We start from the raw sequence: 259,616 nt of genomic DNA on the forward strand, positions 1-259,616 counted from the left end.
GAATGTGTTTTCGGAAAAACCCGGTGTTATCGAGGGCTACACCTATAACATCGAAGTGGTACCTCACGTTACTTTCTGTCACGCAAACTACACCATTCCGTGGTCAAATAAGGAGGCAATTACTAAGGAAACCAGAAAAATACTTACAAAGACTTAAAGAAGTTCGCTCAGTAGAGCAACGTTTACATTTGTGTGTAGTAGGTTAAGTTTATAGTGTATTTTTTCTGTGTGTAAATGTTCCGATTTTAGTGTAACATTTAAAGACAATGAGGCACACAAGATTAGTACGATTCAATTTTGTAGATGTTAAGGAATAATAGTATTTTTAAACAATTGCATTTTGAAAAAAAAAAGTGAACGTAGATTTAAGAATATTTTAAAAATTTCATGTTGAAAAACGCTAAAAAAAAAAAAAAAAAAATTAAAAAAAAGAGAAAATTCAATAGCATGTAACGATGAAAGAATTTTTCATTAGTGTGTCATGAATATTTTTGAACTGTAGTAGTAACGCAACTTATGAAATTTAATATTATAGTGTATATGTTGTTCTATGTATTTATGTCTATACCGATCTTGAAATATGCTCAAGCATAATTTACTTAACAATGTGAGTGCAGGGTGTACATCACCCAAGGTACCTCGTGTGTTGTGGACAAGGTACAAAGCAAATCAATAAACGCGACTACCGCTAAGCACTGTTAAAATATATTGCCATCTGCTAAGGCAGAGATTTGCACGAATTTGTAGTGCAAACAAAAGTCACAAATCTAACATTAATCTAGGAACTTGCACGCTAGGCCTAGATTATAAAAGGTGTACAATAATGCGAGAGGCAAGGTTTTGTAAAGTCGAGCCTGGCTCTGGAGAGCAAGTGCGCAATGAGTGGGCAGACATGACATGGGGACTTACCTCAGATGAGACGGAAATACAATTGTATAGTCAAAAAATCTGAAGGCAAGTACGACTCTAAGTGGAAAATAAAAAGAGATAATTAGTGCGAGAGACTGGTAAAATCCAGCACTAGCCAAAATCCAGTTCAGACTGAATGAAATACATTAGTGTTTGTGAACTAATCGAAACAGTTACTTGAAGCAGTGTGAAAAACTGTGAAGGTGAAACTGTGATATGGACAGTGAAGTGCTAGTATTGAACGTTCAACAGCGGTGAGGACGCCAAACGCCAATATTACGCACGAAAAACTGTGAATTTGCCTATAAATGTGAACTGTCAACGTGAAGTGAACCCACAGTCAATATTTTTGGGACAGACTGTAGTTTCAGTGAGCACAATAATGCGAGATTGGAATGCGATGCGTGGACTGTTGCAAAACAGCGACCGCAGAAACGGCGAATGTTTGTGCTAAGCTCGTATTGGGACACTCACCAGTGCCTGCGAGTGCGGCGAAAACATAAATAATTTTATCAAGACAAAAACTGACGTGTAATGGAAACAGTATTGCATTCACGGGAGAAGGTCCATGTCATGTTTTCTGCAAGACAGTGCTAGCTTGACACTCGGAAACTGGCGAAAACTTAACAACAACTGCCGCACTAATAAATGCTCCTTTCCCACTAGCGTAACCATCTGAAGCGGGAAACAAATATTACGTTGGTTGTGTGTGTGTTTCATGTACTACGTCGGAGATGCGTAGCAGAGCTGACTCCTGCCAACAAGAGCGGGGGGCGGATATCATCCCACTCCGCCACGCCCGGCCGAGACAGAAGCGCATCGCCAACGGTACAGCCGATCAGCTGATTCTGACGTTCCGCGACGGCGAGACACACGCTGGCGTCGAGCGGGCGTTGACCTCTCCGCAGCCGCCGCGAACGCCGAGCACCGAACACACCAACCGACGCCGTCGCGAGCCAAACGTCGCGGCGTAGATCATCAACGACACCGCAATCAATTGTTTTAATGACCTCATTTTTTGCATAGTGCAACAAAAATATTTGTATGCACATCCTGTACTCCAATGACATTCCAGAAACAATTAAGTGAAAGTGACCAAAGCAGTTAGTCTGTCGCTCCGCCGAGGTTTTCCCCAGGTTTCCCTACGGCCGCGCCAAATGGGGAGCGAACAGTTGACACCCCTGGGACTTCAAATATTCCGGACTAACTCGTGGTTGTATACCTTGAACTTCATCTGTATTACACTTTGTGGACAACACACCTCAGTAATTTAACGCTTTAAATATACGATGTGACATATGTAAACTGTGAAAGAAAAATCTGCGTGTGGACACGGGGGACATGAAAGAGGAAATATTTATGTCAAAAACACGAACATTTTTTATGACATAAACATTTCGGGGGGCAATATAGCGTCCCCAGTGCCATATTACGAAAAGACAATATTTATAAAGAAGACATTCATAATTTGTAAGAGATTTTTTTTTTATCATGTAGCCGTAAAATAATAATTTCTCTGTGTAGGTTTAGATTGCAAAGAAATAATTTATGACAGAATGATCTAAAGAGACGACAAGATACGCTCTTTTGTTAATTTTTTAGTCGACTTTACTTCCTCTTTTGTCTTGAATGTGTCTAGAGGGACATCTTGCGTGTGCTGACGAATGTAAGCATATTTGTATGAGTTTAGCATATAATATACTGATTTAAATTTATTGTGCACTTTTAATTTGTAAGAGGTGATCCCGATTTCATGTCCGCCTTCCTTGAATTAACCTGCATTCAAGTAATTTACAGCTCAACAATCGCAGCGGCCGATGCAGCCAACGACGCCATTACGTGGCGATATTAACTTATGAAAAATCAGCGGAAGCGGAAAACTCGCCCGCTATTAGCATAATATTAATTTTTCTCCACAGCCGCACGAAGTTGCAGAAATACTTAGCTTTAAGATTCTTATTTTCAGTAGCATAGCCGAGACCCAGAGCCAGGACTCTGACTACTATACAATGGTTAACGGAGGTAAGAAAATACTCTCGCGCGTGTGTGGGCCGCAATTGTAATTAATAACTAAAGATCTTTTGCTTTAACGTCAACTGACTAGCCGAGGAAATTTATATGAAAAGTTTATTACATTGTTCAACTTAAATATCATTTTTATGAAGGCCCACCACGTAAGTCGGCAACAATCAAAAAATAATAATAGCAATAATAATATATATATTAAGTTACGACGGCCGACGGACGCGAGAAAACACAAACATACACACAAAATTCAAGCTTTCGCAACAAACTGTTGCCTCATCAGGAAAGAGGGAAAGACGAAAGGATGTGTCTGTATATGTGTGGATGGATATGTGTGTGTGTGCGAGTTTATACCCGTCCTGTTTTCCCCCTAAGGTAAATCTTTCCGCTCCCGGGATTGGAATGACTCCTTACCCTCTTCCTTAAAACCCACATCCTTTCGTCTTTCCCTCTCCTTCCCTCTTTCCTGATGAGGCAACAGTTTGTTGCGAAAGCTTGAATTTTGTGTGTATGTTTGTGTTTGTTTGTGTGTCTGTCGACCTGCCAGCACTTTCATTTGGTAAGTCACATCATCTTTGTTTTTAGATATAGTCTATAAGGACATATTGATCTGTTGCACTGTCTAACACATACAGTCTACCACTATTGCTTATAGATGGGACAAACCTCATTTGGCCCATTTGCTTGAGCTGTAGGTGGCTTTTTTGTTGGTTGCTATCAGAACGGTTTTTGTGGATCATATCTTGCATTTGGGTGATTGCATAGCATGGAGTAGTTGCATGCCTGATTGCCAAAACATGAGTGAAACCAACACAGCTGCAGTCATGCACCTTCACTGCCGTGAGGTATGTTGTTGTTGGCCGTAGGTGAGTAAATTGTGGCTGGCAGAAGGTTACCACTCCCGGGGCACTCGCTCATGATGTCACTCTGGTAAATGTATGTAATCACTAAAGTCTCAATGTCTTGTTTTGGCTGCAGCTGGCATGTCACGTCACAAATTTACTGGTGGCATTCATTATTGTATAGTCATATCCAAGCATTGTCATTGCTGTGGGATTGTGGAAAGTCTGCTAGCCAGAAATAATTTGTTTTGTTTCTAATCATATGTGGGCAAAATTATCAATGACTTGTGTCTGAGGTGGTAATTTAATTAACCAGAGCACCCAGGGCATGCTATCTGGTGCAACAGTTGGGTTGGCTGATTCACAGAGATGTCTCCACAGCTGAGATCTGTGTCCTGCTGCCAAATCTTTACTCATAAAATTACTTGTCGTAGCTGTTACTCTAGTGTCTTGGCGAGTTGGTGGAGCAACGCTGCCTTTACAATACTGTGAGCATAGTTCCATATGTTGCTTAGTAGGCTCACAAATTTGGAAGTGTTATTGATGATTCCATAACTGTACAGTATGAATTCAGTGATTAGGAATTGTGTTGCAATGCATTCTGCCTGGAAGTTCGGTAGTTTAGGTTGAGAACCCAATTGTATATGTGCTCCACATAGGTCCTGTTGTGTTGAAATGTTCAGTCCAAGGTGAACAGCTAATGAGATCCCGTGGACTGTGCAGAGTGTGGGAGGAAAACTGAAAGTCTTTTCATATGGTTCAGTTGTCCGGGACCCAGATTGAGTTATGAACGGATTCATCTGGTTCATTCTCAGACTTGGATGGGCTGGTAAAATCACACAACATATTATTGTGCTGACTTAAATTAATTGCCTGAATACTGTCTTGTGGATGTGAGGTGAGATTTGCCTCTCATCATCAAAATCGCTGAGGAGGTCAAAATATGTTGAACCGTGTTCACGCACATGTTCACCATTGTTGTTGTTGACAATAGTAAGATGTGGTAGTATGCCACTTCCATGTTTCACACCAATCATAGTGTGATCAGGGTGGAAGAGAATATTATGCAGGTCACTCTCAAAGTCACCATTCTGTACAATCAAAAAGATGGCAATCGTGGAATGATTCATTGTTAAAGCTACTATTATATCAAATAACACATGTCATGTTGAAATAGACGCTGCTGCTCATTGCAGGGTCACCACTGCAGAAATTCTGGTGTAGCAGAGTTGTACGAGGGGCGTTCAGAAAGTAAGCTCCGATCGGTCGCGAAATGGAAACGACTATGAAAATCCGATAAAGCTTTGCACAGATGTGTTGGGTAGTGTCTCTAGTATAACCCCAGTTAGCATCACGTCGCTCTTCTCATTTCTGAGCTCGCAGTGAGTGCGTAAAGATGTCTAGAAAATAGTGTCTGCCGCCAAGTACGAGGGCCTGGTGAGAAACTTCGCCTGAAGCTATGCAGCTAACATTACGTAACTGTCGTGCTGTTTCGTCTTCACGACAATTCTCAGCCGCATTCTGCAGGGGCAATCAAGATGCTCCTGCATCGTTTTCAAATGGAAATGTTAGATTACCCACAATACAGTCCGCAATTGTCTCCCCCTGAGTTTCATCTCTGGTCACATGAACCGCTGTCTTTGAAGACAACATTTTGACACAGACAACGAGGTGTAGGCCAGCGTGGAGAATTGGCGGAAAGCACTGGCGGCTGCCTTCTATGATGAGGCTATTGAAACGTTGGTACAACACTATGACAAAAGTCTAAGTCAGAACGGCGACTACGTAGAGAAGTAGCTGAAAGGTGTAGCTAATTGTTACAAGTAAAACATTTCTGATGTTCACTGTGGTTTCAATTTGGCAATCAATCGGAGCTTACTTTCTGAACAGGCCTCGTAGAAAGAAGCTAGATGGTAGTGAGTGAGATTGACACAAAGATATTCCCCCTGTGGGAAGGCTGAACTAATATCACTGCCAAAGGGGTTTATTTATGTGATATTTTGCATCACCAATTGTGGGATCCCCACAGCCTCAATCTGTGGCTGTACAGTAATTTACTAATGCAAAATGTAGTTTACAGTGTAGATGTTCTTGGCACAAGTTTGATACTATAATGTGAAATCTGTATCTATAAAAGGCAATGTCCTGACTGACTGACTCATCATCGCCCAGCCCGTATCACTCAGGATAGAAACTTGAAATATGGAGAGCGTGTTGATCTTATACTGCAAGCATCATTAAGAAGGGATTTTTTGGCTCTGAGGGGTCAAACAGTGTGTGAAAGGATTTTTTGAAACTATATCGCTATTAAGGCAGTTTTGAAGCTAGACCGGTGAAAATAGATATTTTGTTTCTCGGTCAGAAAAAAGAAATCATGCGTCAGCATTTTTGGAAATTTACCCCCTAAGGGTGTGAAATAAGGGATGAAAATTTTTGAGAAAATTTATACAGTGAAAATTTAAAGCTAAAGCTATGAAAACTGGTATTACACTTTTCTGTTAGATACAAAGAAATGTGTGTCAGGGGAAGAAAGTTTATGTGGAAATATCACTACAAGAACACAAAAGGGATGATTAACAAAAACCTCCAGCTACCAGAATCGCTTATTGGTCAGAAGTACATTTGGAAAAGACCATGCTTCTATGGCCTTAATTGGCGTTAAAATTTTAGAAAGTGTTGCAATTTGTGAAGAATATAAAAATTCAATTAAAGAAAAAAGATCTGCAGATCATACAGTCTATGTGAGTGAATCATTGGACACTAAGCTAGTAATGAATAATCACAGTCAGAAACTTCTATTATTTATTTTCTCATTATTATATAGATAACTACCTAGAATTTTTTAATTTGAACTAAGAAAATAGCTCTGTTGTACAAGAAAGATCATGAATACTTGCTTATTTATGATTTGCTGCTGCCATTTGTGAGGACAGTGTAACTATAATTTGTGACACAAGTTCCTGTTTAGAAGGCTAGTGAGGCACTCTTCACTCTTGTTCTAAATGTCAAGTTATAAAATCTGATAAAGTAGCCTAGTTTAAGAACTGTGAGCTGCAATTAAACTGGAAGTTAAATTAATTCTGGCATCACTCTATTTGTGAAAATATCAAGCCATTGTCAAAAATGAAACTTGGTTTAGGGTATGAAAAGTGATAAGTTCCAAAATCACTGTTAGGATGCCAATAATGTGAATATGAAACCTCATTGTTGTAAATCCTGTATGAAAGTGAACATATAAAATGTCAGGGGGTTTATTAGCTGTGGTAATAATTAATCTGAGTGATAACCATATAATCTTAAAGAGTTTACATTATTTCCAACCCAGTTTTCCTATCATGAACGTATGTACATTTGACTATTTGCATTGTTTCTGGAGGGTGAGAAGGCTGAAACATGGAAGATATACGTAGAAAGGCTAAACAAGGGAACCAGAGTTGAAGAGAATATTATAGAAAGAGAAGAGGAAGTAGACAAAGATGTAAGTTGAAACATGGCAACTGGAGGAGACAACACTAGTGAGATCCTTCGAGAGCCAGCAGTGACAAAACTATTCCACCTGATATACAGGATGTACGAGGCATACAAAACCTCCTCAGACTTCAGGAAGAATCTAATAATCCAAATCCCAAAGAAGACGGTAGCTGACAGGTGTGAATACTACTGAACCACCATTCTAGTTAGTCTCGCTGCAGTATATTGACATGAATTATTTACAGACGAATGGAAAAACTGTTAGAAGCCAACCTCAGAAAGATCAGTTTGGGTTCTGGGGAAACATAGGAACACATGGGGCAATACTGAACCTATGACTTATCTTAGAAGACAGGCTGAATGATGACTGGAATACACTTTTGAAATCCTAATGGTATCAGGAATAAAATACAGGAAATGAGAAGTTATCTTCAAACCTGACTGCAGTTCTAAGAATCTAAGCATGTGAAAGGGAGGCAGTAACTGAGAAGGGAGTTATTCAATCTGCATAGTGAGCAAGTAGTAAAGGGAATTAAAGAGAAAAATAATAGGAATCAAACTTCTGGAAGAAGAAATAAAAGCTTTGAGGTTTGCCAGTGAGATTATAATCCTTTCAGAGATACTAAAGGACCTGGGATATTAGTTGACTGGAATGAATAGTGTCTTGAAGAGAGGTTGTAAGATGAATGTCAACAAAAGTTAAACAAAGATAATGGAATTCAATCTAATTAAATCAGGTGGTGCTGAGGGTGTAAAGTTAGGGCTTTTGGTTGTAATAGTAACTGATATGCTTAAATAGCTTGCTTTTATTTCTAATCCAGGTTCTTTATGTTGAAATTATATACATTTGTCTGTGTTGCACTGTAACCTAATGAAAGACTTTTTAGCAGGACTATGTTTATTTTTTAGAATATTTATGGTTTTGCAACCATAAATTTCTAGCCTGGAGAATATTCTGGGAAAGTTCCATGAGACAGTTTCGGCAACATAGTAATTCATTTTTTTCTGAACAAAATCTGAAACATTGTTTTTTAAGTAAGTTTGTACCAACATCCCTCTCTCTTTAGGTAAGCATTTAGTGGTACATCATCATAACAAGTTGTCATACTCATTTCTGAGTGTCATCGCCCTTTGAACCAAGCATAGCTATCCTGGATGGTAACCAGTTTCTGTTAGCACATGCTGAAGAGGTAGACTCCAGATCTTGTTGAGCTGATCTATCCAACTGCTCATTGCTCTAACCCTTGTTCTCATGCCCTTGATCTTTCCTTCTACGATTATTATTATTATTATTATTATTATTATTATTATTAAGTTTTCTCCATTTCTTCTCACAATGTGAAAAAACTGGAGAATTTTTTGGATAAAATGAGAAGAAAGACCCCTGGAGATATTAAGTTGCTTATTAATGGACTCATTAGTTCTTTTTTGGCTGTTTTACACACAGTATCCTGCACCAGCACCAAAGCTAAGATATGCCGGTACACAGCTTGCCCTGGTCTTGAGTGTCCATGTTTCGCAACCCTAAAAGAAGATAGAAAACACAGGTGTTTCAATATGCTAGATTGTTGAATAGGTTGTTATCGCTCTGTTCTGCCAGGTCTGTGTCAGTTTCTTCCTAACCACTCACCTTAGTGTGGTCTGTCTTCTTATCTCAGCTTCACAACTTCCCATGCTGCATATGGTTAATCTATGGCAGATGAAATAATGTATGACTTCCAATTCCTTTACTCAGTCTATGAGTTGGGCCTGTGCTCCTCAATCAATTATTAAAGTATAAATCATAAGAGCCAGGTTCCAAAGGTAGGTGGCTTCTATTATGAGGTGTTTTGGAAATATAAATGATTTACACAACTACAAATGACAGCAGGAATTGTTTGGTGTTATGACTGTATCAATTGGATGGCTGATGACTGGAGAAAGCATTGGCATATTAATTTGCCCTTCATGATTTTTACTCCACAGAACACAGGTATGTGTGTGTGTATCATCAACCACATAAAGAGTACAGATTCATAACCCATGACTGAAACAATACAGACTGATGGTATTTACTGTATTGTGTAGGACATGCTTTTGCCTGTATAAAAATAGATATCTTGTTTCATACATTTCAATCTTCTTGTAAAGAAGGTTTACCTGTCTATTACACATTTTCCCCAAGAAGCATATATCATAAACGATAAGGTGACATCTACAAATAGGTATTCATCTGTGTTAAAAGAAAATAGTGTAGAACAACTAGAACTGACAAGTAGAGTAAATGCACTGGATAATTCTGAAGTAGACTTATTAACAGCTTGCAATGAAAGAAGCCTAATGTTCCTTCACGTAAAAGTACAGTCCTTAAATAAACTTCTGGAACTCCAATACTGGCTGGAAAAGTTAAACTGTAGCATGCTCATGATAAATGAACACTGGTTATCATATAGAGAACAGAGTTAAGTGTATCAAATGGCTATGAATTAGTTACAAGCTACAGTAGGACAAATATGAAATATGGTGGCACGTCTGTCTGTATTAATAAAACTCTAAAACTAAATTATGAAATTGTAGATGTAAGTGTACACTGTGTAGAATCTAACTTTGAAGTTGCAGCAGTACTGTTGTCAAAATTGGAAACTATAACAGTGTCTGTATATTGCCCTCCCAGTCACAGTGATGATTTGTTTATAGAAAGTCTTCAGAAATTTATAATCATGTTACGCCCTTAAGTATAAGAATTGCAGAGTTTAAATATTTAGTGACATTAATATAGACATTAGTATTAGGAGTAGAACTGTAAGCAGTTTACTCAATACACTAAGGTCATTAAATTTTTACTGTATAAATGACAAGCCCACCAGACTGAATGCATGTTTGGATAACATTATCTTTAATTTTCACATGAGAGGATGTCAATTCAATGCAATCAAATTAGGTATTTCTGACCACGAAGGATTGTGGCTAAGAATTCCCTTAGATCATGAAAAAGATAGTTGCTAGGAAAGAATAACCAGACCTAATAATGAACAGAAGCTAAACAATATAAAATCTAGAGAAACATTAACAGACTGGAATGAAATACTTACTCATGATATGGATGTTAATGAGTCATCAGAAGATTTTTAGAAGTGGTAACTGAGATCTTTGAAGAAGTGTGCCCTAAATATTAAAAGAAAGATTACAAGCATAACCCCCATTCTAAGCCAGGAAGTTTAAAACAGTGGTATACACCACAACTAAATAACTTAAGAATCTTGATGCCTCTGTATTATGATAGATCACAACACAATAAAGCAGATAGGGATTAAAAAAAGATCATAAAAAAGCACTGCAGAACTGCAGTCAAGACAGCACAATGCAAGGCCAATGATGGATACATAGTTAACTCTTCAAATAAATGTGAAGTGACATGGGAAGTTATCAAAACTTAAATAAATTGTCAAAAGAAAGATTGCAGCATTCCAGTTCCTCCTGGTACACTAAATAAATACGTTGCCAATCCTATCAAAAGAAAGATTCCCAGCATTCCAGTTCCTCCTGATACACTAAATAAATACTTTGCCAATCCTATACCAGAAACTGACATCAAGGGAGATGTAAGCAAGGCCGAAGCACTGCTGCCACCATTACACAATAAACCAACTGAATGTTTTGAATGGAGTCATGTAACTTGCTGACATGTCATCAAAGTGATAGCTAAACTCAGTAATTCCCGAACAGACAATTACTATGGCTTTTATAATTTTATTATTAAACAAATACGGAAAGAGATAATAATACCCTTAACAAAATTAATAAACAATATTTTAACAGAAGGAGTGTACCCAGAATGTCTAAAAATATCCATAATCATGCCAGACCATAAGAAAGGTAGCACATCATCACCTGACAATTACTGACCCATTTCACTAGTCCCCAATTATTTCCAAAATAACAGAGCACTGTATGCACCAGCAGATGAACCAATATTTTGAACATAATAACCTAATCTGTCCTGCACAGTATGGCTTCAGATCTACCCTGTCTACTGTGAAAGCAGTTGACAGCATTATAACAAAAGTATATGACTGTTTCGAAAATAAGTTAGTTAGTTGTGCAACACTATTGGATGTAAAGAAAGCCTTTGATACATTGCCCCATGTTTTCCTAATAAGAAAGCTACAGTACTATGGAATTGGGGAGAAGGCCCTCCTCCTACTGCAGTCATACCGAAGTAATAGAAAACAGTTAGCATGTGTGAATAATAAAAAATTAGATCATTTACCTGTTAAAAAAGGAGTGCTGCAGGGCTCCGTTCTTGGGCTCTCTCTGATCTGCCTTCCAATTGCCAGTAGATGTGCGTACCTCCTGGTTTCAGGCTAATACACTACACATAAATAATAGCAAAACAGAGAACATTGTATTTAATCTGAATGCCCCCAAGAAGAAAAATAAATCAGTGAAACTTCTCAGATTCCATATTGATCAAAGTTTAAGCTAGGATAAACATACAGATAAGTTATGTTCCAGACTCACACGTGTGATTTATCTGCTGTGTATGTTGAGAGGCCATTTAAGTGAAACTCTGCTGCTCTATGCATACTTTTCTTTCTTCAATTCCCTTCCGACATATGGAATTTTGCCATGGGGAAACTCATCTGGATACAGGACTGTATTTAAATGACAAAAAAAAGGCCATCAGATGGATTTTGTGACTCACACTACGAGAATCATGTAGACACTACATCAAGGAAATGAATATTATGACAGTACCTAGTCTATACATTTATAGTTGCCAAGTATACACGAAAGAAAACCTGGACAATTTTGACCTTAGGATGTCAATACACCATCATACACTAGACAGAGATGTGCAATTGACAAGCCCCATGCCAGACTAGCAAAGATAGCTATAAATATCTCAGTGTCATATTTTAACAAACTACCTAAAAATGCCCACTCAGTGCCCCTGAATAAATGAAAATGTGTAAGAATAAAGTGTGTAAATAGCAAAGCTTCCTATACAGTGAAAGAATTTGAAGAATGTGTAATAGATGATTTGGAGTTTTGAGATGAAACTATACTAAATTATAAATTGTAATATTTATTACGCTACCAGTGTGGTATGTTGATTCACTGTGCCATATTGTATAAGGCAAACAGAGAAAATATTTATGATTGTTATAATTGTATACAGATTATTTAGATACAAAGAGACTAACATGATATACTGATTCATTGCGGCATACTGTATTTGGTTTGCAAAAACCAATCAGTTTTTGTTAAAATGTACTTTTATGAAGTAGTTACTTATGTAAAAGCCTCCCTGCAACATAATTAGGCAAGGATAATTGTAAAATAACTGTAATGCTTTAACTATAAAACATATGATGACACTAATTACATGTAAACATGTTCAAAGGTGAATAAATATTCTAAATATTCTATTCTATTCATCCTTCAATTTGCACAGTTAAATGAGATTTTTTTTTTCATTGGGAAAGTGACATCAGCCACAAAGGTAGATTTCTACAATGCAAGAGCACTGACTAGTGGATTTTTCTGGCATACGCATATGTAAAAAATGTGCCTTGGAGAAATTAGTAAAAGTATGATACACAAATATTTGTACAGATTAATTCTTACAATAAAGTGCACATGGCCGTGGTCTCACCATGCCAATTTTCATCAAAACAAGATGAGTATTTACAATATTATGTAAAAGAGACAACAGAAAAAATGAATACAGCAGATATTTATCCTCAGTGTGCAGCCAAGGGAGACAATGATAGGAACACAATTACATTAAAGTAATCTGTTTATTCCATTAATATTTATTATTATGTTTTGTTTATATTAAGTAGAACAATCATCTATGTCCAAAGCAGTATTACAGAAAATATCCGTGTTTCATATATATCTTCATATATATATTTGAGTCTAAATGGAGTATACAGTCTTGAATAACCAGGAATGATCAATCATAAAGGTCCTTATGAGTAATAATACAGTAGAGGAATCATAAAACTTCTTTACAGTACATATAAAAAAGTAAAAATATTTTTTTCAGTGAAAATAGTGTAAGCATGCCTTTTTACATTGTCATAAATTGACATAACAAATACAAAGTAAACACCAACAATGTGCAGGGAAGAGTGGTGCAATTATTTCTCAAAACCATGAGAGCACAAAAACATTCCACCTTGAAATATGCATATTTGTAACAGAATACAGGCAAGAAACAGATTAGAAATACTATCTTGTTAACTACTCAGACTTTAATTCCTTAAATTTAATGTCAATGTGTCTGTTTAAGACTTCATAGCAATCATCCTTCATTTTCTTATTCTGAGAGAGATAAAATTTTATCATTAAGGATTTTAATAATTTGCTGCAAACACTTTCATCAGAAAAAACAATTTTTTACAACTATCCAACACATGGTTCTTTCTTAAATTTATTTAAAGACATGGTGATGATCCTCACCTGACTGCTACCCTTAACAAAATTTTACATAGCAAATAAATAAGAAAATAATCTGCATTTTCAATTTATGAATGTTTCTTTACCTTTGCGAATTATTACGCATTTAAATGAAATATAAAACATTTTCCAGGTATGGCAACTTCTTAGTCATCTTTCTGGTATAATGCTTTTATATTAATGAACTATTTGATTTCATATGTACCAAAAAACTGAAGCAATACGATAGACAGACCCAAAATAAACAAGTATGGCCACACATAAACTTTAATATCTTCGTTACACTTAACCCTAGCATCTCTATTCTGGCTTCAAATCATTTCTGAGGAAAAGCTAGCTTTGTGTTGCAATAGAATTAAAATTAATAGCTGGTAATTCTACACAGACAATGAAATAAAATATAATTTTCTAACTCACTGCTCATAATGACCTTAAATGTGAAATATAATGTCACTTCAAGCATACAGATGTATTTATCAAAGCATAATGTCATGACACTGGAAGGAAAAAAAAAGTAAAATTCTCTCATGCCTGGAATCTGATTCTTCACAAGTATACAAAAATTAAGAAAAATAAAACACTAAACCATCAATGTCAAGGATTGTTGAGTATGACAGCTTGCTTTCCGAAGAAAGGGACAAAGAAGCATTACTGTATGGTGCAAGAAAATATTTACAAGAGAAACATAATTTATTGAGGAAGATATTAGAATGTACCAGATGTTAAAGACATATAACAAACTTACTGACCTGAAAATGTAATTTGTTAGGTGTCATACAAAAAACAAATATAAAAGTTAAAAAAATGATGTATTAGTAAAAGTTATTGCTTTTTGAAGAGAAAACTAAAAATTTCTGATGAATATTGAGAAAAGGAATTAAAGTCTGATATAAAACACTTCATTACACAACATATAGGAAAATGGCATAATTAAATATGAGGATGACCAGAAAAGCCATGAAAAACTAAAAATAATAATACTGACAGAAAGACTCCTCCCAGAAAGGATGGTCACAAACATCATAAACTGCCACTAGGCTATGTGTCCTGTGTTAGCTTGCTCTCTGTTCACATCCAATATTTATGATACTTCCACATTTACAAATAACTCTATTTGGGAATGGCCATTCATCATTTGCATACACAGGCCTCAATACATTCAAATGAGTTGGTATTTTGGTTTCTGTTTGTGTTATATCAATCGATCCAGGTACACATACTAAAGATTTTATACTGACAGACAGGACTATATAAACCACAAAAGAGCATTACCACATTATCATTATTAGACATGCCAAAATCTCAAGAAGATATTATCATTAACCATTATAGTTATACCAAAATCTCTTAAATAAATATATCCATTTCACCTTATTATTGTACCTGTAATCGGATAGATAAAAAATTTACTCACCAAGCAATGCCAGGAGAAAACACACACATAAAAAAAGGTTCTATGTATGCAAGCTTTCAGAGCCAGTGGCTTTTCCTCCTGGCAGAAGGGTTGAAAGGGAAGGAAGAGGGGTGAAGGAAAAGGGATAGATTTCAGGAAAGTCACACAGAACTTCAGGTCAGGGGAGACTTACTGTCTAATAAATCTAACTTTTCTGAACTCTACCCCTTTTCCCAAACCTCTACAGTCCGTTTCCTTCACCCTTCTTTCTTCCTCTTCAACCCTTCTGCCAGAAGAAAGAGCTGCTGCCTCATCCTTCCCTTTCAACCCTTCTGCCAGAAGAAAGAGCTGTTGGCTCTGAAACCTTGTGTACATAAAACCTTTTTTTATATGTGTGTTCTCCTGCTACCACTTAGTAAGTACATTTTTTATCAATCCAATTACATTAAATTGTCAAAAATTGATTATTTTCATTCATATAATTATTGTAACTGTCATTGTTAACTTGGCTACTATCTTCATATTTTTGTAAGTAATTTAAACAAAGGAAACTATGAATAAAACACAAAAGATTTGATCTGGCAGTTAGTTTTTCATACATTATAAATTAACTTAATACATGGGTGTGGGAAATATTTGTAGGTGAATTCAGAAGGAAGTAAGACAGAAAGGGGCAATGCAGAAAATGAAATAAAATCAATACACAGAGTACTAAAGACTTGTTCCCACATAAGTGCTGTTTCTCTGAAATATGTGATGCACCACTAAGAGCATTTTTACAGAGAGATTGAAATATGCAATTGTTAAAGGTAAGTAAGGTGAAAAGAAGGGGTATCAACTACTACCAACCTGTTTCACTACTTGTCATTATTTTTCAAAATTTTCAAGGAGATGATGTATTTTAGAACAGCAACAATAATATCCTCAGTAAATAACAGTTTCTATTTCAGAAGTGTTGCTCAGTTGAGAATGCCATTTGAATGTTCATTCATCAAATTTTACAAGCATTAAATAACAAGATAATACCTTTTGTCAATGTTATTCACACACACACTACTGCATAGACACCCAAACATACACTCTCATGGGCATGGCAAGACTGATTATTGATATTCGTTTATTGAAAGCAGTTGCCTGAGTTGGGAACAGGGTACAGAAGGATGCAAGGCGGGAGTAGCGAGAAACATGCAGGTCTTTGGACAGATGACCCCGTGGCCACACTATGTGATGAGAAGCGCACTGAGGGTAGAGCAAAAAGAGATGTGGGAAAGAGACAGGGAAGGAAGGGGAGGGAAAAATATGGAGGTGGGAAAAAGAGAGAAAGGTGAAGATGAAGAGGGAGAAAGGAGAGGAGAGAGAAGTGAGAGGGGTTGTAAAGTGAGGGGGGAGAATGGGGGAGGGAGGGAGTGAGAGAGAGAGAGAGAGAGAGAGAGAGAGAGGTGACAGTGTGTGTGTGTGTGTGTGTGTGTGTGTGTGTGGGAGAGAGAGAGAGAGAGAGAGAATATGAATATATGGAAGGGGGGAGAGAAGTGAGAGAAGGCAGTGCACAATCTGGATGGAGGAGTGGTGTGGACAGAAGAGAGAAGGGAAAAGGTAAGGTGCATAGTTCACAGAAACTTGTGCTGGAAGGGAGTATCCAAATGGCCCATGTAATCAAGCAATGGTTGATGTCATTTGTGTTGTGCTGTGTAGCATGCTTGACAACTGGATAGTCAAGTTTGCAGTTTGCCACAGTCTGGTGACGGCCATTGATTAGAGTGTACAGTTGGTTACTTGTAATGCCCACATAGAATGCTGTGCAGTAATTGCAGCATAGTTGATTTATAACATGGCTGCTTTCACATGTGATGCTACCTTTAATTGGGTAGGAAATGTCTATGACAGGGCTGCCGTAGGAGGTAGTGGGGGTGGCTCTGTGGGACAAATCTTGCACATGGACCGACTACAAGGGTATGACGCATGGGGTGCAGGATTGGGAGTAGGATTGTAATAGGTCTGGAGAAGGATATTCTGTCCTTGCGTGTGAATGTGTGTACTTTTGCTAGAAAAAGAGCTAGAGCTGGAAAGGCAGTGTGAATGCTGTTTTCTGTTACGTGTTTCTGTGCTCCGCACACTGATCCCCTAAAACTAACTAACTAACTAACTAACTACGGAGCACTGTATGAATTGAATTATTTTTTTCCTGCCTCTATGTTACACACCTGTCTAGTCATTCCACATTAAGTAAAAAGAAATATTGATGTAATGAGTGCACTGCTGACAAGGAGACTCGCCATTTATGAGAACATACCCTTTTCTTATGCAGGGGAAGTGAGGTAAAAATAAATGTAAGCCTAATCATTAAAAAGCCAAAGCCATCATCCATAATAAAGGTCAGAAAGTATCTTCCAGGAACAGAACAGTTTCTTTTTTCCCTTTTTTCCCTAAAGCTGTCATCTTTATAGTATTAAATCTACAATTTTGTTTCCCCCATTTTCCAACAGATGGCAATAGCAGCATGGTATGTCTTAAGCACCATGCAAGAAACTAAGACATTTATAAACATAACATCACCAAAATAGTGGTCAATTTATGATTGCATCATAAAGTTATTCTCAACTGAATATGTCAACTTATGAGTACAGTCCTTATCATTCATGAGAAGTTTTAATTTTCTGCTTTAACATGAAGAAATCTGTGGCTGAAGTTCATAAAATGCTGGGTAAGACCTATGGTGAAGCACCTATTAGTGAAAGAACATGCAGAGAATGCTTTCAACCCTTCAAGAATGGTGATTTTGGTGCCAAAGACCCACATGGCCATGGAAAAGAGAATATTTTTGAAGCTACTGAAATGGACAGAAACAATCACAGGAGATCGTTATCAAAAGCAATTGATGTGTTTGAGCTGAGCACAGTAAGACAAATGGCCACAATACTGCAATAGACATGAAAAGGTGATTTTTCAGCATGATACTGCTTGACCCTATGTCACAAAACCCGTCAGAACATACTTTGAAATGTTGAGATAGGAAGTCCTACTTCACCCACCACATTCTGCAGACACTGCTCCCTGAGTACCACCTTTTGCGATTAATGGCATACGGCCTGGCTGATGGCACTTCTGGTCGTATGAACAAGTGCAAAACTAAATCAAATCATGGATCTCCTCAAAAAATAAACACACTTCTTCTGTTGTGAGATTTGATGCTGACCAAAACATGGGGCACAGCAGTGGCCAGTGATGGCCAAAACTTTGGATCACAATTTTTTTTGTATGTTTTTAATAATGAACCCCTGAACTTTGAGAAAAAATGGTGGAAACAAAGTTGTAAATTCAATACCTAGAAAGTTATGAGAAAAATTTAAACAGAAAAGTATCTGTAGTCATGAATGTCATGAATATGAATTCATTTCTCTTATTAAGATATCAGCAGTGGCCTTTGCAATTTTTTTTAATAATGATATGGACCTAATAAGATCAAGAGATTTATGAAACTGGAGCAACATGTATTATGTGCAAGGAGGAATATGACTTGACTCAGCAATTATTAAAACTTGACTCAGCAATTATTAAATGAAATTTCTCACATTTAAATGTAGTGCACACTACAATGATTAAGTGCATGGGTTTTAAGTGGATCCAAAACCATTATTCTGCCTTGTTACTGTTACTCTTAAATTATTATGAATTTGACTGAAATATTTACCACAGATATGATAATATATACTGAGAGGATGTAAACATTTTGGGAGTATAGACCAATAAGCTTTAAACTCTGTTTCTAACTCTGTATATAATACTGGAATTCTTATCTACGTCCAGCTAATCTATTTTCACAACTGTTCTTACAGTTTTGTCTGTTATGATTATTTCATTCAAGCAGTAATTTTACAATGTTTTCAAATGAAAGTGTGGACAATTCTTGTGCATCCTTCTATGTTTGTGGACATGGCATTATAATTTCTAAGAAACAAGCAGTTACAGTTCTGTTTTCCTTTTTCTAAGAGAAAAAAAGATGATAATGTTGATTTGAAAGTGAAAACTACCAGTAAGACTGATGGTGAATACGAAACAGATGCTTTCACATGGCTATGACTGGCTTACACTTTTTCTTCTTGCAGTAATTATATTGAAAGCATAACATACTTGGTAACAAATTATATCAGCAGATATGAACAAGATTTTGTGTCATAAAAGTACTGTGAACTCAAGTAAATTATCTCAAATGAATTCTAACTTTGTCAAAAGAATTTGTTGACTTATTTGATAAAAGACAAGAAAGCAATGAAATTTAGTAACCAGTAACACATTCTGAGTATTACACAAAGAAGTACGGCTATTTGTCTTAGTTTTGTTGAATGGATCCTTGGTCAATGGCTATAACATAAACAAGTTAACGCTCTTCTACTGATTTAAAAATCGTTCTCCTCAACTGTTATTTGTGAGGTAGAAAGGCTACAGCATTGTTATTTTTAAGGACAGAATATTCATGCATTATTCCCAAACACTATCTACAGGTTGGCTAAAGGAGATTTATTAAATATGAATTAACTAAATGCAGGAAGAAGTAATGAGCAGATAACAACAATCACCTGAAACAGAAATTACATAACAGTATCAGTATAAATTACTATACATTGTACACAAAAGGGACTGGCTGAAAATAATAACTCAATGTAAAGTACCCAGAGATGATACAGAACACAGGTTGAAGTGTTGAGGTGTAAATTCCAAGATGCAGTAATGCACCTTATGTTTCCTAAAACAGTGGTATGGTGCTGCTCATCAAGTGTATAAGAGTCATCCTGGAACTCTGAACAGCTCGAAAATTAATACTGATCATTGGGTTTGGAATTATGGGATTTATTCTCCAAGAGTGGATTTTCAGTGAATGTGTAAGAAGAACATTTTTTCATTGCCATAGTAAGAGGTAGAAAACTTAGACACTTTTTATTAACTAACTAAAAGAGATTCTCAAAGTGAATACTGCCATGCAGTGGACTCTATCAAGAAGCCCTTCCTGCAGCCATTCAAAAAACACAAAAAGAAGAACTGGGTGTTAGCAATATATCAGTGTGAGCAACATAAAATGTCTGTATATGACGGCTTCAAAATTATAAGCATACACTGCTGAAAACAAAAACAATCTTTGCCTTCTACGCAAACAGAAGAAAAATGAAATATTGTATGGTGAGGGCCTCACGTCAGGCAGACTGGCCACCTGGTGCAAGGCTTTTTAGTTGACATCATTTTGGTGACTTGCATGTCAGTGAGGATGATATGATAATGAAGACAACACACCACCCAGCCCTGAGCAAACAAAATCTCCGACCCAGCTGGAAATCAAACCTAGGCCTCACACGGCATTCGGCCATTCTGACTGCTCAACTATTGAGGTGGACAAATGGAAAAAAAGGCAGAGAGAAGGAGCTGTTTTATGCAGAGTTGGTCATATCTTAGAAATTTTGTGCTGAGCATTATAAATATTTTTCATAAGAACTTCTTGATTTTTAAAAAGTTACTGTTTCCATCTTCACAAACATGTTGCTTATAAAATATATAAATAAACATTTTCAGAAAACGATAAATGAAAGAAGGACATAGACCTCATCCAGATCTTTTACAAAAGCTTTAGAAGAGAAAAATGAGATTCAAAAACAACCAACATGACATTTTCACTTCAAACTCTCACATACCACAAAATTGGATTAAAATTACAATCTCTCTATGGTCAAATAATGAAACCTATATTCTTGAGATTTACTATGCCAGCCAATGTAATTACTTTTATAACAACAATAATGAATCACTGGAAATAGGCTACAAATCTGAAACTGCAGTAGTGTATCCAGAAAAAAAACACCAGTGAAATGGTGAATGCATTATCATTACTGATACAGTGATGTAAAACACAAGTGTAATTTTTCACTATTTACATTTCACATCCAGAGGAGCAAAGTAAAAGACTTCATCATCATAGTAAGGAAACAGAGCTGAATGGAATGAACCTGTGATGGCAAAAAGAACTCTTAACACAAATTTTCCAGAACAAGGACCATAACAAATAAGAAATGATATAATCAATGGAACTTACTTTCTGTTTTGTTACAGTGTCATGAGAAAACTATGGTGACACTGTTATAACACTTTGTAACATACACTTGAGCACAACACAAAATTTGCTTTTTGAGAAATGGCTAATGGATAGTCATAGTTAAATGAGATAAAATATTATTTCTGGTCAAATATATTGCAGAGGTGAAAAAGTTAAGCTAGCCCTATAAAATTAAATTTTATAAACAATTTGTCAAATTGTTTACAAAGTGACTACATTATCTTATAGTAGTCAGTTAGTTGCATATTTGATGAAGAGGCTTCAAACAACTATTATCATAACGCATTTCTACATCTGAAGGACTATAATAGTTTTAGGCAATCAGTTACATTGGCTCACTTTCTCTATCCATGAAGAGAGATACTGCAGTGGACTTCAGGAATATGACTTGTGTTATGGAGAAGCAGGGATCCAATTCCTACACATCCAGCTTACTTTTCAATATTTTCCTAAAATCTCGTCATGAATATGCTTGTACGGTTCCTTCCATACGGGCACAATTACCCTTCTTTCATTCTCCAGTTGATTATACTATGAACTGACTGTCAATTAGATGTTCAGTTTGAATTTTCCTAATGAAGAATTGACTTTCGCAAAAAAAAAAAAAAAAAAAAAAAAAAAAAAAAAAAAAAAAAAAAAAAAAAAAAAAAAAATCATCTGGCTGATAGTCTTGCCCTGTTGAAAGAACTTCAACTACAGCAACTTGAAATTATAGATACATTAATCTGGTTTATAGCATAAATCTGATGAAAACTGAAAGGGCCCACAAGACAAATTTAATACAAAACTAAAATAACAGCAAAATCTGTTTAAGCATTACATTTCACATAGCAATTATATGGACTGAATATCAAATACACTTCTAAAAATATGAGTATTATCAATACATATATACATGTATAAGTAACGGACACTAAAATATGTTAGCACCTTTCAAAACTCTGGTCCCTCAGTGTTCAACTGTCTTTTTATTCTGGAATGGTCCCTTGCGTATCTTCCTTTCTGTTATGCCCAATGATAACATAAATATTTCATTTGCTGGTAGATAGTAATTACTTTAATATGTAGCAAATCAATTAATGTTTCTCACATGCATATAGAAGAACTGATCAAATATATCATTTTCCATGGGACCACCTACTTAATTTCTTTTGAACTCAGAAAAAATCTATGCGTAACACCATATAAATAGACATTTTGAACAACAAAATTACAAAGGTCTCATACAACGGTTCACATCATTATTCTTACAAATAAGTAACTGCCACCATATTAGGGAGATTCTGCTATAAATATTAGAATTGTACATATTACATTCCAGTCATGTAAGTCAATTAGGACTAGCACACAATTTTGGTTAATTAGTGCTTTTTACAGCACAATCATCACAAAGGTTAAGGCACCTTACATAATACAATACTGAATGCATTGATTCATATTAAAAGTCTTCGAACACCACATTCACAGCAAAACTTTGCTACGCTCACAGGATACTGAGCTCCACACTCATGACAAAATTTGGGCAGGTGGGATATTACTGCTCCTTGTTGATGTTCTTTTTTGTGATCATGATTATGAGACAGAATAACTGTGTCTCCAGTACCTGGCCTGGGTACCTGAGAAGAAAAAAAAAGTATTAAAATAAAATGTATGAATTAGGGTTACTTCCAGTTTCAAGAAGTTTGTGATATTGATGCACATAGAATTAATGGATATGTTGTCTGCAAACTTAAGTATGTTCATTACAACTACTATTTAAATGTGAACAATCAAACTTTATGGCTGAATTTATAATCTTAAAAGATTTACATATAACAGCTAATAAGTAAAATGAAATGAAAAAACTAAGCAGTGGTGATATGAGAGGATTTATGCAGTTCACTATAAAACACCATTCATAATAACATGGTTGTCACTCACTACTTTTTTTCATTAACTCTGAAGATTTTTTGTTGTTGTTGTTGAAACTTGTCACTGGAAATCTAAAACTGATTTACCCAGGTCCATCAATATGTTTTCATAGTTGTCTGCTTAAATGTTGCATGTCTGCATGCTTTTATCTATGTTCAGCCTGTTCAGTTTCCTTTTACCTTCCTCACTTTATTTTTGGTTCCCTGCTTGATCATGATGTATGAACTGTTTTCACTTACCATGTTTTTACAAGCAAAGCTGAACAAGGATGACAAAAGACGATAACAGAGGAATGGAATTGCAAGAAAGAAGACTATTAAGGAAATATAACAAAAGCACAACATAAGGTTGGATGATCAGCAATTTATACATGGAGAAAAATAGTAATTGATATTACAATGAACCATTTGTAACAATATAAATGAGAAAATAATTGGTGCCAGCAACACCTTATCTCCAACAATGACAACAACAACATTAATAGCCCTATTCCTCGAGAGAGAATAAATTAGTGATCATTAGGACTTTGCCTTGTAGTTGTCCAAAGGCTGAATTTTTAATACTAGATACTCAGAATGTTACCTCCAGAACACAGTTCCAAATGAATGATTAGAGAAAATGTAAAAAGGAAGGAGCAAATTCTAGAACTGCTAAAGGCCACTGATAATTTGAAGAAAGTGATTTGTGTGTCATGGTTCCTCTTCATTAAAAACTGTTAACACTAAGAAATTCATTCAGAAAATTTATACTTTGCCAAGGATACTTTTAAGCTACTTAGTTATGTATGGGTTACAAAATACTATAGAAAACTCAAAATGAGAAATATTTCAAACATCTGGCGTATATGGCTAGAAAGCCCTATTAAGAATTTTCTTCTCTATTAATGTGACCAAAATATGTTGTCAAATTTTGGTTTTCAGATGACATGACTATGAAACATTCCTGCCTTATCAACTGATAATATTCTTGCCAGAGCTGTGGCTAGATTAAGCTAAAAGGCCTTCTTTTAAAGTAGAAAACACACATAAATTCATGCAAGCACAACTCGCATGCACACGCACACGACCACTGAGGCCAGACTCAGTCGGCATGTGTGTGTGTGTGTTATGCTTGCATGTGTTTCTACTTTACAAGAAGGCCATTAGTCTGAAAGATTGAATGTATAGCACTCTTTTGGATGTGCCTGCCTGTGACTCAATATCTTCTCTATATTGTGAGTAGCAATCCATCCTTTTCATAATACTGTAGTTATTCCATCACACACACACACACACACACACACACACGCACACACACACACACACACACACACAGAGAGAGAGAGAGAGAGAGAGAGAGAGAGAGAGAGAGAGAGAGAGAGAGAGAGAGAGAGAGAGAGAGAGACCACTTGAAATCAAAATTGGAGTAAACCCCTCAACCCCAGGTCACTAGCATCCAAAAAATATCCTTAAAAGCAAGACTGGAAATATCGTTCAAGAAAACTCTGATTAATGCACATGTAACACTTGTGTATATGTAAAGTCTTCATAACATTTTTTAAAAAGGTTACCTAGTTCTACAGTTTAAATATCCCAGAGAACTCATCAAGCTTCCCTTGGTGAGAAAGAAACATGAATACATCAAATCAACAAAATGAAGAAAGCTTGATTTCTAACCTGGTAAACCTATAGTAAGAAACACTTGACAATAGATAGTAAGATTCAACACTACAAAACTATAACTGTCCCAGAAGCCACTTACACTTACATGAAACCCAGTTCCAAATTAAAAATGAAAAAAGAACTGATAGTCCATCTGCTTCAATTGTGTGATCTTATTGCAGATAAGACTGCTATCTGATGCTACACCATGTGACAAGACAAAACATCATTCAGTTTCATGTCTTCTGCAATCCATATTTTTGTCTATGATAGTCATATATGCTTAAAGAGTTTTACAAATGCACTAGCCAGTTAATATTGTGGTAAATGAACAGTAACATATGTGGATTAGGTATCTTCCACTAGAAGTTAAATATAAGGGTACTGACTGAAGTACTGTGGCACTATTTAAATGAGGAACTGTAATTCAGCCATGTAAGAGGTCCCTTCCCGAAACTCTTGTTTGGCCAATTCTTGAATATTGTTTGTGGATTTGAAACCAATTTGTATCAAGGGATGAAACAGACAAGATTCACAAAAGTTCTCCACACTTTATCATGGATTTGATGCATAGGTGTAAGGGTGTCTATAATTTTTCTTCCCACCGACTATCTGTTAACAGGGTGTGAAAGGGTAAAAAAATGATTCTGATACACTACATACTGTTACCATGCAATTTATGAGCATACCCAGCACATGGAATGAGGGAGGAGGGATCCTAGACTACGGGGGGAAAAAAAAAAGATCTTCACAAATCGAACTCAAAACCTGCCCCACCACACAGACATATAAATTCAGCATCAGTTTGAAGAAAGGTGGATTATGTAATACGAACGCACTAGTAGCAAGTGTACACAGAACTTACTTTCATGAACTCTCAAAACTATTCCACCATTCACCACAAAACTAATGTGAATTGTATCCCTCCTCTCCCTTTCATTAGATCACAAACATGACAGCATACATATATAAGACACACACAGGCCACCACAATTAAACAACAAGAATTTAAGACATCGGTAATAAAGAGTGCTGTCTTTGCAAAAACTGATGATTATAGGTCATCTCTATTGAAATTAAGAACAAAGTCAATAAGGAGACAATTAGCACCGAATTAAGTGATCGCACAATATGTCTGCACACAATACACATTTGGTCCCCATTACAAATGAATACTTCAAGTGAATGATGAGACACAAAAGACCTATGTTATTGATTATTTTAAGTCACATCAGTCTGTGGGCTCACTACTGGATGATGAAAATGGAGAAAAAATCATTTTCTATGTTGGTTCAAATAAAACAGTTATGATCCATAGCAAACAAGCCTGTACAATTGCATATCAGTGGTGGTGTTGAATACTGATGTGATCATCTTGAGTCATCATATATCTCAACAGTGCGCCAAAGAAATACACACTCTTGTCCAATTATCATCACAGCTTTATGAGGCACAGCATCACATCAGCTGTTTAACTAAGGACAGCTTTTATCCAGTGACAGTAAATTTCAAAAAAGCTTATTAGTAGAAAATTTGAAAAACTGTTACAGGTGGCACTCACAAATCTTCCCAACTCACTCACCTGACATTTGTATCTGTGAAGTACAGAGCTGCTCCATCCTATTGATACAAATACTGAGAACAACCAACTATATTCAAAATCTAATTCCAGAAACTGGGGCACAAAGAGATGAAACAGTTAAAACCAGAAAACCATTGACAGCTTCAAAATCAGAAACCAAATGCCAAAGAGTGACTGATACCATGCAGGAACTTGAAATGAGCAGAAGCAAATTTAAAGCAGTTCTAAGGTACTTAAACAACATTTGTACAGTACCCAACTTGTGAAAAAATTGTAAGTCTGACCGGGAGATTAAATACAACATGGAAGATAAACAATTAATAATTTACTATGCTTTTACATGAAATAGTTATCATTGTTGAGGTGACAAATCAGTTAAGATGTTTAACAAACTCAAAGCTCTGGCAATAGATGATATTGCAGCAGAACAAATCTAACACTTACATGAGAAAAATAGTTGTTGCTAAAATCATTCAACAACTGTATGGCAGCCTGTGATATCCCTAATGACTGGAAAAAAGTGAAAGTGGTCATTGCTATTTTAAAATGTGGACAGAACCTGAAGATCTTAAAAATTATTGCTCAGTCCTCTTGACTTTGGCACTTATGCAAAATTTTTGAGAGCCTGATATTAAACTGACTTACAAGAATGACTGAATCAATGGCATGAGAGCTAAGCAGGGCATGAGAGCTAAGCATGTTATGTGGAAGGAAGGAAGGTATCCTCTTGGCCATGAATGTGATGCTGAGTTCAAATGTGACACAAGTTTGCCTGTATCGGTTCATGAACTGAACGAGTCTTTTGACTGTTTGAAGTACCTGTTGTCAGACAACCTAATAAACCATGCAATTCAGCAAATGAACTTGTATGCAACAAAAATGAGACCTGGCTATAGTTAACACTTGGCTATCGAGGCACTGCAAGACAGGTTTGTCCACGCCATTAGTTAATTTCAAAACAGAAGTTGCCAGTGCCCTCTGAAAACCATACAAGCCTGTCAGATGCTATACAGGATGCTCCAGCACAATGAAGCTGAGCAGGAACCGAATGAGAAGAAATGAACTGGATCCTCTGCAGCTGTTCCTGATGCTCACTTTCAATTGGACAATGTTGGATATTTACCTATATGGGAAGATTGACAGTGATGCATATTTCCACAATGCAAGGGTAGATCCTTTGCCCAGTGCAAGAAGTGTGAAGTTCAACTGTGTGTGAATAAGGCCAGAAACTGCTTCAAAATTTCCACAGACATAGGTAAAGGGGTACTTTTTTCATTTTATTTGTGTATTCGTGCCATGGATCCAAAGTGCTAGAGAGTAGTTTGGACGTTGAATGAGTTGATACATTTTCGTACAGCTAATAATAATCTAAATACAGTATTTGAAAAAAAATCTAGATATTGCTGACATACAACTGTACCATATTTTCCACTTATAAGAATTAAAAATAATTGTAATAAAAAAATTTAATAATAAAAAAATTACAAAATAATCTTGTTTATTACTACAATACGCACATGACAAGATTATAACTTGTTCATGTACAGAGCAGAGAGACACATCAATCAGATACTTCCTTAAATTATGTTTTAAATAAAGATTTATTATCACTCATACATTTCACATTGTTTGTTTTGTTTGGCAGAGAACTGAATTTTTAAGTATTACTATACATCATCTCCATCTGTGATAGAGATAGATGCTTTAGGTCATAATGGAAATAATTCTTTTGTCTAGTATTATGGCTATGGTATAAACTAATTCTTTGGTAGTGAAAGGAAAGGAATATATGTACTGTGATGTTGTGGTCATTATTTCAAGCTTTTGAAAGTGCTGTGGTATGACATATTTGGACAAGATATTACTCTTTTTTGTGCTATCAAGATATTCTTTGAAATTGGCATGTTGCTCCAGAAGATTACACTATGACACATGAAGAAGTGGAAATACCAAAGAACGCTCATTTTCAGACAGTAATATCTACAAGACAGGATATATAAGCTTACTGTATATGTGAAGGACTAAAAATTTGGAGGACTACATTTGCTTTATACATTGTTTGTTATGCACAGTCTGAACTTCCTCTGCATTCTCATGGTTTTTGAGGAACTTAATGAAACTAGTTTTACTTAAGTTTATCAAGAGTAAATAATGCACCACACCATAACTTCTTACAGCATGTTGTTGATGTCAGATTCAATGTCACTTGTAGAAACACTATGTATCACAATGCTTGTATCATCAGCAAATATTGTGGCATTGCAATTTTTTTTTTTTCGTTTATAGATGAAGGCTGGTCATTAATATACAGATGTCTCTCCTAAGAGTTGTCAACCACATTTTTTCTGGTGTTTTGTCAGATATTTTCAATTTCGTTTTTCCAGTGTATAGCTGTAGTCAGCCCAAACGAATACATCTTTCATAGGACACAAAGTGTTAACGGAAACTGCCAGTTTCTTTCCCATTACAAACAAAATGATTTTTAAAGTGGAATTTTACACGCCTATTCCATACAGCGGTCCCACATTATTCCAGTGCAATATTCATTTTATCAATATGTATTATGGGAACAGTAAAGCATGAAGAATAGTCTGTACTGGACTAAGACGCACTGCTGCATGCTGGTAACAGTCAGTGCAGGCCACGTTGGTTATGTTGCTACTGAAGCACTGTTTATTCTTTATGTTTTACTTTCCTTGTTAATACACATCAATAAAAAAATATCATGTTATACCTCTCTATTTAATGGGCAAATAAAATTCCAATTTTAAAAACATTTTGTTTATGATGGGAAACAAACCAATCCTTTCCATCAACAATGGGCGTAATTTAAAAGATGTGGTGAGCAGTATTTGTTTGGACTGACTCCATCTACACATTGCAAAAATGGAACTACAAATATCTGAAGAAATATCAGAGGAAAAGGTATCTCACAATTCTTAGGAGGGACACCCAGTATACAAGAAAAACCACGAATAGATCCTTGATGAACTCTGTGATGTAATACAAGGGGTACCACCCCCCCCCCCCAAAAAAAAAAAAAAAAAAAAAAAAAAAAAAAAAAAAAAAAAAAAAAAAAAAAAAAAGGGAATTATTTTTTTAAAGCTATATATTTTCAAATTGTTTACAAAACAATTTTATCCCCTTCAAAATATTCTCCATTAAAATTAATACATTTGTAGCATGGGTGTTTCCATTGTTTGAAACGTTTTTAGTAGTCATCTAAATTGCTGACAGCTTCTTTCTCTCTCTCTCTCTCTCTCTCTCTCTCTCTCTCTCTCTTTTTTTCCCCCTTGACTTCTTAAATGTTGTCAGGTCAGTGTCCTTTTATACAATTTTCATGCATGGGAATAAGAAAATGTCACACGGGGCCAGGTCAGGTGAGTAAGGTGCGTGGGGCAGTGGAACCGTGCCATTTTCAACCAAAAGCTGTCTTAGCTGATGACTGTGTGTGCAGGTTGGTTGTCACAGTGGAAGAACCAGTCTCCTCTCTGCCTCACATCGGATCTTTTTTGACTAACACTGCTGCACAATCTTCTTAAAACTTCCAAATATAAGGTCTGACTGATGGTCTGATCTGGGGGAACAAACTCAGAATGAACTACACTCTTGGCATCAAGAAAGCAAATGAGCATGGGTTTGAATTGATGATATTTTTTTGGATGGGGTGACAATGAAGTCTTCCATTGGTTTGACTGTTACTTGGTTTCTGGGTCAAAACCATAGCACCATGACTCATCGCTAGCAGTGACCTTTAACAAAAAATCTGGATCAGATTCAAGCTGTTGATTTAAAGCATGACATGTTTCAACTTGACATTCATTTTGATTGTCAGTCAGAACCTGAGGAATAAACTTGGCAGCAATCCGTTTCATTCCCAAATCTTCCATCATAATTTACTGAACCGAGCTCCAAGATAACCCACTAATCTCTGAAAGTTGATCAATTTCAACATTTTCATCAATTCAGGCAGTTGATGGATGTTCAGAATGAAGTTTGTCATCAATTGACATGTTGCCATTTTTAAATCCAGCAAACTACTTGTACACTTGAGTTTTTCCCACAGAGTCATCTCGGTAATCTGTTCTCAACATTAAAACAGTTTTGGCAGCATTTTTACTGAGTTGAAAACTAAATTTCACAGTTGTGCATTGGTCACTTAAAATTGACATTGTAAAAAATGAAACACAAACAAAACAGTACTAGCAAAAATGATCACTGGAGATGAACAGAACAACCCAGGTCAACAACACAGGTGGCACTGAACTGGTAATGAGTTGCACTATACACGCCTAGCGGCAGAAATGCATACTGCACAAGCACAGCCCATAGCAATGTTATTCAAGTTCTTTTTTTAGGTACCCCCTCATATGCTCCATTCAGAGTTCGCTAGATTTTGGTGAGTGCTGTCCCCACATTACCTATTGAGCCAAAGGTTACAAAATGGTGGGGCTTCTTTATGAGTATCTTGTGATCTACACAGCTGAATGCCTTGGACAGATCACAGAAGATGTCAGTCAGTAATTTATTGCTGCATAGAGACTCAAAAATATAATTTGTGAAGGAGCAAATGGTTTCCTGTATGTATAGATGACACTCTGTATAGAGACTATTATCTTTAAATTAAACTGTCTTGTGTTAATAATGTTTAGATTCACAAGACGCTCCACAATTCTGTTGTACAATACTTTTTCCAGAACTTTTGAAAATGCAGTCTTGAGAGGGATAGGGCAATAGTTAATGATACTCATTTCATCTCCATAGCTGTAAAGTGGTCTCACCACAGGATACTTCATGCTCTCTGGAAACACTCCTTGGCAGTACCTTGTTTATTTCATTACAGCAAGTTTTTCAATTGATTACTAACAATATCAGCTACATGTGAAGAACTTTTACTCTGCAGAGAACCTACAGCTTTTTGATTTCTTTAATGGTGATAACAGTTGCACCTATCAGATTAAAGAGTATAGAGAAACATGTTTTAATATGCTTGTAGATGCAACTAAGGAACCATTGCAACCAATTTGGTTGTTAAAGATATCAGATTTTCTTGTTGTTGTTGTTGTTGTTGTTGTTGTGGTCTTCAGTCCTGAGACTGATTTGATGCAGCTCTCCACGCTACTCTATCCTGTGCAAGCTTCTTCATCTCCAAATAACTACTGCACCCTGCATCCTTCTGAATTTTCTAAGTGTGTTCATCTCTTGCTCTCTCTCTACAATTTTTACCCTTTACGCTTCCCTCCAATACTAACTTGGTGATCCCTTGAAGCCTCAGAAAAGGTCCTACCAACCAGTCCTTTCTTTTAGTCAAGTTGTGCCACAAATTCCTCTTCTCCCCAATTCTATCCAGTACCTCCTCATTAGTTACGTGATCTACCCATCTAATCTTCAGCATTCCTCTGAAGCACCACATTTCAAAAGCTTCTATTCTCTTCTTGTCTAAACTATTTATCGTCCATGTTTCACATCCATACATGGCTACACTCCATACAAATACTTTCACAAAAGACTTCCTGACACTTAAATCTATACTCGATGTTAACAAATTTCTCTTCTTCAGGAACACTTTTCTTGCCGTTGCCAGTCTATATTTTATATCCTCTCTACTTCGACCATCATCAGTTATTTTGCTCCCTAAATAGCAAAACTCATCTACTACTTTAAAGTGTCTCATTTCCTAATCTAATTCCCTCAGCATCACCTGATTTAATTCGACTATATTCCATTATCCTCGTTTTGCTTTTGTTGATGTTCATCTTATATCCTCCTTTTAAGACACTGTCCATTCCGTTCAATTGCTCTTCCAAGTCCTTTGCTTTCTCTGACAGAATTACAATGTCATCGGCGAACCTTAAAGTTTTTATTTCTTCTCCATGGATTTTAATACCTACTCCAAATTTTTCTTTTGTTTCCTTAACTGCTTGCTCAATATACAGATTGAACAACATCGGGGAGAGGCTACAACCCTGTCTCACTCCCTTCCCAACCACTGCTTCCCTTTCATGTCCCTCAACTCTTATAACTGCCATCTGGTTTCTGTACAAATTGTAAATAGCCTTTCGCTCCCTGTATTTTACTCCTGCCACCTTCAGAATTTGAAAGAGAATATTCCAGTCAACATTGTCAAAAGCTTTCTCCAAGTCTACAAATGCTAGAAACGTAGGTCTGCCTTTTCTTAATCTAGCTTCTACAATAAGACATAGGGTCAGTATTGCCTCAAGTGTTCCCATATTTCTACGGAATCCAAACTGATCTTCCCCAAGGTCAGATTCTACCAGTTTTTCCATTCGTCTGTAAAGAATTTGTGTTAGTATTTTGCAGCCGTGACTTATTAAACTGATAGTTCGGTAATTTTCACATCTATCAACACCTGCTTTCTTTGGGATTGGAACTATTATATTCTTCTTGAAGTCTGAGGGTATTTCACCTGTCTCATACATTTTTCTCACCAGATGGTAGAGTTTTGTCAGGACTGGCTCTCCCAAGACTGTCAGTAGTTCTAATGGAATGTTGTCTACTCCCGGGGCCTTGTTTTGACTCAGGTCTTTCAGTGCTCTGTCAAACTCTTCACGCAGTATCATATCTCCCATTTCCATAATATTGTCCTCAAGTACCTCACCCTTGTATAGACCCTCTATATACTCCTTCCACCTTTCTGCTTTCCCTTCTTTGCTTAGAACTGGGTTTCCATCTGAGCTCTTGATATTCATACAAGTCGTTCTCTTTTCTCCCAAGGTCTCTTTAATTTTCCTGTAGGCAGTATCTATCTTACTTCTAGTGAGATAAGCCTCTACATCCTTACATTTGTCCTCTAGCCATCCCTGCTTAGCCATTTTGCACTTCCTGTCGATCTCATTTTTGAGACGTTTGTATTCCTTTTTGCCTGCTTCATTTACTGCATTTTTATATTTTCTCCTTTCGTCAATTAAATTCAATATTTCTTCTGTCACCCAAGGATTTCTATTAGCCCTCATCATTTTACCTACTTGATCCTCTGCTGGCTTCACTACTTCATCCCTCAAAGCTACCCATTCTTCTTCTACTGTATTTCTTTCCCCCATTCTTGTCAATTGTTCCCTTATGCTCTCCCTGAAACTCTGTATAACCTCAGTTTATCCAGGTCCCATCTCCTTAAATTCCCATCTTTTTGCAGTTTCTTCAGTTTTAATCTACAATTCATAACCAATAGAGTGTGGTCAGAGTCCACATCTGCCCCTGGAAATGTCTTACAATTTCAAACCTGGTTCCTAAATCTCTGTCTTACCATTATACAGGGTGATTCAAAAAGAATACCACAACTTTAAAAATGTGTATTTAATGAAAGAAACATAATATAACCTTCTGTTATACATCATTACAAAGAGTATTTAAAAAGGTTTTTTTTCACTCAAAAACAAGTTCAGAGATGTTCAATATGGCCCCCTCCAGACACTCGAGCAATATCAACCCGATACTCCAACTCAATCCACACTCTCTGTAGCATATCAGGCGTAACAGTTTGGATAGCTGCTGTTATTTCTCATTTCAAATCATCAATGGTGGCTGGGAGAGGTGGCCGAAACACCATATCCTTAACATACCCCCATAAGAAAAAATCGCAGGGGGTAAGATCAGGGCTTCTTGGAGGCCAGTGATGAAGTGCTCCGTCACGGGCTGCCTGGCGGCCGATCCATCGCCTCGGGTAGTTGACGTTCAGGTAGTTACGGACAGATAAGTGCCAATGTGGTGGCACTCCATCCTGCTGAAATATGAATTGTTGTGCTTCTTGTTCGAGCTGAGGGAACAGCCAATTCTCTAACATCTCCAGATACTGTAGTCCAGTTACAGTAGCACCTTCCAAGAAAAAGGGACCAAAAACTTTATTGGCTGAAATGGCACAGAAAACGTTCACCTTAGGCGAGTCACGTTCATACTGAGTTGTTTCCCGCGGATTCTCAGTGCCCCATATACAGACATTGTGATGGTTGACTTTCCCATTAGTATGGAAAGTTGCTTCATCACTAAACACAATCTTTGAAACGAAAGATTCATCTGTTTCCATTTGAGCAAGGATAAAATCACAGAAATCGATTCTTTTAATCTTATCAGCTGCAGACAGTGCTTGAACAAATTTCAGACGATAAGGTTTCATAACTAACCTTTTTCGTAGGACTCTCCATACAGTTGATTGTGGAATTTGCAGCTCTCTGCTAGCTCTGCGAGTCGATTTTCCTGGGCTGCGAACAAATGCTTGCTGGATGCGTGCTACATTTTCATCACTCGTTCTCGGCCGTCCAGAACTTTTCCCTTTGCACAAACACCCATTCTATGTAAACTGTTTATACCAACGTTTAATACACCACCTATCATGTTTAACACCATACTTCGTTCGAAATGCACGCTGAACAACTGTCGTCGATTCACTTCTGCCATACTCAATAACACAAAAAGCTTTCTGTTGAGCAGTCGCCATCTTAGCATCAACTGACGCCGACACCCAGTCAACAGCGCCTCAAGCGAACAAATGTACAACTAAATGAAACTTTATAGCTCCCTTAATTCGCCGACAGATAGTGCTTAGTTCTGCCTTTTGTCGTTGCAGAGTTTTAAATTCCTAAAGTTGTGGTATTCTTTTTGAATCACCCTGTATAATCTATCTGAATCCTGTCAGTATCTCCAGGCTTCTTCCATGTATACAACCTTCTTTTATGATTCTTGAACCAAGTGTTAGCTATGATTAAGTTGTGCTCTGTGCAAAATTCCAGCAGGCAGCTTCCTCTTTCATTTCTTACCCCCAATCCATATTCACCTACTACGTTTCCTTCTCTCCCTTTTCCTACTACCAAATTCCAGTCACCCATGACTATTAAATTTTCGTCTCCCTTCACTATCTGAATAATTTCTTTTATTTCATCATACTTTTCTTCAATTTCTTCATCATCTGCAGAGCTAGTTGGCATATAGACTTGTACTACTGTCGTAGGCGTGGGCTTCGTGTCTATGTTGGCCACAACAATGCGTTCACTGTGCTGTTTGTAGAAGCTTACCTGCATTCCTATTGTTTTATTCATTATTAAACCTACTCCTGCATTACCCCTATTTGATTTTGTATTTATAACCCTGTATTCACCTGACCAAAAGTCTTGTTCCTCCTGCCACCGAACTTCACTAATTCCCACTATATCCAACTTTAACCTATCCATTTCCCTTTTTAAATTTTCTAACCTACCTGCCCGATTAAGGGATCTGACATTCCATGCTCCGATCCGTAGAACGCCAGTTTTCTTTCTCCTGATAACGACGTCCTCTTGAGTAGTCCCCGCCCGGAGATCCGAATGGGGGACTATTTTACCTCCGGAATATTTTACCCAAGAGGACACCATCATCATTTATCCATACAGTAAAGCTGCATGCCCTCGGGAAAAATTACGGCCGTAGTTTCCCCTTGCTTTCAGCCGTTCACAGTACCAGCACAGCAAGGCCGTTTTGGTTAGTGTTACAAGGCCAGATCAGTCAATCATCCAGACTGTTGCCCCTGCAACTACTGAAAAGGCTGCTGCCCCTCTTCAGGAACCATACGTTTGTCTGGCCTCTCAACAGATACCACTCCGTTGTGGTTGCACCTACAGTACGGCTATCTGTATCGCTGAGGCACGCAAGCCTCCCCACCAACGGCAATTATAAACATAATCCACGAAATACTGTAGCTAATAAGAAAATATATGCAGAGCTCACCATTTTGTGAGTAATATTGTAATTGGTCTGTCCACCAGATTCACTGGTTTTCTGTGTACTTTTGTTGGTGTGTGGGGTAATGCTGTGGTGACACACTTTATTGAATATCTGTAGGCTTTTGGAGCTGTTTTGGTTCAAACTGAAATTCATCAGTTCTCCTTCTGTTTATGTTAATACTTCTTCTAGTTGCTGATTGTGGTGTAAAAAGAAAAATGATATAATGGTGGGAGGAAGCATGCAAGTTCTTCCCTTTTGGGAAGCATCAGGGAGCAAATATAGGGACCGTCCTGCATTTGCCTTGTGGCCATAGGAAAAAATTCTGGGGGAAACCTTGGCTAAGAGTGGTGTCACGCATATTCTACCAGACTAGCACGTCAACTAATGAGGTCTCTATCCTGGCTGGTTACTCACACAGTAGTTGAGCCTGCCTGTTCATATGAAGAATCTTCTTCCTCAGTCTTATCAAAACATTTCAATGAGGATAGTTTGATTTCTTGGACATTAGTTACTATGCAGTACTGGAAGATTGAAGATTAAAAGGTTCCAGATTTCTTTTTAGAACCTCACTAAGCCCACATGTTGTCCTACCACTAAGATTTTCAAAGGAAAGGAATCTTTCAACAGATTTCTTCTTCTTAATGTACTGCAGTATAATGACAAATTGACTTCTGCACATAATATCTATTGTTTCATTTTCCTGCACAGACACAAAACTGGCAGCATTAATGTCTTTATTCAGTTCTTCAATGTAAACTGGGTACATACAGCCTAAAAGTTCATTTTGTATCACATGCGACATATAAACACATCAAAAATAAGTTTTGCATCAGCCCAGTTCCAAGAACTCCTGAAGATAATCGTTGACTATGGATATTGTATCACAGACACAGTCCCTTTGACTGTTCAGAGATGTCACTAAACGCATCCAAAGATGTAAACAACCATGCATGAGCTGCGCCTATTAGACGGAGGGGGTCCGACAGCCGATCAGTTCCTTATTCCACCAGGAAGGAGGTACACAGCTCATGTTGTCTGTAGTTCAACCATGCCTAGACAGCCAATACCGCAGTTCAATCGCATCTGCATTGTTACTTTGTGCCAGGAAGGGCTCTCAAAAGGGAAGTGTCACAGGTGTCTCGGACTGAACCAAAGTGATGTTGTTCAGACGTGGAGAAGATACAGAGAGAGACAGGAACTGTCGATGATGTGCCTCGCTCAGGCCGCACAAGGGCTAATACTGCAGTGGATGACTGCTACCTACGGATTATGGTTCAGAAGAAGCCTTACAGCAATGCCACCATGTTGAATAATGCTTTTTGTGCAGCCATAGGACGTGATATGATTCACACTGTGCGCAATAAGCTGCATGATGTGCAACTACATTCCTGATGTCCGTGGCGAGGCCCTTCTTTGCAACCACAACACCATGCAGCACGGTACAGATGGGCCCAACAACATGGCGAATGGACTGCTCAGGATTGGTATCACGTTCTCTTCACCGATGAGTGTCGTATATGCCTTCAACCAGACAATCGTCTGAGATGTGTTTGGAGGCAACCTGGTCAGGCTGAATGCCTTAGATACACTGTCCAATGATTGCAGCAAGATGGAGGTTCCCTGATGTTTTGGGGTGGTATTATGTGGGGCTGATGTACGCCGTATGATACATGAATGCCATCCTCCGACCGATAATGCAACCATATTGGCAGCATATTGGCGAGGCATTCGTCTTCATGGACAACAATTCGTGCACCCATTGTGCACATCTTGTGAATGACTTCCTTCAGGATAACGACATCACTTGATTAGAGTGGCCAGCATGTTCTACAGATATGAACCCTATCAAACATGCCTGGGATAGATTGAAAAGGGCTGTTCATAGAAGACATGACCCACCTACCACTCTGAGGGATCTACGCACAATTGCTGTTGAGGAGTGGGACAATCTGGACCAACAGTGCCTTGATGAACTTGTGGGTAGTATGCCATGATGAATAGAGGCATGCACCAACGCAGGAGGACGTGCCACTGGGTATTACAGGTACCGGTGTGTACAGCACACTGGACCACCAACTCTGAAGGTCTCACTGTATCGTGGTACAACATGCAGTGTGTGGTTTTTATGAGCCATAAAAAGGGCGGAAATGATGTTTATGTTGATCTCTATTCTAATTTTCTGTACCGGTTCCGGAACTCTCATAACCAAGGTGATGCAAAACTTTTTTTGATGTGTGTATTTACATATGGAAGTACTAGAACTGCTTAAGTGCTAATCTAACATGCTTTCAAGATTTTCCAGAAGAGATAACAAATCTAAGAAACTGCCATGGTTTGCTGAATCCTGTCTTTAATTGTGAGCCCTTACTGCTAATTCATGAGTTCTACAAAATATTAAGCGCTCTACTATTTTGTTTAATATGTGTCTATTCTTTATAAGTAATTCATTATGTTACTGAATTGTCATTGTATACACCGAATCAGTCTGAGCAACAATGTTAATTGTGCCACATATTTTGTATTTACATATGTTTTCTAAATGTAGTCCACTTTTTTCATGTTTCTTAATTCATTCACTTAAATGCTTTAGATTCTTAGAGATGACTGTTATCCAGAATCCTCCTTCACCAAATAACACACAATACAAACAAAATAATTTTTGTTTCTCTTCATTCACAGTCAAGCAAGACTTTTTACAGAACACTGTGCTGCATAAAGTTCACTTCTTTCTTCTGTCAAGTTGAAACAACAAGATATCTTTTGGTTGCTGTGTGACCAGCCACTTGATATCTAGCTCCTTTTCAGTACTTAATAAATGAAAGGCTGTTTTAAGCAAACAGTCTACCCTATTTGTTTTAAAATCACTGTATGAACACTTGAGTTTCAACGACACAGCTCCAGAATATGGGACACTACTGAGAAGTGGCCTCATTCACTGTTTTCCACATTTTCTATTGATGAATGGCAGCAGGGGGGGAAAAGGACTGCACTAAGACACATGACAGCAGCTACAGTTAGGTGCTGTGGGCCAAAGGTTGCTGGCCTCAAACATTGTGAGAACTTGTGGACAGGTGGGCACGAGGAGGACAGTGGGAATGAAGCAAAGACAGTGGGGTTCACTGGGATGTGGGGAAAGAAGGGTATGGGTGAGATGGTCCACCTTATTTCTATGATATGCTTGTGTTCTTCTTCTCTCAAACTCTCTTCATTGATGTGCGTGTGTTGTTCTTCTCCCAAACTCTCTTCATTGATGTGCTTGTGTGCTTCTTCTCACAAACTCTCTTCAACTTCTCACTGTTGCCTCTCCATCATTCTGTCCGTGTTCTCTTAGCGATAACACTTTGTTTCACTTTAAACTGATGCTAGTCAAATAAAGTTTTGAAAGCAGCTGTGTCCAGTAGAATTATGTGTAATATCTATTTCCTGAAGTTCTGTTAGTTTCAAGTATTCAGTCGTTTTTAATTGTCATTTTGAATGCAAGGTAGAGAATCCTTTTGCTTGGCTTCTGAGAATGCAGCCATAAAATTTTAATCATCTTTCCTTGAAAGTGTCTGAGATTCTCTCCAAATTTTCATATAACTCAATTGATTTCCATATCCAGATTCCCTCAGCACAAACCAGACCATGAATTTCCCTTAGTATTTTCCTTTCTTCTTTCTCTATGTTTTAAGTTAATGATCTGCCTCCAATGATTATCGTCTCTGATGCATATAATGCTTCAGGTTTGACTACTGTGATGGAATGTCTTAATTTTGCATAACACAAGCTCAACTTTTTTATTGTATCTGTTCCATGTAGTTCAATAAGCTTTTTTGTACTTTAATGATTCTCTCTTGTTTGCTTCCTGAGTTAATCCAGAGGGTTGGATCATTTCTCCAAGGCATTTGAAATTGGATACCTGAGACATTTTGTCATGCTGTGTAAGCAAAGGTTGTCCATATAGGTATTATAGAGGACCTTTCAAGTACAGTACTGGGTTTTTTCGTAAGAATTTTTCAGTCCACTTTCAGTTGCTATTTCATGGAGTTTTTCAAGGGAATTAACTCCCTCTTCTCCTGTGTCTGAAAAGATCGCTAGATCATCTGCATACACCAAATATCGTAAATGAATTTTAGTTTCAAATAGTATGCCAATCGTTATTCCTTTTACTTCTTTTTCTCATGTTCTAATTATTTTTTTTTAGTACAACACTGAATGATAAGGGGGCAGTCCGCCTCTCGGACAGACCTGCTTTTATATTAAAAGCTACAGACATTTTACTATAGAATATAAACTTTGAGCTGCTATCAGTTAATGTTTGTTTACTCAAGAGCCTTGTATTTCTATCCACTTTAAATTCTTCTAGTATATTAAGAAATGTACATCAAGCTACTGAATCATATGCTTTTTTGAAGTTTACAAAGGTGATCACCAGTCATTTGCCCTTGCTGACTTGTAAGACCATCTTAAAGTTGAGAATTTGTTCCACACAGGATCTATTTTTCCTAAAACCCGCTTGATATCTGCCAATCAAATGATCCATTTGTTCTTCAAACTTCTTAAGTATAATTTCTGACAGAATTTTGTAACTGGCAGCAATGAAATCCCTCTGTAGTTATTTACATCGGTTTTATCCCCTTTCCTGTGTAAGGGTTGATTATAGCACACTGCCAGTCTTCAGGGATTTTCTGTTCAGCCAAATATCTGTAAGAACTTTATGATTTTTCTGTAAAGGCTTTTTACTACTTGTTTTCCACATTTCTATTATTATCCCATCTTCCACTGGAGCTTTATTATTTATAAGTTCATGTATGGGTTTACCAATCTGTTCTATTGTTGTTGAGTTCTGATTCTGTGTTTGGCTCCAGTTTTTCAAACGTGAATTCAACTGTGGGAGATTCATGCTTTAAAAAAGGTTTAAAGTATTCTGCTAATATTTTACGCTTCTCCCACTATTTATTTCCAAAGTCACATCTGGTCATCCAAAACAGAGACTGATTTCCTGATATGTTAACATCTCCCATCTAAAAATTCGATAGAAATCTTGTGTGTTATTTTTCTTGAATTATTATTCTATTTCTGCTAAGTCTGGTTTTATCATAATGGCAGTTTACAGATCAAATGATATCTGAACACTGTCTCTGAATAGCGGTAAATTTGCGCCACTTTCATGTGGTTTTACAGTAATTCCAATCTTTCCAGGATTTAATTTTTTGTTCTGCTATTATTGTCACTGCTATTATTCTACGACCTACATTTATGTTTCCTTGGGCATATAACAATACTCTGGGAACTTTGAAAGAGAATGCCTTTAAGTTTCGACCAGCTGGGAGATTCTGGGCTGAGGATGTGTGCACAGAAGACATTAAAATTTTGTTTAAGATATTCTGGATCAATTCTTGGATTTCTACTTATTCTCAGCTTGGTTCTATTTGGCTTGAATTTAAATATAATTAACAACAGGCTGTGATGAGAATTTCCCTGTTTTCACTTAAACATTAAAAATTTCTATTCGATTTCTCTCCAAGCTAAGGATCTGGAGTTCTTCAAGTTGTCTTCTTGTTAGGACATATTAAAAAATGACTGACACAAATTTCAGTTCAAAGACTTTGCAAAAGCTTATTAGTCCCTCTCAATTGTTATTAGTATTCTTGTGAGCAGGGTACTGTCCTACAGTTGGTCTGAATTTCTTTTTCTTGCCAATTTGTGTGTTAAAAGCTCCCATCAAAATTTTATGAGTAATATGGTGATAACGAACAGCACCCGTAATTTCTTCCAGTAATTCCCAGAATTCCTCCACTTTTCGTAGCTCTTTTTGTCTACAGTTGTTTGTTGGTGCACGGGCATTGATTAATGAATAAGCTTAGTTCCCTGATTTAATTGATCGTAATAAAATCCTTCCAGAAAGTGAAGCAAAGTACAGTATTGAATTTATGATATTTCTATTGACTACAGACCCAGTTCCAGATTGCAGTGGTTTGTTATGTCCCAAGACCCCTGATTCACCTTTGTAAATTCTGTAATTTCCTGAATGAAAGCAGCTTTAATCTTTATATCTCATTTCTTACAGTACCAGAATTTGGATGTTGAGGTTGACAGGCATATCAGTCAGTTGCTTCAATTTTACAGCTTCTAGAAGTGTGCTGATGTTCACAGTACCAATAAAATGTTTTATTTATGTACGAAGAGATTGAGGAAACTCCAGTACTTTCTCACATGATGACTTTGGTTCTCCAGAATCTGATGACCGAGGAAAGCTAGTAAATTTAGTAGGGCTTAGGGTAGTTTCATTCATTCCATCATGCTAGTAAGTTAAGGTTAATGTGAAGATCAATATTTTGTTTTTAGAACTGTTAATTTAAGATTTTATGCACATATTTTTCAACATCCTGATTACCTTAGCTATAGTTTTAGAATAAGCCTTATAGTGCTCTAACAGGTCAGGCCTACTTGAATTTTTTTAGTGCTATGTATGGGTCTCTCTTCCTGCATCCCACTTGTGAGCCATGGGTTTTTTAACTGACTGATTGGTCTGAACTCTGTATGACTTTTCGGGGAAAATGTTTTCCATAATATACGCCATTTTGTTGGAAAAGAAACTGTATTTTAAAATAACATCATCTGCATAGTAGTTTCCTGCAGGCATACTTTGAGAGCTTGCATATCTTCCTCCTCTATTATTTTAACTTTTCTCCACAGGGGGTTAGTTTTGTTCTGAGGAGTGCTAAAGTTGTTAAAAATTACACTTTGTCCTTCATGGTCAGAAAGACCATTTATAACAGATTAGCATTGATATATTTGGCTTTACTCTGTTCTACAAAAAATATTATCAATTAGGGAGTTAAAGATGATAATAATTCTGGTAGGGAAATCAACAACGGAAACAAGATAATAAATATACATCATTTGTAATGAAATCTACATTAAAATCTACAATTACTACAAGATCCTTGTTTCTCCTAGGTTAGTGTGGTAGCACAGAATCCCACTGTTTTAAAAATAAATTAAACTGCCAGCTGGTTTCCCATACCGAAGTGCAACTGACAGCTTAGAAAACCTTCTGGTTTGGTAGTAGGAATGAGAGAGGAAAAAGACTAATTGAGTTCTGCAATATATTACGCATAGTAATAGTGAATACACTGTTAAAAATCATAAGAGGAAGAGGTATACTTGGAAAAGATGTGGAGACACAGGAGGATTCCAGCTGGATTAATTCATGGTGGGAGAGGGATTCCAAAATCAGATATTGGATTATAACACATATCCAGAAGCAGATATGGACATAGATCATAATTTAGTAATGACAAAGAGGAAACAGAAGTTCAAGAATATCATCTGGAAGAATCATTGTGGATAGAAATATGATACTGCTGTGGACTGATGAGAGCTGTCTGAAGTTCTCTAAGACCATAGTTACTGAGATAATGAATACCAGAGTATGTAGTTTGATAGAAGAGGAATGGAGATCCCCAGAAAATAATAGTATCAGAGGTTGTGTAGACAAAGATAGATACATGGAAGATAACTGCAACGAAACCTTCAGTAAGAAAAGAAATACTTTGATTGACTGACAAAATGAGCAAGTACATAAACAGTCAGCAAAAGACAGGAATACAACAATGTAGTCACAAGGTGAAATGGCTGCAAGTAAATGCGAAGAAACTGAAAAAGAAATGGTTGTTGGAAGATTAATTCAGCACTTTGAAAAGTCAAAACAGCCTTCAATGGAATGAAACACAAAAGCACCAACATTAAGAGCACAAGAGGATTTCATGTTTATATGTAGAGGAGTGTGGATAGGTGGAAAGACTACTCCAAAGGCCTCAATGAGCATAAGGAACAGTCTGATGATGTAATAGAAGAAGAAATAGGAGTTGAACTAGAAGTCATAATCTATACTCTGGTTCTGGAAGCCCTGGGTTTAGTCTCAGATAGGGGAGTGCATTTTCCCTGTTTCCAGTCCCTCCAGATTGGCTCAGGTCCACTTGGCCTGCTACCAAGTGAGTAGTGGGGAACTTCCCCAGGGGTAAAAGGCCTGGGGTGATGGGCTTGCAATAGCATGGACAGATAAATGTGAGAACTATCACACAATCATTTTAACATACAATGTAGCCACATTGTTGTTGAGAATAATATACATAAAAATAAAAAAAATCAAGGCGTGCATCCCTGATCAAAAGAAGCATACTAGTAACAAACATCAGCCTTAATTTGAAAAAGAAATTTTTGAGAATTGATGTCTGGAGCACAGCATTATATGAAGTGAACCATGGACTGTGAGTTGGGTGTCACCTGCCACCAACCACAGTACTAGACACTGAGTCCAGCACCCTTCGCTACAATAGCCATTGTGCTGTCATTGCACAGCCGTTGCTCACACGCTGACCACAGCCTTGCTGGGTGCCACCTGCTTTTCGTCCTCAACTTGCTCAGCTGTCACCAGGTGATGCCATTGCTCACCATGGGCCACTGTCTTGTGGGACTTGACAGTTACAAATGCTAGGGGACAATCCAATTTAAGCAATTAAACAGGGGCTCTGAACATTCTTACTGGTAGATATAGTGTAACCTTATTTCTTGTTGTCTAGTAGTGGCTATTTTGTTCTTGTCATCAAGTATTAAATTTTTGTTTTCCTATTAATGATATTCCATGTTTATCGACTTAATAAACCATTGTTCATCATTACCAGTGGTACATCAGTAAGTTTTCTGCCCCTTTGGTCACAGATGTAAAATTGGTGATGAGGACAAAAGTTTTGTGATGTGCAACACTCATAGTTTGTGGGGCTCTTCTTCATGATTTCCAAGGCTTCAGATCCCCTGCAACACTGGAAACAACTATGGGTCTTGCAAAACGAGCTGCTGCAGACATTGAGCAGGATGACCACAGACTTACAAGACACTCTGGTATCGGGTCAAGTACCTGTGAAGACTCCTCTTGCTCCACTGCCCCTGCTGCCCGGACCTGGCTCTATTTCTCCTCCTACATCATCTGTGTCTTCACAACTGGCTGTCACTGCACCAAAACATCTATTGCCCAGAGCAGTGCCACCCCTTCCATGAATGGCCAGCCTGATGCTGGCCTGCACACTGCCAGTCTGTACATTGTCCACCTGCCCATTGCTGGCTGGCATGCCGCCAGCCCACCTGCTCCCGGCCACTGTGCCACTGGCCCACACATTGCCGGCCCATTGGTGTTGTTACCTCCATGCACATAACTACATCAATGCACACATCGACACACCATTGCATTCCTACATGGCCAAATTACCTGCACATAGTCTCCTCTATTTTCTCCTCAACTATTCATGGGGTATCCTGCATCTCGGACCCAACATGTTCCTGTTTTTGCATCACCATCTCATCTGGAGCCACCTATTTCAGTGCAGCCAACACTTCAGCTGTCTCCTACTCTCGCTGCTGAGACTCTTCAGCCTCGCTTCATCATACAATGGTCCTCTACCTGTTGATGTCACTGTCCTGTTGGCTTCTCCCATGGCCTCCTTCATTCCTTTGCCATTTCTCATCTATCAAGGCTCTTCTTGCTCTTTTTCTATGTCATGCTGCACCACTATTTTCCTTTTCCACATTCTCTTCCTGCATGCCAAACAGCACACCAATAATATTCTGTGCTCTCCACCATGCTGTCACCCTTCACACCCTCGCCTCCAAGCCTCGCTTCCTAGACATGGCTCTCTCTTGTCATCAAGCAGTAACTCTTCTTTTTTTTCTCTATTACTCATGTCCCCTGTTTAGTGACTTAATAAAATGTTGTTCATCATTATCAATGTCACTTCAACAAGTGTTCTCCCCTTGTGGTCTCAGACGTAAAACCTCTCCTCCCCCACCATCAAACTTACCCACTGCATCTAGCAACTGTACCCTGTCTCCACCATTACCTTGCATGCTCCCACATGTGACGCTACATTTTCCCCTACTTCTACCCTGCTCCTGCTATCCCTCCCCCTTTCCCAGCCCCCCAGCACCCACAGACTACTTCTCACATCAGGCGCAGCTGCTGTATACTGTCTAGCCTCCACAGCCAGAGACAGTGGTCATGTGTGTACAAACTGTGATTGTTCTTGTGTGAATATGTGTGTGTTTTCTACTTTAGGAGGAGACCTTTTAGCTGAAAGCTCAAATGTACAGCAGTCTTTTTGTTGTGCCTGTCTGCAACTCAGTATCTCCTCTATATGATAAGTAGTAATCTATCTTTTTCTTAATATTATCATTATCCATCCTGGATTTTTCATTGTTTGATTTTAATCTTGGCATTAGTCTATAAAAGTAAACTGTAACATTACAGAGAAAAGAAATAAAAAAACAGTGCATTTACAATCTATTGTCATTCATGACTAACAATAAACTGTAATTTCAGATTATGATAAGCAATATTGAGGAAGTTTCCAAAAAGACCTGAAGATTAGTATTTAGGAAGAAACATTCATGCATAAAAACTGCCATAAGTAATAATTGACTAATGACAAATACAAATATGCTATTCTATTCTTATTTTCTTCTAATAATAATGCTAAATATTATGAAAGGAAAAATTCATAAAAACAGTAATTTAACAAATGATAACAAATGCAATTTCAAGAATTACACTGTAGAATAAAATTGATGAGTACTGGAAAGAAGAGGAGGGAGCATAAATGAGCATCATCAGAGAAGAATGCTGGAGTTATCCATTTTGGGCAAAGATGAGAATGATATGAAATAAATTGCTTCATTTTTTATGTTTATACTGCAAGAATGTATAAAGATAAAACAGATGCAAAAGTAAAAACAAAATATTTGGAAAACTGTGGTTACAATTAAACGACAAATATTATACGGGGAACATGTACTGAACACAGGCTTCATTTAGAAACATATGTATCAACACCATATGGAAAATTGCTGCTAATAAAATTAAATAAGTAGAGAACTGATTAAGTCAAATAGATCACATACCACTGGAGGCAAAACAGGAACTAAGAAATTGTATTTGATAAAAACTCATGACACACTGTTACAACAAGAAGCTCATATAATTTCAGGCAGAGTGAGACATGTAATGGTAACTGGAACAGAGGTGCTGCAAGAATCAGACAGTCATGCATCAACAAATGAGGTGAATAGGAAGAACTGCAAACAAATTAAAAGAAAATGTACAGGGAATAGTTGAGACCACATAGGAATGAAGTTGATGAAGAACACAGGGAAATTAAGGCACAATAAACAATACAAAGAAATAAATTTTACAGTTGCTTGGAAGAACAATACAGTCCCTAAGTACATTCTTCGTTTAATCTTTTTTTAAAAAAAAGATTAGGCTCATTAGGAGAGACAAGTTAAAATGTGGCACAACTAGCAGTTACAGAATATTCAACAAATATTTGGAAGAATTCTAGCAACAAATCATTTCAGCATAATTTGTGGTCCAGTCACTAAAGCACCCTCCTAATTTTTAATGTCAGATAAGCAGAAGGCTGCCACCAACACCTAAAGCAGGAAGTTCATGGAAGAAAAGAAGAGAAAAACCATACTGTTGTCATAAACTTTACTATTTCTATAAATCACTACATTTATAACAAATGAAAAGAAAAGAGATTCTGGTGTACATAAATTTATTTTTTTAAATAACGTAAAATCCAGTATAGAATATCGACAATATTATGAAAAGCTGATGACTCACCTAAAGGCAGAAGTGCTGCATAATCGACAATCTATGCACACAAAAGGCCAGAGCTTTACTTTGCTAGATTCTGGAATGGAATTCCTTTCTCAAGCTGTAGGAGAAACATGCACACAAACAATCATGCACACACACATATTCACATGCACATGTCTGTCTCCCTACACTGTGCTCATTTGACTGCCAGCTCTTTCCTGGCCAATGGTGTGTGTACTGGGGTAAGGTGGGAGTACAGTGTGGGGTGGGATGAGTGATGGAGAGAGGTGGGAGGCAGGGAAGGGGTTGAAGGGAAGCATCTAGCAGCTTGTGAGAGAGTGGGGAGCCATATGTGGGTTAGCTGGGGGTGCAGGTATAGGAGGCATGTGACAAATGGATGAGCAATCGATTTCACAGATTGGGGCATGAGATGGCAGCACACAACTAGCTGACAAGTATTGTGTGAGGGGAATGGGAAAGGGGTGGCGGACGCGCACGCACACACATGCACACACGCGCGCACACACACATGCACACACACGCACGGATCCAGATGGCTCCCATAACCTCCCTGCATCCTTCGCTCTTGTAACCTTCCTGCACTTTTTGCTCTCATAACTTCCCTGCATCCTAAGCTCCTGTGACCTCCCTGCATCCTTTGCTTCAGTAACCTTTCTGCATCCTTCACTCCCATAGCCCCCACCACCCTACCAAATAGTGTGTGTGTGTGTTTACACCACCCCTTTCCCATTCCACCCACCAAATACGTGTCAGCTAGTTGTGTGCTGCCATCTCATGCCCCTGTCTGTGAAATCGAGTGCTCAGCCATCTGGCATGTGCCCCTAGCTAGCCCATGGACAGCTCCCCACTCTCCCATGAGCTGCTAGATGCTTTCCCCCAACACCCTTCCTGCTTCTCTCCATCCCTCACCCAACCCCATACTGCACCCTCGCCTCATCCCAGTACACTCACCATGTGCCAGGAATGAGCTGGCAGTTGAATGAGCACAATGTATGGAGACACACACACACACGTGTGTGTGTGTGTGTGTGTGTGTGTGTGTGTGTGTGTGTGTGTGTGTGTGTGTGCGCGCGCGCGTGCGTGCTTGTATATGTTTCACCTACAGCTTGAGAAAGGAATTCCATTCTGAAAGGTAGCAAAGTGAAGCTCTGTACCTTTTACGTGTCTACCTGTCGACGACGCAGCACTTCTGCCTAAAGGCGAGTCATTTCATTTATTCCTAAATAATTCATTATTTTCAACCAGAACCTTTTGTACATTAATATTATGAAAAGGATAGATTGCTATCACCAAATAGTGGAGATGTTTGAGTTGCAGACAGGCACAACAAAAAGACTGCTAAACAAGTAAGCTTTCAGCAAAAAGGCCTACTTCTGAATTAAACAACAAACTCACACACACATTCACACAAACGCTGCTCACACACGTGACCACTGTCTCTGGCTGATGAGGTCAGACTGTGAGTAACAGCACATGATGAGAGAAGCAATCTGGTTGGTGACATAAGAAGACTAGGGTGGGGAGGGGGCCAAAGACAGTGGTCGTGTGTGTGTGTGTGTGTGTGTGTGTGTGTGTGTGTGTGTGTTGCATTTGCACGAATGTGTATGTTCGAATGTTATCTAATTCAGAAGAAGGCCTTTTGGCTGAAAGCTTACTTGTTTAGCAGTCTTTTTGTTGTGCCTGTCTGAGATTCAACATCTCCACTATATGGTATCGATCTATCATTCTCATAATAATGTCTTTAATTTATTTTTTTAGATTTTCTTCTATAACTGAAAACTTACATGTACATAAATGAGCTACACTGTAAAAATGGCCAGCAAAATGGATAATGTAATTCAAAAAGAAGCACTTTCCCCCACAATTACAGGCATTTTTGCTTATAAAGTAAAGTATTCATTGTCATCTTATATATTTACCACTACTTAAATAATGGGATAAATGAAGATACAGTAACCACCCACCCAAAAGTGGGGGTGTTGAGCAGTAGAGAGGAACAAGTACACCTGAAATATTTGTGTGTTGTTACATGAATTCAGCTACAATGTAACTGATTGTACAAGCAACTCATAGTTACCACTCTAATTAGATAATATTTTCTTCCTTTCATTCATGTGTGTATGTGTGTGTGTGTGTGATTGGAATGACTCCTTACCCTCTCCCTTAAAACCCACATCCTTTCGTCTTTCCCTCTCCTTCCCTCTTTCCTGATGAGGCAACAGTTTGTTGCGGAACCTTGAATTTTGTGTATATGTTTGTGTTTGATTGTGTGTCTTTCGACCTGCCAGCGCTTTCGTTTGGTAAGTCACATCATCTTTGTTTTTTGATAAATTTTTCCCACGTGGAATGTTTCCCTCTATTATAAATAGAGGGAAACATATATATATATATATATATAGTGGAAATGTTTGAGTTGCAGACAGGCACAACAAAAAAACTTTATTTAGGTAGTGGTAAATATAATATATAAGATGACAATGAATTTTACTTTATAAGCAAAAATGCCTGTAATTGTGTGGGAAAGTGCTTCTTTTTGAATTACATTATCCATTTTGCTGTCCATTTTTGCAGTGTAGCTCATTTATGTACACGTAACAAAAAAAAAAAAAAAAAAAAAAAATATATATATATATAAAAACAAAGATGATGTGACTTACCAAATGAAAGTGCTGGCAGGTGGACAGACACACAAACAAACACACACACACACACATATATATATATATATATATATATATATATATATATATATATATATATATATATATATATATATATATATATATACAAAAAACAAAGATGATGTGACTTAACATATGAAAGTGCTGGCAGTTCAATAGAAACACAAACAGACACATACATACACACAGAATTCTAGCTTACGCAACCAATGGTTGCTTCTTCAGGAAAGAGGGAAGGAGAGGGAAAGACGAAAGGATGTGGGTTTTAAGGGAGAGGGTAAGGAGTCATTCCAATTCCGAGAGCGGAAAGACTTACCTTAGGGGGAAAAAAGGACAGGTATACACTCGCACACACACACATATCCATCCGCACATACACAGACACAAGCAGACATTTGTAAAGGCAAAGAGTTTGGGCAGAGATGTCAGTCGAGGCGGAAGTAAAGAGGCAAAGATGTTGTTGAAAGACAGGTGAGGTATGAGTGGCGGCAAATTGAAATTAGCGGAGGTTGAGGCCTGGCGGATAATGAGGAGAGAGGATATACTGAAGGGCAAGTTCCCATCTCCGGAGTTCTGACAGGTTGGTGCCAAGATGTGCTGGCCGTGCACCAAGGCATGTTTAGCCACAGGGTGATCCTCATTACCAACAAACACTGTCTGCCTGTGTCCATTCATGTGAATGGACAGTTTGTTGCTGGTCATTCCCACATGGAAAGCTTCACAGTGTAGGCAGGTCAGTTGGTAAATCACGTGGGTGCTTTCGCACGTGGCTCTGCCTTTGATCGTGTACACCTTCCGGGTTACAGGACTGGAGTAGGTGGTGGTGGGAGAGTGCATTGGACAGGTTTTACACCGGGGGTGGTTACAAGGGTAGGAGCCAGAGGGTAAGGAAGGTGGTTTGGGGATTTCATAGGGATGAACTAAGAGGTTATGAAGGTTAGGTGGACGGCGGAAAGACACTCTTGGTGGAGTGGGGAGGATTTAATGAAGGATGGATCTCATTTCAGGGCAGGATTTGAGGAAGTCGTATCCCTGCTGGAGAGCCACATTCAGAGTCTGATCCAGTCCCGGAAAGTATCCTGTCACAAGTGGGGCGCTTTTGTGGTTCTTCTGTGGGAGGTTCTGGGTTTGAGGGGATGAGGAAGTGGCTCTGGTTATTTGCTTCTGTACCAGGTCGGGAGGGTAGTTATGGGATGTGAAAGCTGTTTTCAGGTTGTTGGTGTAATGGTTCAGGGTTTCCGGACTGGAGCAGATTCGTTTGCCACGAAGACCTAGGCTGTAGGGAAGGGACTGTTTGATGTGGAATGGGTGGCAGCTGTCATAATGGAGGTATTGTTGCTTGTTGGTGGGTTTGATGTGGACGGACGTGTGAAGCTGGCCATTGGACAGATGGAGGTCAACGTCAAGGAAAGTGGCATGGGATCTGGAGTAGGACCAGGTGAATCTGATGGAACCAAAGGAGTTGAGGTAGGAGAGGAAATTCTGGAGTTCTTCTTCACTGTGAGTCCAGATCATGAAGATGTCATCAATAGATCTGTACCAAACTTTGGTTTGGCAGGCCTGGGTAACCAAGAAGGCTTCCTCTAAGCGACCCATGAATAGGTTGGTGTACGATGGGGCCATCCTGGTACCCATGGCTGTTCCCTTTAATTTGTTGGTATGTCTGGCCTTCAAAGGGAAGAAGTTGTGGGTCAGGATGAAACTGGCTAAGGTAATGAGGAAAGAGGTTTTAGGTAGAGTGGCAAGTGATCGGCGTGAAAGGAAGTGCTCCATAGCAGCGAGGCCCTGGACGTGCGGAATATTTGTGTATAAGGAAGTGGCATCAATGGTTACAAGGATGGTTTCTGTGGGTAAGGATTCCAGGCATTCAAGAAAGTGGTTGGTGTCTTTGATGAAGGATGGGAGACTGCATGTAATGGATTGAAGGTGTTGATCTACGTAGGCAGAGATACGTTCTGTGGGGGCTTGGTAAGCAGCTACAATGGGGCGGCCGGGATGATTGGGTTTGCGAATTTTAGGAAGAAGGTAGAAGGTAGGGGTTACCGTTTGATGTGGAATGGGTGGCAGCTGTCATAATGGAGGTACTGTTGCTTGTTGGTGGGTCTGATGTGGACGGACGTGTGAAGCTGGCCATTGGACAGATGGAGGTCAACGTCAAGGAAAGTGGCATGTGATTTGGAGTAGGACCAGGTGAATCTGATGGAACCAAAGGAGTTGAGGTTGGAGAGGAAATTCTGGAGTTCTTCTTCACTGTGAGTCCAGATCATGAAGATGTCATCAATAAATCTGTACGAAACATTGGGTTGGCAGGCCTGGGTAACCAAGAAGGCTTCCTCTAAGCGACCCATGAATAGGTTGGCGTACAAGGTGGCCATCCTGGTACCCATGGCTGTTTCCTTTAATTGTTGGTATGTCTGGCCATCAAAAGTGAAAAAGTTGTGGGTCAGGATGAAACTGGCTAAGGTAATGAGGAAAGAGGTTTTAGGTAGGGTGGCAGGTGATCGGTGTGAAAGGAAGTGCTCCATAGCAGCGACGCTCTGGACATGCGGAATATTTGTGTATAAGGAAGTGGCATCAATGGTTACAAGGATGGTTTCCATGGGTAATAGATTGGGTAAGGATTCCAGGCGTTCGAGAAAGTGGTTGGTGTCGTTGATGAAGGATGGGAGACTGCATGTAATGCGTTGAAGGTGTTGATCTACGTAGGCAGAGACACGTTCTGTGGGGGCTTGGTAACCAGCTACACTGGAGCAGCTGGGATGATTGGGTTTGTGAATTTTAGGCAGAAGGTAGAAGGTAGGTCCCTTCCCTACAGCCTAGGTCTTCATGGCAAACGAATCTGCTCCAGTACGGAATCCCTGAACCATTACACTAACAAACTGAAAACAGCTTTCACATCTCGCAACTACCCTCCCGACCTGGTACAGAAGCAAATAACCAGAGCCACTTCCTCATCCCCTCAAACCCAGAACCTCCCACAGAAGAACCACAAAAGTGCCCCACTTGTGACAGGATACTTTCCGGGACTGGATCAGACCCCAAATGTGGCTCTCCAGCAGGGATACGACTTCCTCAAATCCTGCCCTGAAATGAGATCCATCCTTCATGAAATCCTCCCCACTCCACCAAGAGTGTCTTTCCACCGTCCACCTAACCTTCATAACCTCTTAGTTCATCCCTATGAAATCCCCAAACCACCTTCCTTACCCTCTGGCTCCTACCATTGTAACCACCCCCGGTGTAAAACCTGTCCAATGCATCCTCCCACCACCACCTACTCCAGTCCTGTAACCCAGAAGGTGTACACGATCAAAGGCAGAGCCACGTGTGAAAGCACCCACGTGATTTACCAACTGACCTGCCTACACTGTGAAGCTTTCCATGTGGGAATGACCAGCAACAAACTGTCCATTCACATGAATGGACACAGGCAGACAGTGTTTGTTGGTAATGAGGATCACCCTGTGGCTAAACATGCCTTGGTGCACGGCCAGCACATCTTGGCACAGTGTTACACCGTGTGGGTTATCTGGATACTTCCCACTAACACCAACCTGTCAGAACTCCGGAGATGGGAACTTGCCCTTCAGTATATCCTCTCTCCTCATTATCCGCCAGGCCTCAACCTCCGCTAATTTCAATTTGCCGCCACTCATACCTCACCTGTCTTTCAACAACATCTTTGCCTCTTTACTTCCGCCTCGACTGACATCTCTGCCCAAACTCTTTGCCTTTACAAATGTCTGCTTGTGTCTGTGTATGTGCAGATGGATATGTGTGTGTGCGCGAGTGTATACCTGTCCTTTTTTCCCCCTAAGGTAAGTCTTTCTGCTCCCGGGATTGGAATGACTCCTTACCCTCTCCCTTAGAACCCACATCCTTTCTTCTTTCCCTCTCCTTCCCTCTTTCCTGACGAAGCAACCATTGGTTGCGAAAGCTCGAATTTTGTGTGTATGTATGTGTCTGTTTGTGTTTCTATTGACCTGCCAGCACTTTCGTATGGTAAGTCACATCATCTTTGTTTTTAAATATATTTTTCCCGCGTGGAAAGTTTCCCTATTTTTTATATATATATATATATATATATATATATATATATATATATATATATATAAACAAAGATGATGTTGCTGGGTTCAAATTAGTGATATCAATATAATAGAGGGAAACATTCCACTCGGGAAAAATATATTTAAAAACAAAGATGATGTTGTTGGGTTCAAATTTATATATATAAAAACACAGATGATGTGACTTACCGAATGAAAGTGCTGGCAGGTCGATAGACACACAAACAAACACAAACATACACACAAAATTCAAGCTTTCGCAACAAACTGTTGCCTCATCAGGAAAGAGGGAAGGAGAGGGAAAGACAATATATATAGATATATATATATATATATAGACACACACACACACACACACACACACACACACACACTCCTGGAAATTGAAATAAGAACACCGTGAATTCATTGTCCCAGGAAGGGGAAACTTCATTGACACATTCCTGGGGTCAGATACATCACATGATCACACTGACAGAACCACAGGCACATAGACACAGGCAACAGAGCATGCACAATGTCGGCACTAGTACAGTGTATATCCACCTTTCGCAGCAATGCAGGCTGCTATTCTCCCATGGAGACGATCGTAGAGATGCTGGATGTAGTCCTGTGGAACGGCTTGCCATGCCATTTCCACCTGGCGCCTCAGTTGGACCAGCGTTCGTGCTGGACGTGCAGACCGCGTGAGACGACGCTTCATCCAGTCCCAAACATGCTCAATGGGGGACAGATCTGGAGATCTTGCTGGCCAGGGTAGTTGACTTACACCTTCTAGAGCACCTTGGGTGGCACGGGATACATGCGGACGTGCATTGTCCTGTTGGAACAGCAAGTTCCCTTGCTGGTCTAGGAATGGTAGAACGATGGGTTCGATGACGGTTTGGATGTACCGTGCACTATTCAGTGTCCCCTCGACGATCACCAGTGGTGTACGGCCAGTGTAGGAGATCGCTCCCCACACCATGATGCCGGATGTTGGCCCTGTGTGCCTCGGTCGTATGCAGTCCTGATTGTGGCGCTCACCTGCACGGCGCCAAACACGCATACGACCATCATTGGCACCACGGCAGAAGCGACTCTCATCGCTGAAGATGACACGTCTCCATTCGTCCCTCCATTCACGCCTGTCGCGACACCACTGGTGGCGGGCTGCACGATGTTGGGGCGTGAGCGGAAGACGGCCTAACGGTGTGCGACACCGTAGCCCAGCTTCATGGAGACGGTTGCGAATGGTCCTCGCCGATACCCCAGGAGCAACAGTGTCCCTAATTTGCTGGGAAGTGGCGGTGCGGTCCCCTACGGCACTGTGTAGGATCCTACGGTCTTGGCGTGCATCCGTGCGTCGCTGCGGTCCGGTCCCAGGTCGACGGGCACGTGCACCTTCCGCCGACCACTGGCGACAACATCGATGTACTGTGGAGACCTCACGCCCCACGTGTTGAGCAATTCGGCGGTACGTCCACCCGGCCTCCCTCATGCCCACTATACGCCCTCGCTCAAAGTCCGTCAACTGCACATACGGTTCACGTCCACGCTGTCGCGGCATGCTACCAGTGTTAAAGACTGCGATGGAGCTCCGTATGCCACGGCAAACTGGCTGACACTGACGGCGGCGGTGCACAAATGCTGCGCAGCTAGCGCCATTCGACGGCCAACACCGCGGTTCCTCGTGTGTCCGCTGTGCCGTGCGTGTGATGATTGCTTGTACAGCCCTCTCGCAGTGTCCGGAGCAAGTATGGTGGGTCTGACACACCGGTGTCAATGTGTTCTTTTCTCCATTTTCAGGAGTGTGTGTGATATATATATATATATAGGGAAACATTCCACGTGGGAAAAATATATCTAAAAACACAGATGATGTGACTTACCGAAAGAAAGTGCTGGCAGGTCAATAGACACACATACAAACACAAACATACACATGAAATTCAAGCTTTCGCAACAAACTGTTGCCTCATCAGGAAAGAGGGAAGGAGAGAGAGAGACAAAAGGATGTGGGTTTTAAGGGAGAGGGTAAGGAGTCATTCCAATCCCGGGAGCGGAATGACTTACCTTAGGGGGAAAAAAGGGGTATACACTTGCACACACACACATATCCATCTGCACATACACAGACACAAGCAGCAAAATGTCTGCTTGTGTCTGTGTATGTGCGGATGGATATGTGCGTGTGTGTGAGTGTATACCCTTTTTTCCCCCTAAGGTAAGTCTTTCCGCTCCCAGGGTTGGAATGACTCCTTACCCTCTCCCTTAAAACCCACATCCTTTCGTCTCTCCCTCTTTCCTGATGAGGCAACAGTTTGTTGCGAAAGCTTGAATTGCATGTGTATGTATAGACAAGGACAAGGGTTCCACGACCGCGGTACTTGATCGTCGGGAGTATGTGGCTGAGGGTCTGCGTCAGCTTTCAGACAACACTACATACAAAGTTTGCCAAGGTAATCTCATTCCTGATGTCCAGGCGGAGCTTCAAGAAATCCTCAGAACTTTAGGCCCCCTACAAAACCTTTCACCTGACTCCATCAACCTCCTGACCCCACCGACACCCCGCACCCCTACCTTCTACCTTCTTCCTAAAATTCACCAACCCAATCATCCCGGCTGCCCCATTGTATCTGCTTACCAAGCCCCCACAGAACATATCTCTGCCTACGTAGATCAACACCTTCAACCCATTACACGCAGTCTCCCATCCTTCATCAAAGACACCAACCACTTCCTCAAATGCCTGGAATCCTTACCCAATCTGTTACCCCCGGAAACCATCCTTGTAACCATTGATGCCACTTCCTTATACACAAATATTGCGCACGTCCAAGGCCTCGCTGCGATGGAGCACTTCCTTTCACGCCGATCACCTGCCACCCTACCTAAAACCTCTTTCCTCATTACCTTCGCCAGCTTCATTCTGATCCACAACTTCTTCACTTTCGAAGGCCAGACATACCAACAATTAAAGGGAACAGCCATGGGTACCAGGATGGCCCCCTCGTATGCCAACCTATTTATGGGTCGCTTAGAGGAAGCCTTCTTGGTTGCCCAGGCCTGCCAACCCAAAGTTTGGTACAGATTTATTGATGACATCTTCATGATCTGGACTCACAGTGAAGAAGAACTCCAGAATTTCCTCTCCAACCTCAACTCCTTTGGTTCCATCAGATTTACCTGGTCCTACTCCAAATCCCATGCCACTTTCCTTGACGTTGACCTCCGTCTGTCCAATGGCCAGCTTCACACGTCCGTCCACATCAAACCCACCAACAAACAACAGTACTTCCATTATGACAGCTGCCACCCATTCCACATCAAACGGTCTCTTCCCTACAGCCTAGGACTTCGTGGCAAACAAATCTGCTCCAGTCCGGAATCCCTGCCCTGAACCATTACACCAACAACCTGAAAACAGCTTTCGCATCCCGCAACTACCCTCCCGACCTGGTACAGAAGCAAATAACCAGAGCCACTTCCTCATCCCCTCAAACCCAGAACCTCCCACAGAAGAACCCCAAAAGTGCTCTACTTGTGACAGAATACTTTCCGGGACTGGATCAGACCCCAAATGTGGCTCTCCAGCAGGGATACGACTTCCTCAAATCCTGCCCAGAAATGAGATCCATCCTTCATGAAATCCTCCCCACTCCACCAAGAGTGTCTTTCCGCCGTCCACCTAACCTTTGTAACCTCTTAGTTCATCCCTATGAAATCCCCAAACCACCTTCCTTACCCTCTGGCTCCTACCCTTGTAACCGCCCCCGGTGTAAAACCTGTCCCATGCACCCTCCCACCACCACCTACTCCAGTCCTGTAACCCGGAAGGTGTACACGATCAAAGGCAGAGCCACGTGTGAAAGCATCCACGTGATTTACCAACTGACCTGCCTACACTGTGAAGCTTTCCATATGGGAATGACCAGCAACAAACTGTCCATTCGCATGAATGGACACAGGCAGACAGTGTTTGTTGGCAATGTGGATCACCCTGTGGCTAAACATGCCTTGGTGCACGGCCAGCACATCTTGGCACGGTGTTACACCGTTCGGGTTATCTGGATACTTCCCAGTAACACCAACCTGTCAGAACTCCAGAGATGGGAACTTGCCCTTCAGTATATCCTATCTTCTCGTTACCCGCCAGGCTTCAACCTCCGCTAATTTCAAGTTGCCACTGCTCATACCTCACCTGTCATTCAACAACATCTTTGCCTTTGTACTTCCGCCTCGACTGACATCTCTGCCCAAACTCTTTGCCTTTACAAATGTCTGCTTGTGTCTGTGTATGTGCGGATGGGTATGTGTGTGTATGCGAGTGTATAACTGTCCTTTTTTACTCCTAAGGTAAGTCTTTCCACTCCTGGGATTGGAATGACTCCTTACCCTCTCCCTTAAAAACCACATCCTTTTGTCTTTCCCTCTCCTTCCCTCTTTCCTGATGAAGCAACCGTTGGTTGCGGAAGCTTGAATTTTGTGTGTATGTTTGTGTTTGTTTGTGTGTCTATCGACCTGCCAGCGCTTTCGTTTAAGTCACATCATCTTTGTTTTATGTGTGTGTGTGTGTGTGTGTGTGTGTGTGTGTGTGTGTGTGTGTGCGCCAAAGAACAAAGTAAGTTACCATAAAAGAATCTCAAAAAAAAAAAAAAAAAAAAATATTACAAGATAGAAAGAATTATACCAGATCTTTTAATTTTCTGACATTAGTTTCAAGTTTCATTTATGCTAATGGGCTCTATCCCTTAGCACACAGAAGCAGGAATGAAGAACAGAAAATAATACTGAATTATAGCAAAAATTAAGCATTTATCACTTACTCCTGCACGCTTCACTAATAAATAAATTGGATTTTTACTTTTGGAGCCTTGGTTTTCTTCTGTAAATTTGGATTTATTAATTTTCAGACAGCTAAGTTTTCTTGGTGCTAACATTAATACCAAAATTTCAGAGGTTACTAAAATTGAAAACTAAAGCTCACCTCTTCCTTGCATAGTGTTGGTAAAGAAGATTCTGACCCACTGGAACTTATGGCATTGCAGTGCTCTTGTTCTTGTGCATACTGCTTGGGTGACTGACGGTTAAGACTGAAACAATATTTTTTATAAGCTTACACCTAAATAAAGTGCATCAGTATATTAAGTCTTTACAACCAGAAGAAGAAAAGAAATTCTGTTTAAATGCTGCTCTTCACACAATTTCTGGAATGTACATATGTAAAAGAATCAGCAGCAGAATGTATGACAGATATTATAAAGTGATGAAATTCTTTTAAATAAGATATATTTGCATCATGTCATTCTAGGTGATTTCTGTATACAAATACCATAATTACATCGAAGTTCAGAATGAGAATGAGAATTTTATTGTCTCACTACATACAGACAGATTTGCATCAGAGACTTGTCAAAATTTATTACTGTTGTATTTGGTATTAAACATATTTGAAACATTTGTTATGGATGAATATGAAAAAATGATTCATAGAATACAATTTGTAGTTAACGTACCATATGCTACTACACTTGTTATATCACCATATAGAAATTCCTGCAATGCATAATAGCATTTTTCTGTTACTGAATTGTACAGTTCTTCTTCATTGTAAAATGTAAGCTATCATGGTCAGAAAAGTTACAGTTAATAAAGTGTTCTGGGATATTATGCTGTGGTCAAATTGATTTTGCCTTAAAACCCAATGTTACATTCCCATCTGTGGAGGACATTTTTGAGGGGGCTGGTAGCTGCTTTAAATATCCTATTCACACTCTGGCTCCCTACAGATTATATTAAAAGTTTGCTTCCACATGATTTCTCACAGTGGTGTGATGTCACATATTTTGAACGCATGAGTACAATTGGCTGTCGTCGACTGCCATTCTCTGCGGTGGCTATCACCCCATTGTAGAAGACTGGTACACAACTTTTTTGTCGCCGGAATCCAAATGTCATTCAATTTCATGCTCTCCTTCATCCATCTATGACTTATCTACAAAATTTCAATTCACTTTCAACACTTTTCATACATGACGCCACTGTGATGATCAAAACAGACAGCATGGAACAAATGTCATCAAATGTCATAGACTCTCTAAATCATTTTGATACCCGCATGGTTTCATCTAAATGGCATAAAATTAAACTTTGAAAATCCAATTATATAATTTAAAACTAATTAACCATGAACAAATAAATTGCCAAACTCTTCTTCAAGATAACAGCAAACTCCTTGGTATGCATCTGGATAAAAACCTTTTCTGGGTCGTAGATAAACTATTAGACATTACAGTAAGTATTTTAGTATTTGCAATGTCTGTATTGTCCTTTTCAATGAAGATGAGTATAATAAAGTTAGCGTACCATTCATATTTTGAATCAGTTGTAAGATATGTAATTATTTGTTAGGGAAATGCATGTTAATTCCACAGGAAACATAACTATAAATATATATAATGCAAAACCTAGAGACTCATTTTACCCATTACTGATAAATCATAGCATATTAAGTATTCATTCTCCATTCATTTTTGAGCTAATTTGCTTCATGCACCAAAAACCAGCATCCTTTGAAGAAATACATTTCCGCCATACATATAAGAGGAAGAATAACACAAATTCCGTGCTCCTTCCTCTCAAGTTAAACCTGCATGCCCAAGACTGCACAGTACATGTACATGAACACCTATAATAAATAAGAGGGCAGAAATATCCACAGTATGGAATTAGGAAGGCTGAAGAAGAACTCAATGAACATAATGTTCCAGGCCATTATGCCATAGCTGAATGGATTTCACCTTAAAATCCAATGTTTTGTCCCCTTCAGCAGAGAAAATTTTCAAGAGGGATCATAGCTGCTTTGAATGTCCATTTCACACCATGGCTCACTACTGACTACAGCAAAATTGTGCTTCCATGTGCTTCCATGCAGTGGCATGACGTCACATGCTTTGTATGCGTGAGCACAATTAGCCATTGCTGACTGCCATCGTCCGTTGTTGCTATCATCTCATGGTGGGAGACTGGCACACATCTTCTTCAGCACCGGAGTCCAGATGTCATTCAGTTTCATGCTTTCCCCTTCCTACTGAAATTCCTGGGGTGTTTTACAATTCTCTATGGCCATTCTGTACAACCTTTCATGGTATCTACTTGTGGCTATCAGTACTTGAGTCCTTTCAAAATAAATGCCATGGTCTCCTGCTGCAAAGTATGTCGTGCAACAGCTGATGTGTCAGTTTCCCCTCCACTGCAATTGCTCTTGTGTTCTTCAATTCATTTTTTGTCCATTCTTTTTGTAGTACCCACATACACTTCCCCACAACTACACAGAATCCTATACATTCCTGCTTTTCCCAGTGGCTGGTGAGCATTTTTGACCGATTTTGGGTGATCTCATTATTTATGGGTGGGTTTGTAGAGTATCATGATGTTCCGCTTTTTCAAGATTTTTCCTGTGCGGTCAAGTGCCCATAATGAAAGGCAGGAAAACTTCCAGTTTCACTGACCCTTGAGCATAGCTATGATTTCTACATGGTGGTCTTAACACTCTTTCCACCTCAGCAGAAGAATAACCATTCCCGAGCAATGCATTGGTGGAATGTTTTAATTCTGTTTCAAGCAGCTCTGGTTCACAGATTTTCCTTAGGCTATCTGCCAATGTTTTTATGATGCCTCATTTTGTTGTGGGTAGTGGTTCAAATCCTGGCATAGGTAACAGTCTGTGTGCAGGGTTTTTGGTAAACCTTGTGGTCCAAGTTGTATTGTATTGTATTGTATTGTATGGAACTGGGGACCTAGAAATGACAGAGAGGCTTCATCCCTGCCGTAGCTCACAGTACTACACAACCCCACAACAGGCTACAGCAGTCCACTCACCCTACTGCCACCCCACACCAAACCCAGGGTTATTGTACGGTTCGGCCCCCAGTGGAACCCCGGAACTCCCCCCCCCCCCCCCATCCCCCACCCCGGGGATGTCTCGCACCAGAGGAGTGTGGTAGAGTAATTATGGTGTACGTGTACATGGAGAAAGTGTTTGTGCAGCAATCGCCGACATAATGTAACTGAGGTGGAATAAGGGGAACAAGCCCACATTCGCCGAGGCAGATGGAAATCCGCATTAAAAACCATCCACAGACTGGCTGGCACACCGGACCTCCCACTAATCCATCGGGCAGATTCGTGCCGGGGACCGGCACACCTTCCCGGCTGGAAAACAGTGCGTTAGACTGCACAGCTAAGCGGGCAGGATGTGGCCCAAGTTACTATTTTCTTCCTTGAAAACTAGCACATCAAGAAAATTCAATCTCCCCCTGTCTCCTTCTCCATGGTAAACTGAGTCTTTGGATTGATTCCATTGAGATGTTTGTGAAATTCATTAAGTTCCTTCCAGACATGGTGCAATAAAACAAACATATCATCCACATACCATAACCAAGTATTTAGTTTCTTCTTTGTCATGTCCAGTGCCTGTTCCTTGAATTTTTCAATAAAGAAGTTCATTGTAACTGGGATTAAGTGGCCCTCCATAGTGACACCATCTGTTTATTCATAGAACTTATAATTCCAAGAAATAGGTGGTTGTGAGGCAATATTTAAACAGTTTTGCAATATCAGGAGGGAAAAATCTTGGGTATGTATGTTTAACTTCAGAGGAGGGAGCATGGAATTTGTGTTATTCTTGTATTTATATGTAAGGTGGAAATGTATTTCTTCAAAAGTTGCTGGGTTTTGGTGCCTGAAGCAAATCAGCACAAAAATGAACAGAGAAGGAATACTTAACATTCTATAATTATCAATAATGAACAATATGAGTCTCTAGGTTTTGCATTACATATATTTATAGTTATAGTATTAACATGCATTCCCTAAAAAATAATTATGTATCTTACAACTGATTCAAAATATGACTGGCATGCTAACTTTATTGAACTCATCTTCGTTGAAAAGGACAATACAGACATTGCAAATACTAAACTACTTACTTTAATGGCTAAAAAGTTTATCTATGAGCCAGAACAAAGTTTTATCCAGATGCATACCAAGGAGTTTGCTGTGATCTGCTTTCTGCAGCTCCTCTTTCATTATAAACAGTTTGGCAATTTATTTGCTCTTGATTGATTAGTTTTAAATTGTATATTTTTATTTTTCAAAGTTTAATTTTAAGCCATTTAGATGAAACCAGGCAAGTATCAAAATGATTTACAAGGTTTATGACATTTGATGAAATTTGTTCCATGCTGTCTGTTTTGATAATCACAGTGGCATCATCTGTGAATAGCACTGCATGAGAATTGAAATTTATAGATAAGTCATAGAAGAAGAAAAGAATTTAGCCCAAAACTGAACCTTATGGGACTACCTGGAAAACTGTTTTCCACTGTGAGAATTCCACATTAGAACAACACTGTTTTCTGTTTGAGACATATAGCCTGGTAACAACTGAAATCATTTTCCCTAATGCCATGCCTTTCACGTTATAGAGCAGTAGTGCGTGTTTCACACCACTGAATGTTCTATGCAGTCACTTATTGAGTGTATAGTCATGTTTGGTTTTGTGAATGATAAATTGTTTTTTTACAATGAATCTGAACTTTTGCATGAAATTTTGTGTTTGTTCAGCAATAACTTTTTCGAAGAGATGGAAGAAAGTAAATTGGGTTGTAATTTCCCATGTGATCTTTGGAGTCTAGTATACAGAGGCATCACCTCTGCAGAATTTCTGAGGAGCAGCCTTTATCTAAAGATTGATTTGGAGTTACAGCTATTTTATTAGAAGCTCTTTTATTAATTTGTTATATAGCCCATCCTATCCTAAAGCATTGCTATTTTTTTAAGGACTGCATTGCTTTCTACACATCTTGCATTGGTATTTGCTTATAACTAATTAAATGGTCAATTTCTTCTGACCTGTATCAAGGATTTTTACTTTGTCTACATAATAACACACACCACAACAACGAAAAGTTATCAGTCATTGTGAATGGGTATGCACAGATAATGTACACTGGCAACACACAATATCCTGTTGCATCTGGATTCTATCCCCACCCCCGACAGCAGTTTTTCAGAAGTACACATGTGGGAACTGGCATTACATGACCTTGGTGCTTGCATTAATTTATGTTAATTTCTTCAGGCTCAGCATTTCTTTTCAGTAACTATTTCTTTCTTCATTCTTGTTTAGTTTTCGATATCTATTATTTTCTGACCTGTGTATCTCCCGTCCCTTCATCCCCACTTGTCTCCACGTATAATGCAGTTAGCTTTCCACTCTTATAAACTCTTGCATGATGTTTTGTCACTAATCTCTGTCTTTCTTATTACCGGGTCTTCTAACTTTAAACTCTCAGGTTTTCAGATATTGTCTGGCGCAGTCCACAACAATCAGTCTTTCCTTCTCATCCTGCCCAGTAAGTCTCCCCTGACAATGAGTTCTGGCTGACTTTTTTGTAACTATCCCCATTTTGTAAATATTGCCAGTCCTTTTCTTTCACCACTCTTCTTTCCCCTTCAACCCCTCTGCCAAAAACAGCCATTGGCTCCAATAGCTTTGAACATTTTCTTAACTTCTTTATGTGTTTTCTCCCTCTGCTGCTTGGTGAGTAGACTTTTTTTCCTATCCAATCATATTATAATAATACATGTTAATGACTAGTAATTGTATCAACTAAATGAAACACTTTTTTGCCTTGTTTCACAAAATTTTGTTATTTCTGTGCAACCTGGTTTCAAGTTATGATCGCTAACCGCATAGCCCGAAACCTAGGTCTCCCAGAAATAATAAATGATTGTGAAACACAGCAAAAAGTATTTCAGTTAGTTAATATAATATAAAATGTTTCAGTAATCAATCACTTAAAACACATGTTAATAATTATAGCAACATTATTTTTGCAATTAAATGGATTTTATTTGAGAATGTTGACCATAAGAAGTTCTGTCAACTTCTTAAATGATTTTTAAAATATTTATCAAGAAATATATTACTTATGACTTAGAATGTATGCAATTCTCAAGCAGACATCTTCAGAGTCCATCTGCTACTGAACTCTTCATCCACGTTGGCAAAGAGGTATACAAGTTACAGGAAAAATCTCCACAACAAAGTATGAACCATAAGTACATTTTTCAAACTTTTATATCTACCAATATTCTTCAAACTTTCCTGGCAGTAATCTGATTTATTAACATGTATCAATATTGTTTCTGATTCATATGCTATTACCTGCAACAAAGGCATCTATACAATCTGTAATGTCATAATGTCACCTGCTTCATGTGAATAATACTTGCCTTGGAGCATAGGCCACAATAGCTCACTCAGTATATACACTGGAGGGTACTTCAACAAATAAATCACTAATAAATATATAAGTATCTTTTAACAATTAGATTCATCATATTTGAAGTGACTACACTCTCACACCCTTTCCCATAGCATTTAAAGATACTTTGATGTCTCTGAGCAATTATTTCCACATCCCCTATCAGAATTCTGTCTATTTCACAATCACAGTATTCTAATTTTGTTTTTAATTCCCCTATCATTTTCCTCCTGCATTACATGTTTCTCCTTTCTCTGTTCTCTCATTAATCTTTTTTAACTTTTGCTAACATTTCTATTTTTTCTTCTGTTTGTTGTCTTTTTTTCTTATCTGTATTCTGCCTATTTTTATACTCACTATACTCTAATTTTGTTTTTAATCCCGCAACTATTTCACTACCATTTTCCTCCTGCATTATGTTTTTCCTTTCTGCATTCTCTCATTTGTCCATAATTCTTGTTTATATTTCTATTTTTTTTGCCTTCTGGTGTTTGTCTTTTTCCAATGTGTATCAAATTTATACTATGCACACAACTTTATGATGGCAGAAACTTTTTATTGAAGCATGTTTTAGAATTTCTTCTCTTTCCATTCAGGTATGGAATATGGAAACAGTGACTGCTTGTCTGAATCTATGGCAACTAAAATTGGTTCTTGAAAATTATTAAAAAGGGTTTTGTGAGGTACTATCTTTTATTAACTGATTATCAGCCACATAAGACTTTTCAACATCTTCACATGCAAACAAACCTGTAACTACTATTTACTGTTCTCCTTTGTACAAGCTTGATATTCCCTGTCAGTTAGATAGTAACACAATCCGTGGATCATTTTGCATGATAGGTCATAATTATGTGGAATGCGTCATTATACATTCGCACTTTAACTTAACTCTCTCTCTCTCTCTCTCTCTCTCTCTCTCTCTCTCTCTCTCTCTCTCTCTCTCCCTCTCTCTACAGAAAGGAAAAAAGATGCACAATTGTGAGTTAGTAATTCCTACTCACCACCTTTTACACATTACAATAATAGAAATTCTTCTATGAAATAGAAGGAGTTGTCAGGGAGAAACTTTCTTGGTATGTTATCAAACTTCACTTTGCTGTCTGCCTGACATTTTACATCACTGGGTAAATGATCAAAAATTTTTGTTGCAGCATTATGCATGCCTTTTTGTACTAAAGGCAACCTTAATGTGGAGTAATGAATGCCATTTTTCCTTCTGGTATTGTTTTTGTATACCCCATTGCTCCTGTTGAACTGTAGTGGATGATTTGCAACAAACTTCATGAAACAGTAATCAGAATGCCCAACTCCTTAAACAGATGTCTACAACATGGTCATGGGAGAGCATCACAAATTATTTTCACAGCACATTTTTATGCGATGAAGATTTTCTTTCTTAATGATGAGTTACCCCTGAACATTATTCAATATGACGTAATTGAATGAAAATATGCAAAATCTGTCAACTTACTGATTTGTCTCTCTCCAAGATTTGCAATGATTCTAAGTGCAAATGTGGCTGAATTAAGTTAATTTAGGAGTTCCAAAATGCGTTTATTTTTCCTATTTAAATTCTCATCAAAATAGACCTCTAAGAATTTTGAATTTTCCACCCTATTTATTATCTCCTCATTCTGTGTTACTCCTATCATTGATGTAGTACCTCTAGATGTGCAGAACTGAATATGTTGAGGATTTTTAAAATTGAGGGTCATACCATTTACAGAAAACCAATCAATGATACTTTTAAGAACTCTGTTTACCATTTCTTCTATTTCTGTGTGTGTGCTTTGATTGATTACAATACTAGTGTCATCTGCAAAAAGAACTAATTCTGCTGTTTACCAGACAGAAGATCAATTACATATATGAGAAATAGTAATGGACCTAAGACTGAACCTTGGGGAACCCCATATGTGATTTCTCCCCCCAGTCAGAATTACGTCTCTGGACTATTTTGGTTGGATTACTAAGTACACCTTTCTGCATTCTTTTGGTTAGGTATGACATTGTCCACTGGTTGGTTATACCATCAATCTCATAAAATGTTATCTAGGAGAATCGTATGGTTCACACACTCAAATGCCTTAGAGAGGTTGCATAAAATGTCAACTAGTGCTTTTTTATTATTTAATGCTTGCAAAATCTGGTGAGTGAATATATAAATGGCATTCTCAGTAGAGTGGACTATCTGAAACGCAAACAGTGACTTGCTAGGGATACTATTGTTGCTAAGGTGGGATACCATTCTAGAATACATCACCTTCTCAAAAATTTTGGAGAATGATGTCAGCAGTGAAACAGGTCAGTAATTATTGACATCTCTCTTATCAGCTTTCTTAAAGATGGGTTTAACAACAGCATATTTCAGTCTCTCTGGAAAAATGCCTTGAGTTAGTGATGCATTACATATTTCAGATAAGACCATGCTTATTACATGATGATTCAATTTGATATTGTGCCCCTCCATATCAGTATTTTGTAAGTGATATCTTTCATAGATAAACTGCAACTAATCAACATCTGCCATTTGCCAAATACACAACTGAACCTATGTGGTTGCTCCACTTTTTATCCCACACATTATTATTCCAAGATATTTGTATGACAAGACTGACGGTAGATGTGACTCAATAATCCAGTAGTCTAATTACAGTAGTATTTCCAAATTTTTGGTTGGATAATCCACCCTCATATAAAACCAGATCATCTGTTCAAATGGTTCAAATGGCTCTAAGCACTATGGGACTTAACATCTGAGGTCATCAGTCCCCCAGACTTAGAACTACTTAAACCTAACTAACATAAGGACATCATACACATCCATGCCCAAGGCAGGATTCGAACCTGTGACCATAGCAGCAGCGCAGTTCTGGACTGAAGCACCTAGAACCGTGCAGCCACAGCGGCCGCCCACATCATCTGTGAGAAGTTTCGCAGTACAATTAATATCACCCACCAATATATAACATGAAGCAGCAACTGTGCCATCACTTGCTGCTTCAGCCTATCAAGAAGTCTGCAATCGCTTTACAGACCTGGTTAAACATTTCAAAGAAACATATTTATTGTAGTTGATGTTAGTGTGACAATGAAACAAAAACTTTTCTACAGTCTAGAAATGCTGAATTTACCTACTTACTTCTATCCATGACTCTTTGAATATCAAGTGTGCACAAGGTGTCATTCTCATTATTGGTGCTTTTGATCTATGCTGATTATCTTGGAGTAGGGAATTTTGTTTCAGATAGATGATTGTGTTTGAACTCACAATATGATGAAATCTGCTACAATCGGAAGTGAGTGCTTGAGAACAGTAGTTTTTTGGGGCCAGTGACTTTTTTATTGATAGTTGTGATACATACTCATAAATACCCCAGCACATAGTTGAACCGCTTTTCAACACAACTAGTAGTGACTATTACACTAGTCATTTCTGTGAAAGCACAATTCAGTGCTGGCAATATTACTTGTCTTCCCTTTGGGAATGATAATTTGAAGAAAGAATTCAGCATTACAATTTTTGCTGCTAGAAACTATTTTATTTCTTGGGCCAACAACAAGTACCTGGACACTGAGTTCTGGACAACTGGTAACCATTTCATATGCCCAAAATTTCTCTCTGCAATACAAATTTGCTGTCCTTTTGCTTTCTGGTAGGAAAATACATTTTGATTGATGTCTGCCTTCATATTGTTCTGTGCTTTACTTTCCATTTATTATGCAGCACATCCTGTTTCTTGACATAATTTTTGCCCAAACTGTTTCATACACAAACACAGTTCTTAGCTCAATTCATTAACATTTTATTTACTTCCACAACTGGATTATACTAGATGTGGTCCTCATCTTCACAGGAAAGGGAAGGGTAAACTGGCAATACTAACAGCAGGAAATATAATGGGGAGACATTGACATATGTGGTACAATACTAGTGGTTTCAGGGGTCAGGGCAGCACCTATTTAGGCTAGAGAGGACAGAGAGTAAACAAGTTTTAAGAGACTGAAACAAATTTTCAGTTTGACAAAGAAACTGAAAAGTACATTCTAGCATACCAAAACTATACAAAAGCTTTTATCTGAAAATCTTTGGGGATCACCAAAGATTTTATTTCTACTTAACCCTTTAACTGCTCTGGACATGTTAACACTCGCGCCTTTGTAATGTGTTTACGTGTGCCACCAGACATTCTACCTCGTACTCTGAACATGTCTATGCATAGACACATTCAGAGTACTAGGTAGAAGGACTGGTGATGCGTGTAAACATGGTCAGAGCACACAGGGGCAGGTACAAAGGCATGCGCGTTAACATGTCCAGAGCAGTTAAAGGGTTAATTGTATTTTTGTCAGTGTACAAAACTGGCTACCCTTATTGCTTCAGAATATTCAAGGACTGAACTACTGGTAGTTATCTGCATTGAGTGTTGGCCAAGTCAGTTGGCCCTTCTATACATTGTGTGACCACTGAACAGGTGTGCATTAGCACCTTTTTTCAACACAAATCTTCACAGTGCGTACACTATACACAGTTCCTGACATACTCATTAACCTCATTTTTCTGTCCTCTTCACTAGTATGTTTCTATCTGATAAGATGTTGTTATGGATTTCTCTCAGGACTTCTTCCCTCTACTTTGTTGGCAAAACTATCTATGTCCCTAACTTTGACTCCCTACACAATAATCCATCATACATGTAAACTGTTGCTTCTTGCTGTACTGTTTACACACCACATTGGTTCTCTGTGCTGTTTGCCACTTAGCTAGGTCTTGACCTAGTGCTTTTATCACTGCTATTTTCCTGCATTTCTGTGCTTCCTCCCTGTTTTGTGGATTACTTCACACTCAAATTCACTGAGGTTTAATGCCAATCTCGTCAGTCTACTTGATGGGTCCTTGAAACCTAACAACCACTTCAAAGCAGTATGGTCCATCACCACCTTAAAAGTCCTTCCTTACATGTGACACTGGAAGTATGTCACACCATACACTAGGCTAAGCATCTACCTTTCAATCATTGAACAGTTTTTCTCCGCTCCATTCAACTGTCTTGGTAGGATGTTCTTGCCCGATGACCTCATGACTCAAAATGCACCAAAGAGCATGGTTTGATGCATCACACAGCAATGTAAATTCGTTCTGAATGTCTAGAAACACCAACATTGGCCTTGATGTTAACACCGCCTTCAGTCTGAAAATCTCTTTGACACTCTTCAGACCAAAGAAACTTAATACCTTCCTGTAACAACTGTGTAAGTAGCCATGCTTGGCCCGTAAATGCTTTCACAAATTTTCTATAACAGTTTGCAAGACATAGAAAAAAGTGTAAGTATTTCCTTGTTCCTGGAACCAGAAAATCTTGCAATGCCTGAAACAATCTAGGATCAGTCTTCAAACCATCCTTACTAATTACATGGCATAAATAAGTGAGTCCTTCCCTTAGTCATTGACTATGATCCTGTAGAAATGCTGAAAACATATGATATGACCAAAAGTATCTGGACATCCCCAAAAATATACATTTTTCATATTAGGTGCATTGTGCTGCCACCTATTTCCAGGTACTCCATAACAGTGACCTCAGTAGTCATTAAACATAGTGAGAGAGCAGAATGCGGTGGACTTCGAACGTAGTCAGGTGATTGGGGTTCACTTGTGTCATACGTCTGTACACGAGATTTCCACACTCCTAAACATACCTAGGCCCACTGTTTCCAATGTGATAGTCAATTGGAAACATGAAGGGACACGTAAAGCAATAAAAGCTTACACGCCAACCTTGTCTGTTGACTGACAGAGACAGCTGACAGTTGAAGAAGTTCATAATGTGTAATAGGCAGAACATCACACAGGAATTCCAAACTGCATCAGGATCCACTGCATGTACTATGACAGTTAGATGGGAGGTGAGAAAACTTGAATTTCATGGTCAAGTGGCTGCTCATAAGCCACACATCATGACAGTAAATGTCAAACGATGTCTCGCTTGGTGTAAAGAGCATAAACATTGGACGATTGAACAGTGGAAAAAAGTTTTGTGGGGTGACAAATCACAGAGCACAATGTGGTGAGATGGAAGGGTGTGAGTATGACGAAAGCCGGGTGAACATCATCTACCAGGGTGTGTAATGCCACCAGTAAAATTTGGAGGTGGCAGTATATTACATCCACTATGGCACATTCCACCTTGGCATTGATTTTCACTGCATTCACTTTTTCTGGGAATGCCTTTCAGTGTGTCTGGGGTTTAGCAGTTACTTATTACCACCCATACCCTTGCAGCTGATCCATGCTACCTCTATTAATATTCTCATTACACCGCCAGTAGTTCCTACCATCCCTACTACTCAGTGGCTGCTGGCTTTGCCCCTGCACATATCTGTACGCCCACAATTAAAGCGTATTACACTTGATGCAAACACATTTCTCTGATCCATACCCCTAATCAAACAATTTCCTCCTACTCCAATGCCAACCTAACTGCTGCATGAAGATCATTAGGCACACCAGTACGCACATTCCTAGACACCTCTGGTACTAAACCATTCAGGAAAGTATCAAGCACACACTGCTCATCTTCCTGTACAACATCTTGCTCACCTCCTCATTATATGCACATTAAGTTTCCTAACCCTATCTGCAAAATCCTCTATGGCTTCATTATGCCTTTTCAAAATTGTTCATGTAAAAACTGTTCACTTTTCTGCTTCCTATATTTCTATTCTAATCCTTGCCTGAATAGTTCAAGAGTCTTTGTCTTGCAAAGTGCCTCTGTGCCCCATACAAATGACTTTATCTCTCATGTCAGATGCACTGCTATCTGTAACAGCTGATTATCTGACCACACCCTTATGTCAGCTGATGACAAGATATCCTCTACAGATTTCAACAGATCCTTAAGAAGCTACCAAAAATGGAGAACCCAGGTTCACAACCACTGGATCTATTCCTGGATACGGTGAATTCGATAATTCTGTCTTCCTTTCCTTCTCTGCTAGATTATTACTTACAAACATATTCTCTGCCCTCAACTCCACCACCTGATTAACCAATTATTGCTTAGGTTCCTCCCCAGTGACTGCTTGTGCCTCTGATTATGTTATTGCATCACCTCTACTCATTTTTATGAACCTAGTACTAACAATTCAGCAATAACATAGATAGAAAACTCCAGAGCTATTTATGCTACCACAATCACTTCTTTTTCTTGATCATGAGCCATTTAGGCCTCTACACTGCTTTGCCATGTGGCCCAAATGATTACATGTAAAACAAACTGCCACAGAGTTGGTGCAAGGGGCAGAATGCTGAATTAAATTGGACTGTGTACTTTTCACAGGTATTAGTCATTCATCCCTATGATTACTGTTAAACTGAGAGATATCCACCAGCTCTTGTGATCTCACAAAAGTAACTCTGCAGTTGTGCTGCCATATAACTATAGCTCCCATGTTTGTCATGAAAAGAACAGAATAGTTTCATGAATGCCACAATGATGATATTGTCAGCTGCAGTTCAGACATCAAGCAGTAGGAGTTAGTACACCCTCTGCTGCCCACTGTGGTGAGTCAGCCGTCCTGACATCACTCACATCACTCTGTTGAAGTGTTTGCACTTGGTAGGTTGAGTGGTGGTGACAATGGGCTGGCCAAAAGAAATGCTTTTATTCAAGTTTAATTACACATTGCATCAATGGCTCAGTGAGACATCAAGTCCTGGAAGTAACTCAGGGGTCACGGTGACTGGCCCAACCTGGATTCAAACTCATAGTTGCTACTTGTGACGTCTGGTGATTTCCTGATCTGATGCAGTCCTAGCATTGTGGTGGTGCTGCTGAACTCCGACAAAGAATTACCCATGTCTCAAACTTTAGGCTTATTTATAAGGGTCTGGCATGCATTTGTTGCAGCAGAACCTGTCACCCAGTCATGTAGTCCATAAGAAGAGTCTTGCCATGGTGTGGTAACCACAATCCGCCCACTCTGACGAATACTGCTGCATGGTGCAGTTTTCCGCTGGCTGTGTCTAGCACATTTTGCAATCCTTCTGCATCTAAATTTTTCTGACCCACAGGTAACCACACTGCAGCTTCTAGCCTGCAGATGCTATTGCAATACTCCATGGTGGCTTTCTTATCACTTCTTATTAATTTCACTAAAACTGGGTGGCCACACTACAGTATATACACATACTTGTTTGTGGAAAGTGTGTTATTGCCTCTTAAATAAATACATGTTTCAGATGTTTTGACTTATTTCTACTCATGGAGACCATTTCTGTTAAGGTCTGGGGAAGGAACATTAACTAACTGAATCAACAAGTATATCTCCACTCATTCCATGTATTCAGTCTTTTTGGTGAATGACTATGTTTTACATAAAATCTCTCAACTATCAATATTTGGTTTAAGCCAATCTTGCTACAAACTATAATGTGAATCATGCTGCATTCCGGGAGTGCTTCAGACTTGTACATTTAAGCAGTTGCAAAACAGCCAGTTGTTTCTCATAACTATGGAGAAGGGGAAAGTCAATTGTGACATCCTTACACTGCTGGTGTAAGCAAATACGAGGGTTGGAACTTAAATAGTGGCAACTATTTATTCACAACCGATACAAAAGAGTTACATGTTTGCACCTGTTACTGTCCTTCAAAGTAGTCACCAGCGCTGTGTACAACCTGTTGCCAGCGATGTGGAAGGTGTAGTATACCGTTAGCAGAGCCTGTTCTGTTGATGGTTAAATGGAACTGTCTACTGCCTGTCGAATCTCTGGAACAGTTCTGAAGCGAATGCCACAGAGTGGTTCCTTCATCTTTGGAATCAAATCAAAGTCTCAGGGACTTAAGTCTGGGAAGTATGGTGGATGGTGCAGTACTTCCCAGGTCCATTGACCAAACAGAGCAGCCACAGTGTGTGCTGTATGCGTCCACACATTGTCTTCCAAATGATTGGGCAGAAAGTGTCGCCACTTCTTTCGCAAAGCTGGTCGCAGGTGATTCTCCAAAAACAAACAGTAATACTGTGCATTGACGGTCTGCCGTGGAGGAATGTAATTCGTTAGGATAACAACATCACAGTCGTATACGAGAATCGCCATAACTTTCACCAAACTGGGGCTCTGATGCACTTTTGACTTTCGTTGCAACCCATAATGATGCCATTCGTTGGATTGGCATTTCAGTTTTGGCTCATACGATATGGCCCAGTCTTATCCAGTGTTACGATACAGCATAAGAAAGCCTCTCCTTCATGCTCATAGCACTCCAAGTGCGTCTGAGCAGTGTTGTAACGCAAGCATTTCTGGATTCCCATCAATTCATGCAGAACTCATTGTGATGCAATTTTTAGCATGGCCAGGATGTGAAGCACAGTTGCATGTGGTAATCCAGTTTTGTGGATGAGCTCACGAATCGTATAATGTCGATCACTGTCCACTTATGCGGCAACAGCATGCACTTCTTCTTCAGAGATGCTAGGACGACCTGCCAGATGCATGTCTGCCAAAGTCTGCTGACCTTTGTGGAAGGCTTTTACCCAATGTGCCACTGCTCTATATGGCAATGCTGATCCCCCGGACACCTCTTGAAGACCTCGATGACACTGTCATGCAGAACGACCTCTGGCACATTCAATCTTGATCCAATTTCATTGTTCCTGTTTTTAAAACATAGTGACACCATTATGTTAGACTGCTTGCTCACAAGTGACTGTGTTTCCCTCGATTGTGCACATGCTGGTGATGTGGGACGGGCGAGTCCATTTGCTTGGAGGTAAGGTAGGTATGTCAACAATGTGTGCTATCAGCAACAATAATAGATTCCACTGCATAGTGCCTCCACAGCAGTGTTGCCACTATTTAAGTTCCGTCCTATGTACCTGGAGTTTTCTGGCCAATGTACCATTGAAAGGGAAGAGGGATTTTATCTCCCTCCCATAAAAAATTATTAAAAATGGTTTTACAAAGTCATTCTCTTTTCTCTCAAAACATTCAGTACATATAAATAAATGAAATACACAACATGACTTTACTGAGAAAAAAAGTAGTACATAAGAATTTGCCTACTGCTTCTGGGGGATGATCAGTCTGAGTGGTTTCATGCAACCTGCCACAACATTCCCTCTTGTGCCAACCTTTCAGTCTCAGGGTAACAGTCACGTTCAATGTCCCAAAATAATTGTTGCATGCATTTCAGTCTGTCTTCCTCTACAGTTTTTGCCCTCTACAGCTGTTTCTAGTACTATGAAAGCTATTTCCTGATGTTTTCAAACATTTTCTATCATCCAGCCCCTTCCTACAGTCACTGTTTGCCAAATATTCCTTTCCTCATCAATTCTGGGGAGAGTCTCCTCATTTCTTATCTTACCCATCCGTTTAATTTTCAACAGCCTTCTCTAACACTACATCTCAAATGCTTCGATTCTCGTCCGTTTTGGTTTTGTCACAGTCCAAGAATCACTTCCATACAATGCAGTACTGTAAATATATTGTTGATGAGTTTAGTCAAAAGACTGGGCCATCTCTCCATGTTATCTATCCTACACAAGCCTCTTCATCTCTGCATAACTACTATAACTAACATCCATTTGAACTTGCTTACTATAGTCAAGCCTCAGTCTCCTTCCGCAGTATTTACCTCCTTTACTTCCCTCCATTATCAAATTGACAATCTTTCATGCCTCAGGACATTTCCAATCAACCAATCTCTTCTGTTACCACCTTATGTCATACACTCTTTTCTCTACAATCCAACTGAGTACCTTCTCATTAGTTAGTTGATCTACCCACCAATAGTCAGTACTCTTCTGTTGCAATACTTCTCTAAAGCCTCTATTCCCTTCTGTCTGAACTGTTTATTGCCCACATCTAATTTCCATATAAGGCTACAATCCAGACAAATACTTTCAGAAAACACTTTCTAACACTTTTAACTTGTATTCAGTGTTAATGTATTTCTCTTTTTCGAAAACATTTTTCTTCCTACTGCCAATCTGCATTTTACTCCTATTTACTTTGGCCATTGTCAGTTACATGGCCTGGTCACATTAATATTTTACTGCCTATGTTTGACGTCACTGTGCAATAATAACTCACAGGCAGTAGGTGGCAGCACTCGCAGTGGAGGATAAATAAACCGTATCAGAGGACATGGAAAACAGTACAGTCATTGTTTTAATGTGGAAATCGAGTGATTTATCTGACATCTAACAGGGAATGATCATTGGCTTTCAGGCTAAGGATGGAAGCATTTTCAAAATGGCTAAGTTTGTGACCTGTTCACAAGCTGCTTTGGTTAAAGTATACTGTGCATGGCAAAATTGCACTATCCAAAATCAGCCTCAAGGCAGATGTGGTGCACCACAGGCCATTGATCACAGGTCTAAATGATAGCTGCAGAGATGTAAATGGCTGAAAAGACCCCCAACTGGTGCGCAACTGACTGCCCAGATGAACCAAGGTGCCAGCAACAACGTGTCTCTTCAATGACTGTCCAGTGAACATTACTGCTAGGTTCATGCACCCATGCTGACTGCTGGTTACTAGCAATGAAGGATGGAATTTGTATGTCAGTACCACAACCGGATGTCCACTGAGTGGTGTAATGTGGCCTTTTCAGAAGAATCAAGTTTTATGCTCTATCAGACAGATAGCCATTGGCATGTACAGCAAGAAATATCTGAAAGCAAATATCCTGCATGCATTATTATCTGGGGAATGTTTTTGTGACATTTCGTGGATGATCTCATCATTCTGGAAGTCACAATGGATCAACACAAGTATCTGTCTATGCTTGGGGCCATGTCCACACTACATGCACTGTGCTTTTCCTTGGTAGGATGTCATCTGCCAGCAGGACAAAGCAAAGTGTCATACAGCTCACAGTGTGCATGCATGATGTGTAGACAACCAGGGTGAGTTTATTGTACTCCCTTGGCCACCAAACTATCCGATTTTAAATCCAATCAAGACTCTGTGATGCCACCTCAATCAGGCTGTTTGCACCATGGACCCTCAACTGAGAAACCTAGTGCAGCTGGCCATAGCACTGGAATCAGCATGGCTTCAAATCCTTGTTGGTGCTTTCCAGACCCTCACTGACTCTCTTCCTGTATGACTTGTGCTGCTAAGAGTGGTTATTCAGATTTTTGACAGGTGGCCTCATTAATGTGACTGGACAGTGTATTTTGTTCCTCAAATAGCAAATTTAATTTACTTCTTTTAGTGTGTTATTCCTAATCTAATTTCTTAAGCACTAACTGATATCATTCTGCTACATTCCATTAACTTGGTTTTGAAATTACTGTTTTTGATTCCCTCTGAAAGTTTCTGTTGCCTCCATGTCTCTTCCATACATACAAGTGTTTTTCATTATTCTGAAATCAAGTGTTATCAATAGTTAAAATGTGTTCTGCACAAAATTCCATCAGGTTGCTTCTCCTTTCATTCCTTTCCTCTAGTTCTCATTCTCCTAAATTTTTCCTCCTCTTCCTTTTCCTATTATTGAATTTTAATCCCCTTCGCAGTTAAATTTTCATTTTTTAGGAATCCAAATATTTCTTTTATCTCATAAAACATTATTTCAATCTCATCATCATTTGTGAGGTTAGTAGGCACAAATAATGGTACTAGTGTAGTATTTGGTGCTTAGCAAATTTACTCTCCACAGTAAGCCCTCTTTTTGACATCAGTAACCTTCTGTTGGTAAGAAATATTGTCTTTGTCTGTGCTAGTTTGCCTCTAATATTCTTCTTGTTTTCTCCATCAAATTATATTTTGCTTCCAAGGCAGGAGAATTCCTTGACTTCATCTACTATGTGTTCCCCAATTTTGATATTAAAATTTTCATTTATCTTGCTCGAACAGTCCATGGGTATACTGCCAGTTCATAGTGTCCAATGGGCATAATATTTCGGCGATCAGACATGTTGCCATCGTCAGGTGCGCTGACGAACTGAGCTCCTGAGGGCAGGCAGCTGATTTAAATCCCCTCCCCCTTGGGCCGCTCTCTTCGCAGTCCGCGCCCCCGCGCCAGCAGTCACGAAGACGTGGGCGTCGGAATCTGTCGTAGCGTCAATGTACTTGCTACATCTGCCCTGGTTGCCAGTTCGTACTTCTTGCTGAGAGTCTTCTTAATTACATTCAATGCCGGATCCCAAGCCTTGCTGAGATTGTAGCCACAATCTCGGTTGATAAGATCTTCCCTGGTGCGAATTTCGGTAGCCTCCCTTATAACGCTGTCCCAATATTTAGAGGTCTGAGACAGGATCTTGGTATGTTCATAATCCATCTCATGTTTCTCGGACAAATAGTGCTCTGCTACCACCGACTTATTTGGATATTTCAGTCGAGTGTGCCTTTGATGTTCTTGGCAACGATCTTCGATGGTCAGAAAGTGAGGTTTCAGCAAAAAAGGCCTTTATCGGAAACAGACAACACACACACACACACACACACACACACACTGCCAGAAGAGACTGTGGTCATGTACGTGTGAGTTACATTTGCATAAGAGTGTGTGCATGTACGTTGTCTATTTCCAACCAAGTCCCTGTTTGCCGAAACCTCACTTTCTGACAGTCTTTTGTTGTGCCTATCCGTGACTCAGCATCTCTTCTATGTGGTGACTAGCAACTATCCTTTTCAAAATACTGTTACATTCTAGCCTGAATTTTCCATTGTTTGATATATATGTACCAGTAGCATACATCAGTTGTTGTATTTGATTATTTATGGGAGCACAAGACAAAGGCAGCTGAATGATTAAAGGAAAAGGGTTCCAGAATATATGGTTGTCAATCTGAGAATAAAAAAAGAACAGTTGATTATTGTGAGAAGGTAGCATTTACTATACTTGAAATGGAGGGGAAAAAAGATATTGTGTAAGCTTTATAAGTAGACATGAAAAATTTATGGAAAAAGAAGTGCGGCTCCAAGATTATACAGATTAAGGGAATTCTTTTGTGGCACAAAGTAACCAACGTAAAGAAATTGTTTCTTCACTATGTCTTGGACTGGTCAAGCTTTGTGACAGACTTTTGCTGAAAAGATACCACCTACTCAGAAAAAAAAGCACTGTCCTATGTCTGCAAAGAGTGTGTTCATATCAGTAAGAGCTAGAAGGAATAGTGTATTCAAAAGCAATGTCTTTGGGGTGTCTGAATTGTGATGCTGCCCTTTGTATCTGTGAGTTTCAAAAATATTACACTGAAGCAAACTATGTGTAAAATAGTTTCTACAAGTTTTCTTTTAAAGACTATCCACCTTGAGAATGAGTGCTGTCTGGTTGCATTGCAGGCAAGTGGTGTGTTAAGAAAAGTATATAAGTGCAGCAGAGACAAATGAGGCATCATTCTAGTGGTGATATCACCTGCAAATCACTCAAGTGATTGGTCTTGGAATATTGCTCAAGTGTGTGGGACCAGTGCCAAATAGGAGTAACAGAGGATACTGAATGTACGCAGAGAAGGGCAGCATGAATGGTCTCAGATTTGTCTGATCCATGGGACAGTGTCACAGAGATACTGAAGGAACTGAACTGGAAGACTCTTGAAGACAGATGTAAACAATCATGAGAAAGTCTGTTAACAAAGTTTCAAGAACCAGCTTTAAATGATGACTCTGGGAATATACTAAATCCCCTGACATACTGCTCACATAGGGATCATGAGGATAAGATCAGAATAATTTCTGCATGCATAGACAAATTCAAACTATCATTCTTCTTGTGCTCCACATATGAATGTAATGGAAAGAAACCCTAATAACTGAAACAATGGGAGGTTCATTCTGCCATGCACTTCATAGTGGTTTGCAGAGTATAGATGTAGATGTACAAATTGGGAAATCCACTGAAATAAGTGACTTTGACAAATGGCAGATTATTATGGCTGTTGCCTAGAAACAAACACACAAGAAACAATGAAGCTGGTTGGCTTTTTGCATGCCACTGTTGTGAGCATCTAAGGAAAGTAGCTGAAGGACAGTGAAACCATGAGTAGATGACAATGTGTTGGCAGTCTCGACCTCGTCACTGAAAGTGGAGGTCGGAGACTTCCCCAACACGTAACACAATATACCTACCTGTGGTAGATCTGCGCTGGAGCAGATACAAGCATTTTGGAGCTCACCATTCAGTGCACACTACTGAATATGGAGCTCTACAGCAGATGACCCCTAGGCGTTCACTTGTTAACCCAACAACAACATCCATTATTATTACAGTGGGCACAGTATCATCAAGATGGGACCATGGATCAGTGGAAAAATATTGCCTGGTTGGATAAATCACATTTCTTCTTTCACTAAGTTGGTGGTCATGTCCAGATACACCGTCATCCAGATGAATGGCTACTCAAAACATGCACCATGCCACAAACACAGCCCACTGTATGCAGTTTTATACTGTGGGGACATTCACCTAAGCTTCCATGGGACCTGCATTATTAATCAAAGACACCATGACAGCGATGGACTGTGTGAACATTACTACAGATGATCTGAAACCTTTCATGCTTGATGTCTTCCCCAACGGCAATGGCATCTTCCAGTAGGTTAACTGTCCATGTCACAAGGCTAGAATCATGCTACAGTGGTTTGAGGAGCATGATAGAATGTGCAACTTAACATTTTTGAAGCTATCCTCTGCTAAATGTCTGTGTATATTATGAGTAAATATCTTGTTGATAACATGGTGGAGTTTAAGGCTGGATTATAACTTCAATATAAAACTTTGTGATTGACAGACTGAACTGGAGGTGTGCAGACAGTTACACTTGGCAAGGCTCTGCATCTAATTACAAAATAGTAACACAGCAAGTGTGTCATACACTAGAAAGAACCATGATGTATTGTCCACCAAATTTGCATGATTTGAACCTGCTGGAACACTTCTAGGACACTATTGAGTGCCAGCTCCTTGCACACAAACTATCAAAGTGACATTTATGGGAATTGCATGATTTGTGCATAGACACCTGGTGTCACATACCTCTGGAAACCTACCAAACACCTGTCAAATCCATGCCATGCAGAACTGCTACTATATTGCATTTCATAGATAGACCAACACCCTACTAAGCAGTTAGTCATAATGTTTTGTCTCATCAAAGTACCACAATATTCTCATGAATAAGTACACCAAATATGTCTATTCCACTTGGTACATTGTGCAAATGTATTGCATTCACTGCTAATAGTGCGCCTGTGTATATTATGAGTAAATATCTTGTTGACAACATGGTGGAGTTTAAGGCTGGATTACAACTTCAGTATGAAACTTTGTGATTGACAGACTGAACTGGAGGTGTGCAGACAGCTACACTTGGCAAGGCTCTGCATCTAATTACAAAATAGTAACACAGCAAGTGTGTCATACACTAGAAAGAACCATGATTAGGTGGTGACTGGTCCTTGCCACTCAACTCACTGAAAGGGCAGTCAAATAGTTATTTTGATTTAAACGTAAATAATTTTCTGTTGTGTGCTTCTCTTCTCACCTTAAGCATATCACATCAGAAATTCTTGATATTAATGTATTATCTTATAATAAGTATTAGCACTTTAACATTATAAAGTTTTAAGTCAATTTGCTACACTGCAAGCAAATGCAAAGCACATTCTTTACTTCACTCCATATCCAAGGGCCCCATTTCCATGGGGTCCATGGAAGATAATTCATACAAAATTATGCACTGAGAATAAACACAAACATGACTGTAAGTCTGAAAGCTCAGACAGAATGTGCAACTTAACATTTTTGAAGCTATCCTCTGCTAAATGTCTCTTTTGTATAGTGAGTAATAGAATGCTGTTCAGTAAATTACTTACCTACTGTATGCAGAGTCAACACTATGTTTTCCAGTAGCTGAATACTGCTTACTGGTTACATTCTCCTTGCAATATATATCATCTTCAAGATTCATTTTCATTAATTGCGAATTATGGTGAATAACTTCATCTGCTTTCTCCTTCTCACCAGATTCACTCTCGCAGTCTAGGTCACCATACAATTTCCTTGATACAAGGCCGTCTGAGCCAGACAATGAGACAGTGTCAGTGCTGATGTTGGGATCAGGTCTGGAAAGGAAGAAGGATGTTTGGGGAAAAGAACAAGGCAGGTTATCATTATCAGAAAATCCTTTAAATCTATCATTAGGTTCCTCTGTTAACTCTGTAGAGCTGTCATGTAATGCCACTGATTTCTGTAACTGCAAAGATGCTTCCTCCATCTTTGCACGTATTTTTGAAATTTTTCTTGTTGAACTGCTTTCCTGACTAGACATATGATCAAGGAATTGCAAACTACATAAACTAAGAGAGGACCCCCTTTCATCAGACCCAGCATATAAACTTTCAGCAATATCGTATGGAATAATACCATGGTTCAGCATGTCATCTAGTTCTTGAAGAGAACCTGACCAAACAGGCGGTGACTGTAATGTATCATATGTACAGTCAGTACCCATCGGTGGTGTCAATGAGGAATTAACATTTTCTGTACTCGAATTAAGGAGGGAACTTTCAGAAGGTCCAGAGGAGCTAGTAGGTGTAAAATTATTACTTTCCACTGTTTTATGAGCAACAGGTGCAGAATGCAGTCCTGCACGAGCATTATTTGTGGGCAAGGAAGTAGGATTTTGCTTAGGATAAGGTGGCGCTGAATGAACTTCTACTCGCGACGTTACTTTTGGAGTCACTGGTCCATCATCTGCTAGAAGTTCCATCATCTGGCGTTCAGCAGACACAAATGGATTGTAGACTTCTTCAGTGCTGCATCAAAACAAAGGAAAAAATGCAGTGTTAAACACAGAATTTCACACTTGGACACTCTTCATTCACCAAATTTTGAACATCAGTAAATAAGCTTACTGTGCTAATAAACACATTCATCAATAAATATGTGGTTGTGTACTATAGCTACTCAAAATTTTTTGTGGTATAATGGTAGTCAAACATTCTTAACTGCACATTTTATTCACATACAACCCAAGGTAAAATATTAGTTTTAATGTAAATGAAATACAACTTAAATGAAGTTCAGATGAAAATTCCAACAAAACTGAAATGGAGCAAAATCTCAAATTATGTACTTATAATATTTTTGGAATTTTCTTACATACCGGTTTTATAAAATCTATGAAAATATATACCACTTGTAGTGCAGACCTCTGTACAGGAAATCTATCATTAAGTTTCTCTGTTGGCTCTGCATTCATACCACTACCACTCATTCATTCACGCACTGTGCTTTTGTAATTCATAGTCAAAATGTACTCTCAACAAAAGTGTATGAATCCTGCACAATGTCCTGTTACATAATACACTTTACATGACTGCTGCTTAATCCACGAATCAGTTTATATGTGAATGTGGGGTAAGTAGAAAGTGCATCCTATATTTTAAGACTACTGTGTGCTATGAGCAAGAAAGACCTCAAATGGAGCGTTTAATATTATGAGTGGTTTGAAAGCATGGTCGGTGAAAAAGGGAATGATACTTTAACTGCCAAAAGTGCATGTAATGGCCTCGTGTGACTCACACATTCAAGTGGACTGGGAAGTGAATCTATACCACTTAATGGGTAGTGATGTCTATCAACAGTTTCATTGGAAAATTCTTCATCATAATGCTTTAATCATTCACTTCGTCTACTGCACAAGATCTTTTCAGAGACAACAGCTTCTGCTTACAATAATATGGGACAAACTACTGTCAACATTCTAGGATGTACTTGGATGATAGTCTAACTGAAATACCTCGAACTTTACTATATGAGAGATGAAGCTATTGCTACCTTCAGAATTTTGAAGGAAGCAATCAACTGGCAATGGAAATGACATTCCATTGATATTTTCTGCAGGTGGCCACCAGTGCGGGAGTGTCCAAGGTACTCACCAATAAGATGGTGTTCCATCCAGCCTAGTGTAAAGGTTTAGTGAGTTCTGAGAACTGTCACAAGATAAAAGCCAGGAACTGTGAAATTTCCAACCATTGCAAAATTAACAAGGTCAAGAGAAATGAAGCACAGGAATGACCAGGATATGGGCAAGAGATGGTGTCTTTAAAGTTTTGCAGAGAAGGAGAACTTCTACATCAATCCAAGAAGAGTGTTATAAACAATTCTGAGGCAGCTAAGTTAGTGGTTTTGTGGTAGGGAGTGAGAAAGAAGTTATTACACAAGGATGGGGAAAAACTATAGAGAGAATAAAGAGGTACTTGAACCACAGGTTGAAAGTGGCAGTTTTCAAATGTGGACACAGGCAGCAAGAGAAATAGGATGGTGGAGGAATGGTGAAACAGAGCAGCTGTGGTAGCATGGAATTACTGCAACACTGTAGTGTAGGCAGGGATGTAGTAATAGAGAACTGAAAATCAAAATTTTCAGTCAAAAACAGGAGAGAGAAGTGCTACCACTTAAATAAATTTCTAGAGCTGGGGTGGCATTCACAAGTGCGCTACAAACTTGATACAGTTTAAAGTTGACTTAGAAGATAATACATGAAGTACCAATTGTGCCCGTAATGTGTATGGTAGGACATGAAAGTAGGGAGTATTGATTTATTCAAGGTATTCATATTTGTACTGTCATGATTGGGTTGCAAATAGCAACCATGGAAACTTGTACATTAAAGACATGGTAAAATGGCATCCATGAGATGTGACCTCCACCAGCAAAAGATTTCAAATTACCATATTGGAGTTTTGAGCTCATTTCCATGCTTGCAGAAAAATAATAATGAATTAAGGATGGGTCCGTCTTTTTGCAAACACAGAAATTATTGTGTATCTTGAAGTTTTCCCGGCGTATTGATTGGTCCATCATATTTCGGGCTTGCAGCCGGATCACTTTGACATCTTGGCACGATATTTCGGCTAACAAACATGCAGCCATCTTCAGGTGAGTACGAGACTGAAGATTACTGGTGCGCGTCATTCTATATATACCGAAAATTGGCGCGGTGGTGCCTGCGCAGTGAAGAAGGCTAATACCATGCCCCCTATCTAATTTGGCACGCTCTGCAGCAGAAGCAGGCGGCGCTATCCGTCGTAAAGTGCCTTCGCACAGCTGAGGTGCGGTAGTCGAAAGTATAAAATCAATTTTCGTCAGCCGTCACACAAGATGCAGACCCATGTCTCTGTGAAGCGATTAAAGAAATTACAGGATCCCATGCTTTATCCATCTGAAAGCCGCCGTCTCGATTAATAAGATCTTTTGCCAATCGTATCTCCACGGACTCCTTGATAATGGATTCCCAAAAAGATCTAGTTGTCGCTAAAATTTTTGTTCCACAATAATCCATGGAGTGTCCCGTCGAAATACGGTGCTCTGCTATGGCTGATTTGTTGGGCTGTAGTAGACGTGTGTGGTGCTCATGCTCCACGCATCTTTCCCGTACTGTGCGAGTAGTTTGGCCAATGTAGGATTTGCCACATTGACAAGGGATCTTATAAATACCCGCCTTCCTCAGACCCAGATTGTCCTTCACAGAGCCAAGCAAAGCCGATATTTTCGTAGGTGGTCGGAAGATCACTTTAACAAAATGCTTCTTTAAAATCCTTCCTATTTTAGAGGAGAGGTTACCCACGTACGGAAGAAATGCCCTGGACCTGACCACCTCTTTGTCTTCTTCTTCTTGTTTTTGTTTACATTTCTTCTTTGTTACAGCTGTGCGGATTTGGCGTGTAGAATATCCATTCTCCCTGAAGACGGATTGCAAATGTTCTAATTCTTTAGGAAGGCTGTCCTTATCAGATACCACATGTGCCCGGTGCACCAGAGTACGCAGCAAACCCATGGTTTGTGCAGGGTGGTGGCAGCTTGTAGCCTGCAAATACAGATCTGTGTGTGTGGGCTTCCGGTAGATGGAGTGCCCCAAAGATCCATCAGTTCTACGATTGACAAGGACATCCAGAAACGGCAGACATCTATCTTTTTCGACCTCCATGGTAAACTGAATATTCTTGTGAATGGAATTCAGATGATTTAAGAATCCTGCCAGTTTTTCTTCTCCATGGGGCCAAACTACAAATGTGTCATCCACGTAACGCCAGAAGACTTTCGGTTTAAATTCAGCCGACTCAAGTGCCTTCTCCTCAAAGTCCTCCATAAAAAGGTTTGCTACCAGAGGGGACAAAGGACTGCCCATGGCAACACCGCCAACTTGTTCAAAATATTCATTATTGAATAAGAAATAAGTTGAGGACGGGCAATGATGAAATAATGCTGTTATGTCGGCTTTGAACCTTCTGCTAATGAGTACCAGTGAATCCAATAGTGGAACCTTATTTAAGTAGTTCTAAGTTCTAGGGGGACTGATGACCTCAGATGTTAAGTCCCATAGTGCTCAGAGCCATTTTTTGAACCTTAGTAAATAAAGAGACGACATCAAAACTCACTAATAAGTCATAATTGTGCAGTTGGAGCGACTTCAGTCTACTAATAAAATCGGCGGAATTACGAATGTGATGTGGACACTTGCCCACATAAGATCGCAGTAACGAAGAGAGATGTTGTGCTAGGTCATAGGTTGGCGCACCGATATTACTAACAATAGGGCGTAATGGTAGTCCCTCTTTATGAATTTTCGGAAGACCATAAAGCCTCGGTGGAACAGAGCTATGCGGTTTCAGTCTTTTAATGACTTCAGAAGGAAGCGTAGAAGAGTTTAACAAAACTGTTGATTTTCTTTCTACTCTGCTCGTCGGATCCTTGTCGATCTTCTGATATGTGGATTCACCAAGGAGGCTATAAATCTTCTCGTAGATGTTTCGTGGTAAAAGTACCATCGCATTGCCCTTGTCCGCTCGGAGAACCACAGTGTGGGGATCTTAACGTAGTTTGCGAAGTGCAGCCCTTTCGCTAGAAGAAATGTTGTTCTTCAGAGGAGTCGCTTTCTTAAGTGCACGGCATGTTTCACGCCTGATTTCTTCAGCTGCGTCACTGGGAAGGGGTCTAACAGCTTCTTCAATAGCACTTATGAAATCCGTGAAAGGTGGAGTCTTAGGTGTAGGAGCGAAGATAAGTCCTTTTCCGAGTACAGACAGCGTCGCATTGTCCAAAACTCTATCCGTGAAATTAACCACGGAGCGTCGGAAAGTGCCTTCTTGTGGCGATGCTGTCGATAGATGTGCAAACTTCGATGACTGCCTAGAAGATGACTTGTTGTGAGCCCAGTCCGCTTTGGCCCAAGTGACTCCGTCAACCCACTCCCAGGTGAAAGAAGGAAGACTGGTTGCTATTTCCAAATGAAGGTGATACAGTTGTCTTGAAATCAGATCCAGTTCACGGCAAGTGAAGCAAATCCTCTCCTTTACTAGAGCCAGGCTAGCCTTCCGAGTTATATTCCTGGCGGCGGCGGTCTTGATGAAATGTGTCACTTTGGCAAACTTAGGGATAAAGCCATTGTCCCGACACTTCAATAAAAAACACAGAGAGCTAAGTAATCTTGCTCATTTGTTGCGTAACTTATCCAAACTCTGGACGTGTGCTACCATCTCCTCCCCGTAAAGGTGTCTGATTGCGCAAATGTAGGTACACCACTACGCATGCGCGGCCCGCTTCTGCTGCAGAACGCGCCAAATTAGATAGGGGGCGCGGTATTAGCCTTCTTCACTGTGCAGGCGCCGCCGCGCCAATTTTCGGTATATATAGAATGACACGCACCAGTAATCTTCAGTCTCGTACTCACCTGAAGATGACTGCATGTTTGTTAGCCGAAATATCGTGCCAAGATGTCAACGTGATCTGGCTGCAAGCCCGAAATATGATGGACCACAGAAATTATTGTTCAGCTTCAGCATTGAAACATGTTTCACCACAGTTATAGACACTCAGTTTTTATTATTATTTTACTTTTATTTTACATTGTGTGTGTCCTGTGACTGCCAACCAAAGAGACATACATTTGTGCAGTGTAATGTATCTCCAAGGCAGAGCAACAGAACAGGACACAGTGTTTAGAAATGCGCAGGAGAAAACATTCAGTTCAACTACACAAAAACATGTTTGGTACATAAAAACAAATTTGTTACATCTAATGATCAGCAAAATACTACAATGATGACATGGTTTACTAATTTATACCTGTTCCTGATTTTGGTTGGCAGTCACAGGGCACACATAATATAAAATAAAAGGAAAACTATATAAAAAAAAAAGGCTACTCAGAATGCCATAACTGTGGTGAAACATGTTTGGGTTTGAAAAGAAAACAATAAATTGTGTACTTGCAAAAAGATGGACCCATCCTTAATTCATTATTGTGACTTCAGATTAGTTTCGCATTCTGGTTTCTGGGAGGCAACTGCCAAGGGAGAGGTGATCTCAAAATTAACTGTGTAGTAATGACTGCAAACCACCTGCACTGTTTGAACATCCATGTGTCAGCTTAAACACAGTGCCATTCTGCCATAGCAGACACTACCACTTCTGCCCCCTCAGATTGCCAACCCATGCTGTGCAATTTCATCTTGCCCCATTTCCTTCACTTTCACCACTGAAAAGCCACCTGTAATGGCAGGCACCAGACTGCAGTAACTACAGTCCTCCTTGGTTCAGTATTTGCTTGAGGTGTCTTGTACAAGTGATATGTGCAAACAGACATGCTCATATCATTATTTCCTCCAGTACCTTTTAAACTATTGTAACCAGAATGAGAAAATGAATAGTGCAGTGCCATATTTAAAATCTGTTAATTCTGAATATCTAACATCGCACAAAAATGTGAAATTAAGGCCTGCGAGGGATCATCACCAATACTAAACATTACACAGGATGCAAAGAGCTGACAGAACCAGTATAAAAGGGACTTCAAATAGGCATACTGTATGTTTTAAAAAAAGTGTGCATTTGTGAATGTGAATTAAGGAACTCACTTTTTCTGTTACTCACACATCCTATTTGGAATCTGAGATGATGCAACAATATTGCATGGGTTGAAGAGTGTGTGCCTGATTTACAGTGGCTTCATGAAAAATGTCACAAGCATGTAAATAGCATGTTCAGTTGAGCCTCATTTGAAGCCATGAATTTAAAAATATCTTTAAGCCAAGCATATACAGATTCGATAGGGACTCACTTTCTAAGATCTTTAACAGCCTTAAATACTGTGACTTCCATTAACTGGCTTTAAGGAGGTATGCTGAAACTGATAGTTCAGATAAAACAGAGGTTTTCATAGGTCCAATAAAATACATCCCTGAAATGAAAACACTACTAAAATCTAAACCAGCTTCATTTCTTAAATGGACCTCCAAGACAACATAAAACTAATAACATCAATTTCTGATAGAAATTAGAAGATAGAGAATTTTACAGGAAATTAAAATCGGATTGTTTATACCAGTTATGCCTGATGGAACTACTGGCTAGGTAGATGAGTTAAACATGTAACAATACTGACATACTGCAACACAGAAAGCTGCCCTTTTGAAGGATTTTAGGGATTTCTTTTATCTAGTGGCCAAATGCCAATCTACTGTCATATGTATAATACATGAGCTTAATAAATTATTGAAAGACAAGAGTAAACTGATTGATTCCAGAACACAGTCGACAGTAACTATACCCTGACAGCCTGCAATATATTTCTCACTCAAGTGAACCAACACTTTTACTTCACATAGTGTCTCTCTTTACTGATGAGAGAATTCAATTTTTATAAATTTAATGCCATGTTTTAATGAGGACTTCTGCAGACAGAGGTTTCGGTAATGTATGTGAGGGAAGACTGCATAAAGCTTGGTGAAGCTGTAAATTGAATTCATTGTCTTCAAAAAAATAATCTTTCTTCCACTTTTTATGATGTACTAAAAGTTTGGAAAATATCTACAACGTTTCCTTTAACAATAAGTGGACCTAAACTCTGTGCCTCTGTTAGGTACAGTCGTAAGGTGTGGGTGGGGGGTGGGGGGAAGACAAAAGTAAAGGAGGGGAAAAAGACTGAAAGACTAGCAGGAGCTTTCATGGAATAGAAGGCTGTGTAGTGCTTCAGTGGGAGCAGAGAAGGGGATAGGTAAGTGAGGGACAGGGATTAGTGATGGTTGAGGCCAGGGAGATTATAGGAAAGTAGGATATATGTATTGTAGGAAGAGTTCCCAACTTTGTGATTCAACCTTGCTACTCCTTGTCCTTCAGCTATCTACCCCCTTCCCTGCTTCCACTCCAGCACTACATAGTCTTATATTCCACCAATGCAACCACTAGTCTTTTTCTCCTCCTCTACTTCTCTCCTTTTCTATTCCCCCCCCCCCAAACCTAATGACTGCACCCAGTAGCCATACTCTTTCCCCACCATGTCCTCCATGTCCCAAAAACAGAGTAAACCTTCCCCCACCCCTACACTGCTATCCCTCTTCTTCCCTGCACCAGCCCTTACCCCCACCACCCATAGATTGCTTCTCCCATCTGGCGAAGTTGCTGTACTCTGTATGGCTTTAGCAGCCAAAGACAGTGGTCATGTGCATGTCAGTTGTGCTTTTGTGACTGTGTGCATGTTTTTTACTTTAGAAGAAGGCAATTAGGCTGAAAAGTGAAATGTGTAGCACTTTTTGTTGTGCCTGTCTGCAACTCTGTATCTCTTCTATATGGTGAGTAGTAATCTACTTTTTTCATAATACTGCCATTATTGTATCCTGGATTTTACATTGTTCAACAATTGAGTGTGCTAATTATGGCAACAAAAGAAAAAAGCTAATTCCAGCATGTAACAAAACAGATGTTACCAAATATGCTGTGAGGAGGGATAACCATATGGAGTTCATCTACAAGCAGAAAAGGTATATAAATATCTGTACAGCCTCCTCCCACCCCATGTACAAATTGCATGAGCTACCACTTATCTAATGAACCAGAAAATTGTTAAATGGTAATAGGAATCAATATGAACAGGAAGATAGTTACAGTTACATTTCAGCAACTTGATTGTTCTTATCAGGACTTACACAAAGCCAACACCAACAGCTATATCTCAGGTTTACATGCCTCTGTCATAAACAGAGAGATAACTGAACAGGCAATTCAATATTTAAACAGAGAGGAAAACCTAATAATCATGAGGGATTGGAATGCTATACTAGGGGAAGGAATAAAAGGAAGGATTGTAAGAGAATATGGGCTCAGCAGCAAGAATAAGAGGTGAGAGACTCTTTGAATTTTGAAATTAAGTTCAGCTAGTTCACGGTTCGAACATTACAAGAGGAGGAGGTATACTCGGAAAACGCTGAGAGACACAGTTTCATTAGTCCATTGTGAGACAGAGACTCCATATTATGATATTGGTTAGCAAAGATTACCCAGGAGTACACAGATTCAAATCATAATTTAGTAATGATGAAGAGAAGATTGAAGTTTGAAAATTTAGGTACTTTAGTCAAAGAGGAGTGGATAGATCTAAGAAGGCATGTCACAAAAAAGTTTGAAAGATACCTGTAAGTACAAGAAAGGTAGCTACAAAGAAAATGTAGATAACAGAACAAATACTAAAATTGATCAACTAATGAAGGAAGTGTAAAAATTTTGAGGAAAAGACAGGTATATGGCAATATAAGTCACTTATAAATAAAATCAATATAAAATGTATGAAGCTAAAGTGATATGACTAAAGGACAAAGGTGAAGAAATTGGAAAAGAAATGGTCATCAGGGCAGGTTCAACACACAAAACAGTGCAAATAACTTTCAGAATATCTGAAAGAAGAAGCATCAACATTAAAAATGCAAAATAAATGTCACTGTTGAATGCAAAGGAGAGAGCTGTTAGTACAATGGAAACCTCTGTGAGGGCGAGGAACAATCTGCTAATCTAATGGAATAGAAAATTAGTTTCAATTTCAGAAGGCAGAAGGGACAGATAACATTCAATGAGAATTTCTAAAATTATTATTCAACTTAATGTGCAGAATCTGTGGAATGGAGACATGCTATCAGATTTCATCCACAACATCCCGAAGTGGAGAAATGAGAAAATTACTGTACAATCAGTTTGATAGCTCACACACCCAAATGGCTGACCAGAATAATACAAAATAGAATGAAAAAGAAAATCAGAAGATCTGTTACATGATGACCACTCTGGCTTTAGGAAAGGAAAGGGGATCAAAGAGGCAGTTCTAAGATCACACTTGATAATGGACAGCAGACTAAAAAAATAAAAACTTGCATGGGGCTTGATGACTGAGAAAAAGTGTTTGTCAATGTAAAGTGATGAAAGATGTTTGAGCTCCAGAGAAAAATAAGTACACACAATACAGAAATACAGAAAATGTAGGAAATTTACAAGAACCAAGAGGGAATAATAAGAATGGAAGAAACTTGAATAAAAAATAAAATATAAAAAAAAGCTGTAAGGCAGAGATGTCATCATCTCCTCTACTTTTCCACTTGTATATCAAAGAAACAATGAAGAAAATAAAGTAAAAGCTCATAAGTAGGATTTAAATTTCAAATGAAAGATAGAAATGATTAGGTTCCCTGATGAAATTGCTCAAGAAAAATTGAAGGACCTATTGAATGAAATGAACAGTCTAAAGAGTGCAGAACATGGATTCTAAGTCAATCAAAGGCAGTCAAACATTTTGAGGAGTACCAGACATAAGACTACCAACATCTTTAGTAGCAAAATTGAAAGTCACTTAATAGATTAAATGAAGGAATTCTGCTGCTTTGGAAGAAAACTGTAGTATGATAAATACAATGAGAAGGTCATAAGATGTATACAAGAAAAAGCAAAGAAAAGAAGCATTCTTCACCAAAATAAGGCTACTGATATCTTATGCCTTAATGTGAAAAAGGAATTTACGAGAATTTACATAAGGAGCATAGCATTTATGAAACAGGTTGGTAATGCTTGCAAGCTAGGCTGCCCTGCATAACTGGCACGATGTGCAGGTAGTATCAGAATGTGTTCCAGGGGTTATATGTGTGGATGAGTAGGGCTGAGCAGAGAAAGAAGAAAAGAGGGATGGATAGTGAGAGGGAGGAGGATGAGATGGGCAGAGAAAGGAGGAAGAGGAAGACAGTGAGATGGGAAGGGTGAGATCATCTAAGAGAGGGGATAGGGAGATGGACAAAGGCAGGGGGAGGAGAAGATGGTCAGAGAGATGGGGGATGAGATGGCCTGAGGGGAGGAGTATATTGAAAGAGAGGGGAAAGAGCTGATGGACATAGAGTGGAGGAGGAGGAGATGGAAAGAGATATGGTGAGGAAGAGAGGGACAATGTGATGGGGAAGGAAGGAGGTGGGGAGAAGGGTGGGGAGGAAGAAGATGGACAGAGAGAGTGGGAAGGAGATGGACAAAGAGAGGGGGAAGGTGATGGACAGACAGAGGGGCATGGAGGAGATGGACAGAGATAAGGTGAGCAAGAGATGGTCAGGTGAAGTAGGGGAGGGGCATGGATAAAGAGAAGGGAAGGAGGAGATGGTCAGACAGAGGGGGAGGAGGGGATGGACATAGTGGGGGGGCCAGAATGGACAAGAAAGAGGGGGAGGAGAATATGGTCAGAAAGGGGATGGTGGGGAAGAGACAGACAGAAAGAGGGGCAGGATGAGACAGATAGGGAGAGGGAGAGGAGGGGATAGGCAATGGGGGAGAAGAAGATGGGCAAGAGATGGGATGATGAGATGGACAGAAAAACGGGGAGGTAGATATGACAGAGAAACAGGGAAGAGGAGATGGTCACTGATAGGGGGAAGGAGAAGATTGTCAGAGATAGGTGGGTGGAGGGGATGGACAGAGAGAGGGGTGGAGGAGACGGACAGAGAGAGGGGAGCAGTGAAGGTTAGATGGACAGAGAGAGAGGCAAGAGGAGATGGACAGAGAGAGAGAGGCAAGCGGAGATGGACAGACTGATGGTCAGGAGGAGTTGGATAGATGCAGAGGGCTGGAGAGGAGGAGATGGACCTAGAGAGGGGGAGGTGATGGACAAAGAAAACCGAGAGGAGGAGAAGGACAATGAGAGAGTGGAGGAAGTGATGGACAGAGGAGGGGGGGCGGGCAGAATGAGTTGTACAGATAGAGAGGGCAGGAGGAGATGGAAAGAGATAGGGGAAGGAGGAGATGGACACAGAGAGGAGGGGAAAATGTGTGTGTGTGTGTGTGTGTGTGTGTGTGTGTGTGTGTGTGTGTGTATGATCCTAAACCACAGAATAAAATTCAACCAAATTTTGTATACATACTATTTATTTTATGGAAATAAATACTATGGATGAAAGAACCACTTCCTATAAGGGTGGGGTGAAGGTGAAAATGAGGTGACTTAGGAGACGGACAGAAAGAAGTATGAGGAAGAGATGGACTGCCAGAGGGGGTAGGAGGAGATGGACAAAGAAAAGAGAGACAATGAGATGGACAGACAGAGGGAGGAGGGAGATACAGACAGACTGGGAAGAGAAATGAGATGGATATAGATGGTGGGAGGAGGAGATGGATGGAGAGAAGAAAGAGGAGGAGAAGGGCAGTGAGAGGGGGAAGAGGAGATGGGTAGAGATAGGGGAAGAAAGCAGATAGACAGAGAGAGGAGGGGGGAGGAGATGGAGAGAGGGAATGGGGAGGAGGAAGATGTGTACGAGGCATGCTGAAGGTGGAGAGGATTTTGAGGGTAGGTGAAAAGAAAGAGGGTGTGAAAAGGCAGGTGGAAGAGAGACATTTTGAAAAGAAGCAGGTGGATGAGGAAACTCCAGGTATTCAGCTAGATACTTAATGAAGTGTAAGAACACTGCATTAAAGATCTCAAATTTGTTGACTTCAGGTAAACTGCTTTATGTCTGTTAGATCATAATAATTCTGAATCTTAAAGAGAAATGCAACAAACAGTGACTCAGTTAAAATAACAGATTCAGGAAAGTTATAGTTTTTTTAAGTATTACTAACCTGAACTTGTGAAGAAATTGTCTCATAGTTCAGTGAGGACAAGTAAAAGAATTTAAATAATATTAATTTAGCTTGGGATTTTCTCATTTTTAAATTCCATGCATTTTGATATTCCTGAAGCAATGTGATGTAAAAGTTTTCAGTTGGGCCAAATTAAGGCATAGTCTCCATATAAAGGTAAAAGCTTTTTTCCCTTCACCAGGGACAAATATATCATAAAAACCAAAAGAAATACAACAGTCATATGCATTCAATCTTATTCAATACAAATAGTTTTCTCATAAGTAATACTTTATAATACTTTCTAAGTACAATTAAATAATTAGTACTAGAACAAGCTGGCAGCAATTTACGTGTTATCAGTCATCACAACATTTCACAGTATAACACTAATTGATATTTTCAATACCACTTAAAAAAAAAATCCTGATAATCATAATGGCAGAAAAGAACAGAATGATTTCTTATTTACTGAATAAGAAATATAATACTGGGACACATTTACCACAGACTGTGGCATAAATAACCAACATGCCTCATCAAATCAAACACACACTGCATAAAGGCAAGTCAGTAAGTAGTTTTCTGATCCACAGTTTGACTGCACTGACTGATCAATGACATGCCTTAATTTCACTGTTATCCTTGTGTATTGACTGTTGTGTTGATTCAGATAATAGTTCTATTCATGGCAATTTCAGAGTATTTTATGAGTAACCCATTGACCATACCAGGCACGATGGTGGTACAATGGTTAACACAATGGACTTGAATTCAGGAGAATGACAGCTCAAATCCCTATCCACCATCCAGATTTACATTTCCCATGATTTCCTTAAATCACCAGAGCCAAATGCCAGGATAGTTGCCTTGCAAAGGGCACACCCGATCTCCTTTCCCATCTTTTCAAAAACTAAGCTTGTGTGCTGTTTCTAATGGTTGTGCTGCTGAAGGGATGTTAAATTCTAATCTTCCTTCCTTCCTTCCTTTCCAATGGCCATATGCACCAAGGAAAAAATGAGAGGAGTACTCTGTACTCTAAACGGACTGTGGAGATTACTCACAGAATGCAGCTGTTTCAGTGAAGAAAAAGTTTGTGAGTCGATAAATCACTTAAAAAGTGGACATGTTTCTGTCTGCACCAAGGCCATCCACTTCAGAAACAGACAGTAACATCAAGATGCTGAGATAATGATTCAAAATGATCACTGTACTAAAATTGAGAAGAATATCAGACACAATTTAGTGTCTGTGTCCACCTGAGAATTATAAAATATCACAAAGTTTGTACTTGCTGGATACCATATCAACTAACAGACAAACAGAAACAGAAACTTTTTGAAATGTCAAATTACCCGTGAACAGTGTAGGAAAAGACACATTGCTACTTACTGTAAAGAAGACACATCAAGTTGCAGACAGGCACAATTAAAAGACACTTACATAGCTTTTGGTCACAGCCTTCATCAGTAAAAGAGACACACACCATTCAAATACACAAGTAAGCACACCTCATGCATTCACAACCGCCAACTGCAGCATCTCAGGCCGCAGTGTAACTATCACACGGGATTTTTGAAAATTACATGTGAGGTATTTTGAAGAGGAAGGTGAAGACTAGACAGTTACAAAGCAATCACAGGTGAGACCTGGTTCCATCACTATGAATCACAGAGTAAATGGTAGAGCACAATGTTCAAACATCCATCTACACCTACAACAAAAAAGTTCAAAAGTTGCATGATTTTCTGCAGGGAGGGTGCTGATGACAGTGATTTGCGATATGTGAGCTACATCATGATTTGTTACACTTATAAATGTCAAACTGTGAATAGTAATAGCTACTGTAACTTACTGTGAGATCTGAAACCAAAATCAAAACGAAGAAGGAAGGTAAGATTTCAAAACATGTGGTTTTGCTTGAGGATAGTGCTTGCACTAAAACATCTGTGAAAAACAATTCATTGCACTTAAAATATTGTTTTTGAGCAGTTAGAACACCCACTGTGCCATCCTAACCTAGTTCCACCTGATTTTTAGCTTTTGGGTGGAATGAAGGAGCATCTGATGTAATACGACTTTTCATCGGATGATGAGGTTTTGCAGGTGGCATAAAATGGGTATGCATGATGCCACAAAGGTTCTTGCAGAATTGAATTAAGAAGCTTGACAAGAGGTGGACCAAGTGCACAGTACTTGGGGGAAATTATGTATAAAATAATGTTACTTTCAATATTGTTCCCAATAAAAAGTTTCTGTTCAATTTTCTTTTTATTTTTTGACTTGCTCTCATACGAAAAGGCTAATAAAAAGCAAAGACATGTGATTGCTGTTAAAAGTTAATGCTAGGTAACTGTGATCTAACAGGCTGAACTTGTAAAAGATCATAAATGCTAATACCAAATTGTTCACTGAGCTGTTAGTGTAGTTGAAGAAAAATGCCCCACATAGGAAGAGGACAGTTAATGGACACAGAAGCTTCACCAAATGTGGCCATTGCAATCCCTTACTGTGTATCTCCACAACATTTATGCCAAATTGAACTTTATGCCCATGACACAAACTCAATGAAAGATGGAAAATATGTATACTCAAAACAAGTACCAACCAGTGTCAATGATTAACATTACCCCCCCCCCCCCCCCTTTCCACAAACACATACACACACACTAAAAAGCAAAGCACAGTGAGATACGACAGCTGGCTTTCTACAGAATGCTAGTGTTATGCTATTTCTGTGAGAACTCTAACAAGAAAAAAGAAATGCTGTGATGAAAGAATAATCTACACCAGTTAATCTGGAATGTGTTTAGCTTTCATGCACATTCAATGACAGTGACTATGCTCCATACAACAAAACTGTATATTTTATGAAACTATCTATTAAAAAATAAATACTAATAAAAACAAAACTGAAACAGTGCTACATGTTTAGTATGCAATTCTATCTAGATTGTTGCAGTATGGTTTAATAGTCTGGGGAAATGCAAGATTTCATACCAATCATTTAAAATTAAAAAATAACAAAAAAATATCAAAGAGACACCAACAGAGAAACTACAGGAGCATTTTTTAACAAATTTAAAACATGACTCATCCAGTGTTTAGAATGCATGTGTTATCTGAAATCACATAGGACTGAATTCACAGATACTAGAAGTAAGAATAATTCTCATAGAAAATATAAAGAAATACATAGCAAGGCCCTATTCAGAAAGATAAGCTGTACAAACTCAAACTGATCTTCAACGTGTTGCCTCTATAAATGGAGAAATAAAAACATTTGGGTGATTTAATAAAATAATTGAAAAGTATTCTAATATCTTGGAGTTTATAAAGCATTGTGGTTATTATGCCTTTCACATAAATAATATTCCTGCTTCTTCTCTGTTTTGAATTTTTCAGTTCAGCTGCATACACAAAAAGCTGTCAAAGAGAGCCTGGCATCGAGCAACAGTGGTTGTGTGAGTGATGTTAAATTGTTTAACACTCTTAATTTCACTTACACGATCATTATTTTCCTTTACAAAGCTCACATTGAAAGCTTCTTGTGTACTGAACTGCAATGAAACAATCAAAACAGAGAAGTGGCAGCAGCATATGATTTACATGAAAAGACCGATGACCATGGCAGTCTGGTCCCTTTCATCCCCCAAACCAACCAACCAACCATTTACATGAAAAGCAACACACACACATCACACATATTCTTTAACAAAATGACAGACTCGTCAATGTCAGTAATTTATATACTGTATATTAGTTGTGCTTCATAGTTACTGGTTCTGAGGTCAAGCTGCACCAAAAGATACATTAAAATATACTTTTCAATAATTTATTAAAGAATTTAAACTATCAGGAAGCATTTATAGTTTTCTCCAGACAAATTTAAATAATAAGAGTCAACATTTTTTAGAACTGTTCATAATGGCTTTTCTTTGAAATGTTAGCTAGCTCCATGTACCAGAGGTTTTAAAGTGTGGTTTATATACAGTACACTTCTTATGGGCTCTGGAAGACTCAGTTATCTGAGCCTAAGGGAATCATACCAACCTCCACATAATTTTCACAGTCCACTGCTTACAATGATGGGGAATCAACAAAGTGGCAGAACCTTCACTCCCAAATCCCCTTCTATGTATTGCTCTATCACACTTTGATCTGTCATTAATCATTGTTTACTAATAATGTTTTGATAGTGTTAAAGATATCTGTTTGTTTCTAGCATTGTCAATTCTTGCCACTGCAATAACAGCATATAAAATATGTCATTATTTCACAACAGTGCAGTAGAATAATATAATAGAAGAGTCATAACCTCAAGCCTAGCAGACGGGCTCATTACTGTAAAGTGGGCCACTTATTGCCATATCCTGCCCCAGTGTTGCATAAGGTGCTCACCAGGCATCGCTGCCCACCTGCCAGTCAGCACCCAGATGGTTATTATAACCTGGGGCACTTTGTCACATGGCATATGTGACTTCTGCAGCAGCAGTATCACAACAAGCCCACTTTAGGGTGAATAAACACTGGCTGTCTAGGTTGGGCATGGATCCAAGTAGTCAGTCATTAAGTAGTCAACCATCATAGTGTCACCCTTTCCAGGATGTCACCACTGCTCTGCCATTATCCTGGCACAACCAACTGCCAAGGGCTTACAGCCACCATCTGACAGGCTGAGGATTGAACTGAGGCCAATGGGATGCTTGCCAGCCAGTCCTAGCCTGAGGTTTTGTTCCCTAGATATCTGCGCCAGTTGCATGTCACTACAGGGCAGAACTCAGTGTCGTGCAACTCAGCTGGTCATAACAGTCTGCCACATTGGCTCTGTTGATGCTCATGCCACATCCGATGCTGTCATCTGTCACAGTCATCAAATCCTCAGCAATGGCTCCACCATCTCCTCCAAAGGGAAAAGGAATGCTGTATCCTTGGCTGTCACCCATGTCATAGCCACAGACTGCATAGTGAGATTGCTTTGCCGTCTCCTCCTTAGGAAAGAGGAGTGAGGTATCCCTGGCTGGTACCTTACAATCCAGTCACCAACCACACAGCAGAGATGCAGGGATTGCCACCCCACTAAGGCACAACCAACTCAACTGCAGCTCATCATGCCTTCAGCAAACACTCCTGTATCTGGTGGTACAACATTTGCCAAGTACAGCACTGCTGTTATTGACACTAGCTCAGCTCCATGATCCATGTGATATGAGCACAATTTCCCAGTATTCCTCCACTGGACAGCTTTATTAGATGCCACCCAACAGCTCACAAGTCAATCTGCAAGTTCCATTTCCAGTTCACAAGTTTGACATCAACATTCTATGAATTCTATTCATCAAGGTGCAGCAAGTGCTAGTCAGAACCTAGACACTGATAGTGTAGCAGATACAGACTTTGCCTAAGGCACTGTTTCCTTACTGTGACAGGCTGTACTCAACCGTACCTTCAAGAATTGTTATCAAGTAGTCCAGTTTCTCACCGGAACAGATGATCTTTCAGTTGCATTCATTCAGAAACTGTTCACTTGTTATTCAGAACCTAACGTTACTGTATCTTCTCTGTGTCAGTAATAAAGTTCTATTGTTCTCAGTTATATCCTAACACAACTCTCTTATTGTTACGTTCATTGCCTACAATGGGATACTAAAGCTTACCCTTGGCCAAGACTGTTAACTACCTGAGGCTGTGTCATGTTTTAACCATGCTAAGCATAGCAGCAACTGGAGTCCAATTAAAGTACTTCACTTCCGAGGTCTGTGGGTCGATCCTGCCTTGCAGCACTACCTGATGTATGCCCGAGTTGTACTATGGACTTCTGGTTGTAATAAAGGGATTACACAGGTTCCAAGCAGCTTTTGACTCACCGCCACTCACCATACTCCACCATAGTATAAGCTTACCCTCTACAACTTCAATGGATAGTGCAATGGTGGTTCAACATTTGCAGTAGCAAGGGGCAATACCAGCAAATAGCAGCATGTGCATTCTTCAACCACTCATGGGGTCCTGTTGTCTGTGGATTTGTTCTCTTACACCTGTCCTATTTTTTTTTTTTATTATGGCAGGTGTAGATCCAGTTGTGGTACCTGGGAAGGGCCCAAGGGATGAACCAATGACATCAGTTGTGTGACACAGTACCTACCAGGCCACATAGCCCCACGCATGGAATTACATAATGAGGTATGTTGAGTATATTGGCAAAGAAGGCATTATGCATGGCAGTGCCATGAGAATGCTGGGTTGAGATGTGGAAGGCTGTGAGTAGTAGGGAAGCTTAGGCCATTGTAGGCAGTGTGCAATCAAGGGAATATGTGTTGTAAATAGTTTTGATGTGTGAATTATGTATTTAATAGTTCTCTGAGGCTGTGTGGTTGTAGACATGTGGTTTGATGTCCACAGAATGCCTGAGTCATGTGAGGAGTTTTTCTCTTCCTTCTGTTTCTGTGCTGCACTCCTTCTCCTATTCTTTAATGAGCTCAAGAAGCACGATATGTTGGATGAGTCTCTCAGGGATGAGAGATGATGTTCAATGTTTAAGCATCTGTTATCCAGAAATTATGATCAGAAAAGTGACTTTGTCAGAAATTTCTTTCTGTCAATAGTTTGTGATAAGCTCTTGTTTCTGAATTTGTGTGCTTATTTTTCACACTGTAGTGATAACATGTAACAGGCCATCAGGATAGTGGGTCACGTGAAAAACAGAAGGTGGTACATTATTATGGCTAAGTACAGAGCTGAGGAGAGTGATACTGGAAGAGGATTCATAATATTAGTGAGAGTACTGCAGTAAGATTATGTCCAGATTCTCACATGCCTATTCCTATGAGACACTTTGACACAGCCACTGCCATAGACTCAAAGAGAGTTATGGACTCTTTAGTGAGACAGTTTGGACAGTGTTGCAGAGAGCAATGACTGCATCATTAAGCGTAACATAAGCATGTGTAGTGTAAGAATGATAACACATCTCTGGTATTTGTTTCACGACTAGTGCTACTTTTCAGGGACAACCAGTGACTGAAACCATATGATTGGTGGAGAGATTTCAAATGTGTCTGGGTATCTGCCTAAGCCAAGTTTCACAGATGGACTCTTATAGATGATATGGGCTAGAGATTAACCCAATGTGTCTGCAAAGAACTGCATAGAATTAACAAGTTCCAGGTACAGCAACCGGGATAATTTGATAGGCCAATTTTTTCAAAAAGGGAAAAGGAGTGTAATGACATGAGCCTAAGTAGATGATATCAATACTGTAAAGTGAGCCACTTATGGTAATAAGCTGACCCACTGTTGCATCATGGTGCACATTATGTGTCACCGTCCACCTACTGTTCAGTGCCCACAATGTTACCATAACCAGGGGCTCTTGGGCATGCAGCTATTGGACTTCTGCAGCTGCAATCAACAACAAACTCATTCTGCCACAAAGACATACTGGTTGTTCAGCCAGGTGGGGCACGCACTGAAACAGGCAGTCACTGACTGGTCAACTGTTATAATGTCGGCTTCTGCCATGAGGTCACTGCCTCTTTGATGTCTTCCTTACAGGACTAACAGCCAGGGGAGTTGAAATGAGGCCCTACAGTCACTAAGTCACTGGGGTGGTTACCAGCACCAATAGCCAGCTGCCAGTCTGGAGTTGTTCCCTGGAAGTCCGAGTGTGTTATAGCTTCTTGCACTCAGTGGGCCATGTCAGCCTGCTGCATCAGGCCTAACATCTCTCAGCCTGGGCCGGGAGCATAGACTATGCAAGGTCACACCAGCGTGTCTCTGCCATCGTCAGTGGATTGAGGCTCATCTTCCAGCATCACCTGATGCTGTCTTGAGTTGCAGGGTTCTATGAGTAACAAAGGGATTATACAGCTTCCAACTGGTTCTTGACTCCCCCCCCCCACCCACTAACCTCCACCAGCCATACCCTCACCCTCTGCAGAAGAAATAAATACATAATACATGTGACATTGCCTTCAGTTGCTAGCGAATTCCTTTGCTGGATAATGGCATTTGCTTGATCAAGTGATTTATTCACAAGTTCTTTCTTATTACTTCAGGTGCGTTCTGACAGTGTTAGCAATAAGTACATTAAATAGAAACATATTCTGAGTCAACTGTAAGGGACAATGAAATTGGTATGACTTCACAGCACTCAAAAATTTGACCAATTGGTAACAGATTTGAAGCTTTCCCTAGTGATGAAACCATAAGACGAACAACAATTCTTTTGTAGATATAACAAGAAATCACACAGTGAAAATGCATGTAATATAGGAATTTTTGTGCTGTTGTGGCAACCATTGAAAGGTCCGCTCCTGGAAGTTTATGCTGCTCTCCAAGGAAACTCATGCTGCTGAGGCAATGTGTACATGATGCTTATACTACTCTCAATGGAAACATGTGTCATCAAGACAAGAGATACATCACCAGTTGTGTGTTGCCCTTTGGAGCAGTTATCCGCAGTGCTACCACTACCTATGAAGGTAAGTTTTGTTATGAGGAATGCCACAGTTGATTTACAGTTTATTGGTTGCAAAACACGTACAGTCAAACTTTTAGTACTGCACAAACCATTTTCAACAGTACAATGCCATTTACTAATGAAGAGTGGTTGATGTGCTCTTAATTTATGGTCAATGTCATAAATATGCATAAAGAACAGCAAAATTGTATGCAGTCAGTCCCCAGGTGGAGGGTGTCCAACTTGTCGCACCTTCATTAAGACTTCACAAGGTTGGCATTATTCTTATATTTCTTGCTTCGCAAAAATATATATGAAGGAAGAGTCATACAAAGCAGTGGTTTTTGCTTCTGCAATGAATCAGCAGCCAATCCTCATCAAAAACAAAGAGACATTGGTATCATAAAATGATGCATTCTGCATATCCTTTGTGGAAACCAACATCACTGTTCCTTATTACTCTACATCAAGAACTACATGGCAGTGATTTTATTATTTTTTTGAAACAGCCATTGGGTTCTCCAGTACGTCAGTAATTCTGTGGAGAAAGTATTGTTTACAGGTAATGCCATGTTCCCAAGGTCAATCTGGGAAACATGCACAAGTCACTGGAAAACCCACACTGGCTACAACAGTTGTTCAGTCAATACGAGTTGAGCTTGAACATCTGCTGTTGCGTAATCAGGTAGCACTTGATCAGCCCTAATTTCATTGATCGTATGTTGAATGAGGAAAAGTACACACATTTTTTTGACAAATAGTTCACCCTTGCTATTATAAATAAGCTCTTGATACCTTGTCAAATGATATAGTTCCAACATGATTGCTTTCCTGTCCATAATTCTGCAGTAGCAAGAAACACATTGAACAACATTGTTTCAAACCAGTGGTTGGGAGGAGGCAGTCCTATTCAGTGGCATACAGGAAGGTTCCAATGGCTGTGGAGGACATGTGAGAGCAAATTACTGCTGCATGTAAAGTGATTGCTCCAGATATTTTGACGGCAGGGAGTTCATCAGTGTTGCAGTATGTATAAAAATGTTGTGAGGCAAATGATTCTCACTTTGAACAAACTCTTTAAACAATTCACCAACAAAAATGTGATGGCACATAATAATGTCTTCATTGTTCTCTGTTCAGTCTATGGTTTCATTCACGTAATATATAATTACTCTTTTTTTTTTTTTTTTTTTTTTTTAAAAAAAAAGCAAGGTGCAAATATTATCCAGACAATTCTAAGTTTTCATCGGGTTACCTTCCATTCAGGAGGCTGTTGCACGCAGTGACTGTTATATTGACTTGTAAATAAAAGATTCAGTTACCCGTCATCCTTTTTAAATTTTTTATTGGTAGATCTAGATTTCAGGTAGAAACTAGCCATTCTCAATGCACAATCATTTTTGATCAATGCATGTTATGCCTGTCAGTCGAGCTTCATCCACAGTTCATTGAATACTCAGTTTCTAGCTGAAATCTAGATCTGCCAATAAGAAATTTAATAAAAGGATGACTAATAGCTGAAATCTATTATTTACAAATTCTAAGTTTGTTACTCACAATCATACCTTTTCAATTATCAAATGTTCTTACATGTATATTATAATTTGTTGCACAATGTGGGGAATAAAAAAGTTAATTGTCTCTTCTTAATGCTGGCTAAATGACTTTCCAGTAATACAACATTTTCTTTGATATGAAACATATTTAAATCGAATCTAAAGTACAAGCACAATAATGCCTCTTAACCCACCAGTTCAAGCCACATTGGAGGGCAGCATATATTTATGGCAGCAACAAACGCACAAAAATCCCTATATTCATTGTATTTTTACTGCATAACATATTGTTACATCTACAAAAGAGTTATACTACTGCATTTGTCTCATTGCTACCTGTTGTTATGGTGGCAAAAAATAGCAAAGTTCCATTTAAAAATACTAGATTGATGTCCGTACCTCAGTTATTACTGAAGTTGTAAGAATGCATCATTGTTTCTTGAGCCCCCGATTACTGTTTGTCCAGGTCAACGGCAGTCAAACTCTTTTATTAAAGAGCCAACACTGACATTGTGGGGTGGCATCTGGGGCCGCATATGTACCGATCTAGTTATTGATTGGTAACCCTCATAAATTAGCATGGTATGAGCCCCTAATAGACTAGCTATAGGAAGGTCACAGTAAGTCGGCTGCCAGCCTCCAAGTACTGATCGTTAGAAGTTGACACCATTCAGAACATTTTGTGTCAACTATTTCCTGTTTCAGAATGCTGCCACCCTCAGAGACCCCAGAGCCATGACACTGCAATTGCCAGATGAAGTGTTGTTGTGTTGTATGAGCAATGATTAATCAATTAACAACAGTAATTGTACTTATATTTAAATGCATTATGCAGTATGTGACACAATTATAAATATTTACTAAATGTTTCGAATGTCATTTTTCTTCTTTTCATTGCACTGGATTACAACAGCCTTAATTTAATTTCATATTCCATGCTACAAATATGTACCACATCTGCAGATGACCATCTCTATAAAGTGCATTCATGACTGCATGTTATTTACATCTGCAATTTACACTACAGCAGCTTACCATTACGAGCCACAGAGTGCCATGAATTATCACTAATGAAAGATAAACAATAAAACATCCCCCCCTCTCACGTCCTCTAACCCCTTAGTGGTTATGCTGCTTACCCACAGCACCTGTGGTAAGCGGCCAAATTTACTTAGCTCACAACCAAAGTCACCAACACCAGTTAAAACTAAGCACATCTTCAAATATTACTGTCTCTGTAAGTATTTTTATTTGTTACTGACTGTGAGCAGAAAACTACACTCTTAAGAAGCTCTTAACATTAGCTGACATTTTTGGATTTGGCTATTTGTTGCTAGATGCATAGTGTTATAAAATATGACCAAGAATTGGAGACCACATGAATACTTGATTTGGACTGCATGTGGGCTGTGGACTGCAGTTTCATGACCACTGGTCTAGATGAATATAAATTATAAATGTCTCTAATGAGTCAAAAGTAATTTGAGGTGAAAAAGTTAGGTGCCTCATCCTATATGGGGCTAAGTACTTGTGGTAAATCTCATTTTATATTTTCAACATGGATCTGAAATACCCAATGAAACCTCTGGCAGAAAGCTACTGAGATGACATATCTGTTTACTACTTGTTTTGCATGTAAAATACATCACTGGGGATTGAGTCCTCAAAATGCATCTTGAAAAATAAAAATGTTCTGACACCTTACAGAGACCTTTTTTGCCATTTTCTGCAATTTTTATTTGGATTCCAATCTCTGTTGCTTTCAGGTATCTGCATTCCTTAAAATAATGTGGTGTGATTACAGTAAGCTAACAGCATGCTTTGACATCCATTTCAGTGCTCCCTTTAGTGCCAATTACAAAATTATTGCACCTGCCTCATACTTCGAATCTATAAGTGACAAAATCTTTTTGCTGACAATGCGGGGTGAAAAAAAAAAATATATTGTTTCATGTCCAAGCTCTACTAACAATAAAATCAGATAAATTCTGGAATATGGTGGATATCTGGAAGGCAGAGATCACAAAAGACCACATGAAGATGCCATTGGGAGATCAATGTACAACGTGGATGGGAAACAAAGTACAGGAATATTACTGGGGACTAACTGGCACATAAAAAAGACAAAATAAATGGAGAATGGCTCATTGAATTATGTGAGAACCACAATATTTAACTAATGACCACACATTATTGGCATCTGTGCAAGAAGTAAACAGCACGACACTCATAGCTACAGAATTGCATAATTATAATCCACATTGTTATATCTCAAGGGCAAAGCAATAATGAAAGTCAGACTTAAAAAGGGAATAAATATGGAATCTGATCACTACATTTCAATAATAAAGTGCAGACCCATAGCTCCTAACAGAAAGAACAACACCACAGTTATGTTCTGCCTCAGTACCAAAGAACTAAAAAAGAAAAGAAAATGAATTCAAAGGTCTGGTTTGAGCAGTAGAGAAAGACTTGGAAAATACAAGAAGACATTGGGTATAGGCTGCTAAAGAAATAGCAGGGATCTAAAATGAGAAAGAAATACATGTGATGGAATGATAACAGGCACTGAAGGGTTGGTTAACTGTTTGGAAAGAATGCCATGCATCTCAGAACAAAGAAGACTGGGACACTTACCAAACCCAATGAGCATAAACAGCAATGCAAGTACACATTGAGAAATGGAAGTGTAAAAAGAAACTATTGAGAAAGACAGAACAAAACTATCAATGAAATGAGCCCCACACATATTACAGCAATTTTAAAACTAGGACACCAGGAACTTCAAAAAGTGGTGGCTAATGGGGCTCTAGTGAAGCTGTGATAGGTTTAGCAAGCCAACTGTGGATCAACAATCAGCTTTCAACATAGGAACTAGCCTTGGAAAGGATGGATATAAGAAACAATGACCTGACACTGACAAGACAAACGGACTATGAATACGGACTTCGAACATTGAGACACTGACAGGAAAGGTAGAGGAGATAGTGAATATGATGGAAAGGAGAAAACTGGATACGTTAGGCATGAGGGAGACAAGACAGAAAGGAGAATGCAGTAGGAAACTGGGAAAAGTTTGCAGAACGTGCTGGAGTGGAAATGAAAAAAGAAGACAAAAAGAGAATGGGAGATGTTGTGAGGGATAGTTAAAAGTAAAGGTACAGAGGATAAGCAAAGAATAATGACAAAGGAAAGAAATATGGAGGTGGTTCAGGTGTATGCCCTTCAAGTGGCTGTACATCTTAAGAAAAGATGGATACTGAGGAAGAATTACAAGAGCAGTTGAATGGACGAAGAGTAATAGTCATGGGAGACTTGAATGCACATATAGGGAGTGAAAGATAAGGGTATGAAAATGTACTGAGAGCTGAAGGATGGGGATGTAGAAATGAAGAAAGAAAGTGATTGCTGGAATTCTGAAAGAGCAATGGTTTAGTGATTAGACATAGGTAACTCCTGGTTTCAGAAGAAAGAGAGCCACAAAGTAATGTGGTGCAGCAGGAATCTGCTTCAGAAATCTTTGGCAAATTACACGCTCTATGACTGGGAAATGAAAAGGACTGTAGTGGATATAAAGGCATTGGATGGTGGTTGGTTGGTTTGCAAAGGTCATTGGTCCCTTTTTCCATGCCCATGAAGCACCCACGAGGGATAAAAAACAAGCTACGGAGATGGCAAGGGATGGTATAGAACAGGAAAGACACATACAAAGACCAGAAAAAAGGAATTAAAAGCACACAGAGTATGACAGTGGTTGGCTGACCATGGAAACAAAAAAGGAAAAGCCAACCACCAAGAGACGCACTAAATACCCCAATCTAAAACCATTCGCCAAAGGCCAGACTCAACACAAAAAAAAGACAAACCCTTAGATCGAGCGATAAAAGCCCCATGCAAGAATAAAACTCAAAACGAAATCTGCCATTGCAGCATCATCCGTTAAAAGTGCAGGGAAGTTATAAGGCAGCACAAATGTCTACCTGAGCATAATTAAAAGTGGACAAGCCAACAAGATGTGGACCACTGTCAACACTGATCCACAGCAAAGAGAGGTGGGTCCTCACAGCGCAAGAGATGACTGTGCAGCTGCCATGTTTGGCCAATGTGTAGCCAGCAGAGAACAACTGAGTCCTTGTGAGACACTTGCAAGGGAGCACCACACACTTGTTGTCTCCTTGACGACCTGAAGTTTGTTGGGTGAAGGCAGGGTGCACCATTTATCACCCCAGGTGCCGAGGACCTTCTCTTGCAAAATTGATTGGAGATCACACTCTGAAAGGTCAATCTCCAACGCAGGTGCACCAAAAGCCTATTTGGCCAATGTGTCAACGCATTCATTACCCAGGATGCTGACTTGACCCGGGGTCCACACAAAGACCACACAGCAGCCGCAATGGGAAAGAGTATGGAGGGACTACTGGATAGCCATCAACAGAGGAGAGTGAGGGAAACACTGGTTGATAGCTCGTAAACACTCAGGGAGTCACTACAGATAATGAAGTACTCACCTGAGCAGGAGCGGATATACTATAGGATGAGAAAGATGGTGACAAGCTCTGCAGCGAAAACACTGCAGCCAGTCGGCAATGAGCATTGTTCAAAATGGTCCCCAAGAGTAATAGCATAACCAACTCGACCAGCAACCAGTGAACTATCAGCATAGGCCACATCAGAGCAGTGAAATGAGGCAAGGATGGAAAGAAAGTGGTGGCAGAGGGCCTCAGGAGGGACTGAGTCCTTTGGGTCCTGTGCCAAATCCAGCCGAAGGCGTGAGCAGGGCACACACCATGGGGGTATACGTATATGGGCCCGGAAAAGAAGTGGGAGACGGAAAAGCTCAAGTGCAGAGAGAAGAGCCCAGACACGAACTGTGATCGTACACCCTGACCTGGGCCGCCGTTCTGGAAGATGGACAACTGAATTGGGGAACAGGAGAGGGAAAAGCTCAAGCCCAGAGAGAAGAGCCCAGACGCGAACTGTGATTGTACACCCTGACCTGTGCCGCTGTTCTGGAAGATGGACGACTGAGTTGGGGAACAGGAGACGGTAATTTGAATGCCTGGAGAAGCTACAAAGATGTGCAGCATAAGCAGCCAGTAAACATAGGCACTGGATCTGCAATGAAGGGACACCAGCCTCCACAAGTATGCTGTTTACAGGGCTTGTGCGGAAAGCTCCAGTTGTGAGTCGGATCTTGCAGTGAAGTATGGGATCAAGCAACCGCGATGCCGAACCATAAGCCAGGCTCCCATAATCGAGACGGGACTGAATCAATGCCTGATACAGTTGTAGAAGGATAGACCAATCGGCACCTCAGCTGATGTGACTCAAGCAACAAAGAGCATTAAGAGGGTGCCAGCAAGTTTGTTTAAGCTGCCGAATATGTGGGAGCCAAGTCAACCAGGTATCAAAAAGCAAGCCCAAAAAATGGTGCATCTCCACCACAGTAAGAGGTTCACTGTCAAGATAAAGTTGTGGCTCAGAGTGAACAGTGCGACACTGGCAAAAATGCATGATGCAGGTCTTGGCAGCTGAGAACTGGAAGGCGTACGTGATGGCCCAAGACTGCATCCTGTGGATAGCGCCCTGTAGCTGCCGTTCAGAAGCCGCAATGCCAGTGGAGCTATAGTACAAGCAAAAGTCATCAGCATACAAAGAAGCCAATACAGACATTCCCACAGCTGCAGCTAGCCCGTTGATAGCAAGTAAAAAGAGGCAGACACTCACGACAGAGCCTTGCGGGACCCCATTCTCCTGGACTCGGGAGTAACTATGGGAGGAACCAACTTGCATGCGGAAGGAACAAAGCGACAGAAAATTTTGAATAAAAATCAGGAGCGGGCCCCTAAGACCCCACCCATGAAGTGTGGTGAGGATTTGATATCACCACGTGGTATCATATGCCTTCCGCATGTCAAAAAAGACAGCAACCAGATACTGACAACGGGAAATGCCGTATGGATGGCAGACTCTAGGCAGATCAGATTATCAGTGGTAGAGCGGCCCTTACAGAATCCACCCTAAGACGGAGCCAGAAGGCCCTAAGACTCAAGTAGCCAACTCAACCTCCGGCTCACCATGCGTTCGAGCAACTTGCACAGAACATTGGTGAGGCTAATGGGGTGGTAGCTGTCCACCTCCAGTGGGTTCTTGCCAGGCTTCAGCACTGGTATGATAATGCTTTTCCGCCATTGAAACAGGAACTCACCTGCAACCCAGATATAGTTGAAAAGGTCTAGGAGGCATCGCTGGCTGTTCACCGAGAGGTGTTTGAGCATCTGATAGTGGATGCAATGTGGCCCGGGAGCCATACCAGGACAAGAGGCTAGGGCGCTTTGGAATTCCCACTCTCTGAATGGAGCATTGTACGATTCAGGGTGGTGTGTGTGGAATGAAAGGCTCCGACGTCCCAACCGCTCTTTCAGGGAGCGGATGGCCAGAGGGTAATACGTATAAGTGGAACTCTGACCATAATGCTCCGCTACGAGTTTTCAATTGTGTCGGAGTCAGTAGAGACTGCTCCATTCAGGGAGAGCCCAGGTACACTGATGGGGGTCTGATAGCCATAGAGGCACCTAATCTTTGCCCAAAGCTGCGATGGAGAGTTACGGAGGCCAATGGTGGAGACATACCTTTCCCAGTACTCCTGCCTGCGTCGGCGAATAAGTTGGCGGGCTTGGGCACGGAGCCATTTAAAGGTGATAAGGTGTTCCAATGATAGGTACCACTAATGACGTTGGAGGGCCTGCCTGCGAACTTTAATCACCTCAGCGATCTCGGATGACCACCAAGGTACAGTCCTCTGTCAAGGGGACCCGGAAGCACAGGGAATTGCAGATTTTGCAGCAGAAATGATGCCGGTGTTGATCGTGTGAACCACCACATCAATGGCATCATTAGAAAGAGGCTCAATACTGCAGTGGAGGTAAACAAGTCCCAGTCAGCCTTATTCATAGCCTATCTGGATGACAGAAAGATCGGAAAGTGGTCACTACCACACAAGTCATCATGTACACTCCATTGGACAGATGGTAAAAGGCTAGGGCTGCAGACCGAAAGGTCGATGGCTGAGTACGTGCCATGTGCCACACTGAAATGTGTGGAGGCACCATTATTTAAGAGTTCCAGGTCAAGCTGTGCCAACACTTGCTCAACGACAGTGCCTCGGCCTGTTGTCACCAACCCACCCCACAAAGGGTTATGGGCGTTAAAATCACCCAATAACAAAAAAGGTGGCAGCAGTTGGTCTATCAGCACAGCTAACACATGCTGTGGGATATCACCATCTGGTGGAAGACAGATACTGCAGACAGTAACAGCCTGAGGCACCCACACCCGAATAGTGACAGCCCCAAAAGGTGTTTTAAGAGGTATACACTCACTGTAAAGAGAGTTAATGATGTAGATGCAGACGCCACCAGATACCCTCTCATAAGCTGCCCAGTTCTTATAATAACCATGATAGTCACAGAGGGCGGTGGTTCGCATCGCCGGAAACCAAGTTTCATGGAGAGCAATGCAGAAAAAAGGGTGAAGGCTCAGAAGTTGTCGGATCTCAGCAAGGTGGTGGAAAAAACCACTGCAATTCCACTGGAGAATGACATTGTCCATGGCCAAAAAAGGTGTGAAGGGAATGAGGAGGCAGATTATGCCACTGGGTCACCTGCTGCCACAGACTGAGGACATGTGTGATCGACATCCATTGTGTCTGAGGGTCCGGCAAGATCTAGGTCCTCAGCGGATGCCAGAATCTCCACCTCATCCTCAGACGCAGAGCTTGTAGGGAGCGGTGGGGTGGGTGCCACCGCAAGTTGTTTGGTCTTAGAGGTCTTCTTCTCGGACTTTTGTCGCTGCTCCTTGGGTTTCACTGGCTAGGATGGCTTCACTGATTCAGTCTCTGGGATGGAGGAGGATCATGAAGCCCTACAACCAGCTGTTGGTGGGCACTTCAGCCACTCGTGGGGTAATCTTTGCCACTGGTGGAAACCTGGGAAGGGAGGGACCCAAGGGACCCCTTGCAAGTGAGAGGAGGACACTTCTCCAGCTTAGAAGTGAGGATGGATGTCCCAGATGGGTGAGGAGGTTATAAGGAAAAGATTACCAAATGATGAACAAAAAACATGAGAAGAGGAGAACAATGAAAAGTGCTACAGTAGAAGTTGCAGTAGCTGTATGTGGAAGGACAAGTGGCAGAAAATGGCAGGAGATGACCTTTGTGAAGTGAAATAGTCAAAGAGGTAGTGGGAAGGAAGAACAAGGCCTTCAGACTATGGCTCCAAGAAAGAACTGAATTAGCAAGAGACAAGTATAAGAAAGAGGTAGATAAGACAGTGGCTTGGGAGACAAGAAAGTAGACAAAAGAATGGACAAAGAGAATGGAGGAAGATAGCAGAAGGAGTAAGAAAGTATTGTATGGAATGATCAAAAGTAAGAGGAGAGGTTTGACAGAGGACGCAACAACGATGGATAAAAATGAGAAAGAGGTTAATAACAAAGAGACGTTGACTCATATCACTGCTTTGATTTCATACAACTGACTGGTACATACACACCACTACACTGCCATGGTTTACATCAGCAGTGGAGGGTCACATAATCACCTGGTATCAGTTCTTCACCGCCTTCAGTGCTCCACGGGGATCAATTACTCTTTTAAGGAGGGACTAATATTCTGCCCGATGAGCTTAAAATTCTGAGGACATTTCTCTAGGAGTGGACAAGTGGCAGAAAATGGCAGGAGATGACCTTTGTGGAATAAAAGAGTCAAAGAGGTAGTGGGAAGGAAGAACAGGGCCTCTAGAAGTATAGCAGGAATTTGACATGAAGGTGGACACCAGTTTCTTGTTCAGATGTGTATTGGAAAAAATAATACAAGGATGGTGCAAAGAACAAAACTTCAGAAACTATTCACTATTAAGAATGGGGTGAATATAGACAATGGTACAACAATAACAACAGAACAACAAATTAATGTACTGAAAGAAGTAGATGAACAAGACAAGCTGGCAGGTTTAAAAAAAAAAAAAAAAAATTATCACAGACACTACAAACCAGTTTAGTAGTAGACATGGAAGAATGAAACATGTGAATAGCTTTAAAATGTATGAGCAGATGGATTACAGCCAATGGGCTAGATAAAGAAGCCCATAAAGCAAGAGCCAGAAAAATGGACACAGCTTTCTAAATAACACAGATTATTTATGAAAAAGGGGTTCAAGGGAAACAGTCATTAAAGCAGTGTGTTTATCTGAACTGAAGTTGTTACATCATCCTAGTCAATCAGTACGAGAGGAAAAAAAGGATACGATACCCAAACATAGAGTTAAGTTTTGTGGCAATACAAGAAGAATAATTGATTCAAAATTGATGAAATACATCTTAAACATCAAAACAATATATAAGAACACACTGATACATAAATGACAAAAATGATTTAGAGGAAATGGATATACAACCAGAAGACATGCAAAACAGAGACACCTTCAGAGCAGCAATTGTGACTTTAAGGACTTTTCAATGTGAGAAATGAACAACTGGTACCAAATGGTCCGATGCATATTCTAGGCACAGTACACAGTGAAAACCATATGGCTCACTTGGGAAAAGAAAAACATGAAAACAACTGTCACAATGGTCAGGAAATAAATAACTGTGGAAAAGACAGACAATCAAGATAAACATTGCAGCAGACAGAAAATCAAGATAAACATTGCAGCAGAATGTGTGTGTGTGTGTGTGTGTGTGTGTGTGTGTGGAGAGAAAGAAAAAGGAAAAGAAAGGAGTGGGCAGAATGGTGAATATTGTGAACAGCAAAGGTGATGGAGAACATTGGTAGTTTCAATGAAGAACTTTATGTGTTTCAGTAGCACTACTGAGCATCTCTTAAGGGTAATTATGTTCTGGTGAAGTTAATTCTTGATAGACTGTGAGAAACCTACTATTATGTAGTAAAGTGAATAATCTTTTTCTTTTTTTTAATTTTGCCTTCCGATGTACGAAGATGACTCAAGATACTTGCTTGCACTAAGTCATAGGGCCAGTTTTAACAAGCACATACATTCAAAACACGTATAATATAAATAGTGAGTGAACATGCAGCAGAGGAGGTCATTTACTTGCAGAACCTAAGGCTGTAAAAATTCCAGACATTTCGTACTGAAAAATGCTGTGTGTTTCTCAGCACAGCTTCACATGTTCCTAATTTGGTTACTGATAAGCAGATGGTCCTTTTCTATTCCAAAAATTTGAATTTATAATCAGATATTCACAGATGTCTGAGCAGTTAACTACTTTTAGTTAACAATGTGCCACAACAATATTATGAAGTCTTCCTAGGGGAAAAAAAATATTTTGCTACTATTTATTTTTATTTTTTTAATTTTATTTTTTGATAAAATTACATTTATAGGAAGTAATGTGCACCCATACATGCAATACTTGGCATAAACTAAATAAATCAAGTATCTTATTACAAGTGCATGCAATCTATAATTTTTAGAAAACAAACATTGGCAATTTCACAGAATTGCAAACACACACAAAAATTAAAGTTGTATATATTTGTACCAAGACTGAGCCATTTGTGTGCAGGGGAGTGAATAAGCTTATGAACGGTAGTAATTAATACATGCTGGTGACAGTGAAACAAAAGGGGTAATATTTTTATTGTACTCACAATGCACCATTTATAATCAACATGAAGTTAGGTGCTTTTTCCAGGAACTGTCCTTTTATAATCATTGGTGGACGTTTCCTTAAAAATCAGTACAGAAGAATGATAGACAAGATTCTGTCAATGTTTGATAGATAATGAATTAGTATGTACACACACACACACACACACACACACAAACCATATTTATCTGACTATAATATGACCCTAAATATAAGACATCCCCCTTTTTTGAAGAAAATCCATCAAAAAAACTTTTTTAACATATTCTGACTAGCTGAAGATTCTCTAAAGCAGAATATGAGACAGTTTTCTTAACAGAAGGATAATGTTGGTGCTGTACTATTTCATGGCACACCTCAACCAGGAAGTTTTACTGAGATAAAGTGTCTCACTAAAAGCGTTAGCATCTTATGCCATTTAATGATTGTCTACATTTGGTAATACAAGGAGAAACAAAATAAACAAAAAGAATCAGTCTTAATTAATTATTGTCCTCACTTTCTGCTTTGCATATTATCTAAGCAAGTAGTCTGTGGTACTACTATTTTTAATCATCATTATCATCATCACCATCATCATCATCACAACAACTTGTATCATCATCTTCATTTGTAAACCTAATGCCATTTTTTCCTTCCTTGCACTCCTTCCATATTATGTCATCTTCTGACTATGCATAGCATTATATATGTTACACTTTTTGAATACTTTCACTATAGATTCAGTTGAGATCCTGCCAGAACCAGTAAGGATCCCTGGCCCAGCATAGATATTGAGGGTTTCTTGAACATCCCCTGGAGTCAGGGCAAGGTCTCATTGAAAAAGTCACTCACTGGAAAGCTGTTGCAGGTGAGCCTTAAAAGGTCTATTCGCAACAACATCCATTAATTGAAGTTGTGAGATCATGCCACCAAGAATTATTGTCAAGCCTGTGTTGTTCTTTGGTATAAGGACCTTAACTTCCCGGTTGAGGTGTGCCATGAAAGAATACAGCACCAACATTTTCCATCTGTTAAGCAAAGTGTCTCATATTCTGCTTCAGAGAATCTTCAGCTAATCCAGCATCAGATCATTTGTCACCCATCTCTTTTCTTGGCATCTAAAGATAAGCCCTGCAGGCAGTTTTTCTTTCGATATCATTTTCCTGGAAACAATCACATAGAGCAGGGGAGTGGAGGGTAGCTTCCTCCCATCTGTTAGTGCGCCCAGCTTTACTACGATTCTGGCCTTTTCACTGTCAGAACTTCTTATAGGAACACTGTTAATGCCCTTCATGTCAACAGTAATGTTTGCCAGCATATCAAAATAAACAGGCATTGCCTAAATAACATAGAAAATAGTCCTATCATTTTCTTAGATTGATTACACTCTCATGTCTAAACCACAATCACGTCCAGATCAATGAAGTTCAATACTTAGTGCCTAAAGCACTTTTACTACTGACACCAATGCACAGCCAGAACAGAACTGACATCCTGGACAAAGTATGCAGCTATTTATACAAACATGAAATATTTCAGAATGCTAGTATTTATAAAAATATTAAATATTCAAAACATACAAAAATTACAAACATAATATTTCAAGAACATTCCAGAAACAATAAATTCTAAATAACCAACAACTGCTGGTGATCAGATTTGAACTGGAGACCAACAGCACACCAGTGATGCTAACCACTGTGTTACACAGTATGCACCATAGCTCATAACATTGCTCCCTCTTCTGGAGAAAAAGTGATCTGCTGTTTCAGAAGTTCTCATCAGAGCGAACTACAACACTTTGGGTCTAGATCTTGTCAGTGGTTCTGTATATGGTGGCAATGGTGGATCTTCATTGTCTGGTGATGTTACATAACCTTCACTAAGATGAGCATTGAAGGTAGCCACTCATGTAGAAATTTTGCAATTGGTGAGTGGTCTTCAGCTTCCTTGAACCTCCCACTACCAATCTGCACCTCTGAACTGTAGTAGGGATCCATATGGGGGACATGAATGATGTATTTGCACTTCTGTCTTTTTGATTAAGAGCCACAGTCCTCAACTTTATATATGACATCTAATAATCAATTAAGGATACGATACAGCCTAAAGTAGCACTTTAATAACTTTTCCTGTAGTATTACTTTCCACATGGACCTAAAAATCCATACCAAGTCTCCTGGGCTGTATCTCTCAGGCTGGCACTTGAAATTATAGGACTCCTGGTCTTTCTCCTAGGTGTCCAAAGTCTGCATGTGAGTCAGCTGCCTTGCTTCTTTGGCTCTGATAATGAGAGGTTTCACACAGTCATCCTGATTATTATCTGGTTCAAACGGGAATAGTGTATCCATTGTTGTTTTTGCTCTGTGACTGTGGAGCAGAAAGAATGGTGTGATCCGAGTAGTGTCTTAGTTCTCTGTGTTGTATGCAAATGTCATGACAGGCAGTATTGTATCCCAGCCTCTCTGTTTGATATTAATGTACATCAAGAACATATCTGTTTGGTTTGGCTGGGTTGTTTGCGGGGAGGAGACCAAACAGCGAGGTCATCGGTCTCATCGGATTAGGGAAGGAAGTCGGCCGTGCCCTTTCAAAGGAACCATCACGGCATTTGCCTGTAGCAATTTAGAGAAATCACAGAAAACCTAAATCAGGATGGCCGGACGCGGGATTGAACCGTCGTCCTCCCGAACGCGAGTCCAGTGTGCTAACCACTGCGCCACCTCGCTTGGTAGAACATATCTGTCAATATGTTATTAAAGCATTTTTTGAGGTCATTCGTCTGTATATGGTAGGCAGTTGTCATCCTGTGGGTGATGCCATGACATGGAATTACCTCTGACATTAGTCTCTTCTGGAAAATTTTTCCGTTATAAGATATCATCACATGGGCCTCTCCATGATTCAAAATGATATCTTCTGCAAGCAACTTTGCAATTTCTGGAGCTTCGGCTGTCATCACACCTTTGGTGACAACATAATGAGTGAAATAGTCAGTGTAGACTATTACTCATCGATTCTCCAGGAGATCAATTCCAGTTTGGAGGAATGGCGCTGCTGCATGTGGGATTGATACCAGATGCCCTAGAGGTAATTTTAACATGTGATCCCATTGTTGGCATTTGTTACAGTAGCTCATATAAAATATAACACATCAGTAGAGACCTTGTCAGTGATATGAGTCGTCATGAACCCAGGTGACCAGATGCTGCAGCATTGTGGAAAAACTTCAGGACAGTTAGCCATAGATGAGCTGAATTGACACACAACCATTTCTGCCCCAGTGCATCACAATTCCTCTTACATCCTGCTTCATTAATTAATTGGAATTCATTAATTAATTGGAATTCTTTTTTAGTCAGTTCCTCATTCTTCAAAGCTTGTTTGGTATCAAGTGGTACTGGATCTTCCCTCTGTCCAACACCTCATGTCATTTAATGCAGCAATGACTGCAATTTCATCTATCCTTCCATATTTTGCCTTAAATGGCAATCAGTACCCTTTTGTTTGCATCCACTGTGATATGGCATTCCTGAAACCTCAGTGTCCATCTCTTTAGTTGACCAGAGATAAAGGTGATCCATGACAAAGGTGAATGAATTGCCAAATAAATATGGCTGGAACTCATTGATAGCCCAAATAACTATAAGGCACTCTTTCTTGGTTACAGAGTAGTTCATCTCAGACTTGGAGATTATTCAGGAAGCAAAATGTATGACCTTTTCGGCACCGTCCTGAATTTACATATCAAAATAATCAGCAACCAGCTGCATAAAAGAAATTTAATTTCTTTATGGGTTTCGGGCACTTAGTGCAATTCTCCAGAAGATATGCCCATCGCATTACTCGCGAGTATCAATAATAAGATGCAAACAGCAAAATTCCATGGTCATGTGGTTCATAATGCCTGTACAAAAATGGTATAAGGAAGCCAAATAACAAGTGCAGACAACATCCAGGTGTGGCATGATGTCTGCACTAGTTGTTTGGCTTCTTTATACCATTTTTGTACAGGTACAATGAACCACATGACCACATCATTTTGCTGTATGCATGTTATGGTTGACACTTGCTGGTGAAGTGATATGTATAGCCTTGTAAATAAGGACACTAAGTGCCCAAAACTGGTAAAGAAATTAAATTTCTTTTATACAACTGTTACTGATTATTTCCATATATACAACTACAGTTGGTGAGGACGGATAAAATACTTCCGTAATTTGTATTATAACTGTCCCTATTCCAAAACAGAAACCATCAGTGTGAAGCCCTGTCTTTGCATTTTTTCATATAATGCTAGGACTAGAGAAGATGTTAGTGCTTCCTTAAGGACAAGGAAAGACCTTTTTGCACCTACCAAGAAAATTTGGCATCTCCTTGCAGTATTTCTTGCAAGGGATGTGCCCCAGTACAGAAGCCCTTTATTGATTGTCAGTAGTAGAAGCACATTCTAAGAAAACTTCACACATCACAAATGTGTAGAGGAGTCATAAAATCTGTGACTGCTCTTATTTTTTTCTGGGTTGCAACAGACTCCATCACCATTCACCAGGTGCCTCAATAATTTTATTTCTTTGGCAATGAAGAGGCTCTTTTTTGGACTGAGGCAGAGACCTGAAGAGTGAACACATTTCAACATGATTGTCAGACAGCTTAGGTATTCATCAAATGCCTTAAAAAATTACATTATCATCCAGCCATCTTACGTTTGAAAGTGGATGAAACATTTCACAGTCCACATGGCATAACTTGAGGCCAACAGGAGTTATAAAGGTAATCTTTTTCCCAGTCAACCTTGTTGGCCTTAATTTGCCAGTATCCTCATTGCATGTCCATTGCTGAGAAACACTTATCTCCTTTCAAGTAATCTAGGGTGTTATCAACACACAGCAATGGAAAGACATCTTTCTTCATTATTTTGTTCAGTTGTCAGTAAACAATGCAGAAACACCTTATGCCATCCTTCTTCTTCACAAGGACAACAGGAGAGAACCAAGGGAACTCTGAAGGGTCAATGATGTCATCTTGCAGCATCTTCTCCACTTCCTCCCAAATTATCCACCATTCAGCCAGTGACACCCTATGTGAGTGCTGGTTAACTGATGGATGATTCCCAGTGTTGATATGGTGTTTTACTATCAGTTGCTTGGTCTCCACTTCTGATTTGAAAGCATCAAAAAATTGACACAGAATAGCTATCACTCACCGATGCTGTTCCTTGGTCAGGCCTGATCCTATTGTGACTTTCAGCTCAACTGCTTTTGTATCATGGAAGTGTAGTCTTCTTTAGGTGATGATGGCAAGCATGCACCATGCCAGAAAAGGAAGCCAGTTGACTTACATCTAGACAGGTTGGCCATTGATGATGACATCAGTAAGATTTCCAGATATCTTGGTGCCATGGAGGATTTGCATCTGTGGCAGCCTCATCTCCATCGATGGTCAGCTTACTTAGTTCTCCTGAAGTGCTGGTACCTCACCATGGTGACAGGGAATGGCTACAGCTTGTTGAGGAGCAACCTAGTCCAGAGTATGATATGGGCTTCATCTCAAAGATCCACTATAATCCCCTGCAGCTGACAGGTATGAACAGAACTGCTATTATACACTACGTGATCAAAAATATCCGGAAACCTGGCTGAAAATGACTCACAAGTTCGTGGCGCCCTCCATTGGTAATGCTGGAATTCATTATTGTGTTGGCCCACCCTTAGCCTTGATAACAGCCTCCACTCTCACAGGTATATGTTCAATTAGGTGCTGGAAGGTTTGATGGGGAATGGCAACCTATTCTTCACAGAGTGCTGCACTGAGGAGAGATATCGATGTTGGTTGGTGAGGCCTGGCATGAAGTTGGCATTCCAAAACATCCCAAAGGTGTTTTAAAGGTTTCCAGTCATGACTCTGTGCAGGCCAGTCTATTACATAGATGTTATTGTCATGTAACCACTCTGCCACACGCCATGCATTACGAACAGGTGCTTAATCATGTTGAAAGATGCAGTTGTCATTGCTCCTCAATAGTGGGAAGCTTAAAACATAAATGTAGGCCTGTGCTGTGATAGTGCCACGCAAAACATCAAGGGGTGCAAGCCCCCTCCATGAGAAACACGACCACACCATAACACCACACCTCTGAATTTTACTGTTGTCACTACACACGCTGGCAGATGACATTCACCGGGCGTTCGCCGTACCCACACCCTGCCATCTGATCACCACATCAGAGTGTACCATGATTTGTCACACCACACAACATTTTTCCACTGTTCAATCATCCAACATTTAGCTCCTTACACCAAGTGAGGCATCATTTGGCATTTACTGGCATGATGTGTGGCTTATAAGCAGCTGCTCGACCATGAAAACCAAGCTTTCTCACCTCCCACCTAGCTATCATAGTACTCGCAGTGGATCCTGATGCAGTTTGGAATTCCTGTCTGATGGTCTGAATAGATGTCTGCCTATTACACATTACAGCCCTCTTCGACTGTCAGCGGTCTCTGTCAGTCAACAGACGAGGTCGGCCTGCATGTTTTTTTGCTGTATGTGTCTCTTCATGTTTCCACTTCACTATCACATGGGGAACAGTGGACTTAGGTTCATTTAGGAGTGTGGAAATCTCATGTACTGACATATGACACAAGTGACGCCCAATCATCTGACCACGTTCAAAGTCCGTGAATTCTGCTCTCTCACAATGTCTAATGACTACTGAGGTCACTGATATGGAGTACCTGTCAGTAGGTGGCAGTACAATGCACGTAACATGAAAAACGTATATTTTGGGGTGTCCAGATACTTTTGATCTTATAGTGTAGCTGATGTCTGGTGGCATAGTAGTCATCAATATCCTGCTTTCTTTCTCTACAGCAACATGCAATGTCTCCAGGGCATCCACAGAGGAAACACACTGGCATGGTGTTCTTTGTCCTCAAAATGTGTGTTGTTCTAGAGATCATTGTACTCGGCATAGCAGTTAAATATACTTGCACTGTCCTGGTGCCGAAGTGTCATTTCACAGCTGTTGTGTAAGTCCAAGTTGGTTGAGCCATTTCTTCTGGCCACATTTGCCTGGTGGTGGAGATTAGTGCTAAACACGAATACATCTCTTCTTCAAACATTCTCTATTATCTCATTATGCATCGGGTCAACATTCAAGGCTGCTGTCTTTTGTGTACTCAGTCTGACATTTATGATTGCCATACACTACTGTATCCCTTCTGCTACTATGTGGTGTAAGTGAGAGGCAAGCTCATGGTAATCTCCCACAACAGTCAAAGCGGCCACATTTGTCAGTCAATGATACATGATTGGTATGGCTCTTTTTGTGTTGCATTTTCTTGATTTGCTGGCACCAACTGAGGAAGTTCACAGTCATTGTGACATCCTTCACTAGAAGAGCTTCATACATGTCTTCTGTGGCTCCTTTCATCAAATGTGACACTCTGTTGACTTCTGTCATGTTAGGATTAATTATGGGGCATAGGGCCGAAACATTCTGTGTGTATGACAGTCTTTTCCAGATCCTGTTCTTCAACTGTCCTTCCACTGAGTGGAACTGCTGCTGATTGCTGCCAAACATTTTCTTTAGCTCATGCTGGATTTTGTTGCAGCTACCGAGTTCCTCTTTGTTGCTTCACACACATCATCCCATCTGTAGTATTTGGTAACTCAGCTAAATCCTTTCAGGCATTGCAGTGGTTTAAGACCAGCATCTCTGAAAAACAATGATGGCTGCCAGATGTGCAGCTGCCTTACTGCTATTTTGCAATTTTTCTCTCATGAATATATGGATATTAGAAATTATGTGCTGTTTGTATTCTGGTTCCTGTCCATGCAGGCGACGGTTCTTACACCGTCTAATTGGACTGACAGTGATGCATATAGTTCAAAGTACCCCGTGTCTCCAACAAACAATGTCATGTCTAAATCACAATCAAGTTCAAATCCAAAGACAGGGTCATAAATGAAATTCAGCACTTAGTACAGAAAGCAAGTTTATTACTGAGCCAACATACAGCCAGAACACAACTTACTTCCTGGATTGAGAGTGCAGCTATTTACACAAACACTGAATGTTTCAAACTGCTAGTATTTATACAAACACCAAATATTCCAGAATATACAAACTTTACAAGCATTAGATATTTCCAGACACTTAAAGAAATGATAAATTCTAAATAACAGTAATTGTCGGTCATCAGGTTTGAACTGGTGACCCACAACATTTCAGCCAGTGACGTTAAGCACTACATGGTACTGCATGCACCACAGTTTGCAGCAATATGATGCTGGTACACAGTTTTTTATCAGACGTCATGGTGAGTTTCTGGGTTAGCATTTTTCTGTGCCATTCCATAAGCCTCATCCTCTTCATCATCCACAATCACCAGCCAGTACTTGCTTTAAATTCCACAACATTTGCAGTTGGAAAATTCCTGTTTACATCTAGCTCAGATAATTTCTGAAGTACAGTATAGCCCCAATAAATAGAGCTAATTGGGCTGAGGCTACCTCAAATTACAAATAAAATTTTGGGTAATATAGAAATATCACTAAATCAATAGGTAAATCATGAATAAATGTTTAATTAGCACAACAATGATTAAACAAATAAAAAGCAATATAGCACATACCTGTGTTATATGTACAGATATGGGCACACATTCCCAAATTGCAAAAATATAAGTTACATTTTAAAGAAATCGTCCATAGTTCTTTGTTTTAAAATGGAACTTCATCTTTCAGTAGCAGTGTTAGTCATCTTCTAAGAAGCACAGTGTCAGTTGGGGTAGCTTCTGCTTGTTGCTCGATATAATGCAATGCCACATCTATCACCACCAAACCCTCAGTGTGAGTGATCACTGGTACAACTTCTTTAGGCAATTCCTTGTCATCACTGTCTTCTGCCTTTATTTCAGACCATGAATCATCTGTCCTTAAACTACGTCTTTAATCAGAGGTTGTTTGTAGAAGCGTTTGAAGTGAACGACAACAATACCTACTAAACCCCCCTCCCCCGTCCCAAGCATTGTAAAATGCTTTTGTGGATAGACTGTAGTTAAACTCATCTTGTTAGGGGATAAGAAGAATGTGCAAATACCATCACATTTTAATTCTTCCTCATAGGGTGTGAACCAGCATTGTCAAGTATTAAAATTGCTTTGGAGGGTGATCTCTTTTTCTTTAGGTATCTTTTGATCTCTGGAACAAAATTTTTAGAAAACCACTTCTTAAAAATATTTTTGTCCATCAAAGCAGATTTTTGGTGGACATATATAACAGGTGATGCAGAAACAATGACATTTTTTTAAACTTCTAGGATTAGCAGACTTCCCTATTATCGGCAGTTGCATTCAATGCAGCAAGAACTGTTAACCTCTCTTCATGTGTTTTGCCGCCTGGGGCAGCCTTTTTGAGGCTAGGGTTTTAGATGGAAGCAGTTTATAATTTAGCCTTGTTTCACAGCTTTACATGTGATCAAGTGTGAAATACAACACCTGCTTGATGAAACTTCTCAATTTTGTCTCTATTTCTACACCACTCTCTAGCTGTCACTTCACCGACTCCACTCTCACCAGCAAGTCTTTTTTAACATTTCTTTTTTGTCTAGTCTTTTCAAAGCCTCCAGTTTCACATTCAATGGCACAAATTTTCTCATACTCCTACCACTCATTGTAATGTATGAATTAAAACACCAAGAAACACTGTATATACATACAATAGTTTAAAATCAACATTACACAGGTGGGCTCACTTCAGTGCAGATGTTACTACTCAACCAACTACAGTACACAGAGCAATGGTCAGCCAACGTTGTGCAATGTGTACTGTATTGTTACTTAGGTGTACTGTATTTTAATGACTGCTGTTGCTAAGTGTGTGCAACAATAGGACTGACAGAAAGGGTGGTATGCACTGTACAATTGAGTGTCAGGCGGTTGCAATTAGTGAAGGGTTGGCAAAGAATGAGTAAGTGTACTCCTTGAAACCAGTCCATCTGTAATAGAAAAGCATTAGCAGATTGGGGTCATGGTTATTCCTGTGCATTATGAACAAAGACCCAATGCGGTACAATTTTACCTGTGTTGTAGATGGAAAATTGAAAGAAAATTCAAAATGTAACACATTACAAAGCGCATAAAATGTACAAGTGGACAGTATATGGAAATGGGTTTTCACTCTAGTTTTATAAAAAATTTTAATTTTCTCAAGACCAGCTCGAGTGATATGGAACATCGACTCACCAGGGGGTGGGGATCTACTGTAATCTGTAAGCCTTCACCGCATTTCTCTCGCATGTACTGAGTAACTTCCTACTCCAATTAATGAAAACTTCCCTGCTTCAATCCCATGAAAGTCTGGCATGCAGAACTGGCATTCTTTAATATATTATTCATCAAATTACTATTAACTTAGATTTAGCATCTCATCATCCGTCTGAGTCAGCTGTAAACTGCAAACTCGTAGATCCCCATTTCTTGACAGTCACAGTTATGACCTGCACCCATTATCAAGTTATATAACTTTTGTTTCCATAATGCTGACACTATAAATGGCCCTATATATGCACCAATTTATCAGCTGACCAACTGAACAACTTTGCTGCAGCCTCCACACAGCCTGTCCAGTGCCATGCAGCAATCACAGCACCACCCTGTTCTTATCCCTGGCTGCTTGTTGTTTATGTTGTGTTCATTCAGGTTATGTTGTGGAAATGTCACTTGGTATAACAAAGAAGCAAAAACATGGATTTGCCTTGACTGATTTACAACTGACAAGACCTGAAAAGGTGAAAGTGGAGAGAAAAGAAATGGCTTTCTCAGATTAGTCACTCACACTGCATTGCTAAACGAGCTGGGATCTGAAAATTTTTGAAATTATTTAAGAATGAATGAGATATGCTTTATAAGTTGCTAAAGCTCATCAAGCAGCATTTGATGAAAACAAATATCGTTACTGTGAAGAGAGTAGCTGTAAGCTGTCAGGAGACACTCTTAGCAATGTTAAGGTTTATAGTGACAGACAGAATTTAACACGGCCTCTAATTCAGTGCAGCTCTACCTTCATAGTTATTGGATAAAATTAGTCCTGAAACTTTAATATTATTTAAAGGTACCTGAGTAAATACATCATAAATCAATAAAACAAATGATGTCCCTGTAAACTTTATGTATTTATTTATGTAAAAAGGTATTGTTTGAGGCAGAAACCATGAATGGGCTACTGGTTGGACTGCAGGTAGAGTGCAGCCTTTCTTTGTCACTGTTTGAGGAGGATGAGGATGGTGAGCCTATTGCCCTCACATCTTTTTACCCCTGGAAAAGATCCCAGGTACTCATTTGATAGCAGGATGAGTGAATCTGGGATCACCCTTAAGAGACTGAAACTAGGGAAATTCTCTGCCCCCATCTGGGATTCAGCACAGGACCTCCAATGCTGGAATTTAGTCCTTTAACAGGTAGACCACCACAGCAACATTTATTTATGTAAGTAGCATGAAGGATGTCCTGCATAAGTTTAAGAAGCTCATTTCAAATTAGAAGTAGGTGGTGGTGTAGACGTAAGTAATAAATTCAGCAATAACAGAAATACAGCATTTAGTAACTGTTACAACAGTAAAAATGTCTACATTTTAGTCTTCATAGCAGAAAGCATGGTGATCGGCTGGATTTTTTTACCATTTATGAGAATGAAGTAAGTATATTTTATGAATAACAATCTGTTAATTGTCTGTATTTAGGTTTTTAGCTTTTACTTCCAATACATATTTGAAATGAAATTAAAAAAAAACTAATCTGTCTGTGTTTTGTTATTTAGATTTATTTTCCAAAAAGTATTGCAAATAAAATCTAAAACCTGAAATACAGTCAGTCAACGGACTTTCAATATCAAATATTAATCCTTTACTGCCTCTTTGTGCCACATTACACCATCATGGGTTTGTAAAAAAATGAACAAGTGTTTCATTTCTTGCATCTCTATTGCTATACTCCCAGAATCATGAATCTTCTATAAATTCCTCCAGAAACTTTGTCATCAAAGTTTTGTCAGCCTCATACTCTGCCATGTTAACAAATATTTGAAGTGTTTATTCCTGTGTGCAGTGGCAGAAGACAAAATTCTGCTGGATGAATTACAGAGACATTGTAGGCTTTCTAGGGTGGCTGACATGAGAGCACTCCACAGCGCAATTTGTTGGGTGAAGTGGTGGGAGGGCTGACTACTGGGTGGTCATACCCAACCGACCATCCAACAAAGAAAATCAGTCTGTTGATCAACAAACAAACCTACACATATATGATCTGTTGCATGGTCACCAATAAATTGGTGCATGTCTAGGGCCCTTAAATAAACTGAATAACAGGATTATGTTGTCTTCTCTGGCTTCCTACAGCTGAATTGGCAGAAATTGTACCACACTGTGTTAGCTCTGTTGGCGACCTTGAAAATCACTAGGATTATAAAGCAGAATCAGCTTTAGCAGTGTTGTTCACACTCATGTCCCATTTGTTGTGCCACATTTCAAGTGGTCTATGCAAACATATTTTTGTTAGTATTCATTTATCTCCTCTAGAAATGTATACTATTGCTTAGCGTTAGTCCAATTTTAAAGGCAGTTCAATTCCTGCCAAAATTGGATTCTGGTGAACTGCAGTTTAAGCATGGTAGATGTTCATAAAAAACCAAGATATGCAGTACACACAGTCCCATGGTCGGCAGCAGAAAGAAATTTGCTGTTCGCTCATTACTCCCCTTCTCACATTCATTGTAGTGCTTTGCCAAGCTGATGCTGCTGTTTCCCCTCCCACCCTTCTGAATTGTTGAGATTTTGTCTGTGCATGACATTGATTGCCAAAAATTCATCTGTAAATGTAAGACATTATATTAAGCTATTACACAACATAAAAGCCTTTAATTCAGGAACAATAGTTTAATCTGTGAATTTAAAATGATCTTGTACTTTTAGAATGATGAATCTGGAGGAAAAAACTCTTCTTATAGTCAGAGAAATATGTACAAATAATGGAAAAATCTGGTATGGAATAGCAACAACATGTCTAGGACAGATTGCTAGTCATCACCATGAAAAGGTAATGAGTAGCACAAGGGCACAATGAAAAAAGACTGCTAGATGTTATTAGCTACCAGACTAAGTCCTTCATCACATGCAGACAAAATAAAACACACATATTCACACATGCATAACTCACACACAAACATGGCCACCAACACCTCTGGGCCTTAGTGGCTCCTCTACATGGTGAATAGCAATTTATCCTTGTCCATGAAAGGCAAAAGTTCAAATCTTGGTGCAACACATAGATTTAATCTTTCAGGAAGTTTCATATGAATGCACACTCCACTGCAGAGTGAAAATTTCATTCTGGAAATATCCTTTTCATATTGTGTCTGTGTTTGTTTGTTTGTGTGTGTGTGTGTGTGTGTGTGTGTGTGTAGTTTCAAAAATCAACATGGTACAGACTTTGCAGAGTTTGCCCAAACTCTTTGCCTTTGAATATGTCTGCTTGTGTCTGTATATGTGTGGATGGATATGTGTGTGTGTGCGAGTGTATACCCGTCATTTTTTCCCCCTAGGGTAAGTCTTTCCAATCCCGGGATTGGAATGACTCCTTACCCTCTCCCTTAAAACCCACATCCTTTCGCCTTTCCCTCTCCTTCCCTCTTTCCTGACGAAGCAACCGTTGGTTGCGAAAGCTAGAATTTTGTGTGTATGTTTGTGTTTGTATGTGTGCCTATCAAAGTGCCAGCGCTTTCGTGTGGTAAGTCACATCATCTTTGTTTTTAGATATAAATTATTTACTTCCAACTTTTAAAGAATTTAAGAAAATCTAAAAGGCCTTGCAATCATTATTTCCTCTCTGGAAGCTTTAATATTCCTTGCAAATGACTTTATTAAAGTATTATGTTACGACAGTAAAATTTCTCCTATGTATGTCTGGGATTTGAACAAATGTAACATATACAAAATGCTACATATTTTACTGAAACTATTCTCTGACCACCAGCACACTGTATCCCACCTCACCTTCTCAGTCTCATAATAGTTATAAAAGTGAGTGTCATGCACACTCTTTGACATTATGTTTAACCTGCAACTATCTGGATTCATGAGAGACTGCAGAATATACAGACACTTATTTTTACAGTTCCTCTGACTATTACTGATTTTGTGCAGTATTGAAGCTCCACCAATATCAGTTTCAAAACCAATTTCTTAGATTAGCTGCATTTTCCTCTTCCTCTTGCCTTCTCTTCTACTTCATTTCTATTTTTTTCTCTTGCCCATTTAATTTATGTGGCTCAATGGCTGGGTGCAGGTCCTTCACTGCATACCACTTTAGCAACTTGTGTGTCCTTAATCTATCCCCACTATCCAACTGGGGAAAGGGGACTTACAGCTTAATGTGGAACCCAAAGAATGTGTTGTTCCTGATGATTCCTCACATCACTGAGAGGTGAAGGCTAGATTAAACAGATTAAAGGTAGAGTGAAAATTTATGTGGTTCAACTGGGATTCAATCCTTTGAGTTCTAGGCTTCCAGGCATGCACTTTACCACCAGAGCACCAGGCACAATTGATAAACATGGTAAACAGAGCTCAGTCTACCATGTTTATCAGTTGGGCCTGGTGCTCTGGAGGTAAAGTGCATGCAGATCTCTGTTCTACATTTCACTGGGCCCTCAGCATAGTACACATCACTGTAAGACATAATGAAATTGAATGCTCCTAAACTAGCTGCAATAAACTAATATATTTTACATGACAGGCCTGTTTCGGCTTATTGCCGTTACAAGTGGTGTGTGAAAATAATGTTAGTAAGAATATCTACAAGTAATCCACGATTGTTTTATGTTTACATTTGCGTTGGTACTTATATCTAGTTGGAAGTGATGACCATATTGCATGTACAGTAGATCTTTTTTCTGTAATGGCTTGTTAAGTATAATACTTTTTTGTATTTACAAAACACAAAAATATGTTTATGTAAGATATTTTGATAGTTCAATTTTGACAGTTCCTTATTATGATGATATAAGTTTGCAAAGCATATACAGCTTACCAGAGATGATGCTACATTTTGTTGTTCTTATTTTCCTTTATATTTTGTCTACAGTTATCTGCATTAGCAGTATTACACAAAATACCGAAAGGACTTACCATGAATATTCTTGAAGAACTGGAAATTTATATTCATATGATGAAATATCCATGTGAAATTCTAAATTAACACACAGATTTTAAACATAAACACTACCTTGAAAACTTTATTGGCATAACAAAATATAAAAAGAGATAATCATATGGTACACAAAACTTACACAGACCGTAGATAAAATTTAAAGGAAAAAAAGAACAATAAAATCTAATATCATCTCTGGTAAGCTGTATATACTTTGGAAACATATAGCATCATAGTAGAGAACTGTCAAAGTTGACCTGTCAAAAAGCATCTGAGAACAAAATATTTTTGCATTTCATAACTACAAGAAGTATTGTACTTACCAAGACATGACAGAAAAAATTTACTATTGATGCAACGGGTCATCATTTCGAACATAAGTACCAATGCAAATGTAAACATAAAACAGTCATGAATTATGTACAGATAGTCTTACCAACATTATTTTCGCAGATCATTTGATAATGGCAATATGTTAAAACAGGCCTGTTGCACAAAATATTTAAAATATATACATCATTTTAGCAGCTACTTTTAGAGCTTTCATTTTCATTTGGTAGGTAATTAAACTCAGATAATTATCAGAGCAACCAAGTGAATATTAAGAAAGCAGTAATAGATAAACAGTAATTACTTACTCTGAGATCAAGAAAGTCATGGGACACCTCCTAATATCATGTCTGACCTGCTTATGCAGAAATTCAGTTTGACATGAATTCAAAAAGTTGTTGGAAGTCCCCTGCAGAAAAACTGAACCATGCTGCTTCTATAGCCGTCCATAATTGTGAAAGTGTTGCTTGTGCAGGATTTTATGCATGAACCGACCTCTCGATTTTGTCCCATTAATGTTCTATGGGAGTGGTTAAACCATTCACCTGAATTGTCCCAGAATGTTCTTCAAACGAATCGTGAACAATTGTGGCCTGGTGACATGGCGCATTGTCATCCATAAAAATTCCATTATTGATTGGGGACAAGATGTCCACGAATGGCTATAAATGGTCTCCAAGTAGCTAAACATCTAGAGGACCCAGTCCATTCCATGTAAAAACACCCCACACCATTATGGAATCACCACCAGCTTGCACAGGGCCTTGCCGACATCTCGGGGCGATGGTTCAATGGGATCTACACCACGCACGAACCCTACGGTCAGGTCTTACCAACTGAAATTGGGACTCATCTGACCAACCCATGGTTTTACAATTGTCCATAGTCCAATCAATACGGTCACGTGCCCAGGAGAGGCACTGTAGGCAATATCGTGCTGTTGGAAAAGGCGCTCAGATTGGTTGTCTGCTGTCATAGCTCTTTAAAGCCAAATTTTGCCACACTGTCCTAATTGATGCTGTTCATCATAAGCCCCACATTAATTTCTGCTCTTATTTCATACAGTATTGCTTGTCTGTTAGCACTGACAACTCTAGACAAATGGTGCTGTTCTTGGTCATTGAGGGCAGTCATTAGCCACTGCTTTATCTGTGGTGAGACACTATAGGTTGTGGAATATAAAATTCTCTCACAATTTCCAAAATGGAGTGTCCCATGCATTATCTCCAACTACCATTCCACATTCAAAGTTTGTTAATTCCCATCATGTGGCCATAATCACATTAGAAACCTTTTCACATGAATCACCTGATTACGAATACCAGCTCCACCAATGTATTGCCCTTTTATTCCTTGCGTATGCAATACCACCACCATTTGTACACATGCATATCACTAGCCCATGACTTATGTGGCACCTCAGTGTAGTATAAAAGACAAAGAAACTACTTTTTTCAAAGTCACAGTTCTGCTGCTAATGTTATCACATTAATTTTTGCCTGCGGTAGCACAGAGACTAGCAGTCAACTGATACTTGACTGTTAATATAGCATTAGTAGAGTGACTGAATTAATGGACTTCTGCTTGTTAATGTACACCTTGAGCCAATCCACATTCTTGTATATTCTTCTTAATGACTGATTCTATGCAAAAAAATGAATAAATAGATGAAAATGAATGAATAGATAAATAAAAATCAATATGAGGTTCAGTGTGTCTCCCTTTGCCTTTCACCTAATGTGGCACCACGTAACTGTGGGTACGCTGGTACCATGTATTGGTAGAGGGACTGATGTGTGTGCACAGTTCAATGTTGCATAGCGCCAGTGTGGTTTCACACCGAAGAGAAGGTGGTCACACAAGTTATCATCCACTACTGAACAAACAGGTGAGTAAGCAGGAACAATGAGGAGTGATTCGATTTTTGGCAGCAGAGGGAGTTGGGGGCTGTGAAATGTATCGAAGGATGAAGGCTGTGCACAGTGAGTATAGTCTGAGTCATTCAAGCATTGTTGAATGGCGGAAATGATTCCTTGAGGTGAGTGAGTCACTGGAAAACGATGCTTGTCCTGGACAGGCTCATCATGTCATCACACCGGAAATGGTTGCGGGAGTGAATGCTTTAGTCTTGGACAGTCGCAGAATCACTGTGGACGTGATCCATCAGTCACCGGGTATTAGCATGGGCACCACCTACACCATAATGCATCAACACTTCAACTTTTGAAAAATCTGTGCACAGTGGGTTCTTCACCAACTACCCACTGAACAGCGCAATACTCGAATGGTGCTGTCTTTGAGTCATCTGCAATGTTATGATGAGGAGGAATACGGCTTTATGTCATGTATTGCCACAGGTGACGAAACGTGGTGTCACCATTTTGAACCAGAAAGCAAGCATCAGAGCAAGCAGTGGAAACATGTGACTTTACCACCTCCAAAGAATTCAAAGGCTGTGCACACCAGTTCTGGTACAGTCATGATGTCCTCCTTTTTTGATCACAAGCACCCATTGCTTGTCAAGTTCCTGGAACGGAGACCACCATCAACGCCCAGTGTTATCAAGCCACAGAACCTCAGATGAGCAATCAAGTCGAAACACCAAGGCATGTTGTCCAATGGCGTTATCCTCCTACATGATAATGCCTGCCCACACATGGCCAATGCATTGAAGGTGACATTGCAGCAGTTTCGGTGGGAAACACTGGAACATCCACTGTACAGTCCTGACCTTTCATTGTGTGACTTTCATGTGTTTGGACCTCTAAAACAAGCTATTTGTGGAAATCGATTATCAACTGATGGTGAAGTGTGTGACTAGGTCCAGGCCTGTATCCAACAGCAGCCTACTAGCTTCTTCAAGGATTGAATCAACCAGCTAGTGTCACAATGGGATAAATGTACCAACAGTTTTGGCAACTATTTTTGAATGTGTGTAATGTGTATAACTACAGTTTTGACTTAATAAAATCATTACCGTTACTTTACACTAGTGACCGGGTCTCATATGAATCTCCCATATAACATGCTGCGCATATGTTTCCCATTGCTGAAACAGGATCAACTGCAGTAAGCTGACAGAAAAAATGCAGCAATGAAGCACTGAAACTTTCACTTTTATTTCTTTTTTAATGACAGGAAAAGAAAGTTCATATAAATCCTGTAGCAGCAGAAGCACATAATGTTGGGGTAAACAACATTTTTGCCCATTTGTCCATTTTCTCTCTACCCCAGCCATTCTTTCCTCACTTTAAGTATTTTTCATCCCTTGTTTCCATTTTCAGCCTGGTATCCAAAGTGCTCATAACCAGCATTGTGTCCACAGTCTAATGATTTCTTGGGTTTTTATAAGCTGGGAAGGTCTCAAACAAATTACACTCAGACTATTGATGTCAGATGAGAAGCCAATTTAGTGCCATGAAAATTGTCAGTGTGGTGTCATAAGAAAAGACTTTTAAATAGCAGTGAGCCACACAACATTTTCTGTGCTGTGGGTGCTCGATTTCACATGTTACAGCCAAGCCACTTCCTGCACCTTGTGTCATTCATGATTCTGGGATGGTGTGTTTTTCCTATTGCTAACATTTCTTCACAGAAAAAGAATGGAACTAGTAACAGAACTATTTGTTGTGACACAGAAATTAACTGTATGCTTATGCACCTATAAGTTGCACCAGTGCTGATCAATGTAGTGGAAGTGTATGAGCTATTTCCTTCAGTCATGTTCTTGCACTTTGCTGGAAGGTTAAAGCAGCAAAGCTACTCCACGGCCTCAGAGAAAAAGATGCAAAAATGGTTTAAGCAACATGAGAAATGAATGAAGATAGCTGTGGACTCCCATGGTTTTTACTTTTATGGCAGCCATCACCAACTGAATATATTTCATAAGCACACGAATTTGCACAAGTCTCATTTATTTTGTCGGATCTTATATGCAAGATTTTCCACTGGTGTTCAAGATACATATGCAGTAAATTGCTTGTCTATAGTCACTAAATTGATCAACTTTTTTGAAGCTCATCATAGTGTAACAACACAACTGAATCCAGAAGATAATCTCATATTCCATGAGAAATATCTAGTTGCTTAGGAATGTAAGCACATTCACTTTTTTGATTGATCTCAAATTCTCTGTTTCACCCTTTAACATTTCCCATCAGATTGTAGCTTCTGACAATGAAACTCTCTAAGACATTTCTCAAACTATTGAAGCAACATGGTTTTAATTAACAATACATTTCTTTGAGCAGTAGTTCTGTAATACCATTAATATTTTATGACTCAACACTTTTCACTTGTTTAATTATAAAGTAGCATCAGTAATCTTGAACATAGAACAAGAAATAAACTTAGGAGACAACTTTCTAAGACCATTTTATTTAACTATCTGACACAAAATTAGGCTATGAAATTTCTCTTATGTTTGAACTTTACATTTCTTAGTCTGAAATAACTGTCTCTGAAACACAAGACATCTCTGTAGCTACGCAGCACACAAATACATATAAGTCAAAATTCCAATTATATGGATTAATTTGGCTAGTTTGATTAGAAATATTTGTGACATTGTTAATAATCTCTGTTTCCAAAATTGGTGACAATTTTAATCATGAAGTAATTATTTCATCTGTAGATTTGGAATTCCATCTGACAGAAATTCAGTCAGATGAAGGGGCCCTTTTCCCCTTCAGCAATTTTTACAGTTTTTTGTTGCTACATCTGCACACAAATGAATTCATGGAATGGAGTATGTATATCAAAGTTTTCATTTCAGAAGAAAAGTATCAATAAAAAAAACACAATCAATAAATGGCTGCCACCACTGAAACCATTTACACAAATATTTTCTAGTGAAGAAGACAAAATTATGAATCATTACTAATTTGCCATGTTGTGCAGACATTATTATTAATTAGAAACTTTATATATGTTAGACAAGTTGAGGCAAATATATATAACTGCTAGTAAATAATGCTGTAAACTCACTCTGATTCTGACTAAAAGAAAATTGTCAAGAACCAGACAATAACATTAAGATCTTTATTTTCTACATTCCCTACAACAGACAATGTTCTACCATTATTCCCAATGCTGATTGCAAAAAACATGCATAAAGTTTTAAATTATGAAGGACTGGTGATACTGATCACATCTTTATTTAAGCCCTGGGCTTGGCTACTTGAACCCTGCGAGTGCTATACTCAGATGCTTGCTGTCCAGCTTTACCACATTCATTCAACGTATTATAGTTACTATCTATAATTCACTCCAGATAATATGCAGTTTATTCATATATGATGATATAAATATCTTGCACAGTTAAAAGATACATATCAAGAGGCTTAGGTGGTTTTGTGACTGTATAGACTGCAGATTCCTTGACTTGTGCCACAGGAAGGTGGGTTTCCACTTGCCGCTTAACAGGTCAGGGATCTACTACATATAGGAAGTGGATACACAGGGAGCAGGGGCTGTGTGGAGGGGACTGTGCAGTTTTTTAGGTTAGGGGGTCTTGGGAAACTACAGAAAGGGTGTCACTTAAAAGGGTGCAGGACACAAACAGGAAGATAGACCTAGCAACAACCAGTATTGTAGTAGTAAATCGTTGTAGCTATGTTGGAAAAGAACCAGAGCTCCAAGTGCTAATAGAAAGCACTGAAGCTCAAATTGTTACAGGTATGGAAGGATGGCTAAAGCTGAAAATAAGTTCAGCACATTCAGAAAGGATGGATTAAGTACAGTTAGTGGTGGAATGTTTATTGCTCTCTGACATAGTTTGCCTTATAATGAAATTGAAATAGATAGTAACAGTGAGTTAGTGTGGGTAGAGGTTATACTTGACAACTGGAATAAATTGAATAAATATAAATTAATAACTGGTTCCTTTTACTGACACCCCTAACCCCCCCCCCCCCCCCTCCAACTCATATAATTTGGTTGCTGAACAGTTCACAGGAAAATTGAGTCTCATTTCAAATAGGTACCCCACTCAAACAATTATAGTTGGTGGTGCCTTCAATCTACCCCTGATATGATGGTGAAAATACATGTTTAGAGTCAGTGGTAGGCATAAAAATTTTTCTGGAATCAATCTGAATAAATTCTCAAAATTATTTTGAAGAATTAGTTCATGAGCCCCTCGAAGTGTAAATGGTTGCAAAAATGTACTTGACTTCTTTGCAACAAATAATCCTGAACAAATAGGGAGTATCATGACAGATACAGGGACTAGAGACAACAAGGTTGTTTTAGCTTAACCGAGTACCGTAATATCAGAACCAACAAAAAATAAACACAAAATACATTCATTTAAAAAAGCAGATAAAAATTCATTTGACACCTTTTTAAAAGACAGTCCAACTCATTCCAATCTATGTAAGTGAAAACCAGATTGAAAAGACATTGAAAAATCAGATGTGGTTTAAATTCAAAGAAACAGTATTGATGTAATCTGAGATATATATACCAAATAAACTAATAAGAGATGGTAGTGTCCCCCATGGTACACAAAACAAGTCAGAACACTGTGGCAGAAACAACAAAAAAATATGGAAAATTTCAAAGAATGCAAAACCCACAAGATTGGCGAAGTCAAACTGAGCTTGAAATTAAGCACGAACTTTAATGCAAGATGCTTTTAACAGTTTCCGCAATGAAACTATCTCAAAACCTGGTACATAATCTGAAGAGATTCTTGTCATATGCAAAGTATACAAGCAGAAAGACACAATCAATACCTTCACTGTGTGATAACAGTGGTGATGTCATGTTTAACAGTGCCACTAAAGCAGACTTACTAAATGCAATTTTCTGAAATTTCTTCACCAAAGAAGACAAAGCAAATATTACACAATTTGAATCTAGAAGAACAGTAACTTAGAAGTAGATGTTCTTGATGTAGCAAAGCAGCTTAAATCACTTAATAAAGGTAAGGCCCCCTGTCCAGATTATATGCCAATCAGGTTCCTTTCAGAGTATGCTGATACAATAACTCAATACTTATCAATCATAGACAACCATTTGCTCATCAAAATATCCATATCTAAAGACTGGGAAATTACACAAGTTACATCAATACCTAAATAAGGAATTGGGAGTAATCAACTGAATTACAGACCTGTATTGCTAACATTTATTTGCAGTAGGATTTTGAACATACACTCTGTTCGAGCATATGGGTTACCTTGAAGAAAATGATTCATTGACAAACAGCCAAAATCAATTCAGAAAATATCATTCTTGTGAAACACAACTAGCTCTTTATTCTCACAAAGTAATGAGTACTATCAATGGGATAAACATTATATGAACTCTGCTGTTCCTGTTCTACGTACACCATTTAGGAGACAGTCTCAGCAGCCCTCTTAGATTGTTTGCAGATGATGCTGTCATTTACCATCTTATAAATTCATCAGATGATCAAAACAAAACAAATATAAAACAATTTAGTCAAGATATCTGTACAGCTGACTCTTAAATAATGAAAAGTATGAAGTCATTCACATGAGCACTAAAAGGAATCCATTAAATTTTGGTTATAGGATCTAAAGGCTCTAAATTCAACTACATACTTAGGAATTACAATTACGAATAACTTAAATTAGAATGATCACATAAATAATATTGTGGGAAAACCAAACCAAAGAATGTGATATACTGGCAGAACACTTAGAAAATGCAACAGGTCTACTAAAGAGACTGATTACACTATGTTTGTTATGCGATGAGGGATCTGCACCAGATAGGATTGATGGAGGAATCAAAAAAGTTTGAAAAAGAGCAACTCATTTGTATTATAATGAAACAGGAGAGAGAGTGTCACAGTTATGATACACAAATTGGAAAGGCAGTCATTAAAATAAAGGCCTTTTTCACTGCAGCAGAGTCTCCTTGTGAAATTTCAATCACCTACTTTCTCTTCAGAGTGTGAAAATATTTTGCTGGTGGCCATCTACAAAGGGAGGAATGACAATAATAAGAAATTATAAGCAGTCAGAACTTCCATAGAAAGATTTCAGTGTTCATTTTTCCTGTGCACTGTTTGAAAGTGGAATGATAGAGGTATAGCTTGAAGGTGGTTTAATGAACCCTCTGCCAGGCACTTAATTGTGAATTGCAGAGTAATCATGTTAATGTAGATAAAGAAGTCTTGATACACACAAGTACGGATATGCAAAGCAAATAAACACTGTATTGCAAGAAATGACTTATAAATAGTAAAATGAAACAAATAACAGAGGGCAATATTAGTAAGTGTAATGTAGATGTATTATTTCCTAGAACATAAATAGTGTTCTCTTTGAAGTGTTACTTGAAAATTATAATGTGATTAGAATTTATATTTATATCTATTGGGTCATATCTCTAGTCAACCTTATTATTATATGTCCAACAAATGATAAGGTCATTAGAGACAGAGAAGAAGTTTTAATTGCACATATATGGGAACTTGGACATCTGCACCTAAAGGAGTCTGAAAATAAGGGAAAGGCTATCACACACCTATAGTGGATTGATGTATGGAGCACTGTAACACATAACAGAAAATAGCGTTCACACTAGCTTTCGAGCACTAGCTCTTTTTCCAGCAGTAGTACATATTCATACACAGAATCACACAGACACCCAAATGCACACTCCCATCTACACAGCAAGACTTATTATTGATACTTGATTATTGAAAGCAGTTACCTGAGCTTGTGGGGGTGGGGAGGGCATAGGGAAGGACACAAGGAAGGGGTAGGGTTTGTCTTTGGACAAATAACATCACAGCTGTACAGAGAGTACAACAAAAAGAAATGTAGAGATGGGATAGGGGGAACTGAGGGGGAAGAAGGTGAGAAATTTGAAGAGGAAAAGGGACAATGGGAAGGGAGGGAGAAGAGAGAGGGGTTGAAAAGGGAGAGGAGGACACAGAGAAAGAGGGGGGGGGGGGAGGGAAAATGTGGAGGTGGGGAGAGAAAGAATAGTGGGAGAAGGCAGTGCATTGTCTGGATAGAGAAGAAGTGGCATGGTATGGACAGAAGAGAAAAGAGTAAAGGTAAGGTGAGGCAGTCGGAACAGGTTAGTGGAGGTTTAGGCCAGGGGGATTGCGAGAACACAGGATGGCAACTACACAAATCAGAATTCTCTCTACAACACATCCCGCATTCTTGCAATCCCCCTGGCCTGAAGCTCTGTTAACTTGTTTCCATTGTCTCATATTGCTTCTTTTCTGTCCACACCACTCCTCCTACATCCAGATCATGCACTGACTTCTCTCACTACTCTTCCTCTCCCATTCCCCCATGCAGGCTTTCTCCCTCTCCAATCTCCTTCTCCCATTTCAATCCCTGTCCCTGCGCCCTCCCTTCCCTTTCTCCCTCTTCATCTTCACCTTTCTCACCTTTTTTCCCTCTCCAGCTTTTCAACTTTTCTCCCCAGTTCCTCCCCTCTCCCTCTTCCTACATCTCTCTTCACAGTGCCCTCTGCACTTTTCTTGACTTGTTGTGCAGTCATGAAGTCATTTGTCCAAAGACCTGCCTCTTTCCTGCTACCCCTTCCTTGCATTCTTCCCTACCCCATACTCACCATCATCAGCTAAGGCAACTGCTTTCAATAATCAAGTATCAATGCTCCATCTTGCTGTGGACACGGGAGTGTGTGTTTGGGTATCTCTGTGGTTATGTGTGCACTACTGCTGGAAAAAACTAGTGTGAATAGTTTCCTGTTATGTGTCACTGTGCTCCATATGTTGATGCACTATAAGTGAGTGGTTGCCTTTCCCTTATTTAAGTTATTACTCCATCCAGAAATTTTCGTTATTGTTTTAATGAGATTCTTTTTGCTAACCTTGATTTCTCCACAGAACATCTCTTCAAAGGAGGAAGTTTGCTTAGCTTCATGTTTCTATCTTGAGTGAAGCACTGCTGCATAACTGTAGTACTCGAACACTGAATGTTTGGCACATGACGAGGTATCTTTGAGGTAAATACATTTCTATGATACTTCAATTTGTCATGTTTTTTAGAAATTTCCATAATTGTCAGTTCTTTCACATTTTTGTTGCTGTTTGTCCTATATCCTGTTGTGATTATTTTTGGAAGCTGCAGTTCAGCAGGTTCAGATGTACTGTACAACACCTCATTTCCACAATGATTATCTATTTCTGTGTTAGCTCTCACTTTAGGATCACTATGTTCATTGTTCTGAGTACTTTCATTGGGATGATCTTGATACACAGAGCCACTGTATTCTAAATCTTGATGTATACTGCTGTCAGCATGTTTCTGCTTGACTTTGGTTTTTTCACGATGAACACTCTGAGAATTTTTGCACTTCGTATGTTCCGTTTGTCTTGGATGAAGATGAGGCAATGAGGTAGGAAGATTTTTTGTATGTTTATTGCCATTGTTTTCGTCATCACGCAATACTGCTCCATCATCTACACTTTTCCAATCAGATATTTTCCCAGGACTTTCAAAATTATGTTGGCTTGCTTTAGAATTATTGTTAACATTCATATTGGCCATTAGCTGATGCTTATCTGTTAAACAGTTTTCAATGGGGCCATTACACAATTGTTTTGAGATGGGTTCCTCTTGATTAACCCATTCTAGGCATATTCTATGCTCACTTTCTAGAGCATTTACATTGTGGGGTGGTGGGCTGAAAGATATTTTGCAATCACTCTCCTCAGCACATGGCTTTTCAGGATAGTCTGTCACTACATTAGCATTTATAAAGTCAGTGACAAAAGATATACTCTGCATCTGAGGAGTGTTTGAATTGTCGATAAAAACTTCACTGTTGTTTTTTGCACTATGTATATGTGCTTCATTGTGCTGTTCTGATGTCGAACATCTTTTAGCTGTTTCTAACAAGCCAGAATTTTCACGAAAACTACCGTCTTCTGCATGAACATGTAGGTCAACATGAGACTGCACAGTGTACAATTGCTGTAATTCTGATTCCACATCATTACTTTTACGTATAACATTAGTAGTGCTATTATGTCTATCATTCTCAATGGGAATTTTGTCATCTGTGGGACTCAGGACAAAATTTTTGTTTTGCTCAGCAACATCATATACTTTGCTTCTAACTATAGTATTATCACAAATTTTAGTTTGAGTTACATGAGCATTTTTCATGATTGATGAATACTTCAACTCCTGCTCAACATTGCCTCCCATGAACAAGTTAGACTGATTTTGGTTCATCACCATTTTGTTGCCAGGAGAGGTAACAATGGACAAGTTATCTTCATACACATCTCTGGATGCAGTATCTGCATAAAGTGTGTCATCATTCTGAGAAACAGACTGAAAACAAATTTCCTGATCATTACTTTCCATGTCATCATTGTTGTTATCATTTTGGTTTCTGTCATCTTGGTAAGTTGTGTCGATTTCTAACCTTTCCTCCCCTAATGGAATTAAGTTTTTATCATTCAGTTTTTCACTATCTTTGTTGCTTTCTGATGTATAAAATATTTCAGAATACTTTCTGTTACTTACTGCTTCTTTTTCATCACTGAAGTGACTATTTTTAAGACAAGACAGAGACAAGCTGGCACTTGCTTCCTTAATAGTAAGCTTTCCTTTCCTTTGTTGTACTCTTAAAATCTGCTGTTTATCCATATCTACAGTAGTGTTATTTTCAGAATGTACATCACTGGACTTATACAGGTTTAGGGAACTTTCTTGATTGCAGTCAATGTCTTTGTCTTCCTTGGTACTAATTTTAAGTACAACATTCCAATCTGGAAACATTTTGTGCAAGTATTTAATTTTATTTACATTAAATAACTGAACATTTCTTTCTTTACTAATAGTAATGTTCTGTTTCCCATGCATTACTTTGACAATTTTTTTCATGGTTTTTTTCACAGTATTAAGGGATGATGTTGGAAGTCCATACTTTTTCTTTAATAATCCTGTATTCTTTTTACCAGGTCTATTAAATATATGTTTGTTTTTTACATATATCAAACACTTTCTCATATTGGATGTGTTGCTCGTATTAAATCCACTATTATCAGCATGGATACAGTTAAATCGATTAATTTTAGAAATACCTGAAAATACGTGGTCATCATTCTTCACACAGTGACTGTTGTATTTCAATTTATCTGGTGTAATGTCTATTAATTCTCTCAGAGATTTGAAATTTGAAAATGATTTACTTTTCTTGAAATGTGGTGTGGATAATTTTAATGATAAATCAGGTACAGATCTGTGTTTAATTAGTTGATACTTAGGAGATTTAATTTCATTTAGTTCGTCATAGGTTAAACTCTCATTACAGGCAGGTGCTTCTACATGACTGAAAGACAGAGAATCTGTGTAATGACAGAAAGGAATTTCTGCAATTGTGTTTACATTGTCCACTTCTTCCTTCTGCAGCACAGCAATTAATGGTGTATTCATGTCACATTCTATTACCTCACTGGATGGATTTTCCACAGATATTGTATTCAATATATCATGGTGTTGGTCATCAACAGAAACCCCACAAAGTACCTTTTTCTGAGAATTCTCATCTTCAGAAAAATCATCAGATAGAATGTCCTTATCTTTGTTTTCACATTTACTTTTATCAGCAATGGCGGATACAACAAAGCTTGTACTGTTAACTTCATGGTCAGCTGAATAAGTGTTTTGATCCACATAATTTTCAATGTTAGTATTTAAATATTCTCCTATTTCATTACAAATGTTAAGCATCTCTTGTGAATCAAGTATGTCTGCTGATGTGACAGAGAAAGTACCCAACTCCAACTCTGTATCTGGCAGTTCTTCTGTTATAAACATTTGTGGACTTGGCTTAGCCATGCTTCCTTCATTAACTCTATGTGAGCCAGTGGAACTTGCTGGGGCTGATGGTGGCGAAGAGAAATTTAAATGATTACTGCACTCATCATTTATCTGTACTTCCTTTTCATTTTCTGAAAAGAATGAATACGAGTCCAAAGGCTGTGTTTCTGCTGCATTAGCTTTGGCCTGTATATGAGTCATGTCTAACAGCACAGAACTGTTTAATTTTTTCTCACAACAATCCAATGGGGTTTCATACACTAAATGCACATTGGTTTCATTGTTAAATGACTGGCATAATTCTATGGATGGGGGTGTTGAATGTAGCTCATGAATGTCAACATTTAAGCTGTCAGTGTTTACAATCCTCTGTGCTTTAGTATCACATTCAAATGAGCATGAATGTAAACCTGAACACTGTGTATCAGTTATATTAGCCTTATACTGCACATCAGTCATACATGACATAACAGAATCAGTTACCAGTACTTCACTCCTGTTACAATCAACTGGGATATCACATTTTATTTGCACATCAGACTCACAGTTGACAGAACAGAGTGATTGTAGGTTTTGATTCTTTGAAAATCGTTCATTAATGTCCAAATGTAAGTAAGCTGTGTCTACATTAGCCTTGGCCTCTACAGTAGTCATAGGTAATATTGCAGAATCATTTACCTTACTACCATCACCATCAACTGGAGTTCTGCATTTCATTTTTACATCGGATTTATTATTTACGGAACAGGGTGATAAGAAATTTGGGTGCTCTGAAATGTTTTCATGAATGTCCAAATGTAAGAGATGTGTGTCCACATTAGCACTGGATTCTACAGAAGTCATGGGTAACACTGTGCAATCATTTACTTTATTCCCATTACAGTCAACTGGAGTGTCACACTGTATTTCTACAAGAGATTCACAGGTGACAGAACAAGGCAACTGTAGTTTTGGATGCTCTGAAAATTTTTCATGAATGTCAAAATATAAATTATCTGTGTCCACATTCCTTTCGACTTCAGTTGTGTTTTCTAAATATGACGAATTCAGATCACAGTGCTTCTTTTTAATTCCACCAGCCTTTGGCTGTATAGCAGTTTCATCTGATATTACATCTTCACTTAATTTTCTCTCATTATAGTCAACTACATTTACAGATTTTATATGAAAATGAGACTTACAGTTAACAGAATTGAACCTTTCTATATTTGGAGATTCTATATATTCTCCATGACTATCAAGAGCAAGGACTTGCATGGCTGATGTTATATCTCCTGTAGGTACAGGAGGTTTCTGGCATGGAATATTCCTAGGAAAGGAAATAGGTTTTTGATTTTAAAGGTTGAATGAAAAATTAAGAAAACTCAAAATAAATTTAAATATTTTTGATATTATAAATATATCAGGAAACAAGGTAAGATAAGAAAAAATCAAACAATGGAAACACCAGGTTGGAATATCAACTATGTATGGAAAAAATAAATTGCTACTTACCATAATGATGACATATTAATGTGCAGACAGGTATATTCACAACTTTTACAGAAACCAGACTGGAGTAATAAGAGTTGCAGGACATGAATGGGAAGCTGTAGATGTGGAGCAAGTGACAAAAGGTCGTAGCTCATTCCGAAAAGTAAAACAAAGGTAATGGAGTGTAATCAAATTAAAACAGGCAATGTTGAGGGCATTAGATTAGGAAATGAGACATTAGTAGACAATTTCTGCTATTGGATAGTAAAGTAACTGTAGATAGGACATAAAATACTTACTGGCAATAGCAAAAAAAAGTAATACTGATAAAGAGGAATTTATTGACAGCTGACATCAATATAACTGTCAGAAAGTCTTTTCTGGAGTGTTGCCTTGTACAGAAGTTAAGTGTGGACACTAAGCAGTTCAGACAAGAAGAGAGTACAAGCTTTTGTAATGTGGTGCTATAGAAGAATGTTGAAGATTAGGGAGATAGATAGAATAACAAATAATGAGATAGTGAACCTAACTAGGGAAAAAAGAGATTTATGGCACAACTCGATTTAAAGGAAGGGTCAACTGATAGAACGCATCATGAAGCGTCAAGGAATAGTTAATTTTGTAATGGAGAAATATGTGGGGGTAAAAACTGTAGGAGACCAAGGCATGAATACAGTAAGCAGGTTCAAATGAATGTAGGTTGCAAAAGATACGAAGAGATGAAGAGGCCTGCACAGTACAGACTAGCACAACAGTTGCATCAAACCAGTCTTAGGATTAAAAACCACAACAGCAATATCTTAATTATCTTTTGGTTGACTCATTACCTCCCATATCATGTGTGATTAAGTTTAATTGATATTCTAAACAACTTATGAGTGGCAGAGACCACTTATTGAATGGCAAAAGGAATTGAGTCATCAACATGTGCACATAAAAGGGAAAGAAAACTTGCTAGCATTCGAAATAAATCCTTTGATGAACTAGAGCACATACACACGCACAAAACACATGCACATGTGCATGTGCATGCACGCACACACACACACACACACACACACACACACACACTTGTGCTCCTGTATTATGCCAGCTTGACACACAATACCAAGACTGCATTTTGGCATGTGGACTTGGCTGGGGCGGGCATCATGTTGGGTGGAACAGATAGAGAGAGACAGAGCCAGGAGGCAGGAAGAGGGGCTAGGAATGAGTAGTTAGTGGCTCAGAGGGAGACGGCAAGTTTGATGGCTAGGAACGTGGGAGGGAGGGGTGGCATATGCAAGGGCTAGGCACACGATGCATGAGTACCGTAGCTGGTGAGGTGTGGTGCATGATGAAGGTGACTTGGAGGTGTGAATTTGAATGGGGCGGCAGGACAAAGGAAATGGGGGGGGGGGGGGGGGGAACTGTTGGATAGATAGCGTGGGGTGAGTGCGTAAGTGGATATTGAGGAGAGGATGGTTATGGTTACAGGAATGAAGGATGTATTAAAGGATAACCTCCATCTGCCTAGTTCAGAAAAACTGGTGTTAGGGGAAGGATTCTGATGGCTTGGGTTCTGAAGTAACCTTTGAACTTGAGCATGTTGGTCTCAGGTGCATACTGTGCCACTGAGTAATCAACTTTATTCTTTGTCACAGTTTGGTGGTGTCCACTAATTCTGCTAGACAGCTGACTGGTTGTCATACTGACATAAAAAGCTGTCCAGTGATTTCAGCAGAGTTGGTATAAGATATGGCTGGTTTCAAAGGTGGCCCTGCCTTTGATATGATAGAATAAGCCTGTGACCGGAACAGAGTTATTCTTGCAACAATCCTTCGCTCCTGTAACCTTCCTGGCCTCCATCTCCATGAACCCACCGTCCCCAAAGACTCTACCAAAGAGTTTCCTCCTCCTCTACTCTGTCACCCCTGCTAATCCATATCATTTTCATCATGCACTGCAGTTTACCAGCTCCAGTACTCATGTATCATATGCCTAGCCTGTGCACCTGCTATCTTTCCTTACCACATCCTAGCCAGCAAACTTGCTGCTTCTCTCTGAGCTGCTAACTACCCACTCCTAAACCCTCCTCCTGCCTCTGTTGCCCAATACCAACCCCATCCGACACAACCCCCATTCCAACCTAGTCCACCTGTTGAAATGTAGTCCCAGCATTGTGTGTCCAGCCAACACAATAACACAATGCATGGGCACGTTGGTTGTGTGTGTGTGTGTGTGTGTGTGTGTGTGTGTGTGTGTGTGTGTGTGTGTGTGTGTGTGTGTGTCAAAGTATTTATTCTGAAAACTAACATGTTTTCTTTCCTTTTTGTATGTGCCTGTCAACGATTCAATGTTTCTACTGTTTAGTGAGCGATCTCCTTTACTTCTAAATTAATTATATCATTTCCTTACTATATAAATTGGATTTTAGTTTGTTCAGCTTCCGTTCATTAATGGATCTGATTACCCTTCATGGTAGGTATCTGTTTTATTACATACAGCAATCCTGAGCTAGACCCCTTCATGGCCAGAAATACCTAGTTTAATTGTATTATATTGCTTTCTGCTTAACTGAAAATACAGATATTACCCAGACTTGTGGTAAAGCTAGAGGGCTTGTCATTTATACAGTAAAAGTTTAGTGACCATTATATATTAAGTAAATAGCTTATACTTCTAGTTTTAAACCTAATTGAGCCTTGTCGGCTTGTACTGATTTCTCTTCTGTGTGACTTCCTCTGATTGGATCCTCCTTTGTTCACCTGGTGGCATTGCCGCTATACTGTGGCTGGTAGGCCAAATTTTTGCAGTGCAGGAGTCTTGTCTGAAAAGCACTGGGAGGAAGTTGGGGATCCGAGCTGAAGTAGTTGGGATGATGGTTGGTTGATTGTGCGGGAAATGACCAAAGGCTCCATTCTGTGAGAGACTGATGGCTATTGGTTTTCCATTGAAACTGTGTTGCTGCCACCACCCATTGTGTTGCTGCCGTCAAAGTGACCTCTTGGTAACAAGCATCAGTTGGCCATTCACTTGCAAAATTTTACCTTGCCTGTGATTTCATTGGGAATGACTGGTTGTCTTAGCAGATGTGTTTGAGCCTTTTGGCCATTTCTGGGTTCTATGTGCCCCTCATTACCTACAATTCATCCCCATAGCCACACTGTGAGCGGTTTCATTATTGTTTGAGTTGCTTGTGGTATTGTTGTATTGTTTTTTGGTGGATCTGTGAAGGGATCCAACTAACAGGCATCCTGCTGGGATATACAGGGCAATTACTGCACCAAGTTGTTAAAAACATTTTAAAAATTGTGTTTTAGAATAACAGCGGCCAACCAATGGGGTGTCTGTTAGTCCTAGCTGCACAGGGAGGTGGCTGACATGTAGTGGACTCTATGGAATGTTGATGGATGCCCTATGTTGGTAAGGTGCAGTAATTTTATCTAGTGAAATGTTTTGAATGAGCGGTCAATTTTAAGGCTGTCCGAGTACCGGACATGTGGAGGCAACTTGTTATAATTAACTTGGATTAATCTTGTGTTTGAATATTACCCTCTTTTTTAAACATTTGTCAATGTGTATTCAGAGTTCTGGGAACAAATAATAGTTTTACTGTAGTTATTTTTCACTTTTTATTGGACTTAAGTTTTGTAATCTTATTTAAGTGTATTTAAAAAAATTTAAGTGGAACAAATTTGCAGAAGGTTTCAGTGGTGAATTATTCTTGCATTTCACACGGTTACATCAAAGTTGATTCATCACTAATATCAGATTGTCAGTTTTGCAGGCTGGGAAAGTTAGGCATATTGTATGCTGACCTAGCTCCTGGCTCTCCGACCAGCCAACAAATTGTTCCAGTGTCTCTCACCAGCTGGCTAACTTGATGACAGTAGAGGGAGCGGGTGTGGTTCTGGGCAGAGAGTGGTACTAGGAGCTCACTGGGATTGCTATTCCATGCCAAGTTGCGGCTACGGATTGTCAGTCAGTTAAGTTCTTATGCTTACTGTGATGCTATGTCCTGGCCCGTTTAAGCCCCTAAAGGTCTGTTTTTACATTTGTTGTATTCCTGGTGGCCACCACCGTGGCCTAGTCATTAGGAAGCAGGGCAATTACTCTCTTAAATTGTTTTGTAATAATTGTAAAATATATTTATCTATTTCACATTTTCTTAAATTTTTTTAAAAGGGAATATTTTTAAGCCTTCTGGGGCTCTGTATTGATCTTGACCTTGTGGTCTACTCAAAAATTTCAAGGCAATTTCAAAGCATCTGGCACATTGTGATTACTGAATTTGATCTTATTGTATACTTTTTTTAAGAGAGAATTTTTTTAAAAAAATCTAAGAACTCTAGCCATCTGTGGTTAATACCTTTGTCAAAAACACATTTCAATGGCAGCAGACCATGGATTTTCTATTGTATGAAAGGGGGGAAGGAGGAGACTGAATCGTATTACTGGTTAATACCTTTGTCTAATATTTGTCGAGGTTTTGTAGGGGGTGTAATATGAGAGACAGATCCCAGAAGCAGCATTGGCCTGGCCTATTTAAAAAGGGACCAGCTTGAATATGAGCTTAAGTTATGGTGGCAACTAACAACCTGATTCATATTTCTTCCAACCTGATTGGCAAGTAGGTGCAGTGCTCTCTATTACTTCTAGTGCTCTCAGTGAGCTTAGTCATAAAATTAAACTTCTTAATGGGAATCAGCCGATTAGCAAGCAGGTAGCAAGAGTTCAGGTTAAACTTTGCCATTGGGGGAACCATATCTCTGATTTAACACTTCCCTCTTACTGAGGTGCAAGATGACATGGTTAGTCAATTGCTTACTCACATCAAGGATTTACAAGTAGCCACTAGTGCATTGACTTTAGAACAGTGATTGGAACCTTCCTTGGATCATTACCCCTCAACAGAATTAGACATTGGTTAGTAACGCCCCCCCCCCCCCCCCAATCTTCTCTTGCTCCCTCCCCCCCCCCCCCCCCCAACATTTTCGCCAATTTCAGCATCTAACTAAACTGTAGAATCAAAGACTTTTCCTGGAACATTTTATTTTTAAAATGATGAAAGATGAATGATATTCAGTTTGTGCATGTGTGTGTGCGTGTGTGTGTGTGTGTGTGTGTGTGTGTGTGTGTGTGTGTGCTGCAAGTGCTAGCCACAAATCCTCCTCAGATAAGAAAGCTAACTCTCCACAGTAAGGGTAGACTCTTGTTATGAAACAAACCCCATTTAAAATCAAAAGTTAAAATCTGCGCACTATACTTGCGCACTTGATTTATGTGCTCCTCACTTCTGAACTGGCAAAACTGGAATACTTCAGACTGTTAATCCTTTGTGTCTGACCACAGCCACTAGTAGTAATAGTAGTAGTAGTAGTAGTAGTAGTAGTAGTAATAATAATAATGTGCACAGCACTACAATAGCCCGTATGTAGTTGTTGCTGTGTCATGCTGTCAATTAATTTATTTGTCTGTGTTGAAGTGAGTATCTACAAACTTGGAGAGGACATTTTCTTGAGACATTTAGCATTTTTTATGTTTGTGTCTCACTTTTATCATCAGCAATGTACGGGACAAAGTAGAACATGTGTGTACTGGGTGGAATATGTGAAGAACCTGCAAAATCCACTGCATTAATGCTACTAATTGAGATCAAATAATTATTGTCAGCTCATATTCTCAATATCAGGGTATTACAAAACTGTCATAACAGTAAAGGCCTTCTGAAAATAATTTAGTGTTGTGACTGAAACCCCATCAGATTGTTTAGTTTTTACCCCCAAAAATTTTCATTTTATTCCTCAGGGGGAAATTACCCCCAGATTGGGAATCACTGGCTTAGAAGGAGAGGCAAGTGGCACAGAGAGGGGTGGTGCCGCTAGGGACTTGTCAGGTAAGGCGGACCAGTATACTGATGCTTACCTTTGTGATAGATCAGCTGTAGAAACATTTGCTAACTTGCCTAACCCAATTATGTATTTATTTCGGGGAATTTCTGATCAACCAATGACCAACTGCTCCTGGCTGAAGAGCTACTATGCTAAGCATCCATTTTGAGATTCTTGCTGATGCCTTGCATGTTCCCCACTCAGTTATATTGCATTTATTATATCTTTTGACCAGAGGTTCACTGAGCAGTGTACTTTCAGAAATACTTAAGGAATGGAGCACTCTAAGAGATCTGAGGCATCATGTGATACAATTACAGTTATCACCACCCATTCGTAATAAATTACAGCATGACCATTGTTGGCAGGTATAAGGGCTTACTGAGAATTTACTCTAATACATAGAGCGTGAGTGCATAGCAGTTGTTGCTTTGCAGAGGACAGTCACAGAACATGACAATGTGTTCAACATTCCTAAGGCATGAGACCAGAAGATCGATCATGATCTGCATTCACCCAGAAGCCCACTACATTTTCTGAACTAAACTAATTGTTGTCTTCCATTGAGTCTTTGTGGTTTGCAGATGAGCAGTGCAACCAGCAAAATGGGCCAGAGTCGGAATTCCAAGTGCAAGGTAGCAAACCCCATTGGTTACCATTTAATCCTTCTGGTTGTAAAGCATGTTTCCAGTGTGGAAAATGGGATCATCTGGTGCATGACTGTTCGGTTGAGTGAGGCTCTATACCTAACAGATGATGCCATATGCGCCGAACTGAAACCGGTCAGTGTAAACCTCCTAGCTGATGCGCTCATGTCTGCAGCATTCACGGTTGTACCTTGCCATATGTTTATGCTCAACTTAAGCAGGAACCAGTTGGTTGGTTGGTTGGTTTGGGGTAGACCAGACAGCGTGGTCATCGGTCTCATCAGATTAGGGAAGGATGGGGAAGGAAGTCGGCCGTGCCCTTTCAGAGGAACCATCCCGACATTTGCCCTGAGTGATTTAGGGAAATCACGGAAAACCTAAATCAGCTAAATCAGGATGGCCGGATGCGGGATTGAACCGTCGTCCTTCCGAATGCGAGTCCTGTGTCTAACCACTGCGCCACCTCGCTCGGTCCAGGAACCAGTCTGTGGCCTGTTAGACTCAAGCAGTTCAATTTCTTTGTTAGATTACCATTGGTATTTGGAATACAGTGGGTTATGTAGAATGCCCCCTTTGTGTACCACTCTTCAGAGATTTTGGGCACTTAATGACCAAGTGTTATCTTTGATAGGTGAGGTGCACGGGAAACTATCCATTTGTGATTTTTCATGTCCAATTAAATTGGTTGGTGCTTGATTTTACCAGTAAGACCTTTTCCTCTAAATATCGTCCTTTGTCATTGTCATAGCAGTGGCAAGGTCAAACTACTTCACTCATGCCACACTGAGTTTGTCGTTAACCATCATGAACAAGGTCAGGCCCACCAGCTGTTAAGATCTTGGGAGACTAACTGCAGTTGTCACTCACTATATATGGATAATGGACAAAATGCAGTATAAAATTCATTTATTGGATGATGTACTGAGCGGCAAGCTCCCTATCATTTGTCACCCAACAAAATGAGGATATTGCAGCAGAAGGTGAACCACATGTTGAAGGATGGGGTTATCAGGTCATCCACTTCACCTTAATCACCACCCATTTTTCTTGTTCCTAAGGGACAAGGCAATGATTTTAGTCCGGTGGTCAATTACAGGCCCGGTCATCCTTGAATCCATACCACTGCCTGACTTACACAATTATTTCACTTGGTTCTCTGGGTCCAGCTATTTTACTGTAACTGCTCTTACCCAAGCCTATTCTCAGATACCACTTACTGAGGATTCCAGGTAGGTGACAGCATTATGTACCAACTGGAACTTGTATGAGTTCAATTGGGCTTATCTACTGAGGCAGCGGTCTTGCCTCATCCATTGGACCATGTGTTTGGTGATCTCAAGTTTAGCTGTGTGTTTAACTTTCTAGATGATGTTTCCATCTATAGTTGTTCTTTTCACCAGCAAATATGTCACATTCAGGGGGTGTTACCACAGCTTCGGGCAGCTGGGTCAACAGTTACACCATCTGAAGTCACCCCAGCTAGACATCAGAGCTCCTTCCTGGTTTCAGAGGATGGGATCAGATTTGACTAAGACTGCACCTCTGCCTTGTGACAGGCAGGCAAAATACCCAATAGACTCACTGCTACCATGCCAACAGTCATAATAGAGGGAGGCAGCCCACTCGTGTAATAGATGGGGATCAAATTTTTGTCCACAAATTCATCTCTGGGGGTAGTAGCAATGCCAGTATTTCTAGGAAGCTTGCACCACATTTTCTAGGATCTTATCAGGTCCTCCAGGTGTAAAGGTTCTGTTAACCTTTTAGTCCATAATCCAGATAGCAGTAGGACTTCCCGAGTACACATCAGTCAAATTAAACAAGCCAAGTAGAGCCACTCCAGTCTCCCACTGCCCTGTCAGGAATAAACTGTGGGGGGTTATTGTTTCAGTGGGACAGCTTGAGCCATGTTGGCTTGTATCAATTTCTCTTCTGGGCGACTTCCTCTGAATGGTCTCTCCTCTGGTCGTCCAGTTGCACTGCTGCCATGCAATGGTCAGTGGGATGAATTTCTGCAGCATGTGAGTCCCTTTTGGACAGTGCTGGGAGGAAGTTGGGGCTCTGAGCTGACACAGTCAAGACAAAGGTTGGGCAATTGTGCGGGAAGTGACCAAAGGCTCTGGTCCGCAAGAGGCTGAAGGCTATTGGTTTTCCATCGAAACTGTGTTTCTGCTGCTGCCTGTTGCGTTGCCACTATTGTGTTCCCATTCATCAAAGTGACCTCTTGGTAACAAGCTGGTGATTCACTTGCAACCTTTTCCCTTTCCTGTGATTTCATCGGGAACGGCCATTGGTTGGTTGTTCAGTCATCTTAGCAGACGTCATGTATTAGGTCTTTTGGCCACTTCTAGGTTCTTCGTGCCCCTCATTACTTCCAATTCATCCCTGTTGCTGCACAGTGACTGGTTTTAGTTTTGTTTGAGTTGCTTTTGGTATTGTTTTTTGGTGGATCTGTGAACAGGTCCTACTCATAGGAGTCTTAATAGGATAGACGGGACAATTATTGCACCAAGTTGTTAAACTTTTTTTAACTGTGTTTTAGAATTACATTGGCCATCAAATGGGGTGTCTGTTAGTTCTAGCTGCACAGGGAGATGGCTGTCATATAGCGGACACACTGGACTATTGATGAATGCCCTGTATTGGTAAGGTGCAGTATTTCTGTCTAGTGAAATTTTTGAATGAGCAGTCAATCTTAATGCTGTAGGAGTACTGGATTTGAGAGGCAAGTTGTTGTAATTACCTTGGATTAATCTTGAGTTTAAATATTACCCTCCTGTTTAAATGTTGGTCAGCTTGTATTCAGAGTTCTGGGGACAAATAATAGTTTTATTGCAGTTACCTTAAATTATTCCTTGGTCTTAAGTTTTATAATCATATTTAAGAGTGTGTTTCTGTCTTCTTCTTTTCTTTTCTTTTTCTTTCTTTTTTTTTTTAAAAAAAAAAGGAGAAAGGGGAGCAAATTTTCAGAAGATTCACGTGGGGAATTATTCCTGTGTTTTATGTGATTACTGTCTAAGTTGACCTAACACTAATACCAGATTGTCAGTTCTGTAGGCTGGGATAATTATTTGTATTGTATGTTGGCCCAGCTCCTGTCTGACCAGTCAACAAACTGTTCCGGTTTGTTTCAACAACTGGACAACCTGACAACGGGAGAGGATGTGGACATGGATCTGGGTGGAAGTGAGTACTAGAAGCTCACTGGGATCACTATCCCGTGCGAAGTTGCAGTTGCAGGTTGTCAGTCATCTGAGTTCTTATGCTTACTGTGTCACTCTGTCCTGGCAATCTTCTTAATTTTCCATTCCTCGTTAACTTTGCCCTTTCCTGCCTTCCCCTTCCAGAATCAAGCCTCAAAATTGTGCAAATAGGAAGGTTGGAAGCCATCAGACAGTTACTAAATTTCACCACGTTAAACTCTTTGCAAGTTTAATTTTCCACAGAGATATATTTGATCTTGTCGTGATACTTAAAATTTCCAGGCAATTTCTAAGCCTTCTGGCACCTGGTGGTTATTGATTTTGATATTCTTGAAAAAAATTTTTAAGAGACAATTTTAAAGTAAATTCTAAGCCTCTGGCACTCTGTGATTATTGATGTTGATCTTATTGGAATTTTTCTTTTAAAAAAAATGGGATTAATTTCAAAACAAATTTTTAAGCCCTTATGGTGCTCTGCGATTATTGGTTGTTGTTAACTGGCTTTTTGCTTCATTCCATTGTAAAGGAAAATTTTAAATGCTTTCATGAAATAAATGTAGACATTGTCAACCACAAGTGATGTTGAACCAGGTTCTAGGCCCTTCCATGATATCCTGCTGCCACCAATGCAGAACACATTTCACTAATATTGATGTCACCAGATACTACCACTCTGCAATTTTTATTTTTGACCCACAATGCTGTCAGTTCCTCAAGTTCTCCTATGAACAAGTCTCATTTTGATTGGGATGATAATGTACAGATGCAGCTATAATTTTTACTTTTGAAAACACTGCACTGCAGCTAAAAAAAAATTCTATACAAAGTTCACTTGTATATGTAAGTCTATAATTTAGAGTAAGTATTTTAGTGATATAGACAGTTATATAGAGCAGTTTATTTCACCCAGTAAAGCTAATAGTTAGTGGAAGGATCAGTAAATATGCTGGATGAGTCCCCTTGGTATAAAGAATATTGCAGTCTTCCAAACCTTTTGTTGCCACTTTCTAATAAGCTATCATTGTTCACATATTCCAACTCTTGCTGATTAATGCACACAGGCATTTTGTAATTTTTGTCATCTGCCATGATGTGTAGACAGTTTTCCAGCAAGGAGAGCATATAACATTAGTTCAGAGGAATTGCAGCTAATCATAATTTCTTATCATTTTTGGGGTAAAGCAGTGCCTGCCAAAAGCTACAGCACTTATATTAAAAGGTTCATAGCAAAAAGAATTATCTAAAGCACAAATAAAATTGAAAAAATGCTTTACAACAAAAATAAATTAATATGTTTTTCTTCTTATTTAAACTAATCCGAAGACGAATAAAGCAAAAATTGTTGTCATCTCAATAATAACAACTAAAGTTAGATAAAAGAGAAAGAAAGAAACAGAGAGAGAGAGAGAGAGAGAGAGAGAGAGAGAGAGAGAGAGAACAGATAGAGACGAAGAGAGAGAGAACAGATAGAGATGGAGAGAGTGAGAGAGAGAGAGAGAGAACAGATAGAGACAGGGAGAGAGAGAGAGAGAGAGAGAGAGAGAGAGAGAGAGAGAGAGAGAATAGACTACTTCTGTTTGTGTGGGACTTAATTCTTCATTTTCTCCAATAATTAATTTGCTTATAAACTTCATGAAAAACTGAATATAATAAAGAATTTGTTAGCTTTTCACTTCACATTATTTCATGAAAACAGAGAGAAATAAAGATATGCATGCATATTTCTCTGTGAGCGCAGTGTGAATGAACTACTTTTCCTTTGCTTCTGTCAACATCCATAACACTGTGTTTTCTTGCAGTTAAGTGACAATTAGTTCTATGTAAGCTGAAAGTTGACGTTCCCCACTTCTCTGTTTACTACATAAATCACATTACGCTGCATACCATTAGCAATTACACTTGTGATATCTGTAAAAAGAAAAATTCTGAATCATTTGTCCTACTTAGTAACAGATCATTGGGGTATATTATGAACACCAATAGACACAGAATAGGAACTCGTGGCACACCAGTCTTGCAGCATCCTAGTGAGTTTCAAATCAGGTTGTATGTTTGGGCATTGAACACAACATCCTGATTCCTGTTTGGTAGATATGAAAGAAAGAATCAGTGAGCACGTCTCTAATCCAAATGCTCCAAACTAAATGAAATTATAGTTGATTCAACTGCTTTAACTGAATTCAGAAACTACCTACTACTCTCAAATTGTCATTTGGTGCTATGAGTACATTACACGCCAAACAATAAATTGTATATACTGTTGTCTCTGCCTTCCTGAATCCAAACAGCAACCCTGACAATGAATTTTGTGGGTGGAGATTAGTTTCTATTCTCATACTACTATCCTCTCAAAAACCTTCAAAAACACAGTTTGTAAGATATGAAGCATATCCTCCTTAATATTAACATAGCACAGGAGAGCATACTTATTTCTACAAACAATGTAGAAAGTAACTGGCTGTGTCATGTCAACAATGCACTTATATAAGCTTGCCAACCAGCGCTGCGTGCTGGCAGCAGTTCTGTTCTGACTTTGGTCCTGCCTGCTGTTCAGGCTTTTTTTCCTGACCATTGTCTTAGCCTGACAAGTGCTTGGTTTAATCCTTGAATTTCTCTCTGTAGTGTACATTCATAAGAAAATTGCTTTGCTCTTAAATAGTTCTTTAGTCACACATGAACATGAAATTGTTGACAGAAACTCATAGTAAAAATCTGTGCTTCTGTTCTTAATCAACCAAGGAGTCCCAATATCCAAGTAATAAATACCACAAATCTTCTTGCTGTGGCGGCCTCTGAAACTGGTCTACATATTCTGAAGCAAAAGGGAGTGTTACAATGTCGCAATATGAGCTTTGACTCTGACACCAAGCAATCTTAGGAGATGGTCGACCCATAGAACCAATGAGTGATAAGTGTGTCAGCATCTGCACAGCTGTCCTTCATACAGAAATTAGGACAAAGTTGATCAAGGAGGAACTAGGGAAAGTGATTAGGACACTGATTCTTTCCAATTGTCAATATGTCTGTGAATACAGTGATAGCCAGTGTAATGGTATGGTGGAGTTAAGAATCACTGAAGATGGAATGGTTAACATGTCGCAAAAGAATTGGGAAGTACAAGCAACTGAAAACATACTAATAAATTCTAATTTTTCTGGACAAGAGTGAGATTCTGGAATTGGAAGTGATAGTGTAATTAGTGAGTAACCAATGATGCAATCCTTGACTTCACTACTCATTGCAAACTAATAGTAGATAACGATGGTAATGAATGCCTAATGAAAATTCTGCAGACTATTAGAGACAGGCATCACAAATTAAGAGATTTTTTTTCAGCAAGTGAAAAAAGTCAGGGGTTCACTAATGGAAGTTCTTAAAAATAATAATTAAGAACTTTGAGAAAAAATTAGTGGAAAACAAGGACAAGTTTCAAGGGCTAAAAAAGAAACTTGTAGAATACAATATCTGGTGCAAAGAAAGACCAACAAATTTGTACAAGCATAATACGAAACAAGACAGTAAAATTAGAGAAACAAAAGGTGTCTGCCAGACAAATAAAGAATCATTAATTAAAATGATCAGCAGAGTTCAAAGTCACTGTTACACCAAAATCTATCATGTAAGACTTCAGTGAATGCAAATACACTGATCAGCCAAGACGTTTTGACCACCTACCTGACAGCCAGTATGTTCACCTTTGGAATGGATATTAATGGCATCATGGCAGGGAAGCAATGAGGCTTTGGGAGGTTTCTGGAGGGAATTAGCACCATACCTGCACACACAAGTCACCTAATTCCCACAAATTCAATGAACGGGGGTGATGAGCTCTGAAGCCGCGTTCAATCACATCCCAGATGTTTTGATCACGTTCAAATCTAGTGAGTTGGGGGCCAGCACATCACCTGGAAATGCAACTGTGTTCCTCAAAACACTCTATAACACTCTTGGCCTTGTGACATGGTGCATTATCTTGTTGAAAAATGTCACTGACGTCGGGAAACATAATTGTCATGAAGGGGTGTACATGGTCTGAAACTAGTGTACAGTACTGCTTGGCCCCATAGATGCCCACGAGTGTTCCCGAGAGCATAATGGAACCACCACCAGCTTGTCTCTGACCCACAGTACAGAAGTCAAGGAGCTGTTCCCTTGGAAGACAACGAATTGCGCTCTCAAACCAGCACGATGAAAAAGGTATCAGCATTCACCAAACCATACAATGCCTTCCCACTGTACCAACATCCAGTGCCAGTGGTCACATGCCCATTTCAGTCATAGTTGCTGACACTGTGGTGATAACATTGGCACATGCATGAGTGGTTGGCTGCGGAGGTCCATCGTCAGGACTGTTCGGTGTAGTGTGTATTCAGACAAACTTGTACTCTGCCCAGGATTAAAGTCTGATGTTAGTTCCACCACAGTTTTCTGCCTGCCCTGTTACATCTGTCTGCTCAGCCTATGACGTCTGACATCCGTAATGAGGGTGGCTTGCCCAACCTCACCATGTCTGGACATGGTTTCACCTTGATTTCACAATGTATTGAAGGCACTCACCACAGCACTCATCAAACACCTGACAAGTCGTGCAGCTTCAAAATGCTCGTGCCAAGCCTCCAGGCCATCATGGTCTACCCTCAGTCAAACTCAGATTGTACACCGTGCATGCGTCTGCCTAGCAGTCATTCCTCACCAGGTGATGCTGCTATTGACTGGACAGGTTTATATTGATGTAGATTGGTGGTCATAACGTTCTGGAAGATAAGTGTATATGTACAGTTTCCAAAACTGGTAATAATTCATATGCCAGAGGTAGCCTAAATGGTTTTTCTAGGTTATATTTCCATCCAAGATCACAATTCTCTATCCTGTTCATTATTTTTTGTAAGTTCTCAGTAGTAACTGATGAAAATATAATTGCAACAGTGTTAAGAACTGCCACACTGAGTGATACCAGATGACAGTGAGTTCTCTCAAGGTTCAGGAGGTAACAGTCTGTCAGTAGTAACTGATGATACTGATCATAAGTAGTATATGGCTGTCAACCTATCACAGCTATGCAGAAGGAAAGAACAATGAACATGACAGTCTAATACCTACATATCTCATTGGAAGTTCCAGGCCTTTTATAGGATGTTTCCTCTCACCATACTCGGATTGCTAAGTTCTCTGAACAACTTACTAGAGCCTCAGTGGATGAATGTGTTTATTGATATCTGTTAAAGAGGTGATCAATGACACCAAAATGAGGGTGCTGTGAATCTTTGGAAGGCATAGTAATAAACAAGACTCACAGATATTAAAGATTCTATTCACCATCAATTATTTTTTGTAACAGTATAATACATTTCTCACTTCAAACTTTGAGTTTTTATCTTCTACCACACCAATATCTGTTCCATCAGTTAAGCTAGATCCAATTCCTTATACTACACATTCAGTCACCACCTCCTCTCAGCAGGCAAGAGAACTGAATCTGCACATTTCGATAAAGCTTGGACAGAGGTGTTTGTCAACAATGAGCCAGTTTGGACATAGAGGCTCCGTACTTCTTTAGTAATGGTTGTAAACGATGAACCACCAATGACGGAAAGTTATAATTACTTTTCAGAATACCAGAACTTGTTTTCATCACTTCATAGCCCATGCCCAAATTAGGCTGCATGTGTCATAAATTACTCGCTGCTTGAAATAAATCCACATTTACAGGCAACTCATTCTTATCTCAAATGAGTTTATTTGACACTGACTAGGAGATCAAAATTTGGAAGCATAATGACAATGGTATGCCCATAGCTAATTTCACTTCTGGTACAGCCACAGGATCAAACGTAAGATAAAATTTGGTTTAAGAATATGCAAAAGTCTTATGAAGATTATCCATGCAGAAGATACTAGAAAGAAAAGTCTATTGGAGGAGAGAGTAAAATGAAAGTGAGTATCAAACTAGCAAAAATAAAACAGAAAAGATTCAGATATACATCAATTTTTAAAAATAACAGGAGGAACAATCAGACTCTTACCTGTGGGAATGTGCATTATCATTTTCAGTCTTATTTGGCTGTGGAGCAGATTTAGAATTTTCTGCTGGCTTGTTATCTAATGTTGCTGGCCTTTTCCCTCTTGAAATTCCATGTTGGTTATTAATTATTGTTTTCTCCTCCTTCTTTGCTTTAGTTCTGTTTGTCTGTGATGAAATTTGTTTTCTTTCACTGATGGCACTTTTAACACTGTAAGGAAAGGGAAATTGATTAACATACATTTCAGTCTGTTGTTTCTCTGACCTACAAAGACATAAATGTGTGTAATAGAGAAATTTTTGGAATCTATTACACTGATTGCTGCACCACATGTGCCGAAAAATCAGTCACATATTTAATGAGAAAAGAAAGAATAAATAAATGTAAATTATTTAAATAAGATGAAATCTGACTTTAAAAGTACATCTATGTAATTATTTAAAAAATCATTAGTTTACATATACTACATAATAACAATTGTATGTAATTGCCTACAAGTGTATAAAATTCTAAAGACAGAATCATAAACAGTGGATGATATATTCAGTATGTCTTGTGCTTCATTAGTGAACATTTAGCGTTGGGTATACTATTACACATACTGTAAGAGGTAAAGTGGTATGTTTCAGTAAAAGTATTTTGTATTCAAGATGAAACATGCGTAAATTTTCAAGGCAACATCTGAGCCAAATCTACTGGGTTATGGATTGGGTCACTGCTTATTAAGTTCATACATTGCCAATTAAAATTATTTCAGAGATTTTCCATATTATCGAGGATGTATGGAATGGAATCTATTGTTGACAAACTTCGTATCCTCCATAGCCTGCGTAGTTCTGCGATGGAACTGCGGGAAGACAATTAAATTGATACTGATGTGGCAAGTTTTCACCATGGAGGGCTTGCGGTGCAGCAGAATTGAATGCGCTCAAGTAGCGCATGCGCAGCACCAAGTGAATCCACCACACATGTGCCGGTGGGGCCTTAAATACCAGAGCTCAGGAAGCTTTCGCCAGTATCACTGAAGATGGCCAGAAGACTCTGTGCTGAAATATTGTGGCAGGAAGTTACGAACATCTGGCAGTTCTCCCGAAATTTTATGGAACTGTATTGAAAATACTTTTACAGACTTTGAGGGCATATTCCTCACACCAAAGTAAAGAAAAAAGGAAAAATATCTATATAAACATGTACACGAAATTTCTTTGTTAATGAAGAAATTTTTTTGTTAATAAGTGATAAATGAAAGGCCACAGAACTTACTTACCCTTCCTTATCTAACCATCATATTGGTAGTTGTCATTACATGCATCTCAAACAAGATGACAGAAATGTGCGGGAGCGTCATCTATACAAGGTTTGGCTAAAAAATAACAGAATTCAGGATATAATGTTCTTTATTTTTACTTCATTGCAACTTTTACATTATCTCCTTTAGAATACTCCCCTCCACAATGCTCTGCCTGCTTCATGCAAATTTTCCACTGTTCAAAGAAAAGTTTTTTTCTGTAAGCATGTTCATGATCTTCATCACTTTTTCTTTCACCGCTTCATCTGTCTCACATTTCTTCTGTCAGTGGAGATTTCACTTTAGGGAACAGGAAAAAGTCACACAGAGCAAGATCTGGTGAGTAGGGTGTACATTCCAACACAGAAATCTTGTGCTTAGCCAAAAATGAGTTGGCAATCAATGCAGCATGGGACATGGCATTGTTCTGATACAGAATCCATGACTTGTTTTTCACAACTCTGGACACTTTCTTCTTATCCATTCACAGAACATAGATAGGACTTCAAGATAATATTCCTAATTCAATTTGACCTTCAGGCATCCACTTCAAATACACAGTCACCATGGATGTAATAGAAGACAATCATTGCTTTGAATTTTGACTATCATATTCAAGCCTTCTTCAGTTTCAGTGAATTGGGGCTCTCCCAGCGCATTAATTGGTGCTTAGTTTCTGGATCATAACTGAGAAAACACATCATGCTATTACTTGTTTTCGGAGTGTCAACACAAATGTTCATTCTCTTTTTGTTCTTGAAAATGTTCATGTAAAATCTGCTGAACAGTTTCTTTGTTGTTTCTTACAATATCAGCAATGCACGAATACTAAACTCATGGTATTTTCAGATTAACTCTTCAATTTCTTTCAACATTTTCACCTGTAGTTACTGTTGAGGGTCAACCTGCATGTGGTTCATCCACCATCTCTTATCATCACTCTTTGGACCACTTAAAACACTCAAAAACTGGAGTGTGTCAAAGACATTCGTCATTGTATACTTGTTTAAATGATTAATGGGCCTCTTTGGAGATTTCCCAAGTTCCACTAAAATTTTCACATTAATCCGTTACTCTTTCAAAACATTAAGCATTTTTTTGATGGGCTGTGGATACATAATCTAACAAAAACAAAGGCCACAACCAGGCTGAGAGGTCATCAGGTGAAAAGGTTACAGGAATGGAGAGGTGAGATGTCATATGACTCGGCAATGTAGCATTTGACCTTGAGACCCACACTTTTTGTCTGTTAAATAACCCGTCACATTAATTTTTTAGCAAACCTCATATTAATAAACAGCTAACTTGGAACACGTTCCCAGTTGCAGATTGACTATCCAACAGGGTCCAGGGAAACAAAAGTTGGCTTTTCAATATTACATATAGTTACTCACTGAATTTAAAATGCAGCCATAATCTACTCATCAAGTAAAGTATTACAGTTGGAAACAGTGTATACATCTTGAGGCAGCATAACACAAAGTGTGCAAGTTACATTGACTATTTTCATCCAATAGTTGAGAATAAGAGCACTTAGCAGCTTCCAGCAAACTTTACACATCATTCCAAACCCTTAGGCCACTTCTTCCCACTGACACCCCCTCCCTCACCAATGATGAAAGGAGAAATGTTTATCATTTAATACATTTTTGCTGAATGAAATTTTCACTGGAGTATGCGCTCAAATGAAACTTCCAGGCAGACTAAAACTGTGGACTGGACTGAGACATGGTCTGGCACACAGTTTTAACCTGCCAGGAAGTTTTACTGTTTTGCTTTTAATGCAGTAAAACTGTAGCATCAGGCACAATGTTTGAACATATTACTTCTTCACTACTACCTCTACTCACAATACATTTTGCAGACATTATTTATGGAAACCAATGTCTATACCTGAAAAACTATATCATTTTATAACATATAGTTAGAAAGCTATTACATCTTTATTCATAGAAGTTCGATTCTTTCAAGAATCAGGGGTAGGAGTTTATTGGTCATGAATAAACCACAAGTTTCCATTTATTTGCAGGGACACAATCTGAAATGAATTTAAAGCAAAGTTTTGAATAAAGTCCTTGTTAACAGTACCTATAAGATGTACCAGAAGAACATATGGACCTAACAGAGAATCATAAACAATTCCTAGTTATGTGTTAATCTTAAATGGCTGCTGGCAACTATCTTGAATTGTACAAGGTGTGGTGTGGAAACTTTCTTATTTTTAAAAATCATAAAACACAATGAAACCAATTTAACTCTCTTTTCTTTATGTATAGTTACATGTAAAGTTTTATTTCATTAGGTTTTGAAAATAAAGGGGGCCTCTTTCCGCTCAATGGATTCTGAGAGTCAAAATTGGAAGTTTCAGTTCACTTCATCCATCTTGTCTCTGTCTGTGTCTCTGTTAGCAATAGCAGCACGGATGTAGTTCTGCAGCTCACTCAGGGTCCATGGATGACTGATATACACCATGGATTTAAGAAAGCCCATGTGAAAAAGTCGCATAGGACTAAATCTGGCGAGCATGCTGGCCACTGAAGATCATCCCTCAAAGAAATGAGATTGTTGGGGAAGTGTTTAGGTGGTTGTTGTTGTTGTTGTTGTGGTCTTCAGTCCTGAGACTGGTTTGATGCAGCTCTCCATGCTACTCTATCCTGTGCAAGCTTCTTCATCTCCCAGTACTTATTGCAACCTACATCCTTCTGAATCTGCTTAATGTATTCATCTCTTGGTCTCCCTCTACGATTTTTACCCTCCACGCTGCCCTCCAATGCTAAATTTGTGATCCCTTGATGCCTCAAAACATGTCCTACCAACCGATCCCTTCTTCTAGTCAAGTTGTGCCACAAGCTTCTCTTCTCCCCAATCCTATTCAATACCTCCTCATTAGTTATGTGATCTACCCACCTTATCTTCAGCATTCTTCTGTAGCACCACATTTTGAAAGCTTCTATTCTCTTCTTGTCCAAACTAGTTATCGTCCATGTTTCACTTCCATACATGGCTACACTCCATACAATTACTTTCAGAAACGACTTCCTGACACTTAAATCTATACTCGATGTTAACAAATTTCTCTTCTTCAGAAACGATTTCCTTGCCATTGCCAGTCTACATTTTATATCCTCTCTACTTCGACCATCATCAGATATTTTACTCCCTAAATAGCAAAACTCCTTTACTACTTTAAGTGTCTCATTTCCTAATCTAATTCCCGCAGCATCACCCGATTTAATTTGACTACATTCCATTATCCTCGTTTTGCTTTTGTTGATGTTCATCTTATATCCTCCTTTCAAGACACTGTCCATTACGTTCAACTGCTCTTCCAAGTCCTTTGCTGTCTCTGACAGAATTACAATGTCATCGGCGAACCTCAAAGTTTTTACTTCTTCTCCATGAATTTTAATACCTACTCCGAATTTTTCTTTTGTTTCCTTTATTGCTTGCTCAATATACAGATTGAATAACATCGAGGAGAGGCTACACACCTGTCTTACTCCCTTCCCAACCACTGCTTCCCTTTCATGTCCCTCGATTCTTATAACTGCCATCTAGTTTCTGTACAAATTGTAAATAGCCTTTCGCTCCCTGTATTTTACCCCTGCCACCTTCAGAATTTGAAAGAGAGGATTCCAGTTAACATTGTCAAAAGCTTTCTCTAAGTCTACAAATGCTAGAAACGTAGGTTTGCCTTTTCTTAATCTTTCTTCTAAGATAAGTCGTAAGGTTAGTATTGCCTCACGTGTTCCAACATTTCTACGGAATCCAAACTGATCTTCCCTGAGGTCCGCTTCTACCAGTTTTTCCATTCGCCTGTAAAGAATTCGCGTTAGTATTTTGCAGCTGTGACTTATTAAACTGATAGTTCGGTAATTTTCACATCTGTCAACACCTGCTTTCTTTGGGATTGGAATTATTACATTCTTCTTGAAGTCTGAGGGTATTTCGCCTGCCTCATACATCTTGCTCACCAGATGGTAGAGTTTTGTCAGGACTGGCTCTCCCAAGGCCATCAGTAGTTCTAATGGAATGTTGTCTATTCCCAGGGCCTTGTTTCAACTCAGGTCTTTCAGTGGTCTGTCAAACTCTTCACACAGTATCTTATCTCCCATTTCATCTTCATCTACATCCTCTTCCATTTCCATAATATTGTCCTCAAGTACATCGCCTTTGTATAGACCCTCTAAATACTCCTTCCACCTTTCTGCCTTCCCTTCTTTGCTTAGAACTGGGTTGCCATCTGAGCTCTTGATATTCATACAAGTGGTTCTCTTCTCTCCAAAGGTCTCTTTAATTTTCCTGTAGGCAGTATCTATCTTACCCCTAGTGAGACAAGCCTCTACATCCTTACATTTGTCCTCTAGCCATCCCTGCTTAGCCATTTTGGACTTCCTGTCGATCTCATTTTTGAGACGTTTGTATTCCTTTTTGCCTGCTTCATTTACTGCATTTTTATATTTTCTCCTTTCATCAATTAAATTCAATATTTCTTCTGTTACCCAAGGATTTCTATTAGCCCTTGTCTTTTTACCTACTTGATCCTCTGCTGCCTTCACTACTTCATCCCTCAGAGCTACCCATTCTTCTTCTACTGTATTTCCTTCCCCCATTCCTGTCAATTGTTCCCTTATGCTCTCCCTAAAACTCTCTACTACCTCTGCTTCTTTCAGTTTATCCTGGTCCCATCTCCTTAAATTCCCACCTTTTTGCAGTTTCTTCAGTTTCAATCTGCAGTTCATAACCAATAGATTGTGGTCAGAATTCACATCTGCCCCTGGAAATGTCTTACAATTTAAAACCTGGTTCCTAAATCTCTGTCTTACCATTATATAATCTATCTGATACCTTTTAGTATCTCCAGGATTCTTCCAGGTATACAACCTTCTTTTATGATTCGTGAACCAAGTGTTAGCTATGATTAAGTTATGCTCTGTGCAAAATTCTACAAGGCGGCTTCCTCTTTCATTTCTTCCCCCCAATCCATATTCACCTACTATGTTTCCTTCTCTCCCTTTTCCTACTGACGAATTCCAGTCACCCATGACTATTAAATTTTCGTCTCCCTTCACTACCTGAATAATTTCTTTTATCTCGTCATACATTTCATCTAGTTCTTCATCATCTGCAGAGCTAGTTGGCATATAAACTTGTACTACTGTAGTAGGCATGGGCTTTGTGTCTATCTTGACCACAATAATGCGTTCACTATGCTGTTTGTAGTAGCTAACCTGCACTCCTATTTTTTTATTCATTATTAAACCTACTCCTGCATTACCCCTATTTGATTTTGTATTTATAACCCTGTAATCACCTGACCAAAAGTCTTGTTCCTCCTGCCACCGAACTTCACTAATTCCCACTATATCTAACTTTAACCTATCCATTTCCCTTTTTAAATTTTCTAACCTACCTGCCCAATTAAGGGATCTGACATTCCACGCTCCGATCCGTAGAACGCCAGTTTTCTTTCTCCTGATAACGACGTCCTCTTGAGTAGTCCCCGCCCGAAGATCCGAATGGGGGACCAGTTTACCTCCGGAATATTTCACCCAAGAGGACGCCATCATAATTTAATCATACAGTAAAGCTGCATGTCCTCGGGAAAAATTACGGCTGTAGTTTCCCCTTGCTTTCAGCCGTGTGTTTGGGTATAAGAGTCATTAAAATTCATGAAGAGTGAGCTGTACTGCCATCTTGTTGGAACCACACATCTCCCATATACATTTCTTCAAATTTGGGAAGAAAAAATTCCTCAGTCATTTAGACATAACACTCAGAAGTGACCATAACTGCCTACTCATTCTCTTTAAAAACCCACAGGCCAATAATGCCAGTTCTGGATAATGCACACCAAACAGTCACACATTCTGTATGCAGGGGTTGCTCATGAGGTTCTCAACAGTACATACCACTCCAATACTGCATGTTTGGTTATTCACACACACAGATTAATGAAAATGTGCCTCATTGCTGGTGAACATAAGGGTGTAATAAAGCAGGTTTTCTATCAAGGCTTCATATGCATTGTTTTGCGAAACAAAATCATGTGGATTAACTGTGTGAACCACTGATAGTTTGTATGGATGAAATTTCAGGACTTCATGAAGAATTCGTCTCACCGTGTGATCAGAAATTGCAAGAGCAGATGCATGTTGTGTGCAGATCATTCAAGGAATTCAAAATTGCCAGCCTTACTTTCTTGACTTTTTCCAGTTTCATGGCTCCTGGTTTCTTTTCCTGCACTCTACCAGTATCCATAAATGTGTCTATCCACAAAACAATTAATTTTTGATCAGGTGTGATATTAAACTATTCCTTGAATGCACACTAGGTTGTGATGACCAAATTGGCCATTGGGAAAGTAACTCGTCATTGTGAACACACACTTATCTCTCATTTGCTGCATGATCGCTATTAAACTAACCTTAAAAATAGTTAGCTCCTGTCCTTTTAAATGTTCTCAACCCCACACAATGGTGGGTAATGGCCACTGTATGGTGCGTGTTTCAAGGAAGGAAGTTCCAGAGCCACATCCTGTATAATAATCATCTTAATCTGGTCACAAAAGCTGGTTGTGTAAATCTGATATGTTATCTCTTCCAAACAACGCCTCATCTCTAAGCAAGACTGAAGATTCCAAAAATAGACTGACATGCTATAACACAGCAAGCTGGTCCAAGCCCAGAAACACCCAAAATTACTATTGCCTTTTGTGTCATTATACCGGGTGATCAAAAAGTCAGTATAAATTTGAAAACTTAATAAAACATGGAATAATGTAGATAGAGAGGTAAAAATTGACACACATGCTTGGAATGACGTAGGATTTTATCAGAGAGGGAGGAAAAAAAAAAAAAAAAAAAAAAAAAAAAAAAAAAAAAAAAAAAAAAAAGGTTCACAAAATGTCCAACAGATGGTGCTGGACAGGAAAACGTCATTGACTGTGTATGACAATCGTGTATAAAAGGAGCTATAATGAGAGAGAGAATCAGATGTGCCAGCAGTCACAGCATGTTGATGTTACCTGAAAAGGTGCTTTTAGTGAAGTTGTAGTATCGGAATGGGGAATGTCCTAGTTCAGAGTTACGATCCTATTGTCACAGGAAGGGGATTCGAATGGGTAAAGGTCGATTGACAAATGCACCTGTGGCGAGAATGATTTCAAAGTTCAAAGCCACAGGTTGTTTAGACGATAGACCCCGTAGTGGCCGACCGAGAACAAGGTGTAATGCTGCTGAGACAGTTCAGGAAGAAATGGAGACTGTAGTGAGTGCACGGGGAAGTCAGCGCTCATGCAGTCGCAAATCGCACCGGCATTCCATACACTACTGTTTGGTTGGCACTTAGGTGTACCCACCGATGCTATCCGTACAAAATCCATCAGCATCATGAACTGTTACCTGGAAATTTAGTGAAGCGGAGGGCATTTGCGGTATGGGCGTTTCAAAAGATGGCGGAAGATGATGATTGGTTGAGTAAAGTGTTGTGGACCGACAAAGCTCATTTCATGCTCCGAGGGTCTGTCAATGCCCACAACTGCAGAATTTGGGCTACTAAAAATCCTAGAACTGTTGTGGAAACTCCATTGGACGAGGAGAAAGTCACGGTATGGGTTGGATTTACCACTCTACCATTATTGGGCCTTTTTTCTTCGAGGAAATGCATGATTCTGGTTTTGTAACTGCTACCATGATGGGTGAGAGGTACACCAATATGTTACAGAATTGCATCATCCCCAGCCTGGCTGATAAACACCTGCTGGAACATACGATGTTTATGCAGGATGGTGCTCCACCCCATATTGCTAGATGCGAGAAAGATCTCTTGCGAGCGTCGTTTGGTGATGATCATGTGCTCAGCTGCCACTTTCGTCACACTTGGCCTCCCAGGTCCCCAGACCTCAGTCCGTGCGATTATTGGCTTTGAGGTTACCTGAAGTTGCAAGTGTATCGTGATCGACCGACATCTCTAGGGATGCTGAAAGACAACATCCGACGCCAATGCCTCACCATAACTCCGGACATGCTTTATAGTGCTGTTCACAACATTATTCCTCGACTACAGCTATTGTTGAGGAATGATGTTGGACATATTGAGCATTTCCTGTAAAGAACATCATCTTTGCTTTGTCTTACTTTGTTATGATGATTATTGCTATTCTGATCAGATGAAGCGCCATCTGTCAGACATTTTTTGAACTTTTGTATTTTTTTGGTTCTAATAAAACCTCATGTCATTCCAAACATGTGTGTCAATTTGTACCTCTCTATCTACATTATTCCGTGATTTATTCAGTTTTCAAATTTGTACTGACTTTTTGATCACCCGGTACCTGTTTAATTCCCAAGTTTAGCACTATACATCTGTTGCCCTACATTTTATGGAGTGAATGACAGCCTTAATTAATTGATTAAGCCATTAATTAATAATTTGCAAAATTTATCATTTCAAATATGGCAACCGTACTTGTAAATTACCACTGTACACACATTTGTTAACTAATGGCTTATTATATAAACCAAATTATTGTCTGAACACATAGCTCAACTAATCTAATAAATTTCAACTAATCTAGTAAATTTCAAGCAAGCAGTTTTATAGGTAAATATGTAGTTTCCAAAACCCCAACATATCTTTACACAATTTTATAAAAACCTCTTCCATCACATAAACCTACAATTCACCACTAGCATTAGTATGAGCAACATCTATGCATTACAAAGCCTTTCGGTAGCAATTATATGAGCAATATCTTAGTAACATGTCTTGTGTTTTACTAAATTCTCTGAGTCAATCTGTGAGTAACTTATGTTCCAGGTTGTGTCTTCATATTTTTGTACTGACGACATGGACACCTGTTTATTTTTATAAGTGATGAGAAAGTTTCTTTGTTTAATGACAGTATAATCAAAAGCCAATTCTGATATTCAGCTATGAGACTTTATATGTGAAAGTATATTGTGAACATTCAGTCACTATGTTATTGGATAGTAGGATACTGAAACAGTCTGTCTGCGAAAAATATTTTACGGTAGAGCTGAAACTGGCCATCGTATTGCAAATGTTGACAGTAAATGTCAAACAAGCCAAATTATTACATTGGTGCATAAGTTCATAGCATTTTCATTTTGCATATTCATATTCCTGTTGCTTTGCATTTATTTATCGACTGTCATTTTTTATTTGCAGTTCACTGCTGCTATTTGAGTTTACATATTGTCATTTGGCATTTGGAGTTAGTGAATGAAGCTGTGGACACTATAAAATTGAGTGTCAATTGGAGAAATCAGAACATTTCCAATATATTCTTCTGTTTGAGTTCAATAGAGGGGTGACAGAAGCGGAGGCAGCCAAAAACATGTGCACCATATATTGGGATAATGCCGTTGGACAGAGCACAGCAAGAAAATGATTTTCTGATTTTAAGGGGGATCATTTTGACATTAGTGACTATCCATGTTCAGGATGAAATGAAATGAAATGATCGTATGGCATTGTTGGCCGGGAGGCCCCATGCGGGGAAGTTCGGCTGCCGTATTGCAAGTCATTTTTAGTTGATGCCACTTCGGCGACTTGCGAGTCAATGATGATGAAATGATGACGAAAGACACACAGCACCCAGTCATCACGAGGCAGAGAAAATACCTGACCCCACCAGGAATTGAACCCAGGACCCCGTGCGCGGGAAGCGAGAAGACTACTGCAAGACCACGAGCTGCAGACCACGTTCAGGATGATCTTTGGTGTTTGATTAAGATTGTTTAAACACATTAAACCACAATGATCCATGTCAGTGTACTTGAGAGCTGGTAAATATAATGAAATCTGATAATTCCACCATTGCGTGACATTTGCAGGCAATGGGGAAGGTTAAAAAATTAAGTGTATGGGTACAGCATGTTCTAAACCAAAATCACGAAAATCAGTGGGTGGTCATATGTGCATGTCTGCCTGCTTGTCAACAACTGGCTTGTGAACTATACCAACCATTCTTATTCCGTATCATTATTGGTGACGAGGAATGGTGTCTTTATGCTAACATAACGAAAAAAAAGAGGACTGGTTGAGCCGAAACAAAGCAGCAACTCCTCATACAAAGACATGAGTGCATCCACAAAAGAGAATGTTATGTATCTGGCAGAACAGTGACAGTTTGGTGTACTACGAATTTCTTCAAATGGTTAAAATGGCTCTAAGCACTATGGGACTTAACATCTGAGGTCATCAGTCCCCTAGACTTATAACTACTTCAACCTAACTAACCTAAGGACACCACACACATCCATGCCTGAGGCAGGATTCAAACCTGCGACCATAGCAGCCGCGCGGTTGTGGACTGAAGCGCCTACAACCACTCAGATACAGCGGCCGGCGAATTTCTTCCCTGAGGTGTAAACACCACTGCTGACATTTGTTGTTAGCAACTGAGAGGTCTTGCAGATAAAATCCAAAAACAGTGACCAGGAGGACTGCATGAAATTATGCCCATGTTAATGCCTGCCCACATTTTGCTAGAATGACAAAAAACACTATACAGAGAGTGACTGGGAAGTCATTCCACATCCACCATTTTCACCTGATTTTGCACCCTCAGATTTTCACCTTTTCTGCCCTCTATCAAACAACCTTTAAGGAACTTTATTTCCAGATAAAAATGTGCTGCCAACATAGATCGACGAGCTCCTCGCCTCAAAATTACGTGATTTCTACAGTTGCTGAATCAAAAAGTTATCCCAGCATTGACTGACTTGTAAATAGTGAGGGAGAATAAATTATTGATGACTAAAGTCTCTGTTACGTGTATCTGTTGCATTTATTAAACTTATGGAAAAATGCTATGAACTTGTGCATCAAGGTAATAATTAAAAGTTGTGTAGAGAAAATTATTGGACCATTTCCCATAAATCCAGTTTTACCACGTTTCAAAGAATTTTCTCCAGTGGGACACTGAGTGCTGACTATAAATCAAATGTAAGATAACCTACCAATGTGTTTCTTGAAGTCAAGTGGTTTTTAATCCTGTCATCAAGTCACCTCCAAAACGACTGTATGATTATGAGCTGCAATGCCAGAAGAAGAAAAATATTGTCCTGGATGTATGCCCAAGAGACACTGGAATAATAGACAGGCAGTTTGTGCAATTAACTACCAACAAATGTTACCTTGTGGTTGGTGACAGACAAACTAAAACCCTGCAAACACTGAAGACGATATGGATACATGAAATATCTTGCAGTATTGCATTAATTATTGGTCAATAATAGAAGCAAATCCTCATAAGGGTAGCTCCCCAACCACTATCCCATTAGCTCTTACGGGGAGGGGGGAACAACATAGTGTAGTCAGGTGTTTTGCTTCAGGAAAGTGATTTAAAAGTTGGTAAAACGTAGGTTTTTAACAGGGTCAGAACTGGATCTTTTTTTTTTGGTTACTTACAAGTCGACATTCATCATCAAAAATATTAAAAATACTCCATACTCCCACGTCTTGCCTCCCCCCCCCCCCCCCCCCCCGCCCCCCACTCCCCCAATGAAATATCGTATGGATTCTCTAGAATCCTGATCTACCTTGATTGATTATTTGTGGTGTTATCAATCCTGTCTCAGAAACACAACAACACAAAGCAAAGGTTGGATATTCAGGTACTTTGATACACCTATGCAGCTTTCCTTTCATTACCACTCACATCATCATAGATAAAATTTGTATCTATGTGCTCAAAAAATGAAAATACCACCTAAAGTCAAAAAGAACATTTATTGGGTGATTCACTACTGTTGCATACATTGAAATGTTGAAGGTAGACTGAACTCAAACATACATGAATGTGTCCACAGCGAAACATCCCATCAATAACATAATGGGAGAAATAGCAAACATACTTGTATGAATAATATCAGTCAATATTTAACAACACAAATTTTAATTGCTGGTCATGAATTTGGAATTTATCTCAAAATGCAACTTCATTAACAGATCGAATTGAAGGATTTTCCAACATACATTTATTTGGATGATTTTTCTTGTTTTGGTGCGATGAACCCACCAGTAAAGATTTTAAAAGTACTTTTGATATGCCTTATAAACATATGAATACCACATCACAGTGAAAAGTTCTAAATTACCCTGAGGAAGCTCTTGAACAAAACAAAACAAGTTATGGTGTGTGATAGGGAAGACTTTCAATACAGAGAAAACATCCTGAAATTTGCCATAAGCAATTTGGAGAAACTACAGAAAAATTAAATCTGGATGATGGATGACAATTTGAACACTGGTTTTCCCTAATGGAATTACAGTGTCATAACCAATGCACCACTGTGCCCAGTATGGGAGCTGAATATACAAAAGTCTTGACTTCCAACCAGGGACAACATTGCACAGAAGTCACTGATGACTGGTCAGATATCCAATTCATCCAAAATATCTCGGTGGGCATGAAGAATAGCCAAGTTGTCCCATTGTTGATTGGAGATATAACTTCAGATGTCTAACGGCGCTAAATAACCGTTCTGCTGTTGCTGTTGTGATTGGAACAACTTGGAGAAGCTCAATGCACTTCATTACTTCACATAACATTTCTCCAACTGCAGGCTTTTGTGTAATATACGAGGGCAGTTCAATAAGTAATGCAACACATTTTTTTTCTCGGCCAATTTTGGTTGAAAAAACCGGAAATTTCTTGTGGAATATTTTCAAACATTCCTGCTTTGTCACGTATAGTTTCATTGACTTCCGACAGGTGGCAGCGCTGTACGGAGCTGTTAAAATGGCGTGTGTAACGGATGTGCGTTGCAAACAACGGGCAGTGATCGAGTTTCTTTTGGCGGAAAACCAGGGCATCTCAGATATTCATAGGCGCTTGCAGAATGTCTACGGTGATCTGGCAGTGGACAAAAGCATGGTGAGTCGTTGGGCAAAGCGTGTGTCATCATCGCCGCAAGGTCAAGCAAGACTGTCTGATCTCCCGCGTGCGGGCCGGCCGTGCACAGCTGTGACTCCTGCAATGCGGAGCGTGCGAACATACTCGTTCGAGATGATCGACGGATCACCATCAAACAACTCAGTGCTCAACTTGACATCTCTGTTGGTAGTGCTGTCACAATTGTTCACCAGTTGGGATATTCAAAGGTTTGTTCCCGCTGGGTCCCTCGTTGTCTAACCGAACACCATAAAGAGCAAAGGAGAACCATCTGTGCGGAATTGCTTGCTCGTCATGTGGCTGAGGGTGACAATTTCTTGTCAAAGATTGTTACAGGCGATGAAACATGGGTTCATCACTTCGAACCTGAAACAAAACGGCAATCAATGGAGTGGCGCCACACCCACTCCCCTACCAAGAAAAAGTTTAAAGCCATACCCTCAGCCGGTAAAGTCATGGTTACAGTCTTCTGGGACGCTGAAGGGGTTATTCTGTTCGATGTCCTTCCCCATGGTCAAACGATCAACTCTGAAGTGTATTGTGCTACTCTTCAGAAATTGAAGAAACGACTTCAGTGTGTTCGTAGGCACAAAAATCTGAACGAACTTCTCCTTCTTCATGGCAACGCAAGACCTCACACAAGTCTTCGCACCCGAGAGGAGCTCACAAAACTTCAGTGGACTGTTCTTCCTCATGCACCCTACAGCCCCGATCTCGCACCGTCAGATTTCCATATGTTTGGCCCAATGAAGGACGCAATCCGTGGGAGGCACTACGCGGATGATGAAGAAGTTATTGATGCAGTACGACATTGGCTCCGACATCGACCAGTGGAATGGTACCGTGCAGGCATACAGGCCCTCATTTCAAGGTGGCGTAAGGCCGTAGCATTGAATGGAGATTACGTTGAAAAATAGTGTTGTGTAGCTAAAAGATTGGGGAATAACCTGGTGTATTTCAATGCTGAATAAAACAACCCCTGTTTCAGAAAAAAAATGTGTTGCATTACTTATTGAACTGCCCTCGTACTTTCTTACATCATGCATGTTTTTTAAAACCAGTTGTTTTTCATTAGCAATATTGGCTAGCATATTCAAGTATAAGCACAGTCTCTCAATGTCTAGGTCATTTTTGAAAAACTCAGTTGATTTTTCCAAATTTGTTTCACCTCTGTTTAGTAAAAGCAAGTATTCTTGTTCAACTGCAATGACCTGTGTGAGTCCAGTTGAAGCAAACCGCTAAGTAATGCATGATTACAACATTTCACAAACTTCAATGTATATAGCTTTGTAGTATTCCTTTGGGGTTTTGAAAATGTGCAGTCAGCTGGCTTCATTGTTTTCACACTTCTTTGGTACACTTCGATTCCAGGGAAGTGAAGGATCATCAACTTGTGGAGGTTTTCCTTCTAAACATAATTCCCAAAAGTATTCAAAACTATCACACCTTCCATTCAATATACAAATCAAGCCCTCATATATTTTTCTGGATCAGCAACACTTAGATGAGGGCATTGAATTTTTTCATTGACATCCTCTATTGGGTTCATAGCATGGTAATGAAGACATAAAAAGAAATAAGTCTTGAACTGCAACATTCACTCATGGTAGTCTGCACGTTTGTAACCTGCCTCTGTTTTATCCTCTGCAGAAAATTTTTCAAAAAACTCGAGATTTTCTTCAAAGTTTTTCAATATTCTCAAGATACTAGAAGCTCACATAGTCCATCGAGTTGAGCAAAGAGGTCGTAGACCAGCTTGGTCGTTGTTGCTCTCACAACGCATGCTTCTGAAAAGCTCCATCCTTTTGTTTGGTTCCCATACGATGTTTATTAAGACCTTGGCTAAAGCCATAATATCCATCATAGACGTAACATGATGGAGACTGTCTACAACTGCCAAGTCTAAACTGTGGGCAGAGCAGTGCACATAACATGGTTTTGGTTGTATATCTAAAACTAACCTTTTTAGTCCTTTGAACTTATCTCTCATATTCGAGGCACCATCATAGCACTGTCCTCTTAAGTTATCCATTGACAAATCAAACGAGCAAAAACATCTTTTAAAATACTAAACAGAGTTTGTGATTCAGTGTTGGGTGTCTCATATAAGCCAATAAAGTCTTTGTTGATGATTAAGGAATCATCGACAGTACGAATACAAAATGACACTTGTTCGTGAATCAAAGAATCACGTGTTTCATCAACCACAATAGAAAAATGTTCAGTCTTCTTGATTGAAGCTAATACCTTTCTCAACACAGACTTTCCTAGTAGATGATTATATCATTTTGAATATCGTGGGATGTCCACTTATACCCCGAATGCCCTAAAAAATCTTTAAACTCAGATATGCCATTCATTAGGAGTTTCAACAACTGAAAAAAATTGAGTTTACATCTTTGTGCCTGCTAACTGTTAGTCCTTGTTGGCATAGAAATTGCTTGGTAGTAAAAATTGTGTCAAGAGCTAAATGGCGTTTCTTTGTATCACTATCTAACTGTTCATTCAATTGGGACACTTCGGTTATTGGTAGAATTTTGTTTCAGAATATCTTCTTTATGGGTAAACGTATTTTCATGAAAACCAAATTTTTCCAAAGCCTTTTTCCAATTAGGAAACTCTATGGAAGTAAATGCATCTTCTTTTTTTGAAGAAAATTGTAATAGATTTTTAGCATCTGCCTCTTTGCAGGTTTTGCAAAAAACGCTTTCGGTAGATGCTTCATATTCTAACCATGTATATTTGATCACCCAAGACTTCTGAAATGATCTTCCCTTACTGGATTGTCCAGGTTTTGGCTGTGAATGACTCTCGCCTGAAGACGATGAAGCAATTGAAGACACAATAGTTGTTGGAGGTTGACTTGTAGCATCATCAACTTCCAAGCACGCCTCTTTGGTAACAAATTTATCCATTGCAAACTTAATTCACAATACACTAAGACACTAAAGTAAATGAATAAAATATAGTCATATAAAATAGTCCACAAGACACTAAAGTCGGGACTGCACTGCATGAAACTATCCATACTGAATGACTGCGACAGCAGGGTGGGCTTTATACAGCCGCAGCGTTGTAATGTCTCGAAGTGTCAAGGGAACGCAAGGCGGAGGGTTCCAGGCGCTTCTGCTCTAGTCCTTTTGATGTCACCATGGCCGCAGCACTGGCCTGCTGGCACCAGACTTTACCCGAAGGTTCGCACACTGGGACAAATTCTAAGTGTGCCCGCAGCATCGTTACACTATCATGATTCACACTACTTGTTTTCAGTTAACCTGCTTACTACCACAATAATTATTTGTTTTAACTCATTACTGAATGTGTTTTAAAAGGTAACTATTGTCAAACAAGGAAAATAAAGAATTCCAACATTATTTTGTGATTTTACAAAGTATAATATAATTAATAATTTTCTTAAATTATTGGGGAGGGGGGGGGGGGGGGGGCACCACCCCCTCAAACAAATTTTTGAGGGTGCTTGGGCCCCCTCAGGTCCCATGGAGTCGGCGCCTGTGTGGGCTTGACGTTTGTGGGGAGGCAGGAGCAGCAGTTTTAAACATGATGCAGGTCCTACTGCAGGATGGAGCTGCTAGGCATTGTGCAACTTGTATTCCATGCATACGTCACTCTAGCCCTTTCTGGAAAGTTCCAGACACAATCATTACTTCTGTATAAGCAGGACACCACATGCCAGACCCGGCAGTCAGTGATTTTAACTCCTGATGACAACAGCAGAGACAGCTATTGAAAGCTCAAGTGTTTTATTTGAAGGGAAGAATGTGATCATAGTGCAAAAACATAAGAATAGGGATAAAAGGGATGAAAACAATCTTGAAGAGAGTAGAAGAACAGACAGAATGCAATGTTGGAGACTATTAGATGAGCTCTGCAAAGGTAAAAGGCCTTGTAGAACAGACCTATACCCTAAAGAACCAATAGTAACAGGACATTAAAGAACAAAGAGATGATGTTAATCTTGGTGGACTTCACTAAGGTATATGACTCCATTGACAGGCAGCGTCTTGAAAAAATTCTGAAGAACTGAGTATTAGATGGCACTATATGGTAACTAATAACTGAAATTATGACAGACACAAAGGCAAGGGTAAGGTTCAGAGGAGCACTATCAGAAGAGTTTGAAACCAAGAGTGATGTCAAACAGGGAGACAGCATGTCACCAAAATTTTGTTCAACGTAGCACTGGAACAAGTGATCACACAGTCGAGAGAATGAATACCAAAAATGTGCATGGAGACAAAAAGGATAACAGACCTAGCCACCGCAGACATACTGACATTCAGTGAAGGAACTGCAAGGAAACAACTCAGCAATTTATGAAGATAAGTAATTAATTCTGTAATAGCAGTCAATTAAGTTAATAAGAATGTTAATTAGCGCCTATTTCATCTTATCTTTTGAAGGCTTCACTTGTTTCATTGTATTTCTCAAAAATAAATAAATAAATAAATAAATCTTATGGGCCAGTTTCCACGTGCTTTAGACATAATTTTCATACAAACTAAAGACATTTGCATAAGTATTAAGTGAAGAACTTAAGTAATTTTCATTACATACACATTTAGTAATGCCATACCTACTAGGGGAATTAAAGGTTTTAAGTTGTATCTTTATTTTATTTTCAAAAATCCGTATTGTGCATATGCAGTTTTAAGCCTAATTTTTCAGGTACACAAGTTCTGAATTTTAACATTATTTCCAGTGCATTATGTTACTATATTAATAGTATAGAGATATATATATTAAGTGTTCCACACAATCTTAGTGACTCTTGTTATTTGTAGTTAATAGAATATTTCTGTTATTGTGTAGATAAATTTTGTAAAAAGATTTCAAACAACCATGAGGGAGAAGTGTTTGAGCTGTTATAGGAAAATTAGTTCTGGGGTTCTATGCAGCTGTTGTGACAGATAGTTACATAGGGATGAATTTAGTGGTATGTGAATCTGGGAAGTAACTGGGTCTGTTGCATGGTGTTGCAAAGTATGTTCAAGGGATAGGAAAGTAGCTGAACAGGAAGGGAAGATTAGGGCCCTTAAGACTGAGCTTGATAGTGCTAGGGAGAAACTGATGAGGGTATGGAGGGAGAAGGGTGAAGACAGGAGCAACAGGAAGAGTATCTGAAATTTTCATCATTGGCACAAACAACAGATTTGCCTTGCTACCTCTGTTAACTAGGGAACAGGGTCAAAAACAGACGTAAGTGTAGTTAATACTCAACAGACTTTCACCAGGAAACTGACTGTTTCAAACCATTTAGGAAAGTTCTGTTGTTAGGATGTGGCCAGCGAAGAGGTGTGGGCCAGACCTTACAGGAAAAATTAGGTGACAGATACCAGGTCACAAGTTTTTTCAAGCACAGAGCATTTCTTAGTCAATTTATATAGGGTGTGGGATCATTGTGCAAGGGTTTTACAAAGCAGGATCATGTCATGGTTGGGGGTGGAGCAGGAAACAGTATGTACAGGGATCAGGGCTACAACGCTGAGCATGACCTGGTAAAAACAGCATATGCAATGAACCATACAAATTTGGCTTGGTCACTGCTTACTTTCAGTACAATCAGCCACAAATAAACAACTCTGCTAGGAGGGTCAATATGGAATCAGATCAGCTGCTTTGGGCAGCTACTTTGTCAGGCATAGGTTTGGTTCCTGTTGATGCTATTGGTAAGTGGGACTCTACAAGGCATGGCCTGCATCTCAATAGGAAAGAGAAGGGTAAACTGGCTGAGGCAATAGCAAAATCTTTAATGGAAGGGGGGGGGGGGGGAGGCACTGAAACTCATGAGAGTACCTCTTTTTTAGGCTAAGATCAGTGTCCAATGATTCTGCACTGAATGAAATTACACTTAATGAGAAGCTCAGACATCCATATACTAGAGATGTTAAAGTATCACAAGATTCTCATAAGAGTACAGTTTTAACACAATGGTAGTCTATCACAAGATTCTTATAGAAGTACAGTGAAAAATAATGTCTGTATATAGCATCAGTATATCAGTGGATCAAAAAACAAATTAGCTGAGATTCTTGTTGGTTTAGAAGGTTTAGAAAGTGAAAGTGGAACAGATGTACTACGCCTGTCTTAACATCATATAGTCACATACCACAGAAAAGGTAAATGTAGGTCGTTGTAAGCTTTCAGTAAGTGTAAGTGAGACATTATGGAGAGAGGGTTGCCATATATGTTAAAACTTATCACAATGTGGAAAATTTAGAAACTAAAAAATTTTATGTAGAGCCACCTATAGAAGTAAGTGTCAGTGAGCTTAAACCAAATAACTGTAGCTGTGCATATGTCTCTATTGGGAAATTTTCAATCATTTCTGAAAAACTTGGATTCTTTGTTGTGTGTGCTAAGTGTCAGACAGCGGGAAGCAGATTATTGTTTGTGGGGATTTCATTGTAGATTTTGTGATGGAGTCTGACAGAAAGCATGATCTTGAAGTATCACTTTGTTCTTTCAATTTAACACAGTTCTTGATTTTCCTACTCGGGTAGTATAGGAAAGCAGCACACTGATAAATAATAGTTTTATGGACCAAGATAAATTTAATCAAATAAAAAATTTTCCTGTTAAGAATGATGCACAGCTAGTTACAGTATGTGACATAGCTCCATACAATAATGTGAAACAGTCTTTCAAAACAGTGTGTTCAATTAACTGCAAATTTTATATAAATCTTGCAACAGTTAAACTGGGATGAGTTGTACAGGGAACCTGATCCTAATTTAAAGAAACCTTCTAACAAGCCATGGGTTACTAAAGGGTAAAAATATCTTATAAACAGAAAAGGGAAATGTATCTTATAGTTAGAAGGAGTATAATCCAGAACCAGTCACAAATTATAAAAATTACTGCACTGTATTAAAAAAAAGTTATTAAAATCCAGAAATATGTGCATTATGTCTAATATTAGTACATCTGGTAACAAATTAAAGCATTTTGGAATACTGTTAAAAGGGAAACAGGGCAACTGAGAGCACAGAAAGACTGTACATCTATCAAACTCAATGAAAAATTTGTTAACAAAAAGTCAGAAGTAGAAAATATTTTTAATAATAATTTTTTAAGTGTTGTAGTGAAAATAGGATCCAGCTGTTCCTATATATGGAAGAGACAATACCTAAGCAATTTGATAAAATTGAAATTCAGTCCACCTCTCCTCTTGAAATTAGGAAAATAATAAGTCACTCAAAAGAAAAATCTCACATGAAATTTATGGCATTTCCAACAGAGCACTAAAAGCTTGTTCCCAACAGGTAAGTAGGATTCTCAGACAGATATGTAGTAGCTCACACAAAGAGGCATTTTTCTGGAGAGACTGAGATATGCTATTGTTAAACCATTGCATAAAAAAGGGGGTAGGTCTGATGCTAACAACTATCAACCAATCTCACTTCTGACAGCTTTATCAAAAATTCTTGAGAAGTAATGTATTGAAGAGTAGCTTCATATATTTGTAAAAATGAAGTACTAACAAAATGTCAGTTTGGTTTTCAGAAATGCTTTTCAACAGAAAATGCTAAATATGCTTTACTGATCGAATATTAAATGCTCTGGATAAATGAAAATCACACATTGGGATTTTTGGTGTTTTCTCACTGGCCTTTGACAGTGTGAATCATGAAATTTCTCTAGATAAGTTAAGTATTGAGGTATGAGTGAGACAGTGCACAAATGGTTTAATTCATAATTAACTAGAAGAATGCAGAAGGTTGAAATTAACAGTACAAACAGTCTGTAAAAATCAGCAGAGTTCTCTAACTGGGAAGGTCACCAGAATGGTGTCACAAAGGGTTGAGTCTTAGGTCCCTATTGCTCTTAATATATATTAATGATTTGCCACTCCATATTCATGAAAATGCCAAGGTAGTTCTTTTTTATGATGATAAAAGTATAGTAATCATGCCCAACAAACAAGAATCAGTGAGGAAATTGTAAATAATATCTTTCAGAAAATTATTAAGGGCTTCTTTGCAAATGGACTCTCACTAAATTTTGATAAAACACAGTATATACATTAAATGGCATAACACCACTGATAAATATAGACTCTGAACAGAAGTCTGTTGCTAAGACAGAGCCGGCCGGTGTGGCCGTGCGGTTCTAAGTGCTTCAGTTTGGAACCGCGTGACCGCTACGGTCGCAGGTTCGAATCCTGCCTCGGGCATGGATGTGTGTGATGTCCTTAGGTTAGTTAGGTTTAAGTAGTTCTAAGTTCTAGGGGACTGATGACCTCAGAAGTTAAGTCCCATAGTGCTCAGAGCCATTTTAACCATTTTGCTAAGACAGACTATTCAAAATTTCTGGTTGTTATGCATTAATGAGAAATTGATCTAGAAGAAATACATTGATGGCTTGCTGAAATGTTTAGGTTCAGCTACTTATGTTATTATGGTTATTGTAAATTTTTGTGATAAACATATCAGCAAATTAGTCTACTATGCCTATTTTCATATGGCATCATATTTTGGGTAATTTATCATTAAGAGAAACAGTAGTCATTGCACAAAAGCATGTAATCAGAATAATAGCTGGATCCCAACCAAGATCATCTTGCAGACATTTATTTAAGGAATTTGGGATATTCATAGTACCTTGGCAATACATATTGTCACTTAGGAAATTTTTATTAATAACCCATCCAAATTCAAAAATAATAGCAAAGTGCATAGCTACAACGCCACAAGAAAAGATGATCTTCACTATTCTGGGTTAAATCTGACTTTGGCACAGAAAGGGGTGAATTATACTGCCAAATGAATCTTTGGTCATCTACCAAATAGCATTAAAAGAGATACAAACAATAAAATTAATATATCTACATATGCAAAGATTAGACACTACAAAGCAACAGTGAGAATTGTGGTACTATGCAGCTGAGACAAAAACACTAGGAAGACATGGTGCAAAACTACTACAGGAAAGACAGACAAAAATACTGAGACCATAAGAGAGATGGATGTGAAGACCTAGGGAAAAACTTAACGAGAGCCTGAGAACATTATCATGAGAAATTAGACTGAGAAAACCAAAATTTGTGGGACATGTGATCAAAATTAATATTGATACACTAGCCAAAAGACAAGAAGAAATACAGGAAACAAGTGAGTTGCTGAACACAAGAAGGATTGGTCCAAATTGAGGATTAAAGTGGAACGTAAGGAAAACTGGAGAGTACACAGTGACCAGTACATCACAGATCAAGCAGTCAGAATAGAGAGTCACCAATGGAGCAGACAAGAGAGGAAGATGTTGCAGATCTGAGAAAATTGAGGATAAAGAAATTGTGGGAAAATAAGAAGAAAATGCAATCCTAAACAGAGCTACCCATATTCCTACACAGGCTACTACAAGAGAAGCAGGAAATTCCATCATTATATTTAGAATGGAATATTATGTACTCAACTATCGATTCCATGGCTATCTATTGCTTTTAATCTCGCATAGAGAAAGGAGTCAGAGGGTAAATGGGGAGGGGGGAGGGGGAGGTGGTGGGCAGCAGAGGTGCAAGGAGGTGAAAGGTTTGGGTAATATGTGTACAAGTTTTGATTAAAGGAGGACTGTCAGGGAAAATAAATGATGGGACTAAGAGTAAGGGACAGATAATCAGATGGCGACTAACAGATTCTATGATAAAGGTGATTTTGCCACAGAATTTGCAAAAGAAATCTCTCAGAATAAATGCCATCAGTTGTTGCAAAACAAGTAACTTTCAGTGTTATCTCAGCAAACAAACTCTACCTTCCACTCTAATGTGAAAGGAGGCCTGTTAAAGCAAATCATTAAAAAATGTGGATGTCACTGATTCCATCCCTATGTCTACGGAACTATGCACAAGAAACATCATAGTGTGCCTGCACACTTGTCTGTTCAAAACTATGTAGTCTATGTCACTCAAAGATCCATGCCACAGTGCGGTAATAAAGTAAATATGTTGAATGGTCAATGAACATCAAAGAGAGAAACTCTGTAAGACAAATAATATGTTACCTTCAGCCTCTGAGACTCCTGTGTATAAAAGTATACATCTAAGGCCCATTACTTTCTTTAACAGAGCTTAAGTTACTTTTATTTCTTGCCATGTGATGCTCGGTATGGAAAGAGAAGAGAAAGAAAAAGGAAAAAACATGCACAGGTATTATGACCAGAACCTCACACAATTAAAATAATGCCTTCAGCTACTTTCCATAGTAAAATTTGTCTGCATATTCTCCACAAAGCAATCTTACACTTTCATAAATCTCATCCAAAAACTGGAAAAACAGACATAAAATAATAATAGAGGAGCTATAGGATATTTATGATTTGAAACACCAAAATGGTACATTTCATATGTGTAAGGGTGGTTTATTTAAGTCACTTCAGACAATATCTGATATGGTTTCCTCAACAAGGACACCGCCAGCTATCTGGCTTCTTCTCATTAAACACATGTATATATAAACTTACAGGAACATGAAAACTATGCGCTATACTGAGACTCAAACTCTGACACTTTTCCCTTCATGGGTAATTTCTCAACTGACTGAACTCTCCAGGCATAACTCATGAGCTGACCTCACAGCTCTACTTTTGCCAGTACATCTCTACTACTTTAAAAACTTCACAGAAGTTCTCCTGCACACCTTGTGGGACTAGCACACCATGAAAAAAATAACTTAGCCACAGCCTAGACGATTGTTTCCAGAATGAATTCATAGACACTCTTTTAGTCAGTCAAAATATAATATTCACCATTACTCTTCATAAACATTGTTTCAAATATTTAAGCATATAAATGTAAAAATATAATGGTATACATGAATATATTGATACATACCCAGTGTTGGGAGATTTCTTCACATCTGGCTCAGATCGCTGTGATATTTTCTTTGCACTTGATTTGCTTCTGGTACTGGTAATATTACTTCTATTGCACTGAGTGTTATTGGACGGTGATTTCTGTCTTGGAACTAATGTATCCTGCTGACCTTCAGAAAAGTTACAAAACAATTATCTTAGATATGCCAAGAATTACTAAAACAGAAACCAATATCAATAAGCATGGTTGGAGCAAAGTGCATTGAAGCACATTAGGTATGATGTGAACCCTGTGTGAACAGCTTAACATTTTGTATTACATCTGCAGATGGCCAAATTAATCTTGTACATTTGACACAGCAATATCAGTGAAAGGAGGTAATTCTAAAATGAGTGTAGGGTACCAAAGAAAATTACTGTTTTAGCATATGCATAAAAATGGATTAGTGTTCATCATAAATTTATTATATTTCATTAATAAAAGGTTAACACATTCTGCTAACTGATGAGCACAAGTATTTGATGAGGCTATATTTCAATCAGTATTCAGAGTCAGTGTTCCAATCAGTGACAGAATGAACCTATGTGCACACACAATTTTTAGACTCCTTAGAGAATCTCTGGAAGGAAGTGAATGGCATCAATATTCTACAAGAATCTCCTCTCAACTGTAATTAGGGAACATCAGTATCATCCATTACATAATGTAGCCCCAAGGGAGGTAGAGAGCAACAGCAATTCGACTGCTAAATGAAGAGGAGAGAGTGGTTTGGTGGAAAGAGTACAGTGAAGACCTCTGTGAAGGGGAGGACTTGTCTGATGATGTGATAGAAAAAGAAACTGGAGTCAGTTTGGAAGACATTGAGGATATCGTATTAGACAGAATTTAAAATAGCTCCTGAAGACTTGGGATCAAATAAAGCAGAAGGGACATACAACATTCCATTGGAAGTCTTACAATCATTGGGGGAAGTGGCAATCAAACAACTACTCAAGTTGGTGTGTAGAATTTGTGGAGACTGGTGGTATACCATTAGAGTATTGGTGAAATATAATCCACACAATTCTGAGGATAGCAAAGGCTGATAAGTGTGAGAACTACTGCACAATCAGACTAACTGTTCACACATCCAAGATGCTGTCATGAATAATATATAGAAGAATGGAAAATAAAACTGAGGATCTGTTTTATGATGATCAGTTTGACTTTGGCAGAGGTAAATGCACTAGTGAGGTTGTTCTGACTTTGCACTTGACAATGGAAGCATGACTGAAGAAAAATTAAGACACACTCATAGTATTTGTAACCTAGGAAAAGCACTTGACAATGTAACATGAGGCAAAATGTTAGAAATTCTGAAAAAAAATTTTAAAAAAATAGGAGTAAGTTATAGCCTACAAGAAAAGACAGGATATCTGTGTGTGTGTGTGTGTGTGTGTGTGTGTGTGTGTGTGTGTGTGTGTGTGTAGAAAGAACCAAGAAGGAACAATAAGATCAGATGACCAAAAGTGAAGTACTTAGATTAAAAAGGATGTAAGACAGGGATGCAGCCTTTCATTCCTCCTGTTCAATTTATACATCAAAGAAGCAATGACAGAAATAAAACACAGGTTCAAGGGTTGGATTAAAATTCAGTGTGAAATATGTCAATGACAAGATTCACTGATGACATCGATATCCTCAGTGAAACTGAGGAAGAATTACAGGATCTGTTGAATGGAATGAACTGTCTAATGAGTACAGAGTAAGGATTAAGAATAAACTGGAAACATATCAAAGTAATGAGAAGCAGCAGAAATGAGAGTAGCAAGAAACTTAGCATCAAAACTGGTGATCATGAGGTATATGAAGTTAAGAAATTCTGCTACCTTGGAAGCAAAATAACCCACAATGGAAGGAGGACTTAAAAAGCAGACTATCACAGGCAAAATGGGCATTCCTGGCCAAAAGAAGTCTACTGGTATCAAATATAGGCTTTAATCTGAGGAGGAAATTTCTGAGAACATACATTTGGATCATAGCATTGTATAGTAGTGAATCGTGGACAGTGGGAAAACTGGAGCAGAAGAGAATTGATGCATTTGAGATGTACTGCTACAGAAGAATGCTTGGAAATTAGTGGACTGATAAAATAAGGTATGAGGAGATTCTCCACAGAATTGGTGAAGAAAGGAACATAGGGAAAACAATGACAAGAACAAGAAATAGGATAATGGTACATGTGTTAAGACATCAGGTAATAATCTCCATGGCACTTGAGGGAGCTACAGATGGCAAAAAGTGCAGGAGAAGACTGAGGCGGGAATACATCCAGTAAATAATTGGGGATGTAGGACTGAGATGAAGAAGCTGGTGCAGGTGATGGATTCAATCCAGTCAGAAGACTGATGACTCAAGAGAGAAAGTAGTCACTGATATCTTCCATGGATTTTCTTCAGTTTGTGATAGCATGCTGTAATACACCATATACAGCTTTTGGGTAGTTACCAACAAATTACCTGGCAATCAAAAACTGACCCCTCAACAAAACTAGAATATCTACATACACTGAAAATTGGAACACACAAGACTGAAGCAGAGAACAACAGGCATAAGAGGTTGGGTAAAACATTGAGAGTTGTCAGACAATGCTACAGTTTTGTGGTATTCCTGGTATCACTGTGTGGTCTTTCTCATTTATTGGAGACATCAGAGCAAGTTTTTGGCATCCAGTGGAAGTGGGTTTTGTCCAGCCTGGAGATGATGAGTTGAGCTTTCTGTAATCCATCTAAGTGGTATGTGGCCAGAGTGTACAATGAATTAGTAAAACTTTGTGATCAACGAAGTTGCCTTTTCAATATGGAAAGTCTGAAAGGCTTTCAACATACCTGTACATTACTGTGTGTGGTGATGGAATTCTGATCAATTATTTTCTGGTTTTCCAGGTAAGCAATGCAGTTCACTAAGTATGCTCACACTCAGTAGGAAGAGGCCTCAAATTAGAGTATGAATAATGAGCCATCTGAAACTTGAGTTTCTCCCACATATAAAATTTTCAAATAACTTACAGGAATACTGCCTGTTGACATCTTCAACAACCATGAAGATGAACACACCATCCATTTAAAGGTACAAATGCAACAAGAGAGGACTGTCCAAGGAAATTTACACTCATGGTAGATGGAGCTATGCCAACTGAGAACCATAACATGGCATATGCAGAATACACAACAGCAACCATAAACAACCAGTGCCACCACACAACCAAAGATGACTAACATCAGAAGTTATCAATAGTGAATGTTAATTACCAACGGGCATCCACAGCTCTCTGTCTATTCATTAGTGTCGCTGTTTCTCGATCATGGAGCCCCAGCTGTGACTGCTGGCTTGGTCGCAGAATTTCTTCACTTGAGACTTAGGGTTTGTACCAGTCAAATAATTTCATATCATTGTCACTGAAGCACAAGTCACCGAAGTAGTGTTACACGGAAAGAATTGCACAGGTGGCCCAACAACCCCAAACAGGGTTGTCTGGCCCATAATACCATGCATTCATTTCATTTTAAGCAATGCATGAGCAATTATCATTAATTCGGTCCCTTTGCCGATTGATCGGTGAGAGAGCAGAATTCCAAGCTGAATTAAGCAAAAAGGTCACTTGCTGATTTAATCTCAATGACTTCCTAAGTAATTACTGGAAGGACATGCCAGAATCTCTGTGTTTGTATTTATAGCAGATAAGAAGACTGCTTTGCATTTACACAGAGTGGTTCCTTATATTGTTATCTTACCATCCAACAAGAACAATGCTGTGGTTGTGTTGGATAAAGAGGATTATGTTCCCCAAGTTTTACCAACTGTCAGTGGTGTTTTCATTTATCATGTGATGTTTATGTTCTGTACAGTGGTATCTGGTGAAAGTCAGCCAGTCAATATGCTATGGAAAGATTTCAACTTTGCAACAGCAATTTGCTCACCTGCTGTAAGCATGTGTGATGCTTATCACAAACAATTTTTATGCAAGTCACCCATAGTTGCTGAAAGTCATGATGGATGAGAACACTACCAACAATTGGTAAAACTTGATTTTAATTGACCATACTACTGGTTTCATAGTTTACAGCTGCATCTTCAGGTGCACCCTACATATTTGAGAATTGAGATACAATTATAAACTATATTGGAAATCTGTGCTATTATATGAAGATTATTTGAGGACTTGTACTCACAGAAATTATTACATTAATCTACCATAGATGAACCCAACAGTCTTCATCAAAGTATTGCCGTTCAGAGAATATTGTCAATATTTTTTTTTAAAAAACTAGACAAACAAAAGCTACTTGGAAAGCCGGTCCACATAACAGCCTCTACTAATGCTGCCAGGTAGATTTTACCAATATACTGGCCATTCATTGCCTCTGTGAGAGAAAGAAACAATGGCGCTTTCTTATCATCTCAAACAACACCTGGAAGGCACAGCTTGTAAGAGTAGGTCCTGTCTTTACCAGCCACCAGGAAACTGACTATGCAGGTCAATAATATCTGTCACTTGGACACTGCAGCAATGTACATGTCACTAGGAGCACTGGTTCACTCCCTTGCAAAACAGTTAAATGTACATCAGTCAAAGTTTGCCAGAATGTTATGATGCCTTAAATCCAACTGACTATTCAATGTGTTTTGTACACACTCTTTTTTTTTTTTTTTGTCTAAAAATTTTCACTTCCTCCAGTAGATTCAATTCCTGGCCTTTTTCTTTTCTATGGAGGATTACAAGATTTTCACCAAGACTTGTGTCTGCCCCCAGTAGCTAAGTCGTCAGCATGACAGAATGTCATTCCTAAGAGCCTGGGTTCGATTTCCGGCTGGGTCAGAGATTTTTCTCCACTCAGGGATTGGATGTTGTGTTGTCCTAATCATCTATTACTACCAATCTGTTTATGGAGGATTTTGAGGAAAATGCCCTGGAGTTGGTAGCACAGAAATGAGTATGCTTTGTATACATGTAAATGATAATCTTGTCTGGCCGCATGTAAGTGAGAACTTAAACAGATTTTTAGACTATCTAAAATCAATCTGTCCACATAATCTCTCCACTACGGAGCAGGAAAAAGGCTGGCTGCCTTTCCTTTCTTGACTTGTTGGTCAGGAGGAAAGCTGGTGGATGTTGGCACATACCATTTATAGAAAGCCAAGTCAAACTCATTTGTTTCTTTAGGCAGAAAGTTGTCCTCATTCAGCACTGTGTGAAGGGGCACTTCCTACCTTGATTCAAAGGCCTACATCCCAGACCTTGACAGTTTGTTAGCTGAGTAAGCTCATGCTGTTACTTTTCACCAGAATGGTTACAGTGAATGATAGATCATACACTTGTTGTGCTACTGATCAACCATGAGTTGATTGAGTGGACCAAAGTCTACTGCCTTTTTTGTTTTATGCAGATAGTATTTCCAACAGTATTGGTCATATAACGCAAAAACAGAGTGAAAAGTATGTTTCTCGAATACCACCTAAGGTTAGGACCATTTTAGAGTCTGTTTACCACATCCATTGAAGTTATGGCATGCTATAGATCAATTAGACCATCAGGACCGTGAAGGACTGGTGTATAGAATATAAACGTCACACACACACACACTTACAACAAGTGAGTAAATCTAGTGTTGTAGAACATTGCCTTGGCAATGGTCATTCTGGTGAATGTAACAATATTCTAACATGAATTTTCATCTACTGGGGTAGTATTATTAAGTAAGCAGTTGAGGTTAAATTAGAACTAACCTTCTAATTAGAGACAGAGGTTTTCCTTAGATTATGCTTGGAATCTTGTTCTGTTCCTGGTCAAACAACAGAGAGATAGAGTTAATGCTGTTTATAGGAGGCCAAGTCACACTGTTCGTAATTAAAATTCACTATTGAAACTTCTGACATTGGTCATCTTTGGTTGTGTAGTGGCCCTAGTTGTTTACCTGTGTGTGTGTGTGTGTGTGTGTGTGTGTGTGTGTGTGTGTGTGCGCGTGTGTGTGTGTGTGTGTTGTCTTTTTGAATACGGAATAGCGCTCTCATGATTCATTTGTGACAAGCGATGTTCACATGTCAAAATATTGGCAGTTATTGAAGATGTCCCCTCCACATGAACCATGGACCTTGCCGCTGAGGGAGATTGTTGCACGCCTCAGCGATACAGATAGCTGTACTGCAGGTGCAACCACAATGGAGGGGTATGTGTTGAGAGGCCAGACAAACTGCCATTCCTGAAGAGGGACAGCAGCATTTCCAGTAGTTGCAGGGGCAATAGTCTGGATGATTGACTGATCTGGCCCTGTGAAATCAACCAAATAGCCTTGCTGTGCTGGTACTGCGAATGGCTGAAAGCACGGGAAAACTACAGCCATAATTTTTCACGAGGGTGTGCAGCTCTACTGTATTGTTAAATGATGATGCCACCCTCTTGGGTAAAATATTCTCGAGGTAAAATAGTCCCCCTTTCGGATCTCTGGGCAGGGACTACTCAGGAGGATGTCGTTATCGGGAGAAACAAAACTGGCATTCTACGGATCGGAGTGTGGAATGTCAATTCCCTTAATCAGGCCCCTAGTTTAGAAAATTTAAAAAGTGGGATGGATAGGTTAAAGTTAGATATAGTGGGAATTAGTGAAGTTCAGTGGTAGGAGGAACAGGACTTCTGGTAAGGTGAATACAGGGTTGTAAATACAAAATCAAATACGAGTAATGCAGGAGTAGGTTTAATAATGAATAACAAAATACAAACACGGGTAAGCTACTATGAAAAGCATAGTGAATGCATTCTTGTAGCCAAGACAGACACAAAGCCCACACCCATCACAGTAGTACAAGCTTATATGCCAACTGACTCCGCAGATGAGGAGATTGAGGAAATGTATGATAAAAGAAATTTTTCAGTATTTAAGGGAGATGAAAATTTAATAGTCATGTTGACTCTGGACACAATTTATTGGCTTTTAACTGCAGATTAAAACTGAAGAAACCGCAAATAGGTGGGAATTTAAGGACATGAGACCTGGATAAACTTAAAGAACCAGAGGTTGTCGAGTGTTTCAGGGGGAAGGGAATACAGTAGAAGAAGAATGCATAGCTTTGAGAGACAAAATAGTGAAGATAGCAGAAGGCCAAGTAGGTAAAAAGAAAAGGGCTAGTAGAAATTCTTGGGTAACACAAGGGATATTGCATTTAATTAAAGTAAGGAGAAAATATAAAAATGGAATAAATGAGACAATCAAAAGGTAATACAAATGTCTAAAAAGTGAGATCGACAGGAAGTGCAAAATGGCTAAGCAGAAATGGCTAGAGGACAAATGTAAGGATGTAGACTCATATCAGCAGGCGTAAGATAGATACTGCCTACAGGAAAATTAAAGAGCCCTTTGGAGCAAAGAGAACCACCTGCATGAATATCAAGAGCTCAGATGGAAAACCAGTCCTAAGCAAAGAAGGGAAAACAGAAAGGTGGAAGGAGTATATAGGGGGTCTGTACAATGGAGATGTACTTGTGGGCAGTGTTATGGAAATGGAAGAGAATGTAGATGAAGATGAGTTGGGATATATGACACTGCATGAAGCACTTGACAAAGCACTGAAACATGGCCCCCCAGAATAGACAACATTCTGTTAGAGCTACTGATAGTCTTGAGACAGCCAGCCATGACAAAACACTTCCACCTGGGGAGCAAGATGTATGAGACAGGCAAAATACCTGCAGACTTCAAGAAGAATACAGTAATCCCAATTCCAAAGAAAGCAGGTGCTGCAGGTGTGAAAATTACCGAACTATCAGTTTAATAAATCATGGTTGCAAAATATTAACATGAATCCTTTACAGAAGAATGGAAAAACTGGTAGAAGCTGACCTCTGGGAAGATTGGCTTGGATTCCAGAGAACTGTAGAAACACTTAAGAAGAAGCTTTTGACAATGCTGACTGGAATACTCCCAAATTCTAAAGGTGGCAGCGGTAAAACACACGGAGCGAAAGGCTATTTACAATTTTTTCAGAAACCAGATGGCAGTTACAAGAGTCGAGGGGATGAAAGGGATGCAGTGGTTGAGAGGGGAGTGAGACAGGGTTGTAGCTCATCCCCGATGTTGTTCCATCTGTATACTGAGCAAGCAGTAAAGGAAACAAAAGAAAGATTTGGAGTAGGAATTAAACTCCAGAGAGAAGAAATAAAAACTCTGAGTTTCACCGATGACATTGTCATTCTGTCAGAGACAGCAAAGGCTTGGAACAGCAGTTGAATGGAATGGACAGTGTCTTGAAAGGGCAATATAAGATAAAAATTAACAAAAGCAAATTGAAGATAATGGAATGTAGTCAAATTAAATCAAGTGATGCTGAGGGAATTAGATTAGGAAATGAGACACTTAAAGTAATAGATGAGTTTTGTACTGATGGTAGTCGAAGTAGAGAGGATCTAAAATATAGACTGGTAATGGCATGAAAAGAGTTCCTGAAGAAGAGAAATTTGTTAACATTGAATACAGTACTTGTATGGAGTGTAGCCATGTACAGAAGTGAAACATGGACGATAAACAGTTTAGACAAGAAGAGAATAGAAGCTTTTGAGATGTGGTGCTACAGAGGAAAAGAGAAATTTGTGGTACAACCTGACTAGAAGAAGGGATTGGTTGGTAGGACACATTCTGAGGCATCAAGGAATCACCAATTTAGTACTGGAGGGAAGTGTGGGGGGTCAAATTCATAGAGGGAGGCCAAGAGAATACAGTAAGCAGTTTCAGGAGGTTATAGGCTGCAGTAGTTTTCCAGTAGTTACTCAGAGATGAAATGGCTTGCACAGGACAGAGTAACATTGAGTGCTGCATCAAACCAATATTTCACTGAAAACCACAAAAACAACATTGAAGGTGTCACTCAGTTGTATGCCTATAAGTTTTCTGAACAATCAAGTGGTTGGAGTTGTTACTTAATGAAAGTAATGGACTTGCTGAGGTGTAAATGAAATTGGTAAAGTACAATTTTTTTCTGTGTAAAATTGAAGTGTGATGTTTTCACTTGACTTTTTACCTACTGCTTTGAACTGTTATCGTATTTTGTAGACATTACTTGCACAAATTGTTACAAGGTAGCTGGAGACAATGTAGTGGCTGATAGCAGTGTATGTACTGCAGAACAATGGTAGATCTAAGAATCTTTCTGAATGCAGTTTGGTTTATATTGACCAATTACTTATTTTGGAGTAGTGACAAATTTAGCCCTCTCTTATGGGTCAACATCACCTGATGAGCCTTATTTACATGGTTTTTAATCATGAAGCAGTGCAAAAAATTGGTTCGGATCTGCCAACAAATTTTTTATGTTTATATTTGATGACAAACTACTGTTTCAAATATTGAAATCTATTCTTGAAATTCAACTTAACTGTGATTTAATAATCTACGAGAGGTAATAGATAGGTGTGTGACACATGGAAGTTTGAGTCCATCCTGGGAGCATGCTCGGATAGCCTGAATGGTAAGGAAACTGGTCGCAATAAGCAGGAAATCCAGATTTGAGTACCGGTCTGGCACAGATTTTCATATGTTGCTCTAGGTAGTACATCTACACCTAATACAGTTGAATTACGAGAACAAACTTCAATAAATTTTTGGTAGTTAAATCTTGTAGCAATGTTGCATAATTAGGCTCACAGCCTGCATGTTATTCAGGCTGTTGTCAAAAGTGAGAATTCTTGTGATGCCACAAATGGGACAAATGAATGTTTCAATATTTTTATTTAAAGTGAACATTTTACAAAAGTTAGTTATGTGGACCAACAGGCAAAAACCCGAAAAATGTGCAAAGGTATGAGTCACATACCTGCAAATTGTGTCAATAAAATGATACTGTATCTGCATGGATAAACAACTGCAAATGTTGTGACAACAGCTGTGTAAAACACAGTATGACGTGCAGAGTAGTAGGAAAGAGAATAATGGAAAATCCTGGATGGAGCAGTACGTAAAATTAAGGAAAGGCGACCACTCAACTATACTAGACTGATGTATGGAGCACAGAAGAACATGACAGAATGCAGCACTCACACTAGCTTTCGAGCACTAACTCTTTTTCCCACAAAAGTACACACATTCACACACACAACTGCACAGATACCCAAATGCACACTCCCTTGGCCATGGCAAGATGATTATATGATTACTGGTACTTGATTACTCAAAGCAGTTGCCTGAGCTGATGGATGTGTGGTGGAGGTAGGAAAGATCACTAGGATGAGGTACATGGAAAAAGGCAGGTCTTTGGACAAATGACCCCATGGCCACACAACAAGAGAAAGAGATTACAGAGGGTGTTGTGACTTGGCAAGACAGCCAAGCCACTATGAGAGGAAGCCGAAAGGCACGCGTTTAAGCTCACGCAAGCTGGCATGAGGTCTGGAACAGTTAAAGGAATAGAGACTAGCAAAAAAGGTACGTAGCTTCTGGAATACTTAACTTTAATCCATAATTGGTGAACATCGGTCTGATGGTACATGCATCACAAGATAAATAGCACATGATAATGGCACCTTGCTAGGTCATAGCAAATGATGTAGCTGAAGGCTATGCTAACTATCGTCTCGGCAAATGAGAGCGTAATTTGTCAGTGAACCATCGCTAGCAAAGTTGGCTGTACAACTGGGGCGAGTGCTAGGAAGTCCCTCTAGACCTGCCGTGTGGCGCCGCTCGGTCTGCAATCACTGACAGTGGCGACACGCGGGTCCGACGTATACTAACGGACCGCGGCCGATTTAAAGGCTACCACCTAGCAAGTGTGGTGTCTGGCGGTGACACCACAGAGGGCAGAGCAAAAGAGATGTAGGAAGAGGAGGAGGGTGAAGGAATGGGGGAAGGAGAGAGAGAGAGAGAGAGAGAGAGAGAGAGAGAGAGAGAGAGAGAGAGAGAGAGAGAGAGAGAGGTGGGGGCTTTGATTATCTATCATCATGCCGAAAGTGAGGGATATCCTACCCATGATCCTTCCAGCCTCTTCTGAAATAATATTCTGTCACCCACTCAACCTACACGACATCCTGGTGCAAACCTATGCCACTCCCCCTCACAACCCCTTGCCACATGTGTCCTATCCCTATGGAAGAAGCCATAGAACTCAAGCAAGTTTGACAGCTGCCACCCCTTCGACATCAAAAAATTGCTCCCACACAGTCCTGCCACCTGTGGATGGCATTATCTGCAGTGATGAGAATGCCTTTGCACACTGTGCTGAAGATCTCACTAACACCTTTACAGACAAGCACTATCTCTGACTCAGCACCACTACTACAGGTGAGCTGTCTCACTTACTCCTAAACTGCATTCTCCAATATGGAATTATTTCGAGATGATGATAATAAATGCTCTGAAATTCAGTGTCTATTGTTAATTTCATTAAAAAAATAAGCATTGTTATTTCTAATGGACAGTGTGGCTGGTTCCAGCGGAGGTTTGAGTCCTCCCTCGGGCATGGGTGTGTGTTTGTCCTTAGGATAACTTAGGTTAAGTAGTGTGAAAGTTTAGGGACTGATGACCTTAGCAGTTAAGTCCCATAAGATTTCACACATTTTTGTTATTTCTTTATTTATCTGCTGTGTAGATACCACATGAAAAATATCACCATAAACCAACACATTATGCTCATGTTCACAGATGCACTTATGCAATATGTTTACATACTGTGCACCACATATACTAAGGGTTGGGATACACAAGAGTTTTTTGCTCTCAGACAGTTCGGCACTCTCAGATAGTGCTCACGGAATTGTTAATGCTAGGAGCAAAAGACTTTCTAACAACCATGCATCACAAGGCAACTCTAGATGAGAATTCTAGAAACTATTCCTCTTAAATCTAATCATTTACTATAATGATTGAGCAGCTGTTTTTTAATAGGCTAATAGGTTTTTACAGCCTAAATATTTTCAGATTCTATAATATACTGCTTTTACAGTGTACATAGATCACTTATGCCTTGTAGATAGAAGTTGGAAAGTCTGAATAGGCTTAATCCACAAGTTGTGTTTACATTTTCCTTTATTTATTTGTTTTTATTAAAATTATGTGATGTGCTATTAAAGTCTGTTTTTCTGTTCTGGTTTGAAAAGTTCTCGGAATCACGACACCAGGTCAGTGCTAGTGCAACACGTTGTTCACGTGATATTCATTGGACTGTTGGCTGTAAACACGTGCCATGTCAGTGCTCTTGGAAGAGAGCTGTGGTGGTGATGTGGCTCTGTTGTTGTTCTTGCATAGTGATTTGCGAAGATGAAAAAATTGAGATTAGAGAAGTGATTAAGTACTTCGTAAAGAAGGGCATGAAAGCAAAGGACATTCATGTCAATTTCCAGAATATACTGAGGAACTCTGCTCATTCATGTCATCTGAAAGGGTATATCAAATTTTAACTGAAAAATTAGAAATTAAAAAATTATCTGCAAGATTGGTGCCGCGACTATTGACGCTGGATCAAAAATGCATGCCATCGCCACGGCAATATTACACGAAATGAGGTATGAATTGCTGCCACACCTGCCTTATTCACCTGATATGGCTCTGTAAGACTTCCATCTCTTCCCAGAACTGAAAATTTTTCTTGGTGAACAAAGATTCTCTTCAAACGAAGAGCTGATAGCCAGAGTTGACAACTATTTTGCAGGCCTGGAGGAAACTCATTTTTGAGATGAGATCAAGGCACTGGAACATCATTGGACCAAGTGCATTAATCTAAAAGGAGACTACGTTGAAAAATAAAAAAAGTTTCAGTGATGTAAGCACTTTTTTCTATTCTGTTCCGAGAACTTTTCAAACCACTCTTGTATATTATACCTTAAAACTATGTGTAATATATAACGAAATAGATTGGTATTGAAATACAAACTTTACTGCTCCAGTCAGCTACATATTGGTCATTCAATATATCCTGTTTGGTGTACAAATAGATGAACTACTGAACTCCAATTCAGTTGTGCTTGGGGCCAAATGGTGTCCTGTCCTAACCTAGATAGTTTGTGACTGAATGTATAAAGTAACTTGTATTGATAAGTGGCACCATGATCTTGATGTGTATTATATTTGTGTTTATAGCTCCACTTACTTCCAAAGTGTTAATTATATGAGGGTTGGAACTTAAATACAACTGATACAAAAGAATTACATGTTTGCACTTGTTACTGTCCTTCAAAGTAGTCACCAGCATTGTGTAGAACCTGTTGCCAGCAATGTGGAAGGCATAGTATATCATTAGCAGAGCCTGTTCTGTTGATGATGCGTATGGAGCAGTCTACTGCCTGTCGAATCTCTGGAACAGTTCTGATGTGAATGCCACGAAATGGTTCCTTCATCTTTCAGATCAAATCAAAGTCTTGAGGACTTAAGTCCAGGGAGTATGGAGGATGGTACAGTACTTCCCAGTCCCATCGACTGAACGGAGCAGCCACAGCTTGCGCTGTATGCACCTGTGCATTGTCGTACAAAATGATGGGTGGGTTGCGCAGAAAGTGTTGCTGCTTCTTTCGTAAAGCTGGTCGCAAGCTATGCTCCAAAAACAAACAGTAATACTGTGCATTAACGGTGGCATTCACTTCAGAATTGTTCCAGAGATTTGACAGGCAGTAGACCACTCCATTCACACCATCAACAGAACAGGCTCTGCTAACAGTATACTACGTCTTCCACATTGCTGGCAACAGGTTCTACACAATGCTGGTGACTACTTTGAGGGGCAGTAACAGGTGCAAACATGTAACTCTTTTGTATCAGTTGTGAATAAATAGTTTCCACTATTTAAGTTCCAACCCTGGTATAATCAATGTATTTTGCAATAATGGGCATGTGGTGTATAAAATATTAAGCTTTAAAGTAAGCATGTAATGATGTAATAAAATTACAGTATTAAATGTGTCTTTTCCTTTAGAAAGAAGTTGTATGCTTTTATTGTGTATTATGTTCAGGTCCACCATATGATGACAAAACAGCTGAAGCTAGTTGCAGCACAACATAATTTTATAGTTGTTTGTTAAAGATAGGCCTATACGTAAAACATCTTCTATGACAGTTTTAGAGCAAACCCTACAGAAAATGTTTAATAAAGTTTGGTATGTGTAACTCACCTGAATTTGATGGCATTGTGCTAGGAGCCTGACTCTTAGACTGTATTACATCTGTAGAGTTATGTACTGAAGTATCAGACACTTTACGTTGTGCCTGTGGAGAATATTTTTCTCGGATGGATATTCTGCGAATTACTGGTGCTCGGTACTGTAAAATGCCACATAATCATCACTACAATATTTCCAAGTTAACAAACCATTCCTGACTGAAACTTCCTAAGAGATTAAAACTATTTCCTGGACTGGAACTCAAAACACATAACCTCGCCATCCATGAGCAATTACCTTACTGACTGAGCTGCCAAGACACATTTTTGAATAGCATACTTTTTGCAAAGGGAAAAAGAAATATGAATAAAATATTTTTTTACACAAAAACTACTGTCAAATGATTTGATTTTATTGACAGTTTGGGTGCAATATTTCAAATGTCCAACACACAGCTTATGATTTAGAATGATGCTCTCTCTCTCACTTATATACCTTGTAAGCACAAATAAAATATATCAATTTCATCAGAGTTAATATATAATAAAGCAAACGGAGTTAGTTTCTATATTATAAACTTTGACTTATTTCAAAATCCTGAAGGTCCTTTACCAGAAAGAAAACCATGAAAAACAATGAATTAATAAATAAATGATCATATCAATATGCTTCCACAGATCATTCTGTATAAACAACATGGGAGAAAGACTAAGCTGAGTAACTAGCCAATATTGTCATTTTTACAGAGAAGTAGCAAAAACAATTGTTCTTAATGACAGGGGTTTATGCTATGTATCTGTGGTACTAGTATACTCAATTTATTCTTATAGGGCTTACTCAATTGCTGATCAGGGTTTTCCATTATTTTCCCAACAAATTCTAGGTGAATGCTGGGATGGTTTCTGGGAGACCCTGACCACCACCTCCCCCATTTCCTGCACATTATAACTACTGTTATTATTATAATTATAATGTGATGATATGTTCCATAATAGTGAACAAGATTATGGTAGTCCTACAAAATAAAGTATGAAAAAGAAAATATTCGCACATTCTCTAGAAACTCAAACTGGCAGTTAGTTTATATTACTTAAAGGTACTTGGCCATAAAAGGATGTGAGCAGTGTTGTTTGCTTCGTGGTAGTTTTTGTGCAGTTCCTATGAACTCTGTGTACTGTTGCACATAGGACTGACATTTCTGGACACTGTAGTGATGAAGAGGATTACAGCCACAAAGACAGTGGACTGTTATTGAGCACTACACAATAAATCTCAGTTTAGGGCAACACAAATACTAATCAGGTTTCACTATACCAGAGGAAGTTCTATAGCAGGCTGTGCAAAATCCACCTTCATTACAGTGTCAGTTACACAAAGAGAATTGCAACATTTATCAATAATGCTTGCCCCTTCATTTTGGGGTATGTCCTGTCACTGATATTACAATGCAAAATTTCCAGCTCTTCTTAGAAAATTACTGTATCTGTCTGGTCCTGATATTCTTGATTTCACAAAGAAAAAAAAAAGTTGTATGTTGTCTTTCTACTAAAATCCACACTGTAGCAGATAGGCTTTAATTTGTCCAGTGTAAAAAGAAACAAATTTTGTCTTATGCTATTTGGGTAGTACATTTCATAAATGTAATTTCAAATGTGACTTAAGTCCTTGCAAACAATTTTAAGGTGAATTTCTCACACATGATGTTCTAATTAGATTTTTCTCCCAGTAAAGACTAGTATATTTAGGTTTAGTAGAGTAAGTTCTACTGGTAGTGAAAGCCTAATGGATCTTTGAGAATTGGAGCAGATCTTTAGTTAAGCTGAATTCTTGCACTAATGGGCTGGAGTTCCAGTAGTTTTTCACCCTATAATTCAAACTTCGAGCAAGCAGTAAGTGTTATACTACACAAGCACACAATGCAGTCTCACCAGTGGACACTTTTCTTTATCTATATATACTCTCTGTGAACCACTGTGAAATGTGTGGCAAATTGGACCTTTTATCATCTGCCTAATTTTTTCTGTGTTATTTCTATGGGATAGATACCTAAAGTGTTGAAGAATATTCATAATTTCTGTCCTGAGGGGTAGTGCTTAAAGTTCCCTAAACTGGTTCTCATGAGTAACAAGATTTTAATTACATCGTATTGCCAGTTAAAGGCCTGCAGAAGTTCACATTGTCCTGCTTTGACTCTTAATTGTAACCTTCACAAAGTCTACCACTGGAAAGATCCTGTTCTCTGTTCTGGCTGGGTTGTTCAGGTTGTTTTCATCAGTATTCCTACAGTCAATGTCCTTATAAGTTGCTGGTTATCTTCACATCAAAGATGTAATAATGTTGACAAATTTACTTGTCTCATTAGTATGCCCTCATATTGCAAGACCTTGCGCTGCGAAGTATGGGAGCAAAGATACGATTTTTAGTGAATGAGCTTGATTTCACTCCATTTGTGTCAGTTTTTGTGTTGAAATCTGGGTAAATACATTGATATTTGATTTTAAGGATTTGATTTCAGTACAGTTTCTCTATGGCAGCCTGGTGCAGTTTCAACTTTTCTACCCCTTTCTTCCAGTCCAAAAAACCAGTTTTTCAAAAAATGATGTATTTTACCTCATTGTAATTGATTTGTGCATATTGTTGGTTCCAAGAGGGTTGATAGCTGCAATCTTTTTCTGGAAAGGTTTTTTACTAACACTAAGATTAGGCTCACCATCACTAACATCTGGTGCATTAACACTTTTCTTCTTAGTCAGAAACCTATCCATTTTGAACTGGCCACTAAGGGACAAAAGACTGATCAATAATTTGACTGATTCACAGTAAGACTAACAGACGACTGATGTTATCAACTTTGTGCCATATTAATCAAACTGCCATTATCCTGGTACCTAATGACACAACAATGTACATGCAAGTTTAACAGATTCCCCATAAAAGGGGGGCAATGGAGAGGCGGGGGGAAGGGATGGTGAGGAATGCACATTTGAACAGTGGGTTGTGGGGGCACACAGTACCTTGCACCCTTAAGTTGGCATCTCTGTAGAACCACACCAACTAATACTATGTGCTGAATCCTACCATCATTCAGCTCAAAGGTGCTCTGTACACAAACACTGAATGTTCAAGCCCACCACATCAGTAACACAAGCAATATCAAATATGAAATGAAAGAGCTGAATAACACGTTCAGAATCAATTAATACAGCTGTAAAACCATAAGCAGAGCAACAAATTTCAACAGGAAGCTGGACATGGAAAATTAAATAAAAACACAGCTCTTGGTTGTCCACTTATCTTACATCAAGTGCATCAGAGATCAATTGGGTAAGATGCTTTGCTGAGGAAGCAACAAATCAGTTTTCTGGAGTGGCACCAGGATCCAGAATTTGGTAGGTTCCACTAAGGATATAGTAACACTCCTCGACACCACAGGTGTCTCCAAGATATGTTGAAAGCGCAGTGTGCTTTGCTGAGGAGGCATCAAATAAGTCTTCTGGAGTGACAGCAGGAGCCAGAATAGGTAGGTTCCACTAAGGATGTGCTAAAAGCCCTCAACCCCACAAGTGTCTACAAGATAAACTGTCAATGCAGTGCTGCCTACACTGTGGAAACATGAGCATTATGATTGATTGGGGCATGGGGCACCACAACAGACCAGCACTAGTGCAGCACCATCACGATAGTCGGCAGCCTATTAAGTCTCAGGAAGCATGTGTACTTGCAGTTCAGCCATGGATATACAAACACAAAATAAGAGAGGCAACTGGAATCCAGAAGCAGCCTCACAACAACAATAAGGAGAAGTGCTTATAGGCTCTCGACATTCTGGCTGGTGATGATCCCAGTATGACATCAGTGTGCAGCAGCCCCAATATGCACTGCGACAACCAGCTAAACAAACACTGTGTGCAGAACTGGCATCATTTCTCTGCAACTTACAGCTCCCTACAAGCTTGTCACCAGCTACCAGCAAGAAGTAACCCTTAAACGGTCAGCTGTATAGCCTCTCCCTCTCTCCTAACACCCACCAATGATATTTTAGGGCCAACAAAACTTGATAAATGACCGAAACTTCAGTTATTTTAAGTATTTTATACTATGAGATGTGTAGATAACTCACCAGTATATAGTTACATAATAGAAAACTCACCATGAAACTAGTTGAAAATTGATAAACATCATCAAACTTTTTATGTATGCTACTGAAAACCAAGATAGGAATTTTTGGGCAGTTTGAAAGAGAAACATCTCCTACCACAGCAGAGGCAGGGATGCCTGTAGAAACAGCCATGTGATCCACAAAGTTGCAACCACTGTGCCACTTTCTTCGTGGGCATGACAGCTAACAAGCTGCCTGTCCGCATGACAGACCACCGCCAAACTGTTGATAAGAAACAGCTGGACCACCCAGTTGCTGAAAATGCTGCCCAACACGACGTGCTTCACTTTAACGATTGATTCGAAGCCTGAACCATTTGGATCCTTCCTATGAGCAATAACTTTTCTGAACTGTGCAGGTCTGAAACCTGTCCTTCATTCCTGTAACATCCCCCCATTCCCACCCCATTTCCCCATCCTGCATCCACCTATCCCCTTCCCTGCTCCCAGTCCAGCATTACGCACACCTTCTATCCCACCAAAACTCCTACTGGTCTTTTCCCCTTCTCGTATTCTCTCCTCCCCCTCTCTCTTTTCGCTCTTCTTTAACACCCTCCGCACAGCCTCATGACACTGAAACCAGCAGCTCTAGTCTGTTTCCACCATGCACCTGCATGCTACCACAGGAGGTAGCACAGCATCCTCCCCCAGACCTATCCTACCATCCTTCCTTCCTCTTCCTGCCCCATACTGCCTCCTTGCCTTCATCACCCACCCCAGTAGATTGCTGCTTAAGTCAGAGTAGTTGCAGTTAGGCTCCAGCACCCACAGACAGTGTCCATGTGCATATAAACTGTGCTTCTATGACTGTGAGTGTGTGTGTGTGTGTGTGTGTGTGTGTGTTTTCTATTTTGGAAGAAGGGTTTTCTCCAGAAGTTTAATACTTTGCAGCCTTTTTTGCCATGCCTGTCTGCAATGTAAAGCCTTTTCTTTATGGTGAATTGTTGTTATTCCAACCAGGACTTTCCATTGACAGATTTTGCCTTATGTAGTTCCTTCCATCCCACAACAAAGTGGTATTTCACTTTGTTACTATTCTCTAGGGCAGGGGCGGGCAGGAATGCTGCACGTGTGCGGTGCACTTGCACGCGTGCAGTTAACAGGTGTTCTGCGTGCACTTAGGGGCAAGCTAGCCACCCGCTTCTCTCCCCTCCCCACCATACCGTCTCTCCACTTCTTCCTCTGTAATGCGGTTTCTTTCCTAGCTTGCTTTACTGAATGAAGGAATAAGGTTAGTAGGAGTGCTTGAAAGAAATCATGGTTTGAAAGAGTGCCTTTTACCTATGATACATTTTATTTAATTATCACAGGTGGAGTTTGCAATACGTTTAATGTCTGGAACAAAATTTCTACATACAGACAAACGCAAACAGTTACATAAATTTTCATCACTGATGTTTGCTCTTAACTGAGACTTATTAATTTTCATAACAGAAAAAAATCTCTCACAAACGTATGTTGAGCCAAACACTGAAATTATCTTCGCGGCTTCACGATGGAGACGAGCAAACTCTTGCTGTGGAAAGTCGTGATAAAAGTCTATTACACATCTTCCCAAAAGGAACTTGTCTCTCAGACGTGAATTACACTGTAGATCTATTAATTCCATTTGCAAATTGGGATGAATATCATCTACAGAAACAGCAAATAGTCTTGAGAACCATTCAAATGCTTGGGATAAATATGATATATCCCCAAATCGCTTGAGAAATTCCTCTTTTATTGCACTAAGTACGGAAACATATTCTTTGCAATTCTGTTCTTGCACAGTAGACAGAGTAGGGAAATGGACTGTGTTCCCTGACGATAGCTGTCTTTCCCACAGATCAAGCTTGCTAGTTAAAGCTTGTACCTTTTCCGCCATTTCACAACTTAGCTAATTTTCTCTATGTAAACTTGTGTTCAGTGCATTTATGTGTCCAGTAATGTCCACTAAAAATGCAAGAGCGGCAAACCACTCTGGATCTTCTAACTTGGGGTCGTATCTTCCTTTGTCCTTTAAGAACTGATTTATTGGTATTCTCAGCTCAAAAAATCTTTTGAGTACATTACCACGGCTAAGCCAGCGGACTTCACTGTGGTAAGGTATGTCACTGTACTCTTCCCCAATTTCAGCTAAGTATGTGTGAAACTGTCTATGTGTAAGCCCGTGGCATCTCAAATAATTAACTGCCCAAATAACCACTTGCATGACATCCCCCAGTTTTGCTGCTTTTGCACAGAGTACTTCTTGGTGCAAAATACAGTGGATGCTGTACAATGATTCTTCTGTACGCTGTAGCTTTTTTCTGAGTAATCCAACAAATCCCATTTGTTCCCCTTTCATTGCAGGTGCTCTGTCTGTTGTCACTGACACCAAACGTTCCCAGTTTAAGCCAGCTGAATTGACAGCTTCTTCAACGGCTTTTAGGATGTCTGTGCCGGTGGTCGTGCTTTTTAAAGATATCATATCTAAAAAATCCTCTGTTATGTGCAGAGCAGTGTCCACACCGCGGACGTAAATCACTAATTGCGTGGTGTCTGAAATATCTGTGGACTCATCAAGTGCGATAGAATATGCAATGAGCACCTGCACTGCACTCCTTAATTGACGGTAAACGTCACCTGCCATGGCACTTATACGACGACTTACAGTCCGCCGAGAAAGAGTGATAGCTCGAAACTGATTTGCATTCAGCGGGCAGCATCATTGATGCACTCCTTTATAAACTCACCTTCAGCAAATGGTTTTCCAGCTCTCGCAATATTAAACGCAATCTTATAACTTGCATGTACCGCTGGGCTATCATTGTTGTCATCCTGAAAAATTGAAAACAGTGCTCCATAAAATGTAAAATCAGTTAGATGAGAGACACGACGAAAGAAAGTCGCAGATCTCTCATGACAACAGCAACTTACGTCAGATTCATCTAGTATCGTCAGATCGTTCTTCTTAAGTTCAGTCAATTTCCCCATCTGCTCAGAATCCGAAAATAAATTGTACTCGTCCTTGTGAAATTTATTATAATGGCGTTCAATACTAAACTTCCGCTGACCAGCGAGAATACTGCCACATATTAAACATTTCGAATTTTCACGTTTTTGTACAAAGAAAAATTGATTCTCCCATTCCTTTTTAAAAGATAGCAAATCTCCACTTCTCCGTTTCCTTGATTCACTCTGCATTTTCCGGTACTTCAGATACAACGTTCACTATGTAGTGGTCGCTTTGAATCAACGTCCGCAGCTTAGCCTGGCACTACACTGCCGCAACCTGCCGGCTGTCGCCACTGCCCCATTGGACGACTGCACGCGAGCAGTACACGTGCAGCGCTGTGCGCTCATGAGACGCGTGCAACGTTTACCCGCCCCTGCTCTAGGGCATTACTTTACTCAGTTTCTTCCTCTTTTTTCCAGTGTTTTATTGCCACCTTCCAAACTGCACATACTCTTATTTCCAAGCTACCCTGTATCAACAATCTCATCTGCGCACAACACATGGTTATGTGACTGCAAGGACTGTAGGTGTAGCATCTCATGTCCCACATTCTTCCCACTGATGTAATTATTACTGAACCTTGAAACTGATCACTTTTCCTCCTCCATCCTGACATATTTTTGCATGTTTTTCTCTACCTTTCTTGTGTCACATGTACTTTGTTGGACCCCGCAATTAACAACCTCCACCCCTTCTCTCTTCCCTTATTCCAGCATGTACATGTTGACCTCACCTAATCCAGTTACACCTGCTGCCCTCTCTCTTTACAAATATCCACCCAGTCGCCTGCATCCCAGTATTATCATCTTTTTACTTATTTTTCTCTTTGGCCCCATTATGTTTTCACATAGATTTTATTAGCCTGTTTTTGTCTTTCGCTATATGCCCCACTTTTCTCCTGTACTTCATCCACTTCATCAATTTTGTGATTTTTCCATCCATTTTTAAATTTCTTGTTCTTCCCTGTGGATCTTTGATCCTTCCATCTGTGCCAGTACACAGAAGTTTCCCAATCCCTAGCCAGAACCCAGTCCTGCATGCTGTTCCTGAACTGTTGCCTAACTCATGGAATTCCTCCAAATGGCCTGACCAACAAATTACCTATCTCTGGCTACAATGCACCCTTTGACAATGACCTCATTCTGCTCAGGTTTCGTCAGTCCATAGCCCTCATCACCTTAGTCCCACAAAAACATATGAATCATGCCCAAACCTCCTTGCAATATCTCTTCTTCAACCATAAAATTCTCCTTCTCTTCAGTCCCAATTTCCTGTATCCCATGCCCCATTCTGAAACTCTTGTCTTCAAGGAACTAGAGCTGCATGCACATTGACACTTCAAAAAACTCTCCAACCTGTTCACCTCCTACCCCCACTTTTGACTACCGCTATCCACGGCCTCTACAAGAGCCATCCCTAATGTCCCCTCACAGACTAAGGGGGGAGGACATCCTATCCACATTCTTCCAGTATCTGAACACCTTCTCTGCCATTCAGTTCACCTGGTCCCCTTCAACCCAAAAAACCACCTTCCTCAATTTTGATCTCCTCCTCAACGATGGCTACATCAGTACCTCTGTCCACATCAAACCTACCAACCACTGAGAATACCTCCATTCCAACAGTTGCCACCCATTCCACACTACATAGCCCTTTCTCTAGAGTCTAACTGCCTGTACCTGTTGCATCTGAAGTGATGAACAGTACCTCTCCAAATACGTCAAAGATCTCACTGAGGCCTTCACAGATGGAAATTATCCATCCAGCCTTGTCCAGAAACAGCTCTCCTGTGCCTTGTCTCTCCAGTCACCTACCACCTCCCACATACCCACTGTCTGGCTACAAAGGAGTAATCCTCTTGTGACTCAGTACCAGCCAGAAGTGGAGCAACTGAATCACATTCTCCACCACAGTTTCAATTACCTCTGTTCTGAAACAAGGAATATCCTCCACATCCCTCCCACAGTGATATTCCGCTGTCCACAAAACCTATGCAAATGTCCTTTTGTCCATCCTTACTCCTCTCCTGCTCCCTGCCGCCGTTGGATAAGCAGCTGCAGCAGCAAGTCGTATACTCCTAGCTCACTCATTTGTCACATAGTTTAATTCTTAATTTCTTTGCGTGTTTTTGGTACTTGCATTGTTTAATTCATAAATTTCGGGCATATTATAGTATTTGAGAGTTGTAGCATTGCGTTTTAGTACCTGAATAGTGTAAATTCGCGTAGTTGTTTGTCTACTGTTTTTGTTTTGAACGGCCAGTGTCGGTTGGTCAGTCAGTGTGCTCCCTGCCGCCGTTGGATAAGCAGCTGAGCAGCAAGTCGTATACTCCTAGCTCACTCGTTTGTTACATAGTTTAATTCTTAATTTCTTTGCGTGTTTTTGGTACTTGCATTGTTTAATTCATAAATTTCGGGCGTATTATAGTATTTGAGAGTGTAGCATCGCGTTTTAGTACCTGAATAGTGTAATTCCGCTTAGTCTCCTTCCGCCGCCGAGCAGTGTCAGCAGTGCGCAAGTAGCAGCATTACTGCGTTTACTAGGCAATCTTGTATTTTAATAACCGTTTAAATTTTGTTGATTTGTTTGCGCTCTCTGTAGATTAGTTCAGACGTTCTTTGCAAAACAGTTTTTAGCATGGATAGGGACTGCAACTGCTGTGTTCGGATGCAGGCTGAGTTGGCATCCCTTCGCTCCCAGCTTCGGGCAGTGTTGGCTTCGGTCACACAGCTTGAGGCTGTTGCCAATGGGCATCACTGTGGGGGTCCGGATGGGGGTTTGTCGGGGACGGCCAGCTCGTCCCACACATCCCCTGATCGGACTACGACTGTGGTTGCCCGGGATACTGCCCGCATTGAGGCTGATCCCTCACCTGTGGTAGAGTGGGAGGTCGTTTCAAGGTGTGGCAGGGGGCGAAAGACATTCCGGAGGGCTGAACGGAAAGCCTCTCCAGTTTGTCTGACGAACCGGTTTCAGGCTCTGTCTCAGGCTGATACTGATCTTCGGCCTGACATGGCTGCTTCTCCTGTTCCAGAGGTTGCCCCTCAGTCTGCAAGATCCGGGCAGTTGCAGAGGGTGGGCTTACTGGTAGTTGGGAGCTCCAACGTCAGGCGCGTAATGGGGCCCCTTAGGGAAATGGCAGCAAGAGAGGGGAAGAAAACCAATGTGCACTCCGTGTGCATACCGGGGGGAGTCATTCCAGGTGTGGAAAGGGTCCTTCCGGATGCCATGAAGGGTACAGGGTGCACCCATCTGCAGGTGGTCGCTCATGTCGGCACCAATGATGTGTGTCGCTATGGATCGGAGGAAATCCTCTCTGGCTTCCGGCGGCTATCTGATTTGGTGAAGACTGCCAGTCTCGCTAGCGGGATGAAAGCAGAGCTCACCATCTGCAGCATCGTCGACAGGACTGACTGCGGACCTTTGGTACAGAGCCGAGTGGAGGGTCTGAATCAGAGGCTGAGACGGTTCTGCGACCGTGTGGGCTGCAGATTCCTCGACTTGCGCCATAGGGTGGTGGGGTTTCGGGTTCCGCTGGATAGGTCAGGAGTCCACTACACGCAACATGCGGCTACACGGGTAGCAGGGGTTGTGTGGCGTGGGCTGGGTGGTTTTTTAGGTTAGATGGCCTTGGGCAAGTACAGAAAGGGCAACAGCCTCAACGGGTGCGGGGCAAAGTCAGGACATGCGGGGACCAAGCAGCAATCGGTATTGTAATTGTCAACTGTCGAAGCTGCGTTGGTAAAGTACTGGAACTTCAAGCGCTGATAGAAAGCACCGAAGCTGAAATCGTTATAGGTACAGAAAGCTGGCTTAAGCCAGAGATAAATTCTGCCGAAATTTTTACAAAGGTACAGACGGTGTTTAGAAAGGATAGACTGCATGCAACCGGTGGTGGAGTGTTCGTCGCTGTTAGTAGTAGTTTATCCTGTAGTGAGGTAGAAGTGGATAGTTCCTGTGAATTATTATGGGTGGAGGTTACACTAAACAACCGAACTAGGTTAATAATTGGCTCCTTTTACCGACCTCCCGACTCAGCAGCATTAGTGGCAGAACAACTGAGAGAAAATTTGGAATACATTTCACATAAATTTTCTCAGCATGTTATAGTCTTAGGTGGAGATTTCAATTTACCAGATATAGACTGGGACACTCAGATGTTTAGGACGGGTGGTAGGGACAGAGCATCGAGTGACATTATACTGAGTGCACTATCCGAAAATTACCTCGAGCAATTAAACAGAGAACCGACTCGTGGAGATAACATCTTGGACCTACTGATAACAAACAGACCCGAACTTTTCGACTCTGTATGTACAGAACAGGGAATCAGTGATCATAAGGCCGTTGCAGCATCCCTGAATATGGAAGTTAATAGGAATATAAAAAAAGGGAGGAAGGTTTATCTGTTTAGCAAGAGTAATAGAAGGCAGATTTCAGACTACCTAACAGATCAAAACGAAAATTTCTGTTCTGACACTGACAATGTTGAGTGTTTATGGAAAAAGTTCAAGGCAATCGTAAAATGCGCTTTAGACAGGTACGTGCCGAGTAAAACTGTGAGGGACGGGAAAAACCCACCGTGGTACAACAACAAAGTTAGGAAACTACTGCGAAAGCAAAGAGAGCTCCACTCCAAGTTTAAACGCAGCCAAAACCTCTCAGACAAACAGAAGCTAAACGATGTCAAAGTTAGCGTAAGGAGGGCTATGCGTGAAGCGTTCATTGAATTCGAAAGTGAAATTCTATGTACCGACTTGACAGAAAATCCTAGGAAGTTATGGTCTTACGTTAAATCAGTAAGTGGCTCAAAGCAGCATATCCAGACACTACGGGATGATGATGGCATTGAAACAGAGGATGACACGCGTAAAGCTGAAATACTAAACACCTTTTTCCAAAGCTGTTTCACAGAGGAAGACCGCACTGCAGTTCCTTCTCTAAATCCTCGCACAAACGAAAAAATGGCTGACATCGAAATAAGTGTCCAAGGAATAGAAAAGCAACTGGAATCACTCAATAGAGGAAAGTCCACTGGACCTGACGGGATACCAATTAGATTCTACACAGAGTACGCGAAAGAACTTGCCCCCCTTCTAACAGCCGTGTACCGCAAGTCTCTAGAGGAACGGAGTGTTCCAAATGATTGGAAAAGAGCACAGATAGTCCCAGTCTTCAAGAAGGGTCGTCGAGCAGATGCGCAAAACTATAGACCTATATCTCTTACGTCAATCTCTTGTAGAATTTTAGAACATGTTTTTTGCTCGCGTATCATGTCATTTCTGGAAACCCAGAATCTACTATGTAGGAATCAACATGGATTCCGGAAACAGCGATCGTGTGAGACCCAGCTCGCCTTATTTGTTCATGAGACCCAGAAAATATTAGATACAGGCTCCCAGGTAGATGCTATCTTTCTTGACTTCCGGAAGGCGTTCGATACAGTTCCGCACTGTCGCCTGATAAACAAAGTAAGAGCCTACGGAATATCAGACCAGCTGTGTGGCTGGATTGAAGAGTTTTTAGCAAACAGAACACAGCATGTTGTTATCAATGGAGAGACGTCTACAGACGTTAAAGTAACCTCTGGCGTGCCACAGGGGAGTGTTATGGGACCATTGCTTTTCACAATATATATAAATGACTTAGTAGATAGTGTCGGAAGTTCCATGCGGCTTTTCGCGGATGATGCTGTAGTATACAGAGAAGTTGCAGCATTAGAAAATTGTAGCGAAATGCAGGAAGATCTGCAGCGGATAGGCACTTGGTGCAGGGAGTGGCAACTGACCCTTAACATAGACAAATGTAATGTATTGCGAATACATAGAAAGAAGGGTCCTTTATTGTATGATTATATGATAGCGGAACAAACACTGGTAGCAGTTACTTCTGTAAAATATCTGGGAGTATGCGTGCGGAACGATTTGAAGTGGAATGATCATATAAAATTAATTGTTGGTAAGGCGGGTACCAGATTGAGATTCATTGGGAGAGTCCTTAGAAAATGTAGTCCATCAACAAAGGAGGTGGCTTACAAAGCACTTGTTCGGCCTATACTTGAGTATTGCTCATCAGTGTGGGATCCGTACCAGATCGGGTTGACGGAGGAGATAGAAAAGATCCAAAGAAGAGCGGCGCGTTTCGTCACAGGGTTATTTGGTAACCGTGATAGCGTTACGGAGATGTTTAACAAACTCAAGTGGCAGACTCTGCAAGAGAGGCGCTCTGCATCGCGGTGTAGCTTGCTCGCCAGGTTTCGAGAGGGTGCGTTTCTGGATGAGGTATCGAATATATTGCTTCCCCCTACTTATACCTCCCGAGGAGATCACGAATGTAAAATTAGAGAGATTAGAGTGCGCACGGAGGCTTTCAGACAGTCGTTCTTCCCGCGAACCATACGCGACTGGAACAGGAAAGGGAGGTAATGACAGTGGCATGTAAAGTGCCCTACACCACACACCGTTGGGTGGCTTGCGGAGTATCAATGTAGATGTAGATAAATCCCTTTCCTCATGACTCATATCCCTGCAACAGACCTAGATCCAAAACCTGTCTCACACATCCTCCCACTACCACCTACTTGAGCCCTGTCACTGGCATCTCCTACCCAATCAAAAACAGGGCTACCTGTAAAAGCAGTCATCTGATCCGCAAACTAAGCTGCAAGAACTTTGCCACTTTCCATATGGGAATGACAAGCTGTCTGCCCGAAAGAATAGCCACTGCCAAACTGTAGTCAAAAACAGCTGGACCACAAAGTTGCTAAACATGCTGCCCAATATAATGTGCTTCACTTTAATGACTGATTCACAGCCTGTACCATTTGTGTTCTTCCCACCAACAACAACTTTTCTGAACCACAGCTCGGAATTCCATATCTCATTCCCATAACCCCACGGCCTCAACCTTTGCTAGTCCGTGTCCTCCACCCACATATTCCCAATATCCCCTTTCCTGCTCCCACTTCTACACTACACAATCCTTCTATCCCACCAATCCTCCTACTAGTATTTTCCCCTTCTCTACTGCTCATCTCTCCCCCTCACTTTCCCCTCATCCTAACCACCCTCCCCCCCAGTACAGCCTCCTGACACTGCACCTAACAGCCCTATTCCGTCCCCACCACATTTCTCCCACAGGCAGCACAGCATCTTCCCCCTCCCCACCCCATGACTCCTCCTTACATCCACCACCCACCCTGACAGATTGCTGCACACGTTAGTCAGCCACCAGTGCCCAGAGACAGTGGCCACGTGTGTGTGGGTTGTGCTTGAGTGAATTCCTGTGTTTCTATTTCAGAAGGACTTTGTCCAAAAGCTTAATATTTTAGCCTCTCTACAACACAATGCCTTCTGTTTGTGGAGACTGACAAGACATAAAAAACTATAAAACTATAGATCTAACAGTCTCCTCTTGACAATGAAAATGATGTTCACTAAAATTATCGTCAAATGCAGGGTAAAAATACTGAATTTTAATAAAGGAACAAGCTGGCTATAAACATGTACAAAGCATGACTGATCAATTACACAAAAAACGAATGAACAACCACTTGTTTTGGATTCATGGATTTTGTGATAGTTTCTGACTTGCTTTCAGCTAATTTGTATTAACTGCCCTTGTAGAAAATGGTATTAATTCAACTTAAATGTTGTATTGAAATTTTTTTTCAGTGCAACATTTTATTATATTACATTTCATAAGATAGTGGGAAATCTGAAGTGAGAGAAAAGATTCCATATCACCATAAATACACTGAGCCAAAACATTATGACCACCTAATTAAAAATGTGTTGGTCCCCCCTCTGGAACACAATTCAGCAGTGATTCTGCTTGCAATAGATTTGCCAAGTACTTCATAGGTTTCCACAGGTTTGTGGCACCTATGCACAGGTCACACACTCCTAGAATTTATGGGCGGTTGATCTGTGGATGTGCAGCTGCTGCCCGACAGTGTCCCCGTCGGGTTTCATCGAAATCAAATAAGCCGAATTTGATGGCCAAGACATCAACATGAGTTCACTATCATGCTCCTCAAACCATTGCAGCATGATTGGGCCTTGTGACATGGACAGTTATCCTGCTGAAATATGCCATCACTGTTAGAAAATGCATCAAGCATAAGGAGTTACAGGTGGTCCCTAATAAAGTTCGGGTAGTCCATAGGTGTCATGATGCCTTTGATTACGACCACAGGTCCCAAGGAAGCCCAAGTGAATGTCCCCCGTAACATAATACTGCTCCCACCGGCCTGCACTTGTGGCACATTGCATGTTTTGAGTAGCCATTCACCTGGATGATGGCATATCTGGACAAGACCATCAACCTGGTTTAACAAAAAAGGGATTCATCTGACCAGGTGGCATGATTTCATTGATCTGCCATCCAATCTTGATGATCCCATGCCCACTACAATCATAATTGATGATGCTGTTAGGTCAACATGGAAACACGCAGAGGTCCTCTGCTGTGGAACAACATGTTCAACAGTTTGTGCTGAATGGTGTGCTCTAAAACACTTGTGCCTGCACACGCAGTGTACTCTGTCATCAGAGCTGCCACAGATCGCCACCTATCCTGCTTTAGAGAATGGGCAAGCCTCTACATTCGGGCAACCAAATTTAGGGAAACTGAGGACCAGCTCAACCATCCATGAATCTGCTAATGTCAAAGATAATGAATCTGGAAGACTATACTTAATATGAAGGGTCAAAAGAAGGGGACATTCCACCAATGTATGTGATACCAACAGTCTGGTTCCATAGCCACATTGTGGGGGTGGCTCATTACACAGGAGAAAACAATGGGTGAGATTGGTTTGACCAATGCGTAGATGACATAAGACAATGGACTCCTTCCGAGAGGAGCATTAGGATGAGTGCCTTTGGGCAAAGAGAGATTTTATGTAGATCCACATATCTGCAGCTGGAACAATGAAACAGAATGAGGGGTAAGTATCTCCTTCTCTTGCCAAGTGGCCAGCCAGTTCATTCCCTGGAATGATCACATTACTTGGAACCCAGAGAAAGACAACTGAGTAGGTGTCATGGCCAAGGGCAAAGAGAAGGTCATGGATAGCAGAGACCAAAGGGTGATGAGAGTAGCACCAGTTTATAGCATGCATACTGCTCATTGTGTCGGTACATATTAAAATATTGTAGAGGGAGGCCTGAGTGACAAAATGGAGGAACCTGTTAATGGTCAGCAGCTCTGCTGTGAACACACTACACGATCCTGGCAATAAATGGTGTTCTAAACCAGTAGGAGATGTGAAAGCATATCCTGCCTTATCAAAGATCTTCTTAGAACCATCAGTGCAGAAGTGATAGCCCCCTCAGACTCTGCAAGGATGGAATGTACATGATGCCGGAAGTCCATAGGGGCAACAGTGACCCTAGGACCCCGGAATAGCTCAATCCTAATCTGTGGTCTAGGCACCCTCCAAGGAAGGGAGGGGTGAGAGAAAACATACAGGACACATTTCAGTGAGTGGAGATGGAGATCTCAATAGAGGGAAGTAAGACGCATGCCAACCAGCAATCCCATCTAGGGGTAGGTATCAGGATGGAGACGTCCCTCATTTGCAAAGACATCAGGGTGCACGGGATGGTTAGGGAATCGGTAAATGGTGATTGCGTAAGAAACCAGGAGTTGGCTTCATCACATTTGTAGAGGGGGAATCCCCACTTCTGCGAGGAGACTGTCAACGGGACTAATGCGAAAGGCACCAATATCCATACATACCCCACACTGATGAAAAGTGTCAAGTATTTTCAGAGTGGAAGGAGCCAATGAGCCAAAAGGCTGACTACCGTACGCTATTCTGGATGAAACCACATCATGGTAAAGATGGAGAAAAGTAGCATGGTCTGCACCTCAAGGTGTGTGGGCCAGGACGTGGAGAGCATGCATGTAGTTTACAGGTGGTGAATATGGGCCACCCACTTCAGCTTATTATCAAAAATTGGGCCAAAGAAATGGGACTGTGCTACAACATATAGATGCTGGTCACCTAAAAAAAGTTCTTGATCGGGGTGTGCTGTGGGCCAATATAAAAAATGCATAACCCAGGTTTTGGAGGGGAAAAACTGGAAAAAGTTCTTGATTGGGGTGTACTGTGGGTCAACAGCAAAAATGCATAACCTGCATTTTGGAGGGAGATAACTGGAAGCCACGGGAGATGATCCTTGCAGCGGCCTGTCGGATGGCACTTTGGAGGTGGCACTCGGCAGATGCTCTCGAGTGACAGCTGCACCAGATGCAAAAATTGTCAACATACAACGCTGGGTTAATCAGAGGCTCAACAGAGGTTACAAGCCCACTGATAGCTATGAGGCAGAATCCTGTGGGATAATGTTCTCATGAATCTGAAGGGTGCTGAATGAAGTGCCAACTCCAACCCAGAAGAGCCAGTGGGATAAAATCTCACAGATAAAAATCAGAAGGGGGCCGCAAAAGCCCCAGTCTTGGAGGGTAATTAAAATGCAATGGTGCCAAACCATGCCGTATGCCTTATGTAGGTCAAAGAGGACCGCGACAAGGTGCCGGAGATGAGTAAAAGCCTGTCAGATTGCTGTATCCTATCTGAGTAAACAGTCAATTGTAGATCATCCATACTGGAAGCCACACTAATATGAGGACAAAAGGCCCAGAGATTTGAGTACCCAACATAATAGGAAGCTAACCATCCTCTCGAGCAGTTTATAAAATATGATGGTCAGGCTAATCAGGCGGTAGCTGTTGGGTTCTTCGCAGGCTTAACGATGAGATAACTATACTGTCTCACCATTGTGAGGGGAAGGCACCTGTGAGCCAAATACAGTTGAAGACCCTGAGTAGATGTTGCCTCTGGGTAATGTCCAAGTGCTGGATCATCTGGATGTGAATGGAATCCATGCCTGGGGCCGTGTCATGTGAAGAGATAAGAGCCTGCAAGAGTTCCCATTCAGTGAAGTGCCATTATTGGATTCAGCTTGGTGGGGGTTGAAACAGAGGGGTGTCTGTTCAACTTGGCGTTTCTGCTGAAGAAAGGTAGCAGTATAGGAAGAGGATGCTGACGCTGTTGCAAAGTGCATTGCAAGGACCAATGGATCAGTACACAGAACACCTTGGAGGATAAGACCTGGAAAGGTGATTGCCACTGGTGGCCCAGAAGGCTATGGAGTTTGGATCAAACCTGCGATGAAGAGGCTTATGCTCCAGGGATGAAACAGTGCTCCCAGAATACCTTTTTACTTTGATTAATAAGGTAGTAGCAAGCTTTAGTACGGAGGTGCTTAAAAGCAGCACCCATTGGCAGTCCTGGATAGCAAGTGCTATGTCGTTGGTCTATCACGGTACAAGGGGGACCTGTGGATAGGGTAATAGCAGTGCTAGCAGCCTGAAGAATAGTGACAAAGATGCCCTCCATGACTGTATCAATGTAATATGAAAGAGAGGTATCAAAGTGCACCATACACATGTGTAAAGGCCAATTGGTCCTCTGGAATGCCCAATGTGAGGACCTGTCTGCCTGGTGGCAGCATGGGAGTGACAGAATCAGTGGAAAGTGGTCACTGTCACAAAGATCATCATGAGGTGACCAATACAGGGAAGCGGCAAGAGCAGGAGAGGAGATTGTGAGATCAATAGCAGTAAAGGTGCCATGAGCAGCACTGAAACTGGTAGGGGAACTGTCATTGAGGAGACACAAATCAAAGCCTATAGTAAGTTGGTGAATTGGAAGACCCCTACCCATTGAAGTGGCAAACCCCCACAGGGGGTAGTAAGCACTGGAGTCCCCGATGAGGAGACATGGGGATGGGAGTTGCCTTATTAAGGTAGACAGCTCAACATATGGAAGTGGCCTACCTGGAGGGGATTCCAGTCCTGTCATCAGTGATAACAGCTAGTGTCTTTTGTTTATATACTATCCATACATACACTCAGTTCTTAACTATGGAATTCTTTTCTGGAAAACAAAGGCAGTAAATAGGAATGCAGTTTTAAAATTACAGAAAAGGGGTATAAGAATAATAACCACACAAAGCAACTGAGCTCATTTTCAAGATCTGTTCAAAACACTGGGTGTATTAACTACACTGTGTGAGTACATTTACATAAAAAATTGTATTGATAATTACTGCGTGAACAACAGTGTCACGCAGTGACCACAGAAAAAGGGCTAAATTGAACCTACATTTACCAAGAAAGAATAAGCACAAAACACACAACGGCATTTTCTACCACGGAATAAAACTGTACAATAAATTGCCCTAGGCAATTAAAAGTATTCTAAAGCAAACTTACTTTAAAAAGCAGTTAAGAAGTACTTGTTAAGCAAAATGTTCTACACATTAAAGGATTACTTAGATCATGCAGAGTACGAGTCTGGTAGAAAGTTAACACAAATAAATAATAACGGCAATAATAAAACATCTATCTTTTCACATTAACACTTTCAAGCTATTTTATTTTCTAGAAAAATATATTCCCAAAGCTTTGCAATATATAATACTAACACCCTATTCTCTTTCCAAGTTCAACATTACACTCATTACAGAGGGATGTTGACTCAGTTTTTCAGGCTAGCAAAGGGGGAAACAGCAGTACATAAAACAAAATCCAGACAGCATTAATATAGCACAAGCATGCGCGCCCGTGTGCGCAAACACACACACAAACACACACACACACACACACACACACGAAAAAAAAAGCACAGCTCTCACACACATGACCACTGTCTCTGGCTGCCATGGGCAGACAGCACTTTACCTCAAAAAGCATGGACCATATTGTACTTCTAACAATGTCACTCACAAAAACAACAGCATCAATGTAGAAGTGTAGGTAAATGAAATCAGTGCTAGTGATAACCCTTGTGTGTTGTTCTACAAGCCACAAGATAAAAGCAGCCAACCTCAACCACTACTGGCAAGGGAAGACTTTGTCCTCATTATTATGAATAATGCACAGTCTGAAATTTTGAGGAGATGCAGCAGTGATTGTATTTGCATCAATTAAATTCATGGAACAAATGGTTATATTTTTGAGTTAATTACACTTCTTGTGCTTGACAACATGACACAAGGTTTTCCTTGTGCTTTTCCTATTTCAAAATGTTCAAATGTGTGTGAATTTCCAAGGGACCAAACTGCTGAGGTCACCGGCCCTAGACATACAAACTGCTTAAACTGTCTTACGCTAAGGACAACACACAAACCCATGCCCGAGGGAGGAGTTGAACCTCAGGTAGAAAGGGCCGCGCAGTCAGTGACATGGTGACTCTAACCGCATGGCTCTTATTTCAAGCAGGTCTGATCAAGAGGTGCTATCATTATTTTTGAATGAAATAAAGATTGAAGTATGGAAAATATGCTATAATGCTTAGCTTTTGCAGGTGGAAGAACCTGTAAGAAGACTGTTTTGTTTTTTCATGGCACAATGAAAAGACGTGGTGAAAAAATATAAGTATGCTACTAAAATCAATTTAAGGAATTAAACTGAAACTTATAAGCAAGCAAAGAGTTTGATGCAACAAGCCCTTTTGAGCAGATGTGTCATTTAACACTGAAGCAACTGATTTCAGATCTCATTATAGCTGTATCTTGGTTGTATCTCCAAGAACATTATTCTAAAAACACCAGGTTCTGGGTGTACTGTTACAGATACAGAACCAAGAGCAATATTAACCCTAACATGCATGGCAAAAATGAAATTCTGACATGACCTGCTATTGGGTACTGAAATAAATCCAATGGCCACAGGTGAAAATTTGTACCGGATCCAGACTTGAACCCAGAGTTCTCACTTATTATGAGTGGACACCTTAACTTCTTCAGCTATCCAAGCATACTTCTCAGCCAACCCAAACTCCCATATGTAACACACTACATACATAGTATTCCTTGTACATTATCCTCACCGGTCCCGCCCTCACCTGATTCCTGCAATAGGCCGAACGAAGAGTGCAATCTGCAAGATTTGCCATCAAGACACATGTATTTATATTTTCATGTCTATTCTCTCAGACACACACTATGTAATCAAACGTATCTGAACACCCCCAGAAAAATCCTTTTTTAATATTAGGTGCATTGTGCTGCCACCTACTTCCAGGTACTCCATATCAGTGACTTCAGTAGTCATTAGATATTGTGAGAGAGCAGAATGGGTCACTCTGCGGAACTCACAGACTTCAAACATAGTAAGGTAATTGAGTGTCTCTTGGGTTGTATGTCTGTAGGCGGTATTTCCACACTCCTAAACATCCCTAGGTCCACTGTTTCCAATGTGATAGTGAAGTGGAAACATGAAGGGACACATAAAGCGCAAAAGCTTACATTCCGATCTCTTCTGCTGACCACCAACAGTTGAAGAGGGTCAAAATGTGCAATAGGCAGACATCTATCCAGACCATCACACAGGAATTCCAAACTGCATCAGGATCCACTGCAAGTACTATGACAGTTAGGAGGGAGGTGAGAAAACTTGGATTTCATGGTCGAGCAGCTGCTCATAAGCCACACATCGTGCCAATAAATGCCAATTGACACCTTGCTTGGTGTAAGCAGCGCAAACATTGGATGATTGAACAGTGGAAAAATGTTGTGTGGTGTGATGAATCACGGTACACAGTGTGGCGATCCAATGGCAGGATGTGGGTATGGTGAATGCCCGGTGAACGTCATCTTCCAGCGTGGCTAGTGCCAACAGTAAAATTCGGAGATGGTAGTGTTATGATGTGGTCATGCATTTCATGGAGGGGACTTGCACCCCTTGTTGTCTTGCATGGCACTATCACAGCACAGGCTTAAACTTATGTTTTAAGCACCTACTTGCTTCCCACTGTTGAAGAGCAATTCAGGGAGAGTGATTGCATCTATCAACACGATCAAGCACATGTTCATAATGCATGGCCTGTGGCAGAGTGGTTACACGACAATAACATCCCTGTAATGGACTGGCCTGCACAGAGTCCTGACCTGAAACCTATAAAACACCTTTGGGATGTTTTGGGATGCCGACTTCGTGCCAGGCCTCACCGACCGACATCGATACCTCTCCTCAGTGCAGCACTCCATGAAGAATGTGCTGTCATTCCCCAAGAAACCTTCCAGCATCTGATTGAACGTATGCCTGTGAGAGTGGAAGCTGGCATCAAGGCTAAGGGTGGACCAACACCATATCGAATCCCAGCATTATCGATGGAGGGTGCCACAAACTTTTAAGTCATTTTCAGCCAGGTGTCTGGATACTTTTGATCACATAGTGTATCTAGTCTATGGCAAGACACAAGTCTGGTACAATGGAGTGTATGGTCTGTAATGTACTTCACAGTGATATGCAGAATATAGATGTGTGTAGAGAAAAAAATCATTTGCAAATAATTTTGAAAGTCGTGATGTTCACTCTGTAGCTTACAAAGTAAATTAATATGTGCAAACTGCCTTTGGTTAAGGAGCTTCTGTCTTGAACCTTTAGATTTTTTCCTGTATCTGACACTTTGCCTGTTTTCCCCCTAGAGGCGCTGAGAACACAAGAATTGCCTGCATGCAGCAGAGACAGAGCAGAGGTCTGGCAGAACAATAGAGCTTTTGCAGGTTAATGCATACTGCCCACAGCAGAGACATGGGAGGACCCAGTAGTGGCCCAGTGCCCGTGAAGCACATAGTGCCCTGCAATGTCCACAGTGAGTCTGTCTATGCAGTTAGACTCTGACTCTGACTGGGAACTCTGGAACACTTTGCATTTTCATAGGTTGTGAGGCACATACATTGTTAAAAAAAAACTTAATGCAACTCTATCCTAAATGCAGAATTACCGCAAATGACAAACATAAAGTTTTTAACTACAGACTTTCTTGTGCTTGTCAAAATGTAGTGTGCATTTGGTATATTGAGTTCCAGATTGTGTGTGTAAATGGTCTTTTGAGTGTAAAGTGGAGACTGTAAATATGTTAAGGCTCTATGTGTACTGCATAATTCTTGAGGACTGAAACATTACATCAAGTGATCTCACCGAGGAGGAGGACATGGGACCACTGACTACTAACCAGCTTCTGTCACTGGCTTCAAGTAGCTGCTGAAACATGAGCAAAGTTTTTCTTTCTCATGTAAGATTTACCCATGTGGAGAACTTAATGCCACTAATATTAAATGTTTATTGTGAAAATGCATATAAAACAAATAACTGCAACCTTCTGTCATATTTCATCCTTCATTATTTCACTGAAAAAAATCTGTAGTTGCTTGAATGTCGCTGTAGATATAGAAGATTTGTATTTTAACCATATGGCAAAATACTCTCCTCTTTGTATGCTATCATTTGTCAAACTTTCGTTTCAATACCTCAAACCATTTATAGGATATGAGTGAACATTTCATTTTGGCTTTTTTGTTGGCGCTTCTGCTCAGGATGGAGAGTTTTACATACAATCTAGTTTCTCAAGATTGAAGACAGATAGCAAGTTCCTTCCAAGTTTAAAGAATAATTCACTATGTTAGCTATATTTCATATCCAGCAACATATGAATTAACATACACCAAATGCAAATTCATATCGTCATGGACTCAATCGAGCCTGCTAGCCACTGTACTGAATCAACAAGTCTTGAGCAGGCTCTACAGATGGGTGCAGGCAGAGGAAAACTATGCAACTCAAGCAATGGGACAGGGGGCTGCCACAGCATCTTTTTTTATTTATTTATTTTTCATTTTCTGATCTCTTCCCTGAAGGGGAAGGGCATTCTGGTTGAGGACCTGCTAAATATCCTTTTCAGCCATAGGGATTACATCATGGACCTGCTAAATATCCTTTTCAGCCATAGGGATTACATCATGGTTTAGTTTCTTTATTTGTCAGTATGTGCAAAGATGTTTTTTCGGGATCTAACTTTCTTTCACTGTCCATGTTGGGCCTTGGAATTATTATTTTTTTCCTCTTCGGGTCTGGAGGGATTTGAGCCAGCTTTGGCAGTCACCTTATGGCCACGGAAAAACCTCCAAACACCCCAGCTGGAGTTGATGGTGATGTTCCCTATTTTGCCACACCTATTGTGGACACCACATTCTCAAGAATTCTGCATTCCAGCTGTTGGTATAGCCTCTCCACAGCTGTATTGATGAGCACTTTGACTTCATTATTCAGCGATATTCTTCTTGTCTTGTTGTCATGAATTGGTGCACCTTCTTCTGTCACAGGTATGATGATGCCTTCTCTGTGGTTCAGTGCTGACTGCTGCATCCCCACTTGACTTTGCTGATTTCTCCCCATCATCTCTCACTAACAGAGGGGTGTCATGGGTGAGTTCCAAGTGTGCCACTTCCTTTTACAGTGGTGACTTGTACTGCTCTGTCTTCCAGCCTTGGCTGTATGCAGTGTGCGGTGCCTCACTCAAAAGTGTGCTATACAAATGTCGCACCACCTCTGCTGCTAAGTGTTAGTGCACTGAAAGAAATATCCTTTGTGAGGTTGCATCTGCTTGGCACTGATATGTCTTTTCTTGGCGACAGGTGGCAGACCAGCTGTGGATTGAAACTGTGTCTTGTGGATGATTAAGTTTTGTGGTAACTTACAGCATGCAACAATGTGTATCCATTCACAAAGATATCTGCACAGACAGATTAAGACTCCTATTGTACAGGAGCTCTAAGGCAGATCATTACATATGGACTGGCCAATATATAATACATGTACCTCTATCACTAATTATAATTTTAACTTCATGTATTACATGTTCCAAATTTGTAAGTATTTTGTTGCATATAATCTGTGAGTGCACTTGCTGAATCTGTGGGTTGAAAGTTCTCCAAATAAATCAAATTGCTGCTTTTCTCTTCCAACCATTAACTTTGGTATTCCGCATAGAGCAGAAATATCGCTGGTATGAGCATTCTGATGCACAGAACAGATTTTGTTTGTCAACATACACTGAAAGCCTCATCACATGATCTCAGAATGTTGTAGGTATGTTTGCCAAGTGCCCTGTACATTTAGAATTGCATTATGCCACTAATACAGAGAGATTCTCTTTGTAGGTGCTGTGGATTTGGCATAGACGTTTCATAAACATCATGACAATTTCTATTTGGTACCTGGAATAAACAGGTTTGAAGAAAAATGAAGAGAACCAAGAAGCTGAAACTTTCAAGAGCTTCTTTGCAAGAAATGTCACAGCTCAGATGCTCCAATTTTTTGGTATTACACGGCACTTTAACTGTATTACCATGTCTGATGTAGTAAATTTCTGCTGTTATAGTATTGAATAACAACTTCATAGGAAGTAAGTGTCTTTGGAAGAATCCAAAAACCACCAAATTTGCTGCATTTTAGTGATTATATACCTGCTTCAATTTTTTGCAGTTTTTGTGGATATATTTTCCTCTTTCTTGTAGGCTAGCGAATAGTTTTGCTTACTGGTAACACTTTGATGTGTATATTTAGTGCATTTACCCCCATTACATTGCAGATTAGGCAGAATGTGAATGAGAAATCCTATCAGTGGTTAAATGCATTACGAAGCAACATGTACCCTTCATATTACAAACATATATTATTATTACCTGCTCTCTCCACTCACCGCTGCTAAACCCCTTCCCTTCCCATGAGTCACACAGTATACCCACATATTACAAATGTCTATAATACCTTGCCACTGCTATGCACCCCCTCCCCGCCTAGTCAAACAGTAAATTGCATGAACCTGTACTACTGTTACTCCCCGTAACATTTAATTTAGCTCTTCATTGTCGGACCACTGAACAGTATCAAGTGAAGTGGGCAACACACATGGATGGCATCTTATGTAACAATGTTTTAGATTTGTTAATCAAATGGTAAAAACAATGTAATTGAACAAAGCAGGTGGTTTTGTACTTTGGTTACAATGTTTGTTTTTATGATATTTGTTCCCCATTATTATGATCCATATTCATTCTGTTGATTTCTTACTGACTTAATTCCACAACATAATATACAACCTAGGTGTGAGGATGCCAGTGTTGTGATAAAAATAAACAAATCAGTTATTCTGTACCAGACTTATGCAGAAAATGTATTTAAGGTAAATGCTGAAATTTCACTCCATATTTCCCAGCTTTCGTACTTCACATATCTTCATTTCACATTCCTATTAGCATATATGAAACTTCCTGTGTACTTTGGCATTCAGTTTTTCTTCTGTATTTTCCAAAACATTTTGCTTCTGAATAAAATATGAAACAGTTTCTCCATGTTACACAGTATTGCATGGAAAGTGTATTTCAGGTTTTGACAAACAAAGTGGCCACAAATTAGGCACCTGTAATCTATCACAAAAATATAAAGAGGAAAGAAGCCTGACTTCTACATTTTTTTCTGATGTTCGCCATTGTCAAAAGAAATGGCCATATTTCGAGCTGTGGATTTAAACAGTCTGTTGTGGGTATTACTAACAAGAAAAAGACACATTTTGCACAGGCAATAATAGATTTAAAATATTTCTTCAAAATCTAATCACAACAGAACAGAACAACAAAGTACTCATGTAACACACACTTTTTCTTGTTCTATGTATTTTTTCCAGGATGTGAATGTTATTAGGAAGCCTATTTCTTAGTTCCTTCTGGCTTTTATTGTGACATCTATGCACCATTTATGAAGGAGATTTTCAGTTTCATGACTAAGTTTAATTTCTGAAACCATTTTCTCAAATTCATATCCCATATATGGTTTAGGATCTACATAAGAATCAACATCACTTGTCAGGATATCTACAGAGCGCTGTAGGGGAGCCGTTCGAAAGTGAATCCCACACACACTTTTAGTAAAATTAAGTGGGGCCCCTCCACGCCCAAACTTCCATTGTGACCATGGAAGAAGATCTGTCACCTCTTCTTTGGTTAGTTATCTAAAAAGAATTCCACTGAAAACGCAGGGATTTATTTTCGTCTGGTTTGTTAACCATTTGCAGCTTTAGGAGAAGTCACGAGCGGGGAATTTTGAGTAAAACCTACACATTTCTCTTGCTGCCATGTTAAAATTTGCTTCTTTTGCCAAAACTCAGCGGAGTTTACACAGTCGCATTTCACTAACATTCAGTGCAATTGCGAGAGAATTCTGAGGAACTGAGAAAAAGTAAGGTCAGCATTTTATGAAAAGGTACATCCTAGGTACAAATTAAACGTTCAATGATTTTACATATGTTGTTTCAACACCCATACCACTTCTCGTTTCACCAGCTATATCGATGGACCTTAAAAATTACATTCTTTCATCGGGAAAGTTTGTAGTTAGTGGAATGACACGGTAAGATAATGAAGTCTTGCATAATAACCATACGGCAAAATGCCCTCCTCTTCTCTTATGCTATTGCCCGCATCTCGTGGTCGTGCGGTAGAGTTCTCGCTTCCCACGCCCGGGTTCGATTCCCGGCGGGGTCAGGATTTTCTCTGCCTCGTGATGGTTGGGTGTTGTGTGCTGTCCTTAGGTTAGTTAGGTTTAAGTAGTTCTAAGTTCTAGGGGACTGATGACCATAGATGTTAAGTCCCATAGTGCTCAGAGCCATTTTCTTATGCCATCATCTGCGAAAATCTCATTTCGATATCTCAAACCGTTTATGAAATATGAGGTATGTTGTGGATATTTCACTCTGGCGTGGTGCAATCGCAAATGAGTGTGCTACGTCAGATCAATTTTCTCGAGATTGGTGACAGATAGAGACCTCCAACCAATCTAAAGAAAAACTCAACCTCCAACCAATCTAAAGAAAAACTCAATGTTAGTTACATTTCATGCACAGCAACATGTTATGTAATATGCACCAGATGCAAAATCATAGCGACAGATATTTTTCATTGCAAACGTTTTCGAATTTCGCGCATGATCTTATTTCCAAGTAAATATCACAATAGCTGCGACTATTAAGGAAATAATGGGCACATCATAATGAACCTGACAGATAAGGCTACACGTAAGGCAAAAATGATTTTTTTTTTTTTTTTTACCGAATAGCTCCTGTAAAATCGTTTGAGAAAGATTGCAGGGCATGCGCGTCGTGTCTGTCATCGCCGACCGGCCGAAAGGTGGCAAGGGCTTGTCAGCCTCCCCTTTTGAACAAACGAATGAAGTCGCCCAGCTCTTTGCATGAAAACTTGTCACTGCGCATGGGCCACCGTATCATACGTAACCTATATTTTCTGTGTTAATGACACTTCAACAAAGCTTTTATTGGATTTACAGTGGCTTCAGTTGTGTCAGATTCTAATTTCACCAAACCCAAGAACGTGCGTTCTATTTTGCATTGAGACGCTGAAATAGCATATACAAATGCCAAGTTATTTTGTAACGGATATATCTGTTAATTATCTAAAATTGAGCTGAATCGATTCTCAGCAAAATATTAAGGTAAACATTTCCGAAAAGTGTGGAACAAACACGTTTATGACAATTTCTCTGCACTAGTTCTGTGTAACTGGAGTTTCTCTCGCCCATTTGCTATCAGAATTTTTTAACATAATTCTGACAAATAACCACACGACAGAAGTGAACTGTGTTCAGCAATGAACATGCAGATTTCCGCTTCTGATAATTTATTTGCGTTTGTTTGCCGCGCAGAGCGGTTCGCCAGCACGCTAACTCAGCATGTTCGGTTAGCAACCCTCTGCAATAAAAAACTGAGTGAACAGATCAAGAACCTAAACGGGTGTCATCGGACGTCCGCCCACAACAAATTCAACGAACAATACAGAACAAAATGAGATTAATAAAAGGTCATGTCAGGGATTGCGCCGCCGCTCCCGCCGGAGATTCGAGTCCTCTCTCGGGCATGGGTGTGTGTGTTGCTCTTAGCATAAGTTAGTTTGAATAATGTGTAAGTCTAGCGACCGATAACCTCAGCAATTTGGACCCTTAGACATTCACACACATTTGGCCTTTGTTTTAGTCTCTCATTAAAACAGAACCCTCTGTTGTCGAGATCCGAAAATTTGCTGTTTTTCTGTGTTTTAATATGCTTTTTAACGTCTGTTAATTTTGCATTAATTTCGCACTTGCAGTAAGTAAAGTGGTAGGCTCTTGTAGTGTCATTTTGAAGAGAACGTAACCACCCTTTAAAGTAAGGGCAGGCCTCCCTAACTTGTCTATAATGTTATCCGTATTTAGGATTAGGTCCCACAGCGAAACCCCAGCGAAATGCACAATTTTGCACACGGCACACTTGGAATCAAACACTAATATGAACTTAACATTGCAAGCAAACTGTATAACAATACACTGCATTGTGCGAGACTCACTGTTGTAACTTATTTTGTTTTTTACATTAGAACGAGAGAGTTCACAGCGCAAGTTGCTCTTGCTTCACAGGTGGTGCAATACAGGAAGGAATCATGTTCATTTACTCAGCAAAGCTCTTACTAGTTATTGTTCGTAAAAGTAAGGAATACGTTGAAATAAGATTTATTCACCTCCTACAATGGAAAACATGCTCTTGCTTTCCCATCACGCACTAACGAACCCACAATCGCAATTGAGATATTTGGTGTTCAAACTTTCTCCATATGCCTGTCTACGTAATTGCAAGAAGTATTACAGAAGTTCCGAACATAGAGTATAATTTGGAAGTTATGGTAGCGAAAAATCTTCAGATTTTCCATAATTCATCCAGATCACAAAAAGACGCCAATCCAAAACACGAATTTTAGTGGCTGTTGTGCTTGTCCACGCAATGCTCACATCAGAGATTTTTGAGCTGCATAGTATTCCGTAATCTTTGAATATTATGGCGGGTAGAAAATAGATGCAACAGTTCAAATAAATAATGCGATTGTTTTGGACGACCTGTTCGTAGCAACAGAAATCGCCTATCACAGAAAATTGTAGTGAAGTCAGAGAACGACTGAAGATTCATACAGGCAGCGAAAAACAAAGTGCAATGCAAGCGTGTACAATAAACTGCAAAACACCAAAAGATTATAGTTGGAATTCACATTAGTCACTTATGCGTTAATAAATTACCACATGAAGGTTGTTACTATGTGTGCTAATATTCGTCTTCAACAGGCTAGATCTCCTGGCAACAGTTTTATGCGACGTAAAATTCCTGTTACGTTCAGGCATCAGGATTTTCGATTTTAAAACGAGGGTAGATACATCTGAAATATTGCTGGCAGAACCAATAGGACATCGCAAGGGTATGTGTTATATCTTTTCGTGTAGATTACGTGCTTGTTTCATCAAATATGACGCAGTTATGTTACATTAAGTAGTTGGTTGGGAGGGCGAAGGATGTATTTCCTTGCGCTATTACTATCGTGATAGTGACAATTATTTTCTGACACAAGTATAAACTCAGCTTTCAATACCGATGCAGTCATTCCTCATCATTTGAACGATCATTATGGGAAATTCTAAAAAGTCAAAGCAAACTACATTTGGACAACCAAGTTCTTTGATACTGTGAAACAGCCCCCCTCCCGAGTGTTAAGAATATGTTGCCAAGAAGCCAATCTTTGCACCACAATTCCTGTTTTATATAGCAGTACTATGTTGAATAATTAGTGTTGTAGTAATTGTGCTATTACACACATGCATCGTTTTTCCTTCACTCTGTAGTTGTGGTGTCTTGTCTTTTCAGCGACTGTCTATCAAACTTCTGTCTTCAGCCTATAATATTAAAAATATGCACATGTTGCCCCAACTTGGAAGATGCTGGGAGTATTTCATGTTTAATTTTTTGTTATTACTGATTCTACATTGGCTTGAATGTAACAATTCAGTAAATGTATGACTGATCGTTATTTATCAGTAATAACATTGTATGAGAAGTAAGGTATTCCACTGGCAAAAAACCACTTTAAACACACAGGGTTATGTATTCTTACATTATACTCTGTACCTTACTTGTAATGTCTGAGCAAGAACATACAGACAACCTATTAGTTTTAGAGCTTCTTATTAAATAAGATACAGGAACCATCCTCCATTTTTAATATAACTTGATTGTTAAGAATTGCTGTTACAGTGTGTAACATTTTTATGTTATTGCCTTATTGGTACCATATGTTCTAATAGTCAAGAAACTTGATACTTTGAAGCACATATTTATCACAATATGACCATGATGACAATGTGTAAGAAAGACAGATTTATACAAAGAAGTACCAATAGTAGAGTCATTCTTGCTGTGTGCCATCCAGGAACAAAGTTGAAAGAAGCAGAATAATACCAGTTGGTAATTTCCAAGAAGCCTTGAGTATCAAAGTCACACCCTTACAGTGGGCGATATATATTGAGGCAGAGAGTCTGGATATTGTTTTGTGCATTGACAAGGGAATGTGATATAAAAATATTAATAGTCAATTTTTTAATGAAATCATGGGAGAAGGTCAGTGGATCAATGTTATTTCATTAATCATGGGAGAAAGTAGGTGGATCAATGTTTATTAATATATTGAACATGTGAATCTTCCACTTACCTTCTCCCATGATTTAATTATGAAACAATGATCCATTTACTCAGTGCACGTTGACAGTAAGGCATTTTACAAGGCTTCTTGGAAATTATCTACTGGTACACATGCAGTGTATGGATAATGTTTTTGTGTCTTTTACAGAAATCGAGAAAATCAATGTAGCCTGCAGTTACCTTCAAATTTACTTATAAAACACAGTTTTAGCCTCTGAACTGAAACTACAGACATCCATTGCATTGTAAAGTATTTAAATATTTACCAACATCTTACACTCAGATGCAATGAAAGAACTTGTCTGTCACCAAATTTATTACAGGAATGTAGACAGCTTAAAATACTAGCTTTAGTACAAATTGCAGCTTCTTATTCAAGTGAATGTTGGAGACTGCTAAAATACAAATATTTAAGAACAATATTTCTGTCTCATGATAATGAAAATATAAATTTGTTTGTCAGGTATCTTAGCATATCCAAATTATTCTGGCCCTAATCTCTGCATCTGCACATATTTACATGCACAGTGAATGTTCTAATGGTAGACAAGTGATAGAAGGATGGAAAATTCATACCGATGTATAAGTTCCTTACAGAACTGAATAATGCAGCAATACCAAACAAGACTGGTGAAAAGGTAGACAGCTTAATGAAATATTAGCAGTACCCTTTCAGCTACACTGTGACTGGATTGCTTAGCATGTGTCACAACAAAACAAGTAGAAGGTAAAGGTCTTTTATGATACTAATACAACAGAAAAAAGAAAAAAAATTGTCCTGACAAATTACAACTACATATCTGAAAGTAGACCTAACCTAGAACCTTGTCTTTCAGGGGCACTGCTCTGCCAGTGAATAACACATCTTTAAATTTCGATCAGTGCAGATCCTTAGAACAATAGCAGAATAAGCTATTGAGGAAAGGAATCACCAGAGCTGACCAAGGATGTCATAGATGCAATGGATTGTGAATCTTGTGGGATGGGCTACGTATGTGGATATGAAGAGGAAGGCAGGCAGAAGAGTGAACTCTGGCGTACTGCTGGAAGCGGGGGCAAGGGGGGGGGGGGGGGGAGACAGCTGGTGTCAAGAGGTGAGAGAGGACAGTGCACACAGAAAACCCCATAGGGAAGTCCATAACAATGAATATCTCAGGTGATAGCACATACTGTATAGCATTGTTGAAGTGCAGCAAAAAAAGTCAGGATGTGTTTCACTACAGGAGAACATAGCAATGAGGCAATTAGGGTATGGGCTTTATTGCAAACGAGAAAATTAGACACAAAATTCCAGATACTGAAAGAATAAAGGCAAAATAACAGGACTTGTTGAAAAAAAAGGATACATAGTTCATAAAAATCATTCAAGTCTTAGCACCAGCATTCTCATATTTTGATGGGAAGGTATAAGACCTCTACAGAAACATAAATGACAATAGAAGTTTTTGCTTTTAAAAGTGGGACAAAAAGTAAAATGTAAATGTAAAATTTAAGCAAAGTTACTGTATATGGCTACTTGGCTGCAATTTATTAAATAAACAAAAAGTTTGGAATAAGGCTTTACTAGGAAACTAAAGATATGATGATGGAAATGCCAGATAGACATAGAATTTTCCACGAATAACAACAAATTTGGGCTCAACAGAAAACAAATGAAAACAAACAAAAAATGGATGCCACAATGGTCATGTAGAACTAAAACTGAAACTGCAACATTTTATCAAACAAAAAATAAGTTATACAGGATGTGATGATCCTTAACCACTTACAACTGCAAGTGATCTGTCTGGGAATATGTGCAGAGTACAAATAGCTCCAAAGCTAGAACAAGAGAAACTAATCAGAAAGGTACATTACAGAAATTCATTTAAAAATTGGTATCTAGTTATAGTAGCTCAGCATAGTAGAAAATGAAGATATATAGTCACAGATGAAAGGAGGAACTGCTTGACAAACGAACTTACGTTAATTGAAAAACAGGGAGAGGAGTGGGTAAGTTGTTGTACAAGGAAACTGAAAAGTCAAGAAAATTACAGGTGGAACTAGACAGTTATTAAAGAGAATGTTTGAGTTTCAAGCAAACAATAATAGAAACGTGACAGCTGGACCATTTACAAGTCATGAACAAAACTGTAGTTCCGAACAATAAGTATAATGCTTTACCTTGGATTCACGGATTTTGAGAGAGTTTTTGACTCAGTTTCAACAAAATTTATGCTAAAAGTTTCTGAGGAACAAGGAATTTATTCAACCTACATTAATCTACAGAAGCATATAGACATCAATGTTACAATTTACATAAGAGTTCATCAAGTTAGAGGAAAATACAGAATTGAAATAGTAACCAGACAAGCATTCCATATCATTAACACTAATCTCAGCAATCCTATAGGAAGTATTCAGATCCTTAAACAGAGAATATGAAGAAGGAATGCACATTAGCGGAACAGATCTAAACCATCTTTGCTGACCACATTGTTCTCTTTGCATTTAGCACAAATAAAATTTAAGAATGAATTGAAGAACATAATGCAGTAAGATTAAAAGTGGGACGGAAATCAATTATTACATGACTAAATTATGTGTAAATAATACAGTCACATGAAAATAGTGAAAATTTGCAATGAAGTCACAGAAGCAGATAACAAGTTTTTGAACTTAAGGTGGTTGAAGACAAGTGGATGAACAACAAAATAAATACACAGAAGAGTAGCACTTACCCTATGGTGCTTTTGGTAAATTAAATGGGTTTTCAAAATTAAGTTTCTGATGTGTTCATAGAATGGATGTATTAACAGTCTAGACTTCTGGCACTCAGAAATAGTCTCTTAACAGTGGGGGATAAAATAAAATAAAAGAACTGACAGTCACTCAGTAAGTGCTGAGGCGCATGTTGGCATTTTGCTCTACCAAAGAAACCATCTATGCATTCCTCACAGCCTGGCCAGCCACTTCAGTGTGGCAGTACCTCTTTACAACTTTTCCACAGCTCTATGCACAGATTATTTTCTTGATTGACAATAAGCATCATACTTGTCTCACGGCCATTTCACTGTATGAAGTTTGTAACCATGACTCCAAAATTTACAAGTACAGTTTGACAGATAGGAAAATGAAAACTAAATCTAATAAATGAGCTGCTTTCAGCAACAAAAGAGTTGCCATCCATGCCGAGAAGAATGCACAGTAACAAAGGCATAATTAGTTTTTGATGTTGTATTTATATAATCTCATCCATACTTTTATTTTCTAGTAAACTGATTTTTTCCGTTTTTAATCTAGTGTTAGTTAATACCAAGTACCTACTGTACATGTTACTAAAACTTATTATTTATTTTCAACCAGAAATTAAACTAAAACTTCTTTACTGAAGATTTTACCGATGGAGTCAAAAGCAGACTGTATGCATGTTTTATTTAACGTGAATCTCAAAACATTTTTATAAATTATAGCAGACAATTGCAAATAGAAGAAAGCTTTTCCAGTTAGCCTTTTCTAAAAACTGTAATTCACCTTTAGCCTTGCTTCTAGTCTCTCCTTTGCCTTAATACTTGCTGGTGACTTTGGCACACGGGCCTTCTGCTCACGACACCACTCAATATGTCGATCGAAAGCTTTTGGACCAAATTGTCTGTCACAATGTGGACATCTTTCACTTTCAGGCGGCCTTGTAAGTACAGCGCTGGCTCTACAAAAATGTATTTGTCGAAAGTCAGTACTGATCAACAGTACATGAATTCATTGTACTTTACAGTGGTGGATATTAAAATATGCTTACCTTGGTGAAAGAGGTTTCTCAACTTGCCGCGCTGCGCGTATGGCACGCATAAATTCAAGATGCTTTTCCTTCCATTGCGACTTCTGCCGTGCTGCTGTTCTGCATTTTTCTATTTTTTTAGCTTGCTGCATGTGTAGTGCTGGCAAGAACTCTGCCAATTCAGTGCCCTGAATACGTTGCTTTGAAGAGTCAAAAATTTTTCGTTTCTTTGTGGCATTGCGTTCACAAACTTTTGAGTGTTTTTGTAGTGATTCTGGACGGAATGTTCGTCCACATACTGCACATGGCAACAAAAATACTTGTGCTGGGGGTTCTGCTTCTGTAACAGCAAACCACAGGTGACCATTCTTGAGTGCACAGCTAACACTTAATAATTTCCTTTGTAAACATATCTGACAAAATTAAAACACTCTCAACTAATGAATTTTGAGTTCAAGTACCTTTTACATACTTATTTTTTTGTCTCAAATGGAAATTATGGTCTAAACATTTTGGTAAACACTGAAGTACAGTCAACATTTAGTATTTTTAGGAATATGGACTTTCAAACTTTTGAAGTATAACTTATAATAACAAATTTATAGGTATCTTACTAGACTACATCATCATTTTATGACACTCAGTACTTCAATGGCTGCCTTAGTCATCTCCTCCGGATGACCACCATTGATGTCCTAATAATAAATCTTACATGGCACTTTTATCATATCAGTTTAGAGAGAGCTCAAGGAACACCAAATTGTTACAGATGGTGGAATGTTGAAGTGCTGCAATAAGTATTTACAAAAGAATGGAAAAACTGGAAAGTGTAGGAACATGTATGGTATATAAAAAGATCTAAAGTGTTATACACTGTTTCTGGGACATGAGAATTGGTGATTCATAGAGACTTAGATGCTGGAGAATATAATAAAACACATTTCCAAAGAATGCAGGTGTTGACATGTGTGAATACTACCAAATCATCAGTTTAATAAGTCATGGTCACATAATACTGCCATGAATTATTTACAGAAGAATGGAAAAACTGGTAGAAGTTGGCCTTGGGGAAGATCAACTTGGGTTCTAGAAAAATGCATGAACATGCGAGGCAATACTAACTGTATGTCTTGCATAAATAGATAGGCTGAAGAAAGGTAAGCCTACTTTTGTAGATTTAGAGAAAGATTTTGACAATGTTGACTGGACTACACTATTTGAAATTTTGAAGGCAGTAGGGATAAAATACAAAGAGCGAAAGGTTTTTTACAACTTGCACAGAAACCAGACTGCATTTGTAAGGGTCATAGGACATGAAACGAAAATAGTAGTTAAGAAGTGAGTGTGACAGGGTTGTAGCCTAACCTCCATGTTATTCAACCTGTACATTGAGCAAATAGTGAAGAACCTGTAGGAGAAATTTGAAAAGGGAATTTAAGTTCAGGAAGAAGAAATAAAAACTATGTCATTTGCCAATGACAATGTAATTCAGTCAGAGAGAGCAAAGGACTTGGAAGAATAGCCGAATGAAATGATTAGTGTGTTGAAAAGAGATTATATGATGAGCACCAACAAAAGTAAAGTACGAGGGCAGTTCAATAAGTAATGCAACACATTTTTTTTTTCTGAAACAGGGGTTGTTTTATTCAGCATTGAAATACACCAGGTTATTCCCCAATCTTTTAGCTACACAGCACTATTTTCAACGTAATCTCCATTCAATGCTACGGCCTTACGCCACCTTGAAATGAGGGCCTGTATGCCTGCACGGTACCATTCCACTGGTCGATGTTGGAGCCAACGTCGTACTGCATCAATAACTTCTTCATCCTCCGCGTAGTGCCTCCCACGGATTGCGTCCTTCATTGGGCCAAACATATGGAAATCCGACGATGCGAGATCGGGGCTGTAGGGTGCATGGGGAAGAACAGTCCACTGAAGTTTTGTGAGCTCCTCTCGGGTGCGAAGACTTGTGTGAGGTCTTGCGTTGTCATGAAGAAGGAGAAGTTCGTTCAGATTTTTGTGCCTACGAACACGCTGAAGTCGTTTCTTTAATTTCTGAAGAGTAGCACAATACACTTCAGAGTTGATCGTTTGACCATGGGGAAGGACATCGAACAGAATAACCCCTTCAGCGTCCCAGAAGACTGTAACCATGACTTTACCAGCTGAGGGTATGGCTTTAAACTTTTTCTTGGTAGGGGAGTGGGTGTGGCGCCACTCCATTGATTGCCGTTTTGTTTCAGGTTCGAAGTGATGAACCCATGTTTCATCGCCTGTAACAATCTTTGACAAGAAATTGTCACCCTCAGCCACATGACGAGCAAGCAATTCCGCACAGATGGTTCTCCTTTGCTCTTTATGGTGTTCGGTTAGACAACGAGGGACCCAGCGGGAACAAACCTTTGAATATCCCAACTGGTGAACAATTGTGACAGCACTACCAACAGAGATGTCAAGTTGAGCACTGAGTTGTTTGATGGTGATCTGTCGATCATCTCGAACGAGTGTGTTCGCACGCTCCGCCATTGCAGGAGTCACAGCTGTGCATGCACGGCCGGCCCGCACGCGGGAGATCAGACAGTCTTGCTTGACCTTGCGGCGATGATGACACACGCTTTGCCCAATGACTCACCGTGCCTTTGTCCACTGCCAGATCACCGTAGACATTCTGCGAGCACCTATGAATATCTGAGATGCCCTGGTTTTCCGCCAAAAGAAACTCGATCACTGCCCGTTGTTTGCAATGCACATCCGTTACAGACGCCATTTTAACAGCTCCGTACAGCGCTGCCACCTGTCAGAAGTCAATGAAACTATACGAGACGAAGCGGGAATGTTTGAAAATATTCCAGAAGAAATTTCCGGTTTTTTCAACCAAAATTGGCCGAGAAAAAAAATGTGTTGCATTACTTATTGAACTGCCCTCGTAAGAGTAATGGCATGTAGTCAAATGAAATCAGGTTATGCTGAGGGAATTTGATTAGGAAATGAGACATTAAAAGTAGTAGTTGGGTTTCATTCTTTGGGCAGCAAAGCACCTGATGATGCCAGAATTAGAGAGGATATAAAATGCAGACTGGCAAAAGCAAGATAGTATTTCTGGAAAAGAGGAAAATCTGATATAAATTTAACTGTGAGGAAGTCTTTTCTGAAAGTGTCTGGAGTGTAGCTTTACACAAAGTGAAATTTGGATGATAAGTATTTAGGCATAAGACAAAAATAGACCAGAAGCTTTTGAAACATGGTGCTGCATAAGAATAATGAAGATTAGACGGGTACACAGAATAACCAATGAGGTGATATTGAACTGAGTTGGGGGGAAAATGTTATAAACATTTTGACTAAAAGAAAGGACCATTTGATAGAACACATCCTGAAGCATCAAAAAGTAGTCAGTTTCATAATGGAAGGAAGTGTGTGTGTGGGGGGGAGTAAAAATTGTAGATGTGGACCTGCAGGGAGTTGCATCATACCAACCTTCAGTCTGAAGACTACAACATCAACATACTAAGAGCTCACCTAAGAAGGAACACACCAATTTAATGTTACTGCTTTACCAAACATAAGAGGTTTTTTCTTAAAGCCAAAGATGGGAATAACAGTGATCTGGAGTGTGCTTCCAAATAGGCTACATTTTATTACCACACTGCTAGACATAAACACCATTTCTGAAAAAAAAATCATGTCTAGTGAAAAATATAACTGTGTAAATAAAGTTCATGTTTCAGTAACTGTTTCAACCAATTAAAAAAAATGCCCTATGTCGGATCCAAAAATGTATGGTAAGCATAACTAAGCAGCACAAAATTACAACACAAACACATTCATGTAGGGACATGGATTTCACCAGATGGAGAAGTAGTGAATCAGACTGAGCAAGTAGCTGTCCAAAAACAATAGTCCAGAACAGCACTGAATATATTAGAACATTAGAGATGCAGATTATGACACATACCTTATGTTAATCATATCAAAAAATTAAAATAAAACTCAAAAGGAAACTAAATGGAAATAGAGAGGAAGTTACTAGTTAGAATGTAGGAAATTTGGTGGAAGAAAAGAAACTGAAAGTAACATAATGAAAACTAGATTGGCCCAAAGGGAAAAACAAGATGTGATAAGTAGATGGAAATGTCTGAAGAGCAGTATTCATGAAGTAACTTCCATAGTTACAGGAAAAGAAATAACAAAATTTGCTTTAATGTAAACTGCCAAGAAAAATTGATAGAGTGAAGAAATGCAAAGAAATTTTGGATTCCAGAAAGCAACAACACTACCTGACGGAAAGACTGTTAAATCCACCAGGGAACACAATGAATCCCAGGATGAGAGAAAACGGAATATCACAACAATATGATAAGAGAAGCAGAGGATATGGCAGATGTATCAAAACATAAAAAAATCTTTAGGTAATTCACAAAAAGGGAACAGATTTTATGGGATCAGCACGGGAAAATACTGACAAGAAGAGTAATCCTTTTTTGAGCTATAGTACAAATGCAAACAGAAAACACACATGCATGAATGTATGCCTACACATGCCTATGCTCCTACATGGCGCAAGCTGGATGTATAATGCTAGTGCTACATTTCGGCAGGTACACTAGGTTGGGGTGGGGATTGTGTTGGGTGGAGTGGGTAGAAACAAAAAGAGGTGGGAAGATGGGAGAGGATTTGAGGGTGGGTGGCTAGCAGCTAAGAGCAAGGCAGCAGGTTTGTCAGCTAGGAATGCAGGATGGAGGAGTGACAGGTGCATGGGCTCGACATTGATGTACGTGTGAGAAGGATGTGTTTGTTCCCGTAATTGTCCTGGCCTCAATTTTGGGTAACCCACACGTCCTCACACTCTCCACCCAACAATTTCCTCTCCCTTTGTCCCATAACTCCCTCCCAGTTCACACCTTCAGTACGTGCTGCTCCCCACTTGCATTTGCCACCACTTCCGCCTGCATTACTAGCCAACAAACCAGCTGCCTCTCTCCAAGCCACTAGCCACCCACAGCCAACCACTCTCCCTCCCTCTTACATCTCTCTCACTACACTCACCCCACCCTACACAACCCCCACTCCAACCTAGTCAAGCTGCTGAAATGCAGCACAAGCATTATTTGTCCATCTAGTGTGGCACCATGTAGAGGCTCAGATGTGTGTGTGTGTGTGTGTGTGTGTGTGTGTGTGAGTGAGAGAGAGAGAGAGAGAGAGAGAGAGAGAGAGAGAGGGGGGGGGGGGTGGCTTTTTTGTGTGTGGTTGATGATGATCCAACACTTCTGCTTCTTTGTGACTGGTCTCCCTTATTGCTGAAGACTTTACATTTTACCAAAACTTTCCTACAAAAATGATCTACAAGAGTGACAGAAAAATTGAAGGCATACTTTTCACAACTACTCAACTGCAATGATCCAATCTTTCTTTGAATTTGAAGAACCTGATACAGTTGATGTACACATCACCATCCCAAGGGAATGAGCTACAGCAAGCAATAAAGACACAAAGGAAGAACAAGGCTTGTGGTGAAGAGCAGATATATGCTAAGTTATTAAAATAGGAGGACTACAACTGGAATTAGAACTACAGTCTACAGTCTTTAATACACTGAAGAGCCAAAGAAACTGGTACATCTACCTAATATCATGTAGGGCCCCTATGAGCAAACAGAAGTGCCACAACACGACGTGGCATGGACTTGACCAATGTCTGAAGCAGTGCTGGAGAGAACTGACACCATGAATCTTGCAGGACTGTCCATAAATCTGTAAGAGTACGAGGGGGTGGAGATCTCTTCTGAACAGCACGTTGCAAGGAATCCAGAAATGCTCAATAATGTTCATATCTGGGGAGTTTGGTGGCCAGCGGAAGGGTTTAAACTCATAAAAATTTTCCTGGAGCCACTCTGTAGAAATTCCGGATGTGTGGGGTGTCACATTGTCCTGCTGGAATTGCCCAAATCCGTTGGAATGCACAATGGACATGAAAGGATCCAGGTGATCAGACAGGATGCTTACGTACATGCCACATGTCAGGGTCATACCTAGATGTATAAGTGGTCCCATATCACTCCAACTGCACACGTCCCATACCATTACAGACCCTCCACCAGCTTTAAGAGTCCCCTGTCGACATGCACGGTCCATGGATTCATGAAGTTGTCTCAATACCGTACACGTCCATCCGCTCGATGCGATTTGAAACGAGACTCATTTGACCTGACAACATATTTCCCTTCATCAACAATCCAATGTCGGTGTTGACAGGCCCAGCCGAGAAGCTTTGTGTTGTGCAGTCATCAAGGGTACACGAGTGGGCCTTTGGCTCTGAAAGTCCATATCGATGTTGTTTCATTGAATGCTTCACATGATGACATTTGTTAATGGCCCAGCATTGAAATCTGCAGCAATTTCCAGAAGGGTTGCACTCCTGTCACGCTGAACGATTCTCTTCAGTCATCATTGGTCCCTTTCTTGCAGGATCTTTTCCTGTCGGCAGCAATGTCGGAGATTTGATGTTTTACTGGATTCCTGATATTCATAGTACATTCATGTAATGGTTGTACACGAAATCCCCACTTGATCGCTACCTCGGAGATGCTGTATCCCTTCGCTTGTGTGCCAACTACAACACCATGTTCAAATTCACTTAAATCTTGATAACTTGCCATTGTAGCAGCAGTAACCAATATAACAAATGCACCAGACACTTTTTGTCTTATAAAGACACTGCCGACCCAAGTGCCATATTCTGCCTGTTTACATATCTCTGTATTTGAATATGCATGCCTATACCAGTTACTTTGGCGCTTGAGTGTAGAAACAATTTAGAAGATAGAAACCATACCTGCAGACTGGAAATCACATTTATATGTCCCATAATTAAGAAAAGTGTTCACAATTTGTATGATAGTTACAGATGAATTGCCTTACTGGATGACACTTACATTGATTGGCCTATTAAGCAGGCTGATCCTGATAACTAAGGAACTGATTGGGGACTACCAATGTGTTTCTGCAGAAATAGATGCACATTAAATCAACATGCAGGAAAAGACAGTGTGTTACTTGCCTTAAAGATGACATGTTAAATTGCAGACAGGCACAACTAAATTGGTACTGGCACAATGATACATATGTCTCTTAATTGTGCCTGTCTGCAACATAACATGTCCTCTTTCTGGTACATAGCAAATCTCTTTTCTTACAGTGTTGAAATTCATACCTGGATTTTCCATTGTTCACACATTAGATCATTCATTCACTCTAAGACAAATAACTGGGAAGGTTATGCTTATCCATTACAGATATTTTAGAACCGTGACTGTATATAGAATGTAAATAAGTTATACAAAACTGCAACCAGTCACTTTTTTGAATAATTATGTTTTATTCGATGAACCAGTATTTGAATCTTTTCAGGTTCATCTTCAGATCGTTTCAGGAAGTTACATCATTATTGCTAGCATAATGCTGGGTGCTGGCTTGTGACAGTATAGGCGTCTTTTTTGGTTAGTGTTCATCTGTCTGCCTCCATTTTGATGTCCAGTTGTTGTATCACTACACACACTTCCACACAAACTATATTAATTACACTTTGACAGCGAGACTTTTCCAGCATCCATGAAGGAAAAGTCTCGCTGTCAGAGTGTAATTAATATAGTTTGTGTGGAAGTGTGTGTATTAAATTACTATTATTACTCAAGTTTATTGTTCCTACTTAATTTCCTAATATTCTTCTGCATACAAGTGTTCTATTTATATCATGCTGCATTTTACTGGCAAGGAATATATTATTGTTTTCAAGTCCTGAAAACCATGTTCGCCAATCTAAAAAGATTTTATTACTGTCACAGAGTCAGAATAAATCCCATATTACTTGAAAACTGTGACTGCAGAAGGGGGCCCAAAATATAACATATACATTTCCTTTTTTGTCAAAATAATTAGATATGTTTTCTTCACATGTGTTACCTCAACCAACGTCTCAGTTGTGCTGTATATAATACATTCATTCTTAATAAGTTTGAGTCTTCTGCCAAAGTGAACTGTTCACTTTTTCCACTTCCACCCAACTTTTCTTTAGATAAATTCGTGCAGTGCACTCTTTTCCTTTAAAGAAAATGCAGTTACAGCTGTAAACAGATTTCAACTGTACGAGATGATGTCTCTCTCTTTCCTGCATACTGTTCACCTCTAAGTGATCACAGGATCAGAATTTGCATATGTGAACGTCTACAGCTACATGATTACTCTTCACTTCACGATTCACAATTAAGTGCCTGGCACAGGTTTCATCGAATCACCTTCAAGATATTTCTCTACTATTCCATTCTTGAACAGCATGTGGGAAAATGAACACTTCTTATTTATCTTGTTTTATTATGATCATCATTTCTCCCTGTGTAGGTGGGTGCCAACGAAATATTTTCGCATTCAGAGGAGAAAATTGGTGACTGGATGTTCATGAGAAGATCTTGCCATAACAGAAAATGGATTTGTTTAATGATTGCCACCCATTCACTTAACATATCTTTGGCACCCTCTGCCCTGTTCCATGATAATATATTGAACTTTTTCAATGTCCTCCATCAATACACCAGAAAAGGAAGAATAAGCATAGTGTAGGCAGTCTCTTTAGTGGGCCTGTTGCATTTTTTTAAGTGTTCTGTCAATAAATCAGTCTTTGTTTCACTTTCCCTACAACATTAACTATATGACTGTTTCGATTTGAGTTATTCATAATTGTAATTGTAGACTTGAACACTCTCTTTGAAATTCTGAAGGTAGCAGGGGTAAAATACAAGGAGTAGAATGCTATATACAACTTGTGCAGAATCTAGATGGCAGTTATAATGGAATGTAGTGGAATTAAATCAGGCGATGCTGATGGAATTGGATTACAAAATGAGACACTTAAAGTAGCTGATGAGTTTTAGTATTTGGGCAGCAAAATAACTAAGGGTGGCCAAAGTAGAGAGGGTATAAAATGTAGAGTGGCAATGGCGAGAAAAGCATTTCTAAAGAAGAGAATTTAGTTAACACTGAATATAGATTTAAGCGTCATGAAGTCTTTTCTGAAGATATTTGTATGGAGTGTGGCCATTTATGGAAGTGAAAGTCAGACAATAAACAGTGTAGACAAGAAGAGAACAGAAGCTTTTGAAATGTGGTGCTACAGAAGAATGCTGAAGGTTGGATGGGTAGATACATAACTAATGAGGTGGTACTTAATATAATTGAGGAGAAAAGAAATTTGTGGCAAAAATTGACTGGGATTGTTTGATAGAACATATTCTGAGACATCAAGGGATTGGTACTGGGTGGGGATGGGGGAGGGGGGGGGGGGGGGGGTTAAAAACATAGAGGGAGACAGGGAGATGAATACAGTACACAGATTCAGAAGATGTAGGTTGCAGTAGTTCTTCAGAGATGATGAGCCTTTCACAGGACAGAGTAACATGGAGAGCTGCATCAAACCAGTCTTTAGACTAAAGGCCACAACAGCAAAAACAACAAGTATTTAGTTGAATTCACACCCTTTACATCTAGCAGATTCCTTTTACTGCTCATGTGGATGATTTCACACCTTCCATTATTTAGAGTCAATAACCACCTTTTGCACTGTACAGATACCTTGTGTAAATCATTTTGCAATTTTGATTATCTTATGACTTTACAATATGCAAACAAACTTAGAGGGCTGCTCAGATTGTCTCAAAAATCTGTTGTGTAGATCAAGAACAACAGTGGGGATATAACATTTCCCTGCAGAACATCAGATATTTCTTCTGTTGTGCTTGATGACTTTTCATCAATTAATACAAACTGTGACCTTTCTGACAGGAGATCATGAATCGTGTCACACAACTGAGATGATACTCCGTAGGAATGCAGTCTCTTATGATCAATGGTGTCAAATGCCTTCTGGGAATCTAAAAATATGGAATCAATGGAAATCTAAGAACATGGAATCAATTTGACATCCCTTGTCACAGTACTCATTACTTCATGAGAATAATGAGCTAGTTGTCTTTCACAAGAACAATATTTTCTGAATCCACGTTGACCATTTCTAAGGAGTTTTGAGGACCATAATAAACTAAGGTCACCAGACAAATTATCTGTTTCTAATTTTTTGTGATATTCACACAATAAAATACCTTTGTGTTCTGTCTTTATTTGTACTGAGCATGGCTGCACAAATAATAATGTAAGTATTTCACAAGCAAACTCATGAAAGGATACATTTTATCTTAATATATAAAGTTCTGCTGACTGAGGAAATAAACAAATACACTCCTGGAAATGGAAAAAAGAACACATTGACACCGGTGTGTCAGACCCACCATACTTGCTCCGGACACTGCCAGAGGGCTGTACAAGCAATGATCACACGCACGGCACAGCGGACACACCAGGAACCGCGGTGTTGGCCGTCGAATGGCGCTAGCTGCGCAGCATTTGTGCACTGCCACCGTCAGTGTCAGCCAGTTTGCCGTGGCATACGGAGCTCCATCGCAGTCTTTAACACTGGTAGCATGCCGCGACAGCGTGGACGTGAACCGTATGTGCAGTTGATGGACTTTGAGCGAGGGCGTATAGTGGGCATGCGGGAGGCCGGGTGGACGTACCGCCGAATTGCTCAACACGTGGGGCGTGAGGTCTCCACAGTACATCGATGTTGTCGCCAGTGGTCGGCGGAAGGTGCACGTGCCCGTCGACATGGAACCGGACCGCAACGACGCACGGATGCACGCCAAGACCGTAGGATCCTACGCAGTGCCGTAGGGGACCGCACCGCCACTTCCCAGCAAATTAGGGACACTGTTGCTCCTGGGGTATCGGCGAGGACCATTCGCAACCGTCTCCATGAAGCTGGGCTATGGTCCCGCACACCGTTAGGCCGTCTTCCGCTCACGCCCCAACATCGTGCAGCCCGCCTCCAGTGGTGTCGCGACAGGCGTGAATGGAGGGACGAATGGAGACATGTCGTCTTCAGCGATGAGAGTCGCTTCTGCCTTGGTGCCAACGATGGTCGTATGCGTGTTTGGCGCCGTGCAGGTGAGCGCCACAATCAGGACTGCATACGACCGAGGCACACAGGGCCAACACCCGGCATCATGGTGTGGGGAGCGATCTCCTACACTGGCCGTACACCACTGGCGATCGTCAAGGGGACACTGAATAGTGCACGGTACATCCAAACCGTCATCGAACCCATCGTTCTACCATTCCTAGACCGGCAAGGGAACTTGCTGTTCCAACAGGACAATGCACGTCCGCATGTATCCCGTGCCACCCAACGTGCTCTAGAAGGTGTAAGTCAACTACCCTGGCCAGCAAGATCTCCGGATCTGTCCCCCATTGAGCATGTTTGGGACTGGATGAAGCGTCGTCTCACGCGGTCTGCACGTCCAGCACGAACGCTGGTCCAACTGAGGCGCCAGGTGGAAATGGCATGGCAAGCCGTTCCACAGGACTACATCCAGCATCTCTACGATCGTCTCCATGGGAGAATAGCAGCCTGCATTGCTGCGAAAGGTGGATATACACTGTACTAGTGCCGACATTGTGCATGCTTTGTTGCCTGTGTCTATGTGCCTGTGGTTCTGTCAGTGTGATCATGTGATGTATCTGACCCCAGGAATGTGTCAATAAAGTTTCCCCTTCCTGGGACAATGAATTCACGGTGTTCTTATTTCAATTTCCAGGAGTGTAAGTACATTCACTTGCACTGTACCAGTTGGTCTAATTTTTGGGTATCTGGCATAATGATTCTCATAAAATTTAGTCATGTGACTGAGGGTATTACAGGGAATTAAAGGGCGGATGTAGCAGTCAAGGAGACATGATGCAATCCTCAGATATTTCAGTGTGCCCTCGGCCTACATGCTATTGCTTCACTGTTGAGGTAAAGAGTCGTGTCGATGGGAAGAAGAGTGTCTGGAAGTGACAGATAATAAGCTGCATCTAGTAAAGTCCACAAAACGGCCATGGTGTACCTCCTTCCAGCCATACAAATAGGATAAGGTCCTTCCCACTCGTCTTCACATTGGACATAGCCCTATGATGTATGGCTGCTTGCTCCAGTCAGAGGACCCTCCAGTGTGTGGTGCTTGTGGTGTATGGATCACTATTTTTGCTAGATTTTGTTTTACTTTCAGACCTGAGGGCAGTGACCCATTTGCCAACAGATTAGCTCTCTATTTTAATTGACAATCAAATGAATGTGATATGTGTTTTGAGATTTTGTGCATTGTCTGAATTCCCTAATATTTTAGGCAGAAGTTTTGTAATGTTATCAGAGTGGTTGGCAAACTTTTTTTTAAAAAAGTGATCACCCAGTCACATTTCCTTGTCTAGTTACCATTACACATTACAGCTTCAGCACACTTCACTACGTTATGTTAAAGGATGTGAGATAGTATGTTTGTTCTTGTTATACTGACTGTGAGTGAGGGCCAGGAGAGAGTGAATGTCGTTCTCTAAGTTTACTCCTCATGTATGATGAAATTTTTAGCCATTTCAACCACATTTGTTCCTACTAATTTTCATATAGGACTAATAACCTTGCTGTTCAATGCCCACAAACTGCAAAACATGCACATATTTCGGTTGGAGGAGCCAGTAGTAGCAGACATATGTGCATGAGGTGTGCTTGCTTGTGTGAATGTGTGTGTGCATTTTCTTTGCTGGAGAAGGCTTTGGCTGAGAGCTGTAACATGTGCCTGTTTGCAACTCAATGTGTCATCTTTACACTGATTGTAATCTCTCCTTTTCCTAATATTGTTGTCTTTTTCTATACACTTTAAGTTTAAATTATTTGGCCAGTTAATCTTAATAGGATAAACAATGATAATGCCAACTTCCGTAGGCCACTGTTATTAGATTATGTATTTTCATTCTGTGTCAAACACAGATAGATACGTCACTGACAATGCCAACTATGTTAGTAATGGTGATCAAAAGTATCTGACAAAATTTCCACTGAATTACAGCTTGATAGTTTTGTCACACATCAGAAGATCTGCCCCGAAGTTCCTTGCAGGAAAAAAAGAGAATCTGATTAAAACATTGATGAAATTATTTGTTTCTATAAAAATAAAAAAAATATAAATTAGAATTAATCCTTTAAGCTACTGGACATGAAGAGGGAGCACAGCTATCGTATAACTGTTTTGATCAATGTCTTTTAAGTGAAGTTAAGCTCTGTCTTTACCAATGTGGTAGCTGTTATAAATGTGCAAGACAATAGCAAATAACTAATAGTTTATTTTTGTGAGAAACATGTTTTTAAACATTCAGATGTTTGGTACTTAAAATCTCAATACTGCTTTTTATTGTTATATTTCATTACAGGCCAACACTACGCGTGGAAATAAAAATGGTAATGAATGAGATTTGGTGCAAAAGTATTGGTACCTTACTAAAGTTATTACTACAGTGTTGCTTTAATTAAATTACTTTTAGAGTCAGCTCCATGTGTCTATCTTAACAACTCTATTTTTAATAGTACGTCTGCATAATCAGTTGCGCTCTAGTTACCACAGCTCCTTTTATCGGTATGTTCATGGAAACTATCCTTCCTCACATCTCTTTACTGGCAGTAGAAAGTGCCAGGGATGAAGTCTTTAGTAATCATTTCTGTGTGACATAATTCAATAAAATGTTCTGTCATTTATTTTATGACAGGGTTTTAGTAGACTGGCGTGCAGGAAAACTAACGTTAAAGATACTATAAATGACCACCTCAATAGCCACTGGTCTAAAAGATGACTGACTAGTAGTGATAAGATTATCCCTCTCAGAACTGAAATGAAACCACAATTCGTGTGAGTAGTTGGGGTGGGGTGGGGGGATGGGGGGTAGAGTAATGAAAAACTGCAGTTTCAGAGAAGTGTAAATAGGAGCAACAGTACTATAAGAACAGGTGGAAAAGCACTGTTAAGTATAGAGATGAACAGATAAATGAACAAAATACATCAAAATCCTGTATGTGGGAGAAGAACTGTTCAGCAGTGCAACCAAGAGCATAAGAAACAGATCCAGTGCTGTGATTTTGAGCTTGCAAAAAATTCTAGTGCAAAAATGGCATTTGCTTTTATGAAGTAGCTACAATCTTACTGATAATTTGAAACAATAGTGTGACAGTAACAATAAATTGCTGAATTGGGAACAACTACAACTGGTTCACAAGATCTACACAAAGAAATTTGAAGCAGTTTATAGCTTCCAGGATTTTAATAATAAGGAAGGGAGAGAGAAAAGAAAAAAATAAAGGCAAAAAATATGAAAACTTGGGTGAGAAGTACTGGTTGTAGAGAGAAGGTACCAATGAAACTAAAAAGAATCATTAGTCAATTACTATGATGTACAACAAGACTTCCTAAATTATCCTCTGTCGTTAATAGTCACAACACATATATAATGTTAGGAATGAAAAGCTAGTTAAGGCCAGGTACAAGCAGCTGTGAAATCCTCATTTTGAAATAGATTACATCTTCAAAATATAAACTGGATACCATTAAACTTAGGGAAATGTTGGTGGGCTTGGTGCTGTTTGAGAGGCTCCAGGTTTCACCCTATCCAGACAACACACATCATTTTATTCCAATCCATGTCGCAATCCTGGTTGCGTCCTGCTGTCCCTCTGTTGGTACATGACATGATAATGCAGCTGTACCTTTGAAAAATAATTGCAAAGAAACTGGTACATCTGCCTAATATAGTGTAGGCCCCCCACAAGCATGCAGATGTGCTGCAACACGATGTAGCATGGACTTGATCAATGTTCTGAAGAAGTCCTGAAGGGAACTGACGCCATGAATCCTGCAGGGGTGTCTGTAAGAGTATGAGGGTGTGGAGATCTCTTCTGAATAATACGTTGCAAGGCATTCCAGAGATGTTTAATGATGTTCATGTCTGGGGAGTTTGGTAGCCAGCAGAAGTGTTTAAAATAAGAAGAGTGTTTCTGGAGCCACTCTGTAGCAATTTTGGATGTGTGGGGTGTCACGTTGTTCTGCTGGAATTTCCCAAGCCCGTCAGAATGCACAATGGACATGGATAGATGCAGGTGATCAGGCAGGATGCTTATGGACGTGCCACATGTCAGGGTCATATCTAGGTGTATCAGGGGTCCTATATCAGTCCAACCGCACACGCCCCACACCACTGCAGAGCCTCCACCAGCTTAAGGGTCCTCTTTCAAAATGCAGGGTCCATGGATTCATGAAGTTGTCTCCATACCCGTACATGTCCATCAGTTGATACAATTTGAAACGTGACTCGTCTGACCAGGCAACATGTTGCCAGTCATCAACAGTCCAATGTTGGTGTTGACGGGCCCAGGCAAAGTGTAAAGTTTGTGTCGTGCAGCCATCAGAGTGGGCCTTTGGCTCCAAAAACCCATGCGGATGATGTTTCATTGAATGCTTCAAATGCTGACACTTGTTGATGGCCCAGCATTGACATCTGCAGCAATTTCGAGAAGGGTCGCACTTCTGTCACTTTGGACGATTTTCTTCAGTCGTCATTTGTCCAGTTCTTGCAGGATCTTTTTCTGGCCACAGCAATGTTGGAGATTTGGTGTTTTACCGGATTCCTGATATTCACGATACACTCGTATGGTTGTTTGGGAAAATCCTCACTTCATTGTTACCTCAGAGATGCTGTGTCACATCGCTAGTGTACCAACTTGAGCATGGTTTGGAAAGTTCTCGGAACGGAATAAAAAAAATTACTTACATCACTGAAACTTTTTTATTTTTGAATGTAGTTTCCTTGTAGATTAATGCACTTGGTCCAATGATGTTCCAGTGCCTTGATCTCATCTCAAAAATGAGTTTCCTCCAGGCCTGAAAAATTGCTATCAACTCCAGCTATCAATTCTTCGTCTGAAGTGAATCTTCGTCCACCAAGAAAAATTTTCAGTTTTGGGAAGAGATGGAAGTCTGAAAGAGCCACATCAGGTCAATTAGGCAGGTGTGGCGACTATTCATAACTTAGTTCATGTAATTTTGCCATGGTGATGGCACATGTGTATGAGCACACATTGTCTTGATGGAAGATGTCTTTCTTCCTTGCTAAATCTGGCCTTTTTTGGGAGATAATCACCAAGCAGAATCCCCTTTGCATCCCAGAACACTGATGCCATGACCTTTCCTGCTGAAGGAATTGTCTTTGCTTTCATTGGTGGTGGAGATTCAGCATGTTTCCACTGCTTTGACTGTTGTTTTGTCTCTGGAGTGGAGTAGTGCACCCAAGGTTCATGTGTGGTCACAAACTGGTGCAAATATCTTGTTCGTGCCAAACATTGTTCCGATATGACCATTCTCATGCATTTTTGATCCTGTGTCAAGAGCCGCGGCACCGATCTTGCAGATAATTTTTTAATTTCTAATTCTTCAGTTAAAATGTGATATACCCTTTCAGATGACATCTGGCAAGCGTGAGCAATTTCACGCACTTTCAATCGGCTATCCTCCATGACCATTTTGTGCACTTTTGCAATGATTTCTGTAGTAGTGACACATCTTCACCGCCCATTGGGTGGATCATCATCTAAGCTCTCCCGACCAAATTTAAATTCATTTGTCCACTTGGTAACAGTTGAATATGACGGAGCAGAGCCCTCTAGTGTATTCTTGAAATCAGTATGAATATCCTTTGCTTTCATATCTTTCTTTATGAAGTACTTAATCACAGCTCGAATCTTGATTTTTTCCACCTTCTCAAATCACTATGCGGAAACAACAACAGAGCCATATCACCGGCACAGCTCTCTTCCAAGAGCACTGACATGGCATGTGTTTACAGCCAACAGTCCAATGAATATCATGTGAAAAGCTTGTGGTGATTTGATATGGATCCCAAACACTCCAGCAGTACTCAAGAATAGAATTCCAATGTGCACTCGGTTTGTCTGCCGGGGGGCCTCATCCAAGATGTGGAGGCGGCCTTGCCTGCGGCTATCGAGCATACGGGGTGCAGTCATCTTCAAGTAGTTGCTCACGTCGGCACCAATGATGCCTGTCGCTTGGGTTCTGAGGCGATCCTTAGTTCGTAAGGGTGGCTGGCGGATTTGGTGAAGAACGCTGGCCTCGCACGCAGGGTGCAAGCAGAGCTCTCTATTTGCAGCATCGTTCCCAGAGTGGATCAGGGTGCTTTGGTTTGGAGCCGAGTGGAGGGTCTCAACCAGAAGTTTCGTCGACTCTGTGACGGTCTTGGCTGCAGATTTCTAGACTTGCGCTATTGGGTGGGGAATTGTAGGATGCCCCTAGATAGGTCAGGGGTGCACTACACAAAGTAAGCGGCTACTCGGGTAGCAGAGTACTTATGGCGTGCACATGGGTTTATTTTTAGGCTAGGCAGTAGTGCGAGGTGTCCTGATGAACACTCACCAGTCGAGGTGCAGGCAGAGAAATCAGGACACGCTCAGTGTACAGACTCTTCAGCTATCAAGATATTAGCAGTAAATTTTCAGAGTATTCAGAATAACGTTCCTGAATTTACTGCCCTCCAGGAAGCATGTGGCGCGCAAATTATTCTCGGGACTGAGACCTGGTTGAACCCTGAGATAGGAAGTTCTGAAATATTTAGTGAGGGTTGGAACATGCATTGGAAAGACAGATTAGGTACCGTAGGAGGAGGTTTATTCATTGCAGATGACAAAAATATTGTGTCTACTGAGGTCGAAGTAGAGTGTGATTGTGAAGTTATCTCGACACGTTTAACAGGGCTAGGAGAAATAAAGTTAATTGTTGGGTGTTATTACTGGCCACCAGGATCCACCATGACAGTTCTAGAAACATTCAAAGGGAGTCTACACTCTGTATCGCAGAAGTACCCAGATCATGCTATATTAGTCGGAGGTGACTTCAACCTACCTAGTATAGACTGGGATGTCTACGGATTCATTACAGGTGGTACAGACAAGTGTGAATTACTTTTGAACACATTATCCGAAAACTGTCTTGAGCAGCTGAGCAGCTAAATTGACAGCCAATGCGTAGTGGAAATATTTTAGATCTGGTAGCCACGAACATGCGTAATGGAAATATTTTAGATCTGGTAGGCACGAACAGACCAGACCTCATTACCAGTGTCAGTGTTGAGACAGGGATTAGTGATCATGATGTTGTCATTACGACTATGCTTACAAAAGTTAAAAAGTTGGTCAAGAAGGCTAGGAGAGTATTCTTACTAGAAAGAGCAGATAAGCAGTTGTTAGCATCTCACTTAGTAAATGAATCGACTTCATTTACTTCCGGTACAATGGACATGGAAGAATTATGGGCAAATTTTAAACATATTGTAAATCACGCATTGGAGATGTATGTGCGGAAAAAGTGGGTTCTGGACGGAAAAGACGCACCGTGGTTTAACAGCGCAATTCGGAGAATGCTCAGGAAGCAAAGACAGTCGCACTCGTGGTACAAGAAAGATCAGGAGAATGAGGACAGGCAAAAGTTAGTAGAAATTCATGCTGCTGTAAAAAGAGCAATGCGCGAAGCATACAACCACTACCACCGTCATACTTTAGCAAAAGATCTTGCTGAAAACCCAAGGAAATTCTGGTCTTACGTAAAATCGGTAAGCGGGTCGAAGGCTTCCATCCACTCACTGATCAGTCTGGCCTGGCAACGGAAGACAGCAAAACAAAAGCAGAAATTTTAAATTTAGCATTTGAGAAATCTTACACGCAGGAGGATCGTACAAACATACTGCCGTTTGAGTCTCATACAGATTCCCGTATGGAGGACATAGTGATAGATATCCCTGGGGTTGTGAAGCAGCTAAACGGGTTGAAAATAAATAAATCGCCAGGTCCTGATGGGATTCCAATTCGGTTTCACAGAGAGTACTCTACTGCTTTGGCTCCTTATTTAGCTTGCATTTATCGTGAATCTCTTGCCCAACGTACTGGAAAAAAGCACAGGTGACGCCTGTATATAAGAAGGGTAGAAGGACGGATCCTCAAAATTACAGACCAATATCCTTAACATCGGTTTGTTGCAGGATTCTCGAACATATTCTCAGTTCGAATATAATGAATTTTCTTGAGAAAGAGAAGTTGCTGTCCATGCATCAGCACAGCTTAAGAAAGCATCGCTCCTGTGAAATGCAACTCACCCTTTTTTCACATGATATCTTGTGAACCATGGGGGAAGGGTATCAGTCAGATGCCATATTCCTTGACTTCTGGAAAGCATTTGACTTGGTGCCCCACTGCAGACTCCTAACTAAGGTACGAGCATAATGGATTGGTTCCCAAATATGTGAGTGGCTCGAAGACTTCTTAAGTAATAGAACCCAGTACGTTGTCCTCGATGGTGAGTGTTCATCGGAGGTGAGGGTATCATCTGGAGTGCCCCAGGAAAGTGTGGTAGGTCCGCTGTTGTTTTCTATCTACGTAAATGATCTTTTGGATAGGGTGGATAGCAATGTGCGGCTGTTTGCTGATGATGCTGTGGTGTACGGGAAGGTGTCGTCGTTGAGTGACTGTAGGAGGATACAAGATGACTTGGACAGGATTTGTGATTGGTGTAAAGAATGACAGCTAACTCTAAATGTAGATAAATGTAAATTAATGCAGATGAGTAGAAAAAAGAATCCCGTAATGTTTCAATACTCCATTAGTAGTGTAGCGCTTGACACAGTCACATCAATTAAATATGTGGGCATAACATTGCAGTGCGATATGAAGTAGGACAAGCATGTAATGGCAGTTGTGGGGAAGGCGGATAGTCGTCTTCGGTTCATTGGTAGAATTTTAGGAATATGTGGTTCATCTGTAAAGGAGACCACTTATAAAACACTAATACGACTTACTCTTGAATACTGTTCAAGCGTTTGGGACCCCTATCAGGTTGGATTGAGGGAGGACATAGAAGCAATTCAGAGGCAGGCTGCTAGATTTGTTACTGGTAGGTTTGATCATCATGCGAGTGTTACGGGAATACTTCAGGAACTCGGGTGGGAGTCTCTGGAGGAAAGGAGGCGTTCTTTTCGTGAATCGCTACTGAGGAAATTTAGAGAACCAGCATTTGAGGCCAGTACAGTTTTACTGCCGCCAACTTACATTTCGCGGAAAGACCACAGAGGCATATAGGCAGTCATTTTTCCCTCGTTCTGTTTGGGAGTGGAACAGGGAGAGAAGATGCTAGTTGTGGTACAAGGTACCCTCCGCCATGCACTGTATGGTGGATTGCGGAGTATGTATGTAGATGTAGATGTAGAAGAATCCACTATGTGATCAAAAGTATCTGGACACCTGGCTGAAAATGACTTACAAGTTCATGGCGCTCTCCATCGGTAATGCTGGAATTCAGTATGGTGTTGGCCCACCCTTAGCCTTGATGACAGCTTACACTCTTCAATCAGGTGCTGGAAGGTTTCGTGGGGGAATGGCAGCCAATTCTTCATAGAGTGCTGCATTGAGGAGAGGTACTGACGTCAGTCAGTAAGGCCTGGCACGAAGTCAACATTGGAAAACATCCCAAAGGTATTTTTTAGGATTAGGTTAGGACTCTGTGCAGGCCAGTCCATTACAGGGGATTTTATTGTTGTGTAACCACTCCGCCACAGGCCACGCATTATGAACAGGTGCTCGATCATGTTGAAAGATGCAATCACCATCCCCGAATTGCTCTTCAACAGGGGAAGCAAGAAGGTGCTTAAAACATCAATTTAGGTCTGTGTTGTGGTAGTGCCATGGGAAACAACAAGAGGTGCAAGCCCCCTCCATGAAAAACACAACCACACCATACCACCACCACCTCCGAATTTTACTGTTTGCACTGCACACGCCGGCAGATGACGTTCACCGGGCATTTGCCGTACCCTGCCATCGTATCGCCACATTGCGTACCATGATTTATATCTCCACATTTTTTCCACTGTTCAACCATCCAATACTTATGCTCCTTACACCATGTGAGGCACTGTTTGGGTTAGGAGCAGCTGCTCGGCCGTGAAATCCAAGTTTTCTCACCTGCCGCCTAACTGTCATAGTACTTGCAGTGGATCCTGATGCAGTTTGGAATTCCTCTGCCATGGTCTGGATAGATGTCTGCACACATTATACATTACACACTGCAGCCCTCTTCAACTGTTGGCGGTCTCTGTCAGTCAACAGATGAGGTTGGCCTGTGCTGTACGTGTCCCTTCATGTTTCCACTTCACTACCACATCAGAAACAGTGGACCTAGGGATATTTTAAGAGTGTGGAAATCTCGCATACAGATGTATGACAGAAGTGACACCTGATCACCTGACCAGGTTCCAAGACCGTGAGTTCCTCCGAGTGCCCCATTCTGTTCTCTCACGATGTCTACTGACGACTGAGGTCACTAATATGGAGTACCTGGCAGAAGGTGGCAGCACAATGCACCTAATATGAAAAACATATGTTTTTGGGGGTGTCCAGATACTTTTGATCACATAGTGTAGATCACATTAGTGTCATGTATATCTCCTTTACAGATGAACCACATTACCATTTGGGATATTTAAACAATGTGGCTGCTAATGCTGTATCCAAACATTATGAGTTCGTTTTTCTTACTCATTCACATACACTTACATTTTTCTACATTTAGAGCTAGCTGCCATTCATCACTCCAACCAGAAATTTTGACCAAGTCAGCTTTTATCCTCCTACAGTCACTAAACTTCAACAACTTCCCATGAACTACAGCATCGTCAGCAAACAACTGTAGGTTGTGGTCCACACTGCCCGCCAGATCATTTATGGATACAGAAAATAACAGCAGTTCTATCACACTTCCCTGGGACACTCCTGACTATACCCTTGTCTCTGATGAACACTCACCACTGACCACTACATACTGGGTTCGACCACTTAAGAAGTCTTTGAGGCAATCACATACAGGGTGTTACAAAAAAGTACAGCCAAACTTTCAGGAAACATTCCTCACACACAAAGAAAGAAAATATGTTATGTGGACATGTGTCCGGAAATGCTTAGTTTCCATGTTAGAGCTCATTTTATTACTTCTCTTCAAATCACATTAATCATGGAATGGAAACACACAGCAACAGAATGTACCAGTGTGACTTCAAACACTTTGTTACAGGAAATGTTCAAAATGTCCTCCGTTAGCGAGGATATATGCATCCACCCTCCGTCGCATGGAATCCCTGATGCACAGATGCAGCCCTGGAGAATGGCGTATTGTATCACAGCTGTCCACAATACGAGCACGAAGAGTCTCTACATTTGGTACCGGGGTTGCGTAGACAAGAGCTTTCAAATGCCCCTATAAATGAAAGTCAAGAGGGTTGAGGTCAGGAGAGCGTGGAGGCCATGAAATTGGTCCGCCTCTACCAATCCATCGGTCACCGAATCTGTTGTTGAGAAGCGTACGAACACTTCGACTGAAATGTGCAGGAGCTTCATCGTGCATGAACCACATGTTGTGTCGTACCTGTAAAGGCACATGTTCTAGCAACACAGGTAGAGTATCCCGTATGAAATCATGATAACGTGCTCCGTTGAGTGTAGGTGGAAGAACATGGGGCCCAATCAAGACATCACCAACAATGCCTGCCCAAACGTTCACAGAAATCTGTGTTGATGACATGATTTCACAATTGCATGCGGATTCTCATCAGTCCACACATGTTGATTGTGAAAATTTACAATTTGATCACGTTGGAATGAAGCCTCATCCGTAAAGAGAACATTTGCACTGAAATGAGGATTGACACATTGTTGGATGAACCATTCGCAGAAGTGTATCCGTGGAGGCCAATCAGCTGCTGATAGTGCCTGCACACACTGTACATGGTACGGAAACAACTGGTTCTCCCGTAGCACTCTCCATACAGTGACGTGGTCAACATTACCTTGTACAGCAGCAACTTCTCTGACGCTGACATTAGGATTATCGTCAACTGCACGAAGTATTGCCTCATCCATTGCAGGTGTCCTCGTCGTTCAAGGTCTTCCCCAGTCGCGAGTCGTAGGCTGGAATGTTCCGTGCTTCCTAAGACACCGATCAATTGCTTCGAAAGTCTTCCTGTTGGGACACCTTCGTTTTGGAAATCTGTCTCGATACAAACGTACCGTGCCACGGCTATTGCCCTGTGCTAATCCATACATCAAATGGGCATCTGCCAACTCTGCATTTGTAAACATTGCAGTGACTGCAAAACCACGTTCGTGATGAACACTAACCTGTTGATGCTACGTACTGATGTGCTTGATGCTAGTACTGTAGAGCAATGAGTTGCATGTCAACACAAGCACCAAAGTCAACATTACCTTCCTTCAATTGGGCCAACTGGCGGTGAAT

General features: G+C 39.7%; 1 protein-coding gene across 1 annotated transcript; it reads right to left on the bottom strand.

The window, feature by feature from the left end:
• Window positions 1-22,278: 22,278 nt before the first annotated feature.
• Window positions 22,279-236,976, bottom strand: LOC124594124. The gene is made up of 9 exons (XM_047132481.1): window positions 236,956-236,976; window positions 236,330-236,721; window positions 236,065-236,239; window positions 201,005-201,152; window positions 186,904-187,054; window positions 161,848-162,054; window positions 82,581-83,522; window positions 59,405-59,510; window positions 22,279-22,800 (listed from the first exon to the last, which is right to left on the bottom strand). The coding sequence occupies exons 1-9, from the start codon at window positions 236,974-236,976 to the stop codon at window positions 22,618-22,620; spliced, it is 2,325 nt and encodes a 774-aa protein (XP_046988437.1). The 3' UTR covers window positions 22,279-22,617.
• Between the last annotated feature and the right edge of the window lie 22,640 nt (window positions 236,977-259,616).

Source organism: Schistocerca americana, chromosome 2, assembly GCF_021461395.2.
Source record: "Schistocerca americana isolate TAMUIC-IGC-003095 chromosome 2, iqSchAmer2.1, whole genome shotgun sequence".
Classification (NCBI taxonomy): domain Eukaryota; kingdom Metazoa; phylum Arthropoda; class Insecta; order Orthoptera; family Acrididae; genus Schistocerca; species Schistocerca americana.

What these genes read in the sequence shown, in the direction of transcription:
- LOC124594124 (XM_047132481.1), bottom strand. Translation starts at nt 236,976, where the DNA reads ATGACTAAGGCAGCCATTGAA. An exon ending in GACTAGAAGCAAGGCTAAAG is followed by an intron (nt 201,153 to 236,064) that starts GTGAATTACAGT and finishes GGCATTTTACAG; the next exon opens with TACCGAGCACCAGTAATTCG. An exon ending in CAACACTATGCAAGGAAGAG is followed by an intron (nt 22,801 to 59,404) that starts GTGAGCTTTAGT and finishes TTTTCTTCTCAG; the next exon opens with GTACCCAGGCCAGGTACTGG.